The sequence below is a fragment of the Hemitrygon akajei genome, chromosome 7 (genome assembly GCF_048418815.1).
Source record: "Hemitrygon akajei chromosome 7, sHemAka1.3, whole genome shotgun sequence".
Taxonomy (NCBI): Eukaryota; Metazoa; Chordata; class Chondrichthyes; order Myliobatiformes; family Dasyatidae; genus Hemitrygon; species Hemitrygon akajei.
In genome coordinates, this window is record NC_133130.1 from 43,291,554 (window position 1) to 43,572,866 (window position 281,313).

General features: G+C 39.8%; 1 protein-coding gene across 3 annotated transcripts; it reads right to left on the reverse strand.

The window, feature by feature from the left end:
• Positions 1-70,492: 70,492 nt before the first annotated feature.
• mta3 (metastasis associated 1 family, member 3) lies at positions 70,493-226,743 on the reverse strand. Of its 3 annotated transcripts, XM_073050708.1 has the most exons (16): positions 226,490-226,743; positions 224,107-224,174; positions 213,091-213,184; positions 191,616-191,742; positions 170,629-170,692; positions 166,237-166,354; positions 125,681-125,783; positions 104,443-104,542; positions 94,972-95,160; positions 93,455-93,529; positions 92,166-92,224; positions 90,780-90,907; positions 84,990-85,141; positions 84,086-84,308; positions 77,514-77,603; positions 70,493-70,656 (listed from the first exon to the last, which is right to left on the reverse strand). In XM_073050708.1, the coding sequence occupies exons 1-16, from the start codon at positions 226,515-226,517 to the stop codon at positions 70,493-70,495; spliced, it is 1,782 nt and encodes a 593-aa protein (XP_072906809.1). In that variant the 5' UTR covers positions 226,518-226,743. The 3 variants fall into 3 exon arrangements, with proteins under 3 accessions (XP_072906809.1, XP_072906807.1, XP_072906808.1); XM_073050706.1 differs by lacking the exons at positions 70,493-70,656; positions 77,514-77,603 and having other exon boundaries at positions 83,994-84,308; positions 226,490-226,739; XM_073050707.1 differs by lacking the exons at positions 70,493-70,656; positions 77,514-77,603 and having other exon boundaries at positions 83,994-84,308; positions 224,094-224,174; positions 226,490-226,737.
• Positions 226,744-281,313: the final 54,570 nt, after the last annotated feature.

Below are 281,313 nucleotides of genomic sequence, written 5' to 3' on the forward strand. Positions count from 1 at the left end.
CCTTTTTGTACAGGTCACACCTGTCCCAAAAGAGGTCCCAATGATCCAGAAAGATCAAACACGAGGAAATCTGCAGATGCTGGAAATTCAAACAACAACACACACAAAATGCTGGTGGAACACAGCAGGCCAGGCAGCATCTGTAGGAGAAGCACTGTTGACGTTTCGGGCCGAGACCCTTTGTCAGGACGTCGACAGTTCTTCTCCTATAGATGCTGCCTGGCCTGCTGTGTTCCACCAGCATTTTGTGTATGTTGTTGCTCCAATGATCCAGAAATCTGAATCCCTGCCCCCTGCTCCAGACCGTCAGCCCCACATTTATCCTCCAGCTCATCCTATTCCTATTCTCACTGTTGCGTGGCACAGGCAGTAATCCTGAGATTACTACCTTTGTGGTCCTCCTTCCTAACTTCTATCAGAATCTTGTACGAATTTGGTTTGGATGGTCTGAATGGACAAAAATTTGATCTAGCATAACATGGTGTTGAATTGGAATCTCATTCAAAGTAGGTTTAGAAATAAAGCAACAAATCTCCGTATATCATGGGTATTCTTCAGATGGAAGATAGCGTTCTTAGCTAGTCCTTTAACCACTGAGACATCCCAGTCAAACCCGAATCTTGTTCAAACTCTGTTTTAATGAACTTTCCGAACTACTGTACATACAATGACTGAACAACAATTCATTGTGTATTAGTCCTCCCTAGCAAAGCAATAATGGCAGTGAATATCAAGCTAGCTGTCCAAGTAACTGCAGTACTAGTGCCCTCGACAGACAATCAGGCAGCAGAATTGGACTGTCAGTGAGATCCAAGAAGCCACGTGTAGCCCCCTGGCACACCTCAGGCTCACTCAGCTCGCTTCTGTCTAGGGGGAGCAGCCTTCACCCCCACCAAACTGGATAATCAGCTTGTGTGGACGCTGTGTGATGTCCCCACCATGCCAATTAACAGACAGTACACCATATGCGATTAAATGATTACACTTTATAGATCTTACTAGAACTAAGTGATTAATAATGATACAGTATGTACGAAGGAAAAGAAAATAAAGAACAGGCGCCAAACTTATCAAAGTCCAAACCACTTCATGCACAACCATTGGAATTCAATTAACGAAGTTTTCTGGCCATCATTCGATCCCCTCCAAATTCCTCGACTTGTAGCTCAGGACCACCCGAAGTGATCAACCAAGCACGTCTGTCCTCGTCTCCTCTCCTCTTCTCGCCGAACCTCCTGGCCTCAGACTCCCGCTCGGGGTCTGTTCCGTTGCCCAGCTTACAGCATCACGTCCTCTCTCTCTCACCACTTCACGCCGATTCCCCAAATCCCCTCCAACACTAGTTTACAGACCCAGAAGAAGGAATAACCTCCAACCCAATTGGTTAACAAACAAATACAGTTCTCGTTATCAGTAAATTTTAACCCAAACAAGCTGCAAGAGAAAGCACTTATCATAACAAAGAAGCATTCCTACTTTTAACAAAACAAAGAAGCCATTTTGATTAACATACGCAGTAACATAAAGAAAGAAGAAACCCCCTTACACATGATTGAACCAAGTGATTGGACCAAATTAGGACCTCTCCACCTATTGAGATGCTGAATCAGCATTTCTTATTCTCAGTGCAATACAGTAAATTCATAGAGCACTATAGCAGGCTCTTCGACTCATCTGGACCATGCTGGCCTAGTCTTCTGCTTGGTCCCACCTATCTGCACCTAGACCATAGCCTTCCATTCCACTCCCCATTCATGCATCTATTCAAACTTCACTTATATATTCCAATTTAATTCACATCTACCACTTCCGCTGGCAGCTTGTTCCACACTTACACCACATTCACAATATAAAAGGTTCCCCCTCAGATTCCCCTTAAGTATTTCACCATACACCCTAAAACTATGATCTCTGGTTGTAGTCTCACCCAACCTGAGGGGAAAAAACTTGTTTGTATTCCTCATCATTTTGTATCCCTCTGTATGACCTCTCCTTGTTTGCCTACGCTCCAAAGAATAAAGTCATGATGTATTCAACTGTTCTCTGCAAGTCAGGTCCTCAAGTCCTGAACATATACTTGAAATTTCCCCCGGATATCTTTCCTGTAGGTAGGTGAACAGAACTGCACAGAATACTCCAAGCAACACACACAAAATGCTGGAGGGACTCAGCAGGCCGGGCAGTATCTATCTACTGTCAATACCACTTCCAAAGAATTATAGAACTGTATTTCCATGTGCCTTTGTTCTTTCACATACCTTAGTGCCCTACCATTCACAGTGTAAGTCTTACCTTGGATTGTCCTGCCAAAGTGCAACATCTCACATTTATCTGCATTAAATTGCATGTTCCATTTTTCATCCTAATTTTCCAGCTGGTCCAGATCACTTTACAAATTTTGATAGCCTTCCTCGCTGTCCACTACGCTTCAATCTTGGTGTCATTGGCAAATTTTCTGATTCAGTTTACCACATTATCATCTACATCAGTAATATTAATAATAACCAACAATGCCAATCCCTGAAACGCACCCTTACAAGGAAGGTAATTTGCTAATGTGAAAATATAGAATCTCCAGAAATAAAAAAAAAGATTTAAAATACTGCAAGTCAAGCAGCTTATGTGGTCAGGTCAGACACCCAATAGCAGAAGTGGAAAACAGTTCTGACAAAGTTTCCCTGGCCTGAAAAGTTAACCCCGTTTCTACCTCCACATTGGCTGCCCGACTTGCTAAGTATTTATTGCTTTTATTTCAGATTTCCAGATCTTAATTTTCAAACTTCCGAGCCAATGTTGAATACATTCTGAAAAGAGGTGGAAAAAATCAATGAAAAGAGAGAGAAAATAATTTGAGTAAATTGAACATGTTTTTTAGTGGCAGCAGTTCTCACAGTGCATATATCTGTTTCCAGTAATTCAATAAACAAGTGGAAACTGTACAGTTGCTGAAACAGTTAGTCAAAGGCCATGACCTTACCTATCTACAATAGGCTGGAAAGACTTGTGAAAGGTTAATGGATGTAGTCATTGCAACATGAATCTGATGATGTGGTAAGTTATTTAAGCAGTTTAGGCAAAATGGACTGAGCAACTTCCTTCTGTGACCTAACACTTCTATGACTCTAAACTGACATTTAATATCTCAGAGCAATGCACAAATTCTTCTGGGTCAGAAATCTTTTATAATTCAATGAAATTGTTGAGATGATCCTGCTTGAAACCAGCAAAATTAAACAAATATAGAAGGGGACAGGAGAAACTGCAGGTGTTGGAACATAGAGAGAGAAAAAAAACAATCTGCTGGAGAAATTCAGCTGGCTGAGCAGCGTTAGAGGGGGGAAAGGAGTTGTCAACATTTCAGGCTGAAACCCTGCATCAGGACCAGAGCTTTCTCCACCCCACTGCACTGCCCCAATACACACACACACCTTATTTTAAGTGAAGTAAGATGCTATTCATTTAATAGCATCTTTTACATCTTCAGGAAAAATCTGAGATACACTGAAGACATTGCATGAAATTCTAATTTAAATCTGTAATGGATTAACAGCCACTTAATCTGTTTTAGTGTTCATTGAAAATTAAACAAGGGATTGCATGATCAGACATCTCCTAAAGCTTTTAATACAGACTCAAAAGGTTGTTGAAATTCAACAAGACCTCCAATCAAGAGAATATTGCCAAATATGTAATGTTAATAGACAATAGGAGGGTTTGAGGAAATATCAAAATAAAAAGAACTTAGGTGACCACATCTCAGTGATAAAGCAAACCTCTTGATATGGATTTCATGTAAGTGATGCAATTCTGCATTCCTTGAAGTTTTGAAGAATACGAATCTTTAATTTCAAGTAGCTCATGTTGGAAAGACAAGTATTCTTCAGAGGAAGACAATGTAACAGCTAGCAACATTACTTTGACTTTAACTTTCAGCAATTAGCTAGCCTGGATGGAGTATACCGTATGTGCTTGATTGACGGTGTAAACAGTGCACCATACTGCAGATACTGACTTCAAGAGTCTGGATTTACATTCACCACAATTGAAAATAACTAATTCAAAATACTACTTAACATTTTCTCTTTGGAGATGAACATGTTTAAGATGAATGAAGAACTACAATTGCTATTGCTATAGACTTTTCACACTAAGATTGCTCTGTGTTGTTAATAATATATCTGGTCACATTTACTGCTGCAATCAAGTGTGGACAGGATCTCTGCAATTTGAATGTTCCTTGAGGTGTTACAAGAAATATTAATCATACATTATTATTTACATATCCATGAGGCTGAGTTGCTACAGATTCAATACTCCAGCTGGCGTGTGGGCCAGCAATGGGGTGAACTTCATTTAGTTCTTTGCAATTTCAAAAGTAAAAAATGATGCTACTTCTATGAAAGATAAATGGAAGCAATTTAAAGAGAGATTCCACTCTCAAAATGGTCATATTTATCATCTTTCAAATTCTAAGTTAGCTAAGAATAATTTGGCAGTTTTATTGATAGTTAACTTATTGCTCTGTTAAAGCCTGAAGAGTTTTATGGTCATAGCATCGAGTACCTGATGTGTAAGTATTAATGCAGTAACGTGATATACAAAGAAAGTGCAAAGCATCTGTTTAATTAACAAGTTTAACCTGGGCTGTAAGGTAGCATGGCCCCCAGAACAATTAGGCCTTGATATTTGAGTACAAATGTTGGCTGGGTTGCAAGTATTCCATTCTGTACTGTCAGAGTTGAATGCACCACTGACCTGGACATAACATAAGGGACAGGGAAGGAGTAAGCCACCTGGCCCATCAAGTTTGCTCTGCCATTCAATATGATCATGGCTGGTCTGGCCGTGGACTTAGCTCAACCTACCCACCTATTTCCCATGAACCATAATTGACCTGCAATGCTAAAATATATCTAACTGTGTCTTAAATATGTTTAAATTGATTTAACTGTGTCTTAAATGCATTTAATAAGGTAGCCTCTACTGCTTTGCTGGTAGAGAATTCCACAGATTCACCACTCATTAGGAAAAGCAGTTTCTTCTCATTTCCATCCTAAATCTATTCTCTAACTTCTTGAGGCTATGTCCCCTAGTCTAGTCTTACTTATCAGTTGAAACAACTTTTTTGCCTCTGGCATATCTATTCCTATCATAATTTTATATGTTTCTATAAAATCCATTTCACTCTTCTGAATTCCAGTGGATATAGGTAGTCCCAGGCAACACAATATCTCTTGACAGGTTAACTTCCTTATTTTTGGAATCAACCTGGTGAACCTCTTCTGCATTGCCTCCAAAGCCAATATATTGTTCCTCAAGTTAGGAGATCAGAGCTGCACACAGTACTCCAGGTGCAGTCTCACCAGTACCCTGTAGAGTTGCAGCATAACCTCCCTGCTCTTAAATTCAATCCCTCTAGTAAAGAAAGCCAACATTCCACTTGCCTTCTTGATAACCTGTTGCACCTGCAAACCAACCTTTTGCGATTCATGCATAAGCACTCCCAAGTCCCTCTGCACAACAACATGTTGCAATATTTCAGCATTTAAATAATAATCTGCTCTTCTATCTTTCCTTCTCAGGACCCGCTGAGGGAAGAAGTTACCCCTCATAATCTCCTTAAACTTGACTGTCCTCATTCTCTGTTTAATTTGCTTTTCCACCTAGTTTTGGGTCATCAGCAAATTTAGATATGCTACATTTGGTCCCCTGATCCAAATTGCTAATATATATTATGAACAGATGCAAGCCTAGCACTGACTACTGAGAAACTGCTCAGTACTGACTGCCAACTAGAGAAACACCTATTTATTCCAACTCTGTATCTTCTATTGGTCAACCAGTCCTCTATCCATGCTAATATATGCTACCTCATGACCATTTAGGATCCCAAACAGTCCTTCCAGGTGAGGCGACACTTCATCTGTGAGTCTGTTGGGGTCATATATTGTGTCCGGTGCACCCCGTGTGGCCTCCCGTATATTGGTGAGACCCAACTTAGATTGGGAGACTGCTTCGCCAAGCTCTTACACTCCATCAGCCAGAAGTAGCAGGATCTCCCAGTGGTCACCCATTTTAATTTCACTTCCCATTCCAACATGTCAGTCCATGGCCTCCTGTACTGCCACAATGAGGCCACACTCAGGTTGGAGAAACAATACCTTATATTCTGTCTGGGTAGCCTCCAACCTGAAGATTTCCCGAACTTCTGGTAATGCTCCTTTACCATTACCATTTACCTTTACCATTCCCCATCCCCTTTTCCCTCTCTCATCTTATTTCCTTGCCTGCCCATCGCCCCCCTCCGGTACTCTATACCCTTTTCTTTCTTTCATGGCCTTCAGTCCTCCCCAATTTGATTCCCCCTTCTCCAGCCCAGTATCTCTTTCACCAATCAACTTCCCACGTCTTCATTTCACCCCTTCCTCTCCCGGTTTCACCTGTGTTTCTCCCTCCTCTTCCCTCCCCCTCCCTCCCCCACCACCTTTTAGCTCTACTCCTCAAATATTTTTCTCCCGTCCTGCTGAAGGGTCTCGACCTGGAACACCGACTATACTCTTTTCCACAGATGCTACCTGGCCTGTTGAGTTCCTCTAGCATTTTGTGTGTGTTGTTTGGATTTCTAGCATCTGCAGATTTTCTCTTGTTTATGCTGATGTATGCTGTGTCTGCCTGTTGGACCCACTTCTACTCGTGAATGATAATTTCAAGCAATTTCTTGACTAAACATTAAGCTAACTGGCCTATATTTATATGCCTACATCCTTTTGTAAACAGTGAATGACATTACTGTCTTCCAATCTGCTAGGACCTTCCGGTGTCCAGAGAATTTTGGTAAATTATCACAAATTCTTCTACTATAACTTCTGCTATTTCTTTCAATATATGGGATGCATTCATTAGGACCAGGGGACTTGTCTACCTTTGGGCCCACTAGTTTACTCATCATTGCCTTTTTAGTGACAATGATTGTTTCCAGGCCCTTCCCTCCCATCACTCTTAACTTATTTCCATAATCTCTCTCTTTGGCATGTTAGACATGTCCTCCACTGTGAAGACCAACACAAAATACTCATTCAAAGCCTCAGCCATTTCCAAATTGCCCAATAATAGTTCCCCTTTTCAGTTTCTAAGGGACCTACATTGACCTTAGCCACCTTTTCCCACTTTATATAGTTATAAAAACTTTTAATACCTGCTTTTATACTTTGTGTAAGTTTACTTTCATAATCCATCTTCCCTTTCCTTATTGTTTGCTTAGTGACTCCCTTGGTGCTTATTAAAGCTTTTCTAACCTTCCTATTTCTCACTACTTATGTGAACTTTGTATGCATGAACATTTAACTTGATGCCTTTTTATATTTCCTTAGTTATCCAAGACTGTCACTTGCCAGCCTTGATGTCATTGCTTTTAACTGGAGCATACTTTCATTGAGCACAATGAAAAATCTTTTTCAAAGTCTTCCAGTGTTCCTTAACTGTCCCACCAGTGTACGCAAACCAGTTCCTCTCTCGTCCCATTGTAGTCTCCCTTGTTTAGGCATTATACATTGGTTTTAGATCAAACCATTGCACCTCCCATTTGTATGAGAAATTCAATCATACTGTGACCACTTTTTCCAAGAGAATCTCCAACAGCAAGATCATTATTTTTTTCCTGGTTCATTTCACAGGACCAGATCTAATATAACATTTTACCTTGTAGATTCAATAACATGCCGTTCAAGAAAGCTATTGCAGATATATTCCATGAAGACCTCCTCAAGAATGGACCAACTTGATTTGCTCAGTCTTTGTAAAAATTTAACTACCCATGATGATTGCTGTTCCATTCTTACATGAATCTAGTATTTCCTGCGTCACTGCGATATTATTATTCTGTGGCCAATAGACAACTCACTTGAGAAGCTCACTTCATTAAGTTGGACAACTGAAGGTGAAAGGTGAAGCACAATTAGGGTGGACCATCGATAGTGCTTCAGCAGTCCTCAGGTAGGTGAGCACTAGGTCCCTAGGAAGGGGCTGCAGTGGTGATATTGAGCGATCAGGAAATATTGATGGCCAACAATCAGGGGAATTAGGAATGTCAGTGTCTAGAAAGTGGGAGAGTTTGGAAAAAGGTGAGAAAGGACTGCAAAGGAGATCTGCTCTCAGGATGAGGCTTTATCATTCCAGAACAAAGGAGATGTCCTCCTTCTTCCAAGAAAGTGGCTTCCCTTCCTCCACTATCAATGCTGCGCTCAACTGCATCTCTTCCATTGCAAGCATGACTGCTCTCACCCTATCCCCCAGCTACCCCACCAGGGACAGGGCTCCTCTTGTCCTCATCTACCACCCTACCAGCCTCTGCGTTCAGCACATAATTGTATGGAACTTCCACCATCTTCGTCTCCAGTGCAATCTTTCCACAATCCAACTTTTTGCTTTCCACAGGGCTCACTCCTTATGCAACTCCCTTGTCCATTCATCCCTCCCCGCTGATCTCCCTCTCTAGTACTTATTCTTACAAGCGGAACAAGTGATACACTTGCCTCTACACCTCCTACCTCACTACCATTCAGGGCCCCAAACAGACCTTCCACGTGAGGCAACACTTCACCTGTTTGTCTGTTGGGGTCATATACAGTGTCCAGTGCTCCCACTGTGGCCTCCAGTGTATCGGGGAGACCAGACATAGATTGGGAGACTGCTTCACTGAGTGTCTGAGCTCCACCCACCACCCATTGTCTCTACAACTGTGATCTGCATTCACCGGGTCCCTGGACTGGTCAGTGCTGAACTGGCTCTACAACTGTGATCTGCATTTACCAGGCCCCTGGACCAGTCAGTGCTGCACTGATTTTACAACTGTGATCTGCATTCACCAGGCCCCTGGACCGGCTCAGTTTTGAACTGACTCTACAACTGTGATCTGCATTCACCGGGCCCCTGGACCGGTCAGTGCTGAACTGACTATATGGCTAAGGATTCACTTTTGGTGACTCTGTGGTTCATGATCTATGTGTTATTTGTTTACTTTGTTATTGTTTGTACGGTTTTTTTCTTCTTTCACACCTTAGATATTTGATTGTCTTTGTGGTTTGGGGCTTTTCATGAATTCAATTGTGTGTCTTTGTTTTGTGGCTGCCTGCAAGAAGACAAATCTCAAGGTTGTCTACAGTATACATACTTTGATAATAAATGCATTTTGAACTTGTTAATGATGTAGGCTGCTATTGTGCTATTGCAGTAGGATAACAAATGCTGTAATACCTGTCACGAATGAATAACTGTGGAAGGATAATTATGGTGCTTGTTTGCTTGTGGAATCAATAGCCACATTTCACTTTAATGCAATAATGTATTCCAGCTTGCTTCACAGAAATGAGACAGATACCAGGCAATCAGAGAAGAAATTACAGAGGTGACAAAGAACATGGTCCAACAGACAAGATTAAACAGCTTTGAAGGGCAGCAAGAGAAATAGCAAAATGAGGAATTGGAAATATTACAGAGAAAAAAAAGTAATAGTCAAAATAGTATTTAATACCTCCAATATTCCAATGTCATTATTTGGGAATAAAATATGAAGGCTTAAGGAAATACAGTATTTTTCAAAACAAATTGGTATCAATATAGGGAAAGAACATATGCTCATTGGTTATTTGCTATACAAATTAGAAATGATCTTTATTCAAAGGTTTAGTAATTAGCAGGGTAGATACATTTTAATAGTCTAATAATTGTTACTGTTTCCAAACGTTTCTTGCACAGAAAGGGAGTAATAAGAATTACAGTGTCATTCCCACAGCTTGTGAATTCTCATTGAATATTTTAAAAATGTCAAATCTTAGATATTTCTTAATGTTTCATTCTGTTTTATTTCTCTTAATCTAATTTAGTTCTCTGTCTGCACTTGCTTTTACATTAAATTGGCCCAGTGTATAATTCATCTTCTCTAACTGTTCTTTCCTATTTATTGTTTGAGCCCTTGGCCCTATTTTTTTATTGTTTGTTGAAGTCACAGATGTCTTATCGCCCTCATTTCTGATCCAAAAAACCTTTGTGGGCAAAACATTAATAAGGAAAAGTTGGCTCTTCAATAAAACCTGAGCTATTTATTCTCAGTCCATTATGTTAGGCTATCAAGTCGTTATATACTATTTCTAAAATTGATTATACATCCCCCAACTCATTTGTTCCATTTTACCCAGCAGCCTTCTGGAAAATGGACCAAAAAAAAGTGGCAAAACTGTGGTTTAGTAAACTTACTTTCCAGCCTTTAAGTATGGAATTTGTTTATGAAATAAATTAGCCATTCAGTCCTTCAAGTCTGTGCCAACTCTTTGTTGAATGATGCAATCAGTTCCATTGCTCTGCTCGTTCCCTGCATAACACTGTAAATTACTCTCCTTTAAGTTCCAATCCAGTTCCCTCAGTCCAATATTTCAACCCTTTTGCAGGCCCTGAATACAGATCACAACCAGTCTCTGAGGGAAATAACTGCTTTTCAATAATGTTCTGTCCTCTACTTTTAAACTACATTCCCTTGACCTTGACCTACCCACCAAAGGAAGCAAATTTACTCAAATCATCTAAACACATGCCAGTTCTCCATGAGAACTCCTATCAACTTTGTCAGCAGGACCAAGGAGCTGATTGTTGACTTCAGGAGAAGGAAACCAGAAGCCTACGAGCCAGCCCTCATCGCTGTCTTTTGTACACTCATTGAATGACCATGTTGATGTGGTCTTTCATTGATTCTATTATGGCTATCATTCTATGGATTTATTGAGTATGCCCACTAGAAAATGAATCTCAGAGTTGTATATGGTGACATATATGTACATTGATAATAAACTTCCTTCGAACTTTGAACACTCCCACCTTCTCTAGTCAAACCTTCTAGCTGTATCCTCCATCTCTTTAATGAATCTAGTAATTGTTTCTCTACCCTCTTTCTAGAACTCAAACATCCTTCCATAAATACAGGGGCTAAAATTGATACTATTAACCAATGTTTTGTAAAAGTTTCAACATAACTCTGTACATTTATACTAGCTGCCTTTATTTATGAATCATAGGATATCACATCCTTTACTGGCCAATATGTCCTGCCTCTTTCAAGGCTTTTGTACATTGGCTCCTCTGTTCCTGACCATCTTTTAGAATCATGCTACTTAAACTTACATGGTCACCCTTTATTCGGCCAACATTGCCTACTGTTTGTCTGCCCATTCTCCTAACCATTTATGTCCTCTTAACTTCCTTATCTGAAGATTCTGTCAGTTTTCTTCTGTTTTGTCATACCTCCATATATATCCTTCTGTATCATATACAAATTTTTAAAAAAAATCTGATCACACCCATTTCTAAGCAGCAATGCCAGCACTAACTCCTGAGAGTGTCATTATCCATCACTTTCTCATCTGAAAAACAACAGTTTGCCATAACTCTTCACAGTCCCTCCATGAGCCACTTTCTTATCTAAGTTGCCAATGATGCTTAGGTCATGGCTCTTACACAGCCCCTTAGCTGCTAAATACCTCCAGAAACTCCAAATGGACAACATTTATTGCATTCCTTACACCAACTTAATCCGTTTACTTGCAAAACAAATTTGTTCCCTATTTATGACAGGTGGCTTCAATATTGCCCATATTGAGGTTAAGGAATCTGCAGTGTGGTATACATCTGAATTTGGTCTAGAATGATGTGTTTTTGTTTTAATAATTAACTAGATCGAGAAATAAAACTGAATTTGTTCTTGCTCCAAGAAAACACTTCAAATTCTTACTGAACGACAACATAAAACAATAGCAACAGTAATTTCCATTAACTGCACATTAGAAAACAGAACACATGGAGTTGCTTCATGGTGGTGAGGAATTAGAAAAAATTAGGGAAAATGGTTTAATAATTTTGAACTTTAAAGGAGGGAGAGAAATAGAAAGCACTTTAAAAATACAGCTTTTGCAAGATTCCAGAGAGAGTGATAGAAAGTATGTAACCATAGATTCTTGTTGGTTCAGGCAGGTTTCACCACTACAGCCTTCAAGACATGGAACATATCACATGCATAATTAATCCACTTACCTGTATGTCTAGTTCTCTAAGTACATGGATTGCAACATTTTTGCTTACAATTATATTCTGATGTATTTTGGGAAAGAGTTCAAAGGTTCATTTATTATCAAAACATACAACTCTGAAAATTCTTCAGTTCTCCAGGTAACCATGAAATCAAAAAAGAAAAGAAAGAAAGCACAATTACCAACCACAAAATCGAACAAAATAGATCAGGCACATCAACCCACCAAATCCCTCCTCCTGCACAAGAAAGCAAACAAAATGGAACAGGCACATCGACCTCCAAAACTCCCTCCTACCCAAAAAAACCCAAAAAGATCAGGTGATAAAACACAGAATATAAAAACCAGAAGACTGAACAAAAAGAGTCTATAGTCCAAAGTCCAATCAAAAACACAGAACAAACCGGACAACACTCCCAAAGAATATACTTTGGATTTCCTGATCACTGTGTGAAAAGTTGTAGGCCTCCTGGAGTGCTTTCATGGCCTCCTAGTTCACAGTCCCCATTGTTATCTTCAAAACCACATTCAATAAGTACGAGAGATTCTGCAGATGCTGGAAATCCACAGCAACACACATAAAATACTGGAGGAACTCAACAGGTCAGGCAGTATCTTTGGAAATAAATGAACAGTTGACATTTTGTGTCAAGACACTTCCTCAGGACTGGGGGAAGATGTCAGAAGCTGTTACAGAAACAGAAGCCATTAAACACTTGTTCCTCAAACAGAATTTTGTGTACAGTTTTGGTCAGACTGTTAAAGGAAAGACATTGTCAAGCTGGAGAAGGCGTGTAAGAAATTTACCAGCATGCTACCTGAACTAGAGGAGCTGAGCTGGCTACACTGCATTTTTATTCCTTAGACGACAGAGAACGAGGGGTGATCTCACAGAAGCTTATAAAATCATGAGGGTTATGAATAAAGTGGACAGTTATAGTCATTTTACTAGAGTCTAAAATTAGAGGGCACAGAGGGGAAAGACTTAAAAGAGACCTGAGAAGTAATTTCTTTACACAGAGGATAGTGAGTACTTGGTATAAATTGCAAGAGGTAGTGGTCAAGGTGGGTACAATTGCAATATTTAAGAAGTACTGGCATAAGTACATGGAGACGAGGGGCTTGAAGGATTATTGGCTGAGCACGGGCAACTGGGACCAGCAGAGAGGATGCTGTGACTGGCATTGACCAGTTGGGCTGAAGGGCCTGGTTCCATGATATATCACTCTGTGATGCTAATCTCACATTAATTAGATTCCAACCGTCTATTGTGTTGTTCCAAGATATTCGCCTTTATACAGGGACTCAATAAAATAAGTCATTGTTAAACAATGTAACTTAGTAGTTATCAAACAAAGGTTATAATGTATATATCAGAAAATACCATCATCATTTCAGTTGTCTCAGGAAATGGGGATAAAATAAGAATGATATGTATATGGACTTTGTCTATACTTCCTGCTGCTTCAGTAAAGCAACCAGCATAATCAAATATCCCACCCACCCTGGATGATCTCTTTTCTCCCCTCTCCCTTTGGGCAGATTGCACAAGAGTCTGAAAGTGTGTACACCAGGCTCCAGGACAGAGTCCAGATAATTCAACAGACCTCTTGCATGACAAGATGGACCCCTGGTCTCACTACTGACCTCGTTATGATCTTGCACATTATCGTTTACCTGTGCTGCATTTTTTTGGGAAGTTTTTGCATTTTATTCTGCTTTATATTGTTTTACCTTTTTCAGGACTGTGTTAGAGTGGTCAGGCTTCAGTTCAAAAGGCTTCACGGAGAACCAACAGTGGCAAAAGTTGCTGAGTCTGCTGGAGTTATTTTGTTGATTGCAGAATTTAAGCTTGAGAAGTTAGAGCCAAAGGTATAACAAGTGTAGGCAGGGTGGTAGCTAAGGCATGGAATGCTCCTCCTGTGAGATGTGGGATTGCAGGGCACCTGACAGGCTCACTGATGACATCTTCAGGAAGTGCACCCAACTTCAGCTGCTGATAGACAAGGTCAAGGAACTGGAGCTGGAGCTGGAAGTACTCAGGACCATCAGGGAGGCTTAAAACTTCATAAATGGAACTTTTACGGAGGTAGTCTCACCCAGAGTGCAGGCTTCTGATAGCAGATGGGTGACCACCAGGAGAAGTAGGGGATTATCAATTAAGTGCAGATTTCCCCTGTGGCCGTTCCCCTCAGCAACAAGTACACCCTTTTGGATGCTTCGGGTGTAGGTTGTCCTAACAAAACACACCGCAGCAGCCAGTCCAGTGGCACTGCAGCCAGTTCTGATGCTCAGCAGGGAAGAGGGTAAAGTCTGGTAGGGCAATAGTGATCGGAGACTCAATAATTAGGGAGATGGACGGGAGATTGTGGCCACAAGAAAGATGCTAGGATAACGTGTTGCCTCCCAGGTGAAAGGATCAAGGATGCCTCAGAGCAGTTGCAAAACATTCTCAAGAGGGAGGATGAGCAGCCAGTGGTTGTGGTGCACGTTGACACAGATGACATGGGTAGAAAAGGGGAAGTGATTCTGCGCAGAGGGTATAGAGGGTTAGGGAAGAGACTGAAGAACAGGACCTTGAAGGTAGTAATCTTTGGATTACTCATGGTGTTACATGCTAGGAGGCAGAGGAATAGGATGATAGTACAAATGAATGAGTAGCTGAGGATCTGGTGTAGTGGGCAGGATTTCCAATACTAGATCATTAGGATCTCTTCTAGGGAATGCACAACCTGTACAAAAATGGAACCAGTGTGGGGGGTGGGGGGGGGGTCAGGAGAAGACAATATACTCGTGGGAGAGGATTTAAATTAATTTGGCAGGAGGATGGGGAGTATAATGATAGGTCTGAAGATGGACTAGTTAGTAGACAAGTCGATCTCGTGCATTATGAGACTGAGGAAGGACAAACAGATGATAGGGCAAAGTTACAGTCAGTGGGATGAACTGAAGTGGAACATGAGTTAAGGTTGAGAGGGATGATTAATGGGGGACTGAAGATATTATATTTAAATGCACACAGTGTATGGAATAAAGTAGGTGATCTTGTAACGTAGTTAAGAGTTTGAAGGTATGACATTATAGGCATCACTGAGTTGTGGTTGAAAGAAGATCATAGTTGGGAGCTTAACATCCAAGGATACACATTGTATCAAGAGGACAGTCAAGTAGGTAGAGGGGGTGAGTTGGCTCTGTTGGTAAAACAATAGAAATCAAATCCTTAGGTTACATAATGGGAAGATGAAGAATCCTTGTGGATCGAGTTAAGAAACTGCAAAGGTTAAAAAAAACCCTGATGGAAGTTTTTTACAGCAGCCAGAATACAGAATATAAATTACAATGGGATACAGAAAAGGGATGTAATAAGGCAGATGTTATGATAGTTATGGGGATTTCAATATGCAGGTAGATCAGGTTGATGCTGGATCTCAAGAAAGGGAATTTGTAAAATGCCTATGACATGGCTTTTTAGAACAGCTTAAGGTTGAGCCCAGTTGGGCAAAGGCAGTTCTAGATTGGGTGGTGTGTAATCAACCAGATTTGACTGGGGAACTTAAAGTGAAAGAAAGCTTAGGAAGCAGTGACCATAATATGGTAGAATTCACTCTGCTGTTTGAGACAGAGAAGATAAAATCAGATGCATCATTGTTACAGTAGAGTTATAGGAATTACAGAAGAATGAGAGGGGAACTGGCCAAAGTTGAATGGATGGGGACACCAGCAGGGATGATGGCAAAACAGCAGTGGTTGGACATTCTGGCAGCATTCTGGAGGGTGTAGAATGGATACATCCCAAAAATGAAAAAAAAATTAAAGGGAGGATGAGGTAACCGTGGCTGACAAGGGATGTCAAAGAAGACACTAAAGAAAAAGTGAGGGCATATATCAAAAATTGGTGGGAAGTTGGGAGGATTGGGAAGCTTTTAAAAACCAAAAGAGTGCAACTAAAAAGCTATACAGAGAGAAAAGATGAAATTTGAAGCTAAGCTAGCTAATAATATAAAAGAAGATACCAAAAGTTTTCTCAGATATATAAAGAGTAAAAGAGAGGTGAGGACAAAGAAATGATGGACAAAGCTGATAACTATTTTGAGTCAGGCAAACACTAGCAGTATGCCAGAAATTCAAGGGTGCCAGAGGACAGATGTGAGTGCAGTTGCTATTACTAAGGAGAAGGTGCTTGGGCGGTTGAAAGGTCTGAAGGTGGATAAGTCACCTGGACCAGATGGACTACACCCCAGGGTTCTGAAAAGAAGTAGCTGAAGAGGTTGTGGTGACATTAGCAATAACCTTTCAAGAAACACTAGATTCCAGAATGGTTCTGGAACATGGGAAAATTGTAAATGTCAAGGGAAAATCTTGCCTGACAAATCTATTGGAATTGTTTGAGGAAATAACAGGAGAGTCTGTGGATGTTGTTCATAAAGATTTTTACAAGGCACGCATGAAATTGTTTAACAAGAACCTATAGTATTATAGGAAAGATTCTAGCATGGATAGGAAATTGGCTGACTGGCAGAAGACAAAGAGAGGCAATAAAGATGCCTTTTCTGGTTGTCTGCCGGTGACCAGTGGTGTCACGCAGGGGTCAGTATCTGGATGATGGAATTGATGGCTTTGTGGCCAAGTTTGTGGACAACACAAAGATGGATGAAAATGTAGATAGTGTTGAGGAAGCAGGGAGTCTGCAGAAGGGCAGACAGATTGGGAGAATAGGCAAAGAAGTGGCAGATGAAATACAGTGTGGAGAAGTGCATGGTCATGCACTTTGGTACGTAGAAGGAATAAAGACATAGACTATTTTCTAAATGGGGAAAAAATTCAAAAATCTGAGGTGCAAATGGACTTATGCAGATTTCCTACAGGTCAAGTTGGTGACAAAAAGGAAGTGCAATGCCAGAATTCATTTTGAGAGCACTAGAATATAAGAGCAAGGGTGTAATGCTGAGGCTCTATAAGGCATTGGTCAGACCACACTTGGAATATTGTAAGCAGTTTTGGGCCCCTTATCTAAGGAAGAAGTGCTGGCTTTGGAGAGTGACCAGAGGAAGTTTACAAAAATGATTCCAGGAATGAAAGAGTTAACATATAAGGAGTATGATATTGCTCTGGGCCTGGACTCGCTGGAGTTTAGAAAAATGAGGGGTGATCTCATTGAAAACTACCAAATATTGAAAGGCTTATGTGGAGTGGACGTGGAGAGGATTTTCCTGTGGCAGTGAGTCCAGGACCAAAGGGCACAGCATCAGGATAGAGGGACATCCATTTAAAATAGAGATGAGGAGGAATTTCTTTAGTCAGAGGGTGGTGAATCTGTGGAATTAATTGCCACAGATGGCTATGGAAGCCAAGTTGCTGAGTATATTTAAAGCCAACGCTGATAGCTTCTTGATGAAGCAGGGTGCCAAAGATTATGGGGAGAAGACAGGAGAATGTTTTTGAGAGGGATAATAAATCAGCTTTGAGGGAATGACAGGGCAAGCTCAATGAGTAGAATGGCCTAATTCTGCTCTTATGTCTTAAGGTCTAATATTCAACCAGATAAAAATACAAAGATGTCTTCAACTTTATTTTTTTTTATCAGTTGTATACAAAGCATTTGCCACCCATTATAAACATTAACAGAAGACTCATTAATTTCTCCCTTACAGCATCAACAAAGATTTTCTAAATAGAAAAGATTAGGCCCATATTTACTATTGCCAAAGCTAAACCTGTGGGAAAAGGCAACTCCTGTTATTTTTAATGTCACAGAAATGGGCAGCAAAACAAAAATCTAATTCATTAGTAACCTGCAGGTTTTGCAATCTATCACCAGCTTAAACACGTTTGCATACAGCAGCTGTAAATAAAAATTATTCACAGAAGACTAAATGGTGAACTTTTCATAATATTCAATACTGAGCACAGGTTTATTTCACAAGACCACAAAGTAATCATAAATAACATAGATTATGCTATAAATTTAAAGTTATAGAATAACAGATGCTTTATTTCGTTCTCTGCTATTTTATTATGTTTGGTTCTCTCAAGTGCTTTTTCTCACGCCAACAGTTCGGTTGGGAGTCATTGACACATGGACTTGGTTAGATTTTGCAGTAATGTGAAAGGTTTTAATTCACAATCTATTCAAGGTAAACAGCCGCTTATTTCTAAGTGACAGACATGAAACTTCAACTGAAACTGCATATTTTGATTGCAATAAGCTCATTTTGAGCAACTGCAATGCAAGTGAATCAGCACGATGGAAAGGAGCTCTGGAGGTGAGGCTGAAGGGTTTTTAGATGCCTTGATGCGATGATATAAACTGAGGGAGAGAAAATTTTTCCTTCAAAATGAGGCTGGAACCTCCAAGAAATGCAGCATTTATCTATGGCTTCAAAACTTTGATATTACTTAATTTAAATGTTAAGGTTTCAAACCCTTTCTCCCTTTATTCTGTCATTCGTGTACATGGGGAAGTCTCCAATTTTGTTGAAAATGGCCTTCATACTCTGTCTACGATGTGGTCTATGACATTGACACAACATTTGCACTGCTGTCCCACTCAACCAGGGTAGTGTACCATTCCTAAGGGAAAATGCTCTAACCCTCTATGCATTCCCTACATGTTAGAAAAGCAATAGTTAGATGAAAAGGGATATAGTCCAGTGAAGAACATGGTGTTTAAAGGAGGGAGACTGATTATCTTTGGAAGGAGATGGAGAAAAGAGGTGTTTGTCATTGGCAACTAGCTCATGGTCATTGAGATGGGAACTGAAAAGCAAGCAGAAGTACAGGCATCATAATTACACTCCTCCCAGGGAAGGCTGCATCACCCCAACCGTTAGACACTGCTCACACATATAATTCTCCACAACTGGATGCTAGAGCAGACAGATGACTGTGTGAGAGAATGGTCGAGTACTGGATTAGCTCACAGGCACTTGCTGCCAATATTGACACAGGAGAAAGTCAGAGATGCTGAGTGTTGGTCACTCTCAAATGATTGACTGGATGGAGAGTCAGCAAAGAGTGACATGCCAGCTGCTAGCTATGCTGTTGTTTGCATTTTAAAAGGGAATAGGGAAGCTGGGCTCCATTGATGATGAAAGGAAATTCCTTGCTCGCCTGATCTTGTAACATTGTCCAACAGCAATACTGCAGCTCCCAGATTCCCATAGGTAGCAGTGTGCTGCCTTAGGACTAACAGTGGGTCTCTTGCCCAGGCAAGTGAAGCAGAAGAATTGCTTGTGGACTCACACTTCAGAATGAGGTGTGCAATGAGTCACAACTTTCAGCATCTCACTGAAACCTGCCAGATCCTGATGTGTCTACCATTGCCCAGTCTATCATGGCATTGAACATCGCCACATTAGAGGAGTCTATTCCTGTGGGTTTGAGTGCAAGGCGCTTCCAACTCACATGGGTAATAGCATCATCTCATGTTCTTTCCTACCAACAGCTGAGCACAGGAGGCTGTTCAGGATCTCAGTCTGGAACCCAGGGAGCAGCTGCCCTGCTACAGGCACAGATGCAGTTACAGTTGGCAAGGGCATGATCAATGAGTCAATGGCACCAGCGTCCATACACTGCACCTGAGGTAAATTTAACTAAAGTTGAGGTTCTCAATCACAATTTTCCATGAAACCTCAGGCATAAGCAAAGAAGCTTTAATTGTTTTCCCTCATCTGCCCAGTATTCCCACTATTTGCTGCCTTTATTTCATTTTTCCAACTGGAAGCATTTCCTTTATGCTGACAATGTTAACTACATTATATTAATCAACAGATGAATTTACTTTCAGGAATCTGAGCGTTTAGGATGAATAGTACTTGCATCTGCATGAATATATATTTAAGGCCGCAATGTATCTAGCTTGTATTATACAAAAACTTTTACATCATGCACATGAAGGTAGAAATATTCTGTATACAATGATAGAACAAAATGAATTTATAGATTACCATGATCAAAGGGCACAGCAAAATATAAATCTCTTATTTAGCACTTTCAACTACTTATACAGTTAGGGAGGTTGTGCATTTTAATGTTCAAACAGCACAGTTTACCAATTGTGCAAACAGTCAGCTTATGATCAGCACTAAGCCAATTATTGCAGATATCATATCCATTTACAAAGAATACTACAATCTGATTAGGAATGAATGGCAACGGCTCATGGCAGAAGTGGGGGGTGGGGGGGGGGTTGTGGAATACCTCTAATAGGTAGGCACTTTGTGTCATGTGGAAGCAGTGTTTCCCAGCATGCCACTGGCTGCCATTCTGGTATGCAGTACTGTTCATCAGATCTCTACCCATGTAGTTCTTCAATGTTATTATAATAATTTTTTCTACACTACCAAGTACACCCAACTTAACATCTTTTTTGTACTTATTCACAAACTTAACCATTTAATACAGCAATGATTGGAAACAATTGCCTGACATGTTTATAATATAGCAATCAGCTTCAGATAGTTAATGGACATATTCAAGAGGCAGTATCCATGATTAAGGACCCTTACCTTCCAGGATATGCCTTCTCCTCAATACTACTGTCAGGGAGGAGGCAAGGGAGCATGAAAACCAATATTCAAGGATTTAGGAACAGCTTCTTCCCCTCTGCCATCAGATCTCTGCACTGCCTCATTATTCCTCATCTGCAATGTATACATTTTATGTCCTTGCACTGTACTGTTGTCACAAAACAACAACTGTCATGTCATATGTCAGTGATAATAAATCTGATTCCGAATATTTCTAGTTTAAAGTTACAAAACATGAACCGAAAGAGATCACTAGTGGCAGGAGAAAAAGTAGGCTGGATGGAGTGGGCCAAAATGGGTTCAGCAGCATTTTGGGGGGAGGGGGAATGAAGAAGTGGGGGTGTGCTTGGAAATTATGGAAGCATTGCCATGCACTTCCAACATCCATTAATTAATAGGCTAGTGATCAAACCAAAGGGTGGTTGGGGTTGTGAGTTCATCTGAAGAAATAGGGCCTTGGTGAGAATTGAAGGAAGAGCTAAAAAAAAAGACAGGAACAAAAGAAAAATAGAAGCATGCTACCTATTTAGTAGGGTTCCAAACCAGCACAGGGAGTAACTAATGATCTGGGACAATGAACTTAACTTCCACAAACACCCTCCAGATTGTTGTCCAGAGAATCATTTAATTTGATGCGTATCTGACAATTAAAAAAAATCACTTCTGGTTTACAAGTGCAATGGGCCTGGTCAAATTTTTTAAGCCAAGCAAAATGGCCTGGAATTAGTCATTGCACTTACTATGGACTAAAACACAACAGTTTCAATGACAAGCAATGCACAGCACAGCTCTAGGCAATCCAATTTCAGCAAGACATATTTAACACAGTCATGATTAAGATCTTAATGATACTCCTTCATGTTTGCTGCTGGGTGAAGTCATGAAGAAGGAGCACAATACAAGGAACAAATCTACATGTCTCACCAAGATGGCAGAAGGGGTAAGCAGCAGAAATATTATGTTAGGGTGATGGAAACAGTTGTTTCATAATTTAACTATGTCAAACCAATGCTTATCTCACTGTTTAAGCAGAATCCATCTCTTCTACCTTGGGACTTAACTTTCAATGGACTTCCTCATCTTCCCATCTATTTACAGCTGTACTCGTCCTACTGCCTGTGTACTGAGATGCCACTGCAAGATAGTCACCTCCTTAAAAGCATTGTAAAGACTTTGTGAAATGTACACAGGTCTGTTCTTATACCATCCTGTAAAGGATTGAGCAAGGTTGTAGAGGGAAAGGAATTTTCTGCCACAACTTATGTAAAACTTCTGACACAGGAGAGACTCTGGACCACAGTGACAATAGTTTACCCAGTTCTTCATCAATGAGGAAACTTGGATCCCATGGGTGCTAAACAACATTATTCACGATACTAGATCATCTATTGGATGGGGTGAGCTGCATGGCACCTCACAAATTGTACATCAAGCATCATTTGGAAAATAAGGCGAAGGAAATTGGAATCACAGTAGCATCTCTCAGTGTAAAGAAATGTGGAATAGTCATGAATCATTACAAATACATGAAATGCAGTGAATCAATTTCAGTCACTTACAACTCAGTCATGTTCAACCCTATGCTTGAGTAGAGGGCTCAAGCTCTGTTGAATTCTATCATTTGCTCTCTGTCCATTTGGAACTATGTTCAGCCTTAAGCACATCTAACACACAACGAGGTTATTTCTTCAGTGACTGAACAATAAGAAACTCAAGTGTAGTGATAGACATCACAGCTTCTTCATCATGACCCATTTCAAATCACTTCTTTTCTATCACACTCTTCAAACATATAGCAATAATTTGTAATTATGCACAATAATTCTATATTTCTTCCACAAGCAGCAACTGTTAAGTTATTCGACCAACAAATCCAACCCCTGCCCCCCTATCCCCATTCCCCGTAAGTGTTCGGTCATTCACTAAAATTATGCCTGATCTTTCACTTAGGTGTTATATTCCTGCAATGATCCTAAATAGCCCTTGATTATCTTAATATCTAAATATTTATCTAAATGCACTGCAAGTTGGCATCTAAGCCTCTATAGCCCTGTTAAGTAGAGAATTGCAGATTTACTAACCTCTGGTACAAAGTTTCTTCACCTCTCTATCCTGAATGACCTTTTTTAAAAGTTTTCAGACTGTCACCCCCTGTTCCAGACATTCCAGCCAAAGAAAACATCATCCCTGTATCTATAGCCTTTCGAGTCTCTATTCTACTCAGCCCAATGCTGAAAAAAAATGTTATCAACTTTCACTCTTCTAAACCCAGGAGAGCCTGAGCCCAGTCAAGTAAACTTAACATATGACAAACATATCATCCCAGGAATCAATATACTGAACCTTCGCTGCACTCCCTCGATTGCAAGTACAACCAGCATGGGTAGAGAGAGACCAGATATCTACATAATATGCTCGTGCAGTCTCTTTAGTGCTCTGACAATTGGAACAAGCTCCCTGCACTCTTGAACTCAATTTCTCTTGCAATAAAGAGAAGCAGAATGTTTGCAGATATGCTAGACGTATCAACAGGATTGCTTTAACATCAAAGAACTCTACCAAGCTGTTCACCTGCAGTGATAGGAATAATGTGCTGTCAGTCCAAAAGCAAGATGATGGTACTGGGAAGACAGAAGTGAAAAATGCTCACTTTTCATGGGCTGTTCTCTAACCCGCCAGTACTCAATGTGCTCGTGAGCTTCTGGTGAGTGATTGTTCCCCTAATACAGGAGTAGGTGGGATCCAAACTATGACTGGAACAAACAGTGCAGATGTGTGTAGAAAACTATTAAAGTTACATGAATTCATAGATCCACTTCTCTTTTCTAACCAATATTGTGATCAGTGTTAGCTGACCTGGGTCATTTTACATCATGAAAGATCATTTATAACATAAATTTGATAATGCAATCAAGAGTGATGAATTCTGCATGCCACAGAGTTTCAGAAGAGTTTGCTGAGTTTTGTGATTCCTCAGCTGAAGAAGTGTAGGTCACTATGGCTTATTCACTGGCTGATAATGTGCGATACATAGCCTTTATCACATTGTTTTGAATTTCGACTCATGAAGGAGATCCTGATGTAGTTACTGTCAGTATTTAAGGGCATATCAAGGCCAGAAAATGCAATGTTTCAATCTTGATTCAGGTCTTTATTTGTAACATCTGCATTGCTGTATTTGTTTTGCCAGCATTTTCTAAATCTTGAAAAGGTCCTAGGATGAAGACTGATGGTTCCCATTGGGGAATGAGCAACATAATACACTTGGTTGATGGACTAGTTTATAGGAGATGATGGGGGTTGGAGAATTTAAATTTAATATTTTTCCTGGCGAAAGTCGTTAGCAGAATTTTCAAGGTTTTATAGTACCTGGGAAGCATTTTTTTGAAGTTTTCCCCATCTAACAAGTACACCATCGGTGATGAGCACTGAGCTATCGTCTAACCGTAATACATAACGCAGTGCAATGTGGTGCTAATGTAGCACAAGACTATCAGTCTTGTTACACTTACCCGTCAGCACTGAAGAATATTTTGAGCACAACTGCAAGTACTAGAGGTGCATCTTCAATAAGACTTGCTCAGTGACTTACCTAGTGGTCACATCTTTCCCAAAGCATTCAGTGAGCCCGCCCTCGGTCAACTCCTTACTGCAAAGAAAAATGCAGTGCTGAACACTGGATGATGCATCCCCGGGAAGCAGGCACACATGGATCTGGATGGACCTTTTCTTGTGATTGCACACAATTTGTGCACTGCTGGAAGGAAATTACTTGCAGAAGATCAAAGTTTTAACCAATGGTACTCTGCACCAGGGGGAAGCCAGCCAGAGATGCTAATCTGACCACCTGCAAAGTAAATGGGCACTCAGCAAACTATTCACTTGTAACCTACTCTTGTGCATTTAAGTGCTACCAAGAGAGGTCCTTGAGGATCCGTGATGTCTAGGAGGCAAAGAAATTGAATGTGATTTACAAAATGACAGAGAAATCAGGTTCAGCAGCAGGCAGCTCTTCTTGAACAAGGCAACAGATGTCTGAGATCACCTACCCTGTCAATCCTAGTGCAAACAAGCGCTATTCCATACACTTTAAGGTAGCCGAATATCTGTGCACAGACGTTTCACATACACAAAACCTCCAGTGTCCTCTCTCCTCTACTTGCTTTGATCTCCTAATACCCCAGGTCAGTTGTGGATTTCTTTGCTGTGCACCCTATTACCACATTTATGTTCCTCGTGTGATTGAAAGCTTCCATGATATTTGTTCCCTAACTTTTTTCAGGCCTATTCTGAAGGTGCCTAACTGAAAGCTCCCAAATGTTTATGATCACAGGAAGCCATTACAAAATATTTGCTAGTGGAAACTAAGAAAACAGTGTGAAAGCAAAGAGCACTTATTCTTACTGATGAGCTTCCCCAAGTCTCGTCTGATGAAGTTTGTTTTCAAATGCCCCATCAGCATAGAAAATTTATCACCCCGGCCTCACAAGCAGGTAACTCACATGCACCCAGACTCACCTCCAAAAGGTGCACAAGGAGTCATTTAAATATGACTTAAACATTGCTTCCCTATTATTCCCCAACAATTCTACCAGTCCTTGAGATTTACTGATGTTATCCTGCCCTTACAGAGTTTCAGCTTTCCACTAAATTCATAAGATGAAGTTGTGTTTAAAGAATATTTAAAGGACGCTAAGGGTTTGAGATATTGTAAATTAGATACTTAGGCTGACAGCAACAAAATAGATGGAACCCTGAAACACATGCAGCTCTTTCCTGATGGTATCATCACCAGAGCAACCTGGAGAGATAGTGATTTGATTTGGCTGCATGATCCTGGATTAGTATGTTTAATCATTAAATTACCATTGTTTTAATTTAGATTATTGAAGTCTAAACTTTGAGGTGTATCTGCATTGAAAATGGCATGTGGAACAGCTTCACATTGAAGGAAGTTAGGCTCCTCTGCAGCATCATACAGCTGGCGATATGGAAGTCCATGTGTTGCTCAGCCAAAATGCACCCAGCAGGATGAGGGCATTTGTACTGTTTACTTTCTAACTGCTAGACAACACAGAATCTTCTAAACCATCGCTCTAACAAAGGAATATTGGTATAAAGCTGCTCAGGTCTGATGTGGGCATAGACCAAGAGTCAAGATGGTAAAACTTTTAAACACATTGTTAACAATAAACACTTCATTGAATTTCAGTACCTGATATTCTGGGTGCAATATTGGACCTGGTTATATTTCCTTTTATTAAAAATATATAAAAGTATCTCTAAAACCATAGCCACAAACTCCATTTTACCATTAGTCACTGAATGCAAGTATAATTAGGTTCCTCCATTTGTCATTTTCCCTCCATTTTTAATATTGGTCTACTGAAGTCCATGCACATGGATAAAACTGTAACTACAGCTCCAGCTATAATCTCAATAATTACCATTGTACACAGCTTAATCAGATAAACCACAGAACAGATGCTAATTACAAACCAGCTGTTTCCCAATATATTACTTAATTAGCTTAGCTGTCATTTGTGCTGTAGTGAAGCACAAAATGCTGTTTTCTCTTTCTTGTCTGGAAGAACACCACAAATACACAGCAGGCAGAGCTCGTGCTGAAGCTCTTCAACCTTGGGGCTTTTTTTTCTTGGTGCTGAAGATGAGATGATTGAGAGGGACCTATACACACACACTTTGGGTTTTGAGCCCCGATGAACTGTAAACAAGGATAAGGCCTGAATTGTTTCTGCGTAAGGTTTTATCTGTGTAGACTTCATAGGTGATTTCCACTGGAATCTGGATATACATTTTATATACAATTCAGAAATTTGTATCTGCCTGCAGTTGCCATTACCAAAAATGGCTTAGGATCGTCCATCAATGACGGAACAATATCATGCCACACAAAGGAGCTAGAGGAACTCAGCAGGTCAGGAAATGAACAATAGGTTTTCAAAACCACTCATCAAAACTGACCAGTTCCGAAAAGGCAACTGTTTATTTCCGTCCACGAATGCTGCCCGACCCGCTGAGTTCCTCCGGCTCCTTCGTGCTCCAGATTTCCAGCATCTGCAGTCTCTTGTGTTTCCTTTTTAAAACTCGATGTTGATTAATTCAAGAAGGGCAACCTAGCAATCACGGAATATAAACAAAAGGAGGATTGGATTGTTTGGGTTTAAAAGTCTTGAGACAAGGTTGGTCATCCCTGATCGATATATACACTGGTAAGTACTTCTAAAAAGCATATTAACAAACATATTAAAGTACTTCAGTGCTACTTGTATAATCAATCTAATGCACAAATAAAATATATAAGACAGCAAAATGTCTCACCATTGTTCTGAAAGCACTAGAAAATAATATAAATGTAACAATAAGAATATTCATCTGCTGGAGAGTGGCAAAACAACATTGCCATTAAAATATTGATACTATTTCCTTATTCTTCTTAACAACAACTAACAAAGTTGTAAAAGCCTGATAGGAAATCCATGTGATCTATAGCTTCAATGCTCTATTCTTGATAAACTTGACTGACTAAATCCACCAATATCATGTTCTCAGTCTGTAATGACAATTGCTTCTGCAATGTTGGATTGTTTGCATTGATTAGAAGTCAAAGGCGGCTGAGGGGATGGCATGATAAGTGGGAGGCAAGGTCTCCTAGAAGCTCTCCTCATCTCAGAAGGCGACAGTAGTTTACGAATCTTCCTGTATGAAGGAAACAAAAGATTTTGTTTGTTAACAAACTCACATTTATAAAACATGAACAACTCACAGCCATCAAAATCTTTATTTGAATGAAGGTTTATACAAATATTGCCAGATAAAATAGTGACAGTGAACAACAGCAAAGGAAAATGGAATTTTAAGGAGAGAATTCCAGAGTTTAGTTTCAAGAAAAATGAAATCATGGCCACCAATGTTGGAATAGTTAAAATCAAGAATTTACTGTTGGCTGCAATTGGTGAATCACTGACATATGAAAGACTTGTAAGATAGGGAGAAAAAGTGAATTGGGAGGGATGATTAAAAGAGCAGGAGGTATGGAAATGCTGGGTGCCAAGATCACAGAAATAATAGAAAATGAGGATAAGAATTTTAAAATTCTGTCTTTGTTAGTGTATAATTTAACTTAAACAGTGTAACAGGTGAACTTGAAGTGAGCGATGATAAGCCATCAGAATTTTAGACAATCATGTCTATGTAGAGTGGATGATGGTGAGTTGGCTGGGTGCATGTCAGAGTAGTCAGGACTGCTTTTAACAATGGGAAGGATGCGGTTTTCAGTAGGAGGCAAGAGAAGGCAGTTTTGAGATAAGAAACATTACAAAGATGGTAGTTAGGCAGAATTAGTAACAGAGTAGATTTGAAAATGCAAGCTCAGAGATGTGTTGAGAGTGTGTAGTCTGACTTTTTTTCCAGAAATTGTAACAATGACCATGAAGCCAAGTCTGTGACAGTCACAAAACACTCAGTCTTCTCACATTTAGAAGATAATATCCACTTGGCTAATAAACGATATCAGACACTGCGTAGCAAATCTGAGACAGTGGAGTGATCAAGGGAGAAAGTGGTAAGGCAGGACTGACCTTTGGAACCTTTGGAATGTGTGTATTCAAAAGAAATCACGGAGAGACTGAATGAGATAACAAATAGAAGTGTTGAAGAACAGACAAAAGGGGACATCAGAGATAATAGTGCAGATAACAGTGAAGAAATACCTGTGTGATTCTCCAGCTGGAATTTGATAATGAAACCAAAAACCCAAATGGACAATGGAGGCCAGATGCTGGGAAGATGTTAGTGTGTCATAACATGAGAAGATTGAGGGGAGATGGTTTAGAACTGACAAAGTCAAAATGAATAACGTTTGTGACTTTGTTCGGGTAGCTCTGTAAAGTAGATTAGAAGGAATCAAATGTAAAATTGAGGGACAGATAAGCATGAACTTGGAAGCCTACAATATATGTATATTTAGGGATACTAAATAGGAAAAGAATGTTTAAGATGAGTACAACATACGCAAAATGCTGGTGGAACACAGCAGGCCAGGCAGCATCTATAGGGAGAAGCACTGTCGACGTTTTGGGCTGAGATCCTTGTTAATTTTCAAGGCAGTGGATCAATAGTGCTTTCTTTGAGAAGGTTGATGATGGAAAACATGAAAAATTTTCATTGGCATGATAAATATCAGTAACTTTGTTCTTAATGCAGCATATCCTCATATTTTGCCTTTTGGATACAAGCTCACTTTCTCAATTATTATACAAGCTCAATTATTAAATATGAAGCTGTGGTTGTTAATTCATTTCAGATCTTGCACTGTGTTGTATGGGTTCTGATCCAGCTGAGATCACTGGACTCAAGGAGCTCCAGCGCCTCAATCCCAGACGAACGTGGCACAGAATTGTTTCTTATTGCTGTGTGGTACATATTAATATGAGGTAGCATTAACCACATTATATTGTTGTAGCCGAAACTACTGTTAATTGAGTGTTGATCACCCTTAATAAAGGATGTGTTGCTGGAACCTCTAGCCTTATGATCTTCTTTGAACAGAAAGAAGTTGTAATGGTTTATCCTTAATGTTCAGACCTAGTGGAGAATACTAGCAGTGTTGCAATGTAAGTCAGAATATATTTCTAGTTCAATGTCCAGTCGCGACTAACTGGATATTACAACTGGCTTCATTCCCTACACTAGGAAGGTAACAGATTTGGGAAGGAGGATGGAGTCAGTCGGGATTTCTACACTTATTTGTTCCTAGGATATCTACCATCATACAATAATATCAACTAGAACAGGATCTTTTCTCCTCTAGTCCTGCCAAAGGGTCTTGGCCCAAAACGTTGACTGTACTTTTTTCCATAGATGCTGCCTGGCCTCCTGAGTTCCACCAGCATTTTGTGTGTGTTGCCTGATTTCCACTATCTGCAGATTTTCTCCTGTTTGCAACCAGAACAGGAGTTTGTTAAAATGAGTGTACTGTTTAAGCTAATCAACAAATAACTATTCGAATAAGATATCAGCCACGCTGAAAATACAGTAGGTTCTGGTTAATTGAGACACATCAAGACCAGTATACTTTGGCCCAATTAAGCAGCTCCCAATTATCCAAAGTTTAATTGAAATAGTTAAAATGAAATAAAAAGGTCAAATTCCCATTTAACTGAGTAACAAATTACTTACTGAAATGAAATACAGGACAAATTAGAACACCACCAATATTAACAACACTGTATTCCGTAATTTTTAGTTACTAACAAAGGAATTCATTGAGTGTTTGTTGGCATAGTACACTCGATTGGTGAACTACCCATTCTTCACCCCTTAAAGCACTGAGGTTTAATGCTTTTCCCAATAACCAGCAACTTCTTTTTATAAGTTCCTGACATTTTTGAACAACATGGTAATACGGTTCATTACTTGCTTTGCATTTGAGTGTTGCCTGTTTGTAGCAAAGGGAACCATATGGCATAGCACGATTAAAAAACAAGGTCTGTTATATCCTCATTGTAGATGTCATATGCAAAAAATTTTTGAAACAAGTTGGGAAGTTTTGTAGATTTCCATGTTTTTGCACTTATAACACGAGCACTATCTTTCTCACTGTGTGTTTTCTTGAGTACTAAAAATCTGTACTAATCGTCTGGCTAGAGTGTTCACTGAGATCTTTAACCTCTTGCTTCAGCAGTATGAAATACCCAACTGTTTCAAGTAGGCTTCCATTATATTGGTGCCTTAGAAGAACTTGGTAACCTGCCTCAATGACTATCGTCTAGTAGCATTTACTGTATATTCACAGCAGTAAAGTTTTTGAGAGGTTGGTGATGAAGTGACTTAGATCCACTCCAATTTACCTACCAGAGCAACAGGTCCAGAGCAGTTGCCATCTCACTGGCTCTTCATTTAACCATGGAATATCTGGACTGCAAAGATGCATAAATCAGGATGCTCTTTAATGACTCTGGCTCGGCATTCAATACCATCATCTCCTCAAAACTAATCAAGAAGTTTCAAGACCTTGACCTCAATACGTCCCTGTGTAATTGGATCCTCGATTTCCTTATGTCAGTTCAGATTGGCAACAATACCGCCTTCATGATCTCCATCAGCACAGGTACACCACAAGGTTATGTGCTTAGCCCCCTTCTCCACTCGCTTTACACTTACAACTGTATTGTTAAGCACAGCTCCAGTGCTGTATTCAAGTTTACTAACGACACCACTGTTGTAGGCTGAATCAAAGATGGTGATGCATTAGTATATAGGAGAGAGATTGAAAATATGGCTGAGTGGCACCATAACAATGCCAGAAAGACCCAGGAGCTGATTATTGACCTCAGGAGGAAACCAGAGGTCCATGAGCGAGTCCTCATTGATCGATCAGAGGCAGAGAGGGCCAGGAAATTTCAATACTTTGGTGTTATTATTTCGGAGGACTTCCATCTTGGGCCCAGCACGCAAGTTCAATTGCGAAGAAAACGTGGCAGCAGCTGTACTTCCATGTGTTTGCAGAAGTTTGGCATGGCATCTAAAACTCTGACAATCTTCTATAGATATGTGGTGGAGAGCATATTGATTGGCTGCATCACAACTTGATATGGAAGCAGCAATGCCCTTGAATGGAAAAGCCTACATAATATAGAGTGGACCTGGCCCCGTCCATCATCGGCAAAGTGTTCCCCGACATCTACATAGAGCGCTGTCACAGGAATGCTGTATCCATTACCGGGCACCCCCAACACCCAGGTCATGATCTCTTCTTGCTGTAGCCATCAGGAATAGGGCACAGTAGCCTCAGGACCCACACCACCAGATCAGGAACAGTTATTACCCCTCAACCATTAGACTCTTGAACCAGAGAGGTAATTTCACTCAGTTTCACTTGCCCCGTCATCGAAATGTTTCCACAAACTATGAGTTCATTTTGAAGGACTCCTCATATCATGTTCTTGATGTTTATTGCTTATTTGTTCATTTTTTTTTGTATTTTCATAGTTTATTGCCTTTTGCACACTGGTTGAACACCCAACTAGGTGTGGTCTTTCATTGATCCTATTATGGTTATTATTCTGTTATGGATTTATTGAGTACACCTGCAAGAAAATGAATCTCAGGGTTGTATGCAGTACATGTACTTTAATAAATTTTCTTGGAGCTTTTGAAATTTGAACTTTGAACTTAAAGTGGTGCCTACATTTCCGTTGAGACAACCAACTGTCTGTTACTTTAAATCTTTGTGACCCAGCTTCTTAGTTAGATCCTCTGACTTCTTTTTAACATTGATTCACTGACACACATAACTCATCCAGTTACAGTGGAAAAGCACTGATTGAGGGCCTCCTCAACATCCAGATACTTACTTCCATGCTTTCATTTTTGGGATGTTTCCTGTTGTCCCTCATTTATTGCCAATTTTCCTTGTATTTTATCTCCTTGCTGATGTACTAAGTGTGCAATTGCAGATTTCAGCACTCCAGTTAACTCTGCCAGCTGACGATGAGTAGTGTTGGGTAGATGGCTTTTAACTTGGTCCAACAGGGTAAATTTCTAGTTTCAAATCTTTTCATAGCAAGGGTCTCAAAAAATTTTAAAGAAAAAATAATAAAACTCACTTTTTTGAATCAGCATCCGTCTAGCCAAATGGATAACGTAACACAATAATACTCAACTGATACAACTGTTCACTCTAAGCATGGTGTAGTGTCTAACGGCCACACAAGTTCACATGACTGACCTTCTTCTGCCCCAAGTAAGCTGCATGGTGTCCCAAATAAACAAAGGGAATCCCGGCCATTTTCTCAATTTGCTTTTGTTCTTAAGATTTGTCCCACATAAGTGGCTGCTCTAATTAACTGATGGACCAATTAACTGGAATCCACTGCATTGACAAATAAAGCTGTAAAGTTACAGATGGACTATAAATTTTAACGCTCAAACAAGTCACATTTTTTTATATGACTTTTAGGGGAATCTTGTATATTGTTTTTCAGTTTGTGGGAAGTTAAATAGCGATATTCTTCAGGCGTTAATGTAATGGGCATTGCCTTAAATTACAATCAATTCATGAGAGAACTGGGTGAAAGTCACGGTTTCCAGATTTATGGATTACACAAAACCTGGCAGTATTGTGAAATGCAAAGAGCGTAGTGCTAGAATGCAGTTGATATATAAACAGTTTGGAGAAATGGGCAGACACATGGCAGATGAAGTTTAGTGCAGAGAAAGATAAGGAATCAGAATCAGGTTTAATAATACTTGCATACATCATGAAATTTGTTGTTCTGCAGCAGTACAGTGCATTAAATTTTTAAAAAACTATAAGTTACAATAAGAAATAGACATAGAAATTAAACAGTGCAAAAAGAGAGCAAAAATAGTGAGACGGTGCTCATAGGTTGGTTCATTGCCCATTCAGAAATCTTGGTAATTTTAAAATCTTGGTGGTGAATTTGTGGCAGGAAGTTTGAGGAGAGGCAATGTAGAATAACAAATACAATTGAAGAAAAGGTGCAAGAGCAGAGGGCCAAATAACTGTATGCGATAGGAAAGATTGGTGAAGATATTAATGAAGCATACATAATTCTATGTTTTATCAACAGAGGCATAAGGAGAGTATAAAAGGTGCTAGGTTTTATTAAACCTCTAAAAAGCATCAGTCTGGCCTCAACTGGTGTGTTCATTTCTGGTTACTGCATCATAAGGAGGGTTTGAGGGTATAGAGAGGGAGTAGGGAGTTCGGTTACAAGGACAGATTGGAGAGCAAGGCGTTGTTTGCTCTGAGAGAAAGCTGAATGGATATTTAATTGAAGTATAAATTGCTGAAGGGTATGGATAGGGTGCAGAGGGAGGGCCTGTTCCCCTTGGTGGAGGAGTGGATGATGGCAGGTCATGGATACAAAATAAAGGGAAAGAGAATTAGGAGGAAATGCTTTCATGCAGGATGCATTTGGAAATTAAAATGCATTGACTGTGAATGTGGTGAACACAGATTTATTACGGCTAACAGGGAATTGGATAAATATATGATGAAGAAAGGGACAGTGAGAACTAAAGAATTTATCTGGCAGAGTGCTGGATCTGACATGATGGGTTGAATAGTCTCCATCTGTGAAATAACTATTTACATTTTAGTTAATATCAGAAGCAAGCTTATAAATATAAAACATTTATTACAAAAACTAACCAATGTAGCATTTTATATCTTATGACATTTTACTTCTAATGCACTCAAAGTTTACAGTTGCATAAATAGCTTTGTTTAAAACTCAAGAATAATTACTTGTAAACAATGAACCTTACTGCTGAGAACAACATATCATTCAGACAAAATACTTAATGGCTTAAATTAGTGCCGCAATGTGAGCAACCGAAACAAAAGCAATTCATTCTTTATGATATAATTAACTAAAACAATCAACATTCCTGTCACTGCTTGCAGACCCACTATATTGTTTCACAGTTCTCATCAATTGTATCTAAAACAGCAACTTGGAGTTCAATTATTAATTATTAAATAATTCATTCATTCTATTCATTCCCTGCTTGAACACATAGTGCAACAATCTAAAATAGACATATTCACCCAGTTAGCCATATAATTCCTGGACATAGATCTAAGCCAGTGATTTATCAATGCAGTAACAACTATTTGGGTACCATATGCAAGATATGACATGCAAGTAACTTTTCTGTTCTCTGTTCATAGCAGTAATACAACAGAATTGCTAAAAAAAAAACACAATTCATTGTCTTTATAGAATATAAAATAGATTAATTACTAAATGTTAAAAAACAACTAGTTTCCTAATGGTTTCCTTACACAAGAAATAAGTCATTCAACAGTAATTCAAATATATTTCAGATGCAGAAAACCTGAAGTACTCTTAAGTTATCCATCCTACCAAGGAAGAAGCACAATAATAAGTCTATGAGGTACAGACTTCAATTCTGACGGAAAGGTTAACAGCCTGAAACATCAAACCTGTTTCTCACTTCATAAGTGCTCCCTGACCTATTGGGTATTTCCAACATTTTACTTTTACAACAGATTATTTATTTCCTTCCCCCTACATCGCAAAAGGTACAGGATGTGTTTGGAACTTGAAATAAATTGCCCATGGACGTGGTGAAGGTAGATTTATTATGGCCAACAGGGAATTAGATGAACATATGATGGAGAAAGGAACAGTGAGAAGAATTTAGTAATTATATGGAAATATTTAGGCCTTATCAAGAATGATGGGGATGTAGTAGATACAGCTAATTAATTTGGCTTCTTCAGTTTCTGTGTAACATTATAAAAGAAGGCTTCAAAGGTCATTATATCAGGGTGTATCTATCATTTCCTTTGAAATAAACACTTCATGTAAAGACATTTGGGAAAGGGGTTTAGCCTCAAAGAGTAAAGTTTATTATTAAGAAAGAGGTCAATTTACTGGCTTGCATGAATTAAAACCAAACTTTGCAGAAGATTTGTTGTATGGCAAATGAAGGCTTGGACAAACTGACCTTTCCACACACGTTGCCCTCTCCAGATCTGATCCAGCACTGTAACTGAGGGCCATTACCACATGTGCAACATTGAACAGATATATTATTTCATTAATTCTTGTGACATTGCAATACAATTTCATTTTGTTGAGTACTTCAGAACTTAAAATAAAAAGATCATGCAACCATAAATGCTGTCAATAATTACTTCAAAAACCTGTAGTGATGCAATAAAAAAAAGTGTGCATTCACTCACAGCTAATCGCCAAATCATATAAATGACTTAACAAGTGTGACAGCAAATAATATTGCTCCCCTGTCACCCGGTCAATAAATGGTAGAGCCAATGAAAGGCAGCATTTTCAATTCATCTCATTCCTACCATCAGAGAAAAAGCAGTACGGGTTAAAATCTATTTCTGTTCATGTCGATTCATTGTAAACTTAGTGGAATATAAAATCACAGGGAATAATCTAAATATCACAATGTCTCTCCAAAATTGGAATCATGTTTATAATTAGGATATTTTTCAGACAAAACAAAGTATTTAGTCAAAGAAGTAAAAGAGAAGCTGTCCAAGATTTCTCTGATCTGCTTCAGTATCAGGTAACTACAGAATTATCAACCATTAATGAAAATAGATTGAGGTGATCAGATTTTGCAATTAACATTCAGAGCTCTGCAAAACATGCTTTCCTTTAAATGGTTCAGTTCCAGATCATTGTAATTGAAAAAAATTATGCAAGGTTGATGAAAACAATGGGAGATGCATAAATAGAGTTATCTAATTCGAAAGCAGACAATAGTCCACAGTCAAAACCAATTATTTCAAGCTTCTGCAGATATATTTCTTTCAGATATACCAAATATTAATTCAGAAAAGAGAGGCTCGGCACAAAATGCAGGCAAAACCCATTTCCTGCCTCTGACACACATATACACAATGACGGAAGTAAACTGTTACACCCCTCTTCAAGTCGGCCTGCAAAAAGATGCTATGTGAAAGCCCATTGAAAAGAATTACATTGTAAATGCATAAAATTTACAGTGTGATGAGAACATTTTAAAGATAGCCTTGTTCTACATGACGGAAAATAAATGCCTTGTCAATCTTAGAGGATGCTTAAACATTCTTTGGTAATAAATTTAACATTCCCAACAAAATTTTGCAATGATTATTGAATTTCATAATATACAATTGCAAAAGAATGTAAGCAGGGGTACAGTAAAAAAGTGACAACAATCACTGAGTGAGGAAGCGAAAGTATTCATTATGAAGATGATGAAGTGTGTAAGCAAAAATCAATGCAGATTCTCTGAAATCTGTGGCTTGATTTGATGAAAATAATCACCATTTCCAAAGTCATCACTATAGGTAGTACATTCTGATTTCCTGATTAAGCTGCTTCTCTAGAGAATCCGTATTCCTGGTTTATAAATCATTTGTCTGATGCCTCTGGTAGATAAAGAGATTGGAAGATGAGAGGGACAGTGAAAGAGAGAGTGGGGGGGGGAGGGGAAAGAGTGGTGTGAAGTGGGGGGGAAGGGGGGTTAGGGGGGTTGTAGAGGGGGGTAGAGGGTGGTAGAGAGGGTGAGAGAAAGGGGATGTAGAGGAGAGAGATGGTAGAGAGTGGGGGAAGTAAAGTGAGGGGGCGAGAGCATGGAGGGGAAGGGGTGAGGGAGGGGGAGAGCAAGAGAATGAGAGAGAGAGTGATGAGAGAGTGATAGAGAGAGAGAGAGACAGGGAGTGGGGAAGAGCGGGAGATAGGTAGATTTATGTTTGTCCGTGAATTATATTCACTTGCATACACACAATTCCATTGACTTTTATGAGAGCTAGAAGACTTTATAAAAAATGGAAAGTAGAAACAAATTTGGAAGGGTCTGGATTCCATCGCTAATTAATAATTGGTAATTGCTTTATCACTGTCACAATGTAAAACTTTGTTTATACCATCCATAAATATCATTCCAAAACAACCATACAAAGAAGTACTGCAAATAGAATAGCAATAATAGAATGCAGAATATACTGTCAGTTACCATTACAGAGGAAGTGCAGAGCAGGAAGACAAACCAGGTGCACAGTAGAGAAAGAGTAGGCATCAGCTACTCTGACTCAGTACCTGCAGTTTGTAGAAGATCTCTGCTTCAAACAGAAGCAGAAAGATCCAGTCCATCTCAGCATTTCTCCTTAGAAGTTCCCATGTCCATATTTATAAATTAACTTTCTGTAAGCTCATCACAGTGTAATGCAGTTCCTCCCTACTCCACCACAGGTCCTCTAACCACATGTCACATTGCAATCCTGTTTGCATCTCTTGACTTAAACTGCAACAACTTGCAGTTAATACAATGCAATTAAAGTACTTCACAGTAGAACAAAGTAACACAGTGTCTCATTGAACCACACAAAAGAAAATGGGGAGACAAGCAATAGCAAAAGTTTGGTCAAAGAAGCAGGTTTAAATTTTAAAAATCTCATTTTTAGAGAGAGGAAAGAAGTGATGGGGTTCAGGATGGAAAACAAACCCCAGAAAGAAACTGGTGTGGATGGAAACAGTCTATGTTCCTGTCTTTTAAAAATTGTCTTCATTTTTTATATGAAATATTTATAAATCTTAAGAATGATGCATGACTATAGAAAGGATACTGTTAGAAAGTAGATAAAGGACCAGCTTTAGATCAAATATTATAAGTATGATATGGAAAGGAAACTTACAATTTTAAAACAAAGAGGGAAACAGGTCCCTTGTGTGCAAACATATGTCTCCAAAAGTATTTCAAAATTATATGCAACGAAAAATAAAAAAGAAATGACGTGGTTTTTTATTTAAAAGAATTGAGTAATAAAAACAAAGAATTTGTCCAAGGCTGAGATTAGACTGGGATTGGTTGCAGGTGGTTTCAGACTTCATTCTATTAAAGCAGCGGGAAAGAGACAGACAACCAGGGTTACCATTGACCAGATACTGTATTTCACAGAGCTTTTGAAAAAGTCACTTGTAAGGGTATGGTGCAGCAAAAAAGACTTAATGGATTTAAACTTTGTGTTTCTTTTTTGGTGAGTATTTTGGTGTTGTAATGTTTAGAGTTTTGAACTTTGTTTGCATACTGATAATATATGGGTGAATACTTTTGAAGTTGTCACAGTAATCTGCTGATCACAAGATCCAAGTTAACAAAAGGATTCAGAATCTCCACAGGAAGAATAGTCACAACAGAAGTGCACAAATAATTAAGCACATGCTTTATTACACCATTTAGAATAATAAAGAACATTAAAACCATGAATTTAAAAGCAATTTAAAAACTGACAGCTTTAGTGGAGCATGACAAATGCTACAAAATAATTGGCATAATTTTCTAAATATCCCTAAAATTATACAATTCATCTTAAGGAATTAAAAAAAAACACAAAATCACAGTTCTGGTTGTGTCACATAAATTAGCATGCTGTTTTAACTGTCAACAATCCCTCCTTTATGAAATGACAGCCTCATTTAAGGTCTGGCTGTGAATGGGTTTTAAGTGAGCATTAAATCATGGGAAGATCTATACTTACTGTGGAAAGGTGTTCAATTGCTTCAGCACTGAAATGAGATAAGCATTCATACATTTAAAAATGGATCTACAAACATATACTGTACTTTTCTCTTAACTTGCTGAAAGTGGTGGTTAAGTGGGATAGCTCCTGAAATGGATGAAGGGTTTGCTACACATGATTAAGCTATGGCTGCTGTTTTCAATGCTGCCCCCTCACCAAATGCATGCCACCTGCTCATTCACATGATTGGCACCGGTAACAGTACAGGCTTACTGCCTTAGCAAGCTGGCAGACATCACCAAAAGCTAGCTTGCTCCTCTTAAAAGGGAGACGCACGTGATGACAACAAACGAGATAGACAACTGGCATTACAGTGGGTTCCATGGTTTGTTGATGTTGTACTAGTCTTAATGTAGGAGACTGGGAGGAAAGGAATTGTCTTAGTTTGAGAGGAGGTCTTCCATACACATTCTGAAGGATGTGTGTGGATGAAGCTATGCAGTAAACTAGAAAGCATGAAAGCAATGCTGCAGGAAGTTCAAGGACTTCAGAAGTGATCATGGACTGTAAAGGCGATCAAAAGCCAGTGAAGGCATTCTCAAATGCCATGTCCTGTCAATTGACTGCCAATCTCACTAATACTCAAAATACCACATGCTTTATCAATCTCTATCAATCAGGGCATAGAACTAAAATTAATCTAAATCTGACTCTGCATTTATCTACCATTGTTGTAAGTCTTACACCCACAACTCACAGCTTGGACTGTCAAACATGATATGCACACCTCCCATATACTGAATGGCACAAAGTGACACAAGATCTCGGACAGGCACAACTGACCATCATTAGGAGGAGAAACTGCTCTGCAGAAGTGAAAATGTCAGGAATCAATCAGTGACCAGCAGCGGAGATAAAAGATACCGTCAAATCTAACCTTCCTTATCACGACCAATTACTCACTCTTCCTCCAAATCCAGCTGATCTAGCCATTTTTTCTTTCTTTCATTCTACAAAACCACAACCTTGAGTTTTTCTCCTTCAAATACCCAACAATGACAAGGCTAACCAATCAATGACAGCAGGAAACAGAATGGTGAAAAAGTTTGCTTAAGTCAATAACTCCAAGAGATTCAATTCACTGCCCAATTCCATGCAGGTATTGTCATGGCTTTGTGTTATGACAGACAGACAGACATACTTTATTGATCCTGAGGGAAATTGGGTTTCGTTACAGCTGCACCAACCAAGAATAGTGAATGATTGAGCTAAAGGGTTACAGCAAAGGAACTAGAGCAACTAGACAAGAAATTGGGGGTGGGGCTGAACAACCAAATTATAATATCTTTTGAAGTTAAAGTGCACATATTTATGTTTACCATAACATAGTGAGCTTTAAAAATACTAATACTTAAGTCTGCAAGGTTTGGCAACCTTTTGAAAAGTGTTAAATTCAAATGATAATGACACATAGAAATTTGTGGCAAACTTTATTAGTGAATAACTAATTACAAATACATTTATTTCAAATATTGCTCTGGAAATTGTGCAAAGTTTTAGAAAAATCTTTTTTGGAAACCTACTATTTTAGCAGTTTCTGAAATCAATGCCAGGTGTAGCAATGGCACAGTCCTAGGTAGATCAGAACTGTTAAGAATTATTTTATGCTCCTCTGTGATCTCTTTCAAACCATAGATTTCAGCTTAATTGCCTTAGTGATGGATAAATTCTACATTTGGCTGCCTGATATATACACGAGGAACATAAATTTAAACCTTATCCCCGAGGCTCCACATTTTGCATCTCATTATTGGAACACATCTGCTTACAGAAAATAATTTTTTAAAAACTTGGATCACCTCGAGCTTTATCTAGAATGATTTAATATGTTATACAAGCAAGTTTTGTTTTATATATTGTTGCTTGTAGATTGTACTATTCCAATATACTTCCCCATTTCCCTTGTTCAATGCTTTGCAAAACCCCAAACTTAATCATCATGTCCTAACTTGTAACTTCTCATTCATGTATTATCCCTGTGTTCACAATGACTTACTACACCTGCTTAAGCAGTACTTTGATTTTAAAGTTTTCAGCCTTGCTTCCAAGTCCCTCCATCGCTATATAATCTCTTGTAGCTCTATGGTTCTCCAGTTGTTTATGCTCCTCCAAATCCAACCTCTTGAGCATCCTCAATTTTAATCACTTCATTGGTGGCCATGCTTTTAACTGTCAACATCTAAGGAATTCTCAGCCTAAACCTCTATGTTTTAAAAATCTATTCCTTTGCTATTTGTAATGTCATAATAATGTATCCTCTGGCAAACAGTGATCATAACAGAAAGAACCAAAGTAAACAGTGACTTAATAAACCCATTTACAGAGGTATGAGGAACGAATTGATCAAATAATATTTAAATGTTTGACTGCAGATAAATAAAATGTAATTTTCATGAATACACATTCCATCAAGATATAGAGATACTACAGGATTATGCTCCAAGCAAAGTTAACTAGAGAAGGGCAATTATCATTAAATTAGACAAGAGGTTTATAACACTGCAAGGAAATACATGAGGATTGAGTAGTTGAAACCAAACATGGGCCAAAATTGAAAGCAACATTGGGAATGAAGTAAGAAGATAGGGGTGATACATGACCACTGTACCAGCCAGATCACCCAGTGGCCAGTCACTTTAATTCCACTTCCCATTCCTACACTGATAATGCCTGTCCATGCTCTCCTCTATTGTCAAGTCGAAGCAAGGCACAGATTTAGAAGAACATCCTAGTAGTTCCTAACCTGATGGAATGAATGCCAACTTCTCTAACTTCCGGTTACCACTCCCTTCTGTCCTCTTTTGACTTCCTTATCTGACCCCTCCCCCCATCAACCCATTTCTTTCCCTTCCCCCATCTTCTCGATCCAACTATGACCCACACACTTTTCTCTTCGGTTCCCCTCCCCTCGTCTTTCCCTTTATTCCATGTCCCACTACCCCTTCCTATCAGATTCAATTTTCTTCATACCTGTGTTATTTCCATCTATCACAATATATTTTCTTACTATTTGGGCTTTCTAATCTGAGATCTGCTGCTTTAAGAAAGAGTGACACACATCCAAGCCAGGTTGTTGCGGAAGGAAGCTCTCTCTGTGAATAAAAGGTTACTCAGTCCCAAACAACTTTTCTCCAGCGTGCAAATGTTGCACCTCTCACACCAGTAACTTTGCAGCTTTTTTCAACTACTCTTGCAGTGGCGAATGGGAATTAGTTTTATCATACAGTCAGGACCCATTGGAAATTAGATGAACCTAAAGAAAACCAAATTCGTAATTATGGAATGGGAGCAGGCTGTCCTGCCTGTTCATCTTGAATTGCCATTCAAAAAGACAAAGGCACATCTATATCATCTTTGTACTGGCCCGGGGCACCTGCAGCAATTCTGATTGATTAAAATCCTAGATTTAACATTAAGAACTGACCTAGTTAAATACCATGAGGAAAAATGGTCCAAACTTCTAACATTCACTACGTGTACAAGTAGTCACCCCTTGAAGGCCTAGGCTAGAGCTTTTAGGGGAATTACAAATTCAAGAAGGGAAAAATTTAGAAGGGAATTGTTATCTCTGCTTCATTTCATCAATAGATCACTAAAAATCATATTATTAGTCCATTCACATTATTATTGACAGTATTACCTCATTGACATTTATGGGATCTTGACGTATAAATTCCCTGCCACTCTGCACACTATTTGCCAAATTGACAATACTGCTACTGTATGTATTTAGCCTAGAAGTGACTTTACATGCCATGGGGACTTGAAAGTCACTTTAGAAATGCAAGTCCTTGCAACATGATTGCCTGTACATACATACATGTACAAATATGAAGGCAACATTATGTGCCATTACCACAAGCAACTTACTTCCTGACTTTGGGGAAACTGGAACTCTGCATCCATCTGCAAAACAAAAATATCATACATGATCTGCTCATAATAAAATTGTAGATCTCACCCAAAACAAACTTCTATAATTAAAAAAAATAAGTGACACCCTAAATCTGCTTTAAGTGCAATAATTTGGACTGGAATATGTCAACTACACAAATATTTAAAACAGTGCATTGTGAAAGGTCAATTTGCAAACTCAACAGCTTCACTTGCTTTATAAATGTGCAAACAATCCTGGTTCTTTAGAAACAGCAGTAATTTAATCAATAATAAATGTACATGTGAAAAGGTAGGTGGACTAATAGAAAGATTTGTAAATAATATTCCAAATTGTCACGATAATAGCATAAACAAATTTGAATTAAATACACGTCAAAAGACCTTTTCTCTGACATATTTAAGTGTGCTGTGTTTTTAAAACATAAGTTTCTAAAACTATTTTTTTAATTTATTAAAGAAAACCCATTTCTAATTTCAATCTGACTAGCCAGTTTTGGATTTCAGCAACTGACATAGCTAAAGCAACCGTAACTATTTTAACAAAGTTGCATTGACTCCATATTAAGCAGCAGGGGGCACTGACATTCAATCTGAAGAGATTTCCTCATATAATTCTTGTGGTCATGTGATAACTAGGATTAACATATAATATCAGCTGGAAAATCATTAATTGAAAACCAGCAAGTTGATCATCCAAGAGATTAGTGAAGCAAGATGAGTTTCACTTGAGGATTTAATCTGCTTTCAAGCTTTTGTTTTTGTTTCACATTTTAATCCATTGTGTCCTTTCTTCAACATCTACATGTCAATTTCTGAATTATTTCAAAAATCAAAATCAAACAACATGTAGTCTCTGTATACAATTAGAACAGTGACAAGAACAATCAGAATTTTTCTACAGGAAAGTGATCAAAGTAAAAGACCAAAACAGTTAACAAAATGAAACACTAACTTACAGTACGGTAAGGAAAAGCAATGCAGTTTTAATATAAGAATTAAACAGCGTCAACTGGACAATCCTTTTCAGTAGATGGTGTGTGCTCCTTCAAATGGGGGTGATAAACATAATGCTTTAAGTTGGTTTGTAAAATATAAACCCCAAAAATATGAGAATAGACTCCACTAATTCCTCATTATATAAAAAAATCTCAAAAAATCACAAATACATAGTCCTTTTCTGCAAGTTACAAAGAGGTGTTTTGCATTAATTAGGTTGCACTTTGACTGGATTAGTGACAAAGTGAAGAAAGTAAAGCATAGAAGTAAAATAATTAAAGTTTATTATTAAACCTTTAAGTAAGATTAACAGAATTATGTGAAGCATTCAGTGATCAACACCATTATCCCCTCAGTACTCATCACTATGCTTCAAAAACCAGGCCTCTGTGCCTTGCTCTGGAACTGGATCCTTGTCTTCCTTACCAGGGGAATACAGCCGGTGCAGAATGGTAACATTACTTTCTCCTCACTGACAATCAACACAGATGCAGCTCAAGGATGCATGGTTATCCCATTGCTATGCTCTCCACACTTACGATTGTGTGGCTAAACACAGCCCAAACACCATCAAAAATTCACCAATGATACAACTGTCGCTGGCAGAATCTCAGACAGTGACAAAGGAAAGTACAGGAGTGAGATAGATTGGCTGGTTGTGTGGCTTCCAACAAAAATCTTGCACTCAACATCAGCAAGACCACAGAATTGATTGTGGACTTCAGGAAGGAGGAATCAGGAGAACACACGGCAGTCCTCATCAAAGGGATCAGCGGGGCTGAGCAGCTTCGAGTTCCTGGGTGTCAACATCTCAGAATGTCATATCCTGGGTCCAACATATTAACACAATTAGAAAGTAGGCACAGAAGTAGCCCTCCTTAGGAGTTTGAGAAGATTCTAGCAAATTTCAGCAATGTACTGTGGACAGTGTTCTGACTGGTTACATTGTTGTCTGGTATGGCCAATGTATACGATTGAAAAAAGCTGCAAAGCACTGTAGACTCAGCATGCTCCATCACAGGCTCTAGTCTCCCCATCATCGAAGGACATCTTCAGTAGGCAAATCCTCAAAACAATGGCATCCATCCACAAAGGACACTCACCATACAGGACGTGTTCTCTTCTCATTACTACCATCAGGGTGGAGGTATTGGAGCCCGAAGACTCACACACAACAGCTTCTTCCCTTCCACCATCAGGCTTCTGAATCGTCCAAGGGCCCATGTACACCACCTCACTATTTTGCTGTCTTTTTACAGTATTTAATTGTGTATTCTTATTGCAAATTATAGTCATCGTTATGTATTACACTGCTACCACAAAGCAACAAATGTCACATTATATGTCAGTGACTATAAACTTGGTTCTGATTCATATTACTGTATTGCCAACCAGTGTTTTAGCTGATAGGTAATAACACAAGGAAACAGCAATAATTTCACTGATAAAGTGGCTGAAAGTAATTGGTAGCCTAAAACATCTAATGAACGGCTAAAATTAAAATAACTTTTTCAGTAAAACATAATTCTAGGCAGATCTTAATTAAAATCTATGTGACAAGGTAAGCTGGATTCAGAATTGACATGTCCATAGTATGCAGAGGGTAGTGCTGGAGGGATGTTACACTGTGACCATCAGTGACCAGTGGTGCTCCACAGGAATCAGTGCTGGGATCACTACTGCATGTGAGATATACACTCAGTGGCCACTTTATTAGTTACCTCCATTTCAATGTTCGATGTGTTGTGTGTTCAGAGACGCTCTTGTGCACACAACTGCTGTAACCTGTGATTATCTGAGTTGCTGTTGTCTTCCTGACTTAATGACCTCTCTCGTTAACAAGGTGTTTTCGCCCGTGGAACTGCCACTCACTGGATGATTTTTTTTTGTTTAGCACACCATTCTGTGTAAACTCGAGAGCAGCCTTTCGCCCTGGAGGAACCCTTGGAATAATTTTCAGTTTTCAGGGAACTCCTGTATTATATCTACAGCTCATGGTATGTTAGCATGATCAATAAGTTGCAGATAGAATAATCCATATATTGTAATAAAATTGATCAAAATGTTATAGCATAACACATAAAGGTATACCACTCTGTAATCAAAAATTTAAAGATAAGCCATACATTATAAAATAAATTTTTTATATAAAAAAAAGTCAACTCCCTATCAACTACCAAAGAAAAAAGCTGATGGATGGTAATGGATAATTAGAAAAAAAAATTCGCTTAAGAAGAGAAGATAAAAATATACATAAAAGTCTGCGCACTGTTAAACTTTATAAATTGGAAAAGTAATTTAGGAAAGGTCCCCAGATATCATAAAAAGATTGTTTCGAATTTAAGACTGAGCAGCAATAATAATAATCCAAAAATAACTGTCAATGCTCTTTTCAGTAGAGAATGAATTTTTAGCCAACTTTTCTTGAAAAACTCAGGTAGTTAAGCTTAGCTTACCTTTCTTGAAATTAATCTCTTTCCCTTTCATAAATTTTACAATAGCAAAGTGGCAGGCTAGCAGCTAATTTGCCATGCATAAAATTCTTTATTTAGAATGAAAATTTCCCTCCGATTTTTTACTACACTGGTAGAGTTTGTTCACTCTATAGGTCAGACAGCGGTGTGCTAGGGGAAGCTGAGGGAGATAACTTGGGAGGAAGAGGCTGACCTCATAGCCCAAGTTGGGCAAGTCCATTCAATGCTCAGAAAATGCATTTCACGCTCACCAGCCTACTGTAGTCCCCTCCGTGCAATGCAGCGCTCACTAATTATGGAAAACCCTGAACATCTTCTACATAGCACCATCCAGAGACAGAGAAGCAGTTTCAGCGACAGGTTGCTATCGATGCAATGCTCCTCAGACAGGATGAAGAGGTCAATACTCCCCAATGCCATTAGGCTTTACAATTCAACCGCCAGGAGTAAGATATGTTAAAGTGCCGGGGTTGATTGTATTTAATGTATTTAAGTAAACTACTTAAGAACTTTTTAAAAGCTATTATTAATGCTTTTTGAGAGAGTGATTTAGAGGCATATCATATTTTTACTGAGTTAAGTATTGTATGTACGTAATTAGTTTTGCTACAACAAGTGTATGGGACATTGGAAAAAATGTTGAATTTCCCAATGGGGATGAATAAAGTATCTATCTATCTATCTAATTATCCACAGCCTCCCCATCTCCAGTCTAAAACTGAAAATAAACTCAACCAAATAAACACGGTCCTACTGCGCACTGCCACACTGGGCTGAGAGACCTCCAACGAGATTGCTAACGGGGCTGTTTGGTCCCTGCCCACTAGTGCGAGCACTAGCATATCATGCAGTTTGAAAAACAATGTTTTATTTTTAATCTCGATCTCTCGTGGAACCCCTAGTGTCCTCTCGTTGAATGCCAGTTGAGAAACCCTGCTCTAGAGACTGTTGTACATGTAAATCCCAGCAGATCAGCAGTTTCTGAGATACTTACACCACCCCATTTGGTAACAACAATCATTCTATGGTTAAGGTCACTTAGATCACATTTCTTCCCCATTCTGGTGTTTGGTCCGAACCTCTTGGCCGCATCTGCAGGCTTTTATGTATTGAGCTGTTGCCACATGATTGGCTGATCAGATATTTGCACTAATGAGCAGGTGTACAGGTGTACCTACTTAAGTGGTCACTGAGTATTTGTGATTTTTATTAAACTGTAACTGTGTGGGTTAGCAACTTTGCAGACAGCACAAAGAGTGTTGGAGTTGCTGACAGATGAAGGAGGCTGTCAACAGCTACACCAGGACATACATCACTTACAGATATGGATGGTGAAATGGCAGATGGAATTTAATTTGAGCAATGTAAGGTGTTGCACTCTGGAGGGCAAGTATAAGGGAAAAGTATACAATTAATGGCAGGGCTTTTAGTAACACTGATATACAGAGGAATCTTGGGATTCAAGTCCATAGATCCATGAAGTTGACCACCCATAGAGTGGTAAGTAAGGCAAATAGCATGCCTGCCTTCATTGGTCTGGACATTGGGTATAAAAGTATGGAAGTTATGTTACAGCGACATAAAACTCTGGTTAGACTACACTTTTGGGTATTATGTACAAATCTAGTTACACCATTACAGAAAGGATTAGCAAGTTTTGGAAAGGGTACATAAGAGATTTGTCAGAAAGATGTTTGAGTTAAATGTAATGAGGTTGGACAAACTTGGGTTGTGCTCTTTGGAGAACTGAAGACCGAAGAGAGACAAGATTGAACTTTATAAAATTATGAGAAGGATAGGTCGTTAAGAGTCTCTATTCCCCCAGGGGAGAAATGTCAAACTCCTGAGGGTGCGTATTTAAGGCAAGAAGGGGAAAGTTTTGTATGGGGTAGGTAGGTGCCTGGAATGGGCTGGCCTGGGGGTGGGGTGGCAAATGGAGAAAACAGATATAATAATGGCTTTCAAGAAGCTGTTAGATAGGCACATGCATGGAATGGAAGAATATTGATAGAATGCAGAGAGAAGAGATTTAATTTCCACAAGGCCTGTTTCTATGCTGTACTGCTCTATCTTCTACAATCACCATTTTTTGTTCTCCTTATGGTTTCAAATCTAGATAACACAATTGAACAAAACACACATCTGAACACTGAAATGATATCTGTTAAATTACAAATAGAAAAATTATAAATAAGGTTTGAAAATCTCACCTATTATTGAAAGAGCAAGTAACTGATATGTTAAAAACACTAAAAGTTATGTTAATTACTGCAATCCTTCAAACCCTATGCCCCAAAGACTCACATGAACATAACTTCATCCAAACTTAATTCATTTTTGTTCTATAATTTACAAGGTAGACATAGAATAATTCCTTTGCTGATTCTGATGGCCTAATATTTAATGGTTAATCACAAATATGTTGGCAACTTGATATAGCCACATAAATCTAAAGACATTGATTGGGTGTATGAACTTGTATTCATTGCCTACACTTAAGGACTGTCATATCAGACTGCCTAAAGAGAAAAGCTTTCTGCTGTTACTGACAAAAATCTTCTCAATATTCAGCTAGCTTCATGCTAAGTTGAGGAGTATTTAAAAATGTAATCTAGGCCCAAATGTAATCACAAAAAAGAGGTTAATAAAGCTGAGTTAGACATGGTGCAGTACCATAGAATCTATAGCAATAATCATGCATGCACATGAAAATTTAACAGACAAAGCGATATTCAGCAGACATTTCAATTACTTTTCAAAGATATTTCACTGCATCAGCTAGAATTATTGCATAATTCCCTTGACTTATTAATATTCTTCTACCAAGATAACATCATATATTGAATGTTTTCCTGTACCTTAGAGAGAAAGGAAGAAATGCGCCCTCCAATTAATTAAAATATTTCTTGATTATAAAAAAAAACTACCACACATGACATTCTGTTTGAGTGATGCAAAAAACAGAAAGTCTTGAGAACTTTATTGTCCAAGATTCAGCCTTGAGTGTACCCAACTGAGCACCAACACTGGCGAGGTACAGAATTTCAAAGATTCATAATCCTCTGAGTAAACAAATACCTGACTTGTCATTGTGACACAAATTTTAGACTTTCTAGCCAAAGCAAATATTCTCTGAGCATCTATTCATCAACTTTATGGAGCATTACATATTTCAATGAGACTATTTATCATTTTTATAGGAAGTTCTTACCCACCCTTTCCCCAAAAGGAATTAATCTAGTAAATTTACATTGCACTACATCCAATTCACTCCATCAGTTTGAATTCAAGACCATCAATTTCCTTCCTGATAAGTTGCATGTTCTATGTTCATTTTAATATTGCATACATCAGCATTTACTAGCTTCTCATCATGTTAAAAACAATTTTACTACTGTCTGCTAAAAATTAATAATCTCATACTTGTCTGTATTTTACTTCTATCAACTATTCATTGAAGCCATCCAAATTCATTTGCATAAAAACTGGATTCATTAGAATTTGCTGTTTGTGTGTAAATCCCACAAAAAATAAAGTTTGTCACATGCTTTGAGTGTGGTTGAGCGAACTTCTTGTTGAAACTCGAGGAAAGTGGATATTGGCCTTGTAGTGAGTTACACCAATGCGCATATTATTCCTTCTTCTGTACTTGCCGCTCATGATGACATCATCATGCCCACAGCACCCATGATTTACAAACACTGAGGGTCCAGCAATGTAAGTACTGTATATGCTGGATTGTTGCAACATAGACTTGCTTGAAAAACAGCAAAAAAAAACTACCTATCTATCAAACTCTTCCTTTTAGCATGCAGATTATACAGAAAACAAGGTTTTTTTTAAAACAATGAAATTTATGTGGCAATACAAACCTGCTTTTACATTTAACTGTGTTCAAGATGTCTGCTATTCCAAAAAGATAGTTTCAGTCCAGGAATAATTTCCTTTTGAGCAGGTTAGATACAAATTACTCATGACAATGAAAAGGCAGAAAGCAAAAAAAAACACAATACAATCTGCAACTATGGTCTTCCAAATGTACTTTATAACAGGCAGGGTTAATTCTACTTGAAAGCTCTGCACAGAGGTATCCAAAGCACAACAGGTGATGTTGAGATAAAAGGGATATAAGTTTAATCTTAAAATGTTCTTTCTAGTAAACCTCTGGAGATAATACTTAACCCAGAGTTTTCACAAGGACCCGAGTTGAAACTTAAAATCATTAGCTATCAAAAGTCACTAAACAAAGTATAAAGGAAAAAGGCACCATATGTGATAAAGCTGACCGACAAATGGGGATCTATCATGGGCTAAGAAGCCACTTAATTTTCAAAACTGTTACTTCAAAACAATTTGGATCATGCATCCTTCCTGGCACTGGATTCACAGTCAATCCTTCCAAGTGCCCTCAAGCATCTATTGAAAGCAGTCATTCTTTGAGAATAATTGTCTGATTGATTTGGTTAACAGAAGCCTAACATAATCAGACTTACTGACTTGCCCAAATTTTAAGTTTCACCCAAAATGCTGAACTTTTCCATGGTGATCCCGAAGAATCACCTGTTACTCAGGGAACATGGCCACTTGGAGGAGCAGCAATGGGAAGTAGAGAAGGCATGTTAAAAAGGGCAATGTTATAATAATTATGTGGGATTTAAAAATGCAGGAAGGTTGGGAAAATTGGTTGGTTCTGGATGCCAAAGAGGGAATTTTTTAGAATGCCTACAAGATGGATTCTTAGAGCAGCTTGTGGTTCATCCCACTAAGGAGAAAGGTACTTCTGGATTGGGTGTTATGTAATGACAAAGATTTGATTAGAGAACTTAAAATAAAGGAACCTTTACGAGGCAATGATCATGACAGTATTCACACTGCAGTTTGAGAGGGAGAAGCTAAAGTTAGATGTATCAGTATAATAGTGGAGTAAAGTGAATTACAAAGGCATGAGAGAGAAGTTGGCCAAAGGGGACACTAGCAGGGGTGATGGCAGAACAGCAATAGTTGGAGTTTCTGGGAGCAATGCAGAAGGTGTAGGACAGATACATTCCAAAGATGAAGAAGTTATCTAAATTGAGGATAATGCAAACATGCCTGGCAAGAAAAGTCAAAGACACATAAAAAGAAAGGAGAGGATAGATAATATAGTAAACGTTAGTGGGAAATTGGAGGACTGGGAATAATTTTTAAAAACCAACAGAAGGCAATCAAAAAGCCATAATGAGAAAAAAAGAAGAGATTTTAAGGTAAGCCAGCCAATAATATAAAAGAGGATACCCATTTTTTTTCTTATATATAGAGAGTAAAAGAGAAGCAAGAGGGGATTTCAGACTGCTGGAAAATAATGCAGCAGAAGTAGCAATAGGGGACAAAGAAATGGCTGACAAACTTAATAAATATTTTGCGTCAGTTTTCATGTGGAAGACTCTAGCAGTATAGCAGAAATTCAAGTATGTCAGGGGACAGGAGTGAGTGTAGTTGGTATTACCAGGGAGAAGGTGCTTGGGAAGATGAAAGGTCTGAAAGTAGTAAGTCACCTGGACCAGAGGGATTGCATCCAAGGGTTCTGAAAGAGGTAGCTGAAGAGACTGTGGAGGCATTAGTAATGATCTTCCAAGAATCAATCGATTTTGGAATAGTTCTGGAGGACTGGAAAACTGCAAATGTAATTCCACTCTTTAAGAAGGGAGGGAGGCAGTAGAAAGGAAATTATAGTCCAGTTAGCCTACAGGTTAACCCGTAGGATGATTCAGTGGTAAAGAAGGCAAATGCAATGTCAGCATTCATTTTGGGAGGACTACAACAGGGGTGTCAAACTCATTTTAGGTCATGGGCCGGATTGAGCAAAATGCAGCTTCATGCGGGCCAGATCAGTCGGACGCGTGCGAACGCAGCTTTCGTTGCCTCCGTTTTTTCAGCCTGCTCTCATGTGTCTCAGTCTCTGCTATAACTACAAAGTGTTTCACTTTATAAATTCCGTTTCTTATGAAGAAGACTGCCGAGCAAGACTGCCGAATAAACACTAAAAACCCTGAAAACCTGGTACCTAAATAAACTCAGCATTAGCCTTATCATACGCCATAGGCGCTTCGATTACTGGGGCCAGCTTTAATAGTAATTAGATATTATCTCGCGGGCCAAAGATAATTCCACCGCGGGCCGGATTCGGCCCGCGGGCCTTGAGTTTGACATATATGGACTACAATATACCATAAGAAGAAGGATGCAATGCTGAGGCCTTATAAAGCATTGGCCAGACTGCACTTACAGTATTGTGAGCCCCTTATCAAAGAAAAGATGTGCTGGCATTGGAGCGGGTCCTGAGGAGATTCATGAGAATTACTCTGGGAATGAAAGGGTTAAGGTACGAGTGACATTTGATAGCTCTAGGCCTGTACTTGCTGGAGTTTAGAAGAATGAGGAGGGATCTCATTGAAGCCCATTGAATATTGAAAGGCTTAGATAGAATAGATGTGGAGAGAGCACAACCTCAGTATAGAAGGACATCATTTATTACAGAGATAAGGAATTCCTTAGCCAGAGACTAGTGAATCTGTGGAATTCATTGCTACAGACAGCTATTGAGACTAAATCATTGGGATTAGTTAGGGCACCAAAGAAAAGGTAGGAGAATAGGATTGAGAGGGATAATACATCAGACATGATGGAATGGCAGAACAGACATGATGGGCCCAATGGTCTATTGCTGTTCGTATGTCTTGTGGTCTTTAATTTTTAAAAAAATATTATTTATTTATTAAATTTTAGAGATTACAAAGAATAAATGTGGTGATAAAATAGTAAGAAAAATGATATTAACCCTCCCCCCTCCCCTTAACCCTCCCCCCCTTAACCCTTATCTAAAGAAAGAAAAAAAAGGAAAGAAAAGAAAGATTGCCTGGATATCAGAGGATCCCCACATGCTCCATGGAGTTCAAAATAATTTTGATATTTATCTTCACTTTCCCCAATTACTATAATTTTATCTTCAAAGGACCTATGTATCTAATCCTATCTTTTGTAAGTATGGGGACCAAATTTTCAAAAATGTATCATATTCATTTCTTAGATTATACGTAATTTTTTCAAGTGGAATACAACTATGTATTTCATTATTCCAACGATCCATAGTTAAATTTAAATCAGATTTCCAAGTAACTGCGATAACTTTTTCGGCTACTGCCAAAGCAATTTTTATAAATTTTTTCTGATACTTATTCAATTTAAATTTCGTTATTTCTTAAAATAATTTTAATTGATTCTGGACTCTTACAGATTCTTATGGCATCAGGTCAGATATAGGCAAGGAAGTAATGAAATAAGGAAATTGCTGCAGGGAATCCTTAGGTAATTACACTAGGCCATCTTAAGCTGCTTCATTAGTGATTTCCCATTCACCATGTAAAAAGTGAAGGGGTTGGCTGATGACTGCAGAGGGGTCAATTTCACCCACAGTTTTATAGATAATGTGTCAACTCATGCCTGTATGCCCAGTCAAAATGAGGCATGGCCTGATGAATGGCTAGAAAGATTTGCAAACATTGACAGGTAATTAATATTTCTAATCTGAATGAGCCAAAATACCTTTTTACATTCAAAACTACTGCCATCATCTGTTCCCTCATCTACATCCTATGGGCTAATATGGGTCAGAAATATAATGGACCAAACACAGTGCCAAGATGGGGATGGGCTAGGTAATTCATAGCAGCTGACTTGTTCCAACAACTCTTTGATGCCTTTCCATTTGCCTAGATTAATATATATCTAAAAGTACTCAGGAGTCTTGATATCATTCCAGATTGAGCAGTCTATTTTATTGATACCTTATCTATGAACTTAAATATTCATTCCTTCCATAATGTACCTGCATTATCCCATCCATACATTTTTCCAGAGCATTACCATTCACCTCACCTGTCTCTAGCCCTAAATGTGCCTCTGCCATCCAAATTTAATTTCATTGGCACACTTAGATATATTACTCCTGATTTTCTCATCCAAATCATGAATAAATAATATGAACAGCTAGGCACTGGTACTAGAATATCCTAATAAAAACTGTCCTGAAATCTGAAAGTGACCAACCTTTTACTCCTGCCAGTATGTTAACTACTGACCCATCAGCTAGAATCATTTTAGTAAGCTCTTGACATCATCTTTCTGAAAGCCCAAATACAGCTCAACTTTTCTCTCAGCAGCTTCAAAAACTCCAACAGATTTAATATAGTTTCTCTTTTATTAATCCACATTTGTCTCCTACCAGCCCTACTATTATTGCTAAGTTACTGTGCAGTTGCTTTCTCAACACATTACCTGCCTGCCTCAAATGATTTTCTAAAACTGATTTTAGCTGATCAAAGTCTGTATACTGACACCATACTCAGCGGAACTGGACAGCTTGATGAAACAAGAAAATCCCAAGTAATCAGGATGCCAATAGTTATGTGTGCAAACTTTCAAGTTGATTAAAACTAAACAATAATTACATCATAATGTTGAACAGTGTCGCACATTAATTACTGGTGTAAGCTATATCGCAAACAAAACTAATGCAACGTTAATTTTTTTGCTTAACCAAGTCATTGTAAGAATTATCTGTATTTTAAAATGATATATGACATGACATTTTAAACTAAATTAAATTGTTCTAATATTGAAAAGAGTAATCCCACCTTGTTTTCTCAGTAACTTTAAAAAAACCATCATCAGGTGCATCAATCCAGTTTGGCCGTTGTCTCTTGATCACTGGAACAGTACCAGGCTGGATTACATTGATTCCAGTCGACATTCCTTTTCCATTAGACAAGTATGGGAAATGATCAGCGTTCTGAAATAAATAAAAGAGAGCTGGCTGAACTAAAGATATCCGTCCTTTGATAGCTTGCTGTCGGTTATAATTTATCATGACCTTTAATCAGCATTACTTCGGCAAAATCTGGCTGGATCTTTACTGGGTATACACTAGACAACATTTTATTTCAAAGAATCAAACTCACAAATTGCTGGAGGAACTCAGCAGGTCAGCAGCGTCCATGGAAAAGAATAAAGGGTCGAATATTGGACTGAGACCCTTCATCGTTCCACACTTGAACCACCCTCTGTGTAAAGTGGTTTCACCCTCCGGTCCCATTAAACAGTTCACCTTTCACCCTTATCCTATGACCTCTAGTACTACTCTCATTCAACTTCAACAGAAAAAGCTTATTTATCCAATCTAAATCCCTCTTAATTCTGTAGTCCTCTCCTCTCATTTTCCTATGATCAAGGGAATGGAGTTTTAATCTATTCAACCTTTTACTATAAACTCAGGTTGTCAAGTTCTGGCAACATCCTTATAAATTGTCTCTGTTTTCTTTCAATCTGAAAACTGCACACAGTACACCAAATTTGGCCTCACCAATGTCTTTATACAACTTCAACATAATATTCCAACTCCTGTACTCAATACTTTGATTTCTGAAGTCCAACGTGACAAATGCTCTTTTGCGTCTCAATATCACCAAGACCAAGGAGATGGTGGTGGACTTTAGGAGATCTAGGCCTCATATGGAGCCAGTGATCATTAATGGAGAATGTGTGGAGCAGGTTAAGACCTACAAGTATCTGGGAGTACAGTTAGACGAGAAGCTAGACTGGACTGCCAACACAGATGCCTTGTGCAGGAAGGCACAGAGTCGACTGTACTTCCTTAGAAGGTTGGCGTCATTCAATGTTTGTAGTGAGATACTGAAGATGTTCTATAGGTCAGTTGTGGAGAGCGCCCTCTTCTTTGTGGTGGCGTGTTGGGGAGGCAGCATTAAGAAGAGGGACGCCTCACGTCTTAATAAGCTGGTAAGGAAGGCGGGCTCTGTCATGGGCAAAGTACTGTAGGGTATAACATCGGTAGCAGAGCGAAGGGCGCTGAGTAGGCTACGGTCAATTATGGAAAACCCTGAACATCCTCTACATAGCACCATCCAGAGACAGAGAAGCAGTTTCAGCGACAGGTTGCTATCGATGCAATGCTCCTCAGACAGGATGAAGAGATCAATACTCCCCAATGCCATTCGGCTTTACAATTCAACCACCAGGAGTAAGATATGTTAAAGTGCCGGGGTTAGGACTCAATGTATTTAAGTAAACTACTTAAGAACTTTTTAAAAGCTATTATTAATGCTTTTTGAGAGGGTGATTTTAGATGCATATCATATTTTTACTGAGTTAAGTATTGTATGTAATTAGTTTTGCTACAATAAGTGTATGGGACATTGGAAAAAAATGTTGAATTTCCCCATGGGGATGAATAAAGTATCTATCTATCTATCTGAGATACCATTTATAATGAATTACAGAGCAGTAGTCCCAAACCCCTTTGTTCTATCGCATTCCTCAGTGCTCTACTATTCACTGTGCACGTCCTACTATGGCTTATCATCCCGAAGTACAATACCTCACACTTGTTCGCATTAAATTTCATTTCCTATTCTTCAGCCTATTGAGGGAACTATATCAAACTTAAATTTAAATAATGGAAAATATTGTGAAAGAAAAATTCTTGCTTCTTCCATTTTGGATAAAGAAAATGTAATCTCTAGAACTGGTGTTGAGAGCAGTTGAGGTATAAAAAAATAGGAGAAACTGACAATCTATTGCAAACAACACACACAAAATGCTGGAGTAACTCAGCAGGCCAGGCAGCATCTATGGAAAAGAGTACAGTTGACGTTTCTGGCCGAGACCCTTCATCAGGACTGGAGAAAAAATGATGAGGAGTCAGAATTAGAAGGTTCCCTTTTCCCACCTAACTCTGACTCCCATCTTTTTTCCTCCAGTCTTGACGAAGGATCTCAGCTCGAAATGTTGACTGAACCGTTTCCACAGATGCTGCCTGGCCTGCTGAGGTTCTCCAGCATTTTGAGTGTTTAGCTTAGATTTTGAGCATCTGAAAACTTTGTTTGTGATTAGCCTATTGCAAAGGTCATTTCATCCATTTAACTTCAGAACTTAACTCAAGCGTATTTTAAACACATTTGTCAATTACAAACTGGTACACATACAAAATGCTGGGGAATAACTTCTGCCCCCTTCCTTCCTAGTCCTGATGAAATATCATGAATTTATTCTCCTCCATTGATGCTGTCTGACTTACTGAGTTCCTCCAGCATTTTGTGGGTGTTACTCAAGATTTCCAGCTTTCGCAGAATCTCTTGTGTTAATGGTGTAATTAGTGTAGTGGTAATAATAAGATTTATTTCTGTTTAACTTTACTCTCCTGGGTTCCACTGAACTCCCCACTGAAAATAGAAAACATTATAAGGTTGGTTTCTTAGCTGTGCATGTGCTTTTTAAACAGGACTTTGTACTGAGAAACATGCTTACTCTCAGCTGAGTAGAAGCAAAAAAAAACAAATGGTAAGTGCATTTTATAAAACAATATTTGCTATTAAAATGTGCAGGTACTTAAGGTCACGTTATTTCATCCAGACGATCCCAAAAAAATCATTAAGTTAATTATGCCAGAAGCAAAGCATTTGCTTCATTAATTTGTAATCAAATTAAATAATCATTTAGCTAATCTCTTTGATGGGGAAAAAGCTGTCAGAATTTTTCACAGTACAAAATGTTTACTCAACCAACAGTTTATTTATCAAAACATTCCCATTAAAGTCAAGCATGATATAATTTCAAATTGAAAATGCCAAATTCACTGCCTTTAACTCGACTTAATTGTTCCCTTCACATTATAATCCTAAAGTTCAAAGCACATTTATGATCAAAGTATGTATAACTATATACAACCTTGAGATTCATCTTCTTGGCAGACAAAGAAACCAAAGTGAACCCATTAAAAGACAGTCAAACACCTAATGTGCGAAAAAAGAACAAATCATGCACACAATAAAAGTAACATTTAAAACTAAAGTTCATGAAAGTGAGTCCACAGCCACGAAGCCAGCTCATCGCTGCAGCCAGTCCAGGAACCCATTAATTGCAGGTCACAACTTCAGTTCAGTACAAAGATGAATAAACATCATGAAACAGCCAGCTGAACACCAGCCTGCCCCTTGCCTCCCACCCCGACAAGCCAACTTTTTCAACCTGTCCTGATAATTAAATCAGCCAAACGTCAGCTCGTACCCCACTCCTGAACTTGGGCTCTGCCACTTTGATTCAGCCCCAAATTCGCTCCAGCAATGGCCAAACTTCAGACCGTTCCTTGTCTTCATACCCAAGCCCTGCCACCTGGATCTGGTCCATAAGCCAACATTTTCAATCTAGTCCGCGCTTAAGTTGACTAAATATTGGCTTGCTCCTCGCTCTCAGGTTCAGGCTCTGCTGCTCCGATTTGACTCAGCAATAGCCAAACATTGGCTAGTTTCTCGCTCTCAGGCTGTGGTCCCACCGCCTCAATTTGACCAGTACCCACCACCTAACTGCACCTTCAAAACGTCAGTTGACACCACAAAAATGCCAGGTCTTACAGACGGTTCAAAAGCACAACTCTGATAGGGATGTTCCAGGCTATTGATTGTAGTGATCATTATTCAGAAGAAGTGTGATTAATAGAATAAAATAGTTGGTAGATTTGTTTGCTTCCAGTAAGGCGTTGCTGTGTTTCATCAGCGCAAACTTAAATCCTCTCGTTCACCCAGGTGTAATAAGAGCAATAAGATTGTACACATCATTCATCTGAATGAGAAGCTAGATGAATGGGTGAATCAACCAATGGTATTCATTTCTAGTTTCTTTTAATGTAGGATTTGCCTATGATTAAATTACACTCTTGTGGCGACCCAATTACTAGCACACTCGAACCGGCTGACAATTAGCCAGTGTGCAGGCACAAAGGAAGAAAGCCTGAGGGGGTTTCAGTACGTGCCTCTCGAGGCATCCGGTGGGGGAGAGAGGCTTTAAAAGCAAGGCTGTGGAGTTAGAATAAACTTTATCTTTGACTGCAGTTTACCAACTCCGTGTCATTATTTTAGCGCTGCGTGTAGCACACCGCTACAATTGGTGACCCCGACGGTCCAAACGTTTTTGGACCGGAGATGAACGACGCCGCATCTGTTCATGCGGTTTCCTTGAAACTGCCAAGCTTCTGGACGCTACAACCTCACCTATGGTTTCAGCAAGCAGAAGCCCAATTCCACGTTCGGCAGATAACCTCAGAGGACACCCGTTACTACACGTGGTGAGCTCCCTCGACCAGGACACAGCGGCCCAGGTCGCAGAGTTCGTACAGTCTCCCCCGGCGGACGGCAAGTACACGGAATTCAAAGCCCTGCTCATAAGGACTTTCGGGCTCTCCCGCTGCAAGCGAGCTGCCCATTTGCTGCACCTGGATGGCTTGGGAGACAGACCTCCATCAGCTTTAATGAATGAGATGTTGTCTCTGGCTGACGGACACACACCCTGCCTCATGTTTGAGCAGGCATTCCTGGAGCAGCTGCCCGAGGACATACGCCTGCTGCTGTCCGACGCGGATTTCAGCGACCCCCGGAAGGTGGCAGCCCGGGCGGACTTGCTGTGGAACGCCAAGAAGGGGAGTGGGGCATCCATCTCACTGATCATCCAGCCACGCTCCCAGCAGCAAACCAGTCCAGGCCCGGCCGCAGAGCCCGCTAAACCCAGTGGCTGGGGTGTGGAGCCCAACGAGCAATGGTGTTTCTACCACCAGCGGTGGGGCGCAGAAGCCTGCCGTTGTCGCCCACCCTGCCAGTTCCCGGAAAATGCCAGGGCCAGCCGTCGCTGATGGCTACGGCGGCTGGCCATCGGGATAGCCTCCTGTATGTGTGGGACAGCAGATCAGGACGCCGGTTTTTGGTCGACACCGGTGCCGAGATCAGCGTCTTACCTCCGACGAGTTACGACACCCGCAGCAGGGCACCGGGTCCCCCCCTGCGGGCCGCGAATGGCAGCACAATAAGGACCTATGGCACCTGTCCGGTGCAGCTATGGTTCGGCTCCAGCCAGTTCATGTGGGACTTCACACTGGCCGCCGTAGCCCAACCGCTTCTGGGTGCGGATTTCTTGCGAGCTCACAGCCTACTGGTCGACCTGCCCAGGAAGAGACTGGTTCACGCCGAGACCTTTCAGACATTCTCCCTGGGTGCAGCCCAGTTGCCAGCCCCTCACCTCGGCTCCATCACGCTGTCTGACAACGACTTCACCTGGGTCCTGGCGGATTTCCCATCGGTTCTGGCACCGCAGTTCGCGGCAGCCATGCCCCGACACGGCGTACAGCACCACATCCCGACCCAGGGACCACCCCGCCACACCCGTGCTCGGCGGCTTCCCCCGGACAAGTTCCCACTGGCGAAGGAGGAGTTCAAGAGGATGGAGGAATTGGGGATCATCCGGTGGTCCAACAGCCCATGGGCCTCCCCCCTGCACATAGTGCCCAAAGCGACAGGGGGCTGGAGACCGTGCGGCGATACCGCAGGCTGAACGAGGCTACAACACTGGACCGCTACCCTGTGCCGCACATTCAGGACTTTGCAGCAAACCTGCACGGCGCACGGATCTTCTCCAAGGTAGACCTCATCCGCGGATACCATCAAATCCCGATGCATCCGGACGACGTCCCCAAAACGGCTCTCATCACCCCGTTCGGCCTTTTTGAGTTCCTCCGCATGCCGTTCGGCCTGAAGAATGCCGCACAGACATTCCAGCGGTTGATGGACGCGGTGGGACGCGACCTGGACTTCGCATTCATCTATTTGGACGACATCCTCATAGCCAGCAGCAGTCGTCAGGAGCATCTGTCCCACCTCTGACAATTCTATGCCCGGCTGAGTGACTACAGTCTAACAATCAACCTGGCCAAATGCCAGTTCGGGCTCGACACCATTGACTTCCTGGGCCACAGGATTACCACAGACGGGGCAACCCCTCTGCCCGCTAAGGTAGATGCGGTCCGCCATTTCCCCCGACCCACCACGATCAAAGGCCTTCAGGAATTCGTAGGTATGGTCAATTTCTACCACCGCTTCCTCCCTTCAGCTGCCCGGATCATGCGCCCCCTGTTCGCCTTGCTGTCCGGTCAGGGTAAGGACAATGTCGTGGCGGATGCGCTCTCTCACCCTAACATTCACGTCCTTTCCCAAGGGGTAGACTTTGAGGCGCTGGCAGAGGCACAGCAGGCAGATGAGGTGATCCCGAGTTACAGGACCGCAGTCTCCGGTTTGCAGCTCCAGGACCTCCCCGTTGGCCCAGGTGAGAGGACCCTACTCTGTGATGTCGCCACCGGCCAGCCCCGTCCCGTCGTCCCACCACCTTGGCGACAACGTGTTTTCGACTCTATTCATAACTTGGCGCACCCCTCCATCCGCACTACCGTCCGGATAGTCTCCAGCAGGTTTGTTTGGCACGGACTCAGCAAGCAGGTCAGTGAATGGGCCAGAACGTGCATGCACTGCCAGACGGCCAAGGTGCAGCGACACACCAAGGCCCCGCCGCAGCAGTTCTACCCCACCCGCCGGCGTTTCGACCACATTCATGTGGATATCGTGGGCCCCCTGCCAGTATCACGCGGAGCACGGCACCTCCTGACTATCGTGGACTGGTTCACAAGATGGCCAGAGGCGGTCCCGCTCACCGACACCACCTCTGAATCTTGCGCCCGGGCACTGATCGCCACCTGGGTGTCCCGCATTGGTGTACCGGCCCACATTACCTCCGACAGAGGCGCCCAGTTCACCTCCAGCCTGTGGTCAGCGATGGCCAGCCTGTTGGGGACTCAGCTGCACCACACCACTGCCTACCACCCACAGTCGAACGGACTGGTGGAGCGTTTCCACCGTCACCTGGTCGGCTCTCATGGCCCGCCTGCGAGGAGCTAACTGGGCAGACGAGCTTCCCTGGGTCCTACTCGGCGTCTGCACGGCGCCCAAAGACGATCTGCATGCTTCGTCGGCCGAGTTGGTGTACGGCGCACCCCTGGTCGTTCCCGGGGAGTTCATACCAGCCCCAAGGGGGCGAGAGGAAGAACCCGCAGCAGTCCTGGGCAGACCATGTGAGAGGCTCGGTGCCCTGGCCCCCATACCCAGCAGCATGGGCAGCACCCGACCTGCGTACCCAAAGACCTGCAGAACTGTAAGTTTGTGTTTGTACGATGGGGCGGGCATCGGCCACCGCTGCAACGGCCCTATGAGGGGCTGTTCACGGTGCTCAGGAACAACAGGTCCACGTTCGTGTTGGATGTTGGGGGTAGAGAAGAGGTTTTCACGGTGGATCGACTCAAACCGGCCCATGTGGACTTGGCGCAACCGGTCGAGTTTCCGGCACCGCGGCGCAGAGGCCGACCTCCCAAACAGGGTCCGGCCCAGACTGTGGACATTGGGGGGTGTATCGCTGGTTCTGGGGGGGTGGGAGGGGGGTTATGTGGCGACCCAATTACTAGCACACTCGAACCGGCTGACAATTAGCCAGTGTGCAGGCACAAAGGAAGAAAGCCTGAGGGGGTTTCAGTACGTGCCTCTCGAGGCACCCGGTGGGGGAGAGAGGCTTTAAAAGCAAGGCTGTGGAGTTGGAATAAACGTTATCTTTGACTGCAGTTTACCAACTCCGTGTCATTATTTTAGCGCTGCGTGTAGCACACCGCTACACTCTGTGCATTTTTAAACCATCGTACCCCCAACAGAAAGCAGGAAGGCCCTTTCCTTCAGAGTTTAACTTGACTTCAGCTGAACGTGAGCATGCTTCTAAATTTAGCTCATTAAATTATGGAAACAAACGTTAGGAAGCTAACCACCTGGAATCTGGTACATTCTCTAAATCAAAGAAAAAAGTAGGGCACACCTGGAAGGCGGTTACATTGGCAAATCAACAGACGCTTTTCACCCTTCTGACAGACCTACTGTGATAACTTATGCAGGTTAACATGAAATACCAAAATCCGAAATCCTAATTTTTTTTGAGCACTGACATAACATTGTAAATGGAAAATTCCACAAGGTGCTGGAAACCTTACTAGGTGATGCACAAGTTTAGTGCTCCATAGACAGTTCTGAGAAGTAACCTCACATATATAATGAACAGAAGTTAATGAAAAATAGAAAAACACCGGATAAAGTGAAAAATGAAGATTTCGACCATGCATTGAAAGAGTGGATTTGTCAGTGTTAGAATAAACATATGCCGCTTAAAGGATTGCTGATCATGAAACAAGCTAAGATCTATCAAGACAAACTGAAAATTGAAGTTAAGCGTGAATATTCAGTAGGCTGGCTGCAGAAATTTAAGAAAAGGGATGACATTAAATTTTTTAAGATTCGTGGTGATAAAGTGTCAGCTGATCACGAAGGAGCAGAGAAATTCATTGATGCATTTGCCAAAATCGTCACTGATGGAAATCTAACATGCTGAACTGCAGCATCTGCACATACGTGTTATGAACCAGTGCTTACTGGTACCACAAAAACTCAGAGTCCAGAATGATGGTGATACGAAACAGCAACTGACTGTCCAGCTGGGCAGCTGAGGTGGTAATAGCTTACCTTTCTGATGATTCAATGTACACAGTATTGTTTCATTCACAAAATTATTAAAAGTATTATGTAAAACTACTATCAGGGTATATGCATAAGCTGGCTATGTAATGTAAATGGATTTTGTGTTTAGACGTGGGTCCCATCCCCAAGGTATGTCATCATATAGATGCAAGTATTCCAAAATCCGAAAATATCTTAAATCCGAAACACTTCTGGACCCAACCATTTTAGATAAGAGGTGTTCTATCAATATTCTTAAAATTTTAGTTGCATTCGTTATAATTAAATGAATCAAAACAACCATTTTCTTTGATTAAAACATGCTTTGATTAAAACAATTTTTCAGTATTAGAAAGAAAAAATGAAACTTACTATTAAAGTTCCTTGTGTATGACTTGCAATATCTGAAAGATGAATATGTTCAAATTAAGTTTATGCTCTAATCATGCAAAATTTTAATACCAGTTGCAACCATTCATACGTGACAATTTTCACCACATTCCAGTTAAATCTTAACAAAAGTCTGCGTCAGGTTTATTAAACAGAAAGTTAATTTCACAACATTTAACTAACCCATTGTTTTCTCAAGTGTTCAAACTGACAATGACACACTACTTTCTGTTTTTGATACTGACAAATGCAATCTTGTCTTTCCCATGCACTGTGGATTCCTGCCCTCAACTACAAATCAGAATCAGGTTAAGCCTAAAAAGAACCCTAAAGTACTTTTTTAAATTGTGTATCAAATATAGAGCCTAATTCCTGTTAACCTACTGTAAGAAATATTCAGACAAAGTAATTGTTATCTATTGGATTCAATTACCACTTCTTATATAACTGGGGAATCTGGGATTGAAAGTACAACAACTTTGCCAAAGGAGTCAGAAGTTATCCGAAAGTACTTAGGCAAAACAGCAAGACTCACTTAATCTCAGTGTGATCCTTTCCTTCAATATAGGTTAATAATGTAGATTCTTTTAAGCAATTTTACATAGACTGTGAATTTTACAGACATTTCTTCATTGAGTCTTACTGTTTGGCATATCAGAAGGATTGTGTATAGGCTGTTAATGCATGATTACACTTAAACTGAAGCATTAGCTGTTACAGTGTTGCTTATTAACTGATAGCTCTATGGGAACTAACTTGGTCAACAGAAGATAACATAGTATGATTGTAAAGTTATTCCTGAACCATTAGGTTGAAGTTGGACAATAAGTTTAACAATTTATTTTGCTAAGGGTGAATCACAGCAGACCCTGAGAGTGGAACTGCCCCATTGCGATGGCTTTTCCACTTTAAAAACTTTCCCACACATGTTTCCTGTCATCGTTGTTCTGTAGTTCATTTAAATACAATCCCTCCTATATCCTGATAGTTACTGATTCCTCCTGTATCCCAATAGTTACTGATAACTAGTCTTAAATAGGATCTGTTTATCCAGATGTAGAATTCTGTTAGCTGGCTGATCCCTATTCCATGCCTGGTGTAGGTGTTCAACCCTGGGGAAAAGCCTCTGACTTTATGGATTAAGTATTAGCTGCCTTACATCATGTTTATGACATTCTCAATGTTGATAGTTCCGTGCAAAGATAAATATAGTCTCCAACAGTCCTTGCAATTTTAAATCTGGGAGCCAACTATCACTGCCAAGCTGGTTTGTCTGAGTAGCAATTGATTTCTGTTGACTTGCCCTACTCAATGAAGACAAGCATGCCAATTGCCTTCTTCACCAATCTGTCTGTCTGTATCACTACTGTTAGGGAACTATGTATCTCTAACCCCAGGCCTCTCTGTTCTACAACATTCCCCAACTCTACAATGTATGTTCAAGTCCTGTCCTGCTTTAACTGACCAAAATACACTTGTGACTTAAGTTTCATCTGTTATTTCTTGGCCCATTTGAAAACAAACATTGAAATTGAAATAATAGGGATTGCCAGAGTAGAGTATACAGCAGTTTTCTATCAGAAAATTTGATTGAAGCAACACAAGTTACAGAACTACAGTATTTATATGTAAACATGGATTGTTTATGGGATTACATGGGTTTATCAGTAGGATATTTAAGGTTTTGCTGCTCTAGTCTTATTTTCTGACCACTTTACTTATTTTTTACATTACTTGATCATTACTGTCTGCCTTTGATTTCTGTCTTGGCAAAATGACCATTTTTCTATTCTAGGTATGATTTTAATGAATAAAATTTGTTTGCAATAAATCCTCTTTAAAGATTGATAAAGATCTCTTACACCAAAGTGTTAGATGTTATAGGTGTAGCTGCAATTCTTTTACTTAATTCGGCAGCAGATGGGATGTTTCTCTTTTATATTCAATATCAGTGGGGCAACTTTGAAACATTTAATCAATTCGCTTTAGAGAATATGTAAATTTTGATGTTTCCTTTGAAGGAGCTATGGGCAAAAGAGAGTTAAGTGTGAATATTCATGTTGTAAGAGGAAGAAATCTCTTTCTAGACCACATCATGAAAAACCCAGGCATCACTTGCATGTTCAGGCATGCAATATCATTCAACTTGTTTGGAATTCATAACAGTATTAGTGCAAAAAGCACACATAGAATATAATCCCTCTACTTGTAAATAATCGTGTCACTCACACCAACTAGAAATACATTAACATTGTGGCATCTTACCCCTATAAGGCGTCAAAAGTCGCTTTTTCACATTCCCTGATAATAACAAATAAAAATCATTTATAAGAACTTCACATTATTTGCAGTTAGTTACAGCTTCAGAATTAACAAAAATTGCACATTTTTACCAGTTCTAAATCACACAAAATTAACTTGAGTGGTCAAAACTTTCCTTCTGTTATCAGATTTCTGAACAGTCAAAGAACAGTACCTCACACTTCTGCTTTTCTTTCTGTACTTTCTTTTTACATATCCTTATTGTAATTTATAGAAATTTTAAAATATGGCACTGTATTGCTGCGACAAAAAAAACAAATTTCATGACATATGTCAGTGATGATAAACCCGATTTGGGTTCTTTACACATTATTATTGAGGTAATTTCATTCATCTGTAACCTGGGGGGGACTTGGAAAATTTGTCATGATGGCCAAGATTGATTAAATGAGCACAGGAATATATGTTTAGAGAAAACAGGCACCCTGGTCAGTTCCATGATGGAAGTATGGTCTATTTACATATGTCAAATCAGAAACAAACAGATGAATTTAAAACCAGACACTTAATCAAAGCTCTTTTGGCTGGAGATGAACAAATATTCTCAAACCAAAGACAGAAGATGTTGGATAAGCTCTGCAGGTTAGGTATGATCTACGGAAAGAGAAACACAGGTCATCATTTATCCTAAAGATCCTTCATCAGAACTGGGAAGTGAATAAAGACGTTTGTTTTAAGTTACAGAGAAAACAAGGGAAGAAGTGGATAGGCCAAAGGAAGCATTACTGGTTGAGTTAGGCTGGAGTTTGCCAGTTCAGGAAGGAATCTTGTCAATGGGTTAGGGGAAGTGAAAAATGTTAAGAAAGGATGTGAAAAATCAGTATTTATGGAGAAAGAAAGTAGAAGGAATATTTATTTTTCAACAAAACAGACTATTTCTGATACAAATTTTCTCAACTATGATTGATGAGGAAAGGAAATTGAAGTTCTTGTCAGCAGGCTAGACATGGAAGAACATGTAGAATGAAATAAAGTCTTTAAAGGAAATTGTGTGCATGGAATTAACATCTGAGACAGTTCCATGGGTCAGTGGGCCTGCAATGGATATTGGTTATTAACCCATCCCCTGAGATACAGACAGAGAAGTCCAGAAGGGGAAGAGAAATTTCAGAATAAGAGCTATTTAAGAATTGTCAGCAACATATTGAAATTTTCAAGTTTTGCATAAGTACAGGAAACAACACCAGCACAGTCATCAGTGCAACAGCAAACGGGTTGAGGAAGGTGTTGGGTAGGACTGAAACACAGTCCTATGATTTTCAAGAATTGAGAAGCATAGATTGTACCTACAAAAGTTCCCATTATCACAATCTGGGTAAAATGAATTACATTTAAAGGAAGTTGTTCGATATGAGGACAAGTTCAGCCAGATGAATGAGAGTGGTTGTAGAGTGACCGACTTTCAGCTAGCCACAGAAAATGAAAATGAACAAACTAAAGATGTGTGGTAAGAGGAACTCATTTAAACATTTCAATCAAAAGTCCTTTGTTAGACATGTGTACCACATTACATTTTTAGTGGTGCACATTTTATTCAAAAACTTGGCAATTTTTAAACTCAAGGAATTTCTAAGGCTAACTTATGTAGATGTACATGAACAACATACCTAGGCCCTAGAAATTTGTTCTTCCCCGGAAAGAAGTATTAAGCCAGTGATCTGTAGTAGGCTGGAGAAGCTAATACTTCCAAATTCAATGCTTAGTCTTGTTTCTACAGGAGTAAGTCCCATGTACAGGATCAAATGCTATGCTATCTAATAGAAGGTGTCATCCCAGATATGTGAAGAAAACATATACAAATATTGCAATAGTAATAGAATATTATTTTAACATATTTTACCTTACCAAATCAACTCAGTTTCTCATTCAACATACACACTTTCCAGTGGAACTGGATGACTCTTCAAACAGTATAATCCTTGTACAGAAACACACAGCCAAACTCCAAGATTATCCTAGACATCAAATAACTCATTCAACTTCAGATCATTCCAGCAGGTGGCTTCTAGTGGTGCATATATCCATTCAAAAAATATCATTATAGGCAGGTCCTGTTTGACAAACTTACTGGAGTTCTTTGAAGCTAAAACAAGCACAGTGGACAGAGGGGAACAGATGGACGTTACTTACTTGGGATTGCCAGAAGGTGTTCGATAAAGTGCCGCATAAAAGACTTATCCATAAGGTAAGGATGTATAGAGTTGGGCGTGATGTTTTAGCTATGGGTAGACGGTTGGTTAACTAATAGAAAGCAAAGAATTGGGATACATGGGTGTTACTCTGGTTGACAGTTAGTGGTGAGTGGTGTACCGCAGGGGTTGGTGCTGGGCCCGTAATTGTTCACGATATACATTAACGATCTGAAAGAGGAGACCGAGTGTAATGTATCAAAGTTTGCTGATGACACTAAATTGAGTGGAAAAGCAAATTGCACAGAAGATACGGAGAGTCTGCAGAGAGATATAGATAGGTTAAGTGAGTGGGCAAGGGTCTGACAGATGGAGTATGAAGTTGGTAATTGTGAGGTCATCCACTTAGGAAGGAAAAATGGAAGATCACATTATTATTTAAATGGTAAAAAACTGCAGCATGCTGCTGTGCAGGGGGAGTTGGGAGTGCTTGTGCTTGAATCACAAAAGGTTGGTTTGCAGGTCCAGCAGGCTATCAAGAATGCAAATGGAATGTTGGCCTTCATTGCTAGAAGGATTGAATTTAAGAGCAGGGAGGTTATGCTGCAGCTGTACAGGATATTGGTGAGGCTGCACCTGGAGTACTGCACTCAGTTCTGGTCTCCTTACTTTAGGAAGGATATACTGGCTTTGGAGGCAGTGCAGATGTGGTTCACCAGGTTGATTCCAGAGATGAGGGGGTTAGAGTATGAGGAGAGATTGAATTGCCTGGGTCTGTACTTGCTGGAATTCAGAGGAGATCTTATAGAAACAGATAAAATTATGAGAGGAATAGATAAGATAGAGGCAGGAAAGCTGTTTCCACTGATAGGTGAGACTAAAACTAAGGGACATAGCCTCAAGATTTGGGAGTACAGATTTAGGACAGAGATGAGGAGAAACTGCTTTTCCCAGAGGGTGGTGAATCTGTGGAATTCTGTGCCCAATGAAGCAGTGGAGTAAACCTCAGTAAATATATTTAAGACAAGGTTGAATAAATTTTTGCATTGTAGGGCGATTAAGGGTTATGGAGAAAAGGTAAGTAGGTGGAGATGAATCCAAGGCCAGATCAGCCATGATCTTATTGAATGGCAGAGCAGGCTTGATGGGCCAGATGGCCTACTCCTGCTCCTATTTCTTATGTTCACCAATCTTTCAAATGTATGCTGCAAGGAAATTACAATGAAATAACATTACGACCCCAGAGACCATCATACTAGAGTAAGAACTCTAAATTGCAGTTTTCTCCTACAAAACTTGTTAAGGTGATGAGTTTCAGTTTATTTTATTACCAGTATTAAAACGGCAACTTTGAAAGCACGCAAGTTGTTCCATGTGCTATAATGAACCATAGGTCTGCTATTCTAGTAGAAGTGGGTGGAATTTCCATTTAATTATAAAATGATAATTACAAGAAATTTATTCAAAGACTAAATCTCATTCAAAGTAATCCAGCAGGCTAATTACTATAATTTGATTACTACTACTACTACTTATAGTAACTATTTATAGAGCACTTTTCATACAAACAAAGTACTTTACAATGGAATTCTCGAAACATAACATTAAAATGATGTCCAGGACCGTAGCCCGTTACTCATTTGGACCCATCTTTGAGTTCAGAAGAGTGACAAGTGATCACACAAGGCTCTAAGGGGACATGACAGAGTAAAGGATCAGCATGATGATGCAGTAGGCTTGAGGTACTGCACAATTCTGCTGTAGCTACAGTTAGAATTGTAAATGTTTATGTTCTTATAATAATTTCCTCATGGCCACAAGGATTTCCTCTGGGTGCTCCGGTCTCCTCCCACGTTCCAAAGACATGTGGGTTAGTTGGTTAATTGGTCACATGGGTTTAATTAGCTCATTGGGCTGAAAGAGTCTGCATTGGACTGGAAGGGCCTGATACCATGCTGCAACTATAAATAATCAAAACTATCAAATCCTCCATGAAACTGAGGAAATGGGAGCCGACAACAATTCAGAAATAAGATATTGTATTTGTCACTTGTTAGGCTGTATAATTTTACAATATCATATTAAACTGTGTCATTAAACTAACCATCCACACCATTGTGCTGGCTGTAGCTTCGTTTTCCTAGAATAGTTGGAGAGCCGTGGTTTTGAATCGTAAATAGTCGTTTTGGTGATTGACTGGAGTTCCCGGAAGTGATGCTTGGTACAGTTCTGAACACCTTTGGCTTTACAGCAGGATGCACTTCTGTATGTTAAAAGACAATGTAAAATATAATCAGGCAACAAGAAGAATTGAAAGAGCAACAGGTCCAATTAACAGAAACATATTTTATAAACTGCTTTTGTTTCCTGGTTAGATGGTTCTAATAAAAGTATAATTAACATAGGAGTAACTTTTTCCAACTTATTAAGTCCATGTTGGTCCCATGCAGAAGCAATGGAGTTGTTTCATTCCCCTGCAGTCTGTTCATAGCCCTACAAATGTATATATTTTAAAGTATTGTTCTGCCTCAATCTCAGTTTGAGTTGCATTATCTCCTACAAAGGATGCACAGCAGAAAATTTTAGCACTGTAATGAATGTCCGTGCATAAACCAGATCTCTTTCAAAATAATGCATTCAAATGCCTATGATATGTTCAGTTTAGGCTAATGCAAAGACCTTTGCACATATGATCATACTTGTACAAACTCTCTCAAACACTTTGCAGGTCAATTTCAACTTTGCTGACTTTTCTATCTAAAACAATGTCAGTTATAATAATTTCCATTTTTCTTCAGATCCATGGCACCTCATATGCTTCAAGCTTTATGTAACCTGTGGAAACAAAATCTAACATCTAGATCCTGTTTTAACACCATCCTCAACTCTTTTTCTTTACAGATATCAGATTCGATTTATAGTATTTTGTCCCAAAAAATATATTCTGAGGATAAACAAGGTCTTTACACGTTTAAGCAAAGAGAAGCTAGGGGAATCTATGCAAAATAAATCTGGCAGAATACCATAGAGATTAATCAATACAATATGATAGAGGATGAAGAGAAAGATTACCATTCACCTTGCTTGGTTGGGAAAGGTTCAAAAATAAGAATTGTTATGATTAAAGTGAGGCATTTGAGAGAGGTGATTAAAATTAAAGAATTGGTACTGTATAGGTAGGAATATTTCAGCCCAATCTTCCATTGATAAGTTAGCAGATCTGTTGGGGTCAATTGACTTATATATATTTAACAGAGCATAATCTCAAGATTCCTGGGCACGGCCTGGAGCCAGCCACACAGTCCAACAGCTTGGAGTTCAGTGGCCCAGACTGCCAGGCTTTGAGGCCAGGAGATCTACCTGTTCAGCCTACACCTGCTAGATTAGAATTTAGTATTGATAGATCTTTCTTTAATTTCCTAATGATCTTTCTCCCCACCTTCCAGTCATTCAGTGACAGCTTGGTGGCAAAGGCTCACTGGCTGTCAAACCCATGGTGGAGGCAGAGTTGACCCGATACACTAAGAGAGTCTCTGCCAAATATTGGTCTTTTCTGATCAGCTGAAATTGGCCTCCCAATGCAACCCAAGATCACACTGGGGGCAGAAAAGCATGTTCCGAGGGTAAGTACCTCGTGAGCTAAGGCTGTTAGCAGAAGATCCAGAATATTTACAGGGGTGACAAGACCTACAAGCAGGGAGAACAGGAGAAGTGAGTTATTGAGTGCATTGTCAAAGATTATAATTGAAGTGGAAATCATGTTGCATTTATCAATACACAATTAAAGGAAAGTGGAATGAATGGTTTTGGGAACAACAAGCAATAAGGAAGAGGAAAACTACTGCAAAGGAAGATTATCACAAAATGGATAAAAATAGTGTGTTTTCAATTTCCAATGTCTATTGACATTATTAAGCTCCTGTTCTCATACTGCTATTACTCTAACACATCATGGCAACTGTGATTATTCCTACTATCAATTTGTCCCCATCACAATTTCCTACTCTCCTAAGTAATTGCATAGATCATATTGATATGCTGCACGTGGAATGTGCTTCTGAGAGTTCAACTTAATTTAGGGATTTTTGTTCAATCTAATCTGAGTATTTGACACAAAAATTATTTTACTTATCAATTGGATATATCTTTAAACCTGCTCTCCCGTGAAAAAAAAATTACCCACCACTGATGTTGCTGGTATTGCAGAGCACTTACTTTGTTTGTTTTGTCCAGTCACACACCGCCCACCCCACATCTCCACAGTTGTATATTCCTCACTCTTCCAGGCCCCTACATTCAAACACTTTCCTATACACCTCTCCACCTTGCTAACTCTCTCCCTTAATTCAAAATTCTTCTTACATCTAACTTACAGTTTGTTACTGTTCACCAAGGTGGATTTTTCTACAGATTTATTGTTACCCTAAATGAAGTTGCAAGTCGAATGTGCTCTTACTGTCCACCATGAGCACATTTAGATTACACCAAATTCATTTATCCTCAACTAAAGACTGAAGATATTAAGGATCTTTAAATGCATACTGGAAAAGAAAGGGGGGAGATGTCAGAGTAAATAGGTGAGGGAAGGAGGACAAGCTAGAAGGTGATAGGTGAAGTCATGTGGTAGGAAAGGTAAAGGACTGAAGAATGAATCTGTCATGAGAGCAGAGTGAACCACAGGAGAAAGTATGGGGGGGGGGGGGGGGGAGTGTACACCAGGGATTGATTGTAGGCAGTTGAGGAGAAGAGAGGCCAGAGTGAGAATGAAAGAAGAGGGAAGGGAGGGGGGAAAAGAAAAAGAGAGAAAAAACATAACAAATAAATATAAAAAAGAGGAAAGAAAAGAAATGCCAGAGAAACTTGGTTGGTCAGACAATGTCTGTGGGAGGAGAGAACAGTGGATAGTTTGAGTCAGAGATCATTCAAATGTCTACTGTAATCCCATTTAGATTATGCTAAATTCACCCTCAACTATTACACAATTATAGTTTTTTGACATGCCTTCGGCAACTCATTTCTCTTCATTTGTTTTCACTATACAGTACATGAAAACTTCGATTTAAATACCAAAACTTTTTCCCAATAAAATAAGCTCAACTTACTCCAATTCTATAAGGTAATGGATAATAGAAACATTTTTATTGCTTGTACTCTGTCAAAGGGAATTCTTATTTGAACTTGTAAATTGTGAAATTCCTGAATGAATGATAAAGATATAGTGAACAGAACTAAATGACAAATATATTTTTGGCTTGAGGATGAATGTCAATACAGTATTCTTTATTTCTAAAGGTTTCTATTCTTGGCATTGCAGTCCATAAGACATTGGACCAGAATTAGGCCATTCGGCTCATTGAGTCTGCCCACCTTTCCCTCATGGCTGATTTATTATCCCTCTCAACCCATTCTGCTGTAACCTTTGATGCTCTGATTAATCAAGAATCAAACTCTGCTTTAAATGTAAACAATGACTTCTCCTGCATAGCCTCTGAGGCAATAAATTCTGCAGTTTCCCCACCCTCTGGCTAAAGAAATTCCTCCCCAACTCTGTTCTGAATGGATGTCCCTCTATTGTGAAGCTCTGCCCTCTGTTCCTAGACACCACCACTATAGGAAACATCCTCTCCACATCCACTCTATCTAGGGTTTTCAATAGTCAATAGGTTTAAATGTGATATCCCTCAGTCTTCTAAACTCCAGTGAGTAAAGGCCTAGAGCTATCAAATAGTCCTCTGTATGTTAACCATTTCATTCCTGGAATCATTGCCATGGAATGACAATGGAACCTCTCCAACACGAGCACACCTTTTTATTTTGGATAAATGGCCCAAAACTGCTCATACTCCAAATGCGGTCTGACCAATGTCTTGTAAATCCCCAACATTATTTTCTTATTTTACATTCTATTCCCCCTGAGATTTATGCTAACGTTGCATGTGCCTTCCTTACCACTCACTCAACTGGCAAGTTAACCTTTAGGGAACTCTGCACAAGAAAGCCCAAGTCCTTTTGCACCTCTGATTTCTGAATTTTCTCCCAGTTTAGAAAATAGGCCATGCCTTTATTCCTTCTACCAGAATGCATGATCATACACTTCCCTCTACTTTATTCCATCAACCACTTCTTTGCCTATTCTTCTAATCTGTCTCAGTCCTTCTGCAGTCTCCCTGCTTCCTTAACACTACCTATTCTCCACCTATCTTCATATTGTCTGCAAACTGGACCACAAAGCCATCAATTCCATCATCCAAATCAGTGGCATATAACGTGAAAAGAAATGTTTCCAACACCAACCCCTGCAAACCACCAATAGTCACCAACAGCCAACCAGAAAAGGCTCCCTTTATTCCCACTCTTTGCCTCCTGCCAGTCAGCCACTCTTCTATCCATGCTAGTATACTTCCTGTAAAACCATGGGCTCTTAGTTGTTTAGCAGCATTACGTATGTCACCTTGTCAAAGGCCCTCTGAAAACCTAACTAAACAACATTCACCATCTCTCCTTTGTCTATATTGCTTGTTATTTCCTAAAAGAATTCCAACAGATTTCCCATTTTGGAAGCCACGCTGACTTTGTCCTATATCATCAGGTGACTCCAAGTACCTGAAATCTCATCATGAATAATGGATTATTAACATCTCCCCAACCACTGAAGTCAAGCGAATTGGCCTATAGTTTCCTTTCATCTCCCTCCTTCCCTTCTTATAGAGTGGAGTGACATTTGCAATTTTTCAGTTCTCTAGAACTATTACAGAATCTAGTGATTCTAGAAAGATCACTCCTAATGCCTAAACAATTTCTTCAGCAACCTCTTTTCAGAACCCTGGAGGATTGCCCATCTGGTCCAGAGCACTTCTGAAGGTCCCTGATCCTCTCACATTTCTGGCACACTGCAAGTGTCTTCCACAGTGAAGACTGATGCAAAATAAGTATTAAGTTCATATGCCATCTCTTTGTCCCCATTACCACCTTTCCAGGGTTGTTTCCTTTCAGTCCAATATCCACTCTTACCTCTGCTTTACTACTTATATATCTAAGAAACTTTTGATATTCTATTTTACATTCTTGGCTAGAAAACCTTCATATTTCATCTTTTCTCTCCTTATGGCTTTTTATTTTCCTTCTATTGGTTCATAAAAGCTTCTCAATCCTCTAATTTCCCACTAATTTTTGTAATATTATAGACTCTTTTCCTTTACGCTGTATTTGACTTTCCTTGCCATTCACGATTGCATCATCCTGCCTTTAAAATAGTTCTTCATTTTTGTGATGCACCTATCTTACACCTTCCAAATTGGTCCCAGAAACTCCAGCCACCACTATTCTGCTGTCATCCCCACTAATGTCCCCTTCCAATCAACTTTGGCCAGGTCCCCTTTCATGCCTCTGTAATTCTCTTTACTCCATTGTAATACTGATACATTTGACTTTAGCTTCTCCCTCTCAAACTGCAGGATGAATTCTAAAATATTATGATCACTGCCTCCTAAGAGTATCTTTACCTTAAACTCCCTAATCAAATCTGGCTCATTACACAACACCCAACCAGATTAGCTGATTCCATAGTGGGCTCGACCACAAGCTGCTCTAAAAAGTCATCTGGTAGGCATTCTTCAAATTCCCTCTCTTGGGATCCAGCACCAACCTAATTTTCCCAATCTACCTGCATATTTAAATCCCAAGGGATTATTGTAACATTGCCCTTTTTACAGCCATTTCTATCTACTGTTGTAATTTGTACCCCACATTATGGCTACTATTTGGAGGACTATATATAACTCCAATTGGGTCTGTTTACCCTAGTAGTTTTTTAAACGTTACCAATAAAGTTTTTACATCATCAGCTCATATATCACCTCTTTCTAAGGATTGATTTAAATATCTTTTTACCAACAGAGCTACTCCATCCTCTCTGCCTACTTGCCTATCCTTTTAATATAATGCATTTCCAGTCATATTTGTTACATGTTGTGCAAAAAATACATTCATAAAACAAGAATTTCCCCACAGAGAATGAATACATTAATAACTTTAACTCTTTGGGAGAGGGAGAAGTGGGGCCAAGTGCCCTCTTCTTGCTACTACAAATTAGCAGGAGGTGCAGAAGCCTTAGGTCCTACCAAGATCAGGAACAGTTATTACCCTTCAACCATCAGGCTCCTGAACTGGTGTGCACAACTTCAATCAGCACTATTAAGAACTGCTTCTATGATTAACAGATTCACTCTCAAGGACACTTTACAACTTAAGTTTGCAGTATTAGTTATTTACATAGCTTGTTTTCTTTTGCACATTAGTCATTTGTCAGTCTTTGTCTATTTAAGTGAAGTTTTTTTTGCAAATTCTATTTTATTTCTTTTCTTCCTGTAGATACCTGCAAAGAAAAAGAATCTCAAGGTTGTATATGGTAACACATATTTACTTAGATAATAAAATAACTTTGAACTTCAAAGGAAGTGGAAAATAATACCAGATTTGTGGTATCCCTAAACCTGTTGTGCTGGAAATTTCACTTTAAATGTCTAAGTACTCTGTTGACTAGTACATTATCATTTCCCCAATAGTAAAATGAGAAAATACAGGAATTAATATACATGAGAAAGGATCTAGTATGTGACAAATGAACTCTTCTTGGGCTTCCAGCTGGGTACAGGTATTGATTTTAACCAATGTTTCAAGGTCAAACTCTGCCATCTGTATCAGGCATGATGCCTAGGCATATCTAGCCTGGTGGTATATATACTCCTGTCATCCATCCCTCTTGATTGGTTAGTTCTCATCCAATCAAGTTTCTGCTGTCTCACCTTTTTTTACAATCAAATTCCAGTTCCTATTTAGAGCGAGTCCTTTGTCTTAGTTAAAATTATTTTCCTCTGCTTTTATTTCAATAGCTTCCTTTACCAGGTGGTCCCAAAAGCCATTAGTGTGGACAGCCGTCGAAGCCATTGCGAATGCAATATTTCGCTACCGACAATTTATCCTTTCTTGAAAAGGATATACCTCCTGTGCTCCTTGTGCTCTAAGTTTATTCATTAATATACATATTCAATTCAGATATATTTTATTACATATCAATGAAGCTGCATTTCTTAGTATTTTCCCAAAATTATTAACACCCACCTAGATACTTGATAACACTTGCCAGAGGCTTCCTCAATGGCTCTTTGATATTCAGTGGCCTTTTCGCTGCATCTGGAAACCTAGCAGCACCTGTAGACAGAACAGGAAACATCTAATGCGCATGTAACAGCTGCCAGTAACAGACATGACGATGGCATTTTTCAAGTAGAATTATTTAATTAACTTCCCACTTCCTGTACAATCAAATACTTAACCAAAGAAGTGATAGCAAATGCAAAATCTAAAAGAACTCCAAGTTAAAAATTCTGAAAAACATTCAACATGCAGCAATTGGTGATATTTAACTAACTATGAAAAAATCAAGCTTGTTACCACCTTTGTTATCTGCATATTGTGGTTATAGATTCAGGATAAGAATAAAGGCCTTTTTAAAATATAGCATTTTTAACTAGTGGTAAAATTACTACGAAAGGCAATATAGAAAGGTCCAACATGTGCTTACAAATCCAACCTGCATGAATGAATGTTGTTGCGACAAATTATTACCAGGAAGGAATACAGATTTGTCAAAAGAAAGCATTTATTTTGTATTTCTATGAACATGCAGTTTTTATTTAAGTGCCCTACCCATCTGTCCAAAGGAATATGCGTTTTTTTAAATCCAGTGGCCAGGTCATTGTTATTACTAGTACCTTTAATGCAATCTAAAGTATGCTTTCGATTTCAGGCACAAGAATCACAACATTTTCACCTGGACGGAGGTATTCCCATGATGCCAAACAGGCTTAACAATAACCTAGATGAAACGGGGATACACTTGGCCAATTCCTTTGTTGTACCTGTACCTCACCATACATCTACCTATGATGATAAAATTTATGACTTGAAACTTGGCTTAACACTTTGGCATGTCCAACGTTTGAAACGCCATTTCTTCTAATAAGTAGAAATTCCTTCACGTGGAAGTTCACACTCATGGAGAGTCTAAATCAAGTAATTAATCTATAATGTCAAGAAACAAATCGAGGATGTTCATCAGATGGCATCTTCTGCCAAATACATAACTTACTGCTTTAAGGGTCCTAAGCACTATTAACCTGCTCTAATAGTTCTTGCAGCTCTTACAGGCTGCAAGTACGCTTTGGTCCAATAGTCCCTTGAATAGCATGGCAAATTCACCATATTGCTAGTTTTCTTTTTAAGTTCTTGTCCGAGGACATGATTCTTTAAGCACCATATACATTACTAATGAAGACACCAAAACTTTACATAAGCCTACATGTAAATCTGTCAAAAACATCTTACTTTTCAGATTTTACCTGGTACATTTATGTGTAATTACAAGATTCAACTTAATTGTGAATTCTCCACGTGCATGAATTCTTACAATAATTACAAGGAGTTAAATATAATGGCCATTTCTATTGACAGGAGTCAGAAATCTTCCCAATTAGAGATGCCTTCTCTCTCTATCCAGTCTTGTTCATTCGGTGTATGGTGCCATGGATCTGCTAACAGGATCTGGCGTGGATAAAAACACCTCATGCAGCCCTCACGAGGAAATCACATTAGGGTTACAAGGTGACTGGAGACAGTCATCACTTTTCCAAATTTTCTGATTGATGCAACACTATCCAGAAACAGGAGTTATTATACTTCAGTCCAGAAAAAGGCACGTCTTTCTTTGCATAATGCTAGCTATACTAGAGTTAAATCTTTAATTACCCAGGTTACTATAACTAATTCTGAATTTTCTTCTCTCCTTTATAATAAATCCTTCTCTAAAGCTGCATCTTATTTCAATTCAATCAATACCTAGTTTATTCAATGTACATAATCTGAGTAAGTTGCACTTATTTTTAACATCCAAATGGCTCATCGGAAGTATTAGAGTTCTTCACACCAAAATCTTGGGAGTATTATTATATCATTTTAGGTAAATATGCTGTCATTATTTAATAACTATGTAACCAGCAACTGTAGAACAGGCAGCATTCAAGAGTCCTATATGATATACAGGACATCAGCAATATTTTAACACCCTTTACCTCATTCTAAGCTCTCGTTCCATTGCAGACAGCAATAGTGCCTTAAAATACGAATTACATTAAAATTCCTCAAGTGAACCAAATACGGAAGGAGAAGGGCAAGTAGTCATAATACGGGGGGGGGGGGGATATTTCATTTTGTCTACCCCATGAATGCTTCCTTTAGAATTGTCTATTGTATTCAATATTTTGGAAGACAATTAACATGATGCTACCAAGAACTTCCATGGTTAAATGCTGTCAACACGAATTAGCGATCTGAATTGGCATGTTCTTCCAATTGCTCACTATACTGTAGCACTTCCCTGTGTCATTGCAGAGTGAGATGAACAGTGCGTATGAAGTTGCAGTACTTACATAGTACAGGTCCTCCACAGGTTACAGTAGGGCTCCATTCCTAGGAACTGTCCGTAACCTGAGCAGCTCCAAAGTCAGAAATACCACCCAGCAATATATTAAATAAAAACACACAGGACAACCAAAGACAACATGTAGTAAACCCAGAGTATTTAATTCAACCACTCAGATATTGCCATAAACTGATCCCACACGATAGAAGATGCAATGCAGCCCCACAGCCGTCAGAAATTCCATCTTGCTGGTCTCCTAAATGCTTGCTCATGTGTACAGGCTGCACAGAAGTAGCCTGGGGAGGACCTGTATATTGTCACTCAATGTGCCAGAAAAAGTTTCAGATCTTTCCATTTTACTTCAGGTGGAGATTAATATAATAAGCTTTAATTACTGACAATCAATCCCTTTGATATTGAAACTTGAAACTTATGCAGCATCTTATTCCTAATGTAAAGATCCTATTATCTTTTTTCTTTGTCTATTCAGACCATTGTTCCCTTTCATTCTGTCCTAGATGTGACATGTAATATTCTCACTTGTACTCAGGAGTTGATACTACATTGCCTTGACATTCATCCCTGGATGGCGACACTAAACACGTTACATCACTGTCAGTTCACTGTGCTGTCTCGAAAATCAACTTCCTTTAATAGGGATGAGTTTCCTGCCCGGCATCAATGACCACACTGGTTAATGAGAAACAATTACTACCCTGATCACACAAATATATCCTCCAAAGGAGGGATTTGAGAGGATACTAAAGGAGAGTGACTGGTGTTCATTCACGATCAGTAGCAAAATGTAGACCACCATATTTTAGTGTGCTTAGGGCATAAACAACTAACAAATCTGTACAGATTTGAAAATATGCCCTCTTCATGTTGTTACAGTATCAGTCAAAATACAAACATGAATATTAAGTTAGAAAATTCATAAAACCCTAAAGAAGCGAAATAATCAGTTGTTGCACGTTACGTCAACTGCCATTTAGGTTTAAAAATTCATTAGCACCAGATGGCCAAGAATTTGTGCATGGAAAAACCATTTGCATGTGTACAGGTGTGGAGCTGATAAAGGAAATAACTGATGCTGGGTCTGGGAGATGCAATGGGGGAGAGGACTATGATGAAGAAGGAAGATCAGAATGAGGATCAGATGCTGGTAAATGTTAGCAAGTGTAAGGTAGTTGAAGAAGAATGCTGATTGTGAGATGGATGTAGTATGTTGGATCAGACAATTAATGAGTGAGAGGACTCGAATGTTTCTTGTGAGGGGAGCGCGAGAGCTGAATAGTTGAAAACAGAGTGCACTTGAAAGAATGCAAGTAAATTAAAAAGGTGAGCCTAAGTCCTATAAGTGGTGGCCTTCTTGAATAATCAAGCTGCAATACAAAGATTGCCATTCAAACCAGATTGGACCAAAGTCCCCAACTTCTGCGCTTTTGAGCAACCTGAACTTATATTTTTAAGCAACCAATGCTTCATGGAGAACAATGTCACTGCAGCTTTCTAATAGGGAAAATATCACATCTGTGTAAGACTGAAAGAAAAATTTCTAGACGTTTCTCAAAGTATCTATAATGTCCTTTTTATAACATGCAACAGGAGTAGAGAAAATAAATGGCTAAATGAGAAGGTGCTAGGTAGAATTTATATCAATGTGTGTTTCAAAGTAACTATTCTATTATCTGGACAAACAAGACCAAAGGCCTGGTCATATAATTCACTTCTTATGCAAAAAAAATGGCAAAATATAGCAAGAATAATTAGCTATTTAATCAACTCTGCAATTTTGCCTTAGATTATTTTATTTTAAAACAAAAAACCTTAATATAAAATAGCCCTTTGGTTATTTTGCTCTAAACACATAAATTCTATGTGTTCTTATTTGCTATCCAAACAAAATATTGCTATATTTATTTTCAAGATATTATTCTCCAGCAGTAATACACCATTTTATTATCTTGCATTTATTAAAAAAGTAGGTTGGTAAATGCATTATTTCAGCAAGAAAGCCATTCCTGAGATATACGCAAGGAACAACAGACACAATTCATTCGAAGAGGTTGCTGTCAGCAGAAAACATTCAGCTTATTCTAACATTGTACATCACTCCTAAATAAATAAAAGTTTTCCTTACACAATGCACACTTTAATTTTATAACTTAAAATTATGTTACCAAATGGTTTTCCTGGGCTGCCATATATGTTCATCAATTATATTATTAAATGCTCAAAAATACTACAAATCAAATAATGTGTGTTGTTTGAAATGTAAAGACCAGGGGGAAAGGATCCATTCTAACATCAGATGTGTATTTCTTCAACAAGTCTAATGTCCATTGCAGGTTACAAATCAAATAATTGCATTTGTTGACACCATCTTACAGTTGAGTGACAAAGCAGTACATCTAGATGGCAATCCCTCTCAGAGTCTTCGCCAAGAGGGTTGACTCATCTACCTCTAACACCCACTGCACTTCAATATGAGGGTTTGCCCAAAGCAGAGTGGAAAATGGAACTATTCTGTTTTAACATCTCTTTCTGATCCTTTCTGGGCATTAGGAAACTGACATTTCTCACACATAATTGGCAACAAAGTTTGATCTTAATAAATCTCACAAGAAGTTGACTCTTTTGTATACTCAATTTTTACTTACCTCGTCAAATTGGAAAAAGTAAGATAACAGATAAGTTACACCATTACCATCTTTTAAACAAAATATACTGAATAACTGCTGACATCTTGCACTTTCAAAGTCCAATTAAACCATTCATTTACACGTATCAGCACATTTTCAGTGATAGTCTATCTCCTGAAGAGTTCATTATATTCAGGAAATCTGTCCTCAACTTTCCTCTAGTACTGAAAGCATATTTCAGATATTCATATATTGCTGAATTAATTTGTATTCACTTGTGGTATTACAAAGTGTCAGCTTGTTCAGAATAATTACTTGCATGTCCCATCTTCCAGTTCTTTCTATTTTTCATAAATTGCCAATCAAGCAATCTCTGCATTGGAATAACAGTATGTTGTCAATCAGTGGTTTTACACAATGCGGGACATTTACAAAGATGATTGTGATTATGTATTATTAGAAATTGCATGCACCATTTTAAAAGAATCACATGATTTACTACAGGCACAAATGAAGAACAATAAACAAAAGTGCAGCTGCAAAAGGTGACAATCATATCAATAACATAATGGGTTATCACCCAGGTGCCATTTACACATTGACGTAACACGCATTTTTGATTGAGAATGGAAACTGAAAGCATTTTGTAGGAAGCTCTACTGCAGTAAGCTCACTCTTTACTTAAGGCTTCTATCATAATTTTCATCTTGCAAAGTATGCTGAATATTAATTGCTGAATATTCAGCACTATTTGTGGAAAAAATGACGTTAAAGCATGACAAGCATTTTGAAAATGATTTTTTTTTCTGCCTACAGCTACATATTTACCAGGCTTCTAATTTATGTCACTGTTTTGAATTTTATCCTTTGGCTTTATAGAATCAGATTGCATTTCTAAAATCTCACATATTGCCCAGGATAGTTTGATTGCATCTAAAGCAGCAGATGTGAAGCACAATACAGCCAACTTAAAGAAAGAACGTCTGCTAAACATATCTATTTTGCAATCATCCTGGTTGATGAGTAAATTTTATACTTATTCGAAAGCTTTATGATCAAATCAGAACTAGAACTAGAGAAAAGAGTATAATTTAGGGGAATGTACAACTGTTGTAAGTCAAAATATATTTTCAATAATTCATGTTTTATCTTAAGGCAATGACTACTTGAATGCCACCTATATTACAGACACATTAAAAGTTCATTTATTTGTTTACATATTATGGGGCTTAAAAGTACCAATTAACTTTTTGAATATTCAAATCACTTATTTACATTATTATAAAATAAAAGCATTATAAAATAAAAATGACTGCACATTTTTTATTTTAACTGCAATATAAATTACACACTTTGACAAATATTCTTAAAATTTTGAAGCAGACAGTCTTCCTTGAAGTTGCTTACACAATAACACAAACAGCTACAGAAGGCTTTTGAGCAAATTCAAAAAAAAATCCACACAAATAAATAATGTAAAGTCATAAGTTCATTTATTGCAAACAGTGGGACAGGGAATGGTGAAAAAGCATGGAAAAATCAAAGCTAAGAATTTAAAAAGTTCTTACATTCTGCCTTAATGGCAGCACAGTTAATTGGAACAAATGGTCTCCTTGCTGCCTGTTTCAGCTGCAAAATATCTCTGCAAACATGTCTGGCAAGTTTTGTAAGACGTGTTGTCTGCAGAAAGAAAGACTGTCGTGTCTTCAACGTAGACTTTGGACTATCGATATGCATTGGTACACCATGCCCTGGTTGACCATGACGAAAGATGCCTCTTACACGTGGCTCCTTTTTAAAATATAGAGAAGGAAAGCATTCAGTAAGTGAACTCATTACATTTAGAAAAATAAGATGGTTACAATTTAAATTAAACTACTAAAGTTGGATCTGTTCAACACCTGAATTTACACAAAAATATCCTTTTTGAGGCAACAGAGATGATGCACACTAGTCACTTTCAAGATTCATTCTTAATGAACTTGATCAATTTATATTTTTAAATAGCCTGTGTCAATATTGTAACAAACTTGTGCATATTTGTTACATATTGGTAATGACAATTTTACTCTGATGTAATATCATATTCATATTTAAAATTAAGCTGAACATTAACTTTGTCAACCCTAGTATACTTTGAAGAGAGCGTTCTTTTAAACAACAGAAAGATTACAAGGTAATTTTGCAATAACTATTGGGCCATCTTATATCCAATATTTTACTTTTAAGCAAGTGAGAGAAAAAATAAGTGGTTTTGCATTCCAAGGTCAAAGGTAGCTTAAAGTACTATGATTATGGTTTAACTTTTGTATTAGAGAAAATATTGCTTTATTAAACTTACAGGTGATATGAACAATAATAATAACTTGATGGTAGAAATAAAGTCCAGAATAAACTGGTCCATTGACAGTGTTGATAGCTAATCAAAAGAATCAGCATAATTTAGGAAATTCAGAGGTTTTAGCTTGTTACCGAAACATCATGTGGTGGCGACATTTTCTCTGCTTCTGTTCGAGTAGGCATCTTTAGACCACCATATTTCTTCCAGTATGTCCAACATGAAGCACAAAGTCTACATTGCATATTTGGAGGTCCCCAGGAAAACCACTGTTGAGACTGTGTGGCTGAAACAGTACAGATTGGGGGAAAAAGGTCAATTATTCCAGTTATGAAAAGTTTTGAACATAATTGCAGAAATTTGGAAGAAACTGCACTAATTTAACATCTTTCTAATTTTGTGACCATTTCAATATTTGTGGCTTACTGAATTATTTTCTGTCAGATCGCTTTAACTTAAAATAGAAAATCAGTAACTAAAATCAATAATGTGTAAGCATCCCTGTTACAGGTTAACCTGATGGCACAGTTTCCACCAACGTTCATAATAAATTGAAATCTGATCAACATTTTAAGTTGATAAAATTCCCTTATGGTTTTCTTCTTGCCAGATTTTGCTCCTGAAATAATCACTGATCACATGAAATAAAAATGCTATCTGTACATCATTAGTCTTGATGGATTTGAACATAATAAACCTAATTTTGGCTTTGATACCATCACCATTGTGAGGAAATTATTATATGTTTCAGCTTACTACTTCTTTGGTGATTTTGTTTGCAATTTTTAATTTCTCAGCATGTACTCTACATGGACCCTTGTTTTTTTATTTGATATATATGATATTTGAGCACCTGTTTAATACTGAGCTGCATGGTACTAATAATAACTATAATAGCGCACCTTGTGTGAAGGTTACTTTAAAGAAGAACTCACTTAAAAGTCTGCCAAGTCTTTCCTATTTGAATACATTTGGAAAATAATCCAATATCGGAATGCAAGCCAAGACTTTTCTGGCCTGTGTGATTAGAATATAGGACCAGCAAGATAAGACTTCCAGCTGCCACGGAGAGACTTTGCCAACTTGCAAAACTGGATCGAGTAAAACACAGGTTTATTGTAGAATGAATGAGAGCAGAAAATTTCATTGAAATTCTCTGAGGAATGGTGCAGCAGAGGATGCTAATCAGCCATTATGGTAACATTTGAATTTTAGTGCCTGTGCTTTTGACATGTACAAATTCATTGTCTGAATACCTCCACAGGCAGAGATATCAGAAAATAGGACAGATTATGGCCAGATTTCCAACATTTTCTCTTCTACCTCTCCCCCTCCCTCCTGTTGGGCAGAAGACACAAAAGCTTAAAAGTACGTACCACTAGGCTCAAGGAGAGCCCTATCCAGCTGTTATTAGACTTCCAATAGTCCCCTAATATGACTCACAACCTCAAAATATACTTCATTATGACCTTGAACCTTATCGTATACCTGTACTGCACTTTCTCTGTAACAATTTAATTTGTATTCTGTTATTGTTTTCATTTGTATCGCCTGAATGCACTGCTGTAATGTGACAATAATAAATGAATTTACCAATTTGGTAGTCAGGAACAACAAGAAATGCAGAACAGGGCACCATTTCCTGGATTGTCATCACAGCAATGCACTTACCATTTATAAGAATGCACACTTCCCACTGTCATTCCCAGAATATAGAGGTTGTGCATGCTGGAGTGCATCCCACAGTCACACAAATAGCTGGAAATTTTAAAGTCTGAGCAAAAGTTCTAAACCCAATCACTATGGGAATATGGAAGCCAAACATAAAAGTATAAATACAAAGAATATTACATATAATCTACACAAAAAAGATGCAGTGTTCTAAAATTACTCTGTTTTAGGATCACCAAGGAAACTCATCTCATAAACAACCTTATTGAATACTGAAATTACATTAGGGATATCTAAAATGACAGTTACAACAAATACTCAGAAAAGGAGTTATAGTCTCAAAGGATACATATTTACGACAACGATGGCAAGAATTCTCTTCAAAAGATTTTGAATCTTTGTGATTCTTTACCCCCATAGTACTGTTAATAATTACTGATGAAATAAGAAACTTCAACAACTTCAGCATTAGATCTGACTGCAGATGAGCTTTGAATCATATGCTATGCATTATTAAGTCTGTTATTTTCTACTGTAATTACACTACCCAGTTGCTCCTTTTTGTATGTGCTGTTGAAATCATCACCAATACTGTTGTTACTTCTACAGCTAATTTGAAAGCACTTTTGGCTGACATCCTACTCTATAAAGCTGAGGTCAAATAAAACTGCGTTCTAAATTCCATAATGCCCTGAACAATGTAGTTCAAATTCTGTTCGGTGCCTCTACTCACCTATTTATACTTTCTGCATTGAATCCCAATCAAGTCATGCCTTAATTTTTAAATTCTCTCCTAGACTTTCCTTCCTGAATGGTGCCTCTTCCCTTTCATTCATTGAGAGGCGAGTTAAAACCTAGCACAATCCTCACTGATTTGATTTGATATAAATGATGATATTTCAATGTACATATGACAAATAAGGCTAATCGTCTTTAATAATCTCAACTCTATCTCCTTTACCATAGCGCTGGAGAGGGATAGGAGCATAAATGAGGCGCAGATGTTCTCAGGGAAATGCACGGCAGAAATGTGGCAAATGTTCAGGGAACATTTGCATGTCGTTCTGCATTGGCATGTTCCATTGTGGCAGGGAAAGGATGATAGAGTAAACGAAACATGGTGTACAAAAGATGTAGAAAATCTAGTTAGGAAGAAAAGAAAAGTTTACGAAAAGGTTAAGAAACTAAGTACTGATGCAGCTCTAGAAAATTATAGGGTGCCAGGAAGGAGCTTAAGAAGGAAATTAGGAGAGCTAGAAGGGGCCATAAGAAGGCCTTGGAGAGCAGGATTAAGGAAAACCCTAAGGCATTCTACAAGTATGTGAAGAGCAAGAGGATAAGCAATGTGAGAACAGGACCAATCAGGTGCAACAGTGGAAATGTGTGCATGGAGTCAGAGGAGGTAGTGGAGGTACTTAATGAATACTTAGCTTCAGTATTCACCAGGGAAAAGGACCTCGGTAATTGTGGGGATGATTTACAGCAGACTGAAATGCTTGAGCGTATAGACATTAAGAAAGAGGATGTGCTGGAGCTTTTGAAAAGCATTAAGTTAGATAATTTGCTGGGACCGGACGAGATGTACCCCAGACTACTGTAGGAGGTGAAAAAGGAGATTGCTGAGCCTCTGGCGATGATGTTTGCATCATCAATAGGGACAGAGGTAGTACTGGAGGACTGTGGGTTGCAAATGTTGCTCCCTTGTTCAAGAAAAAGCGTAGAGATAACCCAGGAAATTATAGACCAGTGAGTTTTGCTTCAGTGGTGAGCAAGTTGATGGAGAAGATCCTGAGAAGCAGGATTTATGAACATTTGGAGAGACTTATTTTGATTAGGATAGTCAGCATGGCTTTGTCAAGGGCAGGTTGTGCCTTGTAAGTCTGACTGAATTCTTTGAGGATGTATTGAAACACATTGATGAAGGTAGAGCAGTGGATGTAGTGTAAATGAATTTCAGTAAAGCATTTGTTAAGATTCCCCAAGCAAGGCTCATTCAGAAAGTAAAGAGGCATGGGATCCAAGGAGACTTTGCTTTGTGGATCTAGAATTGGCTTGACCACAAAAGGAAAGGGTAGTTGTAGATGGTTTGCATTCTGCATGGAGGTCAGAGACCAGTGGTGTTCCATAGGGATCTGATATGGGTCCTGTCCTCTTTGTGATTTTTATAAATACCTGGATGAAGAAGAAGGGTGGGTTAGTAAGTTTGCTTATGACACAAAGGTTGGAGGTGTTGTGGATAGTCTGGAGTGGTGTCAGAGGTTACAGTGGGACAACGATAGGATGCAGAACTGTGCTGAGAAGCGGCAGATGGAGTTTAAATGTGAAGTGATTCATTTTGGAAGGTCACATTTTAAGGCAGAATATAATATTAATGGTAAGACTTTTGGTAGTGTGGAGCATCAGAGAGATCTTGGGGTCTGTGTCAACAGGACACTCAAAGCTGCTGCGCAGGTTGACAGCATTGTTCAGAAGGTGTATGGTGTGTTGGCATTTATCAACCATAGGACTGAATTCAAGAGCCATGAGGTAATGTTACAGCTAAATAGACCTTGGTTAGACCCCACTTGGAATACTGTGTTCAGATGTGGTCATCTAATTACAAGAAGGATGTGGATACTATAGAGAGAATGCAGAGGTTTACAAAGATATTGCCTGGATTGGAGAACGTGCCTTATGAAAAAGGTTGACTGAACTTGGCCTTTTTTCCTTGGAGCGATGGAGGATGACAGGTGATTTGACAGAGATGTGTAAAGTGATGAGAGGCATTGATTGTGTGGATAGCCAGAGGCATTGATCATGTAGTTAGCCAGAGGCTTTTACCCAAGGCTGAAATGGCTAACATGAGGTGGCATAGTTTTAAGTAGGTACAGAGGGTATGTCAGGGGTAAGTTTTTCACACAGAGAGTGGTGGGTGCACGGAATGCACTGTTGGCAACGGTGGTAGAGGTGGATACAATAGGGTCTTTTAAGAGACTCTAAGATAGGTACATGGAGCTTAGAAAAATAGAGGGCTATGCAGTAGGGAAATTCTAGACAGTTTCCAGAGTAGGTTACATGGTTGGCACAACATTGTGGGCTGAGGGGCCTGTAATGTGCTGTAGATTTCTATGTTTCTAATACTTTTAGTCACCTGCCCAAAGTTGTCTGGCAGGATATCAGTTTTAACTTGATACTCCTCCTGTTGTTTTTTGTACAGCTTGCTCTGTTAAATGAAAGCATAAATGAAAGCTGGTACTGCTGATGGACTTTTGGACTACAAAGGAATCCAGGAAAACGATAGATCATATAAAGTGGGACTGAGATTGATTAAATATGACATAATTGAATGTGCGAGTAGGCACAAATGGCCTGCTTTTCTTCCTATTACTTATGCTCTTGTGGTTCATCTGGCATATTTTTACAGAAAAGACAAATGGGGTGCAGGTACATTACAACAAACGGCTTCCATCTGCTTGCTTTGAGTTGTGGATTACATAAATCAGAAACCCCAAGGTAATGCTGAAAATGTCAAAAACCCAACACGCACAAAAGACATCATCTAAATCAGGAATGCTATTTTATAATCTCGGTTTCCCTTAATTAACTGAGCAAAAGTTCACGCCTCCTGAGCACAGGCAGAAGTTCAGCCAGTTAATAATGTCAGAACACCTACACGGTACTACTGAATGCTTCAGATTATGTAGAAGGAGAATGCCAACTTCAACTTGCCAATCAGGTGGGAGATGACCTCCCCCAGAGGAAGACTGTGTCCAAGGGGCAAGTTACCAGCAAGCTAAGGTAGCTTGACTGTTCAAAGGAAGATTTCCCTTTTAACTTCTTGATACCTAGGTCAACTCTTGCATTTCCCTTTTGTATCCATCTCCTGCACCTTCATGTACCCGTCCAGCTAACTTGTTATCAGTAGCAAGTTATTAGGATTTTGTACTGCTTCTTTTCCAACACACCGCAGAGGTACACTACTCTAACCCATGCATGCTGAAGAGTAACTACCTTGCTGAGAAGAGCACACAGTTTTAAAATATGAATACTAACTTTTTTTAAACTTATCAAAGCTTGTAGCACTGCCTCCTAATAAGAAAATGAAACTGAATGAGGATGCTAAAGTAAGATGCAATTGTATAACTAAACTAAAAGTTTCTAGTTACTCCCAAACATATTTATATGAATTACAAAGTTCATTTCTGGTTAGAGAATCCTCTCGTAGATTATGCTCAGATCTCATGCTAAAATAATTCAGTTTGAATAGTACTCACTGTAACAACTCTCACACGGTCGGCCTAAACTCGAGTTTTGGTTTTGATAAACCATCCCTCCAACTGGACCATTCGCCACAGCAGGCTTTCCATTAACATTCAATATCTGATTGGGATTAGGTTTATTGCTTTATAACAGAACAAAAAAAAAGAAAACATTTATTTATAAACAAAAAAGATGTTAAATATTGCAAAATAAATCAATCACAAGTATATAATTTTCTTGGGTGAACATGCAGCAGTATCTGTTGAACTAATCCCCAGCAATAAAGTTCCTGTTATAAGATTCAGCTCTGTTTTTACAATTATGTTATCAGTCCATCAGGCTCTTAAACCGACCTGCAAACCCTAATCCTACATCAACAATGGAACACGATGGACCACCTTTCTTGATGCATTAATGTCTTGTTTTTCACACAGTCTTCTATTTCTCTTCACTGATTGTATAATTTATAATTTGTGCATTGTCTGTGATGCTGCTGCAAGGAAATTTACCATTGTACCTGTATCTTACCATACTTATGCACATGACAATATACTTAACTTTATTTGAATTTTAAAAATGTAATGTTAAGGTGCTGAGGTCCACGGCTGCTCTATGCCTGAACAGAGAATGAATAGATGTGGAGACGTCTTCAATCTTTTTACTAAATAATGTACCAGCAATCTGGCAAAGTTAGTATCAATAGTAAATCAAACACAGCAAATCCTTATTTGTGACTAATTTTTATTTTGCACTCAGTAGGAATATGGAAATTAAAACTGGAAAATATTAAGCAAGAGATTTGCAATAAAATGCTGACAGTTCCTTGTAAAGGAACATTTGGGACAGCCACATGAAAACATCAGTCTCATTGCTGATCAGGCTCCCCATACGGTTTCCTGGTTGCACACTCACCCTGGACTCCAAACAGGATCCAGTACAATAGCATAGTCCTGCTGCATTCTCATTACTTGCCTGTTGAACCTATGCCAGAGAGAGCTCAATCATTTTAATCAACACAGATTGAAATTGATCAGACTATGCTTCAGTCTGAAACATTGGTTTTCCATGGTCAGATGACCTTTAAAATAATTTGTCAAAGTACCAGCCATGGGAAAAGATGGAAATAAATTTAGCTAGTATTTCAAGTAAACCATAAATTTACAATAAGCCCAATATTACAGAATTTGTTTGATCAAACAAATCAAGATAAAATCTTTTAATTTAAAAACAGCTCTTCTATTCAGCTTTTTGGGATGTTGGTATGGAACCAATTGGGCAGACTGCAGCCAACTACCAATTTACATCCCTGCAAATGTTAAAAACAATGTTCAGAAATTAGATCTAAAACTGCACAGCATTTCACATTCATTACAAATGTACTCTGGTTTACAAAAACTTACTATGTTGGAATGTACACCTGTTTCAGTTTGCTCTCTGCCTCAGCTGCCTTGAGGCGTTTCTAAAAATTAAAAAAAATATAGAATTATAGAAGTCAATTGAAAACTGTACATCGAATTCCAAGAAAACAATGCATGTCAAAAACAACAATGGCCCTGTTACTGAGCTCTCAGAAATAGCTCTGCATATATGTATCTCTCCATGCCAAACACAGTTATTTACTGCAGCTGGAAAAGCAATTTTACATCCATATTGCTCTGGTCTCATTTAGCTGGGCTTTAATTTTACCATTATTTTACAATGTTCCTTAATTTAATTATACTTCTAGCCTATTATTCACTGATTTTCTGTTCAAAGGTCACATTTGCTACAAAACCTTGTAAGTTGTGTTTAATACTGTCAGCTCTAAAAAAGCAAGATATGCTCCTTACTGAAAACTTTATGCAGTGGCATTGAAAGGTAATAAAAAATGAAGATGCTGATAATTTGCAGCAAAACAAAAAAGTTGATGCTGCAAACACTCAGAAAGATTCTCTATCCTCAGATACTGTCTATCCTGCTGAGTGCTTCCCTACAATAATATTTTTGTTATGGCAGTATAGTTCACTGCAGTAAATGGTAAAATCAAATTCATCCAATATCAACATTCTCAATGAAGTCCTCTGAACAATGAATGTTTAACTTCAAGCACGACATCACTGGAATACCATCAATATAGATACACATAATGTTGTAAGGGTTCGTAAAGACCAATTTCACCAGAGCTGGCAGTATTAATACCAGGAAATTGTGAGTATTATCCCAGTGATGTTTTGCCCATTTAAATAGATGGAACCATAAACCTGGCCCTAAAGTGATTTCCTGCATGAATGGAACCTTAAATAAATCAACACAGAACTGCCACATCCCACAAAACATAGAACTGCCACAATATATATAGCAGTGCATATAGCGATAAATCATAAAGATTTATTTAGATTGAACTGTCTTAAAAAAACATACTTTTATTATCAGAATATATCATAAAAAAGGACATGTATTAACTTTGCACAGATGCTGTTAAAGTTCTAAAGTTCACAAAATTCGTAGAATAATTGGAAGCTATTAATGCTATTTGTAAATAGAAAATAATTTTAGAATGAGTCTAATTGTTGCTTCTGATGATTTCAATCTGTATGAAGCAATTTTGTTTAACCCAAAAACAGTGAGTTTAATGTGCATTAGTCTGTAAACTAATTAATTATCAATTCAGTAACAAATTGTCAATAAGATAAGCATGGTTTTAGCTTACCTGTTGGACATATCTGTCTGTTGTTTTCCACATATAATAGTATTCTATGATACTGGTCAGTGATTTCCATGGCAACTATTAAAGAGATAATGATAATTACACTCAGCTACAGGTCAATGCAAAATATATTTTAATTAAATGTCTTTGAAGATTAATTAAGCTTTGAAAGTTGAGAATATACATATTTATAAAGTGTGTGTATTAGGAACTGTTGATAACTGCAATGGAGTAAAAGGTGGTTTACGGTGAACAAGGATGAATTAAATTTAGACAGCTAATCTAAATTTTCTGCATGCTAGCAGCAGTTGAGACAGCATGTAGTGCAAAAAAAATCAGTAAATTGAAGTACAATATGCAGTGTTGTTTGTGCAACAAATGCTTGAGTATACCCATGAAGATGGACCATTGAGGAATAATATTACAGAGAGACAGAAAGATCAAAGGTAATTAAATGAAATTACTAAACAAGTAGTGATGGTCATTAAGGATGTTATGAATACTTTCACAAGAAGCAATATTGCAGTTTGTATGGTATAAGTGAAATTGTACGACCTGAGGAGGCAAACATTTCATTGTAAATGATAATGTCTTTAAGAACTTTCAAAAGAAAGAAAAAGAGTGGACAGTAATTGGGGAGGGTGGCTTTAGGGTTGTGGTTGATGACAACAGGCTTATTGTAGTTGGGAAAAACTTTATCCCTACAGTGCCCAATAACTGCTGACCTCAGGACAATGTGGCCTATGATCTTGTCCAAAACCAACACAGCATGAGGAATTACATCATTTTTGTGTACCTTTGAAGAAAATATTTTATCACAAAGTATCCACTTAAATTTTCACAGCGATGAAAGGCATATTAAATCCATGCTGATTTGGGAGACGGAATACATCTCTCCATAATGCTAAAAAAACAGCTTTATGGCGTCAAATTTCCCAGCAACTATCTATTCAGCTGAATCCTCAAAGCGAATGCTGGTACTTGGGAGTGGGGGCACACAATGAGAAGGGAAAGGAGAGAATGATCACAGAATTAGTGGCAAAAATCTAAAAGCGCTTTCTGGAAAGTCACATTGGTGAACATGTACATGACTGGGCTGTAGGAAAGGACAGTGAACTTAAAGTTAAACAAAGCATTCACAGAAAAGAAATCAACAGCAGTAGAATGTTGAAAATTCAGAAGGTGTGGCACATCTCAGAAAAGGAATGCACAGTTTCTTATATTTCTGATCTTGATCTATTCTCCTCCTCCTTCAAAAGAATCTTTCTTTCCCAAAATAATCCAGTTTATTTCACTTTTTCTATTTTCCTTTATGTCTCATTTTCTTGCAGAGGTATGTAATGACCTCCAAAGAACACATCAATGTTATCATGTTAATTCCTTACAGCACACAGAATGAAATATTCTTGCATCAGAGCAAATGGATCAAAAGTTGTCCTATTAATAAATTAACTTCATTCCTGCAGTTTTATCTAATCAATGGATTAATGAGATCAGAATAAATGTTCTGCTGTTCTTACAAAGTCTTGCCGGATGTCATTGAAGTCCTTGCCATACTTTTCCAATGCCTCTTCAAACAGGCTAGCTTCAGATGCTGACCATTCTTCCATTTCATCTCTGCACAGAACAGGACCACCCTGTGGCACTAAGATACTGATTGCATTTGTCAAGTCATAGTTGTGCTTGTGTAAAGTGTCCATTGCGTGAAACTAATTGAAGAAAATAAAATCAGTAGACACCGTAAGTGATGCAAAAGAGTTAACAAGAAATACCTGTAATAATGAAAATTACAAAATAAAACAAAATTAAGCAATTATCCTGTCTGACATCTCACGGCATTGTTTACAAATACAAAGTTTGTAGATACTATAAATTAAAAAGATCATATTCTAAACCAGGGAGAGTACACCTCAAGGGATAAAGAATGGAATTGAGGATAAATGAAGTGCAAAGCATAGGGGTAAACGCATCCACAGCTAACAATGGGGAACGATGGGGCAACACTGGGCTCCAATGCCATCTTCAACTTCTTTGGATTCTCTGATGACACTACTCCATGGTGCAGAGAGTCAACAGCTTTAAATTCCTGGGCACTAACATATCGGATGACCCGTCCCTAAGGAAAGTGCACCAGCGTCTTTACTTTCTTAGGAGGTTAAGGAAACTCCGCTTTCATTGAAAACTCTAACAAAAGTGAGTCTTACTTCAGTGGTTGGTAAGTTGATGGAAAAGATCCTGAGAGGTAGGATTTATGAACATTTGGAGAGGCATAATATGATTAGGAATAGTCAGTATGGCTTTGTGAAAGGCAGGTTGTGCCTTACAAGCCTGATTGAATTTTTTGAGGATGTGGCTAAACACATTGATGAAGGTAGAGCATCAATGATGCAAGTGTATATGGATTTCAGTAAGGCATTTGATAAGTTACCCCATGCAAGGCTTATTGAGAAAGTAAGGAGGCAAAGTATTTAGAAAGTAATTGAGATCCAAGGGACATTGCTTTGTGCATCCAGTATTGACTTGCTCACAGAAGGCAAAGAGTGGTTGTAGATGGGTCATATTCTGCATGGAGATTGGTGACCAGTGGTGTGCCTCAGGGATCTGTTCTGGGACCCCTACTCCTCATGATTTTTATAAATGACCTAGATGAGGAAGTTGAGGGATGGGTTAGTAAATCTGCTGATGACACAAAGGTTGGGGTGTTGTGGATAGTGCAGAGGGATGTCAGAGGTTACACTGGGACATCAATAGGATGCAAAACTGGGCTGAGAAGTGGCATATGGAATTCAACCCAGATAAATGTGAGGTGGTTCATTTTGGTAGGTCAAATATGACGGCAGAACATAGTATTAATGGTAAGACACTTGGCAGTGTGGAGGATCAGAGGGATCTTGGGTTCCAAGTACATAGGACACTCAAAGCTGCTGCGCAGATTGACTGTCGTTAAGAAGGCATACGGTGCATTGGCCTTCGTCAACCATGGGATTGAGTTTAAGAGCTGAGCGGTAATGTTACAGCTATATAGGACCCCGGTCAGGCCCCACTTGGAGTACTGTGCTCAGTTCTGGTCACCTCATTATAGGAAGGATGTGGAAACTATAGAAAGGGTGCAGAGGAGATTTACAAGGATGTTGCCTGGATTGGGGAGCGTGCCTTATGAAAACAGGTTGAGTGAACTCGGCCTTTTTGCCTTGGAAAGAAGGAGGATGAGAAGTGACCTGATAGAGGTGTACAAGATAATAGGCATTGATCGTGTGGATAGTCAGAGGCTTTTTCCCAGGGCTGAAATGGCTAACACAAGAAGGCACCGTTTTAAGGTGCTTGGAAGTTGGTACAGAGGTTACACTGGGACATCAATAGGATGCAAAACTGGGCTGAGAAGTGGCAGATAGAGTTCAACCCAGATAAGTGTGAGGTGGTTCATTTTGGTAGGTCAAATATGACGGCAGAACATAGTATTAATGGTAAGACTCTTGGCAGTGTGGAGGAAGTTGTGTTTTTTTTTAAAAACGCAGAGAGTGGTGAGTGTGTGGAATGGGCTGCCGGCAGCGGCGGTGGAGATGGATACAATAGGGTCTTTAAGAGACTCCTGGACAGGTACATGGAGCTTAGAAAAATGGAGGGCTATGGGTAACCTTAGGTAATTTCCAAGAAAATACATGTTCGACACAGCACTGTGGGCGAAAGGGCCTGTACTGTGCTGTAGGTTTTCTATGTTCCTATAAACTTCTATGGATGTACTGTTGCAATATCCTGACTGGTTGCAGTATGGTCTGGGACAGCAATTCAAATGAACAGGAACATAAGCAGAATCAGAAACAGTATCTGATTTAATATGACTGGCTTACGTTAACTTTACCGCAGCAATACAATGAAATACAGGTGTCCCCCGCTTTATGAATGTTTGCTTTACGCCACTTCGCTTTTACAAAAAATTTTCCCTTATAAATAAATGGTTCTTCGCTTTACGCCATTTTGGCTTAAGAAAGGTTTCATAGGAACACTCTACCTTCGTAAGGGGGGGCACCTTGTACATGATAAATAAATGTAGAGAAAAAAATCTGAGTTACATTAAGTATATGTATGTTTATTAAAGAGTTAAGCTAAAATAAGTAGTGCAATAAAACACTACTCATGGACTCAATGTCCATTTAGAAATTGGATGGCAGAAGGGAAGAAGTTATTCCTGACTCGCTGAGTGTGTGCCTTCAGGCTTCTGTACCTCCTTCCTGGGGTAACGTGAAGAGGGCATGTCCTGGGTGCTGGGGATCCTTAACGACAGATGCCGCCTTCCTAAGTCAACTCTCCTTGAAGATGTCTTGGATACTACAGAAACTGGTACCCACAATAGAGCTGATTAATTTTACAAGTTTTGGATCTTTATTTCAATCTTGTGCAAAAGCCCCGCCATACCAGATGGTATTGCAGCCAGTCAGAATGCTGTCCATAGTACATTTGTCAAAGTTTTTTTAATGTTTTAGTTGACAAATGAATTCTCCTCAAACTCCTAATGAATTATAGCTGCAGTCTTGCCTTCTTTATAGCTGCATCAATATGTTGCATCCAGGTTAGGTCCTCAGAGATACTGACAAGCAGGAACTCAAAATTGCTCACTCTCACCACTTCTGATCCCCCTACGAGGATTAGGTTGTGTTCCCTCAAATTACCATTTCTGAAGTCTACAATCAGCTCTTTGGTCTTGTTGACGTTGACTGCAAGGTTGTTGTTGTGACGCCACTCAAATAACTAGTATCTCTCGCTCCTGTATGCCCTTCCATCACCAACTACTGTCGGGTAGGAGGTACAGAAGCCGTAAGTCCCACACCGCCAGGTTCAAGAACAACTACTGAACTTCAACCATTTGGCTCTTGAACAGACAGGCAAAATCCTAATCACTAAAGTTTAGCAATACTAGGGCCACTTTGACAGCTTTGCACTAAAATGAACTTTGGTTTCAATTATGTTTTCTTGCAAAAATTAGTGTAAAATTATGTATAATTTATATTTTTCACGTGAGTGCTGTTTATATGATGCTATGTGCCTGTGATGCTGCTACAAGTAAAATTTGCGTTGTACTTGTGGAAACATACTTGTGCATGTGACAAACTTGACTTTGACTTTGATGAGACACTGAAGTATTGGAAAGCTTAGCAGAGGAGAAAGCAGGAAAGGGCTGTTGGATACACTCGTGTCTTCACACTACTAGAATTAAGCTCAAAGAAAATTGTAAACAATTCAGTGTTTTCTTGTATATGAAAACTTAGTTGCCTAACTTACAAAACAGGTATTTATAACAATTTTATTTCTAAGCCAGCAGCAAAGCTGAACATTTAGAGTAAACAGGATCTCTTGTTTAGAGGCCAACTACAGTATTTTGTTAAATCAAACTGAAAAGGTGCTAATTAGTCTGAATTTGAGGAACACTTTCTATCAGATTACCATGCACAATGTGTGTACTTTGTACGGTATCTACCAGTAGACATTTGTTGTAACTTTGTTCAGTGTTCAGATAACTGAGCAGGATTCAAACCTCACACTTTTAAAACTTTCTAACAGAAAATGTCAAAGAGAAATTTCAAACGCACAAAAATAACTATATAGGATGGCCTAATTATATAATTTATGCTCTCCATGGCCTTGATGTGGCTCCAAAGATTCTCAATGCAAGTACAAAGCAACTTATAGCCCTTGCATTTAATTCTAAGAACAAAGCCAATTGATAATGACATTGAAACCTACTGATATATGAGATGGGACCCTACGGTCAGAGTCCTATCAACAATATCTTCTATACTAATGCTTTATTTCTCCTTACATATCCATTGGTCTTTTCCACCTTCCCATCATTTGTATTTCTCTATCCAGCTTATACAAATCTAAAGCAGCACACACAAAATGCTAGAAGAACTCAGCACAATTCTATTCTTAGTCTATTCAAAGACTAAATGTCTGATTCTTGCACATGTGCTTATTTCAAAAACTTTTCTTATCAATGTCTCTTTTTGTCTTTGGTGAACCTTTTAACCACTTTGATAACTCACAGAAGAACTTCATGCCATTCAATTTCTTTTTCTGCAGCATTTTAAAATTTTTTATCCCTTCTCATTTTGATGCTCTTTGAAAAGATCCAATCCTGAAGAAGTACTATCGACTTGTAATACAATAGACCGATTTCTGTTTCTCTATAGATGAAGCTGGAGGTGGAGAGGATTTTCAGCTCTTTTTTTTTATTTACTGAAAGCACGACCAACACATCAGAGCATGAAGAAAGAAAATATTCTTCAGATTAAATCAACACCACCTTTTAGAAATTCATTTGGTTTGTAAAATAAAATGTACAGGCTAAGAAATGTAATATTCTGCTGAAACTGAAAATGCAAAATAGTACTGAAGGACTCACGTAATTTAATTTAAGTACCTATGAAGCTCTTCAAAAATATTTTTCCCTATAACAATTTTTTGAATGAATAGCTATTTCTAACAAATGTTAAGATTCTTAAGTCTTTTTCTTCCAGTTATTGAAGACAGCACAAGCACTTAACAAAGGGTGAGAATAGTGGATTCAAATAATGGGATTCTATTTGCAAAAACAAATTTGTTCCTTTCCTCTTCTCTGAATTAATCTTTCTAAATGGTTAAGCCTTAATTACGGTATTCATGCTGATGTGTGCTGATCAGGTTTCAGTCTTAATACCTGTGGAAACATCAGGACATGTCTGGAATATCCAATGGTGTACCAAGAGGCAGATCCCAATAATTACCACCACAATCAAGCATCCCAGTAAGTACATTTCTGCACTGAATGATGTCAGGACTTTGACCCTCATTTGGCATTCTCCAGGAAGCCACTGAAAAGTAAGTTCACTAGTCCCTGAGATATGGAATTCTTTTGTACTCGAATATTGCATTCAATAGCTAGTTAAACAGCACTGCCCTGCAGCTGTACAATCTGCTGTGACCGTGATATCACGAGAAGTGAAGATGGATGTTGTAAAGATATGGTTTTCTTCTGAAATGTACAAATTTTAATCACAGAACTTCTCAATTAATATCCTCAAGATATCTATCTCAGTAGAAGATGATTCCTCTGTGCACGTTGTGGATGCACATTACCTCTTTCCCACATTCATCTCCTTCTCAGTGTATTAAAATTAGATCCTGTTCATAAATTTATTTTGCTTACTTTTAAAGCAACAACTATTAAGGATACTGCCATATTCCAGCACAGAGTGGTACAGTATTGAATTGGGCCTTTTGGCCCATTATACACATGGTATCCTAATTCCATTGGCTCACTTTAAATTTGTACCCTCTTGTTTCTCTACTATGGGAGAAATATTCCGTCTATCCTATATCAGTCTTTTATAATTTTATATACCAACATTAAGTCTTTAACCTCCTTCACACCAAGGAAAACAAACCCATTTTATCTAATCTCTCCCCCTTAACTTACATCCCCCAATCCAAATAACATCCTGGTGATCCTCATCTGCAATTTGATCATATTTCTAAGAGGCCAAATGAACAAGAGGTATTTGGAACTTGTGCAAAGGCCAGCTAGATCTACCATTAACTCTACATTTGCAGACATACACTTGAGAAATGCTCTGCTTAGTGGTTTGTGTGTTGAATCCTGCGAGCTCCCACACAGCAGATGCCAGCAAACCCTTAACAACCAGTAAATCCATTCTACTTATCTCCTAAAAAGTTGTTTACATGCATAGGCTATACACAAGTCAAGTTCTTGTTAGCTGGGGAGGACCTGTACTGTTATTCTAATATGAATGAAAACTAATGGCTATTGATCTGAAAAACTAAAAGCTACATCTCTTGATTTTTTTCCCTCTACACCAGCATTTGAATGTCCCCACCCACCTATGTTTTAGCAACCAGAAACAAACATACAAATTGGCACAAGCTTCTCCATAGCAGTCTATCATTCTGACTCAATACCTTTTGATATTCTGAAAAGTGATCTGCATGTTCAGCAACAGGCTCACAAAGATTTCTTATAATATAATCTTTAAGAATGAAGGAGGCCACTCAGAGAGGCCCTAAAGTCTTTTCATTTGCTCTAATCCTCTGGTTTTTGCACAGGTTATGAGTTATTTGGTCCTATCTACAGAGCATTAAAGTTCTTTTTAAAAAATCTTTAAATTCTCACAGTTATATTTCCAAATTCAATTCAGTCATAGGAACTTAGAAAACCTACAGCACAATACAGGCCCTTTGGCCCACAAAGCTGTGACGAACATGTCCTTACCTTAGAACTACCTAGGCTTACACATAGCCCTCTATTTTTCTAAGCTCCATGTACCTATCCAGGAGTCTCTTAAAAGACCCTATCATATCCACCTCCACCACTGTCGTCAGCAGCCCATTCCACGCGCTCACCACTCTCTACGTAAAAAACTTACCCCTGATATCTCCTCTGGACCTACTTCCAAGCACCTTAAAACTATACCCTCTCGTGCTAGCCATTTCAGCCCTGGGAAAAAGCCTCTGACTATCCACACAATCAATGTCTCTCATTATCTTCAAGCAAGATTTCACCTACAATTTTTTTTAAATCTAAAGATGCTGAACATCCGAAAACAGAACAGGAATGCTGAAAATATTCATGTCAGATAACATGTAAAATCAGAGAAATTAAGCTAATGTTTCCAGTCAATGGCTTTTCATCAGAATTCTGACAATACATTCTGTGACCTGAGCAGATCCAGAAAACTGAAAAGTATTTCCAGCATTTTCTGTTTTAATGTTGTTCTTGCAACTCATTTGAAAAAGTAAGATTTATATTTCTGGTTTCTCAATACTTTTCAATTTCCTCCACCAGTAAATATTCAGTGTTACGTTTTCTAATATCCATTTTAACCAACTGATCTGTAATTCCCTTGGCATGATATATCTTACTTTTGAGTCACATTAACTATCTGCCACCCCTTTAGCCCTTCACCTCTTCACCTTTTATCGAATTAATCTTCTCCATTTAATCTTTTTACAGACAGGCTTGGCATTTGCTGTGCTTATATCTGAATCACATTTCATCTTGCACTTTGGACCTGTTTCTGTCAAGTCACATTAAGCTCAACCCCCTCCCTCTTACCTCTTTGGTCTGCCATCTAGCCTTGCCACATAAACGTTTCATTATGCAAGTACCTTCCGGACACCATCCTGGCTTGATTCCATCCAGAAAAAGTCTACAACTTTTTGCGATGCTTCACACCATGTCCTTTTTCAACATTTAAACATTGTTAACCTTTCTCTAAAGCCTCTTCCATTGGCCAACTAGGCTGCCCTTGTTTGGTTCCATAATTAATTACATCTTAGGAGCTGAAAGTGACAAAGTTTGAGGTTTCTGGGCATTTCCTCAAGGATCAAAACTTGGCTCTCTATTCATCATTAAATATTGACACCTTAACTACTACTTCATCAATTCTCTCAATCAAAGGCTCCCAACTCGGGGTCCACAGAACTTCCGGTTAATGGTAGGGGGTCCATGGATTTGAAGAAGCTGGGAACCCCTGCTCTATTTAGTACATTATGCTTTCTACAGAGTTCAACCCACATGATAATACCCTGGGGTCTCCAGCAAATCCCAGCCTCCTGAATGCTAGGTTATAATTGATCTGACATCCCTGCTTTCAATGTCCACTTCACTTCATCTACTTACCTCTGTAGCACAATAGTAATCCTCAACTTCACATTCCTCCAACAGTAGTTTCCAGCGTATACCCAGCCTTTTTATTCCTTACATAAATGTATTCATCTCCTTCTCCTCCTTTATCCTTTGGATTCTGTTAAATTCAGTTTTTAATTCACTAATCCTACTATATCAATGCTTAGTGTGCTGCCAGCATTTGCCTAATTGCACATTGATGGTGAAATGTAATTGCATCTGCTGTGATTGCACTGTGTGCACAGTAGAACCACTGCCGAGAAGAAACAACATGATGATTACACATGCTCTTTACATTGGAGTAGTTGAATTAATTTTGTGATTATACTCTCTGGTTGACTGATAATTCAACATGTTTAGAGTCAGGATCTAGACAAATCATAATAAACTAAAGGCAGACTACATGCCCATGAGTTTCTAAACAACCACACAATACATTGACGCGATCATGAAGACACACCAGAGGCCCTGCTTCATTAGGCGTTGAAGGAGATTTAGTATGTCACACTTCTGGAGACGTACGGTGGAGAGCATTTGGACTGGCTGCGTCACAGTTTGGTGTGGGCACTCCAATACACAGGAATGCAAGACCTTGCAAACAGTTGTAGATTCAGCCAACTCCATTGCAGGAACAACCTTCCCCATCAAACACAACTTCAAGAGGTGGGGCCTCAAGAAGGAGGCGGCATCCACCCTCGAGGACCCACATCAACCAGGACATGCCCACTTCTTGTTGCTACCATCAAGGGGCGGTACAGGATCCTGAAGACCCACACTCAATTAATCAGGAACAGTTTGTAACCCTCCGTCATCAGACTTCTGTACAGTCCATGAACATCGCGTTATTCCATATTTTTACCCTATTTATTGATTTTGTAATTTATAGTAATGCTATGTTTATGTACTGTAGTACTGCTGCAAAACAACAAAGGTCACATTATATGAGTGATAATAAAAGTGGTTCTGATACCAAGCAATTTATTCCCAATGTGCATCTGCAATAACATAATGAAAAAGAAAATGCCACTATTCCAGAAGGGGTTCAACCAACATCAAGGGATTTCAAAAGTGTTCATCAATTGGCAGGAGACATTTGTCAATCTTACTTCTAGATATCTTACTTTGGCTATCTGCTCTGACAACTGCGAACTCATTTTGACATTAAAATGCTTGATTTCCCATGGCAACACGTAATACCAAATGCCGGGTATGTAGGCACACATGCATGTAGAATGAAAGCATCAGGGCCAACCTCATTTTCTTGTTATCTGTAAAACTCTGGCTAGCAAAGGAAAAACAATGTTGAACTTACCAGAGTAATGTCCCTTGAAGCAGCTGCTGCACTCATATGTAAACTTGGCTGCCTGACAGAACTGCTACAATCCAGAGCTCTAGCAAATGTACCCACAGCACTGTTGTGGGAAAGAGACAAGGGAAATAGTCAAAGAGCTTCATTATTCATATGCCACATAAGCACTAAAATTTAATAACAGGTACATTGGAAAGAGATTTCATTTTGTATCTGAAACATGGCACTTAAAAGCATTCAGATTATGCACAGAAAACATGCCATTCAGTCCAACCAATCTGAGTCTCTCCCTTGTCTTTCCTTATTTAAAACCTGTCAGCCCAATCCTCTATTCCCTTCTCCCTCATTAATTTGGTCATCTTCCCCTTAAATGTCTCCATATTATTTAATTATCCCTGTGGATATTATCAGGGCAGCATAATGAATATTTTTCAGGCCTCCTTTGCACATCTCTCATGTTCCAGGTTCTCTACAGCACAGTGGTGACAAACTAAAATCATTTTTAAAGGAGCAGGAATTTATGCACTCCAGTTTCATGGCCCATTATGAAGACAGACTAAATTTACTTTTATCTGAAAATACAGAAAAAGTTCCTTATTCTCACTCATCTAGCTAAATGTCCTAAAAATCGCAGCTGTAAACTGAACACAAAAACAATGATGTCCACTATCAATGTTTATGGTGCTGAATTGAAAAATAAGATGGGTCAATCGATTGATATTTAAGAATCAAATCTTCTGAAACATAGAAATGCCTTTACAAAAAGATTTTATTTTGCTTGGCTGGCCCCTTGTGCAATAGGATCCCTCCGTTTCCACACTTGCAGACCCCAGCCAGTTCGAATTGGCAACAAGATTTCCATAATCTCCATCAGCATAGCTGCACCACAAGGCTGTGTACTTAAACCCCTGCTCTACTTGATTTATACTCATGACTGTGAGGCTAAGCATTGCTCCAATGCCATGTCCAAGTTTGCTGATTATACCCCTGTCGTTGGCCATATCAAAGGTGGTGACAAACCAGTGTAACGGAGGGAGATAGAAAATTTGGCTAAGTGGTGCCACAACAACAACCTCTCACTCAATGTCAGCAAGACCAAAAAGCTGATTATTGACTTCAGGAGGAGGAAATCGGAGGTCCATGAGCCAGTTCTCACTGGGGGATCAGAGATGGAGAGGGTCAGCAACTTTAAATTCCTCTGTTATCATTTCAGAGGACCTGTCTTGGGCCCAGAACACAAGTGCGATAATGAGGAAAGCATGGTAGTGCTTCTACTACCTGAGAAGTTTATGAAGATTCACCATGACATCTAATCTCTGACAAACTTCTATCAAAGTGTAGTGGAGAGTATTTGGACTGGTTGCATCACAGCCTGGTAGGGAAACACCAATGCTTTTGAATGGAATATTCTACAAAAAGTAGTGGATACAGTCCAGTCCATCATGGATAAAGCCCTCTCCACCGCTGGGCACTTCTACATGGAGTGCTGTTGCAGGAAAGCAGCATCTATCATCAAGGATCCTCACCACCCAGGCTACGCTCGCTGCCATCCGGAAGAAAGTACAGGAACCTCAAGACCCACACCATCAGGTTCAGGAACAGTTATTACTGCTCAAGCATCAGGCTCTTGAACCAGTGGGGGCAACTTCATTCGCCCCATCACTGAACTGCTCTGACAAACTATGGACTTACTTTCAAGGACACTTCATCTCGATATTTATTGCTTATTTATTTATCAGTATTATTATTACTTTTCTCCTTTGTATTTGTCTAGCTTGTTTTTTGCGCATTGGTTGTCTGTCCATCGTGTTGGCTGTGGCCCTTCATTGATTCTATTATGTTTCTTGGATACACTGAGTTTGCCTGCAAGAAAGTGAATATCAGGATTGTATGCAGCAACATGCGGTATATATACTTTGATAATAATCGATTTACTTTGAGTGGAGAGGTGAACAACACACACAGGTATTGAGGAGCAGTTCAAGAAGCAGATTTCGACAATTTCAAAGTTCATAGTCACTAATCTAAGATTCTTTTTCTTGCGGTCATTCACAGTAAATACAAACAACGTGCAAAAGACAAAGAGCATATACAAAAAGGGAAAAAAAAGTAAAAAATAAATATCAAGAACATGAGATAAAGAGACCTTGAAAATGAATCCATAGGTTGTGGGAGGCCCAAAGTTGTTGGGACAAGTGAAGTTATCCCCTCTGGTTTGACAGTCTGATGGTTGAGGGGTATTAACAGTTCCTGAACCTGGTGGTGTGGGCCTCAAATCTCCTGTACCTCCTTCCTGATGGCAGCAGTGAGAAGGAACCATGACCTTGATGGTGGGGGTCCTTGATGATGGATGCTGCTTTCCTGCTCCTGTGGATGTGCTCAAAGGTGGGGAGGGATTTACCCATGATGGACTGGCTATATCCTCCACTTTTTAATCAGACAGGTTAAAAAAACTAAAAGGGCAGTTGTCAGGGGTGATTTCAACTTTCCCAATATTGATTGGCACTTACTTAGTGTAAAAGGTGAAGATGGAGTGAAATTTGTTAGGTGTGCCCAGGTAAGATTCCTGGCAAAATATACAGACAAGTGACTAGAGGAGAGATCAGCAACACACACAAAATGCTGGTGGAACACAGCAGGCCAGGCAGCATCTATACAGAGAAGCACTGTCGAAGTTTCGGGCCGAGACCCTTCGTCAGGAGTAACTGAAAGGAAAGATAGTAAGAGATTTGAAAGTAGGAGGGGGAGGGGAAAATACGAAATGATAGGAGAAGACCGGAGGGGGTGGGGTGAAGCTGAGAGCCGGAAAGGTGATTGGCAAAAGGGATATAGAGCTGGAGAAGGGAAAGGATCATGGGATGGGAGGCCTAGGGAGAAAGAAAGGCGGAGGGGAGCACCAGGGGGAAATGGAGAACGGGCAGAGAGAGAGAAAAAAAGAGGAGGGGGAAAAAACTAAATATATCAGGGATGGGGTAAGAAGGGGAGGAGGGGCATTAACGGAAGTTAGAGAAGTCAATGTTCATGCCATCAGGTTGGAGGCTACCCAGCCGGTACATAAGGTGTTGTTCCTCCAACCTGAGTGCAGCTTCATCTTGACAGTAGAGGAGGCCATGGATAGACATATCAGAATGGGAATGGGATGTGGAATTAAAATGTGTGGCCACTGGGAGATCCACTGGGAGAAAAGAGACCATATTGGATCTGTTGCTAGGCAGCAAAACTGGTCAGGTGACAGATCTCTCGGAGAATAAGCATTTTGGAGACAGTGACCACAACATCCTGATGTTTACTATAGACTTTGGCAGGAAGAGGAGCAGATTGTATGAAAAAGTATTTAATTGGGGGAGGATGAAATTTGACCCTATGAAGTAGCAACTTGGGAGCATAAATTGGGAACAGATATTCTTAGGAAAATGCACAATGGAAATATAGAAGTTGTTTATGGAACACGTACATAGGGATCTGTATAGGTTTGTCCTGTTAAGGAAAGATAAGGTGAAGGAAACATGGTTGATAAGAGATTCAGAACATCTAGTTAGAAGGGAGAAAGAAGCATATTTAAGGTTTAGAACACAATGATTGGACAGGGGTCTTGAGTACAAAGTAGCCAGGTCAGAGCTTAAGAATGGATTTAGGAGAGTTAGAAGGGAACATGAGAAGGCCTTGGTGAGAAGGAATAAAGAAAATTCTAAGGTGTTTTACACATACATGAGGAACAGGGGGATGAGTATAGTCAGGATAGGACTAATCAGAGTTAAAAGAGGAAACATGTGCTTGGAGTCGGAGGAGATGGGGGAAGTTCTTAATGAATGCCTTGCTTCAGTATTCACCAGTAAGAGAGCCGTGATGAATGTGAGATCAGCATAGTACAGGCTGATAGGCCTGAATATGCCAACGTTAAGAAAGAGGATGAGCAGAAACTTTTGAAAAACATTAGGATAGATAAATCCAGGGCTGGACCAGATATATCTCAGGCTGTTACACAGAGTGAGGGAAGAGGTTGCTGCACCTTTGGCATTGATCTTTGTGCCCTCCTGGCCACAGGAGTAGTACCAGATGCTTGGAGGGTCGAAAATGTTATTCCTTCGTTCAAGAAAGGCAATAGCGATAATCCATGGGATCATGGACCAGTCTTACATCAGTGATGGGCAAACTATTGGAGAGGATTCTTGGAAACAGGATTCATGAGCATTTGGAGAATCATAGTCTGATTAGGGATAGGCAGCATGGCTTTGTGAGGAGCAGGTCCTGCCATATGACACTGACTGAAATATTTGATTAAGTCACAAACCAAATTAATGTAGTGAACTTGATACATATGGATTTTATTTAAGGCATTTGACAATGTTCCTCATGGTAGTCTCATTTAGAAAGTCAGAAGACATGATTTCAAAATTGGTTTGTCACAGAGGGTAAAGTGTGGTAATTGTGCAACAAGCTGTTCTAGGAACCTTGTTCTTTGTTATTTTTACAAATTAAGAAGTGGAAAGGTGGGTTAGTAAGTTTAGAGATGGCACAAAAGCAGCTGGTGTTGTTTGTAGGTTGTTGACAGAATGCAGAGTTGGACTGAGACATGGCAGATGGAGTAAATCAGGAAAGTATGAAGTGATACATTTTGGAAGGTTAAACTTGATGATAGAGTACAGGGTTAATGGCAGGATTCTTAGCAGTGTGAAAGAACAGATGGATTTTGGACTCCACATCCATAGAGCCCTTAAATTTGTTGAGCAAGTTGATAGGTTGGGGACGAAGGTGTATGGTGTGTTGGCCTTCATTAACTAAGGGATTAAGTTCAAGAGTTGTGAGCTAATGTAAAAGTTCTATAAAACATTACTTTGACCACACAGAGTATTAGTCAGTTCTGGACCTCTAATAATAGAAAATATGTGGAAGCTCTAGACAGTGCAGAAGAGATTTATCAGGATGCTGCCTGAATTAGAGAGGATGCATTATAACAATAGCTTGAGGAAGCTAAGGCTTTTTGCTCTGAAATGAGAAATGAGGGATGATCACAGGTGGTTTGGAATAGGTGTATAAGATGATAAGAGGCATAAATAGAGAGTCAGCCAGAGACTTTTTCCCTCCGAGGGTGAATGTCTAATAGGAAGCAGAATACCAGGAGGGGAATGAGGGAAGGGTTAGGGATGGACGTCTGAGGCAGATTTTTTTTAGAACAGAGAGAGTGGTAGGTGCATGGAACGAGCTGCCAGGAGTGGTGTTAGAGGCAGATACATTAGGAACATTTATGCAACTCTTAGATAGGCACATGGATGAAAGAAAAATGGAGAGATATGTGGGAAAGAACAGTTAGATTGATCTTGGGGTATACAGAACATGGAACATAGAAATCTACAGGGCATTACAGGCCCTTTGGCCCACAATGTTGTGCTGACCATGTAGCCTGCTCTAGAAACTGCCTAGAGTTACCCTCTATTTTTCTAAGCTTCATGTACTTATCTAAGAGTATCTTAAGAGACCCTATTGTATCCGTCTCCACCATTGCTGCCAGCAGTGCATTCCACACACCCACCACTCTGTGTGAAAAACCTACTCCTGACATCTCCTCTGCACCTACTTCCAGCACCTTAAAGCTATGCCCCCTCGTGTTAGCCATTTCAGTCCGGGAAAAAGCCTTTGGTTATCCACATGATCAATGATTCTTATCATCTTATACACCTCTATCAGGTCACCTCATCCTCCGCCACTCCAAGGAGAAAAGGCCGAGTTCACTCAACCTATTCTCATAAGGCATGCTCTCCAATCCAGGTAACATCCTTGTAAATCTCCTCTGCACCCTTTCTATAGTTTCCACATCCTTCCTGTAGTGAGGTGACCAGAACTAAACATAATAATTTAAAAAGTTAGCACAACATCATCAGTTGAAGGGCCTGTACTGTGCTGTCCTAATCTGTGCATAATTACACGGAAACAGTTTGTTGTGGTTGCTACTTGTTCATTGTTTAATCAAGAAATGGGGTGATTTGAGCCAATTCTATACCTTACACCCAACAAACACCTTCAAAATGTAAGAGTCTATCTCCTTCCTGTGCTAGATCTTTTTCCATATATACTGATAAAGTCAACTTCAAGTTTATTGTCATTCAACCATATACATGTATACCGCCAAATGAAAAAGTGTTCCTCTGGACCAAGTGACACAATACAGTATATATAACTGACACACAACAGAAGATAACATACCCACAAATAAATTAACAAATATTAAAATATACTCCAGAAGAGCACCATTTAAAAGATGTAAAGGATGAACAATTACACTATTAGTTGGAGCTGGAGTGGCCATTGTGACTGGATACACCACCATCTTGATACATAACAACATGATACTTCTCCCAGAATCGTAGACTGCTATAGTTTAGGCCCGTAGCTTTTATCCTGCAGATCTAGAAACTACTCTTGGGTCATTATCCAATGTCTTTTTCTGGTGTTAATTGATTCTATTTCTGCTACCCTAATGGTCAGTGAATTGCAGACCCTGATTTTCTCTACATCTTCTTGAATCAATCAGCCAAAATTCTGAATTTGTGTTCTGGTTCTTAGAGTAATATACTGGTAAAGAAAATATCTTTCCCCTTTTTACCCTACCTAAACCACTTGTACAGTTCTATTAAACCACCTGTCATTCCTCAGTGCTTCAGGCCAAAGAACACTGACTTCTCCAACTTAACTTTATTGCTGAAATCCCTCATCCTGGGGACTGTTCTAGTGAATCCTCTCTTGCACTTCCACACCCTTCCTAAATTGCGGTGACCAAAACTGAACACAATACGTCAGCTGTGGCCCTTTACAGTGCTTGTAGAAGTCGAACATACTCCCTGTATTTGTACTCAATAGCTCACTTTGACATTCAAATGCAGTCAACAAATAATTTTTCATTGCACTTAATCAACCCCTTTTTTAAAATAGTTCAGAAAGGAGACAGGTTTAAAATGGGGTACACTAAATCCTTAAATCACCATCTAGCATGATGGTAGGTTATGCACATTTGGTGTCCCCAGTTGTGCACAGACATACCGGATCTGCAATGAGAAGCTGAAGTACCAGAGTTAAGTCACTTGACTATTAATACACTTTTATTGTGAATTTGCAGTGATTGGAGTGGTGGAATGGATTACTTGGAGGAGAGCAGGGCAAGTAAGGCACTTAAGGTTAGTGGCTTGCAATCAAGTTGCTGGATGTTGGTATCCTGGACAGAAGATGATTTTCTTCCAAATTACATTTGACCACCCTCTCAGAAAGCTCAGTGTCACGTATCAAAAATGGAAAATTACAGCCTGCTGGAAAAAGTCTTTCAGAGCAATGGACGGTGAAAATCAATAGTACATCTCAAAATCACTGTCATTTTTAACTACTTTCCCCACTGGCTACATCAGGAGGACACGTTTTGGCCGTTCTTGGAACAAATAACTCATAAATGCATAAAATATGTAAACTTATAACCAGTATACCTGGGTTAGCTCTGTTACAAAGAGACCAGGGAAGACAAGCAGTTGTTCAAGTTTGTAGCTTTGGCTGATTTCCCAGTGGTGCGAAGCATCAAAACTATAAACTAAGTTACGGTAAAATATAAGTGTTTTTTAATAATTTCTCACTGTTCCATTATAAATCAAATACACTTTTTTATAATGTGAGTGTCACATGACGCAGAATAAATCTTTAATAGGACCAATGTAAGGTGCATCTACTGCATGTTTTTAAATTGAATTTCAGGACATATTCAATTTTCCATCAAGTATGAATTAATAACTATTTTTAAACACCCCATATTTAAATTCATGCTGTATGTGTTTGCTGGTTAGTTAAGTTAGAGAAGGACACACTATAAGAAATGTACATCCCACTCTGCTTGCACAGCAAGATTTAAATTAATCAGCCATCCAAGAGCAAGGTCAAAAGTATATACAACCTTTAACTGAATTAATTGTTTATGCCGGGAATAAATTGCCATTTGTCACTGACTTGCCTTCTGTTTCTTGTGCATGGCAATGACATTTGCATACAGGTTAAGACCTTTATCATTCAGGATGTCCTCTGCTATTCTGCAAGGTCCATTGCTGCAAGGATATTTTACATAAACTGCCTGCTTTATTTTAACTTCTTTGATGCAGCTAAGTAATTTTTTTTCCATGCTCAATATCATGCTCTATTTTGGCATCGCAGAACAGAAGTAGCTTATTCAAAAAAATCTTTCTAGGTTCTTAAAAATATTATGGATTTTGTGGAAGTTTTATTTCTCTATAAACACTTATTCTGTTAATTAGGAATGTTAATGTTACAAAATGTTAACGTGTTTTAAATTGGTATATGATTTTGCGGACAAGATTTAGATATCTGCTGGTGTATTTATTAATTTTACATCGCCCGAGATTCAGAACAATGTTTGAAGCACGACACCTGTGATACTAGCCAACTGTAGAGGGCAGTATTAGATTCATCAAGCATCCACATTTGATACTTCTCTACCAAAAGCTTATTTAATTGCACAAGTTAACTTATTGCTGAACTTCACAAGGAAAACTTTGCAGTGATCAAAAAATCTCTTGTAAAGAAGTCTTAATTCAGTGCATGTTTTTGTGGCTTTCATTCCATTCTCTTGCCTACATTACTTGCTCACAAAGTGTAGGTTTGAGCATTTTTTCCACTCTGCCTCCCTTCCTTTCAAACATCTCCAGAATTGGCACTTTTTTCTTTTGATGACTTGTTCAGTCTCTGCCCCGACCTTTCTCTGAAGAAGACTATGCAAGAAAATAGTAACATTGTGAAAGTGAGTGCACTCAAAGAATGGTAGGCAACAGCATCTGATTTACTGAGTCAAGGCCAGGATAAAATCTGTACCATGACATGAGAGAGTGAGCTGATAGGGCTAGGCTTGGCCTGGGGAGAGAGCGAGGAAATGGGGTTAGGTCTGAATCTGGTGCAATCATGTGGCTAGAATGTTGAAGCATTAATTCTATGAACATTTGGTGGGATCCATCATCAGGCACCCCCACTTTGATAATAAGTTTACTTTGAGCTTCGAAGGATATCCTGGGTGTTATAAGGAAAGAATAGTGAAAGCTAGTAACTAGTAAATAAGGATGGGGATTGTGTTAATGTGGTAACAGGAAAACACAAAACCTAAACCTCGAGATATGGAATACAGCGGTGGTGACACAAAGTTTCAGGAACTTCATTAACCATGTTAATGTGTGCACCCATTGTAACAGAAAACCAATTTACTGTTAGAATGGATAATCATTTTATTCCATGATCAGAACTTAGTCTGTTACTTAATTAATACTTTCTGTACCTACAATTCTAATATCAAAACCTAAATTTACTGTTAATCAATTTCTGTGTAGTCTCATCAATCGAGAATGTAAAAGCTGTATCAAATTTGCTCTCGGCTGATCAGCTGAACTGCTCACTTGATGTTCACCAGCTTTACTAAATCTCTCATTTCAAACACCAACTAGAAGTGGCCTTTCACTTTTTTCCCCAAGCAAACACCAAGGACGGCAATGATTGCATCAAATCAACTTAGGAAATGACACAAATAATTTCTCAGAGCCATTAAGCCAGAGTGTAATCAGGTCAAAAAAATACTCCAAGCAGCAGAGTGAACAGATGGGCATGAATTGAAAGTGGCTTCAATCACATCCACCATCCTACGACATACCCAACCCCCTCTCCGAAGATCTTGTCACCTGTCAACTACCAATCCTCCTGAGCTCCCATTTTAATACATAAGGACCATGTGAATGTGTACTCATTTTAATCCAGCATAATTGGACAGAAGGAGCAAAACATTTATTTCCTTCATGCAATTTATTTCCTGTTACATTACGCCTTATTTCCAATACCACTCTGATCAATTATTGGAAGGCTATGGTTACAGAGAGACACCACAAACTATCCGTTGTAACATGAGTAAAAACGCTTCTCATATTTCTATTTTATACCGAAGTCACAGTTAGTTAACACCTTCAATTCTCAGTAGAAGATGCTGTAAGTACATAGGCTGCATTTTATATCGAGGCTTCTTCTCCCTTCAACCCTGATTCATCAAAGTTTCAGGAAATTTGAGTTGAATTAAAGATGAGGTGCTTCTCCTCAGATCAGGCTTCATTGGAAAACTGCAGAAAAGTCAACATGGGAATAGGATGAAGAATTAAAATAACAGCTGACTGCAAGCTCAGGAACATCCATACAGACTAGGCAGAGGTGTTTTGCAAAGTGGTCACCCCATGTGTGTTCACAGGGACTGACCAGATCAAAAGCACTGAATGAAATATGAGTGCAAAAAGTGGTGGGTGAATTGCTCCTTCACATGGAAGAACTGTTTAGATCCCTGTAAAGAGAGAAAATGTAAAACGGAAGATATTGCAGCTCCGCAATTACATGGTACAGTGCCACAGAAAGAATGTATTTGACGTCGATGGAAGAACCAGGGAACAGTGGGGTTAACAGGCTCGTCCAAATGATAGAAATGAAGGGGAAGACACAAGTGGTGGTGGAAAATCAATGAACATTTACAGAGTATGATCCATTAAATGCATAGTCAATTAGGTGGAAAATGAGGTCATAGGGAACCTTGTCATTGCTCTGATTGTGCTGAGAATCAGCAACAGCACTAGAGCAGGAAACGGCTCAGAAATGTGTGAATGGTACAGAGAAGCCACAGGTTAAGGAGAACGAACATATCTCAGCAACACTGAGAAGGGAAGGCTTGTCATAGGAATAGGTACAACATAGCAGAGGCTGGAAGCTGTGTTGGGAAGATCTCCTGAGAGAATACAGTCAGGAAGATGATGGCTTGATGCTCAGTGTAGGGATCATGGTCCAAAAGAATATGTGAAGAGGTCTACCTCATGCAAAGCTGATTCAGGTGTCCTGAATGGAAAATAAGAGATCAGCTGGCGAAATAACCTCATCACTACCTTGTCAAAAGATTGGACAGAAATATTGGAATTGGGACAATAAGAGTGGGGTGCTGAAGGTTCATAGAACATAGAAATCTGCACTACTCTACAGGCTCTTTGGCCCACAATGCTGTGCCAACCATGTAGCCTACTCTAGAAACTGCCCAGAATTACCCTACCGCTAACCCCTCTATTTTCTTAAGTTCCGTATACCTATCTAAGAGTCTCTTAAAAGAGCCTATTGTATCTGCCTCCACCATCATCACTGGCAGTGCATTCCATGCACCCACCACTCTCTGTGTGAAAAACCTACTCCTGACATAACCTCTGCACCTTCTTCCAAGTACCTTAAAACTACGTCCCCTTGTGTTAGCCAATTCAGCCCTGGGAAAAAGCCTCCGGCTATCCACACGATCAATCCCTCTCATCATCTTATACACCTCTATCAGGTCACCTCTTGTCCTCTGTTGCTCCAAGGAGAAAAGGCCGAGTTCACTCAACCTGTTCTCACAAGGCACGCTTTCCAATCCAGGCAACATCCTTGTAAATTTCCTCTGCACTCTCTATGGTATCCATATCCTTGCTGTAGTGAGTTACCAGAACTGAACACAGTACTCCAAGTGGGGTCTGACCAAGGTCTTATATAGCTGTAACATTATCTCACGGCTCTTGAACACAATTCCATGGTTGTTGAATACCAATACACCATATGCCTTTTTAATAACACTGTCAACCAGCGCAGCACCTTTGAGTGTTTTATGGACACTGACCCCAAGATCTCTCTGATTCTCTGCACTGGCAAGGGTCCTGCCATTAATACTATATTCTGCTTTCAAATTTGACCTACCAAAATGAATCACTTCACACTTATCTGGGCTGAACTCCATCTACCACAACCCCCCATGACCTTTGTCATCAGCAAACATACTAACTCACCTTTCCACTTTTTCACCAAGGTCATTTATAAAAAACAGATCCTTGCGGAACACCACTGGGTCACCGATCCCCATGCAGAATACGAACCATCTACAGCCACCCTTTGCCTTCTGTGGGCGAACAAATTCTGGATGCACAAAGCTAAGTTTCCTTGGATCCCATGCCTCCTTACTTTCTGAATGAGCCTTGCATGGGAAACCTTATCAAATGCCATACTGAAATCCATATACACAACATCCATTGCTCTACCTTCGTCAATGTGTTTTGTTACATCCCCAAAGAATTTAATCAGGCTTGTAAGGCACAACCTGCCCTTGACAAAGCCATGCTGACTATCCCTAATCAGATTGTGTCTCTCCAAATGTTTATAAATTCTCCCACTCAGGATCTTCTCTAACAACTTGTCCACCACTGGTCTATAATTTCCTGGGTATCTCTACTCTCTTTCTTGAACAAGGGAACAACATTTGCAACCTCCCAATCCTCCAGTACTTCTCCCATCCCTATTGATGATACAAAGATCATCGCCAGAGGCTCAGCATTCTCCCACAGTAGCCTGGGGTATATCTTGTCCAGTCCTGGCAACTTAACTAACTTAATGCTTTTCAAAAGCTCCAGTACATCCTCTTTCTTAATGTCTATATGCTCAAGCATTTCAGTCCACTCTAAGTCAATCCCACAATTGCCGAGTCCTTTTCCCTGGTGAATACTGAAGCAAAGTATTCATTAATTACTTCTGCTACTTAATGGGTATTCAGAAGGGGATAATAAGAGCAAGACATGGTCTTGGAAAAATTCAGACTGTCAATACCGCATCAGCAGCAATAAACTGATAAAATGGTAAAAGGACAGAAGGTAGCCTGGGGAGTTCTAGAAAAAGGAGAAGCATTCACTAACTGGAATGAAGATTATTATTGTGTTCTTGTTCAGTGGTAGAATAGGGTGGTGGGATAGGCAACTGATGGATTTCTGGGGAAAATTAATTAGGATTACGGAATTAGGTTCTTGATGGTCAACATGGACAAGCACTGTTTTTGTGCTTTAAAAAAAATTGTGAGATAATCTCAACACATATGGAAAAAGCATTAACTTCTCTTCCCAAGAGAATAAACAGCAATCAACTAAAATATGCAATCTCTCTAATAAGTTAACCACCGGTCAGTTCATAGGAGTTAGAGCTCTACTTGCGCCTATTCCATGGGAGTCCTGTTCTAACTGATAAAATCAGAACTGTACATGGGACTTATTCTTCTATATATAACTGGAAATGAATTAGCAATAATCATAACACTTTTTTAAAAACCTTTACAATCCAGTAGTAAGCAACCAGCCAGGTATACACAAAAGATGACAATTAAAATTATAATAAGTGAATAAAGCCGAGTTTCAGACATTGTCTACAAATGGCAGGAATATATTAGTGTAGAGGTATAGAGAAGGCTGCTTAATTATGGGTGTACAGAATTGAAGAACCCAAAGGAGGAGTTATTTTCCTTAATGGGAACATAAATTTAAAGTGACTGACTGGATTGTTTTAGGAGTTGAGGTTATAGATTTTGCCCTTTTGATTGCTGTACTGTCTGAAAGGTGGTAGAAGCTGAATCTTCATTGAGATGTGCACTTAAGTGTTGTGAATTGCAAGGCTAAGGTCCATAGCCTGAAGAATTCAACAAACTGTACTCTTGAGAATGCTGTGGCAGACATTGCTGGGGCAGTCAGGTTTGGGACTACATTGAAACTTCAGATCAGATCTAAGTGGCGGAGCCCACGCCCCGAGAGTGGAAAACAAACCAATATTTAGCTGATTTAAGAGCCAAGCCAGATTAAAAAGATCAAGTCATTAAGGCCACGTGTGAAGGATGAACTGGTGTTTAGCTCACAATTCCAAGAGGCTTTACTTGCCTCAGTGCTGAACTGGCCCTGTGGCTGTCAACTCACTTTTGGGGACTCTGTGGTTCATGTTCTGGGTGCTATTTACTTTTTCACTGTTTGCACGATTTGTTGTTTTTTTCGCACATTGGGTGTATGACAGCCTTTGTTGTGTGTGGAACTTTTAGTGGGTTCTGTTGTGTTTCTTTGTTACGTGGCTGCCTGCAAGAAAACAAATCTAAAGATTGTACATGGTATACACTAGTGGTCGCCAACCTGTCAATCGCGATTGACTGGTCGATCTTTGAGACTTTCCCAGTAGATCCCGAAAAAAATGAAAAATAAATACACAAATACTGTTGAGGGATTGTTTCTGGGTTGTGGGGTTCTAGCTCCGTTCTTTCTGCCCAGTGCGCATGCGTGTAGCACCCCTGCACTACACAGTGTACTTCAGTGGTCCCCAACCACCGGGTTGCGAGGAAATGATATGAGTCAGCTGCACCTTTCCACATTCCCTATCACGCCCACTGTTGAACTTGAACCCACGCGAGGTCATCAGTTGCCTAAACACAGTGAAATCTTCGCACCAGGGATCACTGGTTGGCCTCGCGCGGCTGGCAGGAACTGCCATTGCTACCCGCCTGAAGCGTGGACAGATGGGCGCCAACTCTAAACCTGTTTAACACACCGAATGTCCGTGGGGAACCCGACGCTAAAATATTCACAGACGACCTAATTCGGGCTCAGGTTTCATAAGTAGCAGAGCAGCTACCTCGCTGCGATCTACTGAAATAAACTTTTGTCGGCAGATAGATCCTACAAGGGGGGCAGGCACATGACCTGTTGCATGACACTCTTCGCTATGTCGGTCGCTCTCTCCAGACTGCGACCGCCGCGGCCCTGGCACGGGAACAGCCGCACCTGGCCAAGGCATCTGGCGGCGGGCGGGCGGGAGGCTGTCTAATGAGGCAATGAAGCCCTCAAAACTGCTTCGGTACCCTGAGTCCAAGCACCCTGCACTTAAAGACAAACCCATTGAGTTTTTTCACCAGAAAAAAACATAAGCAAGCGGGACAGAAGCTAAGTGCCGACAGCTGCGAAAACTAAATTGCGGAATAGACTGGCCACAAGGAACCTGCTTCAAGTATCGTTGTAGTCCGGTCCTGATTAACACCCCCCCCCTCCCCCCCCCCCCCCGATCCGCAAGAATATTGTCAATATTAAACCGGTCCGCGGTGCAAAAAAAGGGCAAGTACTCCTGGTGTTTATACATTATTTCTACTTCCGGGTTGTGGGGTTTTACTTCTGGTCATTTCTGCCCCGATGCGCATGCGTGGAACTAATCGATCTGGGGTCGGTCTTGCCTTTCACTAAGGCCGAGGTAGGGGATCTTGGGCTTAAAAAGGTTGGTGACCACTAGTATACACTTTGATAATAAATGTATTTTGAACCTTTCCCTGGTTATTTTGTGGCTATGAAATAAAATGGGATACATGACCAGCTCAGGTACCATGAATTTTTGATTCTATGATATAACTGTTAAGGTACAGATCAGAAGACAACCCTTTAGAGAAAGCACTTAATGACTGCCACATCAGAATTGTCTTTTGCATAACAATCAAAGGATCATAATAATCCACACTATTTGGGACAGAAATTTTTCCTCAAAACACTAGTTCTCAAAAGTGAAAACTGAAGCAATTTTAGTGTCTGATTGATAGTGACATTTTAAAAACACCTTTATTAAAAGTTTTGCAGATGTCAAGCCTTTTTGCATATTTTGTTTCATGATCTGAGGACCTCCTTTGAAAATTGGTTTATGAGGAGTGGAGAATACACCTGGTCAGAACCCTTCTTAGAAAGTTCTGGGAATTCTCAGAAGGAAGCACAATGGGATCATCTTTGCCACACTCCCATTGCTCATGGTTGGAAAAGCTGTAGCCTTGTCTTTATCTGGACCTGCCATTGTGAAGGATGGGAATAATCTTGGAGCGCCCCCTACTGTGTAATTACCCATCACTATCCAGTTCTAGATATCATGGGAATGCAAACCTTCGATTATGATTGATTGGGTGTGACATCACTGCAGGGTGTCTGATGCCTGTGAAAACACCACAGGAGTGACTACTTGTGTATATTTTGGCCAACGTTCAGCTTCATCATTGTGGTTTTTTGAGGCAGACCAGACAAAATGCATGCAACAAATTACCCTTCCTGACAACTAAAAAATACCATCTACCCAAAATGGTCTTGGAGAACACCAGAAAAGGCAAAATAAATCAAATTTTCAGTGAAGATCATTCTACAATGCTGATGGATATGGATTTCAACTTCAATAAGTGTGAAGATATGCTTTTGGGACATTCAGACCAGGACAGAACCTATACAGTGAATGACAGAGCACTGATGAGTGTTGTGGAACAGAGAGACCTGGGAGAACAAGTGCACAGTTCTCTGAAGTGCCACACAAGTAGGTGGCGGCGGGGAGTGACAAAAGGATTTAGCATGCTGGCCTACATCATTCAGGGCATCAATTTTAAGAGTAGGGAAATTATGTTGCAGTTATACGAGCTGCTGGTGAAACTACACATACAGTTCTGTCAGCCTGCTATAGGAAAGTCTTTATCAAGCTGGAGAGAGTGCAGGAAAAGTCTTACAAGGATGCTGCCTCAAGTAGACGGCCTGAATCATAGGGAGTGTTTGGCCACACTGCATCTTACTTCTTTGGAACATAGGAGAATGACAGGTGACCCTGAAAGTGTGTATAAAATCATGAGGGAAATGGACGGTCATTTCCCCAGGAAAGGGGATTTCAAAACTAGAGGACAGATACAAGAGAGGAAATGTTTAAGACACCTAAGAAGTAACTTCTTTATACAAATAATAGTAAAAACTTCGAGTGAGCTGCCAGAGAAGTAGTTGAGGCAGGTACAATGACAGAATTTAAGAGGCATTTGGACAAGTACATGGATTGCTTTGGAGAGTGTGCAGACGAGCAAACTGCTTGGATTGTAGCATGTGCTGGACAAACCGGACTTGGTTTCTCTGGAGTGGCAGAGGCTGAGGAGAGTCCTGATAGAAGTTTATAAGATCATGAAACCATAGTTAGACAATATTAGACAGCATACATTTTAAGTGAGAGGGGTTAAGTTCCAATGAGACGTGTGGAGCAAGTTTTTTTGTTACACAGAGAGCAGTGTGTGCTGGAATGTGCTCCGAGGGATAGCAGTGGAGCAAATATAATAGAGGTATTTAAGAGACTCTTAGGTAGACAGGATAGTTTGAAATTTGTGGACGAATATGCAAGTAGCAATTTTCTATTTTGTTATGCTTGTCATCCCTTGTTCCTTGAGGTGAAAGCAACAGCAAGTGTACGTTGACCCATCGAGGAAGAGTAGAATAGAAGGTTATTAGTCAGTAATACGGGAAGTGGAAGGAAGAATTTTGGAATGAAAAGTGGCAGTGACCAGGGTTGTTTGAAATTTATGTTAACAAATTAGACTTTGCACTGCACATCAAACGGGAAGGCTGAACAAAGTGCAATGAAAAAACTAAAAATGGAAGTGTGATTGACAAATTAATTTTAACACAGGTATCTGGAGTGATATTTTGGTTAAAAAAATAGGTCATGTATTAATCAGAAAATAAGAACCTAAATGGTTAAAAGAGCAGAGAGATCAGAAAAAAAACATTAAAAGATGAATAAGCCCATAAATAAGGTAAGCACAGTATAGATCTGAAAGTATCAAATTTATATTAAATTTGCACTGAAACTTGGTTGGACAACATTTATAAGTACTCTCTAGAATCCTATTGTCAATATTACAATAAGGATATAGAAGCATTTCAAAGGTTGCAAAAACAATTTAAAAGGGTATATCAGGACCGCAAAGTTACAGCCATTAAGATAAAATGGAACGATACAGCACAGGAATGGGCCCTTCAGCCCATATGTCTATGCCAGCCAAGACATTTTTAAACTAACCCCATCTGCCCGTTTGTCTTCATTCTCTCCCTGTCCATGTATCTGTCAAAATGCCTCTTAAACCTACATTATTATATCTTGTTTCCATAACTTTCCCTGGCAGTACATTCTGGGCACATCCCACTCTGTGCAAAAAAATTTGCTTTGTATATCCCCTTTTCATCCTAGAACTATACACTCAAGTATTTGACATTTCCACCCTGAGAGAAAGACTATCTCCCTGATCTATGTCTTTCATAATACACTTCAATCAGGTTACCCCTCAGCCTCTGACACCTCAGAGAAAACAATCCAAATATTTATTACCTCTCATTATAGTTAATACTCTTAAATCCAGACTCTAATATCCTGGTGACAGCAAGTGTGCTGTAAGCCTCCATTACCACCCTATCTATTAGCCAATTTCAAGAAGCTATGGTCATGGACCTGAAGATCCGTCATGGTCATGGACCAATTCTCTTGAGGGTCCTGCCATTTACTGTATACATTGTTCTTACATTTGATCAGCCAATATGCAAATATCTCACTTGTCCAGATTACACTGCTTCTGTCAGTTCTCACTCACATTACCAACAGGCCTACACCCTACTGAATCCTTTGACTGTCTACCTCACTATACTCAACCCCCTTGCCAGTTTCTGGGTCATTTGCCAATTTACCAATCAGACCATCTTTCATTCAAATTGTTTACACACATCACAAACAGACAATCCAGCATTGATCCTTACATCACACCACTGGTCACAGGCCTCCAGTCAGAATAAGACCCTCCACCACTACTCTCTACTTTCTATCACCAGCCAGTTTTGAATAAAATCTACCATATCTTGATCTTCTGAACCAGCCTTGGACCTTGGCAAAAGCTTTACTGAAGTCATGACCTCCACAGCACAATGCCATGCCAACTATCCCTAAAAAGCCACTGCTTTTCAGGACGGTAGTGGATCCTATCCCCAACAATCACTTCCAGTCATTTCCCTACCAATGAAGTAAGATTCACCAGCCTATAATTCCCTGGTTGGTCTCTATTGCTCTTCTTATACAGAGGAAAACAGTGGCTATTCTTCAGTTTTTAGGGATCATATCTGTAGCTAAAAAGGATACAAAGATCTCTGCCAAAGCCCCAGCAATGTTGTCTCTTGCTTCCTTCTATAACCTGGGATAGATCACATCAGGTCCTGGGCCTCATCAACTTCAAGGCTGTTCAAGAGTCCCAATACCTCCTCCTAACTGCTATTAATACCACTCTGATCTGTTCTCCTCTATTTCATTCACCTTGGTGAATATAGATCCAGAGTGTTCATTTTGCACCTAACCAACTTCTACTGACTCCAGACATAAATTCCCTCCTTTGTCCTTAAATGGTCCAACTATCTTTATAGTTTCTCTTGCTTTTTTAAAATGCCTTGGGATCTCGTCAATCCTACCCACATAAGACATTTCAAGGCTCTTTAGCCCTCCTGATTTCCTGTTTAACTTCTCTTGCTTCCATTGTGATCCTCAAACACCTTGTCTGAGTTAAGCTCTTAAACCTAATAAATGCTTTTTCATTAAATTTGCAAAATCACTCATCATTCAAGATTCACGAACCTTGCCAGTCTTTATTTCTCATAGGAAAAAAGTGGTCCTGAAATCTAACCAGATGGCCTTTAAAGGACTCCACCTATCAGATGTGGGCTGGATAAATAGCTCATCCTAATCTACTTTCCCCAGCTCCTGGCTAATACTGACCTAATTAGCCTTTTCCTAATTTATCACTTTCCCCACAGAGGTCCAATCTTATCATTACCCATTATCTGAGAAATTATGGAGTGGTGATCACTGTTTCCAAAATGCTATCCCACTAAAACACTGATCACCCGGCCAGGCTCATTTCATGCTACAAGGACTCTTCACTGGTTGGACTATCAATACACAACGTTAAGAAAAACTCGGGAATGCACCTAACAAATTCTGCCCCCTCTGGCACCAAGGGGCACACCAGTCAATACTACATAAATTATAGTCATCCACCACGACTACCCCGTTGCTTTTACATCTTTGCATAATCAGCTTACATTAGTGCTTCTATATCTCCTACTAGTTATTGGGGGCGCATAGCATAACCCAACATGGTGACAGCTCCTTTTTTATTCTTGAACTGTACTCATATTGTCTCAGTGGTTGTGCCTTCCTGGATGTCATAATCTAAGTGACATATTCCCTAATCTGTAGTATAACTCCCCCAACTTTTTACATCCCTCTATCACCTGAATCCAGGAACATCTGAATCTCTTAAATGCAATCCTGCTGTTCTCTCAACCAAGCCTCTAATATGGTTCCAGCACCATAGATCCATGTTCTAGTCCAGGTCTCATTACTCTTGTGTTTATACAACTGTCAGTGACATAAATCACTGGGTTAAACAGAAACACACACAACTGACCCCATTTAAAAACTGTTCGCTCTTAGTACAGTGTAGTGCCCAACAGCTACACACACAAGTATACACAAATGGTGATAGTTAGAAATTGTTCGGCATAGTCCCCTGTCCCAAATAAAAAAAAGGGAGTTCTGGATGTTTTCTCAACTAGTCCTGTTCTTTAAGAGTTATCCCAAGAAAGTAGTTGCCCTAATTAACTGGAATCCATTGTATTCCTAAATATGATCTGCATTATCTGCGCATACATCAAGAAATGGGAGTTGAATAAAAGGCTTGCATTTATTTACTTTTTCCCCCCACATGAGTTCCAAGAGTACTAATTTTATTCTGGATGTCAATTTTTTGGTAAGTGATTTTTGGGTAGTGATTTGTGAATTCTGCATCATTACCCAAAATGATGTTACATGGAATGGGTAGAGTGGGTGAGGGCTCATCTGTATAAAATGATCTTAAAAAAACAGGGAATTTAATGCTAAGCCACTGAGTGAGAACTCTGATTAAATTATGTGGTCAAAACAAGAAAAATGATGCAGTTAATGGAATGAAATGATAAGTACAGGAGAACAGAACTGGTAGATTTTGATTGGCTAGGATGGGAGGAGAGTCAAATGCCATCAAATTGATTGAACCAAATGGTATGTAGCTGCACTGTATATTTCATGAAATCACATGTAATATCTTTTATTGCAAGATAAACCTAATGGAAAATGTTGATCCTCTCTTCTAACTAATCCTTGTTAACAGTTTACTTTGAGTCATTATACCACAAAAACAAACCACCAAAGTTCTGCAACAAAGTGTATTATAATTTATATCTCCTTGGGGACAGACTTACTAAAATATAATTATTTGCTTTGCCATTGTTATGCTTTAGTGACTGTACATGTTGAACTTCATGTGTATAAGTCCTTTGGATCTCTTTCAGTCTAATTGTTATTTTCAGAAGCCATGTAACCAATTTCCTAATGTGCACTCCTTTGCATTTATCCATGTTGTATAAATTCATTCTAATCTAATTCATTTGTGTTTGTATTGAATCAAAGAGCATATTTAAGTGTTTTATTAATTAACAGTACAAATACAACACACTTTACTTCCTGAACTCACCGTGCAACTACCAGGAACTGATCTATTTGTCGATCACTCAAAGGGTTGTCAGGATCCCAAACCTTAACTTCCATCTTCGATTGATCTCTGGAATCTGATTCACCTACCAACATAATGAAAGAATATAATCAATATATCTTCACCAGTGTAGGAGGGTTTCTCAGTTTGGGCTAACGACACTGCTGCACAGAACCTGCAGTGCACAGGATTTTCAGCAAATTCAAAAGCGATATATCGAGATGGAAAATTACCACAAAGGTTACGATCAACTGCTTACAATCAAATATGCTTTGAGAAAAATCAAAACTGAATGAACTTTTCTGCCAATCTTTGCATTTTATTTGGTTAAATTTGCTCTTTGCATAGATTGCAAAGTAAAACTAAATATACTGTATATTAGAATAGGTTTTATTATTTAGAACAAATCTGTGCAACTTAAAAATAAGAGCAAGATATATATTGTGGAGCAGGTTAAGACCTACAAGTATCTGGGAGTACAGTTAGATGAGAAGCTAGACTGGACTGCCAACACAGATGCCTTGTGCAGGAAGGCACAGAGTCGACTGTACTTCCTAAGAAGGTTGGCGTCATTCAATGTCTGTAGTGAGATGCTGAAGATGTTCTATAGGTCAGTTGTGGAGAGCGCCCTCTTCTTTGTGGTGGCGTGTTGGGGAGGAAGCATTAAGAAGAGGGACGCCTCACGTCTTAATAAGCTGGTAAGGAAGGCGGGCTCTGTCGTGGGCAAAGTACTGGAGAGTTTAACATCGGTAGCTGAGCAAAGGGCGCTGAGTAGGTAACGGTCAATTATGGATAACTCTGAAAATCCTCTACATAGCACCATCCAGAGACAGAGAAGCAGTTTCAGCGACAGGTTACTATCGATGCAATGCTCCTCAGACAGGATGAAGAGGTCAATACTCCCCAATGCCATTAGGCTTTACAATTCTACCGCCAGGACTTAATAACTTTTTTAAAAGCTATTATTAATGCTTTTTGAGATAGTGATTTAGATGCATATCATATTTTTTACTGAGTTAAGTATTGTATGTAATTAGTTTTGCTACAACAAGTGTATGGGACATTGGAAAAAAAGTTGAATTTCCCCATGGGGATGAATAAAGTATCTATCTATCTATCTATCCTTTTACATTTAATTTCACTAACATAGCTAAGCCGAGCGTGAGGTTGGATTGATCTAAGCACCGGCCACGTTTGGAAAGGTTGGACATGGGTCAGAATGAGGTGTCAAGGTTCAGTTCCAGAACGTATCAATGTGGTGGGGCCGAGGTCCTAGTGCAGGGGTGGGAGGGGGAGGAGGTGCAAGCTGGTGTTTGAACAATTTAAATGCCGGGCTAGGTGGGCTGAAAAGGCTAGGTGTCAGAACTGGAGGTGGGGGTTGCATTGGGCTCACTTGCCGCTCCATGACATTTACTCTGCTCTCCGCGGTGCTAAGGCCGAAGCTACGTCCTGCTACAGATGCTCCAGACTTTGTGTCGGGGAGCTTGGCTACGATTTGCTCCACTATGTGACGACCTGAGGTTGAGGCTATGCGCTTTGGGGCTGTGGACTTACTTTCATTCTGAATGCTGTTGCTTGCTTTTATTGTTTGCACAATTTGTGTGTGTGTTTTTTGTCTCTCTGTGTTTTGGGTATTGGTCTTTCTTTTAAATTAGGTTCTTTCCGGTTTCCTGCTCTTTGGTTGCCTGTAAGCAGACGAATCTCAAAGTTGTATAATTTATACATACTTTGATAATACATGTACCGTAGATTCCGGATTTTAAGCCGCTACTTTTTTCCCACATTTTGAACAGCTTTGAACTTTGCGGCCTTTAATCCGGTGCGGCTAATACATGAATTTTTTCATGCCGCCTCGTAAACATTTTGCCTCGTAACAGTAGACCAATAAAATTGATGAGTAGTTCACAGAGGTCCAATGAAATTGTACGATAAATCAAGCACACTTTCACAATTAAATTATTGTAAATCAGTCATTTGTACTCACCCTCATCAACATGGAAAACACTCGAAGCATTGTGCTGCCTTATGGCAGTTATTTAGTTTATAATATTTTCGCTTAGTAATTCATTTTCTAGTTAAAGTTAGAAGAGTTTTACCTATATTTGTTTTCTGTACTACATCGCGGGATGCTATGACGTCACACCCGGTTTCGCGGTGTCTTGTGGGAAAACGCCGTTTGCGAATAAACGGAAAGGAGGGGGTCGAGCGGCGGAGCGAAACGCTGCTTTTAAGTTAAAGGCGATCAATAACTTTTCCTGGTAGGCTGCAGTATATATATTTTTTACCAGTCATTAGGAGATATTGGAATGTTGTTCAGTAAAGAAGTATACGCAACGTATATTTAAAAGTAGCCGCGTTACGGGCACGGTTCGAAAAAAAGCATTTGCAATATGTATTTGTTTTTGTTACCATATGGATTTAATTAAAAGTTAAAAAATCCTCACGTGTAATATCTTTCTGTGTAAATATCTCATATTACAACGTGGGACACTTGCGGCCGAAAATCCGGTGCGGCCTTTACAATTAAAAAATTGATTTTATTTCTAAAATTAGAGCCAGCGGCTTTTAATCAGGTGCGCTCTGTAGTCCGGAATCTACGGTACTTATCATTCTTTACTTCAATCTACCAACAGTGGTAGCTGAGGTGAAGTTAACAATCATGTATTACAAATGACCATCATTTGTTCTATGTCTCAGAATTACAGAAAGGTTAAAACTGGAGATGGCCATTCAGCCTGGACACTGACTCTGTAATGACTAAGTACCAGCACAACTCGCTAGTTCCACACCCTAGCCTCTTCAATACTTCCTTGCAATTTTTTTCTTACCATATATTTAATCCAATTCTCTCTTGAAGACCACAAAGAAAGCTGCTTCTACCACACCTGCAGGCAGGGCATTCCAGGGTTCAACAACTTTGCATCAAAAAGCTTTTCCTCACATTACTTCTTCCTCTTTCCCTTTATTTTACACTTTTGTTGCCTCCATTGACTGAAACAGTCTCCCACAAACCATTCTGTACAGAACATCATCGTTTTATGTATTTCTCTCAAATGGCCCCTTGGACTTCTCTCATGAAAGTAGTTACAAGCCTTCATAATCTATCTTTGTAGTCCTTCATCCCAGGAACTAGTCACATAAATTCTTTTTGTACCTTCTCCAGTACTTTCACATCGTTCCTATAATATGACAAGCAGAAATGAACATTATAATCCAGCTGAGACCAGATCAATATTTGCTGAAAGTTCAGCATGACTTCCCTACTTTTATAGTCAAGCCTCTATTAACAAAGCACAGATGTGCATGCCTTATTAACCACTTTCTCTATCCACGTTGCTATGCTCATAACCCCCCACCCTGGTCCCTCTTGCCCCACACCCTCTTTTGGATCCGCACCATTTATTCTACATTGTCTCCCTTTGTTCTTCCTTGCAAAATCACCTCACAATTCTCTATATTAAACTTAATCAGCCGGAAGGACATTACTACCATTTCTGAGGACTAAAGGCATTGTTAAACCTCACCTGCCCTTTCTCACAGCCTGCTTAGATGTTCCAACAATTTATCATTATCCTTTTCATGGTTCACAATACAGCCAAGTTTTAAGTCATCCACAAATTTAAAAATTGTGGCTTGCATCTCCAAGCATAGGTCACTAACATACATATATATATATATAAGCAATAGCCCTGCATCAATCCCGAAGAAATATAACTTCTCACTTTCCTCCGGTCTAAAAAGCAACTATTAAACATTATGCTTTGTTACTTAGCCAACTTCAAATCCATGCCATTAATGTCCCTTTTATGCATGTGTCTTACCTTTGCTAGCACTCCTGTTACAAGGCAACTTATCAAAAATTGTCTAGCATTAAGATGGATAAGTCCCCACGTTATTAAGAAGCAAGAGATTGCTGAAGCTTTGACCAAGATCGTTGCAAGATTAGGTGCAAGTATGGTGCCGAAGACTGGTGGTTAACCAATGTTGTTCTTTTGTTCAAGAAGGAAATTAGGTGTAATCTAACAAATTATAGACTGATGAGTCTTACATCAACATTAATAGACAAGATCTTTAGGGACAGGATTTACAAGCACTTAGAGAAACATGGTCTAATTAGGAACAGTCAGCATGGCTTTGGGGGGGGCAGGTCACATTTGATTAATCTGGTTGGGTTTTTCAAAAAGGTGATAAAGGTGATTGATGAAGGTAGAGCTGTAGATGTTGTATATGTGGATTTTAGTAAGGCATTCAACAAGGGACTCCATGGTAGGCTCACCCAGATAATTAGTATGCAACGGATTTATGGTGACTTGACTGATTAGATCCAAACTTAGCTTGACTACAAGTAGGCAGAGGGTTGAGGTAGTATGTCCTGCTCTGAATAAGTTGTGTTTGGCAGGCTTCTGTACTGGGCCCTCTGTTGTTTGCCATTTATTTAAATGTTTTTGATGAAATGTGGTCGGATTAGTGAGTAAATTTTCAGGTAATACAAAGATAGCTGACTTTGTGATTTGGGAAATTGGTTTATTATTGCTACATGTACTGAGATAAGATGAAAAACTTGTAATGCAAATCATTCATACAGATCAATTCATGACAACAGGCCATTGAGATATACAATGTAAAATTACAACAGAATGCAGAATAAAATGTTACAATTTCAGAGAAAGTGCGGTACCGTGAGGAACCAGTGAGATTTTAACTACTGTAGACCTATTGGTAGTGACAGACAAATTGCAGTGAGTCCAGGTCCTTGCTTAGGCAGGAGTTGATCTTGGCCATGACGATCCTCCCAAAACACCTCATTACAGTAGATGTGAGTACCACTGGGTGAGAGTCATTGAGGCAGCTCACTGTGTTCTTTTTTGGCACTGGTATGATTGTCACCCATTTATGCAGATGAGAAATTCCAAATGCAGTAGTGAGAGATCAAAGATGTCCTTGAACACTCCAGCCAGTTGGTTGGCACAGATTTTCAGTGCTGTACTAGGTACACCATCAAGGCCTGAAGCCTTGTGAATGTTTCCCCCCATGAAAGCTATTCTGACGCCAACCTTAGGACAAAAGCAATACCTAATTCAGTATGCCAGTTATTGATTAGAAATCACTGTTCAACAACATCATACCCTCAGTACTAATCAACAAGATCCAAATCTGGGACCTCAGTACCTCCCTATGCAACTAGATCCTTGACTTCCTTAAACATCATCTACGACTTGCCAATGACACTGCAGAACTTCAGGTAGTGATTAGGAGGCGTACAGGATTGAGATAGATTAACTGGTTGAGGGGTGTTGCAACAACCTTGCATTCAACATCAGTAAGACCAAGGAATTGATTGTGAACTTCAGGATGGGGAAGTCAAGGGCACACACATCAGTCCTCATCGCGGGATCAGCAGTTTCAAGTTCCGGGGTGTCAACATCACTGAAGATCTATCCTGGGCCAAAAGTATTGATCCAAATACAACAAGCGCAGAACAGCAGCTATATTTTATTAGAAGTTTGAGGCAATTTGGTATGTCACCAAATACTCTCACAAATTTCTGCAGATGTACGGTGGAGAGCATTGTAACGTGTTACATCGCCAGCTGGTACGGAGGGCCACTGCAAAGCACTGGGAAAAGCCGCACTAAGTTGAAAGGTCAGCTAACTCCATCATAAGCACTCGCCTCCCAGCATTGAGGACATTTTCAAAAGGTGATGACTCAAAAGGTGGTATTCATCATTAAGGACCACCATCACACAGAACATGCCCTCTTTCTCATCAAGGAAAGAGGTACAGGTGCCTAAAGACACACATTCAACATTTTAGGAACAGCTTCTTGCCCTCCCCATCAGATTTAAGGGAGCTAGGGCTTTACTCTTTGGAGAGGAGGAGGATGAGAGGAGACATGATAGAGATATACAAGATATTAAGAGGCATAGATAGAGTGAACAGCCAGCACCTCTTCCCCAGGGCACCACTGCTCAATACAAGAGGACATGGCTTTAAGGTAAGGGGTGGGAAGTTCAATGTGGATATTAAAGGAAGGTTTTTTACTCAGAGAGTGGTTGGTGCGTGGAAGGCACTGCCTGAGTCATTGGTGGAGGCAGATACACTGGTGAAATTTAAGAGACTACTAGACAGGTATATGGAGGAATTTAAGGGGGGGGGGGGTTATATGGGAGGCAGGGTTTAAGGGTTGGCACAACATTGTGGGCCAAAGGGCCTGTACTGTGCTGTACTATTCTATGTTCTATGTTCTATTTCTGAATGGACAATGAAGCTATGTACTCAACCTACAGTAGTACAGCTGCAAAACAACAAATTTCACAACATATGCCGGAGATACTAAAAATGATTCTGATTCTAATTCAAGATTGCAGATTGTTTAGTGTAATTTCCAGTACACGTGAGGGATGTACAATGCAGCATAAAAAAACCACAACATGCATAAATATATAAGTTAGCTTATATACACAAATTGATTATACAGTTGCAAGGAGAAGCTTGTGAACACTTTGCAATTACCTGGCTTTCTGCGTTAATTACTCATAAAATATGGTCTGATCTTCATCTAAGTTATAATAATACACATACAAGCAATCTGTCTGAACTAGTAACACACAAACAATTATTTCTTCTTGTCAAAACTGAGTACACTATTTAAACAATCGGTCTAGGTTCAATGGATTCTGAAGCAGGTGGAAAAAGAACCCAAGGGTAACAGCAAAAGACCTACTGAAGTCTCTAGAATTTGCTAAAGTCTCTTTTCAAGTGTCCACTATAAAGAAAAAATACTGAACAAGAATGGTGTTCATGGAAGGACAGTACATGGGTAGGGTGGGAAAGGTCCTTTATAATGTTACAGGCCCTTTTCTGGCACCTTTCTGTATATACTCCATACCCTTGATGGTGGATAGAGTGATGCTGGTGGTAAATCCATCAGACAGTCTTGACTATCGTTTCTGCCGCAGTGCAGTGATGTTTCCATACCATACCATGCTGTCTGCTGCTCATCTGTAGAATGACGCGAGTGTAGATGTGCATAGTCCAGATCTCTTCGGTCCCCTCAGAAAGTAGAGGTGTTGGTGAGCTTTCCTGATTGTGTATGTGTTCTGGGACCATGAGAAGTTGTGCAGAATGTGCACTCCCAGGAGTTTGAAACTGCTTGCAGTTTCCATGCTGTGCCACCGATGTAAAGAGAGATGCGAGTGGTACGAGTTCTCAAAGTTCATAACCATCTCAATAAGGTACAAGGTGAAAACAAGGTAGATTGTGAAGTCAAGAGTCCATCTAATTATACAGGAAACCATCAATTGTCTTATAATGGTAGGATAAAGCTGTCTTTCAGCCTGGTGGTATGTCTTTTTAGGCTTTTGTATTGTCTACCCAATGGGGGGGGGGGGGAGAGAGACAAAGAATATCCAGGGTGGGTGGGGTTTTCAATTACACTGGCTGCTTTACAGAGGTGGCGAGAAATAAGCTACGTCCACCATTCTCTTAAATTTCTCGGTCACAGAAATAGCAGATGCCATCCCAAATCACGAGGCATCCAGATGGTGCATCAGGACACATATTGTCTGCTGACATCCCCAGTAGCTATATGGAGATCATACCTTGATATCTTAAAAAGGTCAAGTACAGTCGGCCCTCCTTATCCGTGAAGGATTGGTTCCGGGACCCCTCGCGGATACTAAAATTCGCGGATGCTCAAGTCCCTTATTCAACCTGTCTCAATGCACTGGATCTTAGGACCCAGCGGAACCCCAGACCGTATTTAACCTGTCTCAGTGTAGTGGACATTAGGACCCGGTGCCAGAGCTCTGAATGTGCAGTATTTCTGTTCACGAAAATAATCATGATCACGATTGAAAATAGAGTGGAAATAATAAAGCGATCGGAAAGAGGTGAAATGCCATCGGTCATTGGAAAAGCGTTAGGCTACGTCGGTCAACGATCGGAACAATTTTAAAGGATAAAGTGAGAAAGGCCCTGCCCTGATGAAAGCTACAATTATTACTAAGTAACGCAGTAGTTTAATTATTGGGTTTTGGGGTTTTGATCCTCCACATCAACCCACCACGGATGGAGAGTGCACTCGAATGTGGTCTGTCACTGGCTCGCACTTGGGAACGGTTCCCGAGCCCGGCGCTGAAACATACATTCTTAAGTGTTTTATATGCATAGAAAGGTAAAATATATACTATTTACTAAGACAAACGTTTGACTAACTGATGCTTAATAATACCGGATGTACCTGTTCTGACTTACTTAATAAGAGAACTTCCAATTTTTTTTGATCCCGATCCACGATAACCCATGCACATCCTCCCGTATACTTTAAATCATCTCTAGATTACTTACAATACCTAATACAATGTAAATGCTATGTAAAATAGTTGTTATACTGCATTGTTTAGGGAATAATGACAAGAAAAAAATGTCTGTACATGCTCAAACAACAAGCGCTGGAAGAGCACTTCCGGGTTTTCGCGATTCGCAGTTGGTTGAATTCGCGGATAAGGAGGGCCGACTGTATACCAAAATTAGAATGCCACTGTCCTAGACTTCAGTAAGAAGTGGACCATCCATGATTTCTGGTTTGGCAACACCAGGATTGTCCTCTTTCATACACAGTCTTCAGCATACTTCCAGATAAAGATGGTGACAAATTCACCTAAACTGGCTGTTGACTCTTTGAACACAAACGAGTTTACAGCCTAAAAGCAGGTACATAGAATCTTAGCTATTTCCTCAGACCACCACTAAATAATTTTCTGTACTGTATCCTAACATTTCAGCTTCTGTTTGTATGCAGGATGGAGAAGTTCAGCCTGTTAAGTCTTATTAGCCATATCTTGGGGAGGGAATGGCTAGGTAGATATCGTTGATGGTTGCGTAGCAATGGTAAGGGATATTTAGGCCCATGGTGAGACAGGACACCCACTGGTAGAATTCTGGTAAAACACTCAAAGTTGGCCTGCATGAAGCTGCCTGTAATGTTGAAGAGGGTCTCAATATCCCATTTTCAAGACTGTATACAAGATTTCCAAAAGATACAGAGGGATATGGACCAGTTGCAGATACGGGCAGAGAAGTGGCAGGTGTTGTTTAACCTGTGCAAGTGTAGGGGATTGCACTTTGAGAGACCACACAGTTAAGACAAGATCCTTAATAGCAATGATGAACAGAGGGATCTGGGGGTCCAGATTCATGACTTGCTAAAAGTCACCACAACGTTTAATAGAGTGATAAAGAAGGTATATGACATGCGAGCTGTCAGTAGTTGAGGTAATGAATTCAAGAGCAAGGAATTATGTTGCAGCTTTATAAACTGCTAGTTAGGACACACTTGCAGTATTACATTCAGTTTTGGTCCCTTCATTACAGGAAGGATGTGGAGGCATTGGTGAGGGTGCAGACCAGTTCTACCAGGACGTATGCTATGAGGAGTAGCTGAACAAGCTGGGGCTTTTCAGAGCCAAGGGAAAGTTGACAGAAGGTTATAAATCCAGATAAGGTAGAGATAGGCAGCTGATGTCTTTTTCCTAGGATTGAAATGTTCAGTACTAGAGGAGATGTATTTAGGTGAGAGGAGGTAGAGTTTGTATTTATTAGGGATCTGAAATGCACTGACAGAACAGATGGTAGAGGCTGCTTGCATAAGGGCATTTAACAAACACATGAATATACAGAGGGGAGTATAGTCAATCAGAAAGAAGGAGGGCTAGGTTATTAGGAGTCTGGTTTAATTAGTTCAACACAACATCATGGGTTGAAAGACGTATCTTGTTTTGTACAGTTTTATGTTCTATTCCATGCATACCAACTAACAGCACCAAACACATCAAAAAAGTTCAATCAAATTGGTTACACGCAGTTGGCTCGTAAGAAATCTACTTACCATAATTCATATCCCTCCACTTGACTATTAATTCTGCCCTGGGCCACTGTTTCTCATAACTTTCTCACAACTGAGATTAAATTTACTGGTCTACATTATTGACATCCTCATTCTCTATTTTCCCAAAACAAAAGCAAGAGCAAGAGAATGAGAATAAGACATGAGAGAATAGGACCAATCAAGTCCAACAGTGCAAAAGTGTGTATGGAACCGGAGGAGGTAGCCGAGGTACTTAATGAGTACTTTGCTTCAATATTCACTATGGAATAGGACCTTGGCGATTGTAGGGATAACTTACTGCAGACTGAAAGCTTGAGCATATAGTCATTAAAAAAGGAGTCGTGCTGGAGCTTTTAGAAAGCATTAAGTTGGATAAGTCACCAGGAGCGGAGGAGATACACCCCAGGCTACTGTGGGAGGCAAGGGAGGTTGCTGAGCCTCTGGCGATATCTTTCCATCGTCAATGAGGACAGGAGAGGTTCTGGAGGATTGGAGAGTTGCGGATGTTGTTCCCTTATTCAAGGAAGGGAGTAGAGAAAGCCCAGGAAACTATAGAACTGTGAGTCTTACTTCAGTTGTTGGTAAGTTGATGGAGAAGATCCTGAGAGACAGGATTTATGAACATTTGGAGAGGCATAATATGATCAGGAATAGTCAGCATGGCTTTGTCAAAGGCAGGTCATGCCTTACAAGCCTGATTGAATTTTCTGAGGATTTAACTAAACACATTGATGAAGGAAGAGCAGTAGATGTAGTGTATATGGATTTCAGTAAGGCACTTCATAAGGTACCCCATGCAATGCTTATTGAGAAAGAAAGGAGGCATGGGATCCAAGGGGACATTGCTTTGTGGATCCAGAATTCGCTTGCCCACAGAAGGCAAAGAGTGTTTGTAGATGGGTCATATTCTGCATGGAGGTTGTGCAGCGATGTGCCCCAGGGAGGAAGTGGAGGGATGGGTTAGTAAATTTGCTGATGACACAAAGGTTGGGGTGTTCTGGATAGTGTGGAGGGCTGTCAGAGGTTACAGCGGGACATCAATAGGATTCAAAACTGGGCTGAAAAGTGGCAGATGGAGTTCACGTGTGAGGTGGTTCATTTTGTTAGGTCAAATATGATGGCAGAATATAGTATTAATGGTAAGACTCTTGGCAGTGTGGAGGATCAGAGGGATCTTGGGGTCTGAGTTCATAGGACACTCAAAGCTGCTGTGCAGGTTGACTCTGTGGTTAAGAAGGCATACGGTGTATTTGCCTTCATCAATCATGGAATTGAATTTAGGAACTGAGAGGTAATGTTGCAGCTATATAGGACCCTGGTCAGACCCCACTTGGAGTACTATACTCAGTTCTGGTCACCTCACTACAGAAAGGATGTGGAAACCATAAAAAAGGGTGCAGAGGAGTGTTACAAAGATGTTGCCTGGATTGGGAAGCATGCCTTATGAGAGCAGATTGAGTGAGTTTGGCCTTTTCTTCTTGGAGTGACAGAGGATGAGAGGTGACCTGATACAGGTGTACAAGATGACTAGAGGGATTGATTTTGTGGATAGTTAGAGGCTTTTTCCCAGGGCTGAAATGGCTAACACAAGAGGGCACAGTTTTAAGGTGCTTGAAAGAAGGTACAGAAAAGATATCAGGGTAAGTTTTTTTAAAAATGCAGAGTAATGGACTGCCAGCGACGGTGGTGGAGGCAGATATGATAGGGTCTTTTACTAGACTCCTATCTGGAGAGGAACAGGGAGCTTGGAAAAACAGAAGGCTATGGGTAACACTAGGTAATTTCTAAAGTAAGTACATGTTTGGCATGGCCTTGTGGCCGAAGGGTCTGTATTGTGCTGTAGGTTTTCTATGTTTCTAAAAGAGTAACATTCACTACCGGCTGCATCACTGACTCATGTGAGGTACCAACACACAGGATCGAAAGAGGCCTCAGAGGGTTGTAGACTCAACCAGATCCATCGTGGGCACAAGCGTCATTGCATCCATCATTAAGAAACATCCCTATCTGGGACATGCCCTCTTCTCATTCATAACATCAGGGAGGAGATACAAGAGCTTGAAGGCCCCAACTCAATGTCTCAGAAACAATTTCTCAACAGTCTATGTATTTATGAACACTACTTCCTTATTCCTCTTTTGAACTGCTTGTTTATTCACTTGTTTTTGTAATTTTCTATGCTTACACTCTACTGCAGCCACTAAACAATAGATTTCACAACTTATGTCAATGACAATAAACTTGATTCTGATTCTACTCTCCCATACTCTGGAACCACCTTTAAATCCAAAAAAAGTCATTTTAAAAATATGGCAAATACCCCTACTCAAGTACTTCCCTATCTGGTCCTAGTGACTTAGCCAGCTTTTCTAATACCTTGTTCTATCAATATCCAAAGTCACAATTATCTACTCCTTCACTTTCACTCTTAAAGCACCCTACTTCCTGATGAAGGTTCGGGTAAGGTAATCATTTAGTGCAGTATACAACCCTGAGATTCATCTTCCCAGAGACAGCCACAAAGCAAAGAAAATCACGGAGCACGTTAAAATAAACACAAATCCCCTCCCACACGCTGAAAAACAAATCGCACAAACGGCAAAAAAGAAGCATAATATAAAACACCAACTCAAAGTCATCGAAAGAGTCCAGGCACATTCAGTTCAGCTCAATCTAGCACTGTGTACATAAACACTGCCCTCAACACCAAGGTGGGAATTCTCATTTTTGACCTTAAAATGCTCCATTCTGTCATGTACTGCTTTTTCTCCCACTGTACGTATGTTCAAACAGGTTGCTTCTTATTGTCGCTAGTTAATTTTTTCAGGGAATTGAAATTGAAACAATAGTTCAAGTTCATGCTTGTCACTCGGTTGAATTACATCAATACAGCCAAATGAAACAGCGTTCCTTCAGGGCCAAGGTGCAAAACGTAGAATCAACAGTCACACACAGTACACAGCAAATGTAGCCACAATAACAGAAAAAATATGTAGTCACCAAACAATAATATAGCTGAAGTCACCTGAATGGCATGGACTGTAGATTGATATTGCATGGAATCTTGTCCTGGAGTCACATTTCTGCAAGAGTAAGGCTACCCAAACGGAATACAAGGTTTCCGTTAGGGTTTCCTCCACCCTAAGTGCGGCCTTATTCCAACAGTGGAGGAGGCCATGGATGGACGTATTGGAATTAAAATGGGTGGCCACTGGGAAATTCTGCTTGTTCTGGCGGACAGAGCGTAGATGCTGGGCAAAGTGGTCAGGCTTTTCCGTTTGGGTAGCCTCCAACCTGATGGCATGAACATCAATTTCTCAAACTTCCAGTAATGCCTCCACACCCCCCCTCCCTCCACCATTTCCCATCCCCTCGACCCTCTCTCATGTTATCCACTTGTCTGCCCATTGCCTCCCTCTGATGCTCCTCCTCCTCCCCTCTTTCTTCTTTCTTCCATGGCCTTCTGTCTCTTTCACCAATCAACTTCCTGGCTCTTTGCTTCATCCCTCCCCCTCCAAGTTTCATCTATTGCCTGGCATTTCTCTCTCCCCTCCCCCCACCTTTTAAAAATCTACTCCTCAGCTTTTTTTCTCCTGTCCTGCTGAAGGGTTTCGGCCTGAAATGCCAACTGTACTTTTTTCCAACGATTCTGCCTGGCCTGCTGAGTTCCTCCAGTACTTTGGGTGCGTTTCGGATTTCCAGCTCTTGCAGACTTTCTGTTGTCTATGCAGCAGTTCTTCACGACTTGCTAGTGCAGCTGCAGATGAATGCAATCCAGCTTGTTTTATACCGAGAAAATACTGGAGAGCATGATGGGAGGGACCAAACTCAACCCAGCACGGATTCCAGTGCACTCACAGAGACCTCTCCTCTCTCCCACACTACCTCCAGCATCTCCGCTCAAGTTCAAGTTTATCGTCATCTGACAAACGAAACAATGTTCCCCTGGACACCAGTGCACCAACAATCAATCAATCAATAAATAAAACACACAGCTCATAAACCAAACTATTACCATAAATTAATAAAAATCAAAATGCATGCAGCACAGATAAACAGAAAACAATACAATATACAGTAATTGACACGCTGACCTAGTGATGAGACCTCAATGGTGGCAGGGTATTCATTAGACTCACAGCCTGAGGGGAAAAGCTGTTACCAAGTCTGGCAGTCCTAGTCCTGATGCTTTTGTACCTACTTCCTGATAGCGGTGAATGAAAGAGATTGTAGGATGAGTTGTGGAGACCCTAAACAATGCTTTGGGCCTTTTGTCTGTAACGTTCCCGGTAAATGTCATAAATAGGTGGAAATGAGACCTCAGTTATCTTCTTGGCAGTTTTTACTATTCTCAGAAGTGTCCTGCGGTCTGATGCCCTGCAGATTCTGCACCACACAATGGTGCAGCCAAACTGTACTCTCATTGGTGCTCCTGTAGAAAGTTTTTAGAATGGGGGTGGGGAGAGTTAAATGCCTCAATCTCCTCAGAAAGTGTAAATATTACTGTGCCTTCTTGACTAGTGAGGAAGTTGACAGCCCAGTTTAGATCATCTGTTATATGCACACCAAGTAACTTTGTGCTATTCACTCTCTCTCCAGCAGAGCCATTGATGTGCAAGGGAGAGAGGTCGACCTGTGCCCTCCTGAAGTCTGTAAATCAGCTCTTTTGGGTTGTCCACATTGACACTCAGCTTGCTGTTCTCACACCACTTGACAAGTCTCTCTATCTCCTCTCTGTGTGCTGACTCGTCATTGTTGCTGATGAGGCCAACCACAGCTGCATCATCAGTGAACGTGATGATGTGATTGGAGCTGGATCTGACAGTGCAATCGTGAGTCAAGCAGCACGAACAGCAGCGGTTGAGCACACAGCCCTGGGGGCATCAGTGCTCAGCGTACTGTAACTTGAGACGATACTGCCAACTTGGACTGACTAGAGTCTTTCCATCAAGAAGTCCAAGCTCCAGTTAGAGAGAGCGGTGTTGGGTTCCAATCAGGATAGCTTAACCACCAGGCTCTGAGGGATGATCATGTTAAATGCCAAGCTGAAATCGACGAACAGCATCCTGGCATATGAAGCATCATTTTTTAGATGGGACAGGCGAGTATGGAGGCACAAAGCTATTGCATCATCAATGCACCAGTTTGAACATTACACAAAGTGGAAGGGTCCATTGTAGCTGGAGGGTGGCATTTTATATGATCCATTACCAGCTGCTCAAAGCACCTCATGATTGTTGAAGTCAGTGCCGCTGGGTGGGAATCATTTAGACTAGTTACTGCTACTCTCTTGGACACTGGAATGATGGTGACTGCCTTGAAGCCTGCAGGGACAGTGAACTGCTTCAAGGAGATGTTAAAGATGTCCATGAAGAACTCTGTTAGCTGATCAGCAGAGTCCCTCAGCACCCAACCAGGTATGTTGTCCAGCCCCACAGCTTTACTTGGGTTTACTCTGGCTATGATTCTCCTCATCTCAGCTGTGGCCAGAGAGGGTGCCTGCTCCTCAGGGGAAGGGGTTTTTCCTTAATGTGACATCATTCAGCCTATCAGGAAGGGAGGTGTTGTTGTCGTTGACACACAAAGCAGAATTGTAATCTGTTACGGTTTGAATACCCTGCCACGTGCGCCACCTATCCCTGTTGTTACAAAGTTGTATGTGAATTTTCTGGGCAGCTGCAACAGGCAACATCACAGCATGAGGGCCTGGTTGACACAACAACTGAGGCAAAGACCCTGCCATTGGTCTTTCCAATGAACCAGTGAACAAGCCTTGCATTAATGTCCAATCACAATAAAAATATCCAAAACAATTACTTGCACCATTTCTTAGACCACACACTGCCTCCACACAACAATGGTACATAACAAGTCCAGGTGACAACATGGTGAGCAACAAGTCCAGTTCCATCGCTAGTGGGGGAGACCTGCAATCCTTGATGTTCTTAATCTCCAACAGTGACCTGAGATCATAAAAAAAACTTAAAGGACAAACTATTGCACCTTTGGTTGGAACTAGAGAGGCCGCTGCAACTGTGCATGCCATCTTGTGGGAAGAATCAAGCTTTTCTGAGGCTTGCTTTGCCTCACCTATTTTAATTTCAATTCTTCTACAATTTTCTCTGATTATTTTCTAATAAGTCTAGTTCTTGTTGTTATCTACAACCCACTAAGCAGATAAGCAGCTTTCTATCTGGTTGATCATCCCTATATCTGTTTTGTGCTCCAATGTGTTCAAGAGCTGTTGTTCTTTTGCTCCCAATGGGAATAAGCTTCAACTGTACCCAAACTATCTATTCTTTTAAAACAACCCAAGGTTTTGCTTGTCAACTTTCAGTTCCAATTTACTTGGACCAGATCTACTCTCTTCCAATTCACGCTGGCTTTCCTATAATTATTTTTTTCAGCGAATTACCACTTCTTAATTTCTACAGCGAAGATAAATCTTATGTTATGAATGTTCCCCCAACAATGTTTGCATAAAAAGCTAAGTTTTAATATTATTTTTAAAAATTCATTGTAAACAGGGTTTTTAATCCTAGAATTATTTTCTTAAAAAGTTTGGTTGTAATTTAAATAATTTAATTGTTTTGACATTTAATCTAACGCATAAGTTATCAATAAAAAATGATTACACTATGATGCAAGGGCATGAACTGGTTTGACTTTTTTAAGTTTAGACATAAACTTAAAAAAACTTGAGGGGAGATTCGATAGAGGTGTATAAAATTATGATGGGTATAGATAGAGTGAATGCAAGCAGGCTTTTTCCACTGAGACCAGGTGAGAAAAAAACCCAGAGGACATGGGTTAAGGGTGAAGGGGGAAAAGTTTAAAGGGAACATTGAGGGGGGGGCTTCTTCACACAGAGGGTGGTGGGAGTGTGGAATGAGCTGCCAGATGAAGTGGTAAAAGCGGGCTCACTTTTAACATTTAAGAAAAACTTGGACAGGTATATGGATGAGAGGGGTATGGAGGGATATGGTCCAGGTGCAGGTCAGTGGGACTAGGCAGAAAAATGGTTCAGCACAGCCAAGAAGGGCCAAAAGGTCTGTTTCTGTGCTGTCGTGTTCTATGGTTCTATATAATTAAGCTGCTAAAATGACATGAATGTATAGATTATACAGAGAGAAACCTGGATTTGAAAAGATTTATTTACTTTTAAACTTTTTGTCAAGATTGATCAAATAATATAGATCATGTAAAAAATCTATTTAACTAATATGACTTTTTTAGTCCCATATTCTCTGCATTACAGAAGCAGGCCTGTACACCCAAATGATCTCAGTCTCTGTTTACTCTCTACAGATGGTTCCTCCCACTCCTCCAGTTAATTCAGCCAGTAAATCTTTATATTCCTTTCTCCCACATATTTATCTAGCTTCCCATTAAATCTATCCATGATGTTCAATTTAGTGATTCCCTAAGGTTGCAAATTCTACAGATAAGCTACTCCAAAAGAGGTCCCTGTTCTTCATTGGGCAATTCCACAGAATTGTATATATTTGCCCAGAAGAGCAAACAGGGTCTTGCTTTAATATGTTACCCAAAGTAATATATACAACAATGCAGCATTCATTTAGCTTTGCACGAGCAAATGCTCACTGCAGCTTAAACTAACAAATCTTTGACGAGCAAGTTTTGTACCAACTAAGCCAAGTTAACCAAGTACTTTCAAATCTTGGCTGCAACTTCTGCCTTCACCTTTGTGATCTATGTAAAATAATTGTGCAGTCAGGAATATCAGACTGCTCCCTGAAATCTAATTAAGGTACCATATGAGAAGCTCTACTTTCACAATATAGGTGCTGAGAAATAAGATAGCTACTATTTTTTTATACAAGCTACAATGGTACATTAAGTAACATATTCTACAAGAAGATACAATTCTGCCAAAGGGTTCTTGAAATAAATGATAAATTAACATGTCCCACAGAATTCTCTGTATTCCAAATGGGCAGAGATCAAAGTTCAAAGTAAATTTATTATCAAAGTACAAATATGTTATCATATACAACCCTGAGATTCATTTTCTTTTTTTTTTTGTAATTTATTTTTTTATTGAAGTTCATCAAACATTTCCATAAGATGTATTTCAGACATTGTACATATATATCATATAATCATACATATCACAAATCTCCACAAAGTATTTATCTGAGGTATACACTTATAGAAAAGAGTGGAAAGAAAAAAACAAGCAAAAGGAAAGAACTATGTACAAGTAGGGAGTGATCTTTTTTTTTACAACAGATTCATTGATTTGTGAGAATGAAATCAGGCCTATGAGGCATTATGGAGTTAAACCATTTTTCCCAGTATGAATCAAATTGTTCCAGCTTATGATTAACAGATGCTGTTATCTTCTCCATTTTGTAAATGTCCATTGTAATTTCCATCCATGTATTTAAAGTTGGGCTCTCCTGTGATATTACCCATCTGCTTGTGTCTCCCAACTCCTCTATCTCCCTGGCATGACCCTCACCTTCTCAGTTCATCAATCACTTCAGGCTCCTGTCCCATAACTCTCCTGGCTCTGTTTCTAATGGCTATTCCCCCTTTCCACACTCAGTCCTGGTGCAGGGTGTTGGCCCAAAAACATCAATAATCCCTCCTCCCCCTCACATCTCACACACACACACACACACACACTCTCTCTCTCTCTCTGACCCACTGAGCTTCTCTAACAGTTTGTTTGTTGCTACAGATTCCAGAATTTGCAGTCTTGTATCTCCAAGTTAGAAATTATAACTTCTACCAACATTTATCCTTGTAAACATGAATGTTTTCTAAATGATTGAATATTGCAGATCTCTAACACACACATCCCTTACCAATTAATAGCACAAAATACATTTGGCCCTCCTTATCCGCAGGGGATTGGTTCCGGGACCCCTCGCGGATACCAAAATTCTCAGATGCTCAAGTCCCTTATTCAACCTGTCTCAATGCAGTGGATCTTAGGACCCAGCGGAACCCCAGACCGTATTTAACCTGTCTCAATGCGGTGGACATTAGGACCCAGCGGAACCCCAGACCGTATTTAACCTGTCTCAATGCAGTGGATCTTAGGACCCAGCGGAACCCCAGACCTTATTTAACCTGTCTCAGTGCGGTGGACATTAGGACTCGGCGCCAGAGCTCTGAATCCGCAGTGTTTCTGTTCACGAAAATAATCACGATCATGATTGAAAATAAAGTGGAAATAATAAAGCGATCAGAAAGAGGTGAAACGCCATTGGTCATTGGAAAAGCGTTAAGCTACGTCGGTCAACGATCGGAACAATTTTAAAGAATAAAGTCAGAAAGGTTCTGCCCCGATGGAAGCTAAAATTATTACTAAGCAACGCAGTGGTTTAATTATTGGGTTTTGGGGTTTTGAGTTCTTGATTCTCCACATCAACCCAGCACAGTGGAGAGCGCACTCGGGAGCAATCCGCCCCGAGTCCCGAGAATTTCCGTTCCCGAGACTGGCGCTGAAACATACATTCTTAAGTGTTTTATATGCATAGAATGGTAAAATATATACTATATACTAAGACAAACGTTTGACTAACTGACACTAAATAATACCGGATGTACCTGTTCCGACTTACTTAGTAAGAAAACTTCCCATTTTTTTTTCGATCCCGATGCACGATAGATAGATAGATAGATAGATAGATAGATACTTTATTCATCCCCATGGGGAAATTCAACATTTTTTCCAATGTCCCATACACTTGTTGTAGCAAAAACTCATTACATACAATACTTAACTCAGTAATAATATGATATGCATCTAAATCACTAACTCAAAAAGCATTAATAATAGCTTTAAAAAAGTTCTTAAGTCCTGGCAGTTGAATTGTAAAGCCTAATGGCATTGGGGAGTATTGACCTCTTCATCCTGTCTGAGGAGCATTGCATCGACAGTAACCTGTCGCTGAAACTGCTTCTCTGTCTCTGGATGGTGCTATGTAGAGGATGTTCAGGGTTTTCCATAATTGACCGTAGCCTACTCAGCGCCCTTCGCTCAGCTACCGATGATAAACTCTCCAGTACTTTGCCCACGACAGAGCCCGCCTTCCTTATCAGCTTATTAAGACGTGAGGCGTCCTTCTTCTTAATGCTTCCTCCCCAACACGCCACCACAAAGAAGAGGGCGCTCTCAACAACTGACCTATAGAACATCATCAGCATCTCACTGCAGACATTGAATGACGCCAACCTTCTAAGGAAGTACAGTCGACTCTGTGCCTTCTGTGACTCTGTGCGATAACCCACGCACATCCTCCTGTATACTTTAAATCATCTCTAGATTACTTATAATACCTAATACAATGTAAATGCTATGTTAAATAGTTGTTATACTGCATTGCTTAGGGAATAATGACAAGAAAAAAAAAGTCTGTACATGCTCGAACAAGTGCTGGAAGAGCACTTCTGGGTGTTCGCGATTGGTTGAATTCGTGCATGCGGAATACGTGGATAAGGAGGGCTGACTGTACACTGAATGGTCTGCTAATATTGATGAAAATAGTTCCAACACCAGTTACATTTGCTATTTTCTTGTAAATTGAACAGTATTAGTATTTCAACTACAATATAACAATGACACTAACCGGCAAATTTCTACAATATTTTAAATTAATCATAGGAGGTATATTCCAAGAAATGGCACTTTGAGAGAAGAGAGACAATGACACAGTTGCACAAAATAGATGCCTGTCATTGTAAATGGGAGCATGAGCATGAAGACTAACGTAAAGTGCGCTATAAGACGACAACTTTTGTCCATCATTGAGGCACATAGAAATAACTTCTCTCAAAGGGCGGTGAATCTCTGGAATTCTCTGCCCATGAGGATGATGGAGACCGAATCATCAGATATCTTTGAAGTGGCGATCCAAGGTACTGGCGGCTGTGGGCCACTGGCGCAGAAGGGGAATTGACGCTGGCATAGATCAGCCATGATCATATCAGATGGCAGAGCAAGCGTGAATAGCCAGGTGGCCTATTCGTGTTCTTATTTTCTTGTGCTCATTTGTTCTTTATTGAAAGGCAAAATTAAAGTAAGAACAAGTCGCGATAATTAAAAGAACAAAATCTGTAAACTGTGGCTTGAAGACGTGTTCAGCAGGTTAGGCTATACTTAAGGAGAAACAACAGGTTTGGCATTTCAGATCAATCACCAAACTGACATGTGACCTGTCAGCACAGCAGTACCACTGGCACCACTACTGCCTCCATAGCTCCAGAAACCCAGGCTCAATTCTGATCTCCAGTGTTGTCTGTGTTCAGCTGCGTATCCCCCCGTGACTCCATAGATCTCTCTGGACATTCCAGTTTCCTACCGCATCTCAAAGATTTATCAGATGGTAAATAAACTGGCTGCTGCAAATCATACCAACTGTAACTGGTTGGTGGGGGAGTCAGGAGGTTGGGGTGGGGGTGGTTTAGGTCTTGATGACAATGTGAGAGGAAGAGGTCTGATGTGATTGCTCTGAGAGCTGGTACAACCTTGACGGGCTGAATGGCCTTCATGATATCATAAAGTGCAAGAGCAGCCACTTTTTCTTTCTCCTCACCCTGACTGTTGTGAACTTCAAAGGTCCACAGAAACCTATTTTGTGCATAAACTCTTAAAAAAAAAAATTTTATGGGGGAAAAAAATGGAAGTCAAAGCTGGAACATAAAACAATGGGTCAACTTACCTAACAGTTTTAGAATTCCACCACTGACAAAATATTAAGGTCCAGGAGCTTGTTGCCAAGAATAAGCCACCCACACTATAGGTATTCAGAATCATTGACAAATGATTAGAATCCATTCCTACAGTGGTCAGTAATTTCAGACTTCAATTGTTTGCAGGGGAATCCCAATGTGTTCCCACTTATAGGTGAAATATTCTTGACAAACATTCAGTAGAAAGAAAATTCTCATGCAGATCATACCCATATTCTCCCTTTGGGACTTGCAGGGAAATTCCAGTATTTTCCCCAAAGACTAAATGCAATGAAAACATCTAACATTAAAAATTTTTGTGCTCAGTATCATTTCCTTGTACTTTGTTATTTTAATGTCTAGTGATGCCCATAAAAGGATTACGTTTATTTTCTTTAAAATTATTTGCTTTGTATTCATGTGCTTTAAAAATGATTACAAGAATAAAAGTTTTCCAAAAAGTTAATATCAATTCCACTCAGTGGCTGTATCTAAAGCAACTGAGAAAATCTGCAGATGCTGGAGATCCAAACACACAACTAGAACTCTGATTCTATCTCTGACCCCTCTTTTTTTTTTTGCTCCAGTCCTGAAGAGTCTTGGCCCAAGACTATACTCTTTTTCATAGATGCTGTCTGGCCTTTCTGAGTTCCTCCAGCTTTTTCTAGTGTATCCAAAGCAACAGGGGTTTAGTTGAGAGAGCATCAAATTCTGAATACTGCAATTTTATTAGGATAACATTTTTTCATTCCATCTTATTTCAGGAGTTTTAAGCTGCATCTGTTTCCACTGGAAATAGCAAAGAACTCCTCTTTTTATTGATTAAACTGTAATCCTTAAAAAGTATTATAAAGATCAAGTTTAACCCTTATTAGTGCCACAAATAGAAGGCTGAACAGCTTTTCAATTTTCCACCTGCTTATGTAAGTTGACATTTATTGATTGGAAAATGTATAACATACATTAACAAATTGCCACAGCTTTCATATCAGGAGAATTCTACAAGTGAAAAATAAATGAAGTTAATAAACCAACCTGAACAATTAATTTAAATTTTAGTGCATTTTTTTTCTTTTTCAATCTTTTTATTATTGTTATTAATATCAACAAAATAAAATGATACATAGATAATGGGATTACAAACATACACTTTCCAACTAAACATGAGAGAATACATAAGCAATGATTACAGTATAAATGAGTATTCCCAAATCATGAACGATACAATATACAAATAAACAAGTCAAACCTAGGTATATCATAATATATATTTTTTTTAAAACAGAAAAAAGAAAAAAAAATTATGCAAAAGAAAAACTAATCTAATAATCTAATAATAGAGAAAAAAAACAAAAAAAGAAAAAAGAGAAAAAGAAAAAATAGAAAAAAAAGGGCTATTTATAATATCTCGCAACAATAGAAAATCATCAGTGTCGTCAACTCCGATCCTCTCAACATATATACAATCAAAACTGGAAAAACAAATAGGCTTGGAACAGGGTCATATTACATCATATGAAAATACTGAATAAATGGTCTCCATATCTTTTCAAATTTAATAGAAGTAGCAAATACAACACTTCTAATTTTTTCTAAATTTGAACATAACATAGTTTGAGAAAACCAATGAAATACGGTAGGAGGATTAATTTCTTTCCAATTCAACAAAATAGATCTTCTAGCCATTAATGTAAGAAATGCAATCATTCGACAAGCGGAAGAGGATAAATGGAGTGAGTCCATCATTGGTAAACCAAAAATTGCAGTAATAGGATGAGGTTGTAAATCAATGTTCAATACCGCAGAAATAATATCAAAAATATCTTTCCAATATTTTTTCAAAAGCGGACACGACCAAAACATACGAGTTAAAGATGCTATCTCAGAATGACATCTGTCACAAATAGGATTTATATAGGAATAAAAACGAGCCAATTTATCCTTGGACATATGAGCCCTGTGCACAACTTTAAACTGTATTAATGAATGTTTAGCACATATAGATGATGTATTAACTAATTGAAGAATTTTATCCCAATTCTCAATAGGGATAATAAGGTTAAGTTCTCTTTCCCAATCATTTTTAGTCTTATAAAAGGGCTCCGAATGTATCTTCATAATTATATTGTAAAGTTTTGATATTAGCCCTTTCTGAAAAGGATTTAGTTCAAACAAATTCTCCAAAATACCTGAAGACACAAAATTTGGAAAAGTAGGAAGTACAGTATTTAAGAAATTCCTAATCTGTAAATATCTAAAAAAATGAAATCTAGGCAAATTATATTTATTAGATAATTGCTCAAAAGACATAAAACAATTATCCAAAAATAAATCGGAAAATTGGAAAAATCCTTTAGTCTTCCAAGCTGAATAAGCTTGGTCGATAATAGAAGGATAAAAAAAGCAATTGGATACAATAGGAATACTTAAAACAAACTGAGTCAACCCAAAAAATTTCCGAAATTGAAACCATATACGTAAAGTATGTTTAACTATCGGGTTGTCAATTCGTTTCGGCAATTTAGAAAGAGCAAAGGGAAGAGAAGTCCCTAAAATAGAACCCAATGCAAATCCTTGTACAGATTTAATTTCCAAGTTCACCCAATGAGGGCTAAAAGATATATCCCAATCCTTTAACCAACATATCAAATATCGGATATTAATTGCCCAATAATAATATCTAAAATTAGGCAATGCCAATCCACCTTCCTTCTTTGCCTTCTGTAAATATATTTTACCTAACCTAGGATTTTTATTCTGCCATATATATGAGGAAATTTTTGAATCAACATTAGCAAAAAAAGATTTTGGAATAAAAATTGGTACCGCTTGAAATATATATAAAAACTTGGGTAAAATAACCATCTTAATAGCATTAATCCGACCTATCAGAGATAAAGATAGTGGTGACCATTTAGTAAACAAACATTTAATTTGATCAATTAAGGGTAAAAAATTAACCTTAAATAAATCTTTATAGTTTTTTGTGATTTTAATCCCTAAGTACATAAAAGAGTCATTAACTAACTTAAAAGGTAAATTTCCATAAATTGGAACCTGTCTATTTAAAGGAAACAATTCACTCTTATTAAGATTTAATTTATACCTGGAAAAATCACTAAATTGAACCAACAATGATAAAACTGCAGGAATGGATTTCTCAGGATCGGAAATAAATAATAATAAATCATCTGCATACAATGATAACTTATGTATATCTGTCCCACGATTAATGCCAAAAATGTTCTGTGATTCTCTGATAGCAATTGCCAAGGGTTCTAAAGCAATATCAAATAATAATGGACTAAGAGGACAGCCTTGTCTAGTACCCCGAAATAAACGAAAAAAGGGAGATCTTAGATTGTTAGTAAGCACCGAGGCTACTGGAGTATGATATATCAGTTTAATCCAGGAAATGAATGTCGGACTAAAATTAAACTTCTCAAGCACATAAAATAAGTATGGCCATTCAACTCTATCAAATGCTTTCTCCGCATCTAATGAAATAACACATTCTGAAGTGCTATGTGAAGGAGTATAAACAATATTCAATAATCTCCTAACATTGAAAAAAGAATAGCGATTTTTAATAAAACCGGTTTGATCTTCCAAAATAATTTGGGGTAATACCTTCTCCAGCCTGGATGCCAGTAACTTGGAAAAGATCTTGGAATCTACATTCAATAAAGATATTGGTCTATAGGATGCACAGTCAGTAGGGTCTTTATCTTTCTTCAGTATTAAAGAAATGGAAGCTCTATAAAAAGATTGTGGCAGCTTGCCCAATCTAATTGCTTCTTCAAAAACCCTGCATAACCAAGGAGAAAGAGTAGCGGAAAAACATTTAAAAAATTCTACTGTATACCCATCTGGACCTGGTGCTTTCCCAGAATTCATAGAGGAAATAACCTCTTTAATTTCTGCATCCGTAATAGGAGTTTCCAATATTGAAAGATCATCTGATGATAATTTTGGAAAATTCAATTTCCCAAGAAAATCACACATGGTATTACGATCATGAGGGAATTCGGAATGATACAGGGAGGTATAAAAATCTTGAAATGATTTATTTATCTCATCATGGTTAACTGTCAGATCCCCATTCTGCTGATGAATCTTAGTAATTTGACGTTTAACCAAAGCATTCTTCAATTGACTAGCTAACAGTTTACCCAATTTATCACTATGTATATAAAAATCAGCTCTGGTTTTCATTAATTGATTTTCAATCGAAGATGTAAGTAATAAACTATGTTCCGTTTGAAGTTCAACCCTTTGTTTGTAAAGCTCCTTGCTAGGAGTAATCGAATATTTCTTGTCAATCTCTTTAATTTTATCAACCAATAAAAGAGTTTCCATCTTAATATGTTTTCTCAGACCAACAGAATAGGAGATAATCTGTTCACGTATATATGCTTTAAAAGTGTCCCAAAGTGTTCCGCAAGAAATATCATCCGTGGAATTAGTTGAAAAGAAGAAGTCGATCTGTTCCTTCATAAATTTAATAAAATCCGGATCATGTAATAAGGTAGAATCAAATCACCATTGTCTAGCACTAGAAGCTGTATCCGTAAATTTAATAGAAAGTTTAAATGGAGCAAGGTCAGAGATGGCTGTAATATCATAATTACAACCAATTACCGATGGAATAAAACAAGTCAATAAAAAAAATAATCAATTCTCGAATAGGAATGATAAACATGTGAGAAAAATGAAAACTCTTTGTCCTTAGAATGCCGAAATCTCCAAATATCAAAAATTCCATTATCAGTCAAAAAAAAGTTAATACAAGTGGCCGACTTATTAGGCAAAGTCTGAGTAGATATAGATTTGTCCATCAAAGGATTTAAACAACAATTAAAGTCACCACTCATTATTAACTTATATTCATTTAGATTAGGTAAAGAAGTAAATAAGGACTTAAAAAAATTGGGACAATCCACATTTGGAGCATAAACATTAACCATAGCAATCTTTTTGTTAAAAAGTAAGCCAGTAATTAACAAAAATCTACCATTCGGATCCGAAAAGATATCATGTTGGACAAATGCAATAGAGGAGTCAATAAAAATTGAAACTCCCTTTACTTTGGCATTCGAATTCGAATGATACTGTTGACCCTCCAAAACCTAAAAAAGCGATAATTATCCTCTTTCCTCACATGAGTTTCTTGTACAAAAATAATATGAGCATTAAGTCTTTGGAATACTTTGAAAATCTTTTTCCGTTTAATCGGATGGTTTAAGCCATTAGCATTCCAAGAGACAAAATTAATAGTCTGAGCCATATTTCTAAAATCAACCCTTTGATATATAAAGGGTTAACCAAATTATGAACTCATGCACCCGGAAGAGGAACAAAAATAAGGGGCGGACCCGGAAGTGACGACATAGCGGACATTTTTGTAGTTTAAAATCAGCCCAAATGAAAAAACTAAAAAAAACTGGTGTAAGAACCATAAAATTTAGAAAAAGACCTCCCACCCCCCACCCAAGAAGAAAAAAGACCATCCCAGCCAGGGATAGGCTGGGAAAAAGGAAAAATGAAACTAACTCTACCCCCATATCAGCAGAAGACAACTCCGTATATAAAGGATAAAAAAAAGATCCACCCAAACTCTAAAGAAATAATAATCACTATACTAAAACCAAACTTCTTAATATAATTATTCGTTAAAAAAAAACAAAAAGAATATAATCACTAGTAACTTATAAATCGGGTTAAAAACCCAAACACCAAAAAAACTTTAAACTGTGATAAGAGATGCATTATAGGAAGAAGAGGAGAGATTTAAAAAAATGGCGAAATCAAAAAAAAACCCAAAAATATTTTAGAGAAGAAACCGCCATCTTAGTAAAAAAAAAATTCACCTTCAAAGGATTAATAATAATAACCAAAGATAAAGTACAGTGGTTGAAGTAAGTAAAATAACAAGATTAGTAAGTCAAAAAAAAACTTTAACTAGAGTATAAAATATAAAGTAAACCTACACTAATAGCCAAAAAAAAATAATCTGGTTTTGGAAATAAAAACCATCTTGCACAATCAAAATCACTCATTTATTAGGAATGAGAATCCATAGCAGTAGGGAAGTTCTCATTCAGAAAGCTTCTCGCATCAGTTGTAGAAAGGAAAACTCGCCGTGGAGCATTCGGAGGCGATATTCTGAACTTCGCAGGGTATAAGAGCGCAGGTTTAAGATTTTTCTCATAACATTCAGACATCAGAGGTTTAAACAGAAGCCTTGCCTTCATTAATTCTGGACTAAAATCTTCTACTAAACGGAAGCTGTGATCTTGAAATTTGACCATACCTACACGCCGAGCCACACGAATAAGTTGCTCTTTAACATGCACATAGTGAAATCGGACAATTACAACCGGTGGTTTAGCTGAAGCACTTGTTGATCGACGCATAATTCTGTGAGCGCGATCAAGTAACGGAGGACTGTCTGGAAATACAGAAGGGAACGCATCCTTTAAAAGTTGAGCAAAGTACTTCGAGGGGTCCCCTTGTTCAATACCTTCCGGGAGACCAAGAATGCGTAGGTTCTGTCTTCTGGACCGATTCTCAAAGTCGATACTCTTGGCTTTAAGTGCTTCCACTTGTTTAATCGCCGAAAGTAAGTTCTGCTCCAGTTTTTCAATGATCAAATCTCGCTTCCGAGCGTCTTCTTGCAAAGTTGTGATTAGAGCTTGCTGCTGGTTAACTACTGAATCCGTCTTATCCATATAATCTTGAAAAGCCTTTATATCTTGTTTAAAAATAAGTCGTTGTTCTTCAAATTTTTCATTTAAGACCTCCAATAACATTTCATAAGTCAATTCAGTACGTTTAGGATCAATCTGCTTTTTTCCGTTTCCGTTAGGATTTTTCCCAGTTTCTCGCCCTTTAGATCTAAGAGCCATTTCTTCAAAAATTCACAATAAACTCTTAAAGATAAGTCCAAAAAAGTAGCAAGAATCTTTTGGTGTAGGTAAAAATAAGTTAAATAAGGGTGATCATAGGTTAAAAAAAGTAAAGGTTACGGAGCGAATCTGAAACAGTGCTCACTCCATGAGCATCTCCTGCTGACCTCTAGTGCATTTTTAATTATGGTTTAATGCTTTGTATGTTAAAGGTGACAATAGTAATTAAGAAAACTACAATATACTTCACTGTAATACATATAACAAAGTAAAGCTTCCATTTATTTTAACATGCAGTGACAAAATTACAAATGAAAACTTCGTTACCACAAATCTCAGAATAAAGTTACTTCATCTCAAAGTTCAAAGTACAATTATCAAAGTACACACGCAGAATACAACTCTGAGATTCGTCCTTCTGCAGGCAGCCCCAAAACAAAGAAACACCAGGGAACCCATCCCTAGAAAAATGTCAAACACCCAATGCACGAAAAGAGAACAAAATGCACAAACGGTAAAAGCAAATGAACAACACACAGAATATCAACATTAAACCAGGTGTCCAGGAGTATTCAGTTTAGTTCAGCTCAGTGCTGCTAGCTGACTGTAGGCTGCAGAGCCTGTCTTCACTGAAGCGCCCTAGTCCTCACTGATTACCCAGGTCAAACCACTCAAAAACAGCAAAAAAAGTAACCAGAACCTAGTAACGCATACAACATTAATCTCAAATTCCCCCCAAATTAGCCCACAGCCATGAGCCTCACTGATCAATCCTTGTAACATGGAACCCAAGACTCCTGCACTTCCTTCCGACAGCAGCTAGCAGGAGAAGACAGACAGACAGACATACTTTATTGATCCCGAGGGAAATTGGGTTTCGTTACAGTCACACCAAGAATAGTGTAGAAATATAGCAATATAAAACAATAAATAATTAAATAATAAGTAAATTATTCCAAGCGGAAATAAGTCCAGGACCAGCCTATTGGCTCAGGGTGTCTGACACTCTGAGGGGGGAGTTGTAAAGTTTGATGGCCACAGGCAGGAATGACTTCCAATGACGCTCAGTGTTGCATCTCGGTGGAATGAGTCTCTGGCTGAATGTATCCAGTGCCTAATCAGTACATTATGGAGTGGATGGGAGACATTGTCCAAGATAGCATGCAACTTGGACATCATCCTCTTTTCAGACACCACCATCAGAGAGTCCAGTTCCACCCCCACAACGTCACTGACTTCACAAATGAGTTTGTTGATTCTGTTGGTGTCTGCTACCCCAGCACACAACAGCAAACATGATAGCACTGGCCACCACAGACTCGTAGAACATCCTCAGCATCGTCCAGCAGATGTTAAAGGACTTCAGTCTCCTCAGGAAGTAGAGACGGCTCTGACCCTTCTTGTAGACAGCTTCAGTGTTCTTTGACCAGTCCAGTTTATTGTCAATTCATATCCCCAGGTATTTGTAATCCTCCACTATGTCCACACTGACCCCTTGGATGGAAACAGTGGTCACCAGGGGTCACTGGAGAGGAGGTGGAAGAACCGAAGTCATAATGCCAGGCAAAGAGCTGCTTCATCAATATCAACAAAGCAAAGGAGATGGTTATCAGCTTCAGGAGAACTCGAACCGTTCACACTCCCCTCCTTACATTGGCAGCACTGCAGCAGAAATTGCAAGCAATTTCAAACCCCTGGGAGTGCACATCGCACACCACTTCTCATGGTCTCAGAACACATCACACAATCCAGAAATCTCATGAATGCTTCTACTTTCTGTGGAGGCTGTAGAGAATTGGACTGTGAACATCAGTACTTACGACCCTCTACAGATGTGCATGCAGTAAAGAGCGTGCTAACAGGCTGCATCACTGCTTGGGATGGATAATGCAGTGCAGTGGACAGGAAAGCTTTATAATGGGTAGTCTAACTACCAACTTAACACCAGCACCAGCCTATCCACCATCAAGGATATATCTACAGAAAGGTGCAGTGGAAAAAAGCAGCAATATCATGAAGGATCCCACCCACCCTGCTCATTGGCTGTTTGTCCTACTCCCACAGAGGATGCTACGTAGCATCCACGTCAGAAACATCAGACTCAAAAACAGTTACTTTCTCCAGCAGTTAGGATGATTAACCCCTCCACCACTACTTTATCATTTCCTCTTAGTCATCTGATATACAACACTCCTGTACCTAGCATCACTTTATGAACACACAGCCAATGTATACAAGTTATCTTATGTATTTATATTTTATTGAGTTTTTTTTAAATTATGTTATCTTGGTGTGTTTTCATATGCTGCATCAGATCCGGTGTAACTATTATTTTGTTCTCCTTTACAATTGTTTTCCTTGACATTTACCAGTCTTGAATTTAACTGTTGGTCTGTTTCTGTACATCACCTTTCTGTCATTTCTTTCTTTCTTTTTTTTATTTTTTTGCTCAGCATAACAAAATTTTCTATTTCCAGGTACATTTACATTTCTTCCCCTCACAGATATCAGCTATCAAAACACTTGCATCAAAGTACAGACATCACCACCACATCCTATACAAAAGCCCTTATTAGTATAGCAGACAGGTTTACATCTACATATTGTAGAAAAAGTTGCCATGTTTTATGAAAACTATTTGTTTTTCAGTGTGCCATACATGTTAAAAAGTCTAAAGGAATATATTCCATGATTAATTTCCACCAACCAGAAAGTCCAGGGGCCTTATCGGATATTCAACAAAGTAAAATGTTCTTCCTCGCACAAAAAGTCAGGACGTTAAAAAGATTTTTCTGATGTGCATTAGTAATATGACTGCTGGGTAGACCTAAGAGAAAAGATACTGGGTCCAGTTCAAGCTCCATCTTCAGAATCTTTTCCATTTCACTCAAAATATCACTCCAGTATGCCTGAAGTTTGGGACAAGTCCAAAAACAGTGGGTGAGAGTTCCAATATTTCCTTTACATTTAGAACACATTGGAAAAACCCGTCTTAAATTTTGAGAGGCGATCTGGAGTCAGATGGGCTCTATGCAGAATTTTGAGTTTCAATGCTTTAGTTCTAATACAAACTGAAATTTTCTTTGCATTATCACAGATGTTTTTTCATGTTTCAGCTGTAATTTCTACTCCCAGCTCTCCCTTCCAGACTGTTCCCAGCTGCTCAGCCTCTCCACAAGAACATCCCCTCAGGATGCTGTAAAAAGTACTGATGGAGAGACTTCACCCTTAGAAAAACACCCTCTTTTCTACGTCAGAACTATAGAAATCAGTTAACAATGATGTTTTTTCCTGTATATAATCTCTTAGCTGAAAGAAACGAAACAGATCCTTGCTGGGTATGTTGAATTTCTGTACTATTTGACTAAAAGACATCATCAAACAAGTCTCCTAGATGGAAAATACCGTTAGAAATCCAAAGTTTAAATCCAGGATCCAATATGCCAGGCTGAAAATCTGGACTGGCGGTTACTGGAGTGAAGGGTGATAATTTTGCTGCATGGCCTTCAATTTGTCACACCGCCCTCCAAGCCCTAATTGTGTTAATTATTATTGGATTGTGACAATATTCCATTAACTAATTTCATCTTATTGAGGAAAAGCAAATTAATAAGAGGGCATTTTGTTTGTGAGGCTTCAATGTCCAGCCTAATTGAGGAGGGATCCCTGCAAACCCAGTCAATCACATAAGATAAAAAGGAACTTAATTGATATTTTTTGATGTCTGGAAAATCCAGACCCCCTAGACTACTGGGAAACTGTAACTTAAGACATTTTTATACAGGGTCTTTTTTTTTGTTCCAAATGAAAGAACCAAACCAGCCATTTTTTTTAAAGTGTTTGTTGGATGAAAATGACTGGAATCATTCATACTGGGTAAAGCAGACAAGGAAAAATGTTCATTTTGAGCAAGGATATTCGGCCAAGCCAAGAAATGGGAAGAGTGCTTCATCGCTCAAGATTCTGTTTGATTTTGTCAAATAACTGTGTAAAGTTAGCTTTGAACAACTGATTAAACATAGGTATGATGAATATGCCTAGGTAAACAAAACCTGTCTGTGACCATTTAAAGGGGAAAACACCCTGTGTGTCAGGAACCTGCTGCAGATTCCCCAGAAGCATAGCCGCTGATTTAGTAAAGTTGATTTTATAATATGAAAAGGCACTAAATGAATTATGCACTGCATATGGTGGTGCACTGACACATCAGGGTTTGATAAGAAAATCAGAACATCATCTGCATACAATGTAATTTTATGTGACTTTAGTCCCATGTCTGGGGCAGATATTTTGGAGTCTCGCCGTATAGCCTCTGCCAATGGCTCAATCACTAGTGTGAAAAGTAGTGGTGATAAAGGGCACCCCTCAGAATACTAAAATTATCCGACCTAATACCATTAGTGAGAATCACAGCCAGAGGGTCACTGTAAAGAACCTTCATAAAATTACTGCCCAAACCAAATTGTTCTAAAGTAAAAAAAAAAGTTACGGCCATTCGACACAATCAAAGACCTTTTCTGCATTTAAGGAAACCACCAAGCCGTCCACTGCCTGTTGCTGACATGCCTGAATCACATTAAGTAATCTTCTGATATTGTTAAATGATCTACGGCCTTTTACAAAACCCGTTTGATCCTCTTTTATGATAAAAGGTAACACAATTTCTAATCGCAACACTAAGGTTTTGGATAAGATTTTAAAGTTAACATTTAACAATGAAATAGGCCTGTAGGAGGCACAATCTTCAGGGCTCTTTCCTTTTTTAAAAATTAGGAAGATATTAGGTTTTCTCAATGATGGTGGGAGGAGATCACTGTTAAATGCATGATTGAACATGTTTAGCATAGGCTCTGATAATAATCCTGTGAACTCTATAGAATTCACTAGTGAGTCCATTAGGACCAGGGATCTTCCCACTTTGGAGCTGTCTCACAGCTTCCTGTATCTCATGTATAGATAATGGGGCACTGAGGAGGGACTCTTGTTCAGAAGAAAAGCCTAGGAGATCTAAATTCCTGAAAAAGGACTCTGTCTTAGATTGTCCATCACTAATTGCTCAGATTGATACAATTTAGAATAAAAATCTTTAAACACAACATTAATCATTTCAGAATTACTAGTGAGGGCTCCTGTCCCATCCCTAATTGAAGCAATAGTCTGAGAGGCATTTCTCTTTCTCGCTAAATAAGCTAAATACTTACCTGTTTTTTTGTTCAGCAAATGTCAATTTTCTTTTGGCTGTTTGTGTAAATAAAGAGTTTAACGTACAGCGTAGGGCTATGATCTTCTGTAACTTGGCTGCAGAAGGCTTATTAATACAATCCTTTTCAGCTGCCGCAAGCCTTGCTTCCACTAGGCGCTGCTGTTCCACAGCGTGTTGCTTCTTACTAGCAGAGTAAGAGATAATTAATCCCCTTAGCGGTTTCCCACAGCATCGATGGACTACTAGCTGATTTGGAATTAATAGATAGGAAAGTTTGAATTCAGAAGAAAAATAGTCTATAAACTTATTATCTTTTAGAATAAAAGGGTTCAGCCTCCAATGTCTAGGTTGCACTGAATTATCTTTGGGCTCAATATTTAAATATACTGCTGCATGGTCAGAAATAGCAATATTTCCAATTGTGCAGGATACAACTAAGTCTAGGAGTGTTTTGGAGGTTAGAAAAAGATCAATTCTGGTGTAACACTTGTGTGGATTAGAAAAAAATGTGAAGTCCTTGTCTGAGGGATGTAACAACCTCCAGATATCCACAAGTCCTGGTTCTCCACACAAGCCCATGATTTTGTTTAGACTGTGAGGAGAGCAATGGGGGACCACTAGGCATTCTGTCCATCAGTGGGTCCATAAGAAAATTTAAATCCCCACCTACAATAATGTTTTGTATTGAAAAGCTTGTAAGTTTGGAAAAAGCATCTATTAGGAATTTAAGAGGATGAGCGGGAGGGCAGTAAACATTAAAGATATCATATTCCTCTCCATATATTGAAGCCTTAACAATTACAAATCTCCCATATTTATCCTTAATGCAGTCTAATAACTTAAAAGGTAAGTTCTTTCTAATTAAAATGGCCACCCCTCTACTCCTGGTATTAAAAGATGAAAAATAGACTTGATCAAATCCAGGCTGTTGCAGTTTTAGTTGTTCCTTATCATTCAAATGTGTCTCCTGCAATAAGGCTATGTCCATCCTCTCCTTTTTCAGGTTTAGCAGGATTTTCTTTCTCTTGATTGGTGAATGACTCCTCTTAATGTTCCAAGTGCACAATTTTAATATATTACTGGTCATAACCCTTTATGACAATCATGTGACTCCAGAGGAGAAGAAACCCGACTTAAGATCAGCTGAGCAACAATAAAAAAAACACACACAAAAAAACCAAAGTGCCAACAGCATTGAACAAAAGGACTTACCCCACACTTAAAGGGGGTATCTGAACCTTCTGGCACCCCATATTCTGCCCCACTGCCAATATGGCATTTAACAGTCAAAAATGAAAACAGGGCATCATTTATCAATCCACCGATTTGTTACCATCATGTTTAAACTCCTTCAGGTTGGAGCGGCACTGCTAATTTAAACAAATAATGAAACTGCATTAATCAAAACAAATACGTTACCTATCCTATAAGATACCTTGCCATCGAGTAATGAAAAGGTGAAATAAAGCGACTGTCAAGCATGTTATCATCCATGACCAGGGCTACACAATATATGCATTCTTTAGCCCAACGTGTCCACAAAAGTTTTAGCTTTGTCAGGAGAATCAAATATCTTGGTAGTCCCATTGTAGGTGATCCTCAGCACCGCTGGGTATAGCATCAGGTACTGGCTTCCGGATTCTCTCAGCCGCTTCCTCACCTGGTCAAATCCTTTGTGCTTCTGAATAACAGCCGCCGAGAAATCTTGAAAAAAAACATAAGCTTGGATCCCTCATATATTAAAGCCTGGGTATCAGTCCCACAGCGTCTCGAAGCCTGCATCACTCTTTGCTTATCACTGAAATGATGGAACCGGACATGGACGTTGGTAAGGCTTTGGAGCCCGCGTACAATGAGCTCTTTCCACTGTAATGTGTCCAGCTTTGGTTTCCAAATCAAGGAAATTAGGCAGCCAGCCCTCAAAAAACTTGGCTGGCTGGCTACTTTCTGTACCTTCAGGTAGACTGATGATCCGTATGTTCTTCCTCCTGCCTCTGTTCTCAAGATCATCGATATGGTCAGACAGGCTTTGGACTTGCTTTTCCAGTGCCCGGATGCGGCTTTGGGCCTGATCAGCTACAGTCTCTACCGCGGAAACTCAACCCTTGGCCTCAGTCGTTCTTGTATCAAGATTTTTAAGGTCCACTGTGTGGTTCTGGAGTATTAGAGAGAGTGCAGCCAGCTTCTCATCCATCATTTGGATATGTTCTCTGTAACTTCCTGAATTACTTAACAAAAAGCAGGGTCCAGCGTGTTAGCACAGCTAGTAACGGCTAGTTCCCCACCCTGGGCGAGCAATCTGTGCAGTCTGTCTTGGTCGCCTTTTTAGTACTTTTCGATGGCATGGTGTTGGAACAGCTCAAAAAAAAATACCCATCAATGTTCATGTTATTAAATCCGACACTTGGGCATTTAAATGTTGAAACTGATAGGTTTATATGCAAAATTATCAGTGTTGTGGTGCTGAGCACAGCAAAGCAGACCTTTCACAGGGCCGCCATCTTGAAACCCCCCACCTTTCTGTCATTTCTAAACTCATGTCCTTATTTCAGCTGTAACACAGCAACTCGTGTACGTTTCTAAATTTCTCTCAGGTGTAAATGCTCTTTACCCCTGTGTTTGTTTTCCCTAATTCTCCACCCATTTCTCAATTACTAACAAAAACAGAAATAAACTAATCACAACATCAATTCCTGGAATGGTCTCTCTGCCCATGCAATCTTTTCTTTCTTTACATCACATAAGATTCCAATATGGCAATCACCATGCAGTTCCACTACATTGCAAACTGCATCAACACTAAGTTGAAAAATATAGAGTAAGCTTATAATCCTGATAGATGCCAGCACTGCCAAACTAGAATTCAATGCTATTGCTAACACTACATATTAATTCACAGACAGGATCAAATACAAGCAACAGGAAGGACATTTTAGCAATGTTATTTAATAAAAAATATCAGCTTTGTTGTTTCATATGGCAGGTGTTTTTCTCTTCACACTTCTTTTCTGGTTTTTGTCAAGTTTCATCATGTGGTAAGTCTAAATTGAGATCTAAAAATGTACTCAAGACAGATTACATAAATCAGACAACTCAGAATCTACAGAACTGGCACTAAAGCTAACCATCCCCAATCCCAAGGGATTGTCTTAGGAGAAGGCAAGTTAGAACAAGCTTTAATCATCGATGCAGTTTATTTGAACAACTTAGTTTCATTTTTTTGGGGCGGGGGGATTTGATGATTAGAAATGTCTACTTTTAAAACTACAACGTTAGATCCTACCGGTATTGTATTATAATCACCATCAACGATGAGCCAGTCTACGGAGAGGAGGTGGAAGAACTTGAGGCCACCTCCCCACTTGAAAAACTTCAATCTAAATTTCCCTCCACAGATGCTGCCTGTCTTGCTGAGCTCCCCCAGCATCGGCAGTCTTTCACTTCTCCACCTTCTGTATGATATCCAATTAAAATAGTCATTTGAATTCACCAGACAAATTGCAGCTTTGACTTCCATAAATATGCCATCCACTTTCCCTGCCCTGACTGCAGATCACTTATGCCAACGACTCACTGTGTAGCTGCTGTCTCTCTAAGACCTTTAAATCATGCATTGACAGTTTGTGAGCTGATGCCTGGGAGCATTAATCAAATATGGTACAATCTTGCTCATGCTCAGTTCTTGTCTTGTATCAACTGGTATATTCCTAACATTGACCTAGCAGGAATTAGAATATGTAGCTAATGCAATACCTAGTTTATTTAGGCTGCTGTTTATTGATTAGAGTTCTGCATTCAACACCATCATTCAATCAACAAGCTTCAAAATCTGAGTCTCTGTGCCTTCCTCTGCATCTGGATACTTGACTTCTTCATCAGGAGATCAATCAGTGCAGAATGGTAATGACATCTGCTCCTTGCTGGCAATCAACACAGGCGTACCACAAAGTTGTGTACTTCGCCTACTGCTCGACTCTCTTTGCATCCATGAAATGTGTAGCTAGGCACAGCTTAAATGTCATCTATAAATTTGCCAATGACGCTATTTGATGTTGACAGAATTTTAGATGACGATGAGGTGGTATCACAACAATCACACATGCAAAGTCAGCGAGACCAAAGACTTCAGGAAGGGGAAGGTGAGAGAATATATACTAATCCTCATTGTGCATTCAGCAGCAGAATGGATGAACAGTTTCAAGTTCCTGGGCATCAACATCTCTGAAGATTTATCTTGACCCTGATATATTGATGCAATTAAGGAGGCAGCACACGAGAACCTATATTTCGTTAAGAGTGTCAAGAGATTTGGCATGTCACTAAAGACTCCAGCAAATTTCAATAGATGTATCGTGGAGAGCACTCTCACTGGTGGAATCAGTGCCTGGTTTGGAGGCTTCAATGCACAGGATCGAGGAAAGCCACAAGCCTTTGTAGACTTGGCCAGTTCCACCACAGCCACCACAATCGAGAACATCTCCAAAAGGCAACACATGCCCTCTTCCATTCCTTATCACGAGAGAGGCGGTAGAGGAAGTTGATGACCCAAAATGAATGCTTTAGGAACAGCTTCTTCCCATCTGTCACCAGATATGTTAATGGCTGACGAATCTATGCAGACTACCTCACTTTTCTCTATCTACCCATTTCTTGTTAATTATAGTATATTTTATGTCTTGCATGGTACTGTTGCCACAAAACAACAAACATCACAACAAAAGTCAGTGATAATAAATGTGATACTAATTCTAGTGACCATCCATTCCACTGTACCTCTCAGAATCAGAATCAGGTTTATTATCACTGGCATGTAACGTGAAATTTGTTAACTTAGCAGCAGCAGTTCAATGCAATACATAATCTAGCAGAGAAAAAAATAATAAATAAAATAAAACATAGTAATAAATAAACAAGTAAATCAATTATGTATATTGAATAGATTTTTTTTTAATGTGCAAAAACAGAAATACTGTACATTAAAAAAAAGTGAGTTAGTGTCCAAAGCTTCAATGTCCATTTAGGAATCGGATGGCAGAGGGGAAGAAGCTGTCCCTGAATCACTGAGTGTGTGCTTTCAGGCTTCTGTACCTTCTAACTAATGGCAACAATGAGAAAAGGGCATGTCCTGGGTGCTAGAGGTCCTTAATAATGGACACTGCCTTTCTGAGACATCGCTCTCTGAAGTTGTCCTGGGTACTTTGTAGGCTGTTTACTTTTTCATATGAAAAATCCCCAGAGTGATTGGTCAAAACTACTTCCCTTTAGGCGTCAGATCAACTTACAAATTCCTTGGCTTTCAAGCCAAAAATATCTACATATTTGGTCTTCATATTTAAAGACTTAATTCTGAGCAGATCACCACTCCATTTGCAGAAATGCAGGCCCAAACCTATAGGGAACCATCGCTGTGAATTACTGTTGGCTGCAGACACTCATCCATCCAGCTCTTCTTTGGATTAACTGCATCCTGCCCGAGTCAAAAATTTCAAATTTTGACTCGTCAGTCCAGAGCACTTGCTGCCATTGTTCAGCAGCCCAGTCCTTGCGTTTTTGTGCAGAGATGAGTTTTGGAAAAATGTTTTTTGGCAGCAACTTTTCCATGAAGACCACTTCTGACAAGACTTCTCCAGACTGTAGAGGGGTGTACTGGATTTCCAATGTTTTCCCTGAGTTCAGAGCTGATAGCTATACTGGACCACTTCTGGTTTAGAAGGGACAGCAGTTTGATGTATCTCTCATCTGCTGCACTCAGTTTCCATGGCTAACCACAGGATTGCTTGTCCTTAATCTTGCACAAGCACACTCAGCTGCCACTTTTGTTTGCTGTAAGCACTGTAGTGTCCAATGGCCACAACTAGTACACATGACTGACCATCTACTGCCCCAAATAAGTGGCAATGTCCCAAATATAGAGAACCCTGGCTGTTTGCACTATTATTTTTTGTTCTTTAAGAGTTGTCCAAAATAAGCAACTGCCCCAATTAACTGAAGGCCCAATTAATTATCCACTGTACATGCAACTGAATTATTTAACAGTCACCCAAGGAAATATTACTGCTCAATTGTTCCCATACATGCGTCGATATAAAAATGTAAATCTTAGCTTTCAGTTACAATGTTTCCAGTGGGGAAATATATGGCATCTGCTCAATACCACTAAAAATTGGACACCTGTTGTAATAGTACTCCAGGTACAAATTCACATCATCCCAACCGGACAGAGCATATTATTATACTAAATCTTTAGCCAAATGAAATTGCATTCCTCTGGGACCAAGGTGCAAATCACAAAACCAGTCACATACTTTACACAGAGCACATATAATCACAATTGCAGAAAAAACATAGTTACAAAGTAGTATTAATATAACTAATAATATATTGCATTATTATAATATTTATAATAATAATAAAATAAAGCAACCCTGAGTGCCTTGGCCTATAGATTGATGGTGCATGGATGTTGTCTTAGAGCCATGATTCTGCAAGAACAGGCTGCAGCAGTTTCTCATATCGTGTAGTGCAGCCACAGACGAATTCAATCCAGCTCGTCTCCCATCAAACGATCACTGGCGGGCAGCCCCAACATGAAGAGCCATCCTCCAACCCAGCGCAGCATGTAGGATTAGCTTAAAGTGGTTCTAAAATATTGTCTTCAAGCTGTACTGTTCTATGCTCTTTTAAATACGCTAATTCACAAAATGTATTCTCATACTTTTCCGATTTTATAAAATACTGCTACTATCATACAAAACTAAGTTTACCTATAAATACAATCTCTGTGCAAACACACACCAATGATTCATGTAGTAAAATGAAACAACAACCTTACCTTCATTCAGCATGTCTGAAATATCAGCTTGGTATCGAGTACCTACACGTATTTCCCCTTTGTCTGCTAAGAGCGTCTTCTGTGAAGGATCATACACCAACGAGTAGAAAAAACTATCCTGCATAATAGGAAATGTTTGTTCTTTAAACAAATCATATGAAAATTATTAGCCAAACTTATCAAGGAACACCTTCCTAAAAGAGGATCAAAATTTTGACCAAACTCATTTCCCACAGGATGTATATTAGCAATGGATACCGTAAGGCTCAGGCAGAATGCAATGCTCCATGCTATTGCCTTTTCACATTTGCACCTGTCACACAGTCATTACACAGTTGTTAATTGCATTCATCCACCCTATCAATGATATTTTAGAAGTTCTGTTTGCTTCAGTTCTGAGCTGCATCTACTTCAAGTACTGTAGATAAGGTAGATGAGTTTAGAGCATGGCTCAGCATGTAGAATTAGGGTATTGTAGCCATTAGTAAGACTTAGTTGCAGAAGGGGCAGGACTGGCAGCTCAATGCTCCAAGGTTCCGTTGTTTTAGGTGTGATAGAGCAGGTAGGTTTGAAGGGGGAGGAGTGGCATTACTAGTCAGGGAAAATGTCATAGCAGGGCTCAGACAAGACAGACAGGAAGGCTCATCTACTGAAGCTATATGGGTGAAACTCAGAAATAAAAAAAGCGATGACCACGTTAATGGTGTTATATTAAGGATCACCCAATAGTCCACAGGATTTTGAGGAGCAAATCTGTAGAGAGGTAGCAGACAGTTGCAAGAAAAATAAGATTCTGATAGTAGGTGATTTTAACATTCCACATTATTGACTGGGACTTCAATGAGTCAAATGTCAAATGAGTTCACAAAAGTTTCCTTACTCTGTATATAGAGGTCCCAACTAGAGTGAATGCAATACTGGATCTCCTATTAGGGAATGAAACAGGGTGGATAACAGAAGTGTGTGATGGAAACACTTCGGATCTAGTGATCATAATTTTGTTAGTTTCAAGATAATTATGGAAAAGGACAAGACCGCTTCTTGAATTGAGATTTTAAATTGTAGGAAGGCCTATTTAGATGGATCTGGGAGATGTGGATTGGTATAGGTTGTTTTCTGGCAAAGGGATGTATGGCAAGTGAAAGGCCTTCAAAACTGAAATATAGAGAATAGTTTGTACATTCCTGTTAGAATAAGAGGGAGAGGTAACAGGCTTAGGGAACCATGGTTTTTGAGGGGTACTGAAGCCCTAGTCAAAAATAAGGGGGTGCATAGCAGGTAAGGGGAGAAACAAACAAATGAGGCGCGTCATGAGCATTTGAAGTAACAGAGAAGACTTAAGAGAGAAATCAGGAAGGCTAAAAGAAGGCATGAGTTGCTCTGGAAGAAAAGATACAGAAGAATCCCAAGGGCTTAGACCACAAGACCATATGATATAGGAGCAGAATTGGGCCATTTGGCCAATCATGTCTACTCCACCATTTTATCATAGCTGACCCATTTTCCCTCTCAGCCCCAATCTCCTGCCTTATAACCATATCCCTTCATACCCTAACCAATCAAGAAGCTATCAACCTCTGCCTCTCCCTGTGTCCCTTGGTCTTAGACTCCCCCACTAGAGGAAACATCCTCTCTCCATCCAGGCCTTTCAACACTCAATAGGTTTCAATGAGGTCACCCCTCATTCTTTTGAATTCTGTTGTGTACAGACATAGACTTAGAGCCACTAAATGCTCTTCATTCTACAGATATATTATAAGATAAAATAAGACAAAATTGGTCCACTGGGAGATCACAGTGGTATCTACACGTAGAGCTGAAAAAGATGGGGAAGATGTTAAATGGATTTTTTGCATTTGTATTTACTTGGGAAATAGACAGTCTATAGAACTGAGGCAAGTCTGTAATGAGGCCATGGACCATATACAGATTACAGAACAGGAGGTGTTTGCTGTTTTGAAGTGAATTTCAAGAGGTGGGGCAAAGTTAAGATGGTGCTAACTTGGCGACTCCTTTGCTTGCAATTTTGGAAACAGCTTTACTTCCATCTTTGATATTTCTTTAGTCCCTTTTTAGGGTGTTTGGGGGGGGGGGGTGTGAGGGGTTCTCTTGAAGACCCTGACTTGAGTTACACTCTGACTTAGGTTCTTTGTGGAGAGCTGCACCTTTTTAGTGCAAACTCTCCGGACACAGAGCTCAGAAAAAGCGATGCATCAGACTTTTAACATTGTAAATCAGTGTGTTATGTCTCCCCTCTCACTGTGAAACAGGGAGACCTCTTTTTCCCTTATTGGGGGAGAGAGAGTCTGTGGTATGTTGAATTATCGGGTGAACGAGTACTTTTTGGGGTACTGCGAGTCTGTGTCTTTATTGATGCTTTGCTGCACACTTGAGTGCTCATTGGAGGGTGCTGATGATTATGCTGGAGGGGGTGAGGGGGCTGTCATTGCCTTGCTGCAGTGAGGGGAAGTTGGGGGGGGGTTTGGGGTTCTAATATTTAACTGTGTTCATTCTTTGGGGCACTCCTCTGTTTCCGTGGATGTCTGCGAAGAAAAAGAATTTCAGGATGTTTACTGTATACATTCCTCTGACATTAAATGTACCTATTGAATTAGGGTGGCTAAGTCTGATTGACATGCATTGGGTGGGGCAGGTCATGTTTGATCAATCTTATAGAGTTTTTTTGAGGAGATTACTAGGAAAGTTGATTAAGGAAAGACAGTTGACATTGTTCACATTTTTTTTAAACAAAGTCCTACACGGCAGCCCGGTCAAGAAGTTTCAATTGCTTGGGATTCAGAATGAAATAGTAAATTGGATTCAACATTGGTTCAGTGAGAGAAGCCACATTGATAGCAGATGGTTGCCTCTCTGAATGGAGGCCTTTGACTAGCGGTGTGTCACAGAGATCAGTTCTGGGTTACTGTTTTTTGTCATCTACATCAATGATCTAGATGATAAAGTAGTAAACAGGATCAATAAATTTGCAGGTGACACCAAGATTGAAGGAATAGTGAACAGTGAGAAAAACTGTCAAATCTTGCAGTGGAATCCGGACAGCTGGAAAAAAAAGAGCTGTGAAACAGCAGATGGAATTTAATGCAGACAAGTGTGAGATGTTGCACTTTTGGAGGACAAATCAAGGTAGGACATACACAGTGAACGGTAGGTAGGTCACAGTGGAGTGTGATAGAACAAAGGAATCTGGGAATAAAAATCCACAATTCCCTGAAATTGGTATTACCAGTAGATAGGGTCATGAAGAGAGCTTTTGGCATATTGACCTTCATAAACCAGAGTATGTGTACAGGTGCCGCAATGTTGTACTGAAGTTGTACAAGACATCACTGATGCCAAGTTTGGAGTACTGTGCGTAGTTCTGGGTACCTACTTACAGAAAAGGTATCAGTAAGATTGAAAGAGTGCAGAGATACATAAAAGAAAAAATGAGTGAAATTAACAGATAGGTGACAGATATAATTTAATATAGAAAGATAATTGAGGAAGCCGACTAAAACAATTACAGAGACAAGGAAGAAAAGTGCAGAGAGGTTAACAAAAATTGGTAACGCTCTTTAGGATTTTATAATTAAGGCACAGGACGCACAAGTTTTGCCCACACTTTGGTTTTCCTAACAGCCACTTGGTGGATTGGAGTAAGTCATCTGGTCCATCATGCTTGGGCCAGCAAAAATTCCACAGTATCATGCTCTCTCCATAGCCCCGCACCTTCCTCTGCCTCAAATCTATGTTCAATTTTTTATCAAAACACAGTAAAAATAATTCTCTCAAACACTCAAGTGTTTTAACAATAATTTAAACCTTATCACACATTACAGGTTAAATAATTAAAACTTCTTTCCATTTTACTAAAGAAAATCTCACAATTTTTAAAATATTGATGCACCTTTTAACTATTTCCACTCCAGTAGAACTAGTTCCAACGTACCTTATTTTAACTATATATTTTTTTAATCCTGGGCATCATTTTACTGATAGTCTCTCTGGGTTTAAAGTTTCTGTAATGGAATTTACAAAAACAAATTTTGCAAACTCTTCTGCATACATGCATTAAACATCTCAGCAGTTCTTCTAGACAAAATCTATACCCCTCATCTTGGTTTTTTCAAATAAAGTCTATCACATGTGTTATTATGAAAAACTTCAGGGTCCTTAATTACAGCTTTGCTAATTATTGCCTCATAGTGAGTTAAGCACTGCACCATTTGCTTTGGCTGTCTCAAATTTTCCAGATGCAGAGATATGATATTTTATATGAAGCAGACAGCAAATAGCTCAGGTCAAACCTCACCATACAGGAAATTCCTGGAAGACTTTTGTTTAACAAAATGTCAGTCATACCAATACCAAAAACACTGATCTATACATTACCTCCTTTTCCAAGTAGCTGGCCACTGCTTCTGTTTCGTTCAAAAGTGAAACACCGCATTTGCCTCTAAGGGGAGAAATATATTCAGTTCAGCAAATATTCAATTTTTTTTCAATCAAACAAGCAATCTAAATCCAAAGACATGCACAAAATGTTTCTATAATCTGGTGAATATTCACGATACTTAATCTGCCATTGTTTCTTTATATAGCAGATGCTATATAACTTGACGTTAGGTTGCTCCTCATGGACAATTTTCTACTTAAATTCCTGACCCATCTATCTAAAGGTAGGCAGAGGATAAGCACTGACTTCCCCTTCTCAAAGTTAGACTAAAGATTGTGCTAAATAAAGATGCACATTGCAATCAAACTCCTGTACAATTTTAATCCCTTGTGAACTGCTACAACATTACCACTGAATGCTAAATGATCCATTTAAAATATCAGTGGTTACTAAATGTCTGTTGAAAAACACTTCTTAGTCGGTCTTGCTGATTACAGTTCACACTTTTCCTTTAACTGAAAAGCATTCTTAATAGTGAGATTACTATATCCTTTTGAGAGATTGTTGGTAAACGCAAAGTCGTGCACTTCGGAAGGGAAAATAGAAGATCATATTATTATTTAAATGGTGTAAAAACTGCAGTACACTGGTGTGCAGAGGAACTTGGAAAAGCTTATGCATTTATCATATATGGTTGGTTTGCAAGTGCAACGGAATATCAAGAAAGCAAATGGAATGGTGCGTTTCATTGTTCAAGGGATTGAACTTAAGAGCGGGGGAATATGCTGCAACTGTTGGTGAGGTCCCTTCTGGAGAATTGCATGCAGTTCTCGTCTCCTTACTTGTGGAAAGACGGACTGGCTTTGGAGGCAGGGCAGATGAGGTTCACTATGTTGATTCTAGAGATGAGGGGGTTAACTTGTGAGGCGAGATTACGTCTCCAGGGACTACAGTAACCAGAATTCAGAAGAATGAGAAGATCTTACAGAAACAGAAAATTATGAAAGGGGTAGATAGTCCGTGAGCCAGTACGGTTAGTCGGTACCATCTGAGGGGAATAATGCTCTAGTGATTTTTGGCAAGGTATACATCTGTAGAGTTAGAAAATATGTGATAGCATTGCACCAGTGGTAGTTTTATGTGTGCTATCATACATTTTATAACACTACCCTAAAATAAGCATTTCTGAAAAGTGGCCAATATAAAGTACAACATATATATTCAACCTAGTGGTATTTTGTCATCAGTGATCCCTCAACATTGAAATTTGTCACAATGACAGCTGAGTTCAAGCACTTTTCATCAAATGTTGTTATAAAATTCTACATTGAAAACTATGTCATTGGTGCCACTCGCAGTATAGTGCCCAATTTCAGTAGAGTGAATCATTTCATTTTTAGAAAAATATTTGTCTGTTGTTTATTTTGAAAAAGTCAATAAAAACCCTAGGACACATATAATCACATGGATTTGTAGAGAGTTTATTCAGGAATTGAAATAAGTAATCATTTTTTGTATTTATTCCACATTAACATCAATACAGCAGAAAACATTACCCCACCACCCAAAAGGTAAAAAACCTCATTTGGAGAGATTTCTGGAGTTTTATCAATGTCATGATATTTTCCATATTGTTGTATCAAATCAAAACAATCTTACGCTTTTGTCATAGCATATAGAATTATAATACAAGAATTCAAATGCGGGGTTCCACACAGCCATAACCTAGGCCCCATTTGGTTGTAAAAAGAATATATTTAATCAAAGACTGCTTTCCATACTTTGTTTTCCATACTTTCAATAACCTATTAATAATCATAATAATTTTCCAAGAATTCCACGTCTTCCACATCTTCATCTGAGCTTCCCACACTCTCTGAGGTGGATGCCTGGTTCTCACCGTCCGCCAGTCTACACATGCCAGTACACCTGAGGCCATTTGCAACACACATACATCTTGGGAGTGAACCTTTTTTTTGGACAGTTACTGGCCAGTAGATCCAGGACGGCATCGGGTGCTGGCTGGCCTTCCATCCAGTGCACCACCAACTGTTCAGCCCCCTCTCCTCTCTCCTTCTTCCATCCTCTGCCAACAGGACTTGGGACTTGTGGGTCTTTCTCCAAACATCTCCGTATACCAGCCTGGTAGTTGGCTCGCTGTGCATGTTTTGTTAAGCAGTCCTTGCATGACTTTTGATTTCACCTTTTTTCGCACAGAAAAGGTGATACCTGAGCTCATTGACCTTGGAGGTCGATCCTTTGGGAGCATACAGGCTCTGTACTCTGCCTTCCTTCATTCATGGACTATGAAGCTAATGAGATTATTTCTGTTACTGACTTTGGTCAGGAAGCTCCTTCCCTGCCTCACCATCTGTGTGCCTGTGATACCTTACAACTCATGACCAGTCTCCTCACCCCATATAAATCTTTAACTATTCTTGATAGAGTTCTCATTGTATGTGTTGAACACAACATCTATTCTGTTACTCTGACTGCCTTCCCTCAGAGCCATGCCCAGAATTGTTGTGCAACATCTCTGAAAGTAACTTGATCACCTTTCGCTCTTTGGACCAAGTTCATTCCATCAACCACTGTAGCAGAGTTTCCTGAGAGTTGCTCTTCTACTGCTACATTTTTCTCCAAGGTTATGGCTAAAGTAGCTTTACTTGTCTTTCTCAGCAATCCTTCTGTGAGGACAGGGCCCAGGGCAATGGTCCAAGGGGTTGAGAAAGGATATCCTCCATGTGTAAACTGTGCCCTTGTGCCATTACTATGATGCATCCAAAGAAAGACCTGTCTGCTTTCAAGATGATCTTCCTCCCATTTGATTTAACTTCTCTCTTCTTACACATATCACTGAATGTTTTCAGCTTTTTGGTTTTCATTTGGTCATGGAACTTCTTTCTTGGTGGGTCTCCCTCTGGTCTCTCATCCTTGAAGGTTGCATAGCATTGCTCACAAATCTCATATGCCTTTATCATGTCGGAGGAAATGTCCTTGGGGGCTGCCTTTGCCGTAGAGATGCTAATGAGGTCCTGCTTCTCTGCAAAGGGGTTGACCCATTCATGTATGAGGCTAACCGCTGCTGAAACTGCTTCCTCGTCTTTCAGGATGCTTGGCCACTGTAGCTCTGCACGAGAAAGCTCTGATTTGTTGCCTTGCACCACCTCCCTTAACTGTCCCAGGAATGCATTGCGGTGCTCAGCTGTTTATGTAGTAACGCTTGATAGCTCCAGCATTCAGGCTGAACCGTGATGTGCCTCCCTATTTGTTTTTGTTCACTGTGGCTTCAATAGCCTGGCCCACAGGGATCTGCCCAAAGGGGTTGTTACTTGACAGCTGCACTGGGAATTGGCCTGTCTTGAAGGCCTCATACACAGAAGGATTCTTCTCTGGGAGGTTCATCATCTGAGGAAAGTAAGGGGACAGGTACCTGGCATAATTCATCTTATCATAGGCAAAGCACCGTGGGATCATGGTTCTTATAGTGTGGAGGTGCAACTCCCAGCCCCCTCACGAGAGGCGCGCAGAAGCCCAAGTACTACGTTCTCTACCATGTCAATGTATGATATCCACAGAATGCAGAGAGCTTTCCATTGTTATGACGGAAAGCTACCACCGCTACAGTGCTATAACATATTTTCCAGCACTAGGGGGTGTATACCTTGCCAAAAATCACTATTATTATTCCCCCCAGATGGTACCAGTGGCCAAATGCTGGGGTCCTGGCTCACGGATTAAGATATGATAGAGGCAGGAAAGTTGTTTTCTTTAATAAATGATACTAGAACTAGACGACAAAGCCACAAGAAACAGGGGAATAGATTTAAGATAGAGATGAGGAGTAACTGCTTTTCCCCAGAGTAGTGAATCTGTTGAATTCTCTGCCCAGGGAAGCAGTAGACATATTTAAGAAGAAGTTTGATGGATTTTAGCACAGCTGGGGAATTAAAGCCCATAAGATATCGGAGCAGAATTAGGCCATTCAGCCTATCCAGTCTGCTCTGCCATTTCATCACAGTTGTTGAAATTTTCCTCTCATCCTCAATCTCCTACCTTCTCCCTGTATCCCTCCCCCCCCCCATGCCCTGACCAATCAAGAATTTATCAACCCCTGCCTTAAATACACATAAAGACTTGGCCTCCACAGCTGCCTGCGGCAAAGAATTCCACAGATTCACCACTCTCTGGCTAAAGAAATTCCTCCTCATCTCCAATCTAAAAAGACACCCACCTGTTCTGAGGCTGTGTCCTCGAGTCTTAGACTTGCCCACCACAGGAAACATCCTCTCCACACCCACTCTATCAAGGCCTTTCACCATTCGATAGGTTTCAATTAGCTTACCCCTCATTCTTCTGAATTCTAGAGTATACAGGCCCAGAGCCATCAAACCTTTTTCATATGACAAGCCATTCAATCTTGGAATCATTTTCATGAACCTCCTTTGAACCCTCTCCAGTTTCAGAACATCCTTTTAAGATAAGGAGCCTAAAACTGCACATGATGCTCCAAGTGAGGCCTCACCAGTGCTTTATAAAGTCTCAACATTATATCCTAGCTTTTAAATTCTAGTTCTCTTGAAATGAATGTTAACATCACATTTGCGTTCCTTACCACAGACTCAACCTGCAAATTAACCTTAGGGAATCCTGCACAAGGACTCCCAAGTCCCTTTGCACCTGAAGTTTTTGTATGTTCTCTCCATTTAGAAATTAGTCAACTTTTTCATTTTCTCTATCAAAGTGCAAGACCATACACTTCCTGACACTGTATTCCATCTGCCATTTCTTTACCAATTCTCCTAATCTGCCTAAGTCCTTCTGTAGCCTCTCTACATCCTGAAAACTACCTGCCACTCCACCCATCTTCATATCACCTGCAAACTGTGCAACAAAGCCATCAATTCCATCATCCAAATCACTGATATATAACGTAAAAAGAATTGGTCCCAACACATACCCCTGTGGAACACCACTAGTCAGTGGGATTCAACCAGAGAAGGCTCTCTTTATTCCCACCTTTTGCCTCCTGCCAATCAACACAGCTTTAACCATGTTTCAGGCCAAGACATCAAGGTCATGTCCCAAAACGTCAACTGTACTTTTTTCAATAGATGCTGCCTGGCCTGCTGATTTTCTCTAGCATTTTGAGTGTGTCACTTGGATTTCCAGCAACTGCAGATTTTCTCATTTGTGACAGCTTTATCCATGTCAGAATCTTTCCTGTAATACCATTGGCTCAAAGCTTGTTAAGCAGCCTCACGTACGGCACCTTTTCAAAGGACTTCAGAAAATACAAGAACACAATGTCAACCAATTCTCCTTTGCCTATCCTGCTTGTTGCTTCTTCAAGGAATTCCACAGATTGGTCAGGCAAGATTTCCTTGAGGCCTATTTAATCATGTGTTACCCTGAGAACTTGTGCTTAATAATTGACTCCACCCTCTTCCCAACCACTATAGGCCTATAGTTTCCTTTCTACAGCCATCTCTCCCTTCTTGAAAAGTGGAGTGACATTTGCAAATTTCCAGTCTTCCAGAACCATTCCAGAATCTAGTGATTCTTGAAAGATCATTACTAATGCCTCACAATATTTTCAGACATTTCTTTCAGAACCCTGGGGTGTACAGCCTCTGGTCCAGGTGATTTATCTACTTTCAGATTTCTCAATTTCCCCAAGAACATTCCCTCTAGTAATGATAACTTCCAACACTTCATGATCCCTGGAACTTCCCCCAGTGTCTTCCACACTGAAGACTGATGCAAAATACTTCTTCAGTTCATCTGCCATTTCGTTCTCCCCCATTACTATCTCTCCAGCATTGTTTTCCAGCAGTCCATTATCCACTCGGTCTCTTTTTTACACTTTAAGAACCTGGAGAAACTTTTGGTAACCTCTTTAATGCTTACCTTCTAGCTTACTTTTGTATTCCATCTTTACCTCCTTAATGACTTTTTTACTTGCCTTCTGTTGTTTTAAATGTCTTCCAATCCTCTAGCTTTGCTCTAATTTTTACTCTATTATATGCACTCTATTTGGCTTTTATGCTGGCTTTCACTTCTCTTGTTAGCCTTTGGAATACTTCTTCCTCTTTGGGATATATATATCATCTGCCTTCTGAATAGCTCCCAAAAATTCCACCCATTTTTGCTTTGCCCTCATATCTGCCGGTGTTCTTTTCCAATCAATTCTGGCCAACTCCTCTCTCAAGCCTCTGTATATCTGACTTTAGCTTCTCCTTGTCAAATTTCAGGGTGAACTCCATCATGTTATAATCACTTGCCCCCAAAGGTTCTTTTACCTTAACCTCTCCAATCAATTCTGGTTCATTACACAACACCCAATCCAGAATAGCTGATCCCTAGGGGGCTCAACCATGAGCTGCTCTGAAAAGCCATCTCGCAGGCACTCTAGAAATTCTCCCTCCTGTAATCCAGCACCAACCTGCTTTTACCATCTACCTGCACATTGAAATCCCACATGACTATCGTAATGTTGCCCCTGTGGTATGCATTCTATCTCCTGTTGTAATTTGTAGACCACGTCCTTACTACTGTTTGGGGGTCTGAATACAACTCCCATCAGCAGTTCCTTAGCTTTATCCACAAGGATTCAACACCTTCTGGCCCTATGTCACCTCTAATGATTTCATTTCATTTTTAACCAGCAGATCAACACTGCCTCCTCTGCCTGTCGTTTTGATACAATGTGTATACATGGACATTAAGCTCCCAGCTATAAACTTCTTTCTGCCATGATTCAGTGATGCCTACAAATTCATACTTGTCAATCTGTAACTGTGCTACAAGTTCATCTAACTTATTCTGTATGGTGCGTGCATTCAAGTACAACACCTTCAGTCCTGTATTCACCCTTTTCAATCTTGTCTACCTTTTACTTTGCAAATCATCCTGCTGACTGCAATTTTGCCTTATCTACAGCCTCTCCTCACTACATATTGCCTCTGTAAACAAGCTACCTTGTCTTCAGCACTATTATCTGCCTTTTCTATGGTACCTGTTGCATTGAAATACAGGCAGCTCAGGACACTAGTCACACCATGCTCAACCTTTTGATTCCTAATTTTGTCTGAAGTCTTATCAACATCTGCCTCCACAACCTCTCCACTAACTGTTCTGGCACTCTGGTTCCCTTTCCCTTGCACCTCTAGTTTAAACCCCACCCTGCAACATTAACAAGTCTTCCCTCTAGGATATTAGACCCCCTCCAGTTCAGGTACAAACCATTCCTTCTGTACAGCTCCCACCTTCCCTGGAAGAGAGCCCAATGATCCAAAAATCTTATGCCCTCCCTCCAACACCAACTTCTTAGCCACGTGTTAAACTATATAATCTTCCTAGTTCTGGCCTCACTAGCCTGTGGCATGGGTAGTAATCCTGAGATCATAATCCCGGAGGTCTTGCTCTTTAACTTAATACTTGTAAAAATCCCCGTCTCTCAATTTCTCTGTCTCCACTGCATCTGCTCTCAGGATTAGGTTTTTCACTCCAGAACGAAGGAGATGTCCTCCTTCCTCAAAGGAGAAATCTTCCTTTCCTCCACCATTAACATTGTGCTCAACCACATCTCTTCCATTTCACACACATCTGACCTCACCCCAGCAGGGATAGGTTTCTTACTGCCCTCACCTACTGCCCCACCTGCCACTGCATCCAGCACATAATTCTATGTAAATTCTGCCATCTCCAATGGGATCCCACTACCATGCACATCATTCCCTCTCCCCCACTTTCTGCTCTCCACAGGGATTGCTCCCTATATGACTCCCTTGTCCACTGATCTCCCTCCTGGCACTAATCCTTGAAAGCAGAACAAGTACTAGACCTGCCCCTAAACCTCCTCCCTCACTACCATTTAGCGCCCCAAACAGTCCTTCCAGGTGAAGCAACTCTTCACCTGCAAGTCTATTGGGGTCATCTGCTGCATCCGGTGTTCCTACTGAGGCCTCCTGTATATTGGTGAGACCCATTGTAGGAGACCACTTCGCCGAGCACCTACACTCTGTCCCAGCAGCATCTCCCAGTGGCCACCCATTTTAATTCCACTTCCTATTTCCATTCCAACATGTCAGCCTGTGGCCTGCTCTACTGCCGCAATGAGGCCACACTCAGGTTGGAGGAGCAAAACCTTATGTTCTGCCAGTGTAGCGTGCAACCTGATGGCATAAACATAGATTTCTCAAACTTCTGGTAATGCCCACCCCACCATATCCCCATTTTCATTTCCCTCTCTCACCTTATCTTCTTACCGGCCTATCACCTCCCTCTCATCCTCCTCCCCTTCCCTTTCTTCCATGGCCTTCTGTCCTCTCCTATCAGATTCCCCCTTCTCCAGTCCAATCTCGTCACCAATCAACTTTCCAGCTCTTTACTTCAACATCACCCCCCCCCCCCCCAGTTTCACCTATCACCTACTGTCTTGTATTTCTTCCTACCCCATCTTCGTACTCTGATTTCATCTTTTCTCTCCAGTCCTGAAGAAAGGTCTTGGCCTGAAATATCAACTGTTTACTCTTTTTCCATAGATTCTGCCTGGCCTGCAGAGTTCCCCTAGCATTTTGTGTGTGTTACCCAACTCTTTGAACTCTCTATGCTGAATTCAGGATTCTGGGGAAAAAGCAGGTTGGTGGAGCTGAGTCCATGGTCAGATCAGTCATGATCTTATGAAATGGTGGAGCAGGCTTGATGAGCCAGATGGCCTACTCCCACTGTTCTTTCTTACATTGACCTGAAGAGTTAACAGTTTATTTTTCCACAGACACAATGTGATCATATGAAAGTTTGCAGAACATTCTGTTTATATTACCAATTTTCAGCATCTGCCGTGGTTTGCCTATGTTTAATAAACTGTTAGTTTGGTCCCAGAGTTTCTACTTAACCTCAATTTTCAACAACTTTCCCCTCACTTGCCTGATAGCACACAAAAAGAATCAAGTAATTATTCCCCAGGTTTAAGGCTTTTCAAGCCAAAAAAAATACAAAGTTAACATGTGTTAACTCAGAATAATCTGTCTTCAGTCATGTATGTGCAGTACTTTTTCGCGCAATCCTTACTGGATAGCAGACCAAAACTCTTCCCCTAGCTCAAAAATGCTGGACTCAATATTATATCTGACTGCTGAAGGGAACAAAACCAACCAAGATCAAAAGCAGAACCAGTGATTCATAAGCTTTGGCTCAATGAAGCACTTTCTCCTCAGTCAAATAATTCTTAGTTTATACGCCACTGCACAATTCAAGCAATAGCCCAAGGTGACACTTCACAGCAGTAGCATTGGAATACTGCACCACAGAACTGGAGGTTCTCAATAGGCTGGAGCTTCTGGATAGGTTTGTCCCATTGAAACAGGGAAAGGATGGAGGAAGGTGAAGGATCCATGAATAATACAAGATGTGAAACATCTCATCAAAGGAAGAAAGAAGCTTATTTAAGGTTTAGAAAGCAAGGATCAGGGAGGGCTCTAGATAGTTACAAGGAGGAATGGGAGCAGCTGAAGAATGGACTTAGGAGAGCTAGAAAGGGGCATGAGAAGGCATTGGCAAGTATGATTAAGGAAAATTCCAAGGTGTTCTACACATACGTGAAGAACAGAAGAATGGCCAGGGTAAGGATAGAACCAATCCAGGATAGAAGAGGAAACATGAATCAGGAGTTGGTGGTAGGAGTGATCCTTCATGAATAACATGCTTCAGTATTCACCAGTGAGAGAAACATTTAAGTTTGAAGATAGCATAAAACAAGCTAGTATGCTAGAACATGTTGATGTTAAGACAGAGGATATGCTTGAATCTTTGTAAAACATTAGGATAGATAAATCCCCAGGGCTAGATGGGTTATGCCCCAGGTTACTATGGAAAGCGAAGGAAAAAATTGCCATGCCTTTGGCGAGGATCTTTGCATCCTCATAGGTTACAGTAGTTCCAGATTTGTTTAAGTAAGTGAGTAGGGACAATCCTATGAATTATAGACCAGTGAGTCCTACTTCAGTGGTGAGCAAGTTATTGGAGAGGATTCTTAGAGACGTGATTTATGAGAATTGGAGAAGCATAGTCTGATTAAGGATAGTAAGTATGGCTTTGTGAGGGTCAGGACATGCCTCACAAGCCTGATTGAGTCCTTTGAGAATGTGACACAGCATATTGATGAAGATAGAGTAATGGATGTGGTGTATATGGATTTTAATAAGGCATTCGATAAGGTTCCCCATGGCAAGCCAATTCAGAAAATTAGGAGGCTGGGAACCTTAGCTGCGTGGATACACAAGTTCTAGCCCATAGAAGGCAGAGGGTGGTAGTAGATGGAGGATATTCTGCCTGGAGATCAGTGACCAGTGCCTGTTTCACAAAGGTCTGCTCTGGACAACACACAAAATGCTGGACCCCTGGACTTTGTGATTTTTCTAAATGGCTTGGATGAGGATGTGGAAAGGTGGGTTAGTAAGCTTGCGTATTATACAAAGGTTGGTGAAGTTATGAATAGTGTGGAGGGTTGATGAAGGTTGCAACATGACACTGACAGGATGGAAGAGCTGGCCTGAGAAGTGACAGATAGAGTTCAACTTAGAAAACTACGAAGTGATTCATTTTGAAGGATTAATTTTGAAGATAATATCCAAAGTTAATGTCAGGATTCTTGGCAAAGTGAAAGAACAGAGGGATCTTGGAGTCCATGGCCACAGATCCATCAAAGGTGCCACATAAGATGATGAAGTTGTTAATAAGTCATATGGTGTGTTGGTCTTCATTAGGTGGGGTATTGAGTTCAAGAGCCACGAGTAATGCTGCAGCTCTATAAAACGACCTGGAAAATTGTATTCAGTTCTGTTTGTCTCATTATTGGAAGGATGGGGAAGCTTTAGAGAGCTCAGAGAAGATTTATGAAGATGCTGCAGGGACTAGAGAGCATACAGGTTGAACAAACTAGGGCTTTTCTTTTTGGAGCAAGAGAGGATGAGAGGTGACTGGATAGGTGGTGTAAGGATAATGAGAGGTATAGATACAGTGGGGAGTCAGAGACTTTTCCCCAGGGCAGAGATGGCTAATATAAAGGGGCATAATGATAAGGCGACTGGAAGAAAGTATAGGGGAGACGTTAGAGTTAAGTTCTTTACGCAGAGAGTGATGGGTATGTGAAACACTTTGCCAGAGGTGATGGTAGAGGCAAATACATTAGGGCCATTTATAAAACTCTTAGACACATAGATGATAGAAAATTGGAGGATTATGCAGAAGAGAATGATTAGATTAATCTTAGAATAAGTTAAAAGGTTGGCAAAATATCGTGGGCCAAATAGCTATGTTGTAATGATCCCTGTTCTATGTTCAAATTATGTGACACATTTGGGATGAAAAACTAAATGATAGAGATGCAAGCTCTGCAGATAAAGCTATTCAAGGACAAGTCTCTCCTTCAGTTCCCTAACCAATATTTGTTAGCAATATTTCAAGCAATACATGAAAAACACATTATTTCATTGCTGTAATGAAACCCTATACAAATTTATTGTTCTATGCCTGAACATTACAACTGAGAGTTCTAGTCAATGCTTTGTAATTCATGAAACCCTTTGTGAAATTGTGTTTTCAAATGACCTCAATTGTTAATTGCAGTTTTGTGCCACATTGAGCAACCAGAAACCACATCTTAAAACATAACAATTTGACATTAAAAGTGACATGTCTCATTAATCTTAAATATTCCACTAAAATTTCAAATCAATGTCAGCAGTAGGCAGTGGCATTTTAGAATTCTGGCCATTTGTAGCACTTGCCCATTTGTTACATTTTTAAAGCCTGTAATTCTACAATTCAAATTAGTTTGAACTGGCCTTTAATTCCAAACATTATCCTTCTGTACTTTGAAACATAATCATGATGGATAAAACCCAGTACTGACCAGTTTCAATTTTTCTTATTTATATTGGATTTAAACATATTTTTTGCAACAGAACCATGTATTTTTTCCTTGAGTTTATTTGTGCAAGAGTGCTTCTTAGCCCATTTATTTCATAGATCTTGCATACTCTTGTGAGAAATCTTTACAGATTAAGTGCTTATGCTTACACACCTTTTTTTTAAACTTTCTCACTCCTGTTGCTGCCTGCCTTTTATTTTTTACAATTTACTGTGAGCTTCTGTTACTTCCAACTATTGCCACATAACACAGGATCATCCTAGAATGGGGCTTCTTCCAAATCTACCCTGTCCCGCAACTAGCTGTGAAAGCCTTGAAAAAGAGTCAACAGCAAACTTTGCAGAATTCTGTTAAAAGCTGCTTTTTTTCCCACCTTGACAAACTTTTAGCTTAACTGAATAAATGCTCAAGAATCAGAATTAGTATCACCAACATATGTCATGAAACGTGTTAACTTTGCAGCAGAAGTACAATACATAATATTATATATATATATATATATATATATATAAAAAATAGAATTCAGGCTGCTGTACCTCCTTCCTGACGGTAACAATGAGAAGATAGATCATGTTGAGAAAACAGACTATAATAGTAAAAGACTTGGCCATATCCAAGGTCAAGAAGTTATATTCTAAAGAAGTTTTTAAAGCAGGAGAGGCAAGTAACAGAACTCCTGAGAGTAGGTCAAATATATTAAAGAGTGGCAGCAAGGTGCCAAATAATAAGCCAGAAGCACAATATCACATGTCTACAAGAGGTACTGGAGACAAGGACAGGTGCCAAATAAGACCATTTGGCCTATCAAGTCTGCACTGCCCTTTCATCATGGCCGATCAATTTTCCACTCGATCTCAGACTCAGGCCTTCTCCCTGTATCCCTTCACACACTGACCAATTAGGAATCTATCAATCCCTGCCTTAAATATACATAAAGATTTGGCCTCCACAGCAGCTTGTGGCAAAGAATTCCACAGATTCACCACTCTCTGGCTAAAGAAATTCCTCCTCACCTCCATCCTTAGAGGACACCCCTCTATTTTGAGGCTGTGTCCTCTAGTCTTAAGACTCTCCCACCATAGGTTTCAATGGGGGCACACCTCATTCTTCTGAGTTCTACTGAATACAGGCCCAGAGCCATTGAACATTCATCACATGACAAGCTGGAATCACTTTTGTGAGCATCCTTTAAATTCTCTCCAGGTTCAGCACATACTTTCCAAGATAAGGAGCCCAAAACTGCTCACCAATACTCCAAGTGAGGCCTCACCAGTGTTTATAAAGTCTCAACATTGCTAATCCTCTTGATGTTAATGGTAACATTGTATTTGCTTTCTTCACCACCGACGTGCAGGACCATACACTTCCTGACACCGTATTCAATCTGCCATTTCTTTGGCAGATTTCTTTGCCCATTCTTCTAATCTGACCAAGTCCTTTGGTAGCCTCTCTACTTCCTTAAAACTATCTGCCCCTCCACCTATTTTCATACCATCAAAATCAATGACATATAATGTAAAACGAATCGGTCTCAACACAGACCCGTGGAACGCCACTAGTTATCAGAAGCCAACCTGAAAAGGCCCCCTTTATTTCCACTCTCTGCCTCCTGCCAATCAGCCACTGCTTTATCCATGCTAGAATCTTTCCTGTAATACCATGGGCTTGCAGCTCATTATGTGTGACATCTTGTCAATGACCTTCTGAAAATCCAAGTACACAACATCAACTGATTCTCCTTTGTCTACCCTGTTTGTTATTTGTTCAAAGAATTCCAACAAATCTGTCAGGCAAAATTTTCCCTTGCTGACTACGGCCTATTTTAACAACTGCTTCCAACTCCCTGAGAACTGATCCTTAACAATTAACTCCAATATCTTCCCAACCACTTAGGTCAAACTAACTGGCCTATAGCTTCCTTTCTTCTGCCTCTCTTCCTTTTGAAGAGTGGAAATACATCTGCAATTTTCCAGTCCTCCGAAACCATTCTAGCATCTAGTGATTCTTGAAAGATCTTTTCTAATGCCTCCACAATCTCTTCAGCCACCTCTTTCAGAATCCCGGGGTGGACACCATCTGGTCCAGGTGACTTATCTACCTTCAGACCTTTCAGATTCCCAAGAACCTTAGCTCTAGTATTGGTAACTTCGCAAATTTCATGACCATTGACATATGGAACTTCCGCCATATTGCTAGTGCCTTCCAGTGAAGAATGATGGACATAGAAAAATATGGACTCAAAGAGTTTGAGAAGAAATGACACAAGATTAGCTTGAGAGAATACAGTAATTCTGGTTAAATGGGACACAGTGGAACAATACATTTTGGCTCAATTAAGTGGCTGCTCCAGTTTGCCAAAGTTTCATGTAAATAGTTCAATACGTATAAAAACAAACTCCTGCTTAACTGAGTAACAAATTATGTACTCATGTGAATTACAGAACAAATTAGGACACTACAGTACTAATACTACTACAGTACTATAAAACTATGTTTTAGTTACTGACAGTTAGTATCAGAGGAATTCATCCAGGGAACACTTGTGTTCTTTTGACTGAACAAATCAGCACAGATACCTAGTGCAGATAAAGGGCTGCCTTCATACAATGATTTTGATGACTGCGTCTTCCAAATCTTTATTTCCATTGTATCGTTCAAGATGATTGCCAATACCTTCAAATTCTTTATAGTTCCTAATTTGAAGTAATTAACTAATTTCATTTTCACTCCAGACTGTTTCTGGCATCTCCAAGCCCAAATTCTTGAACCACTGTGAGCAAGCAGTTCTGAATTGTCTTACCGCTTATTTCTTGCAAACTGTCAGTGACAAAAATCACCACTTTTTGAACACAAACACAAGCAACTGATGATATTTAAAACTGGTTACTCTAAGGGCGATGCATTGTCGAACAGCAACATGCAGTGTATGTGACTGACACTAGAAACCTGCAACAGTCACCTGTCCCAATTAAGCAGCATGGCATCCAAAATAAACAATGGGAGTCCTGATTACTTCCTCGATTCGCTTTTGTTCTTTGGGTTGTCCCAAATAAGTGGCTGTCCCAATTAACCAATGACCCAATCCAATGTATTGGAAAGACCGCAAACAAAGTTGCTGTTGAAGCAGAAAACAAACTATTGGAGGAACTCAGCAGGTCAGAAAGCATTTGCGAAGGTCGACATTTTGGGTTGAAACTGCCTCAGGACCGAGAGTGCACAGTAAGGATAAACTGTATTAAGAGACGAAGGGAAGCAGGGGCTTGTAGGGATAGGCAGAACTAGATGGCATGAGGGATGGAGAGCAGTTGGAGCAAGTTATCAAGACAAGATGGTGCCGGCAACCAATGTGACTAATGGTGACGTCCTGGACAATTCACAAATTTAATACTTCTTCTTTAAAATATACTTCTACTACTTGTTATATACCCCTAGGTTTCATTTTTTTCTGTGGACTGTCACTTTAAAATGCTGAGGGAATGAGACTGACTTTTAGACACTGTTGGATCTCTGCTGACTGCAGAGTTGCTTGGTTATTATGGTGAGAGAGGTGGAGTTATTTGACCGACAATGAATGTTCACATTTTTCCTGTAGCTTGTTTTAAATATACAAGGACACACAGACACACACACAGTTAGAGTCGAGAAGGATTTGGTCAATGAAAGACACCAGTGAGTCGGTCACTGGTTTAAAACTTTCAGTAGCCCAAAAGGGGTGAGTGGAGATCGAGCCAGAGCATTGATACATGACTCTCACAAGTTTGCTGCAACTAGAAGAAGTTTGCAGAGAGAGAGAGGAGAGGAGAGGAAGGTTTGAAACAGAAGAAATATAGTAACAAAGAGATCACTGTTTGGACTCTCTAAGTAGCCTGTGAGGGTGAGTTTTTTTCCATTCGGATACAAAAGTGTGATTGTCACATAGTTAATCCGCAGCAGTGGGTTCTCTGGTGAGGGAAAACCTTTGTGAATACCACGCATGTATTTACCCTTTGTCTGGGTATGGTGGTTCACTGAAGACAGACATCCCTGTGGCAAATCACTGTTGGAGTTATTTCGTATGTCGTGGAACTGGATAAGTGACTATCACGTTGTTTGAGATTGGGGTAACCTTGTGGAATCTACCGGTGTGTCAACCCTTGCCTGGGTGGTGGTTCCCTTGAAGATGGTCCCCCTTGTGATAAGCTACTGTTGGTGATATTTCATGTGAGGATTCGGAGGACAACGGGAAATTCGACAACACCTGTTTATTTGGATGACAAATATCTCTCTCACCTCAATTTTGTGGATTGAACTGAACAGAACTTTCTTACATACCATCATAAGACTGTATCACTTATCACCTAAGCTTAAAGAAGTTTGGGGATTTAAATATTTACACCTATATAACCATATAATGATTACAGCACGGAAACAGGCCATCTCGGCCCTTCTAGTCCGTGCCGAATGCTTACTCTCACCTAGTCCCACCTACCTGCACTCAGCCCATAACCCTCCATTCCTTTCCTGTCCATATACCTATCCAATTTTTTTTTAAATGACAAAATCAAACCTGCCTGTACCACTTCTACTGGAAGCTCGTTCCACACAGCTACCACTCACTCTCTGAGTAAAGAAGTTCCCCTTCGTGTTACCCTTAAACTTGTTTACCAGGATGTTGCCTGGATTAAGGGAGGGACATGGGCTACAAGGACAGGTTAGACAAATCTGGGCAACACACACAAAATACTCAGCAGATAATGCAGCATCTGTGGAGGGGGAATAAACAGTTGATATTTCAGGCAGAGACCATTCATCATGATTCACCCTAAACATCTGTGGCAAACAAACTTAATAGCTAAAAAATGTGGTTGAGCCAAAAATCTTATCAAAGTTCAGTACTCAGACATGTACTTGAAGAACCATAATCTACCAAACAATGCATCTTGTTATGGGAAGTAGAATTACTTCAACTAGCCCCTTACCTAGGTCAAGAAGAAACATTAGACCAAATAATTTCCTTTCTGTACTGTAATTTTTTATGATTTTATGAAGCTATACAGATTCAGGGAGACAACAAATTGCATATTAAAAGTAAAAATTGCCTATAAGAAAAAAAATCTCATTTTGTTCAGGAGTAATATTACATTACTACATATTGAAAGGAGTATAACTTGTGAAGTTTATGCTACATTTCCTTAATGTCCCCCTTTAAGTTTATTACATGGTCACAAATTAACCACATATCTTCAATGAAATCTATCATACAACTTCAATATAAATGTGAGATTGCCAGAAGTCATGTTATCCTCTGGGGTCAGAAATATTTGATCAACGCTGCAATTCTGTACATTTTATATGACTAATAATTATGAGTATAGTGGCTGCATTCATCAAAAATTATTTTAAGACACTTGCACAAAGCAAGAATGTACACTATGATACTAAATTTACCATCTTGGGTTAACAGCACAAGACCTCATTGGAAACATCTATCAGAACTGTCTAAGAAACACAGTGCAGCTATGTTAACTATTAAGCTATTTATGATTTGTGGTAAACTGTAACTTAAAGGCTTCACTGTTTTGGAAAACTAATCCGAATATGCAAAAATGGGCTCAACTTCCAGATAACCTCAACAAATTCTATCTTCTGCACATTGCCTGCAATGTTAGGAAAATCCATCATTACCATAACCATTACCATAAACAATTACATCATTTCAATGGAGATGTGGATATTCAAATATGAAATATTTTCCTATTAAAACAAAAATAGAGTTTGAAGGATACCGAGTTTACTCTATTCAGAGAAAACAACTTCTCATTTATTATGTTCTAATGGCTTAAGGGTACATTTTCCAAAGGCCAATCAGATGCCAATGATGATAGAGGTAAGTCCCTTCACTGCATCTAACAAAATATCTCCATTGACTGATATACCTATATTGATTGACTGTGTCCTGAAGAAGGGTCTTGGCCCGAAATGTCGATTTTTTTATTCAATTCCACAGATGCTGCCTGACTTGCTGAGTTCCTCCAGCATTTTCTATGTATTACTCTAAGTTTTGAAATTATTTACTGAAAGATTCTGAGGACAAAGGAAAACTGCAATGATGATAATTCAATGGTATTGACAAATACAGGTGTAACCACAAGGATGCAAGATTAAGTGAATCTCTTATACTCAATGGAAGCTACGTTAGAGAAACTGTATAGGTGTATCAAAAGACAAGACAAAATGTTTCCATAGTTGCTGGAAAATTATTTTTGTATTTCTAGATACTATTTAGAGACAAGTTACTAGAACTATGCAAACTTCTGCCATTAATTTCCACAAATAACTTCTGCACAGATTTGTTGTACACTGGCAACAACACAAGTTGCTGCTGATGAAATAGTCCTAAAAGTTGACAGAATACATTGAAATGTTCCAGTTGTAATTTTTACAAAAGTGTATTACATTATATTGGACTGCAAATATGAGCACCAATTAACTGCCTTTTGCTTTCTTTCATTGTGCTGAAGCACCTCTAAATGAATGAATTAATATCACTGGAATAACTTGGAAATGTTAGAGTGAAAAAAAAGGTATTGCATTTACCAGGTTTAATAGGTGCATGACAAAGGCTGGATGTCATCAGGTTATTTTAATAGCGGATGATCTTTACAACATAATGTGAGATCTACCAAATTCACACACCTTTAACTGTAATTAGAATTTTTTTTAATGTGACAAACACCACTGGTGATTTTTTTAAAAATATATGACAAACACCACCAAAGGAGTTTAAATAAATATAACATTACTTGTAGCGTCAGAGACCAGACTGCAATCTCTGATGCTACAATTAATGTCCGTGTGGACTTTGGACATTTTCCATGTGATTAGTTTCATCCAGTTTTCCTTTGACATTCCATAGACATTCATTCTAGTTAAGTTAATTGGGTAAATTGCCCCTAGAGTGCAATTGGGATTAACGCACGATTCATTTAAACACGTGGTGATGGTAGATATGGATCGAGTGGGTTGAAGAGAACCTTTCCGTGCTGTATTCCATGAAGAGTCAAATCATTATTTATCTGTATTCTCCTTCAGTTCAATCAATCGTCAAAAAAATGAGGAAGAGACATACAATTACCTAGTATAACTGAGAAAGGTAGTTTTGTTCAGGGAAATGCATGGCAAAGACTTCAAAATAGTTTTTTAACTTAATATAAAGTGGAAAGACAAGGAGATATTGGAAAGATTAAGCTTCAGGCCCAAATATATGGCTTGTGGTTTCTGTACATTGTGAGGAAGCACAGCATCAATCTTCCTTATATGAAAGTAAATTTCATTGGATGTTGGATTCAAAACACAGCTCACAATCAAAGAGAACAATGTCGCTTTGAACACTGCATCACTGGACATCACAGGCAAAGGAATACTAGGAGTAAGTAGAAGAGCTAGGTTTGAGCTGGACAGCTTGAAGAGTGAGAATTTAGGAGCATCTGTGTTGTTCAAAAATATATAGGAACTGCATGCAACTTTTTAATAAGGTATTAAAGCAAATCAGCTTGTTGTCAACAGCATACGTACAGCATCTTTAAAAATAGTAATGTGTCCCTATTGACTTCATGCAGCATTATAAAACAACATTCATGGTTTAAGTGATCTGTTTCTGTATCAATAGGCTGTAACTGTATGTTTTTATCTTATTTGATTTTATTTAGAGATACAGCACAGAGCAGCCTCTTCCGGACCAACAAGCTATCTATTTAACTCTAGCCTAATCACAGGAGAACTTCCAATGACCAATGAACCTATTAACCAGTGGGGTTTTGGAATGTTGGAGGAAACCAAAGCACCCAGAGGAAACCTACGTGCAATTTGGGGAGGACATACAAACTCCTTTCATATGCTGTAAGTTGCAGAGGAAGACAGGCAATAGAGAAGACAGAAGGAATATATGTGATAGGGCAGAGATTAAGGGAGAATGAATGATCCCAAAAGTCAGTTGATAGAGGGTAAAAGCTAATTAATAATAAATTATTGATCCAGAGGAAATGCAAATGGAACGAGGTGGGCGAAAAGGGGAGGGAGAGAAAAAAAATACAGGAATATGCAAAATATAACAGAAAATGTTGAAAATATTCAGCAGGGTCAGGCCGTGACTACAGGAAAAAGAACAGAACTGTTCTGTATCATTAACACGAGATTCTGGAAATCTCGAGCAGCACACACAAACGCTGGTGGAACTCAGCAAGTCAGACAGCCTCTATGGAAGGGCATCAAGACTGGAAAGGAATGGGGCAGAAGTCAGAATTATTTATTCCTTCCACAGATGCTGCCTGACTTAGTAAGTTTTTTCAGCATTTTGCGTGTGTTGTGTTCTGTATCACACCTTGATGACTTTTTTTCTCTCTCGCATTCCTCATTTTTCTAATTCTATTTACATCTCATCCATTCACATCTGTAATCAACAAGGTTTTATCACCCTCACTTACCTGACACTACCACTATCTGCAAAATACAACCTCTCTTTCCTTTAGTTGCCTCCACTCTTTCACTTCCTCTCCAACCTAAAATACACTTGTTTACTAATTTTGTAAAGTTATTCTGAAGGGTCATGATGCACCATCAATAACTCTCTGAGACATGAGGCGAGATATCGGCTTTTATTGACTGGAAGAAAGAACAAGCAGCAATTGACCACCATGCTACATCCTGGAGACTGAGGGCAGGGCTCAGGCCCCAATCGCCTTTATACCGGGGTCTGTGGGAGGACACGGTCAGTGGAAGGAGCCACAGGAACAATCAGCGGGGGGCGTGTCCAGACAGGTATACATAGTTCACCACAGGTCATTAATCTGAAAAGTTAACAGTTTCTCCCTCCATATTGCTGCTTCATCTGATGAGTACCTCCAATCTTTCCTGCTTTCATTTACTCCCCATTGAGCTTGTTACACATCAGAATGACAAAATGAGCATTTGGGTTCTTAAATTGAAAAGATTTCTTTATTATTTCTATCTAAACAAAATAGCTTAATACAGTATAAATTAACATTTTTCCAATGAAGTACACTTTCATACCTGATATGAGTGGCAGGAAGTGACTCATATTGGCGTGATAGAAATATCTCCCTGTGTTTAAGCTGATGTCTTTGCTTTTCTGTCAAGTCTAAAATACTTGTAGTCTCCAATTCTTCTTCCATTTCCTCTGCATAAAATAAAAAATTAAGGGTATTAATAAGGAACCAACTTCTTGAAAAGCTTTACAGCAATTAAATTTGATGGTATGGGAAAATTATCTCCGAATAGTTCTGTCCGATCATATATAATCTATATACTATTTACTACATATTTACTATAGAACTATAGTAAACAATCAGTCCGAACAGTTGTTTACTATATTCTATACAGTTGGACTAAAGAAGATTCATGATGTTACAATTACAGTCAGCCCTCCTTATCCGTGGATTCCGCATGCAGGGATTCAACCAACCTCAGATCGGAAAAACCCAGAAGCTCTCTCTCCAGCACTTGGTGTTTGAACATGTACAGACTATTTTTTCATGTCATTATTCCCTAAGCAATACAGTATAACAACTACTTACATAGCATTTACATTGTATTAGGTATTATAAGTAATCTAGAAATGACTTAAAAGTACAGGCAGTCCCCAGGTTATGAATGAGTTCCATTCCTGAGACCGTCTTTAAGTCGGATTTGAAGTCGGAACAGGTACATCTGATATTATTTAGTGTCAGTTAGTCAAACGTTTTTCTTAGAATATAGTACACATTCTACCTTTCTATGCATATAAAACACTTAAGAAACATATGTATTTCAATAATTAAACCACTGCGTTGCTTAGCAATAATTGTAGCTTTCATCGGGGCAGGGCCTTTCACGTGCTCCATTAAAATTGTTCCGATCGTTGACCAACTGTAGCTTACCGCTTTTCCAATGACCGATGGCATTTCACACCTCTTTCCGATCGCTTTATTACTTCCACCTTATTTTCAATCATGATCGTGATTATTTTTGTGAACAAGAACATTGCGGATTCAGAGCTGCACCGCCAGGTCCCAATGTCCACCGCACTGAACATGTTAAGTAACGTCCAGGGTTCCGCTGGGTCCTAAAGACCACTGCACTGAGAAAGGTTAAATAAGGGACTTGAGCGTCCGTGTTTTTTGGTATCCGCGGAGTGTCTCGGAACCAATCCCCCACAGCTAAGGAGGGCAGACTGTATTCATAAGTTCTCTGATTCAGTAATTATTTACTATATATAGGAGCACCAGAAAGCAGTTACAACGAAGACAGATAGCTCCTAGCGATTTACTAGAAATAAACTTGACAAAGCTTAGACCCGGCCTTGACATTATGCCTGTCAGCATCCTTGATTTGATAAATGAAGTTCAAAAAGAATTAGCAGCTAAAAATCAGAGATAAAAACAGAAAAAGCTAAGGACATTCAGAAGGCCAAGCAGGAAGAGAAACAGTTAATGATTCAAGTCCAAAACACGCTATCAGAATTGGGAAAGAGAGAAAACAAGCTTTCAGTACACAAAGGTGGAGGAGTGATGGAATGAACAAAGGAAACACCTCTGACAAGGAGGGTGCATAAGGACAGTACGCTATATTCTTTCCCTAAACAAGACTTAAGCAATACTGTGCTGTCATGAGGAATGGCTCTGTAATTTCAGAACTGACTGCAAGTTGTCCAAGCACTTCCTAAAGTCCACAGACAGCTCAAACTCAACTCTTCTGTAACATTTGGCTCCACATTCAATAAATGTCTCAGCTGTAACAGTTGCCGAAGGTTTTCTGAAAGGCACTGCAGTGCACTCAGAAAGGGCTGATGTGTCTGAAAAAGGTTGCAAATACATGTCCTAACGACACATGTCCTAGACAATCTTCAAAGACACCATTATACCAACAATTGGTTGATTAGCAATGTATTCACATGCTCAGCACTTCAAAGTCTGTAAACACTGAGGCAAGCAAAAATCTGCAGAACGATCACCAGCCAAGCTCTCATACTTGAACTGTAGAAGCCAGATTCAAGGTGACACTCAAAGTTCCAAACAAGTGCAGTTGATCTTTTCTGCTATCTACAGTCTCGCAAAGATCAACAAGGCTCTCTATCCACAAAAGCATGTTTTTGATTTCAATGGGGAAAAAAGTAGCATGTGGAGGCTTGGAATTTGCTAGCATAGCTGGGATAGATAGATAGATAGATAGATAGATAGATAGATAGATAGATAGATAGATAGATAGATAGATAGATAGATAGATAGATAGATAGATAGATAGATAGATAGATAGATAGATAGATAGATAGATAGATAGATAGATAGATAGATAGATAGATAGATAGATAGATAGATAGATAGATAGATAGATAGATAGATAGATAGATAGATAGATAGATAGATAGATAGATAGATAGATAGATAGATAGATAGATACTTTATTCATCCCCATGGGGAAATTCAACTTTTTTCCAATGTCCCATACACTTGTTGTAGCAAAACTAATTACATACAATACTTAACTCAGTAAAAAATATGATATGCATCTAAATCATTATCTCAAAAAGCATTAATAATAGCTTTTAAAAAGTTCTTAAGTCCTGGCGGTAGAATTGTAAAGCCTAATGGCATTGGGGAGTATTGACCTCTTCATCCTGTCTGAGGAGCATTGCATCGATAGTAACCTGTCGGTTACTAGTTGGTGCAGAAGGTGCTCACTGCACTCATAACAGTTTTATTTAAAAATGAGAATATTTCGTATTTCTTCAACAGAAAGGGTTCCCAATTTCTGGATCCTGAGCAAAGATTCTTAATGATGAAGCTCCCATGACTCCTTCATCCTAAGCTATTTCACACCGCTGCTACTCCTGAAAGATAGATCTTAGGGGTCATAAGGTACTCACTGAAGACCAGAGTAAAGGGAGCAAGTGGACAATGAAAGGACATCAGGGAAGGATATGCCTGCCCAGCATCACCAGACTCACTCCCAGATAACCAGGGTACAAGGCCTTTTTTATTTGGGCAGTAATGCATTCCCCGTTGAAAACCAACTGATCTTCTCCACATTTCAATCATTACCACAGTACACCATCAACCAGCTAGTTGAGCCTAAATGTTCCCTCTCTTCCTGCTTTGCATGATCACCAACCAATTCTAACCATGAATCTTTCAACTAAATACCTAAATGACTTGCCACAAAATCATTGTTTCTAGCCCTCACTTAAAGAAATCACTACTACATAAAATACTCTTTACTTGTGGGATATCTGCAGTTTTTCATTAACGGTGGCTAAGCATTTCAAAATCTAAATAACAGTAAAGAGGGCTATACAACATTGAGGACAACACAAGTTCAGTGTAAGATATTTCGCAATATTGTGATCAGAATGGTAGGGCATGGGTACGGAGATGTATTAATGAACACAAATTTCATGGCAATGAAGAGCATACTCATTCAAAACAAAAGGAATCCCTTGAGGTACTCCACTGTAAGCTATTTTTCACAATGTTTAATGGGTAAGAACCAAGTCTCAATAGTAGAAAACCACATTTCAATCAATTCACAAAAATGGACAACTGGTGCCTGTCCCCTTTGACAGTCCTGATGGGTTCTGATATCCTAGCACTAATGTTGCAGTATCCTGGGTTCTGGCTACAACAAGGCTGCACTCTTTGACATTTGACTCTGTGTCTGTGGCACCTGCAAGTTGTTCTTGCCCTTGAAAGGGTGGCTCTAGACTATTGTCCCTGGTCAAATGAAGCATGTGTCTGGGAGTTTTTTGTTGGTCATGGAAATGGCGGCTGGTAGACAGGACATGGTGGGAAATCATTGGTGGTCACAGTAGAGGGGATGTGATTGTTCTCAACCTGTACCCCCCAATCCTCTTAGGAGACTTAGCAGACAGCAGAGCTGTCGCGATGTGTGCTGGCAATGTTGGAACCAAAGTGCGGAAGAAAGACAGACTCCACTTTCGAGGTGGCTACTAGAGTTTATGCATAAGAATGCCAACAGAACATCGGTGGCTGAGCACAGCGACACTGGCAGAGGTAACATCCTAAAAACTAGGACTCCCACAATTAGTGCTAATCGAGCATCTGCTTTAAATACGTTACACAGAAACCCCAAGCCTTTCAAAGTAAACTTAACAAGTTTAAACAGAAAGCATCAGGAGACCACATTACAAAGAGCAAATTGCTCGAGAAAAACACAAGGAACGTTCAACGATTAACGATTCTCATTAAACAATTCATCAATTCAGGTTCTCTGAAAAACCTCTGAGCCCAACACTCTCTGGCTCCCCGCACAAGCCCGAAGAGATCATTGCAAGAGCAATGATTTGCTGATATTCTAAATGCACTATCATCCATCATCTTAAGAGGGCCAAAGCTGAGGCAACTGACACACTCCAAGCCACAGCTGTCTGACCCCTGCTGTCTTCACTTCTCGCTTTGAAATCTAAGTAGGTGTCTGCTCGTGAGGAGGTGATACTGAATGGGTGCGAGGGCATACCTTCCATCTGCAAGAGCAAAGACAAGTTCACTCACACCACATCCCTCAAGCAGAAAAGCAATCGGTTGACTCATGGTATTCTTCAGCTCATGCACCCTGGTCACGTGCAGAATCACTCAGCTCATGAAAAGCAGACAGCTGCTCACTGTGACCAGACCTCTGAAAGCTGAGCAGAAGCAAAAAAGTCACTGGATGGCTTCAGTTGTACCCCTACAGCAGCCTTCACTAGAAACCACAAATTGTGACAAGACTGACACAAAGCTCTTATACAGGAATACGTGACCTCTAGAATAACAACTATGGTCTCCTGGATCAGCAAAACCACGCACAGGGGAATATAGTTGGAATCCTCCACACTTCCCCTCATGCTTTTAAATAGGCAGTGCTGACAAGGTATAAACCATCTGCAGTGGGCTGCCATCAGCACAAGAGGGTGCTCGTTGGTGAGGAAGCGCCAGGTATATATTCGGGGCCTTTCAGGACTCTTTGGTGGGCTACAGTCATCGTGAGAGGTCATTTGTTGATTAAACAGCAGAAGGTTTAAAAAGAGCTTGGGTGCTTTTGGGACTTTACAGTGGGGTACAATCATAACAATCTATTAGGCACTTGGCAGGAGTCAATAAAAAGAATTGAGGTGTAAGTGAAGCAGACATTGTGTGAGGGGACAGTGTTAGAGAGGTCAAGCTTTGTCTCAACAGGCTTGAGCAAGTGTAGGTGCAGGTTCTAAGTAAATTTCTAGTAAGATTTTTTTCTCTGTTAATACATAGCTAGTGGTATGTTCCTTGTGTAAGATGCGGGATCTTTGAGTGACCTACCGTCTCCTCTGGAGGAGATATGATGTTTGAAATGAAAGAGAAGGTATGACCGGTACAAAAAGGACAGGTCACACCTGAAACTGAGAGGACCAATATCCTCGTGGGCAGGTTTGCTAGAACCATTTGGCAATGGGATGGGAAACAGTGTGATAGGGTTGAAGATGGGGCAGTTGGGATACAACCAGATGTAGTGTGTGGTGAGACTGAAGAAGGACAGGTAAATATAGGGCAAAGCTGCAGTCAGGGGAATATTAAAGTGTAACAGAGGGCCAAAATCAAAAAGGGTGATGAACACAGGACTGAAGGTGTTATAATTGAATGCATGCAGTATACAGAACAAGAGAAATGATCTTGTGGCACAGTTAAAGATGGACAGGTTTGATGTTGCGGGCATCACTGAGTTATGGCAGAAATAAGATCATATTTGGGAGTTTAACATCCAAGTATACACATTGTATCAAAAGGACAGGTGGGTAGGCATGGGGGGGCTGGGGTGGTTCTGGTGGTTTAAAAAATGAAATCAAACCCTTCAAAAGGAGTAACACAGGATCTGAAGATGTAGAATCCTTGTGGGTAGGGTTGAGAAACCGCAAAGGTAAAAAAAAAACCCTGGAGAGAGTTACAAACAGGCCTCCGTACAGTAGCCAGGTTGTGGGCTACAAATTACAATGGGAGTTGGAAAAGGCATGTAAAAAGGCCAATGTTGCAATAATGATGGGGGATTATCAACATGCAGGTAGATTAGGAAAATCTGATTGGAGCTGGAACCCAAAAGAGGGAATTTGTAGAATGCCTACGAGGTTGCTTTTTAGAGCAGCCCGTGGTTGAGACCACTAGGGGAACGGCTATTCAGGATTGGGTGTGATGTAATGAACCAGATTTCATTAGGGAGCTTAAGGCAAAGGAACCCTTAGGAGCTGGTGATTATAATATGATAGAATTCACCCCTGCAGTTTGAGAAGTCAAGGTCAGATGCATCAGTGTTATAATGAAGCGAAGGGAATTACAGAGGCATAAGAGAGGAGCTGGCCAACATTGATTGGAAGGGAACACTAGCAAAGATGATGCCAGAACATCAATGGCTGGAGTTTCTGGGAGCAATTTGGAAAGTGCAAGAAAGATACATCCCGAATATGAAGTAGTATTCTAAAGGGTGAACTAGGCAACTGTGGCTGACAAGAGAAGTCAAAGACAGCATAAAAGCAAAAGAGATGGCATATAATGTAGCAAAAATTAGTGAGAAGGCAGAGAATTGGGAAGCTTTTAAAAAACCAACAGAAGTCAAATGAAAAAGCCATCAAAAGAAAAAAGATGAAATATGAAGGCAAGCTAGCCATTAATATAAAAAAGGATGCAATTTTTTCAGATATATAGAGTAAAAGAGAGATAAGAGTGGATATTGTACCATTGAAAAATAATAATGGAGAGATCGTAATGGGGGATAAAGAAGAAACATTTATGTTAGTTTACACTGTGGAAGACACTAGCAGAATGCCAGAAATACAGGGGCATCAGGGGCAGAAATGAGTGCCATTGATATTACTAAGGAGAAGGTGCTTGGAAGCTGAAAAGTATGAATATAGTTAAGTCAAGTGAACCAGATGGACTACACTGCAGGGTTCTGAAAGAGGTAGCTGAATAAATGGTGGAGGCATTAGTAATGATCTTTCAAGATTCACTAGATTCTGGAATGGTTCCCGAGGACAGGAAAATTGAAAATGTCATTCCACTCTTTAAGAAAGGAGAGAGGCAGAAGAAAGGAAGTTATAATTCTGACTGACTTCTGTGGTTGGAAAGATGCTGGAGTCTATTATTAATAATGAAGTTTTGGGGTACTTAGAGGCAAATGACAAAATAGGCCAAAGACAGCCATGGTTTCCTTACGGAGAAATCTTGGCTGCTAAATCTAATAAAAGAGGCTAAGACAACAAATTTGTCTGTGTCTGACTGTCTCTGTGCCTGCATTAACACAACAGTATTCCTGGTGTTGTATAACTCACCTTGACATATGTGAAATCAATGTTTTTTTCCAGCATTGGCATTACCTGAAAATTCAAGTTTCTAATGAAACCACCATAGATGCCTCATGCTAGGTTCTTCTTATGTGTGTGGCTGTTTTCTGGCTGCCTTTGAAAGTACATGTTTTAACAACTGACAGTCCCCTGACTGTTGCACGGAACATGAACATTCTATTGTTAGGAACCATGGAAATCAAAGTATCAAACAAAAAAGACTTTCACTGATATCAGTTCTGCATCATTTTGAGGTAACAAAATTTTAGCAATTTGAATTCTAGACAACCCGCAATTTTATTTCCAGTTTACAAATCAAGTCGCTTTTTTTTGTCATTTCGACCATAAACTGCCGGTACAGTACACAGTAAAAACGAATGCTACGTGAAACAACACAAAACTACACTAGTCTATGTGAGACAACTCAAGGCTACACTAGACTACATAAAACAACACAAAAACTACACTAGACTACAGACCCACACAGGACTACATAAAGTGCACAAAACAGTGCAGGGCAGTACAATAATTAATTAGTAAATAATTAATAAATAAGACAATAGGCACAGTAGAGGACAAATTTCAATATAATAACAATGATGTCAGTCTAGACTCTGGGTATTAAGAGTCTGATAGCTTGGGGGAAAGAACCTGTTGTACAGTCTGGTCGTGAGAGCCCGAATGCTTCAGTACCTTTTGCCAGATGGCAGGAGGAAGAACAGTTAGTATGAGGGGTGCATGGGGTCTTTCATAATGTCGTTTGCTTTGCGGGTGCAGTGTGTAGTGTAAATGTCTGTAATGGTGGGAAAAGAGACCCCAGTGATCTTCTCAGCTGACCTCACTATCTGCTGCAGGGTCTTGCGATCCAAGATGGTGCAATTCCCGAACCAGGCAGTGATGCAGCTGCTCAGGATGCTCTCAATACATCCTCTGTAGAATGTGGTGAGGATGGGGGGGTGGGAGATGGGCATTTCTCAACATTTGCAGAAAGCAGAGATGCTGCTGGGCTTTCTTTGCTATGGAGCTGGTGTTGAGGGACCAGGTGAGATACCCTGCCAAGCGAACACCAAGAAATTTGGTGTTCTTAACGATCTCAAAGGAGGAGCCGTCAATGTTCAGCGGAGAGTGGTCACTCCGTACTCTACTGAAGTCAACAACCATCTTTTTTGTTTTGTTCACATTCAGATACAGGTTGCTGGCTTTGCACCAGTCCGTTAGCCGCTGCACCTCCTCTCTGTAAGCTGACTCATCGTTCTTGCTGATGAGACCCACCACGGTCGTGTCATCGGCAAACTTGATGACGTGATTTGAGCTGTGTATTGTTGCACAGTCGTGGGTCAGCAGAGTGAACAGCAGTGGACTGAGCACACAGCCCTGGGGGGCCCCTGTGCTCAGTGTGATGGTGTTGGAGATGCTGGTCCCAATCTGGACTGACTGAGGTCTCCCAGTCAGGAAGTCTAGGATCCAGTTGCAGAGGGAGGTGTTCAGGCCCAGCAGTTTCAGCTTTCCAATCAGGTGCTGAGGAATGATTGTGTTGAATGCTGAGCTGAAGTCTATGAACAGCATTTGTACGTACGTGTCTTTTTTTGTCCAGGTGGGTGAGGATCAGGTGGAGGGTGGTGGCAATGGTGTAATCTGTTAAGCGGTTGAGACAATAGACGAACTGCAGGGGGTCCTGTAAGGGGAGCAGCTGGGTCTTGATGTGCCTCATGACAAGCCTCTCAAAACACTTCATGATGATGGATGTGAGTGCAACGGGACACAGAAGAATTCTTCGGCCTTGCAGCACGTTGGATGCTCAGGGAGATGTTGAAGATGTCAGTGAGAACATCTGCCAGCGGGTCTGCACGCCCTCTGAGCACTCTACCAGGAATGGTGTCCGGTCCAGCAGCCTTCTGGGGGTTGACCCTGCATAGAGTCCCAAAACAGCTTTGAACTCCTGGGAATGCACATCTTGCACAACCTCTCGTGATCCCAGATCACATTCTGCACAATTAGGAAAACTCACTAACAATTTCTCATTTTGAGGAGGCTGAAGAAAGATGGACTATGCACACTTATACTCATGTCATTCTGTAGACGTGTAGTAGAGAGCATCCCAACAAGTTGTATCACTGCATGGTATGGAAGCTGTACTGCAGCAGACAGGAAGGCTCTACAATGGTAGTCAAAACTGCCTGACATGTCACAGGCATCAGCCTACCCGTCATCACTGGCATACATATATAGAAAAGGGCCAGTATCATCAAAAAGGGTCCCACTAAAACTGCTCATGGAGTGTTTATCCCACTTCCATCAGGGAGGAGGCTACATAGCAACCATATCAGGACCACTAGATTGAAAAACAGTTACTTTCCTTAAGCAGCATGGCTGATCAACACCTGCACTTACTATCCCCAACCACCACTTACTTTATCATTTCCTGTCGGTCACCTTATGCACAGACACTCCTGTGCCAAGTGTTACTTTATGGACATACAGTCAATCTTTGCATACAAATTACCTTACGTATTTGTATTGACTGTGTTTTTTTATTGTTATGGTGTTCTTCATCTTATTGAGATTTTTTATGCGGCATTCTCCTTTACACTGGTGTATAGAAAATCGACAATAGACAGCAGGTGCAGAAGTAGGCCATTTGGCCCTTCTAGCCAGCACCGCCATTCACTGTGATCATGGCTGATCATACACAATCAGTACCCTGTTCCTGCCCTCTCCCCTATCCCTTGACCCCACTATCTATAAGAGCTCTATCTAACTCTCTCTTGAATGACATTAAACAATCTTGAACTTAGTTTATGTATTTGCAGCTGTATTACCAACACTGTTATGCCTATCTATGGTTAGTGAACATGTCACTATATACAACCCTGAGACTCATTTTCTTGCAGTCATACTTAATTCAAAAGCTATAATAAAATCAATGAACAACTGGTAGGAGTTGATGTTTAATCACCAACCTCACAAAATAATTCCTCATGTGCTACTGGATGATACCTATTAAAACAGGTTCCCATGGTCTTCTTAGGCACTGGTATAATTGAAACCTGCTCGAAGCGAGTGAATACTTCAGACAACCAAAAACAAGTGGTTAAAGATCTCAGTGAACACTCCAGCCAGTTGATATCTGGAGACAAAAGTTGCAGAAGATTCAAAACATTCAATTGTAGTATAATTCATCCCTCACAAACTATTTATCAAGACAAGAAGTTGCCATGGATCAGATTCAGATTCATCTACTTATCACGTATGCATTGAAAAACTCAGTTTTTACATCGACACCGCAACCCCAAGGACGAGCTGGGGGAAACCGGCAAGTGTCGCCACATGACCAGCTGCCAAGGTAGCATGCCTAACGAGTACAGCAGAACAACACAACAAGCAGCAACAACAACAAAACAAAAACAACAGCAGCAAAACAAGCCCTTTCCTTCCTCCCACCCACCATCCAACCCGAGGACGGGCCAGCTCTAGACAGGAATAATTTGTTGAGGTTACACCTGATGAGCCATGATCTTGTCAATAGTGGAGCTGAACTGTTGATGCAAATGGCACACTCCTGCTCCTAGGCCACGCTCTGAAATGCATTCCTTCAAGATGCCACCACTCCCCCTATTACTGAGTGGTTTTAGAGTGGCGGAGCTTCCTGAAATTTTGTTCTAATGCCGAACACTGTCCCGAGTTCTCTGGACCTTTGTGGAGTAATCACCTCTTGTAATGTGGCCAGTCGAGGAAATCCTCAACTTCCTTGATGCTGTCACTTAATCATCTGGACACTATGTCTAATCACTGTTGCAAGTCAGATTTCTGCATATAGCAAAAGTCCACAAACATAACTAAAATAATGATAATAATGATCTGCTTCAGGAAGATGGTAAAAGGGACAAATAGTCATTTGCACAGTTCCCATGGAGAATTTCTGGAAATGAGGAAAAAATATGTATCCTTTATATATAAAATAAATTCTTGACATTCTACAAAATTGTTCAATAGTTAATTAATATAAATAATTATTTCCACAATACCGTTTTTTTTAATACTATAGCATCAAGTGACATTGATGTATGTAGCTTTCAATAATCTCTGCTAATTTCTTTATGGTTTTGCAAAATGTCAAGCTTCAATCCTTTAATCTATTCAATGCTTTCAAATAAATGAGGTAAAGGATTGAACCTCAAGATGTGTAAAACCATAAGTAAATTAGCAGAGATTTTTTAGAAATAGGATGAGGCATGTATGGTAAGTTACTGATTAATTTCTGGAACCTCGTCAGGGGATGATTAGTCAGGCAAGAAATCAGCCCTGATAACAATGGGTAATAAGGGTCCAATTTTTATACTGTTTGTGGAAACTGTAAGAATTGAATTCAAAGACAGTGAGAGTAAAATTGATTTAGTCTGTTGATGTGAATATCTGCTAACTTTCCTTGAAATTACAATTCCTGATCATTAGTACAGATGTGAGGATGACTAGACTAGTTTTGTTTACCCAAGAGGTTTTCATATTCATTCTAATTGGTCCTTGCTTGTAAGAAAAGAAAAACACAATATTAGAATATCAGCCTGGTGCTGACAATTTAAACCTAACCCATCAGTCAGGTAACTGACAAGTCAGAGTACAAAACCAATGTTACATCTTGTCCAACTTACTCCCCTGGGATTGTACTGTTTGAAGAGATTTCAAACAACACAGAAGTTGATTTCATTAACAATTAAGGAGGTGAGTTCGCATTTTGTCCTCTGCGTTTAGCATATCTAAATAGGAAATATAATCACCTTTATTTAAAAATTCTGTTGAAACTCATACTTATATTTACCTATTCAAAGAACTTTTTCAATTCACACAAAATGCTGGAGGAACACAGCTGGCCAGGCAGTATCTATGGAAAAGAGTAAGTAAACAGTCAACATTTCAGGCCGAGATCCTTCAATGGTACATCCTGAAAGATCTCAGCCTGAAACGTCGACTGTTTACTCTTTTCCACAAATGCTGCCTAGCTTGCTGAATTCCTTCAGCATTTTGTGCATATTACTTTGATTTCCAGCATTGCAGATTTGCTCCTGTTTGTGATTTTTAAATTCAAACTGATAGCTTTTATGATTTATTTTAAAATTGGAATTCAAATGTGAACCTAAAGCAATGCAACAAAAGTATTAGCTGTTTTATTGAGAAAGGTTAATTTCTTAATATTTTCCTCAAGAGTTTAGAATAAAACAAATGTAAACATTACCTGACTAGAGCTTTTGAAATTTGGCTTCAAGCATTTCTTTAAATAAATTTAAATATAATTAAGCAAATAATGCACAAAGCTGAATAGAAATATTGAAGCAACTGGACTAAGTAACACTTCTAATATTCAGACTATGAAATCTGAATTCAGACTATTCAGACTATGAAATAAGCAGTGTACTTTTGCCATCAGGACTGAAAGGTTAATATCAGCAAACAAAACCTGCAATGTTGCATTCAAACACCCACCTACATAATAATGAAACTGATAATTTATGTTTTTCCATATTTAATCCCTTTCCTTTAATTTGTTCCACCAATATTTTAAGTTTAACGAGACTTTATACATATTATATTTCACCCTTTATTGCTCTAAATATTGACCAATTTCATTTTCATCTATTACACAATCTTAAAGAACACAGTATCACTTTCACATCAGTGTCAATAATGAAGAAACAATTTCCCCTTCTGCCTTTATTTTATGGAAGTACACATTAATAAACAAATTGAAAGTCAAATTTCAGTTGGACCTAATCTTCCAAATTAGGGTTTGGCCTTGTTGGAGTATCAATATACTACATTTTGTTAGGTATTATGTCTTTGCTTGTCTTTCTGTACTATTCTGCAGGCTTTGATATCATTGACAATGCTATCCTCCTCCAATGCTTCTCTAGCACTGTCCAGCTGGGCAAGCCCTCAAATGCCTTGCCTCATTCCATTCTGGAATATATTTTCAATGTCGGAGAATCACCCTCAGTGTAAGGATCTATCCTTAACACCTTTATTTCTCATGAACATGTAACCTTATGCAACATTATCAGAAATACCATGCCTGAGACAAGCTTCAGACATATAACTGTACCATTACTAATTCTATTCCTTTAAAACTGTCCAAATCTACTGCCAAAAGCTTCATTCATTCCTGGCACTTTGAGGCTTGATTATTCCAATGCATTCTTTCTCTCATTCTTCATAAAATGGAGGATATCCAATTTTGCTGGATTCACCACAACTCACCTTTATTGGATCTCAATTTAGAAATTCTCATCCTTGCATACATACTGCTCTATGGTCAAATCTCTCTCACTATTTCCAAAATATCTTCACTCAAATTGCGTTAAATAAAAATAAATAAATAGTGTAAAAAGAAAGCATCACCTTTTGAAGAGTCAGGATGATAGGAAGGCAAGTAACCATGATGGAGATGGTCTGATCTACAACGTTCTGTAGCTTTTCAACCCTTTTAAACTTTCCTGCCCTCACGCTCAAGAATTTGACATTGCCATTCTTAGATCTATTTAAAACGGGTATATAGTTCAAAGAATCACCGGCTGTACTGCTGAATTGCTATTCACATAAAAGCAGTTATAAAGGTGCACTTCAGAAATACTTCATATGCTCTCAATGCCATTTAAAAATGTTGCGTTAAAGCCAAGTCAAGGTCACACAGCTCATTAATTTGAAAACTAGATATATGCTAGGTAAGTGCACCTTATTGCTAGTTCATACCAAGGTGTTTACAGTAGTTTCTGAGAATAGGATCTTATGCTGCAGCTACCCAATCACTCTGTCTAAAAGTCTAGAAGTAAGCAGGGAGGGGATTAATTAGCTAGTCATTTAATGAAATGTGTGTGATGGTTTTACCTTTAATCAAAATATTTTAACTACTGACACAAATTAAAGCCGCTATTTGTTGCTGAATTTTAAAGATTTTAATTGAGAAAGGTTATATCTGTACTTCCTTCAGATAAATCTACATTTTATCTGTTACACAAATTATATGATTAAGACGTTGTCTCAGCATTTTAATGTTAATTAACCTTTTCTGGTTTCAATCCTGAAACTTCTAAGGAGACTGTTAATTAATTATTAGGTTGCTTATTAACACAATATTGTTTAAAAAGCCTATCTTTTGTTCTAGAGCAGCTCATAAAATTACTAGTTATATTATATCCACTTGCTGCCTAAGTAAACTGTGACATTCACTTTTGCTCCATATTAGCAGGTGCTATTTTTTCACATCTACATTAATGTACGCAAAGCAGACAAATTTAATTTACATGGGTGCATATCAGCCTTATTGAAATGACGCTGTCACTGCATGAACAGACAGTTCTGTTCCGAGCATCACTTTATGAACTATTTATCCTGTCTGACAAATTTATATTTATTGTGTTGCTTATCTTGTTGTGTTTTTTTGTGCTGCCTGAGATCTAAAGTAACAAATATTTTGTTCTCCTTTACACTTGTGTACTGATAACATTAAACAATCTTGAAATGCAAGGACACAGGATTGTCTGAATCCATGCCAATTATTTGTAGAGCAAGGCAGTCCTATTCTACCGATCGCTCTCAAATGTCCTGCCAATAATTTTTCCTCAATTTCCTATGAATTCTTTTGTGAAAATCCTTATTGACTAACTTTGCTTCTGGGCACATTACTTCAAATCTGTTTCCTCTAGCCCTTGAAGCATCCTATGATCAGAACAACTTCTCTCGATTTACTCTCCCCAAATCTGTCACAAACACTATCGCTATCCAACCACTAATCAAATCCACACGCATGTTTGCATTTGTGTGAACTACATTTTCTCCCTTTTAACACACACAAAATGCTGAAGGAACTCAGCAGGCCAGCTATCATCAATGGAAAAGAGTGCAGTCGATGTTATGGGCCAAGACCCTTCATCAGGACTGGAGGAAAACAAGATGAGGAGGGGAGGAAGAAACACAAGGTCATGATGAGTGAAACTGGGAGGTGAGAAAGGGTGAAGTAAAGAGCTGGGAAGTTGATTGTTGAAAAATATACAAGGCTAGAGAAGTGAGGCGGGGGGGTTGATAGGAGAGGAATGGAGGTTATGGAAGAAAGAAAAGGGTGAGGAGCACCAGAGGGAGGTGATAAGCAGGTTATCAAACAAGGTGGGAAAAGGGAATGGGGTGAAAGAAGGGGTGGGGGGGTATTACTGGAAGTTTGAGAAATTGATGTTCAAGCCGTCAGGTTGGAGGCTACCCAAACAGAATATACGGTGTTCCTCCAACCTAAGTGTGGCCCCATCATGACAGTAGAGGAGGCCATGGACTGGCATGTTGGAATGGGAATGGGAAGTGGAATTAAAATGGGTGGCCACTGGGAGATCCCGCTTCTTCTGGCAGAGGGAGCATAGGTGCTCGGCAAAGCGGTCTCCCAATCTATGTTGGGACTCACTGATATATAGGAGACCACACAGGGAACACCAGATACAGTAGATGACCCCAACAGACTCACAGGTGAAGTGTCGCTTGGAAGGACTGTTTAAGGTCCTGAGCAGTAGCGAGGGAGGAGGTGTAGAGGTGTAGGGGCAGGTTCCACTTGCGAGGATAAGTGCCAGGAAGGAGATAAGTGGAGAGTGATGAATTGACAAGGGAGTCGCATAGGGAGCGATCCCTGCGTAAAGTAGGAAGTGAGGGGGAGGGAAAGGTGGCGTCCTGTTGGAGATGGTGGAAGTTATGGACAACTATGTGCTGCATACTGGGATGAGGCTACTGGGATGGTAGCTGAGGACAAGAGGAACCCTATCCTTGGAGGGGTGGCGGGAGGATGGAATGAGGGCAGACATGCGTGAAATGGAAGACATGTAGTTGAGAGCAACGTTGATGGTGGAGGAATGGAAACCCATTTCTTTGAAGAAAGAAGTCATCTCCTTCGGTCTAGAATGAAAAGCTTGATCCTGAAGCAGGTGCAGCAAAGACAGAGGAATTGATTGAAGGGGGATGGCATTTTTATAAGTATCAGGGTGGGCAGAGGTATAGTCCAGGTAGCTGTGAGAGTTTATAATATACATCAATAGATAAGCTGTCTCCAAAGACAGAGAAAGAGAGAGATTGAGAAAGGGGGGGGAGGGGTGGTGTCAGAAATAAATCAGGTAAATTTGATGACAGGAGGCAGAGTTGGTGAAGTCGACGAGCTCCACATGGGTGCAGGAAGCAGCACCAATGCAGTTGTTGATGCAGCGCAGGGAAAGTTGGGGAAAGAAACTAATGTAGGCTTGGAACATAGACTGTTCCCCGTAGCCAACAAAACGGCAAGCATAGCTGGGACCAATGTGAGTACCCATGTTTTCACCTTTTGTTTGAAGGAAGTGGGAGGAGCCATGATAACCCTCCCATCATGGTTTTAAAAGTTTTAATTCAAGACTCAATAGAATTCAAGCAGTACTATTATTGAAGTACCTTGTATTGTGCAGAAATACTTTCCTAACAGTTTAATATTAGTCCAAAATTATTATAAAAACTATAATAAGAGCAAGATAAAGTATTTGAAAATTTCTTTTTTAATTTTAGCAGTGATCAAGATACACTAGCAGGTAATGAATGGGTTAAGTACTTTCAAGCTGTTGTTTTAATCCCAAAATGGCTGCTCGCCTAGATCAAACTGGCTGGTGATGTTGAAGGAGGGGTGGTGGGAGAGAAGGGAAGGGCACAGGAAGCACAATCTGATATGTCAGCTCACTGTTATGTAGACTTACTGGTCACATGATTTAAGGATCTCCTTATCTACACAGGGTTAAGAGGTGCTTAGAAATTGTGCTGTTTTCAAATGTTTGTCGACAAATCAACAGAGTAGCTAATTTTAAAATACTTCGTGTTTAACACAACTGGGCTGTTAACAATACTGAATATTGTAAGTTGAAGTTAAATTTGGGTAGTTTGCAATGCACCATTAAAGTGACTTCAGTGACACCTACCAAGCCAGAATAGAGAAGGTAAAACACACAACTGAAAATGGGAATCTATTTAATTACTGTTCTACTGTATCACAGAATTGCAAAGGAGCTTTTGTTTCACACTGTAATTAAACTCTGTTGAATCTTTACACCTGCGTATTTCTTTGGCTTTCTTCCATTTTGTAAATGGGGCAATAATAAATGACTTTAGTTTCTACTTCACAATTATTTGCAACTGATTATCAGCCTATTTTTGTAACTGTATTACTTTTTAGAAGGAATCTTATGCATTACATTCAAATCAAAACTCAAACAGCATTTCTTCCAACCTAGAATGGTCTTTGTTTTAGTCACCAACTCCATATCCTCTACATTAGACAAACACAAAATGTCAGTATCAGTCACAGTTTTTCTTCCCACAGCATTCTTTCTTGACATTCTAGTTCATGCTTCCATCCCCAGCAATGTCCCTTCCCCTTCTCATAGTATTTTTTTTAATGCAAAATCTGAAGGTGGAATACTTGCAATCTTTCCTTATCCCTTCCCACCAATCCAAAATCCCCAGTCTTCTGAGTGAATCAGCAACCGGCTGTCCTGGTCCAACTGCAGCCAATAAAGCTCACCAATGCCACCCCTCCATGGAGTCTGTATATACTTCTTGCTATCTCAGTAAAGCAACCAGCACAATCAAAGACACCACCCCATCAGACATTCCCTCTTCTCCCCTCTCCAATCAGGCAAAACATACAAAAGCCTGAAAGCATGTACCACCAGGTTCAAAGACAGCTTCTATCCTGCTGTTATAATCAGAATCAGATTTATGACACAGCTACATCATGAAACTTACTGTTTTGCAGCAACAATATAGTGCAATGCATAAAATAGATTATAAACGGCAAGAAATGTATATATAAAACTGAAACAAGTAGAGTAAAAAGGAAGTGAAGTTGGTGAGTTGTGTTCATCGTCTGTTCATAAATCTGATGGTGGAGTGACAGAAGCTGATCCTGAAGTGTTGTATGTGTGTCTTCAGGCTCCTGTACCTCTCTCTGATGACAGCAGTGAGAAGAGGGCATGTCCTGATGGAGGTAATTAATAATGGATGGCATCTTTTTGAGGCATCGCCTTACGACAATGTCCTCAATAGTGGGAGGCTAGTGTCCATGATGGAGCTGACTGAGTTTACAACACACTGCAGATTTTTCCAGTCCTGTGTAGCTGCCCCTCCATACCAGATGGTGATGCAACTTTAGAATGCTCTCCATGCTACTTCTGTAGAAACTTGCTCAAGTCCTTGATGACGTAACAAATCTCCTCAAACTCCTTATGATATATAGCCACTGTCATGACCTCTTCATAAATGCATCAATATGTTGGGCCCAGGATGGATCTTCGGAGATGCTGACACTCAGGTTCTTGAAACTCCTCATGCATTTCCACTACTGATCAGTCAATGTGTTCCCTCAATTTCTCCTTCCTGAAATCCACAATCAGTCCCTTGGTCTTACTGACATTGAGTGCAAGGTTCAAGGTTGCTGTTGTGATACCACTTAACCAGACAATCTATTTCATTTCTACATGTCTCCTTTTAATCATCTGAAATTCTGCCAATACCTGTGTCATTGGCAAATTCATTGATGATGTCTGAGCTCTGCCTAGCTACGCAGTAATGGGTGCAGAGAGTAGAGTAGCAGGCAATGCATGCACCGATAAGGTGAGCAGGTGCTGAGTGTCCTAGAGAAGGAAATATTATTTTCTATCCACTCTGACTATGGTCTCCAGATGAGGAAGTCAAGGATCAGATTGCAGAATGAGGTACAGAGGCCCAGGTTTTGAAGCTTACTGTACAGTACTGAGGAGATGATAGTGTTGAAAGTTGAGCTGTAGTCAATAAACAGCAGCCTGATGTTGTTGGCCGGGTGGTCCAATGCCGAATGACAGCCAGTGTGCAGTCAGTCAATCCCAACTGAATGCAAACAGGTCACTTGGTCAATGCTCAAACCTGGTGACTGTTTTAAAGTCATTAAAACTTGATAACTTTATTGACAGTGACTTCACTATATGGCTGAACCAGTTTTGAAACTGCTCTGTACAATTTCAGCTGATCCTATTGAAGGCAGGTTTGGACATCAGAAATAGTTTTTGATACCTTGAATCTAATAACTCCTGCCACAAAGTAGAAACTCACTTTAGCATAGTTAATGGCCTCACAGTCTAGAACCAGGCAGGAATACCCAAGAGCAATTATTACAACTGTACTTGAAGGGATGAAATTATACCTAAAAAGTGAGGTGAGAACCAACTAGGGTAAAGCATTATGCCTCGGTTGCAAAGTATCATTATTTCATATATAGCATGGCTAAAAATAAGCATAACAACACTCATTCACTTTAGTAATATTCCACTTTACCTGACAGTTTATTCCTGACATTTCCACAATAATGAAAATTCAAGTAAGAATGTTTATTACTGTATGATAAAGCAAAAGAGTCCCAGCTTTGTCTTCACATTATTAAGAGTGCAGATGAATCCAAAATAATGATGACGTATCAACTGATTAAATTATTGAGCTATTTCTGAAATTAGAGATGCAACTGTTTTACTAAATTAAACACCTAATTGCTCCTGTAAAGGCCCTGGTCTTCCAGATTTTATGCATTGCTTTAACTGATGTAAGACTATCCTAAAAGTCAAGGAACATACATCTAATCACAAAAAAAGCAAAATTAATGTCTATAAATGCTAAGACAAGCTCAGCAATTTCATGTTATTTAGTATTAATTTGCACAAGCATTCTGCAAGCAGTGCTCAAATGTGCAACAGTGCAAAAACAAAAGCGTAATTTTGTGCAGAATTAAATAACTCCAAACTGCATACAAGAACAAGCATTAAAAATAGAGCAGATATTGAATTTGTACATCACCCTAATATAATCATAATACCAAAGTACATATTAACTATCTAAGAAGTTCATTTCAAGATTAAGGCATTGTTGTACACTTGCTGACTCAGCATTATTAATCCAAAGAATGGGTACAGTAGAATTTGGAATCAATAAAAGTGAAGACCATCAACTATTTAAACAAAGTTCTGCTATTTGAAGAACATGAGACAGCAAATTTGATCAGACTTCAAAATCAGGATACATCAACTTCCTCTAAAATAAATAAAAAAAACTTTATAATTCTAGAAATCTAAAGTAAAAGCAGAAAACACTGCAGCTGTGTGGGTAAAGAAATTGTTAACGTTTCAGATCAAAGTATTTCATATAAGACCATAACACATAGAAGCAAGATTCAGCCCATCAAGTCTGCTCTGCCATTCCATCAAGGCTGATCCTGAATCCTATTCAACCCAATATACCTGCTTTCTTGCTATACCCTTTGATGGCCTGACCAAACAGGAAAGCATCAACTTCTGCCTTAAATATACCCACTGACTTGGCTTCCACTGCAGTCTTCTGCAAAGCATTCCACAGATTCACTACTCTCTGACTAAAGAAATTCCTCCTTACCTCTTTTCTAAAAGGTCGCTCTCAATTTTGAGGTTGTGCTCTCTAGTTCTGCATACCCCCAACATAGGAAACATCCTCTCCACATCCACCCTATCTAGTCTTTTCAACATTTGGTAGTTTTCATTGAGATCTCCGCACATTATTCTAAATTCCAGTGAGTACAGGCCCAAAACTGCCAAACGCTCCTCATATGTTAACCTGTTCATTCCCAAAGCCATCTCTCCAAAGATAATACATCGTGTACTCTCAGTCGCTGCACGCCACGGAAACCGGTATAAGCACCGGCCTGATGAACCTATAAGGCTCGGGACAGACTTTAACTTCAACTTAATATGATAAAAAGAGCATGTGATTCACAAATAAAAATCTCAGTTAAATTGATCAAAATCCCTGGTTGTAATATTCATTTATGTGAACAAAAGGTTGGGTGCTGAATACTTTTTTAATGCACTATATGTACATTAATATACATTTAAACTTGTCTCACAACAGCGCAATATTAAAAAAATAATAGACTTGAAAAGGCAATACTTCGTGTACAAAGAAAAACAAACCAATTTTTATTGTTACACAGATGTTTATAGAACCATGGAAGAACTGTCCATTTCCTCTGCAGATTAAAAAATTTTAAACAGCTACTTTGTCTCATCATGGTACAAAAGTACTCCCATAAATCATAAAGTTATTCAACAGCTTCAAATTTAGTATTTTAAATCTGAAATTAATTTAATCTGTACTTACTTGCATGTTTATCTGCGAGTACTATTAGACTGTTTGATATGTCCCTGCGCCGATAAAAGCAGACCACCTTTGCTTCCACATTACCGCTTGCAGTCTGGAAGATATACAAAATATCAAATCAGGGTTCTTTTAGGAAATAGACCACTGTAGGTTGAGTAACCCTTACCAGAAACGTTTGGGGCCAACCCATTTTGGAATATATAATGAGATAGCTTGGGATCGCCATCATTCCTGACTTTGAATTTATGTGATACCAGTAAGCAGTCTTTGTCTTATGCATATGTACTTAACAGTAAAAAGTTAACAATCCACCAGCATTCTCAGGTTACATTATTTTCTACTGTTCGTACTCTTCTACTTATGAGCATAAATTCAACTAAAGGGATGAAACTGGGACAAAATAAGTTAATTCAGGCCTTGTTCCTGGAGCTGACAATATGTATTTCATTTTCCATCAGTTCTAAGAAAGCAGAGGTGCTGCTTTCTTCATAATGACTTTTAAGAGACGTTGGATAGGCATGTATGTATGTGTCAAAGATGGAGCGACATGGACATGGTGTAAATAGTGTTTGGGTGTTCTTGATTTGCTTTTTAGCTGGTTCAGCACAACACTGGGGGCCGAATAACCTGTTCCTGTACTGTACTGTTCTATGTTCCTCAGTCAAAGCTGGTTTCTGCTCATATTAATAGAAGATAACCAGAACAAACAGAGTTTGTGTAGAATCAGAGGCAGAAATCCATACTTAAACATACTCCAATTATTACTAAATATTCATACATCAGCATCAGCGCACACATTCCTAACAACATACACTATGTTTTACTGTAGTAAATTGACTTAATTTCTGGTACAACTCCCTGAAACAATTGTTCTGCGATTCAATGGGGATCTGTCCTATCATGCAAAGCAAGAATGACAGTAGCAATTCACCTGCATAATAAATTTATCAGATTCAAATTGCTCTTGGGTTGAAGAATTACCTGATAATTGTTATTTCCAAATAATGATCCTAATTGATTAATCTTATTACACACAAGAGTCCAATGCCCGCTGCAATTGTTCTACTCTCTCAGCTCTTCAAAAAGCACGTGGTACATCCGAAACAAAAATCAACAGTAACTCTGTATCTTCAGCCTTATAATGCTTGCTTTGTTCCAAATTTAACACTATGTCAGATTCCTTCATTTTTGTTTCATTTGCTCTTGGATTTCAGAGAATTTAGGCAAGTTGATCACCAACTCTTTCTCAGGCAATGTTATCCAGCCTTTGTTCACAATTTAAAAGTAAGTTGACAATCAGCCCAACCTTGCTTTTCATCACAAATTCCATCACAGCATCATTCACCCATATGCTACATAGAATCATTGAGATTTTAAGATGCAGAAAGATATTTGACCCTTTAATGTTGTGTTCATTTAAGAGAAGTAACCTAATCTAATTCCTGCTTCTCATTGCTCTGCAGGTTATGGGATTCAAGCACACATCCCAATATTGTTTTCAGTCATGGATGACGTCTGCATCGAAACAAGCTCTCCAGCCCAACCTGACCATACCAATGATGATTCTTGCCAAGCTAGTGCCATGAGCTCACATTTGGCTATTTCTTTCAAATTTTAATGATGGCTTCTCCCTCTTTCATTTTTCCAGACAGCCAGTTCCAGACATCACCTCAAGGTGGAAAAAAATGCTTTCTCAACTCTCTTCTTATTCTTCTACAAATTTCTTGAAATTCAAGTCTCGTGTTCAACCCCTATGCAAAGGGAAATAGATTCCACATTTTCCATACCGTCTAGGCTTCTCAAAATTATATACAGGTCAATTAAGTTTCCCCTCATCTTCCTTTGTTTAAAAAAAAAATCAACTGCAACCTTACTTCAAAGCAACAATTTTCCAGTCCTGGTAACATCCTCATAAATTTCCCTCTGTGCTATCTCACATGCCACCTCACATTTCCTGTAAGGTGACCAGAACTTGTATGCAATACTCAGGGCAAGATCGAACTAGCATTGCATACAGTTCAAAGATAGCATCCCCGCTCATATATTTATTTCACACCTAAGCTATAAAGGAAAATATCTCATACATCTTTTTAACCAACTTTCCGGATCGCTAAATGTACACAAGGTCCTTCTGTTGCTCCACACCACTCAACATCCTCCCATTTACTGTATATTTCCTTGTCTTGTTTGATATCCCCAAATTCACATCAAGTGTTCTTCTCTGCCCACTTGCCACATTTCTACCCAATCACTCAGACTACCTACAACTTGCAAACTTCAGCTTCCTCCTCACTGTCAACTTCACAGCCAATTTCTGTATCTGCAAGTGCAGTTACTATGTTTTTGACATTCAACTCTAAGTTATTAAATATTTGCAGGAAAGACCAAGTAGTGATTGCATTTGCTTTTACTTGTTTGATCAGCCTGTCATACTGAGCTTTTTCAAAGGCCTTGCTGAAATCTGTGCTGGCTACTTTATTGCCATTATACAAACTTATTACCTCCTCAAGAATACATTCAAATTTGTCAGACATGACCTTGGCTTAATAAATTCAGGCTGACTGGGACTAAGTAACCTTATCTCCCTTTAAATAATTCCAACAATGTCCCCACTCCCATAATAAGCAACTTGGCTTAAATTACTTAGTCGGACCTTCCTCCCTTTTTAAACATGTTTAAACAACAGTACAATACAGTCCTCCTTCCTATCTGATGTAACCACGGAGAATTGAAAGCACGTAAGGAAAGCTTCTGCAATTTCTTCCAAAACAACACACAAAATGTTGGAGGAACTCAGGAGGTCAGACAGCATCTATGGAAAAGAGTAAACAGTGAATACTTCAGTCCAAGACCCTTCATCAGGACGATAGTCCTGAAATCAGATCCAGCCAGCTCCTTGTACACTCTCTATCCATGCTGGGTTGGAAGTCGAACTAGCAACTCCACTCTGCCTCGTAAAAAAGTCACATGCTAGGGAAACGGCAAAAATGGCACCTGATGCGCCACGAGGTGCAAAAAAGAATAGACGCTGCCTGAACTGCTGAATTCCTCCAGCACTTTGTGTGTGTTGCTCTGGGTTTCGGGCATCTGCCAATTTTCTCATGTTTACAATATCTTCCTGGCTTCATTATCAATTATTAGACAGTATATACAATACTCACTGCATCCTCTATCATCAATACACAGTAAGACAGTATATACAATACTCACTGCATCCTCTATCATCAATACACAGTAAGACAGTATATACAATACTCACTGCATCCTCTATCATCAATACACAGTAAGACAGTATATACAATACTCACTGCATCCTCTATCATCAATACACAGTAAGACAGTACATACAATGCTCACTGCATCCTCTATCATCAATACACAGTAAGACAGTATATACAATACTCACTGCATCCTCTATCATCAATACACAGTAAGACAGTATATACAATACTCACTGCATCCTCTATCATCAATACACAATAAGACAGTATATACAATACTCACTGCATCCTCTATCATCTATGTAAAGTGAATTATTTTATAAGAGCCACAACCAATTGGTAAAGTCTGATCTATTTTCAGTATTCTGTGCTGACTCTATCTGTTAGTCCATATTTAACTTAGTGTTCATCACTTTTCCCCTCCATTGTAAACACCGGAATTGCACCAACCACAAAGATATTATCAGGACAGAGCAGTCAGATCAATAATCCGTTTTCCTGATTAAGATTTTCACCCAACAACAATGAAGGAATGACAAAGTAAATCCAAATCAAGATGTTCCAGTCTGAGTGCAGGGGCAGAGTTCTCAAACACCTGCTGACCTTGCTGGAGCCAAGCCCAGCCAAAGAACCCACCCCACCCAGCTTAGACATTCTCTCCTCCTCTTCCTCCATTGGGCAGAAGAGACCAAAGACTGAAAGCAAGAACAGCTTCTATCCTTCTTTTATAAGACTATTAAATGGATCTCTTGTACAATAAGATGGACTCCTGACTTCACCATCTACCTTCTCATGGCATTGCATCTTGCCTGCCTGCATTTCACTTTCTCTGTAACTGTAATACTTTATTAGAAACATAGAAAACCTACAGCACAATACAGGCCCTTCGGCTGAGCATGTCCTTACCTTAGAAATTACATCGGGTTACACACAGCCCTCTATTTTTCTAAGCTCCATGTGCCTATCCAGGAGTCACTTGAAAGACACTATTGTATCCACCTCCACCACTGTCGCCAGTAGCCCATTCCACGCACTCACCACTCTCTGCGTAAAAAACTTACCCCTGACATCTCCTCTGTACATACTTCCAAGCACCTTAAAACTGTGCCCTCTCCTGCTAGTCATTTCAGCCCTGGGAAAAAGCCTCTGACTAACCACACAATTAATGCCTCTCATCATCTTATACGTCTCTATCAGGTCACCTCTCATCCTCTGTCGCTGCAAAGAGAAAAAGTCGAGTTCACTCAACCTATTCTCATAAGGCATGCTCCCCAATCCTGTCCACCAAGGCCTTCTCATGGCTCCATCTGGGAAAAAGCAAGCCCTAGGCAGTCAGCTTTCCCGTCCATTCTGCTCTCCAATGGACATTAAATTGGACTACATCTGTGGCAACAAAATACTTGGCGCGAGTACAGAAATGGATGGAACCCTGGATGCCACCATTCAGCTGTTTATTTATGTAACAGATTTTCCCCCAAGCCATCGCACTACCAACCCACTGCCCTCTGCTGTGCCTATTGTCTTGTTTATTATTTATTGTAATGCCTGCACTGTTCCATGTACTTTATGCAGTCCTGGGTAGATCTGTAGTCGAGTGAAGTTTTTGTGTTGGTTTACGTAGTTCAGTGTAGTTTTTGTATTGTTCATGTAGCACCATGGTCCTGAAAAACTTAGTCTCATTTTTACTGTGTAATGTACCAGCAGTTATGGTCGAAATGACAATAAAAGGTGACTTGACTTGACTTATAATCTTCTAGATCTCTATCATTACCTAGTTTTTTGAAACTTTCATAAGCTTTTCTTTTCTTCTTGACTAGATTTACAACAGCCTTTGTACACCACGGTTTCTGTACCCAACCATCCTTTCCATCTCATTGGAACATACCCATGCAGAACATCACACAAATATCCTCTGAACATTTGCCACATTTCTGCTATACATACGGTTCCCTGAGAACATCTGTTCCCAATTAATGCTTCCAAGTTCCTACCTGATAGCTTCGTATTTCCCCTTACTCCAATTAAACACATCCCTAACTTGTCTGTTCCTATTCCTCTCCAATGCTATGGTAAAAGAGATAGAATTGTGATCACTATCTCCAAAATGTTCTCCCACTGAGAGACCTGACACCTGACCAGGTTCATTTCCCAATACCAAACCAAGTACAGTCTCTCCTCTTGTAGGCTTAACTATATATTGTGTCAAGAAACCTTCCTGAACAACCCAATAAATTCTACCCCATCTAAACACAATCACTTCAAACGATGGTTGGCACTTCTTTTCACTGAGCATTTTACTTTCACCATTATATACACCTTTGTATTCTGCAGGGTTTTTTCACTCTAGGGAGATGCCAATCAATATTTGGAAAATTAAAATCTCCCACCACAACAACCCTGTTATTATTACACCTTTCCAGAATCTGCCTCCCTGTCTGCTCCTCTATGTCTCTGCTACTATTGAGGGGTCTATAAAAAAACACCCAGTAGAGATATTGACCCTTTCCTTTTCCTAACTTCCACCCACAGAGACTCTGTAGACAATCCCACCATGACTTCCTCCTTTTCTGCAATTGTGACACGATATCTGATCAGCAGTGCCATGCCCCTACCTCTTTTGCCTCCCTACCTGTCCTTTCTGAAATATCTAAAGCCTGGCACTCAAAGTAACCATTCCTACCCTTAAGCCTTCCAAGTCTCTGTAATGGCCACAACATCATAGCTCCAAGTACTGATCCATGCTCTAAGTTCATCTGCTTTGTTCATAACTCTCCTTGCATTAAAATAGACGTATCTCAAACCATCAGCCTAAGCGCGTTCATTCTCTATCACCTGCCTATCCTCCCTCTCACATTGTCTCCAAGCTTTTCCTATTTGTGAGCTAACCATCTCTTCCTGTTTCTTCAGCTTGGTTCCCAACCCCCAGCAATTCTAGTTTAAACTCTCCTCAACAGCCTTAGCAAACCTCCCCACCAGGATATTGGTTCCCCCTGGGATTCAAGTGTAATCCGTCCTTTTTGTGCAGGTCACTCCTGCCCTAAAAGAGGTCCCAATGATCCAGAAATCTGAATCCCTGCCCCCGCTCCAATCCCTCAGCCACACATATATCCTCCATCTTATTCTATTCCTATACTCACTGTCATGTGGCACAGGCAGTAATCCCGAGATTACTACCTTGCGGTCCTACTTCTCAACTTCCTTCCTAACTCCCTGTAGTCTGCTTTCAGGAACTCCTCCCTTTTCCTACCTATGTCGTTGGTACCAATATGTATCACAACCTCTGGCTGTTCACCTTCTCACTTCAGGATATCGTGGACACGATCAGAAACATCCCGGACCCTGACACCTGTGAGGCAAACTACCATCCGAGTTTCCTTCCTGTATCCACAGAATCGCCTGTCTGACCCCCTAACTCTAGAGTCCCCTATCACTGCTGCCATCCTCTTCCTTTCCCTGCCTTTCTGAACCACAGGGCCAGACTCTGTGCCAGAGGCATGGCCACTGCTGCTTCCCCCGGGTAGGCTGCCCCCCCCAACAGTACTCAAACAGGAGTACTTATTGTTAAGGGAGACAGCTACAGGGGTAGCTGAACCCGAAGCCCCGGTGTGACTACCTACCTGTAGCTCCTCTCGATCACCTCCTCACTCTCCCTGACCAGGCGAAGGTCACTGAGCTGCATCTCCAGTTCCCTAACGCTGTCCCTAAGGAGCTGCAGCTCGATACACCTGGCACAGATGTGGCCGTCCGGGAGGCTGGGAGTCTCCCAGACTTCCCACATCTGACACCAAGCACAGAACACCGGCCTCACACACATACTTCCTGTTTGTATTCCACAACAGGCAACCCACCTCACCTCGACCCATTATCGCTGAAGCCCCATTGAACCAAAGCCCTCCTACTCTGTCTCCCTCTGCTCCAGTATTCTGCTTTGTAGTATTGCTTCTCCCTTGTACGACCTCAATGTACTGAAAGGAGTAAATGATCTGTTCGGATACCTGTAAAATGAAGTTTTTCACTGCACTTCAGTACACGTGGCAATAATAAACCAATTTATTTTCATTTTCTGAGACTTCTCTTGTTTCAATGCCTGAGCTATTACCTTCCTTTTTTGACACTTAGCCTCAGGGAAAATTCATCTTTTCAGAGAACTTCCTTTTGTTCATTCCTTCCGCCTCTCCCATTTCTCTCATTTTAAAATTTGTTTAACTGCCGACATTTTCAGTTCTAAGGAATGATTAATGAACTCACAAAAGCTGGGTGAAGAGACAGTAGGAAATCCGGAAACCACTGCTATGTCCTGCTGTCAACACCAGCAAGACCCATACAGGCAAGGGCCCATGCATCTTCCACGATGAGGCAACACAAAGGGGAGTGCATCCAAGAGGCAGTCAATCCACTGGACGAAAAAGTGCTAAGCACTCAACAATTGCTATGGATATGGCACAAGTGTGCGTGATTCAATCCCACAGCAAATCGCTAGATCCAGTCTCAATTAAAACCCATACTGAAAAGATGTCAAACAGCCCATAAGCATATTTCAGTCCATTTCCAAATGTCAACTGTAAAATAACATGACACCTAAATGTGTCAGCATCCCTGCTTGAGTGACGAACATCAGTCACAAATTCAGTCTTACATCTCACATATTGGAAGCAGAGGATGCACCAGGGACACTATAATCATGATCATCTTCAAGGAATGAGACAATTCTAATTGCAATGAGACAGTTCTAATTGCAGTAATTGGTAAAGTTATCAAAGGGGTCCTACCCAAATACCTCTACCTGAGGCTTAGAAGCCAAGTGAATGTGATCTTCGCTGCTTGATCACTTCAGGAGAAATCCAAGGAGAAAAATAAACTTGCCAATTGAGAGGGACTGTGGAGCACCCTCATCAAAATCAGCCTCTTTCTTCACTATCTGGTTGCTTACAAGATGGAAAACCAACGTGATCTTAACCAACAGGTCCACAACAGTCTTAGTCTGAGTACAAGCAAGGCAGCCCCATCACCCAAAAACATTTCTAATGTTTCCTGTCGCAATAGAGCCTCACCTCCAACAAACCTCCCACTGGAGTGGAGTTAACCTGCAACTAAATTGGACAACTGCTCAAACTTTTACAGTTACATTTCAAAACCAAATTCAAGTGGTAATACACGGTCAACTTGTGCGTGTTTGCGGTTGTGGACGCTGAACTTCTGTGTCCAATCATTAAATCAGTAAAGCATATGAGAATGAATCTTGCACCAAACAAAACAAAGATCTGATTTCAACTAGCAACATTGTAGAAAAACATTTCTCGATGTAACCCTGGAAAACATGGACCACTTTATGTACCCAAGGAATAACCTTTTTGCAATGGTAGATACTGAAGGCAAACTCCTTCAAAGCCTTTGTTAAGCAGCAGAATCTTTGAATATCCAGGGAAATGACTGAAGTACAAGACCTCAAATCTGGCTCAAAGCTCCTGAACTAACTGGGCAGCAGTGACTTCCACTCTCATAGCAGAGACACACCAGCAGCTATATTTCATTCTGTGTTTGAGGACATTTAGTGTGTCACCAAGGTCTCAAGCAACTTTCTACATTATGTACACTGGACAGCATTCTCAATGGTTGCATCACCACTTGGTATGGAGGTGCTAGCACACAGAATCGCAAGAGGATTCCCAGGGTTGTGTCAAGGGCACTGTACTGTTGCTACATAACAACTTGTCAGTGACAATAAACTCAATTTTGATTCTGACAAAAATCCTCCAGATCTTCAACCATAATAAACAAACCAATATTAGCATCCTCTCTGAGCAACGTCCTCAGCACTAAGTTATATTTAATCAGCTCCAATCAGTGGGTTACATTATTCACATACTTGAGAATAGATTCCCTGTTCCAAGTTCATAGACACTATCGTGAAGAAACAATTCAAGAATGCTTTCAAAGCCTCCATGAAAAAGCAGAGGCTTTTTCACCCTCATGAGAAACCCTGACCAACAACCATGGAAAATGAGGAAAGAGCATCCAAGATGGCATTGACAAGCTCAGCTCCCTCTATGAATAGCATGCAGAAGCCTGGCGAGAATGGTGGGAGGCAGACTAACCGTCCGTCTGCCCTGTGAAGCTGCTCCTGTCCACAAAAGGTAAAGTCTGCAGGTCACCTATTGTCCTCATCAACTACCTCAAAATCTGAGTGACAAGGATCATTCCCAGACCCAAAGGACTGCCTAAGAAGAAAGTTCAGTTGGTTTGTTATTCTATTCCTCATTTTAATGTTTTCTAATACGCTGAACATTTCCAGTATCTTCTGCTATCAAAACCAAAAATGCCACTTCCTGCTCCCCCACCATATGCTCATATTCACTACTCAAAAGAATTCTTATCAAGGATGACAAATCCCTCTGCCTCTGTGCTATGTACTCAAACAAAACTCGATCAATTACTAACAGCTTTGAATACCCATACTCTTAATCAACAAATCAGAATCAGCTTTATTAACACCAGCATGTGACGTGAAATTTGTTACCTCAGCGCCGCAGTTCAATGCAAAAAAAAACAAGTACATCAATTACATATATTGAATAGATTTTAAAAAACGTACAAAGACAGAAATACTGTATATTAAAAATATTGAGGTAGTGTCCAAAGCTTCAATTTCCATTTAGGAATCGGTTGGCAGAGGAGAAGAAGTTGTTCTTGAATTGCTGAGTGTGTGCCTTTGGGTTTCTGTATCTCCTTCCTGATGGCAACAGTGAGAAAAGGGCATGTCCTGGGTGCTGGAGGTATTTAATAATGGATGCTGCCTTTCTAAGACACCATCCCTAAAGATGTCCTGGGTACTTTGTAGGCTTGTACCCAAGATGGAGCTGACTAAATTTACAACCTTCTGCAGCTTCTTTTGGTCCTGTGCAGTAGCCTCTCCATACCAGAAAGTGATGCAGCCTGTCAGGATGCTCTCTACAGTACAACTACAGAAGTTTTTGAGTATATTTGTTGACATGCCAAATCTCTTCAAACTCCTAATAAAGTATAGCCGCTGTCTTGCCTTCTTTATAACTACATCAATATGTTGGGACCAGGTTAGATTCTCAGAGATCTTGACACCGAGGAACTTGAAGCTGCTCACTCTCTCCACTTCCGATCCCTCAATGAGGATAAGCAATTTTGGAATAAAATCTTCAAGGATTTGATGTATATAGTTGGGCACCTAAATCTATAAAGGTTAGGTCTTCAGTCTAAATCACACATTACCATATATTTAGAATCCTGATGTAATTTGCAATTACATATAATCTCTGTCGGAAAAAAAATTGTATGGAAGTTCGTGTGAGGCATGAGAATAATGGTTTAGTATCAAATATGGGGAATATTTAAAAACATAGCTTACTGAGATAAACAAATGAGGTAAATCTACAAAAAACTGCTGATTTTTATTTAAGTCTAGTGCATGTCGCAATGTGGCTGAAGGCACATATCCCAATAGAGAGAGTTCAATGCACCATGTCATGACCAGAAAAATGTGGAAAGGTAATCATAGAGTATGAAAATGTAGTACAATATGCTGAAAAAGAGACAAGGATGAATAACTTAATTTGAAGCACTGGGAAATTGGCAAAGCAATCTATCGAAAACAGATGAGGTGACTATAAAGAATGCTTCAGAATTTAAAAATGAAGCAGAGTTTGGATTACGTAAGTAAAATTTCAAGAAAGTTGGCAACTGGCAGAACAGCATTAGAACAGTTAAGTTTGGAGCTGGAAAAAACACAGAAAAGTAACTAAGTGTACATACACATTTAAAATACCTTATTGAGTTCTTCTATTCTTCTTATTAAGTAAGGATTACTGGAAGAATTTTCAAAGTAAACATAGTCTGAAACAAAAGAAAGAAAAATGCAATCAAGTTACATAATCATTTCCAACAACATTTCTTATTCATACATTCTTATGGCTCAAAGATACAAACATGATCTTCCAAACTTCTGGATTCTGGAATGGTTACAATGGATTGAAAGGTAACAAATGTAACATGCAATAATAAAGGTGAGTGAAAAATAAAAGAACCACAGATTACTTGATCTGAAATCAACGCTGCAGTCCACCATGAAAGATATGCTAATAGCAAAGCCAGAGAGTCATAAGAAGACTCAGTACAGTCAACTTAGTTTTATGGTGGGGAGATAGTATCTAGTTTATTTCTAAGAACGTACAAGCAAGATTGATAAGGTCGAACCACTGGATGTAGTGTAAGATTTTCCAAAAGGCATTTAAGTGCTCAAATATGGGAAAAGGTATATTAGAAGATAGTTATTTGTTACAGTACATAAAATACAGATAATTTTCCAGTAACCAGGCTGAAATCAGTGCCACCATAATTTATACTCAGGTCCTCAGTTATTTACAAGCTATATTTATAAATAAACAAAGGGTCAAAATGCAACCTCTCTGATTTAAATAGAAACATTTGGGAAAAACATAAATAACACATGTATTACAAACAGTTAAGAGAAGTATTGCATTAACATTTACTACAGGAGTTATGACGACAAGAGAAATTGTTGAATTTGTACAGGAGTTCACAAAACCACAAGCAAAGATTGAGTAGAATATCCACATACTCCTCAGAGATTAGAAGGCTGTCTCAGAGAAAGATTATAACATTCTGCAAGGTTTGACACAATATATGCCATAAGGTTACTTTCTTCAACACAAATAGATCAAGAGGGCAATTTCAAGACCAAGTGTCAAAAAGTTTAGATCTAAGCTGGAGAGAAATTTCTTTGTTCACTAAGTTATGCATCTTTGGAATTATCACCAAAGCTTCTATATTTAAGGGCTGACAATACTCAGTACATAAACAATAAGAGATATGGAGCAAAGGCAGGTTAGCAGAGCTGGTTACAGACCAACCATGATCTAATTGAACAGCATGCTCCTGTGTCTTATACTCCTTAATGATGTTTACACACAGAGCATTCACTTATCAAAGACTCTGAACTAACCACCCCAACATCAGTGACCTAAAAATCAAGCCAATCAACAAATTATTAATCAAGCCAAAAATACTGAAAATAATTAACAGTCGGGCAGTATGAACAGAGAGAGAAACCAAGATAACATATGTCAAAATATTTCAAAAGTTCCAAATGAACCCAAAATATTAACGCTGTTTCTAGCTCCAAAATGCAAGCTGACCTCCTGAGCATTTCCAGTATTCTGTTTTATTTCAGATTTCCGTCACCTGTGGGGTTTTCTGCCTTTTGATACGAAATATTTAGCCTTCTATTATTAACTGTAAAACATTTAAAAGATGGCTGAAAATTAATTTGACAGCTAGCACTCCACACACGCTCGGGTGCCCGCTTGATTTCTAATTTCCTGCAACTCTCCCTCTCCAAAATTGGAGCTGTTAATAAATGGCCGGCATTTTATAGGTTAACAGAAACTGGTGGCAGCTAACGCAGATTATCTGCCCAGTGATGCTGCAGCCATGCTGGTTCCTTCTCGTAATGAAGGAAAAAAAATGAATTGTACATTTAAAAAGGTGAACTGGTCCAACAAACATACACGTGCCTTTTATTAGGGTATGCGTCTTTTCAGACCGGAGATTGCAGAGGGAGGTTATTCAACAGTGAATGTCTTTTGTTCTACCTGGAGAGGGAGAGAAGCAGTGGCAGCGCACCCCGGGTTTGAAGGTACAGGCCTCGCTCCGAGGGGGAGGGAGGGAGCCACTGAGTGTCACTTCGCCATTTTTCCACTGACTCCACTGATAACTGTGTTCAATCACCAATCCCACCACCTCACACTCCAACTAAAAACTCCGATCAACACTTCAAATAACTTTGAAAAAATATTAAGCAGGAGTTTCTCCTCTTATATATGTATATATATATATATATATATATATATATATATATATATATATATAATTTGGAAGGGGAGGAGCCAATAATTTATATTTTCACCGAGTCCTGCCCAGCCCCGTGAACTTTCCCAGTTATTTTTTTGTGGGTGTTTTGTTGTTTAAACGCCTCCTGGTTATTATTTAAAGCTGCAGTTTCGCCTCGAGAAGCAGATTAATGAACAATAAGGCCGGTGAGGCCCGGGGAGGCAGCCTCCGACTCTTTGATCAGTTCCCCAACTGATCGGCTCGACCCGTTCCATCAATAAACAAGCGCAGCCACCTACCTCCGACCCTGTACATATTTGCCGCCATTCCGCCCCTTTTATTTTTTTTATATGCCGGTTGAGAGGCTGGTGTCGGAGCGAGGGGAGGTCAAGGGGGCGGTGACTCCCGCTCTCCCCTGCTCCTGGGTGCTCCCGATGGACACAGGGCCACCCGAGTGCCCGCCCGGGGAGCTCGCTGCTCCGCGCCTGCCGTCGCCTCCTGCTGATGTTGTTGTGGCGGCGCCGCGGCCAAACCGGCCTCGCCTCCCTCCCCCTCGCTTCCTGGCTGCACTCGCCCCTCCTCCTCCGCCTCACCCTTACCCCATACTCATCCCAAAATGTCGTTCACCCGTGCAACCCTCAGTAACTCAGCGCCCCCTAAACAGGGACCCAAGCCCCCCTTCCCCTACCAGCAAACTCAGTTCTGCACCACCCAATCACCCCCCACAGCCAAACCCAAGAACTAACAGGCAGAAACCCTTGCCCCATCACCAGCAATTCTCATCCACTCACTCCCAACCTTAAGCCCTAGTTCATCCCCTGCATTTACACTTAATTCAACTGCCACTCCACCTTAAAACCCCATCCACTCCCCAGGCTCCTTAAGCACTTACCCCAGCAAACCACCCTGATCCTAGCCTCAGACTTCATTCACGATTCTCCATCTACTCCACCGATCACCATCCTTTCACTCCATCGTCTTTTCCCCATCTCCAATCTCTCATCTCACATCCTTTAACCCAAATTCCCATCTCTCTGGTTCCCACTCAACTTCACCCCTCTATTCCCCTTTCTCCGCCTCTTCACTGACTTCATTTCATCTCTTACCCTTTCGCCCTTCAGTCATTTCCACTATAACATCTTTCCCTCCCTTGGCTCTCCCACACCTCTCTACTCTCCCAACAATCCCTCTCTACTTCTATCCCTATTGCTTCCCTGCATTCCTTCCTTCCAACTCCCCTACTACCCCCCCATATCATCTTCCCTTTTCCAACCTTTTTCTCCTACACGTTGCTCGTCCATTTCTCCAACTCTGCAGTTTTTTCCTTCATTCCCTCAATCCCACTTCATTGCTACATCTAGCTTCACATGCCTACATTCTTCTCCACTCTTCGCTTATCCCTTCTTTTTATCCTTGCCTTTCTATTTTCACTTCTCTTCCCTTCTGTTGTAAGTATCTGCCTCCCTCTTCTCCTGCTCATTCCCTTCCCTCCCTTGCCTTTCCCTTTACTGACTTATTTTTAATATGCTTCTTTCTTCCTCCTTTCTCCTATTCCTTTCTCCCTTTGTGATGGTATTGGATTTACTAACCACAAATGTTATAAATTCAAACAAAGATCTTAAGCTGTATCAGATATAAATAGCCACAAATACTTTCACTAAAGGGAGATTATGCTGTAACTACCCAATCTTCAAAGACTGGTTTGCTTCCCTGTTTATTCTCTGCGGAGGATTTTAGCTGCCAATACCAACTAAATGAGCGGTGGGTCCCCGTTCCTCCCTCCCCTCTCCCTAAGAAGGAGAATGTGCTTCCAGCTAACAAAGTGGTTTAAAATGCAGTTGATTTATTTACAGCGGTACGTGTTTGAATCCACACATTTTAAAAACACATACAATTCCTATAAACTGAAATACATACCATGATGCAGACGTGCAAGTCATGCATTGCAGAAACTGAAGCTAGAGGAATGGATTCTATTCTCCCTATATTCCTATCATTCTTCTTGATATTCTTCAATGACTACTAATAAGTCTGAAATGCTCTCTGCATCTATACCCTTTTCCTACCACTTGTGTGACTCTGTTCCCCTTAATCACCATCTACTTCTATTCTCCTCCCTCTTAATCTATTTCTCTCATTCCTCCTTCCTTTCCAACTCCCTCTTGTCCTCTTGATCCTCTTCTACTTCTGCTCCTTCCTCCTACCTGCTGTCTGTTTCCCACTGCTGCCTTCTTAATTCACTCTTTCCCTTTCTCTTTCTTGCCCTTTAACGTCAGTCCAGCTCTGCCTCCTCCCCAGTCCCTTCCTCGCACTCCCTTCAAGAGTAGGGCTGGTGCTCTGGAACTTCCTGTCACTGGCAATGGCCAGTGCAAATGGGATGCAGGTCCATGCTGACAGTTCTTTGCATTGAATCCTTCGGCAGAGTGCAGAAACTTGATTTACTTAATGCTGTATTGTCAATGCATAAAACACAAACAACAACTCCATTCTAAAGTCTTAAAAACTTTACTGAGAAACTATAGTTAAATCTACCATTAGATTCATTGCTTATTCAGAAATTAGCACTGGGTGGATACAGACCAACAAAACCATGTGATTTGCAGACAAACTGACATTCAGTTTCCCCATATTTAAAAAAAAGAACCAACATGAAAAAATTCTGCAGATGCTGGAAATCCAAAGCAAAATGCACAAAATGCTGGGGGAAGTCAGCAGGTCAGGCAGCATCTATGGAAAAGAATAAACAGTTAATGTTTTGGGCTGAAACCTTTCTTCAGGACAGGAAAAAAGAACAACTGGCGAAACGATAACAACATTCCATTACATCCAAGTTTCACCATTGGGATTTGTTTAAAATAGAGATTATATTTGGACACATTGTGCATAGTGATAAAATATTTCATTACTATTTCTGTAACCTGTCACAAAAGATATGACACACAAGTAAACTGAAATGCAAGAATTGGAAGTTCTAATGATCCAATAAATTATTATAATAGTTTCCTTAAAAGTAGACTTCTGACATCTTACCCCATCCCTGACATATTTAGTTGTTTGCCTGTTCTCCATCTCCCTCTGGTGCTCCCCCCCCCCTTTCTTTCTCCTGAGGCCTCCTGTCCCATGATCCTTTCCCTTCTCCAGCTCTGTATCACTTTCGCCAATCACCTTTCCAGCTCTTGGCTTCATCCCACCCCCTCCAGTCTTCTATCATTTCACATTTCCCCCTCCCCCCACTACTTTCAAATCTCTTTCTATCTTTCCTTTTGGTTAGTCCTGACAAAGGGTCTGGACCCAAAACTTTGACAGTGCTTCTCCCTATAGATGCTACCTGGCCTGCTGTGTTCCACCAGCATTTTGTGTGTGTTGTTTTCTGACATGAATCCTTGTTCTCCAGAGCATGCCCATTAAACATGTTGTAATTAGATGCATAATGTACTTTCAGAGAACAAAGAGAATGATACATTATTAATAAAAATAATAATAATGATATCTTGCAAGTTATCATTAAGATCATTGTATGTGGACTGGCACCCAGTATCAATATTTTGCATATATTTATAATGTGCGTAGATATTGAAGTTGGGTTTCACAATGTCTAGAAATTTTAGGATTATTTATATAATAAAACATTTGAATGGGATTTAATTTATTACTAAAAGCCTAAATCTTATTTTAATCACATTTTAATCTGGTTCACAATCTAAATTCAATTTCAGAATTCTGAACTATAATCTGAAGAATGGCCATAGTAATGTATTCTCATTTCTGTTTCTTCTTCCACTGATCTTGCCAAACTGACCCAGAATTTCCAGCATTTTCCATCACTTTAGTTGGTGCTATCTGAAAATATGGCCAAATGTCTTAAGAATGTTGAATTTGACATCAAGCGAGATAAAATTAGCATCAAAACCTAATTTATCGAATTAGAATGCCACTGATAAGATAGAAAGGTTACTTAATTGATGATAACATGAGAAAATGTTTTAAAACAACATATCCAAGGTTAAAGCTCTGCGGTTTCCTTATACTAGTTTGGTACCTGTCCCTGCCACCAAATTAAAATAGAGCTATCCCATTCAGTTTTAACTGGAAATTTTTGATATAATGAAGAAGCAGATGTTGCAGTCGTGTTGTTTTAAGAATACACATTTGGATTAGGCCATAATCCAACAAGATAGGACACCAATTTCACAAAGGTCTAAATCATCAAGATACTAAAGTAGGAAAGATGGAAAGAATAATCAGCATTGATAATTATTCAACAGGCTTTGATTGCAGAGAGCCGGGTCTGTGTGTGTATGATTAAACCTACCCTAGTTCTGAATGAGTTATGCTATTATTTCACTTGTTGATGAATACCACCGGAAATCGTGGAAATATAGAGAATCCTTCCTATTATAGACAGGCTATTTCACTTGAATGGTATAGCGACATGGTAGATAATGCAATGCAGTCAATTTGCTTTAATGTGAGGCGAATTTGCGGAAGGCTGGGGGTTAGTGGGAGTTTGGGGGTCGCCCTTCGGTAATTACTGTAGGTTTTATATCTCGGTCAAGTCTTTCGCGAATTAACTCATACTGGAATACGGTCGCATTTCTGGACCCGGGTTAGAAGAAAAATGGGAAATTCGCAAATAGTTTCGGGACTGACTGTTGGTTCAGTAGTTAATGGAAATCCGTGTCGCCTGTTATTGGAAATTCATTAACAGTGAATTGCCAGGTGTACAGTGCAATGAAAAATTGTCTCGTTCACCGGTTCTTGCAATGTAAATCAGGAGTCCTGGAATGGGCTGTCAAATTGGATGGTGGATGATCGTGAACACTCTAGAGACTCCGACATACAAGATCTGAATAATATTTGCACAGCCCACTGACTCGAACATTCTCGGTTTATAAACTTTGTTTCACCAGAAATTGATTTCAAAGATATGAGGATTGACGTGTTAACTGTTAACTCGCTGAAAATAATTTTCAGGCCTTTCTTTGACCCTGCCAAGTTATATGGCGACACCACAGCACTAAAAAAGGAGTTTCGTGTTAAATGTGCACAGCATATCAGTAGACCAGATTGTGAAATAAAGAAAAAGTAAACTTATTTTAAAAAGATGATTATATGTTCATTTTATTGACAAAAATATGGTTTGCATGCACGTTGTGGAAACAAACAAAATTGGAAACACTGAAAAGGTATTAAAGACAAAGTTTTGAAGAAAATTTGGGTAGTTGAAGCAATTCTTGATTTCAGTTGTAAATATAAAGGCATCTGTTTGTACCTTTCTGTGATGTAATTTTTCAGTATTTTCATGAACGTGAAAGCAGTCCCATTCTGTACAACATTCCGACGGACAAACACGTTCTAAATAATCGCGATTTCACTTAAAACACTCAGTCCATGCGTCAAATATGGACAATTAAATAAACCACTAACTACCGGATTAGTGTAGTGTTTTTAAACTACTAACTACCGGAGAAATTCGAGACCTACCCTTGTAAACTCCTATGAGTCGATTTCCAAAAAAGTAATTTATATTCCTTACTGATGTATTCATTCAATATTGTTTTTATAAAAAATATAATTTTTTTTCATAGGATAAGTGTCATTTTCACAATAATTCTGTGCCAATTGATCTATTGTTTAATGTGTTATTACAAAAAGATTCTTACCTAATTCATAAATATTTCTAACGGTGACTTTTCTAGCTTTACCCCTAGAATTAGCACAAAGCGTTACGCAGAAGCCACGGCCTTGGAAGAGTTGTAGTTACTTTCCCTTACGTTCTAGAAGTTGTTTCAAGCATTTTTGTCAAATTACGTGGCTAATTATAACGTTTAGAACAACATAATAGGTGTTTTTTTTATCATTCAAATTGCTTTAATTCCGATACTGAAAACATTGGAATGCGGCCCTGCGCCCAAAGTGGTATCAAACATTTTATCTTGAATAAGTTCTATGTGTGTTCAAATACAAATGTACGTTAAAATGTTTCGGTTAATTCTAGTACTGGAATCAATTATCGCAGAGAAACTAGTTACTTCGGTTGGCTGGCACTTGTCTCTCGTTATACCGCATACATACTTCACCCTTTCCCTCTCATTAAGCCTCCCATCTAAATGTATTACCGCCAACAATATGGCAGAAGGTTTTATATTTGTCTGAGCAAAGTGTAAAGAAACGCCTCAGAAATTTTTAATACAATCTGTTAGAAGCAAACTTGGATTTATGTTCCCTTTTCCCCCCTGGACGTGACCACGAGGTAGAAAAGCCTCTTCACATTCTTCCTTTTGAACACTTCCATAACATTAAGACATCACTCAGTCTTCCCTTAGCAAATAGTAAGTCCCCATTTGCTCCACATTTCTTGTCGGTTTCTCTGTTCCGGTGTTAACTTTGCAAATTTCTTTTGGTGTGCTTTCTCCAAAGAAAGTATGATATAAACGTAACTTTCCTCTTTATCCTCCCAGAGGACCTCAACCTTGTCGTAGGGGTTGAAAGTTTGCGTGCCTCAATGACCCGGAGCGCAATGTTGACTGGAGTCAGGGCCTTGTGTTTTGACTCTAGGTAGGGTCAGCCAAGCCAAACAGGTCAAAGAGGAGAAGCTAGACTCCGGGTCCGAGGGTTCACCTCAGGGCTAACAACCCCGACTGGCCAAAAACATGTTACCGGAAACAGCAAAATGCCAGCAGCGTAACAGGCAGTAAACTAACTTCTTCTTCAAATTAGCCCAACAGCCTCGAATAGGTTATGGATCAGCCAGTTTACGTTAATAATGCTTTTGAGATAAACTTTGTAGGTTTGTTGAAAAACTATACACATCGCTATTTTAAACCATTCATTAGGAATATTATTTATGACTGGCTCCTCGTTAACCAGGCACTTACTATTGTCAATTTTTCTCTTATTGGGAACTACACATTACAGATATATCTTCCCGTAAGGTATGGTATATTTTATATTCACACATTGCTCAGAGGTTAGTTCCCACGTTTCTACTAAGATAATAACATGCAATCCAACAAATGATTTGCATCACATTTTTGCCTCTCCAGAATGTTAGCTGCATCATTTTGGAAGGTGGCATCATTTAACTGTATATTCGCCCTTCCTCGCACGCAGGGTGTTGCTGTACGAGCACAAATACATGTTGCAGAAGAACAATTAAGGGGTTAATTTAACGTCGATCTGTGGCAGGAAATACCCGAACGATGGGTGAACTTTGACCCAGAAATCATGAGGTGCGCTATCGAGTGTAGATACTGTGCTCGGTTTGCAGAAGCGAAGACGCTTTCCTCAAAACAGGCTATTAATGGACAACGTAACCAATAAATACAATTTAAAAGACGGCAGCAGTTACTTTTTGCCTGTTTCGTGCGCATAAGTATGAACAACCAGTTTCCTTTTATCGATAGAAAATAAATTATTTTTATTTGCTCAATGATGCGCTATATCCATTAAAGGGCAATGGCACCCTACAACTCTATATTAGTCACCAAAATAATAAGACAATCTACAGATGGAGAAGCGATTCTATAGAAACAATCAGGTGCAAATAACGCAAGTGAAAACTTAAAACAGAATGCCCTCACCTTATTCTCTGATCAAAGCCAGGAGAATTCTAACGTCTCTGCAAAAATACCAACTGACCACTATCAGGAAAGCATAAACACAAAACATTCTGCTGATGTCGGTCCATGGCCTCCTGTACTGTCATGATGAGGCCACTTTCTAGTTTAAGGAGCAGCACCTCATCTCAGATTTGCCTGACTTCCAACCTCATGATTCCTATCAATTACTCCCCTCCCTTTCTCTCTCTTTGCATTTCCCATTCTGGTTCCCCTCTCACCTCTTCTCACTTGTTCATTACCTTCCTCCTTCCCTTTCTTCCAAGGTTCTCTGTCCTCCTCTATCAGATTCCTACTTCTTCAGCCCTCTACCTCCAACACCTATCATCTGCAGGCTTCTGACCTCCTCCTCACACTCCTCCACCTTCCTTCTCACCTGGGGCCACCTATCATCTTCCCTCCCCCCCACCTTCTTATTCTGGCTTATTCCCCATTGCTTTCCAGTCCTGATGAAGGGTCTCTGCCTAAAACACTGAACGTTTATTCTTCTCCATCCATGCTGCCTGAGTTGCTGAGTTCCAGCATATTGTATGTGTTGCTCAAAATCAGAAAAGACTCTTTGTTAAAATTAGGTTTGTAACAGAAATTACCATAAGACATTAGAGCAGAATTAGGCCATTCAGCCCATCAATTATGCTCTGCCATTCCACCATTGCTGATTTACATTCTCTATCAACCCGATTCTCCTGCCTTCTCCCCGTAACCTTTGATGCCCTTACTAATCAAGAACCTACAACCTGAGTAAAGAAATTCTCCTCATCTCTGTTTAAAAGAGGCACCACTCTATTCTGAAACTGTATCGTCTGATCCTAGACTTCCCCACTAAAGGAAACATCCTCTCCAAACCCACTCTGTCCAGGCCTTTCAATATTCTGTAGGTCTCTATGAGATCCCCCTTCATTCTTCTGAACTACAGTGAATACAGGCCCAGAGCCATCAAACACTCCTCATATGTTAACCTTTTCATTCCTGAAATCATTCTCATGAACCTCTTCTGGAGCCTCTCCAATGCTAGCATGCCTTTTCTTAGATAAGGGCCCAGAACTGCTCACAACACTCCAAGTGCAATCTGAGAAATGCTTCATAAAGCCTCAGTGTTACATCTTTGCTTTCATATTTTTGTCATCTCAAAATGAATGTTAACATTGTATTTGCCTTCCTGCAATGAACATTGCACTGACTCATCCTTCAAGTTAACCTTGACAGAATCCTGCATGAGGACTCCCAAGTCTCTTTGCACGTCTGATATCTGAATTTTCTCCCTATTTAGAAAATAGTCCATGCCTTTACTCCTTCCACCAAAGTGCATGACTGTACACTTTCATCTACTACATATTTTCCCTTCCCCTAATCTGTCTAGGTCCTTTAGCAGACTCCCTGCTTCTTCAACCCTGCTTGCCCCTCCACCTGTTTTCATATCATCTGCAAACTTGGCCACAAAGCTATCAATTCTGTTACTAAATCATTGCCATATAATGTAAAAAGAAGCATTTCAAACACAGACCCCATGGAACACCATTAGTCACTGGACGACAACCAAAAGAAGCTGTACCCAAACTTTCCAAAGCGGCCCAGTGCTTATATCGATCAAACTTTGCTCTCAGTTTAGATGGACGGGCCCTGAATCTGCCTTTCCTTCACTCCAACTTTTCTCCACTCAGCTTCTCTAAATTCATCTCGAATATGCCTTGACCTCAACCCAACTGCTCTCAAACATGCCTCGACCTCGCCTAGTCTCAGAGGATCTATCTGTATCTTGGGCCCAACACTTTAATGCAATCATGGAGAAGGCACACCAGAGCTCTACCTTATTAGATGTTTGAGGAGATTCAAACATCAAACAAAGACTAGCAAATTTCTGTAGTTACTGTATAGAAATGAAAGCATTTTGACTGGTTGCGTCACAGTCTGGTATGCAATTTCCAATGCACAGAATCACAAGAGGCTGCAGAGGATTGTAGGCACAGTCAGGTGCATCACAGGTACAACCCTTTCCACCATCTTCAAGAAGCACTGCCTCAAGAAGCCAACATCCATGAGTAAGGACTCTCACTGTCTGGAACATGCCCTCTTTTCATTACCGCCATTGACGAGGAGGTAAAGGAGCCTGAAGACCCATACTCTATCATTCGGGAACAGCTTCTTTCCTTCTGCCAAAAGATTTCTCAGTGATCCGTGAACCCATGAATGCTATCTTTTTTTTTACTTTTCATTAATTTTTTGTAATTTATAGTAATTTTTAGTCTTTCTATTGTCCTGCTGCTGGAAAACAACCAACTGCACATCATATAAATCAGTGATAATAAGTCTCATTCTTATTCTGAAATAAAGAGTATAAATAAACAGATCAACTTTGGGGCAGGATGGCTGACATTAGAGAGTACTGCAGGGATTGGAACTGAGGTCCTGTTGTACACAATTTATATCAATGAAGGGATCAGATACAACGTATCCAAGTTATGTGACAGCATGGGCAGTGAAGAGACAGTTTAAGTGAGTGTGTTAGACTGTAGCAAGTTCAAAGTACATTTATTATCAAAGTATGTATACATTATACAACCTTGAGATTGGTCTCCTTACAGGCAATCACAAAACAAGAAACTTAAAAGAACCTATTAAAAAAAGAAGACCAACAAACACCCAATGAGCAGGGAGAGAAAAACATCATGCAAACAATAGAAGTAAGCATTTAGAATGAAAGTGAATCCTCAGACACAAAACCCAGAACAGCTGGAGCAGACCCACAGCCTCTGCCTCAGTTCAGCACATTGCAGAGCCCGCAGACATGAAGCCTGGAGCAGTCCCATAGGCAGAGCCTCAGTGCAGCAAAGAGCAGATTAAACATTGTGGAACAGTGTACAGAACTGGGCCACCCTTCGCCTCTGGACCCGACACCCTGCCTTTTCAATCCATCCGGCCTGGCGTTTAATTCGTCCAAACACTGCTCTAAGGCCCCGGCTCTGTTGCATTGATACACTCTGGGCCTGGACCCACCGCTGCATTTCAGCCTGTACCCAAACTTTCCAAAGCGGCCCAGCGCTTATATCGATCAAACTTTGCTCTCAGTTTAGATGGACGGGCCCTGAATCTGCCTTTCCTTGACTCCAACTTTTCTCCACTCTGCTTCTCTGAATTCATCTCGAATATGCCTTGACCTCAACCCAACTGCTCTCAAACATGCCTCGACCTCGCCCAGCCTTCAACCTCACACCCGCAGGCTTCGACCATCAACTCCGCCTTGCCTTCGCTCACCTCTTCATTTGTTGCGGTGATCGTTTAGCATAATCTTTTTACAGAAAAAGTGTTATTAATGAAGTATTTAGTTGTATTTCTTGCTATGTTAACCACCAGTAAGCTGTCACTCGCCTTCAGCAGTGCCCTTTAAACCAGAAGAATATACTGTGCAAATAGAAGAATATAATGTGCAATATATTGTAGAACATGCAAAATCAACCATTTAAATATTTTTTAAATGAGGAGAGATTGATACAGTAGGTGTTGATGTTCAAAGGAATCCTTGGTGTTTTTGTACATGAATGAGTTGAGATGAACATGCAAACAATTAGGAAGACGAACGCTGTGATCTTATTGAATGGTGGAGCAGTCAAACATGGTGAAACATGGCAGTGTTGGCACATAGCTTGTCAGGTTTGTTTGCAAAGTAATATGGATGAATGTTGAGTGGAGATCAGAGCAACTTCCAGGACACAATTGTGGAAAGGAACACTGAGAGATGTTGGATGGCAAACAACAGAAAACAACCAATCTTTGCTGGCTAGATACAGACCTCTGTCCTGGAGATATGAAATCATTGTGGTTGTAGGGTATTATAATTGGTGGAAATGTACATAATTCATAGCCTCCAACATTGAGTTGGGGTTCACTTTAAGAGGCTGATCTGACGTGATGAAGTAATTACATAAAGTACCTTTGCCGCGTTTTGTGTTCCATGCTTGGAGTACAATAAATGCGTTGTTATAGTTTATCTTAAGCATAAAACACCTTCAGAATTTTTATTTGAAAAAACCTACAGTGACGATTCCGATGCTCTAGGACAATTCCAAAGTTATTAAATGTGTCTGCTAACATGGTTGCTTTGAAACTGTTGGAATTTTTGGCAGCAAAATGTTGTTGCTTGGTTTGTACAAACCGAAGCCCAATCTGTGCATGAGAAATCTCTGCTGATAACACCAAATGTGGTAGCGTAGCTTGGAAACTCCACGACTGTGAGAGTGGTCTACTAGAACACCCACATGAACACAATAAATACTGACCACTAAAAGCTCACACTCACCCTTTACAGACTTTTGGACTATCAGAGTCTGAGTGCACCTAACAGTTACTCTCTTTGCCCAGCGTCACTGATGCTAATCTGTTAGAGCTAATGGACCACATGCTGTCTCTGCTGGGAAATCACCATCCTTATTTTGTTTTTAAAGAACTCTTCATGCAGCAAATGCCTGATCAAGTTTGCATAACCTTCGTTTATGAAGGATTATAGGAAGCTTGCGAAAATGGCTGAAAATTCCTCCTCCTTTCTCTACCTCAATAAGCCCAGTCAGCAAGGCCTCCAACATAAGGATGCCCATGGCTGTGAAACAGATGAGGCCGGGCCTGTATTTTTACCATGCTTGCTTTGGATTAGGAAGTGCCAACCACCTTGCAGTTTCAACAGCGACAGTGCATCAGGACATCAGAGGTCTGTAAGCACCGTGGGTTCCAGCTGTGAAGATTGTCTACAATACATTACGGACACTCTATTAGGCAAAGCTTCCTGTATGACAAGGGTGCTCAAGTGAGTGTGCTGCCAGCATCACCTTTTGATGAGAAGGCAAAGAGCAACGAAAGCTCGCTGCTCAGCTCAACAGCAGCAGTATTCAGACTTATGGGGGACAATAGGTAACATGCCGCTACGGTGGCCGATGTTAACAAGGACATCATCCCAGTTAAAATGGCTAGACCCTGCTCAGTGCAGATTTCCTGTGTGTAAAAGGACTATTAGTCTACCTTAAGAACTGCCAGCTTTTGGATGTCAAGGACTTTGGGGTCATTACCCTGCTCCCTCAGTAAGTTCCCCACAATTACTCTGCCAAGCACATGCACCACCGCAGATGAGTTTACTTGACTACTGGGTGAATTCCAAAACTTCACCAAGCCCACATTCTCCACTACAGTCACAAAACATGCGGTCAAGGACCACATTTCTACAACAGGCCCGCTCACATAGACTGGACCAAGAAAATTTGACAACCATGAAGGCTGAGTTTGCCAACTTGGAAAAATTTGGCATTATACGCTGGTCAATTAGCCCTGGGGCTTCACCCCTCCAGATGGTCCCTAAGTCCGATGGTGGTTGCCACCCATGTGGCGATTACCGATGCCTTATCAACCCCAACATCCCTGATCATCACCCAGTCCCACACAGCGAAGACTTTTGAGCACGTTTAGCCGGAAAGTTAATATTTTCCAAAGTTGATCTAGTTAGGGGCTACCATAGGTGCTTGTGTGCTTAGAAGACATTCCCAAAACAGCAGTGATAACCTTGTTTCTGCATATGCTGTTTGGGCTGAAAAATAGAGCACAGACTTTCCAGCAGCTGATGGACTCAGTATTAAAGGGTTTATATTTTCTTTTAGTTTACCTGGGTGACACACTTGCTGCCAGTACATCCAAGTCCGAACACGTATCTCATCTCCGCACACCTTTTGAGTGCTTGAGTTAACATGGGTTGATTATTAACCCTGCTAGATGCTAGTTTGGGTTGTCAACCATTGACTTTCTTGGCCATCACATCTCCATAGAAGATGCAAAAACCCCTCCCCCATCAAAAGTAGCTGCTATTATGCATTTCCCATTACCCTGCACTACTAAAACACGACAGGAGTTTTCAGACATGGTGAATTTCTATCACTGCTTCAGTCTGCGGGCTGCTGAACTTATGTTTCCCTGTATAGTGTGCTTAAAGGCAATATCTTTAATCATGTACTTGACTGGTCAGGGGACATGACCAGGGTACTTGATGATACCAAACAAGCACTTTCCAACATGACCCTACTGGCATATCTGGTCCCCAATTCACCTATAGCCATTACTACTGGTGTTTCAGACTACGCTGTGGGTGCTGTGCACAGATAGTTGGTCAGAGGTGTGTGGCTACTTTGACCCCCCCCCCCCCCAAAGGAAGTACAACACGTTTGACAGTGATCTTCTCGGTCTCTATCTGGCTGTCCAGGAGATGACTATGCCAGCATGGCAGCCGACCAAGCTCCTGACCCAGAGGTCAGTCACGGACCTGTGATTTGCTGACATTAAGTTCAGGAAGCTGGAGCTTCTCTCCTGTGCAATGTCTCAACCAGTCGCCCTTGCTGCATAGTGTCAGCAAACTGGAGGCGGACTGTTTTTGACTTGATAGATAGTCTCTTGCATCTGAGCCTGAAGGCCTCACAGAAATTGGTTGCACTAAAGTTTGTATGACATGGCCTTAAAAAGGACGTGCATGATTACACTGCAGCCTGTGTGGAGTGCCAGCGACCAAATATTAACTGTCAGAGCAGCTTTTGAGGTCCCTGAGCGACAGTTTGATCATATCAATGTGGACCTTGATGGTCTTCTTCCATAATTTTTGGGCTGTACCACCAGGTGGCCAGAGGTTCTCCTTCTAGTATCAATGATTGTCTCCTGTGGATCCTGCTGAGGCTCGGAACAAATCCAAATGAGGACCCGAAGCTGTCTGCGGCTGAATTGATATACAGGCAGCTGTTACAAGTGCAAGGTGATTTTATTCCTGACACTGGTTGCCCTGTCAACAGCATTCCACCCTCCTCAGTACATTCAATTCCTTTGCACCTATTCCTACCTCCCATCATGGTGTACAGAACTCTTGGGTTGCCGTTGACCAACATTCTGCCTCGTTTTAGTTCGCTATGATGTACAGCAACATCCCCTTCGGCCGCCTTACAATGGCTCATTCTGCATTTTGGAATGGAGAGAAAAGATTTTTATTATAGATAAGAGGGGTAAACCTGAATGTGTTTCAGTAGATCACCATAAACTTCCCCACCAACATTTAGAGGAAACCACTACCATGCCCCTGCCATCACGACATGACCATGAGCATGTCTATATACCTCGGGATGAGCTGGAAGCCTCTGCTGTTCCTCCACCCATGGAACATAGGACCTAAATCAGGTGGCTTGTCCAGTGCCGGTCTGGACGGGCTCACAATGCTGGTTTTCATGAATTTTGGGGTTTCCGTGCAGGGTAATGTAATTGGTGGAAAAGTACATAATTCACAGCCACCAACATTGAGTTGGGGTTCACTTTAAGAGCTGGTCTGACGTGATGATGTAATTATGTAAAGTACCTTTAACGCACTTCATGGTCAGTGTCAGGAGTACAGTAAATGTATTTATTTGTGAAAGCCTACATGGTAGTACTGGTGGTGGGGAGAGGGTAATTACTGAGTAGTCCCAAAAAAGGGCAGGAGCTGACATCCAGGGAGCTGTCTGCTTTTGGGTGAAAGCAAATGGCTAGCAGCTAGAGAGTGGGAGGAGGATGGGAAGGGAAAGAGAGAGCCTAAGAGGGGAAGAGGTGAATGAAGGGGAGGGAAATCAACCAAGAGGACTGGATGAGACTGAAAGAGTAAGGATACAAGAATGGAAGGATTCAGGGTGGGGGCAAAGAAAGAAGCTGCACACAGAGTCACGTGTATTTTTGTCATACGGTATGTGTGCGAGAGGTCAGAGAGTGTCAAGCAGCAAAACGTGGCCTCTAGTTGTCTTGGATCTCCTTGTCAATGGCCAAGACCCTGAGCTGTCAAAGATCTAATGGTAACAGGTGGGCAAAAACACTCCCATGTTAGAAAACCACATAGAGGCAATGAGTCACAACATCAGCGTTGTAGTGTACAGAAATAGTCTCTTTGATCCACCACATCCTTGACAACCATTTTGCTCAACTGACCTAAATTACATCTATATCTGATTATACTTTGCCTATTTAAGTGCGTGAATGTCCTTCAAACGTCGGATTGTATCTGACTCCCCACCCCGTCTAGCAGCAAGTTCCGCATAGCAGCCACTTTCTGTGTGAAATGTTTTATATTCATAGAACATACGTGAACAGTATAGCCCATGATGTCTGTGCTGACCATGATGTCAATTTAAATGAATCCCATTTGCTTGCACATGATCTGTATCCCTGCATTCCCTGCCTGTTAGTGTGTCTAAGTGTCACTTCAATATTACCATCATCTAGAATCATAGAATCATTGAGCCAAAGAGCACTACAGTAAAGAAAAGGTGTTGAACTGTTATTCTGACTAGTCTCATTATATCTGCCGATAATAGACACAATACTCCAAATGTCGCCTAACCCCCTGTTGCACAGGACTTCCATACTATTATATTTTTTGCCTCAATTGCTAAAGGCAGATATTCCATACACCTTCTTAACCATCCTATTGACTTGTGTTAACACTTTCAGGGAGCTATCAATGTCCCTAATGTTCCAGCTATGTACTGTGTGCTTTCCTCTAATATTTGATGTCCCTCAGTGTAATGCCTTAAACTCCATCTTCCATTTCTCTGCCCATCTTTCCAACTAATCTAAATCCTGCTGTATCCTTCAACAAACTTTTTCATACAAATAATATTATCATAAACAAGCAAGGTTCCATCTCTGGTCACTAACCTCCAATCATAAGAACACCTCGCTACCACTACCTCTGCCTTCTACGGCTCAGCCAGTTTTTAATCTAACCAATCACATCTTGGATCCCATGTGGTTTAATCTTCAGAATCAACCAGAATGCTTTACTAAAGTTCACATAGACAACATGCATTACCTATCCTCATCAATCATCTTCGTCTCCTCCTCAAAAACCTCAGGTTTGTAGTATATGACTTTCCCACATAAAGCTTGGCTATTCCTAATAAGTCTATGCTTTTCCAATTGCAAGTAGATTATATTTCTAAGTATCTTCTCCAATAATTTTCTAACCACTGATGTAAGGGTTCAAATCTACTCAAAACTATGCCCTTTTGTTTTTGATATTCCTACCACGGAAAAAATAATTCTGACTTTGTACCCTATCAATGCCTCTTAAAATTTTATATTAAAGGGAGGACCACTCAGCCTCCTTCAGGCAAGAGAAAACCCAACTTATTCAATCTCTCCTCAGAGGTAATGTCATTCAATCCTGGCAACATCCTGGTGAATCACTGCTACATCCTCTCTGGTACAATCACATCCTTCCAATAGTCTGCCAGCAAGAACTGCATACAATACTCCAAGTGCAGTCTAATCAGCAATCTGTATATCTCAACTGTAATATTCTATGGCCCTACCTAGGTAGGCAAGCATTCTATATACCTTCTTCACTACATTTTGGGCCAAGACCCTTTGGCAGGACTGGAATAAAAAGCTGAGGGGTAGATTTAAAATGTGGGGTGTTGGCAATGAAAAGGTCCAGAGCAGGCAGAAGACTAAGGCGGGGTATCTAAGAACAGGAAGAGGGTTGAAAGGGATGGGAGAAGGGGGTCATTGGTGTGGGGTTGACAATAAAAAGTTCCAGAGCAGCTGCTCAGCATTTTTTCTCCAGTCCTGCTGAAGGGTCTCGGTCTGAAACGCCGACTGTACTTTTTTCCATAGATGCTGCCTGGCCTGCTGAGTTCCTCCAGCATTTCGTATGTGTTGCTTTTATGGCTCCTATTTGGCCTTCCTAATTTCCATTCCCCAAGAGACTCTTTGAACCTAGTTTCTGCACTTGGGTCTGCCCCACCCTGAAATTCAATGGCCATCTCTGATACGAGCCTCCCCTTTTTTTTTATCCCTCTGTCTCCATGTCAGGACATAAATTATCCACTGACATCCTCTACAAAGCCATTGACTCCCACAATTACTCCAACTACCTCTTCGCACTCTGTCACTTGCAAGGATCAAATTCCTTTCTCTTGGTTCCTCCATCTTTACAACATCCGTTCCCGTGGTGAGATGTCCTCCTTTTTCAGAAAATAGGGCTCACTCCCATTGCTATGAAGCAGCCCTCACCCACATCTTTTCTGTTCCCCATACATCTTCCTTCACCCCACCCACCACCTTGACTTCAGGCATAGGGCTTCACTTGTCCTCACCTACCATCCCATGAGGCTACGCATTCAACATATCATTCTCCATAGCTTCTGCCTTCTCCTAGTGGATCCCAACACAAGGAGCATCTACCCTTCCCCTTCGCTTTTTGAATATCTGCTTGTCTCTCCCCACCGTGCCCCCTCTAGACACTTAACCTTGCAAACCTGTTAAGTGTTATACCTGCCTCTGACCTCATGCCTCACCACCATTCAGGGCTCTAAACAGTCCTTCCAGATGAGGCATTTCTCCCCATGTGAATCTATCGGTGCCAGTTATTGCACCTGCTACACTTATGTAGCCTCCTCTATATCAGTGACGCCCAATGTAGATTGGTAGACCACTTCATCGAGCACCTTTTAGCACCATCTTCTGTTACAGTCAAAATCTGCCAGTAGCCAGTAATTTTAATTCCACTCCCCATTCCTACATTGATATGTCTGACCTCCTCTGTTGCCAATTTGAGGCGACCTGCAGGTTAGATGAGCAGCATCTCATATTCTACCTTGCTCATCTCCAATCTGACAGCATCAATATTGATTTCTTAAAGTTCCAATAACCACTCCTCTCTCTCCTTTCCCCCCTATCCCACTGGCCCCTTCTCTTTACCATCCTTCACCCTCTCAATCTTCCCATCATCCACATATTCTTTCCTTCGATTCCATCCTCACCTGCTTCCCTTTATTCATGGTCCACTGGCCTTTCTATTAGATTCCACCATGTTCAGCCACTTCACCTTTCTGCTACTTACACCACTCCCACTCTCTCCCTCCCTCATCCACCTACCAACCCCTCCTCACCAAGATCCACCTATCACCTACAAGCTCATGCTCCATGCCCCAGCTTTTTATAGTGATTATGTGTAAATATCACATGACCCATTGAGTTCCTCCAGCATTTTGTATGTTGCTTCGAAACCTGGGATATATTTTCTATACCTCTTTTCATCCAAAGTTCCCAAAGTTCACCTTCATTTTTCACCCTTACCCAAACATGCTGGATCTGAGTTTTTACTAACTTTCTTTTCAAAGAATCCCACTTGTCAGTTGTTTTATTTGTACGCACCTCCACCAATCTAGATTTTAAGATTAGCTTCATTTGTCACATGTGCATTGAAACAACAAAGCATACATTGAAATCCATGTTGAAGACTACAATGCAAAGATTGTGCTGGGGGCTGCCCGCAAGTGTCACCACAGTTCCGGCAGTAACACAGCATATCCACAACTTACTAACTCTAAACCTTAAGTCTTTGGAGTGTGGAAGGAAACCAGAGCACTCGGAAGAAACACTCGTGGTCATGAGGAGAACATACAAACTCCTTGCAGACAATGGCAGGAATCAAACCCTATATGCTGATTGCTGGCACTGTAAAGTAGTTGTGCTACTGGTGCACTACCATGCTAGCCACAGCTGCTTTTGCAATGTTCCCTTTTAAGTAATTGAAATCAGCACTTACCTCAGACCAAGACCTTAACTTGAGGACCAACCTTATCCTTTTCCATATATGCATTGAAACTTAAGAGAATTATCCTAAGGTAAGGTCAAGCACTGTTCTCTACATATTGTCCTGAGAAAGTTCTTAACAAACTCCACTCCATGTAAACTCCTTGTACTAAATGCAATCCCAGTCAAAATTAGGAAAGTTAAAATCTCCCACAACCTTAATCCAATTGCTTTGACATTGTTTTACAGTTACTTCAGAACATGGAGTGAAGCATGTCATCCCTACCACTGGGGCTGCCTAAGATTTAGATAGGTTCTTGCCTTCACTCTCCAACCATCCTCAGATATTTAGAATTTCTGTCAATTTTGTCTACATGTTACAGAGGAGCATTCAATAATTATTTGCAAAACATTAGCAACACACACAAAATACTGAAGGGTCTTGGCCTGAAACGTCGACTGTTCTCTTTTCTACAGATGCCGCCTGGCCTGCTGAGTTCCTCGATCATCTTGGGTGTGTTGCTTGGATTTCCAGCATCTGCAGATTTTCTCATGCTTGTATTTGCAAAATATTATCTGTTTACCTCTTAAATCCTGTTGCACATCCTGTTGTGATAAATGTACCTTACTAAGTCTGTAGACTCTTTCATTGAAAATTGAATGGCCATTATTCATCTTGGCTATAAAATGTGTGTAATAAACTGCAACACATGCTATGGAGCATTCGAAAATGATGCAGTGAGAAAACATTCTCAGCACAATTTTAAAGCAACAAAAAGATTTATTTTTAAGAAGCAGGGTGGTGTACAGTTTGATTCTTTTAAGTTAGATCAAATTACATGTTATCATGTTACATAATTCACAAAGATGAGTTCCAAGGTTATTTCTGAATTATGTGATGGCCCTCCAATTCAAACAAGCTGATTAGCATGTTATTTATCCATATGTGGGAGCACCTTTGTTTCCTTGCTTGCCCAGAGTCCCCAGTAATTCTGTGGAGTCATCCTGCGCGCTGCTCGTCACTGGTCTGTTTACAATTATACACAATATGAAGTCATCTTCAGAATGTTTTGTGCAACATTGAAATATTATGGGATTAAACAGAAGTTTAGGAGAAGCTTGAAATGTATAAAATTAAATACTAACTTCAGGAACCATAAATAAATCTTACATGGACTCAGTTCAATTTAAAATTTTGGTGAAGACTTCCACACAGAAAAACTCAGGATTAGGATTAATTTATGTGGTGATTATTATGCATGAAATAGTAAAGATGAAAAGGTACTTATCATTCATATCCATCCATTTGTTGAAAGTTAACTTTACCTTCGAGTTTTGTTTGCATGTAAAACAATCCTAGCAATAAAAAAATACAGCTTCCAAATGTTCTGAATGTGGAATGTGAAGTACATTATTACATCATACACTGGGGTGCTCTCTTCAGTTACCTGATGAGGTAATCCTAGGCTTTGGCTAGGAGCAGATGTTGTCAGATGGTGCCCAACCTTCCGAGAATGTTTCAACCCTTAACCACTACACTCTCCAGTTGGTGGGTCAGCAGTGGTGGCTAAGTCACTGCCCATCTGCTCCTGACTTCCAGCTCAACTCTTCTCACCTGTTCCATATCCTGCAAGAGGCCCTTCTTGCTTCCTCCCCCATCCTGTGAGCTGCCTGGTTCTTACTCTTTTCATCAAGGCCCAGCACAGACAGCAACCTCCATGTGACCTTGCTGGGAACCCTCTACAGCCGATCTCCACAGGGAATAGCCACATCTGCCATCCGTTGTCCCTGCACTCTTGGCCTAAGGACTGGTACATCAGGGCCTTCCTCTCGTGAGCTTCCACACATCCTTCCTCCCATGGTACTGTGAGCTCCACCAGGATGATTTTCCTGTCTTCAGTGGACCACCGTACGATGTCTGGTCAAACTGTGGTTTGCACCACCTCCGGGAACTGCAGCTTCCTCCCCATATCAACCCTCATCTCCCATGATTGGATTGGATTTAGGCCTCTTTGATATGACTGGTGTGGCCCTCTCCTTGATGAAAATGTCTGCCCTGTTTGCTTCCCTGCCAGCTGGTCTCTTTTAAAACCCCTCTTGCTCCAGTGTGTCAGCAAGGGACAGCAGGAACTTGTCATGTCGCCACTATACCATCCTTGTGTTAAAGCTATTTTGCATCCTGACAATATGTGTGCCACTGAACCCCGCTGTGGTGAATTACATATACCTGTCTGGACACGCCCCCCCCCCCCCCCCCACTGACTGTTCCTGTGGCTCCTCCTACAACCCTGGTATAAAGGCGATTGGAGCCTGAGCCCTGGCCTCAGTCTCCAGGATGTAGTGTGGTGGTCAATTGCTGCTTGTTCTTTCTTCCAGCCAATAAAAGCCTATATCTCGCCTCACGTCTCGGAGAGTTATTGATGGTGCATCACCCGCTGACCACAAAGTTTGCAGTTAGGGTCCTCTCTCAGCCCCCATGTGGGCCGTTGTGATGGTGTAGGGACAGTGTCATTCACGGACCGCAGGAGGAATGAAATGCGGAAGGGCTCCAGTCTCCAAAGCTCTGCCAAAGTGATCTTGTGCTTAGGAAGATCCCATTGTATCCAAGCGGCCTGTGACCCCAACTCCACTGCCTTCGATACCCACCTTTCATCCTCATGGTTCCGTGCCTCTACCTGGACCATGCCACACCTATCCCTTGCGCTTGCACTCCCCCATCAGTGGAAGTGTACGGAGCCGGTACCTTGCTGTTCCAGGCGAGGTTTGCCAATGATGCCTCTCAATTGCAAGGAGCTCACTACCTGGTCTATGGCTGAGTTGGCAGCCCATTTTCGGCCTGTTCTTGTTGCGATTTCTGCTTGGTTTATTAGCTTGTCATTGGAGCCCTCAGAGTTAATACAACTCAACATTTTGTCACCTTGAACTTCTCTATTACCAATGAAAACGGAAGCTGCAGCTGGTCTGATCTTATCTGAGCTCTACTGAAGAAAAACTTGGAAAGATCCCCAACCACTTCCGTACGTGCTTGTTGACTTTCCTCTCGATGCCTTGTACAGGGGTCATGGGGAACTCGTAACCCCTGAAAAGCCACAGCAGCCTTGGTAGAAGACCATGTATGTTCAGCCATGTCTTAAATTTACCATGGAGTCCAGATGTTCCAGCTTCCAGATGTTCCGAATGTGGGGCATGGAGCACATTGTAAAGAGAGTGTCACATTTATAGTTGGGGGTTGGTCACAAATGAGCACCATGCAGACAAATTTCCACAAATTGTTTATTAATTAACTTGAATTGTAAAATGAAACAAAAACCTATTGTAGTAAGTAGTGGAATTGTTGCCTTTCTGTTCTTTCCTGCCTCAAATAAATTGTTTTTGTGTATCTTATCATTTTTGACACTCAATGCATTTGTAACTAATTTTACAGATGTACACTTGTCAATGGTTGGTAACATATTTGCCACTCAATGATCAGTTTATGGCATGAACTTGTAATACCATAAAACAGATTATTCTTTATCTCTCAATCTCACTTGACAATGTGAATATGAGGTTTATTCAGCAGGTCAATTTACTATTTTCTTTCATGGAATATGTACATTCTAAATAATAAATTGTAAAAGGACAGTATGGCCAAAATTGCAATAATAACCATGTTTCAAGAGATAGGCTCCTTTATATTTGCTTTTCTTTGGTGCTTTAATTTCACATGAAATTACTTCTGAAAGTCGAGATACAGTATGTTCTGTCCTTTAATTTGCCTTTGAAAAGAAGCAACAGACAATAGGCCAACAGGGTCAACTATGAAACTGAATAAATGGATGATATCGAGTCAATTCTGGTAACCTTTGAAAAGCTGAAGAGACATACATTGATTTCATACTCTTCCTAAATAAAGGAAGATGTTTACAATTGTACAGTCTGCCCTACATTGCATCTATATCAAAATCACTTAGCAAAGATGAACAGAGAGATCTAGATAGGATGTAGATAGAGTGAATATGGAGAGGATGCTTCCTGTAGTCGTGGAGTCTAGGATGAAAGGGTACAGCCAAAGAATAGAAGAATAGCCTTATGAACAGAGATGTAGCGGAATTCTTTTGGCTAGAGGGTGATGAGTGTGTGCAATTCATTACCACAGAGAGCTGTGGAGGCCAAGTCAGAATCAGAATCAGATTTATTATCACCGGCATGTGTTGTGAAATTTATTAACTTGGCGGCAGCAGTTCAATGCAATACATGATATAGAAGGAAAATCAATCAATCAATCAATTACAGTGTACGTATATTGAATAGATTAAAAATCACACAAAAGCAGAAATAAAATATATTAAATAATGAGGCACACGAGTGAATCTGCAGATGCTGGAAATAAATAAAAACACAAAATGCTGGCAGAACTCAGCAGGCCAGACAGCATCTATGGGAGGAGGTAGTGACAACGTTTCAGGCCGAAACCCTTCATCAGGAGTGAAGTAACATGGGATGGTGGAGAGGGGATAAGAAGTGGGGGGAGGGATGAAGTAGAGAGCTGGGAAGTGATAGGCTGGAGGGAAATGGGCTAGGGGGAAGGTGGAGAATTATGGGAAAGAAAGAAAGTTCCTACTTTGTACCTGTTTTATAACAGTGAATTCAATGGGAGGCACCACGTCAAGATGAGGCCACATGCAGGTCGATGGAGCAATACCTTATCTCCCGCCTAGGTAGCCTCCTGCCTGCCGGCATGAACATCCAAATCACAGACCTCCGTTGATACCCCTGCCCCCTCTTACCCCCATCCCTATCTATTATTTTAGCCTGGTTCTCTTTCTCTCTCTTTTTCCCCCCTCATTATAATCTCCCCCCAGCCCTAACTTTCTTTCTCTTTTATTTCCCATAATTCTCCACCTTCCCCCTAGCCCATTTTCCTCCAGCCTATCACTTCCCAGCTCTCTACTTCATCCCTCCCCCCACTTCTTATCCCCTCTCCACCATCCCATGTTACTTCACTCCTGATGAAGGGTTTCGGCCCAAAACGTCGTCACTACCTCCTCCCATAGATGCTGTCTGGCCTGCTGAGTTCTGCCAGCATTTTGTGTGTTTATATTAAATAATGAGGTAGTTTTCAAAGATTCAATGTCCATTTAGGAATTGGATGGCAGAGGGGAAGAAGCTATTCCTGAATAGCTGAGTGTGTGCCTCCAGACTTCTGTACCTCCTACCTGATGGTAACAATGAGAAAAGGGCATGCCTTAGATGCTGGGAGTCCTTAATAATGGACGTGATGCACCATCAATAACTCTCTCTGAGATGTGAAGGCGAGATATCGGCTTTTATTGACTGGAGGAAAGAACAAGCAGTGGTTGACCACCATACTACATCCTGGAGACTGAGGGCCGGGCTCAGGCCTCAATCGCCTTTATACCGGGGTCTGTGGGAGGAGCCACAGTCAGTGGGAGGGGCCACAGGAGCAGTCAGCAGGAGGCGTGTCCAGACAGGAATATGTAGTTCACCACAGGACGCTGCCTTTCTGAGACACCGCTTCTTGTAGGTACTTTGTAGGCTCGTACCCAAAATGGAGCCAACTAAATTTACAACTCTCTACAGCTTCTTTCGGTCCTGTGCAGTAGCCCCCCGCCCCATACCAGACAGTGATGCAGCCTGTCAGAATGCTCTCTCCAGTATATCTATAGAAGCTTTTGAGTGTAATTGTTGACATACCAAATCTCTTCAAACTCCTGATGAAATTTAGTTGCTGTCTTGCCTTCTTTATAGCTGCATTGATATGTTGGGACTGTTAAATCCTCAGAGATCTTGACACCCAGGAACCTGAAGCTGTTCACTCTCTCCACTTCTGATCCCTCTATGAGGATTGGTATGTGCTCCTTTGTCTTACCCTTTTTGAAGTCCACAATCAGCTCTTTCGTCTTACTGACATTGAGTGCAAGGTTGTTGTTGCGGCACCACTCCACTAGTTCCACTAGGCATATCTCGCTCCTGTACGCCCTCTCGACTCCATCTGAGATTCTACCAACAATGATTGTATCATCAGCAAATTTATAGATGGTATTTGAGCTATGCCAAACCACACAGTCATGGGTATAGAGAGAGTAGAGCAGTGGGCTAAGCACACACCCCTGAGGTGCACCAGTGTTGATCAGCAAAGAGGAGGAGATGTTTTCACCAATCTGCACAGATTGTGAACTTCCAGTTAGGAAGTTGAGGATCCAATTGCAGAGGGAGGTACAAAGGCCCAGGTTCTGTAACATATCAAGCAGGATTGTGGGAATGATGGTGTTAAATGCTGAGCTACAGTCCATGAACAGCATCCTGATGTAGGTGTCCAGGTGGTCTAAGGCCATGTGAAGAGCCATTAGAACCATAGAACATTACAGCACAGAAACAGGCCTTTTGGCCCTTCTTGGCTGTGCCGAACCATTTTTCTGCCTAGTCCCACTGACCTGCAACTGGACCATATCCCTCCATACACCTCTCATCCATCTACCTGTCCAAGTTTTTCTTAAATGTTAAAAGTGAGCCTGCATTTACCACTTCATCTGGCAGCTCATTCCATACTCCCACCACTCTCTGTGTGAAGAAGCCGCCCCCCCCCCCAATGTTCCCTTTGAACTTTTCCCCCTTCACCCTTAACCCATGTCCTCTGGTTTTTTTCTCCCCTAGCCTCAGTGGAAAAAGCCTGCTTGCATTCACTCTATCTATACCCATCATAATTTTATATACCTCTATCAAATTTCCCCTCATTTTTCTATGCTCCAGGGAATAAAATCCTAACCTATTCAACCTTTCTCTGTAACACAGTTTCTCAAGTCTTGGCAACATCCTTGTAAACCTTCTCTGCAATCTTTCAACCTTATTAATATCCTTCCTGTAATTCCTGGACCCATTGAGATTGCATCTGCCGTTGACCTATTATGATAATAGGCAAATTGCAATGGGTCCAGGTCCTTGCTGAGGCATGAATTCAGACTAGTCATGACCAACCTTTCAAAGCATTTCATCACTGTAGATGTGAGTGTTACTGGGTGATAGTCATTAAGGCAGCTCACATTATTCTCCTTAAGCACTGGTATAATTGTTGCCTGTTTGAAGCAAGTGGGAACTTTCACCCGTAGTAGTGAGAGGTTGAAAATGTCCTTGAATACTACTGCCAGTTGGTTGGCACAGGTTTTCAGAGCCTTACCATGTATTCCATTGGGACCTTCCGCCTTGTGAGGGTTCACTCTCTTTAAAGACAGTCTAACATCGGCCTCTGAGATGGAGATCACAGGGTCATCAGGTGCAAGAGGGATCTTCACAGTTGCAGTTATATTCTCCCTTTCAAAGCAGGCATAGAAGGTGTTGAGTTCATCTGGTATTGAAGCATCACTGCCATTCATGCTATTGGATTTCACTTTGTAGGAAGTAATGTCTTTCAAACCCTGCCAGAGTTGTCGTACATCCGATGTCACCTCCAACTTCATTTGAAATTGTCTCTTTGCCCTTGAAGTCGCCCTCCACAAGTCATACCTGGTTTTCTGGTGCAGACCTGGGTCACCAGACTTGAATGTCACAGATCTAACCTTCAGCAGACAACGTACCTCCTGGTTCATCCACGGCTTTAGGTTTGGGAACGTACAGCAAGTCTTTGTGGGCACACACTCATCCACACAGGTTTTAATGAAGTTGGTAACAACTGCAGCATACTCATCCAGGTTCAAAGATGAATCCCTAAATACAATCCAGTGCACCGATTCAAAGCAGTCCTGTAGGCACTCCTGTGCTTCCCTTGTCCATACCATCTTGGTCCTCACTGATGGTGCTGCAGTCTTCAGTCAATGCCTCTACTCAGGGAGTAGAAGTACAACCAGGTGATCAGACTTCCCAAAGTGAGGGCATGGAATATCACGGTAGGCATTCTTGATGGTGGTGTAGCAATGCCCCAGTGTGTTGTTTCCTCTGGAATTGCATGTGATCTGATGATGGTAATTGTTTAGTGATTTTTTTCAGACTGGCCTGAAAACCCCCCAAAACGATGGTGAAGGCGATATGGTGCACAGTTTTGTGCATGTTGATCATAGAGTATACGTAAAGCGGAGGTTGATAGGTTCTTGATTAAGGGTGTCAAATGTTACAGGGAGAGGGCAGGACAATGGTATTAAGAGGGATAATAGATCAGCGGTGATGGAATGGCAGAGCAGACTTGACAGACTGACTGGCTTAATTCTGTTCCGATGTCTAATGGAATTATAGTCTTTATGTTTTCCAAGTTGATTGAAGAACCTGATAGCAGTGAAGAAGAAGTTGTTGTTAAACCTTTCGTTCTGGGGAGTATTCCTTTGCATTTCTCATTTGAATCTTGCAGATTTCTCATTTGAGTTTTGGGAAGCTTGGAGGTGAGTTACTCGTCACAGGGTTCCCAGCCTGTGACTTGCTTTTGCAGTCACTCTGTGCGTATGGCTGGATTAGTTCAATCTCTGGTCAATGGTAACCTCCAGGCTATTGACAGCTGTATTGAAAATAAATGAAAGGAGGTGATGGCTGGATTTCTTGTTGGATATTTATGTGGCACAGATTTTACATGTGAACTATCAGCCCAGGCTTGAATATCATCTAGGCCTTGTGGCCTTTGGATGCATATTGCGTCATAACTGAGAAGTCACAAATAGTGATAGACATTGCACAATCACCAGCAAACAACCCTACTTCTGACTTCTTAAGTTTAGGAAGGTCATTAATGAAATAACTGAAGATGGTTACACCAAAGAACGTTTGCAGAGTGACTTTTAGACTGGAAGTCAGGGGTTATGGAAATTGGACAGGAAAGTGGTTCTGAAGCAAGATCAGAGCATTCATTATTTTATTTAATGGGAGAGTTGGGATCAAATGGTCCACCCCATTTTATGTCCATCACCTCAATGATTGACAGTAGACTGACAGGATGATAATTGACTGATTGCCCTATTGTTTGTGGACTAGCTATACTTGAGCAATTTTCCAAATTGTTAGCCAGATGCCAGCGTTATAACTTTACTGAAACTGCCCGCCTAGCTGCACAGCTTTTAACAATTTGTCTTCTCCTAAATTATTTGCTGTATCCATTGTCCTCGTACATCCACAATAACATGAGCTTAGAATGGAGAATACTCACCTGTAATTGTCTCATGCGATTGCTATCTTCTAGAAAATATAAATTTAGATAGGATTAGGTGCCTGTCCATAGTGCCAGCTTAACACTCAAGCACCATTGATTAAGCATACTGGTAGATCTGAAGGTATGGAATTGGCTAGCTCTGCTTGCTCATTCTCATTCAGAATCAAATCTTCTGATCCTTTGTCAGTGATCCAAGTCCAGCTGGACACAGCAATACCAACTCTTTGATGCATCCACTTTGGGGACTATTATTTTCAATAGGTCCCTTCTCCAGGAAGCCTTCATATCCATCTGGCCTCACGAAAATAGTTTCTCTGCACTTGGTTTAACAAAATCAATAAAAGAGAATTACTCCAAGACGAGAAAATCTGAAGATGCTAGAAATCTAAGGAACACACACAAAATGCTGGAGGAACTCAGTAGGTCAGGCAGCATAATAAATAATAATAATACTTAATTGATCCGGAGTGGGAATTTCTTTTGTTACAGCAATGTTTAACAAACTACTTAACAGTGTGCAGACTGAACTAATAATAAAGTACAGAATAATAATATAAGCAATAATAATGTACCAATGTGCAATAACATGGGATCTTCCTCCAGCATTTTGTGTGTGTTCCTTAGATTTCTAGCATCTTCAGATTTTCTCGTCTTGGAGTAATTCTCTTTTATTGATTTTGTTAAACCAAGTGCAGAGAAACTATTTTCGTGAGGCCAGATGGATATGAAGGCTTCCTGGAGAAGGGACCTATTGAAAATAATAGTCCCCAAAGTGGATGCATCAAAGAGTTGGCAATAGCGTCAGTTTGCATAGCTCAATCATTTGGTCTCTGGAATAAACACAACTTTTGCTCAATCTTAACTCCAAACACAAGGTAGCCATCACAGATGGCCCTAGCACACAATAATCCAGAATGGCACACAAGAAAATATAAAAATAACAAAAAAAAAATATGAAAATCTGCAAAATACAGGAGCTACTGCAACAAGCTGCTTCTAGCGTGACGCCACCTATGGTAGTGAATAAACCATTGCCGTTTTAGGCCGAGACCCTTCCTCAGGACTGCACCAACCCATTTGTTCATCTAATATTTGTAGTTTTCATTTTTGTGTTTTTGTATGAGTAGAAGATAAATTCAAAAGTTGATGAGTTACCCCTCATTATAGTTTTCCCAATATTATATTTCTAAGGTTATTCCTATACTAAATAGCATATCTATTGCCTGTGGAATTTATCTTCAGGAACTACCTTTGTTTCTTATTTACTTTTGGATGTGTATATAAAGCTTTTAATATTCCTAGTGGTATTTGTTTTTTTAGTATATATTGAGGATATTATTGTCCAAGAACTTTTTGCTGTTTCTTGTGAATACAGGAAGATATACTTTATGATGCTGAACAATAATTGATTGACACCAGGGAGCAATGTTGTTTATTTTATTAATAATAATGGCATTTATTCAGGTAGACTGCCTAAAACAATAAGAAAGTGGCTCTGCGCACCATGAGTTAAGGAACTGAAATAATGCTCTGTATAGTGACTTCTCATGCAATTCCCAGTCATCTAGAAGGTACTAAGGGAATGGATATTATCTTTGAGTGAGGAAGAGAAAATGAGGAAGAGAAAAATGAAATACATGGCAGTTCATGTTGCTTTTATTATTCCATGAATATTTCAAAACAACTGGCTTTGAACTAACAATAACAAGGTGGTATTTTGAGTACCACCTTCTCAAATAGGGAATAATATATCCTAGAGAACTGGGAAAATAATAAGTGGTTATTCTCCAATTATTAGCTTACTGAGTGGAATCACTGCACTCAAAGGAAGAAAGATATTAGCTCCTTTCACTGACCTGAGCATGTCCCCAAACTATTTACAGCTATTGAAATACACTATGCAGACACTACTACTGCCACTCCCTCAAACCATAATACAATAACAATTGGATAATCTGATATTGGGATATAGATTGGCTGGGCATTTGGGATAACTTTTCTGCTTTTTTTCAAAATACTGATTTGTAATTTTTGGCATTTGTGGCAGAACAGACAAGTCATGGGATTAACACCACACGACAATATTGGCATTCTAACAGTACCCTGAAATTTAAAGATTTTGTTCACATACCTCTCTGAGCTGGGAATGGAACTAACAACTTTGTGATTCAGAGTGAAGACTGATACCAACTTAAGTGTTGACAGCTCTGGGCTATCACAGACTATCCAGAATCAGTCCATGGAGCATTGGATAAATGTCTGAGAGTGTGGTAGATGATATTTTCCCTCACCAGGGTCAAATTACACAGCCCAAGCTGGGATAAAACCCATTTGTTTGTATGCAGTTTGTAAAACTCAGGCTCATGTCATTTAAAATACATTATATTAAAACAATTTTCAATTTAAGTACGGTACTTTTCTTTATAGAGTTTGTCTTTTGAGTGAAGACTTCAAACCCAGAAAGAGATTCTAACAGGAGGAAAAGTTAAGGATGAGTTAATAAAACTGGACACGTACCAAAAGAGGAGTCCAATATGAATTTGTTATGCCAAGCAGTCCTCTTTTAATTCAGTCTGAGCAAAATTTGAATGATTTTCAGATCGGGTTAAAGATCAATGGAAAACTGATGAATACTGTAAGGTATGCTGAGGTGGCAGTATTGATAACCAATATTAGAAAGACAGAAGAAGGTAAATCAAACAAAGTAGAACATGAACTGAAAATAAATTATAAGGAGACTAAGTCAGTTTCAATAAAAAAGTAAGAGAAACACTTAAAAAATGACCTGAGAATGAACAATGTGAAAAGGAAGCAGGTAGATAAAATTGTTTGCGTGGGCAGCCTTGTAACATTAGATTGCTGAAGCAATAGGGAAGTTAAGTGGAATGTGGAATTGCAAAAAAGACTTAACAACTGAATGACTTTCTGCACAACTGCACAGTGAGGATTGTGACAAGTAATCAAACCCTTCATCACTGTGAGTTATATAAAGTGTTGTAGGGAGGAGAGAGTTTGATTCCAGATCAAGAATGGAGACTGAAAAGATTTGAATTATTATTCAACAAATACAGAGAATTAACAATAAGGCAGGAAATGTTTTGTTGGCAAGTTAGTTTTTTAAAACTTTTCTTGTTATTGTTTCAATAGTTAGTCAAATTGAATAGATAATAAAAGGTGATTGAATATGCATGAGTAGGAACTTACAGAGTTGAAATGGTGACATTATGTAGAAGATTTCCTTTATATACTAAAAGCAATTAAATCAAAAAGCAGTCCTTTGCAATCATTTTCACAATCTTGGTAGACTTAGTATACTGGTCACAGTACTCTTGTTCTAAAGAGAATTGTTTGAAAAAGTGAATGAATGATTCAGTTCATTTGAGCAGAAACTGCAAGATTTGAAGTTCACTGACACATCTCAGCAATAACAGAAATAAATACCAAAAAGGAAAAAGAGTTAATTTCATCTGCCTAAAACTGCTGAAGTATGTTTTAGCATGGATGGGACAAGTTCATTGTGCTTAAAGTGATAGCAACTTGCCAACGTCCACATCAGGTTACATGTGACAATCCACCTTAAGTGAGGTGGATGGGCAACTTAAATGTGGTAATTGCATACTGAGGAATATTAGAATCACAATCAGAATCAGACTTAATATCACTGACATATGTCATGAAATTTGTTAACTTAGCAACAGCAGTACAATGCAATACATGGTAAATGTAGAAAAAGCTGAATTACGGTAAGTATATATGTATATTAAATAGTCAAATTAAAATAAGTAGTGCAAAAATTATAAAACATATTGAGATAGTGTTCATGGGTTCAATGTCCATTTAGAAACAGGATGGCAGAGGGGAAGAAGCTGTTGCTGAATCACTGAATGTGTGCCTTCAGGCTTCTCTGCCTCTTTCCTGATGTTAACTATGAGAAGAGGGCATGTCCATAAGAACATAAGACAATAAGACAAAGGAGCAGAATTAGGCCATCTGGCCCCTCAACTATGCTCCGCCATTCAATCATGGTTGATCCTTTTTCTCTCTCCTCCCCAACCCCAGTTCCTGGCCTTCTCTGAGTAACCTTTGATGCCATGTCCAATCAAGAATCTATCAATCTCTGCCTTAAGTACACCCAACGACCTGGCCTCCACAGCTGCATGTGGCAACAGATTCTACAAGTTCACCACAACTTTGGCTAAAGAAATTTTTCCGCATCTCTGTTTTGAAAGGGCACCCCTCTATCCTGTGGCTTTGCCCTCTTGTCCTAGACTCTCCCACCATGGGAAACATCCTTTCCACATCTACTCTGTCTAGGCCTTTCAACATTCAAAAGGTTTCAATAAGATCCTCTCTCATCCTTTTGAATTCCATTGAGTACAGACCCAGAGCCATCAAACGTGCCTTGTATGATAACCCTTTCATTCCTGGAATCATCCTTGTGAACCTCCTCTGGACCTTCTCCAATGCCAGCACATCTTTTCTAAGATGAGGGGCCCAAAACTGTACACAATACTCAAGGTGAGGCCTCACCAGTGTCTTATAAAGCCTCAACATCATATCCTTGCTCTTGTATTCTAGACCTCTTGAAATTAATGCTAAATAGCATTTGCCTTCCTTACCACTGACTCAACCTGCAAGTTAACCTTCAGGTTGTTCTGTACAAGGACTCCCAAGTCCCTTTGCATCTCAGATTTTTTGATTTTCTCCTCATTTAGAAAATAGTCTACATATTTATTTCTACTATAAAAGTGCATGACCATGCATTTTCCAACATTGTATTTCATTTGCCACTCTCTTGCCATTCTCCTAATCTGTCTGTCTCTCTGCAGCCTTCCTGTTTCCTCAACACTACCTGCCCCTCCACCAATCTTCGTATTATCTGCAAACTTAGCAGCAAAGCCATCTACTCCATCATCTAAATCATTTATATACAGCATAAAAAGAAGCAGTCCCAACACCAACCCCTGCAGAACACCACAAGAAAAGAATCCTTTTATTCCCACCTGCTGCCTCCTACCAATCAGCCAATGCTCTCACCATGCCAGTAACTTTCCTGTAATACCATGGGCTCTTAGCTTTTTCAAGTTTTTGAGCACCTTGTAATAATAACTGCACTCACTTCTCTTCCCTCACATCCTTCAACATCTGGCACACTGGCAGTGTCTTCCACAGTGAAGACTGATGCAAAATACTCATTTAGTTCATCTGCCATCTCCTTGTCCCCTGTTATTATTTCTCCAGCCTCATTTTCTAGTGGCTCTATATCTACTCTCATCTCGCTTTTATTTTTTACATATTCAAAAAAGCTTTTACAATCTACTTTGATAGTGTTTGCTAGTTTGCTTTTATATTTCATCTTTTCCCTCCTAATGATTGCTCTCTGTAGCATTTTAAAAGCTTCCCAATCTTCTATCTTCCGACTAATTTTTGCTTTGTTGTATGCCCTATCTTTTGCTTTTACATTAGCTTTGACTTCCCTTGTCCGCCATGGTTTCAGTATTTTGCCATTTGAGTATTTCTTCATTTTTGGAGTAAGAAGCCATGAATTCAGCATCCAGAAATGTGTTGGGCTTCATAAATATTTCAAAATAAAGTAGTTATGTGAGATTCCTGTGTGCATAGTTTTGAGTACATGAGATCTTTCAGCAGTAGTCACACAGTATTTGCATATTAAGGGAGTGGTAGCTTTCTTTTCAAACAGGACATGGTTCATATATGATTCTATTAAACTGGATGTGCAGTTTAGTACTCCTTTGACCTCTGGTAAGCCCTACATTTGAGGAATTTCACATGTTTGTGCTGCTTGCTTCTCTTTATTCAAGGAAAAGGAAATGAACTCACCTTCCTTGCTGCATACCCTATTTTCTTGCAGCTACACACCTGCAAATAATTAATGATCTTTTGCAGGAGGGTGTCGGTGGGGCGTGGAGTCTGTAGATTCACCTGCTCTTGACACTAAAAAACTTGCTTCATTTTGTCAGTGCGTTGGCGGGGATCCAGAGTTCAAGACGCACATTTGTTTGTGGTTGGAGCCTGCCTGCAGCAGGTGCCAGGTGTGACTGACCACTTTGTTTGAAAGCCTTAAGACAAAGATATATTGTTCCTTCAGCGGCTGGAGATATGAGTGCTGTTCCTGGTTTATTCTGCAGTAGCACTAGGATACATTCTTCCTTCAGCAGATAAAATTCGGAATGTTGTTTCTTGCTGAGTAGATCCTCCTGATAGAGCCCTTCTTCCATTTCTTCTCTGTCCTCAGGCAAGGCATCTTTGATTTAGGACCTCTTCCCCTGTTTCTGGTCATTTTGGAAGGCTAGGAGTGCATTACTAAGTTTTTGGTTGTATTAGGTTATTCCAGTTTCTCCTAAAGCACAACTATCACAGGCAATTTCACCACTTCATCCATATACAGTCCAACGAGCTTTGTAGCAATATAGTTGCCCCACAGGTAATTAAAGATCCCTTGAAACAGTATTAGTATGAGTGGTACGGGGTGAGGTACATAAGGTTGGGTCAGTGAAAATGGTAAAATGCTTCTTCCTGCTTTTACGGTCTGGTTTCCTGTACTCATTCAATGGAACAAAACAACCATCATACTGGTGTCACATGAGAATGGTGATCACCACTGCATACTCTGTGTATGGCCAGCAAACATTAAGAGCACAAATAAACCAAATGTTTCAATTTTCCAAGTATAGTAAGGCACTAGCAATTACCGCAATCAAAATTGCCCACAAGTATAAACCCTTGTTGTCTAAAAGACATGTGTTATAGCAACTAATTTCTAGGCCTATGGATTCTAAACACAGGCATCAGCTTGTAATTTCTAGTCTCTCTTCCAATTAGAGTCAGTTCTTGTGAATCACGTTATCAAGTCAGACTGATAGACAAGTACAGTACAGTCTTCAGCACCCGAGATATTTCATATGGTTTTAGATGTTATGACTTTTACACATCAGCAACCGACAGTGGGGCAAAATCAAAAATGAGGGAGAGCAGCAGCCCACAGTCACCTTTATACAGGGGTCTGTGGGAGGAGCCACAGGAGCAGTCAGACAGGTATATCTAGTTCACCACAACACAGCACTGATCTCAACATCATCAAGGCTGTGTGGGATTACCTGGAGAGACAGAAGCAAGCGAGAGAGCCAACGTCTGCAGAAGAACTGTGGGAAGTCCTCCAAGGTGTTTGGAACAATCTACCAGCCAGTTTTCTTATAAAACTGCATGACAGTGTACCTAAGAGAATTGATGCAGTTTTAAAGGCAAAGGGTGATCACACCAAATATTGATTTAAGTATTCTATTGTTTACTGCTCTTTATAGTAAGCTGTATTGATATTTAGAAACTTCATTATTCATTATTTTTTAAAGCATCTTTGATTTATGGAATTTTTACAGGTGCCTAAGACTTTTCGCACAGAAGTGTAGCTTTCAAGAAATAAACATCTGCAGCTGTTAGAAATCTGACAACGTTGGGAAGGGAAACAGAGTTAACAACTCAGGTTGATAATTTTGAATCAGTACTAGCAAAAGTTGAAACCAAACACAGGTTACAGAGAAGGCAAAATGGGTGGAAAGAACTAAGGTACAATTATGGTGCAGTGTAAGTATTCCTGTCTCTGGATAGAATTTTTAAAGTTGATTGGGTTCATCACCCTCAATTTCTGGTCCTCCTAGAACTGCCAGAGACCTTTCCAAAATTATTTTCTTTGTATTTCTTAAATATTTTTCTAGGGAACAGGAGAAGTAGAAACAGACTGCCAAAATGTAGGGCAATTTCATCTGAAAACAGATCAGAGCAAGGGGCATAAAAACTGCATTTTTCATCAATACATTTGTAGTTAAGCTGGCCCACGATTAAAAATGAACCATAAAACTGCAGCAACCCCATGGGATTATAACTGAATCAGATAACTGGACCAAATGAACCATTCCAAATATTTCTTCAAACACACACAAAGTGACAAGTAAAACTATAAATCCTGCAAGTGGAAATATGAAGAGGAACGAAATCTGCTTTCAAACATGATATGTTCTGCAATGTTTAGATGATCTGCTCCACTGGTTACTATTCATATGGCAAAATTGAAAATTAACTCCATTTTACTGCCACTCAGCAGAGTGTTTTATTTTTCCGGCTGTAAAGTAAGAGTTAATCTTTCTAGTTGAAGACCTATCATCAGAATTAGCACCAATTCTAGTGAAGTGAAAACAAAACTCTTGACAAAGATGCTGCCTGACTTGTTAAATGCTTCCAGCTTCTTTGGATTATATTTCAAACTTAAAGCATAAGCCTGCAGTTGATTTTTAACTAAGTTTATATCATTGTTGTCATACTGATGTAATTACAGCATATTCATTAGATCTTGGTGATTGTAGGGATGACTTACAGCGGACTGAAAAGCTTGAGCATGTAGACATTAAGAAAGAGGATGTGCTGGAGCTTTTGGAAAGCATCGTTGGGTAAGTCTCCAGGACCGGACGAGGTGTATCCCAGGCTCCTGTGGGAGGCGAGGAAGGAAATTGCTGAGCCTCTGGCGATGATCTTTGCATCATCAACGGGGACGGGAGAGGTTCCGGAAGACTGGAGGGTTGCGGATGTTGTTCCCTTATTCAAGAAAGGGAGTAGAGACAGCCCAGGAAATTATAGACCAGTGAGTCTTACTTCAGTGATTGGTAAATTGATGGAAAAGATCCACAGAGGTAGGATTTATGAACATTTGGAGAGGCATAATATGATTAAGAATAATCAGCATGGCTTTGTCAAAGGCAGATCGTGCCTTACAAGCCTGATTGAATTTTTTGAGGATGTGACTGAAAGCATTGATGAAGGTGGAGCAGTAGATGTAGTGTATATGGATTTCAGCAAGGCATTTGACAAGGTACCCCATGCAAGGCTTATTGAGAATATAAGGAGGCATGGGATCCAAGGGGACATTGCTTTGTGGAACCAGAACTGGCTTGCCCACAGAAGGCAAAGTGTGGTTGTAGACGGGTCATATTCTGCACGGAGGTTGGTGACCAGTGGTGTGCCTCAGGGATCTGTTCTGGGACCCTTATTCTTCATGATTTTTATAAATGACCTGGATTAGGAAGTGAAGGGATGGGTTAGTAAATTTGCTGATGACACAAAGGTTGGGGTGGTGTGGATAGTGTGGAGAGCTGTCAGAGGTTACAGCGGGACATTGAAAGGATGCAAAACTGGGCTGAGAAGTGGCAGATGGAGTTCAACCCAGATAATTGTGAGGTAGTTCATTTTGGTAGGTCAAATATGATGGCAGAATATAGTATTAATGGTAAGACTCTTGGCAGTGTGGAAGATCAGAGGGATCTTGGGGTCCGAATCCATAGGACGCTCAAAGCAGCTGCACAGTTTGACTCTGTGGATAAGAAAGCATACAGTGCATTGGCCTTCATCAATAATGGAATTGAGTTTAGGAGCCAAGAGGTAATGTTGCAGCTATATAGGACTCTGGTTAGACCCCACTTGGAGTACTGTGCTCAGTTCTTGTCACCTCACTACAGGAAGGTTGTGGAAACCATAGAAAGGGTGCAGAGGAGATTTACAAGGATGTTGCCTGGATTGCGGAGCATGCCTTGTGAGAATAGGTTGAGTGAACTTGGCCTTTTCTCCTCGAAGTGATGGAGGTTGAGAGGTGACCTGATAGAGGTGTACAAGATGACGACAGGCATTGATTTTGTGGATAGTCAGAGGCTTTTTCCCAGAGCTGAAATGGCTAACATGAGAGGGCACAGTTTTAAGGTGCTTGGAAGTAAGTACAGAGGAGATGTCAGGGGTAAGTTTTTTTATACAGAGAATGGTGAGTGCATGGAATGGGCTGCTAGTGACAGTGATGGAGGTGGATACAATAGGGTCTTTTAAGAGACTCCTAGAGGGCTATGGGTAACCCTAGGTAATTTCTAAGGTAAGGACATGTTCAGCACAGCTTTGTGGGCCATAGGGCCTATATTGTGCTGTAGGTTTTCTGTGTTTCTATGTTTCCCTTTCCTCTGGATTCCTGTCCTAAGGTGAGTTCAGTGACGTACAGTAGCCAGCAGCCTGGAATTCCTACTGTCTTGCTTAGATGGGATAACAGGATGGTCCCTTTATATTTACTAGCATTTGTTTGAATCATGCAATTGGGTTCATTAAATAATTAGTGTATAATTTATTTCTGCAGAAGTATAACAAGGTGATTAATTGTGTTCTGTTCCCAGAATATCTAGGGTTTTGTTTCCATGAAGGAAATTATGAAAAATCTTTGAGGGCCCTGAGAGAAGCAGAGTGCAGTTCGTCTAGTGGAATCATTTCAATCTTCATTGCATCACACGTTCATGTCCTTCTACGTCTGCAACATGAATAAGCACTGACGGATGCCAAGATTGGGCAACAGAGATGAGCTTTCCCCAGACACAGTCACAAAATACTGGTAAAAGTCAGGCAGATGGAAGGTGAGCCTGCCACATTGTTACTTGTATCTTCAGGTGATGTTAAGTGTTTTGGAAGTTTGTCACATGCAGTGTCCACCCTCCAATTCCAGTCCTACCCTAAACCTGCCTGAATTCTATACCCCAGAGTTTAGAACTTCTTTACCGTTTAGCCTTCCTTCTCTCTGCTTACTTAGCTTCCTGAGCCTATTACTTTTGTCCAGATTAACTGTCATTTGCTATTCATCTGCCTGTCATTCAGTTTGCAAAACCTTTCTGTTCAATTTGCTATTTCATTATTGTTTAAGGCTCTTTCCCTGTTTGGTTTCATATTTGAACTTTGACAGTTTTATTTCTCCTGAAACATTACATACGTTCTATGCACTGTAAATACCAATGGTGCTAGCATTCACTGCTCTGGCACCTAATAGTGAAGACTTGTCATGCTACCATAGCCTCATTTTCAAATTCTTTTTGTTTTTTCCCTGGTTCAGACTATTTGCAGTCCATATCAAAGGCATGCATTTTATTCCATGTCTTAGTACCTCTGGATTGATATATTGTTGAAAAAACTGCCCTTAACACAAATATATCACATCTATACATTTTCTGTAGTCACCTCAGAGCTCAACATGGGTCAAATGGTATCTGTGCCATAATAAATAAGTAGCTATTTACGATGACACACAAAATAGACAAACTACTGCTGCAAATGGGATACAGATGGTTTCACCAAATAGCTATTATGGAGACCTAGGTTATGTGGTAATTGAGGTTGGGAAGTAACATTGGGATATTTGGAAAAGGAGGTGTTTTAGGGCAGGGAGGGGAAGCTGATTGTGATAAATCCCATATATAAATAGCAACATCCACAAGAGCAGGAAATGAAATTGGTTTTGGAAGAGATAACAACGAACAAAAAGCACTGCTGGAGTAGTTGACAGGCTTCTCACAGCAGCAACACATATTAATAGAGAATGAATGAAGAAATAAGAAAACCGTGTAGCAGTAGCAGTACAATAATAACATGGCCCTGAATCTTACAATTAAATGGGCAAAGTAAATTGACAAAGTAACGTGTGTGTAATAAGGCAGGATGGATTAGTAATCTCATGAGCAGAATTTTTTTCAGGAAAAGAGATGACAATATAGAAGAATTTTTATGCAATTTGGAAGAAATGCAGCTATTTAAGATGGAGTCTCAAATTTAACTAAAGCCAGCTCTGCAGCAATGTTGGGTTCATTGGATAAAGTTGATCAGGAACCAGATAAGCAAAGCAAGTATTGGAAGAAATATTACAAAATTTTCAGTGAAATTCAAATTAGAGTTAAAGCTAAGAAACAAAATACTGGTTTTATGAGTAACTGACTAAAGAGGCTAGGAAATGTCTTAGAATAAAAGGAAGAGTTGTAAGTTTGAAAAGAATTTTCAGAGGGTTTTAAGCAGCAAGTAATGACCAAAAATGATAACATCAGTATGTTAAAATGAAATATAAGTACAGTTGAAAAAGTCAGTCCAACCGTTTAGAAAAAGAACATAGGAAAAACAAATGGAAAGAGTGGCAGAAAAAATACAAAAAGAGTAACGACCTGGTGGAGCCATTAGACAAAAGGCTTGTATTTGCCTTCACTGTAGAAGTTGTAATAAATGTATTAGATAGCTGGGAATTCGGGGTTCAAGGGTTAGTGAGAAGTTTGAAGTAATTAAATTCACTAAATAACATGGAAAATACACCAAAATGCGAGGAATGAAACAAATAAATCTTCTGGAGCTGATAGGTTGCAATACACAATTCTAAAACAGGGGCCATAGACCTTATGACCATGAGATACAGGAGCAGCATGAACAGAATTAGGCCATTTGGCCCATCAAGTCTGCTTCACCATTTTATCATGGCAGATCCAATTTTCCTCTCAGACCCGAATCTCCTGCCTCCTCCCTGTATCCCTTCATGCCCTGACCAATCAAGAATCTATCAACCTCTGCCTTAACTATACATAAAGACAGCTGCCTGTGGCAAAGCATTCTACAGATTCGCCACTCTCTGGGTATAGAGAGAGTAAATTCATTACTAATGAAATTCCAAATTGTGCAGGCCATGAACAATCTAGGCAGATTGGAAATTAACAAATTTAAAACTGCTAGTTAAGAAAGAAAGGCAAGAAGAAGTGAACTGCAGACGAGCTAGAATAACGTTTGTTGTAAATGACGTGCTGGAGTTCATCATTAAGGATACTGCACTCCTGCTCATGCTACAAACTCAGTCACTGAGTTTGAAGAAGTCTCAACTGTGATTGGCCTAATCATAAACCATAATGAATCTACATACAGAGAGAAGGTGGTTAAACTGTCCAATTGGTGTTCAGCTGCTTCCATCTGGCAAACGGTACTGTAGCATTAAGGCCAGGACTAATAGGCTCTGGGACAGCTTCTTTCACCTAGCCATCAGATTTATCAATACAGATTGATCTGACTGTACACACATGCATATGAAACAATTATGTATACATCTTAGTGTTTGGGCAATAACTTCCCACATTTCCCTTCTTTATTCCCTGTACATAGCAATGGGAGATTTTTACTCGCTCATGCTGTGAGATGGATATAGGAAATAAAAGATTCTAATTCTAAAATTCTGATTCCAACATCAAGAAGACCAAAGGAGTGATAATTGACTTCAGGAAAGTGAGAGATCCTGAACAAACCCCACTACTCATTAATGGTGAGGTAGTAGAGAGGGTGTTCGGTTCAAGTTTTTGGGGATGAACATCATCGAGGAGCTCACTCAGTCCATCAACACAACCTCGATAGTCGGGAAGGCACAACAACGACTATCCTACCTGAGGTGATTAAGGGGAGTTAATCTGCCCCAAAAGTTGCTGGCCTACTTTTATCTATGTTTGATAGGGAGCATACTGACATACAGAATGACAGTGTGGTACTCTAACTGCAGCAAGACAGATCACAAAGCAATCCAACAGGTGATTACGGTGGCTCAGCAAATCACTGGGACTCTACTGGACCTGGAGACAATCTCCAACTCTGAATGTTTACAGCATATTCGTAACATCATTAAAGATCCATCCCATTCTGGACACTGTTCAATCTCCTGCCATCTAGTAGGAGATACAGGATCAGCTTAGCCAAGACAGTAAAACTGCAAAGAACAGCTTCTTCTCAAGGACTGTTGTGCAGCTGAATAATGCTTCACACCGGCTTATCAATGACCTCTAAGTGTTAAGGATTATCAAAGTCACTTATTGCATGTAAATATGAGGTTTTTTAAAAAAGTTAAGTCATGCTGCATGCATTGTAGATACCTGATTTGCAGAGTCTAGAGTAGCACTGCAATCTCGATGTCTTAAGCAATGACAGTAAATTTTATTCTATTCTATAGTAACAGTGTTTAGAAAATTCAAACATGATTAGGTAGAGTCAATGGTTTGTGTAAATAAAACCGTATTTGACATACTAAATTGAACCAGTGAGGTGAATCAGAGGCACGTAGTATTCTGATATTTTCATTACGCATTTGATAATCTATGATGCAAAAAGTTGTTGCACAAAATAAGGGTGAGGGGTGACTTACTATCTTGGATAGAGATTTTATAAGATGGGAGCATATGCATTATTTTCAAAATGGAGGATTATTACTTGTGAGATGTCACAGGCCCCCTATATATACATACAGATCATACAGACAGACCCCTCAACCAGTCACCATTCATATTAATGATTTAGATGGAAAACCAATGTATAATATATCCGTGTTCACTGCTGATACAAATTAAGGCAGGAAAGTTCCCTATCAGAAAATGTGCAATCTATTACATTGGGATATAAGCACATTAAATGAAAGAACCAAAACTGTGGCATATACGGTACAGTATATGTGAAAAAGGCACAACTACCGCTGTGAAGATCCCTGCTGCACCTGATGACCCTGTGATCTCTGTCTCAGAGGCCGATGTTAGACTCTCTTTAAAGAGAGTGCACCCTTGCAAGGCAGAAGGTCTTGATGGAGTACCTGGTAAGGCTCTGAAAACCTGTGCCAACCACTAGTGGGAGTATTCAAGGACATTTCCAACCTCTCACTGCTATGGGCAGAAGTTCCCACTGGCTTCAAGAAGGCAACAATTATACCAGTGCCAGAGAAGAATAATGTGGGCTGCCTTAATGACTATTGCCCGGTAGAACTCACATCAACAGTGATGAAATGCTTTGAGAGGTTGGTCATGACTAGACTGAACACCTGCCTCAGCAAGGACCTGGACCCATTGCAATTTGCCTATCACCACAATAGGTCAATGGCAGATGCAATCTCAATGGCTCTCCACATGGCTTTAGACCACCTGGACAACACAAACACCTACGTCAGGATGCTGTTTATCGACTATAGCTCAGCATTAATACCATCATTCCCACAATCCTGATTGAGAAGTTGCAGAACCTGGGCCTCTGTATCTCCCTCTGTAACTGGATCCTCGACTTCCTAACCAGAAGACCACAGTCTGTGCGGATTGGTGATAACATATCCTCTTCACTAATGATCAACACTGGCGCACTTCAGGGGTGTGTGCTTAGCCCACTGATCCACCCTCTGTATACACATGACTGTGTGACTAGGCATAGCTCAAATACCATCTATAAATTTGATGACCATACAACCATTGTTGGTAGAATCTCTGGTGGTGACAAGAGGGCGTACAGGAGTGAGATATGCCAACTATGGAATGGTGCTGCAGCAACAACCTGGCTCTCAACGTCAGTAAGACGAAAGAGCTAATTGTGGACTTCAGGAAGGGTAAGATGAAGGAACACATACCGATCCTCACAGAGGGATCAGAAGTGGAGAGAGTGAGCAAGTTCAAGTTCCTGGGTGTCAAGATCTCTGAGGATCTAACCTAATCCCAACATATCAATGTACAGTACTTATGAAGAAGGCAAGACAGCAGCTGTACTTTATTAGGAGTTTGAAACAATTTGGCATGTCAACAAATGTACTCAAAAACTTTTATACTTGTACCATGGAGAGCATTCTGACAGGCTGCATCACTGTCTGGTATGGAGAGGCTACTGCACAGGACTGAAAGAAGCTGCAGAAGGTTGTAAATCTAGTCAGCTCCATCTTGAGCACTAGCCTATAAAGTAACCAGGACATCTTTAGGGAGCAGTGTCTCAGAAAGGCAGCGTCCTTTATTAAAGACCTCCAGCACCCAGGGCATGCCCTTTTCTCACTGTTACCATTAGGTAGGAGATACAGAAGCCTGAAGGCACACACTCAGTGATTCAGGAACAGCTTCTTCCCCTCTGTCATCTGATTCCTAAATGGGCTTTGAAGCTTTGGACACTACCTCACATTTTTTAAAAATACAGTATTTCTTTTTTTGCACTTTTTAAAATAATCTATTCAATATACATAATTGATTTACTTGTTTATTTATGATTATGTTTTATTTTATTTATTATTTTTTCTCTCTCTGCTAGATTATTGAACTGCTAATGCTAAGTTAACAAATTTCACATCACATGCCAGTGATAATAAACCTGATTCTGATTCTGATTCTGAAAAGTGTGAATGTATTCACTCTGGTAGGAAATACGAAAAAAAAAACATTTTTCAAACAATGTCCATATAACCATATAACCATATAACAATCACAGCACGGAAACAGGCCATTCCGGCCCTCCTAGTCCGTGCCGAACTCTTAATCTCACCTAGTCCCACCTACCCGCACTCAGCCCATAACCCTCCACTCCTTTCCTATCCATATACCTATCCAATTTTACCTTAAATGACACAACTGAACTGGCCTCTACTACTTCTACAGGAAGCTCATTCCACACAGCTATCACTCTCTGAGTAAAGAAATACCCCCTCGTGTTTCCCTTAAACTTTTGCCCCCTAACTCTCAAATCATGTCCTCTCGTTTGAATCTCCCCTACTCTCAATGGAAACAGCCTATTCACGTCAACTCTATCTATCCCTCTCAACATTTTAAATACCTCGATCAAATCCCCCCTCAACCTTCTACGCTCCAATGAATAGAGACCTAACTTGTTCAACCTTTCTCTGTAACTTAAGTGCTGAAACCCAGGTAACATCCTAGTAAATCGTCTCTGCACTCTCTCTAATTTATTGATATCTTTCCTATAATTCGGTGACCAGAACTGTACACAATATTCCAAATTTGGCCTTACCAATGCCTTGTACAATTTTAACATTACATCCCAACTTCTGTACTCAATGCTCTGATTTATAAAGGCCAGCGTTCCAAAAGCCTTCTTCACCACCCTATCTACATGAGACTCCAAATGTCCATTATTAAATATGCAATAAATGTGTGAAGGGTTCCAGTGATCAAAAATATATATGTAATCACGAAAACAAGTAATTAGGCAGGAAAACTGTATGCTGACCTTCATTACAAGGAGTACAAAAATAAAGAAATCTTGCCCAGATTGATAAGGGCTATTGGATGACATCTGGAAAACTACTACAGCTTTCATTCCTATCTCTTTTTTAAATCATTTTTTATCAATGCACCATAGAAAGTATCCTATCTGGATGCATAACATCTTGATATAGCATCTGCTCTGCATGTGAATGCAAGTAACTGCAGAGAGTTATGGGCACATCTCAGCACATCACAAAAACCACCCTCCTTTCCACGGACTCTGTCAAAACTTCTGGCTGCTTCAGACATTTTCTCTTGTCTTGCCTGGCTTAAAGCAGAAGAGCAACTTTCCCCACTCTTAAATGTGGTTCCAAAATATGATAAAATAGACTCTGGACCTCACAATCTTTGTCATTGTTTATTTGTACTGCACTTTCTCTTTAGCTTTTACACTTGATTTTGCACTGTTATTGTTTTACCTTGTTCTGCTTCAATACATTGTGTGATGATTTGATCCATGTGAACTGTATGCAAGACAAACTTTTCACTGTTACCTTGGTACCTGTGGTCTAATTCCAATATCTCAGGGAAGATATATCTGAAACCAATGCAGCATGGATTTGTTAGATTGATTCTTTGGTTAATGAGGTCATTATGTGAAGAAAAATTAAGATAAGACGATACTCACAGAAGTTTGGGAAAATGAGAAGTAATTTCATTGTAACAAACAAGATTCTGAAGGGACATACAGCCTGTCCAGGTGGAGAGTCCAGAATGAGGAGACATAGGCTCAAAATGAAGGCTTTGGCAATTTAGGAGTGAGATGATGAAAACTTCCTTTTCTCACTGAGGACTGTAAATCTTTAGAATTATCTGGCTTGAAGGGTATGTTGCTTAGTCATATATTCAAATCAGGGATTGATAGCCTTTGTGGAAACCAAGTTACAGAAACTGGCAAGAAATTAGATCTGAGCCACAGAATCAGCCAAAATCTGCCCGAAAAGCACAGCAAGCTCAAAGGGCTGTTTTCTTATTCCTTTATATACTTTATGTTCTTCCCAGTTAATCTCCATGTTACTATTTATTCTTCCATTGATCACAGCTGAAACCATTGCCAGAAATGGGAATTTATAAATACCATTAAAGCTGAAAAGGAACAGAGGGAAAAGACTATTATGGGCAAATGAAAATACTACAGGGTACATAATTTAGTTGAGATGATCAGTTCATTTCTAATCTGCATTGACTGTGAAACTGTCGTTAGTGAACACAACATTCCAAGTGCTCTCCTTTTGACCCATAAACCTTCAATGTAAAATGGAAAGTGGATAAAATTGTTTATTTCAGTCAGCCAAGAATATCAGATGCTGAGGTACAAATGAATTAAAATGGAAAGTAGGAACTGTAAAAGGGAGATTTAAGAGGATGCATGAATTTATGCATAACCATAAAATAAGACTAGTGATAAGAAGAACACTTAAGAGATTTATGCAATAAACAAAACTGTGCAGATGTGAAAATTCATCATAAATGCACGAATAAGCTGATGACTAGAAATGCTTAAATCATGAAGCTTCAGAAGTATTTTAGAATATTCATTGGACAAGAAGGGCTAAGAATGTAGCTCTGGAACTAGGCAGCTAAAAGGGAGACATTATGTTGCTGATTGTATGAAAAGAAAAAAAAATGTATTGCGGATACATTATTCATTAGAAAAAGAATGATATTTATGGAAAAATTGCTGTGACTATTCAAGAGATTTAAGAACCTGGCTGAATAATGTGATATGGAGACTGTAACACCAAGAATAGGTCTTGTAACATCTGGGTTACATTAGACCTCCGCCTAATCAGAAATCTGTACTGGGAACAAACTGCCGCTGTAAGAATAGATGGAGAAGTGAGTCAGTTTATGAAAATCAAGAGAGGCGTTAGACAAGGGTGTGTTTTCTCCCCTGATTTGTTTAATGTGTACAGTGAAACAGTATTACAAAAAAATGAGATATCTTGGGAATCAAAGTTGACGGTGAAAACATCAATAATTTCAGATATGCAGATGACACTGTGTTAATTGCAAGTATGGAGGAAGAACTACAAAACTTAATTGATATAGTTGTTGAAGAAAGTGCAAACATGGGTCTGTCTATAAATTGCAAAAAGACAGAATGTATGGTGATATCCAAAAAGAAGGAGAATCCTATCTGCAGGCTGAGAATAAATGGGAAAGACATAAAACAAGTACAGAACTTTTGCTACTTTGGAAGCTGGGTGACATCAGATGGCAGGTACGACATGGACATCAAAAGAAGAATAGGGATGGTAAAAGACACCTTTAAGAGAATGACGAGTACACTGACCAACACTAAACTAGGCATGACGACCCGCCTCAGAGCACTGAAATGTTACATTTATCCAGTTATGTTATATGGCTCATAATGTTGGACAATATCTAGTAACATGAGGAAACGAATTGAAGCAGCAGAGATGTGGTTTTTGAGGAGGATGCAAAGAATATCATGGACAAAATGAATACCTAATGAGGATGTCATGAACAGAGCAAGCACAAAAAAGAGAAATAATGTATGAGATCATGAAAAGGCAACGTAACTTAATTGGACATGTGATTAGGAAAGAGGAGTTAGAATGCACGGTAATTATGGGAAAGATTGAAGGGAAGAAAGCAAGAGGAAGGCAAAGACAAATGATGATGGAGACAGCAGCCAGAGAACTGGAAATGAATACCAATGAATTGATCCACTTGACCCGAAACAGGAGTGTGTGGGCCATGGCAGTCAAAGCTCAAACTGGGCATGGCACCTGATGATGATGATGAGCATCTGGGTATAACATATGCATAATATAAGTTTCACAGATTATTGATCTCCGGAGAAGGGGAGAATTATTGGAAAGGAAGAGAACTGAAAACTCCAGTCAAATGGGAGTTGCTTGATTGTGTATTTGAAACTTATGTAACTTACCATTTGTTTAACAAAACATTCATTTTAAGAGGAATAGTGTATAAGAGTAAGGAGGTGTTGATGAGGCTCTATGGGGCACTGGTGAGACCCCATTTGGAATACTGTGTGCAGTTTTGGGCCCCCTATCTTAGAAAGGATGTGCTGAACTCTCTCCAACATCAGAGAAGATTCACTAGGATGATTCCTGGAATGTAGGGGTTAACATATGAGGAGCGTTTGTCGGCTCTTGGATTGTATTCATTAGAGTATAGAAGAATGAGAGGGGATCTCATAGAAACATTTCGAATGTTGAAAGGGTTGGACAGAGTAGATGTGGAAAGGCTGTTTCCCTTGGTGGGTGAATCCAGGACAAGAGGCCATTGTCTTAGAATTAGAGGGTACCCATTTAAAACAGAGATGAGGAGAATTTCTTTTAGCCAGAGGGTCTTGGATTTAGGGAATTCATTGCCAGATGCAGCTGTGGAGGCCCGATCAGTGAGGGTGTTTAAGGAAGAGATTGATAGGTATCTAATTAGTCAGGGTATCAAGGGATATGGGGAAAAAGCCAGAAATTGGAACTGGATGGAGAATAGTTTAGCTCATGGTGGAGTGGTGGAGCAGACTCAATGAGCCGAATGACCTTCTTCTGCTCCTTTGTCTTGTGATCTTGTGATCGAAACCTGCAACTTTTGAAATTAATTTTCAAGATATGAATGCTGCCAGTAGCAGCTACTTACTGTCATTCCTTAATCATGCAAAGAAGTTAGTTGTAGGCATCCTTCCTTTTCATTGTTGTTTATTCTATACATAAATTGATATAACTAAATGGTTGACCAAGGTCTTCAAATGGCTGTTAACCGCCATGTTGATTTCCATTGGAGTTACGTATAGACCATAGTAGTAAAGAAGACCAGGTTTCTTCCCCTGAAAGACATGAACTAACCTGCAGGGTTTTAATACCACCCTCAATAATTTCCTGATTTTATTTTACTGAAACATTATATTTCCAAGTATTTTCCCTATGATGTTAAAAAGAACAAATGGGATTCCTGTTTTTAATTAATGAAGAAATAGATGAAGGAACAGCTATATGAACTTTCCAGTAGCAGTTGACTGTTGTGTTCAGTTGAGAATTAAACTTTAAGAAGAATGTCAAGGTCTTGGAGATGGTGTGGATGAGACTCACTGAGCTGTACCAAGGATAAGGAATTTCAATTATATAATGACATTGGGAAAACTGGGATTAGTCTCCTTAGAGGTGAGAAAGTTGAAAGGAAATTAGAAGGATGTTCTAAATCATGCAAGGCTTTTATGGAGGAAATATAAAAGCTGTTTCCATTAGTGAATAATGTGAGGATACTGATTTAGGTGGATGAGTAAAGAACCAGAGATGAAACCATGAAACATTGTATTCACAGCAGTTTGCTTTCTCATGTAAACAAGAAAATGTTGGCACAGCTACATAAAAGCGATGATGTAATCCTGACTAATTACAGGGTAAATTCTTTGGGTGGTTTAACAGAGCCAGACTGGATACAAGGAGATGCACTGCTGAATTTCACTAAAATGCTAGGCAGATTAAAGAACACGCATAACAAAATTGTTTCAATAACAATTTTTAGATGTTTACCAATCACAAAAGATAAAAATTTTAAAAACAAGTAAAGGTATCACCAAACCTAAACAGGCATTGAATTAGTAATGTTAGTCAGAACATATCTTTTAAGAACAAAATAAATAGGAGAACGAGTAGACTGTGCTGGCTTCAATTCACTTTCCCACCTCATCCCAAATATGTATAATTACGTACATTCAAAAATCTACCTCAGCTTTGAATGAACTCAGTATTTTCAACTCTCTGGAGTCGACAATTCTATCCATGTTCTTTTTTTTCTGCAGACATAATACTTTTTCCATAAGTAAGTCAAATTGTCAAGCCAAACCTATTTTACATCATGGATTTCAAGACTGATTAATGTCATTTCCAGTACTAAAGTGTAAAGGAAAAAAAAATAATTGTTACTCCGGATCCAAAGCAGCACAAGGAGAAAGAATATGATAAAGAACACAACAGTAAAAAAAAATGAATTATAAATACATATAATAATTAACATAAACCCTGTACATAGATTGATTTTACATCCATAAAGAGACACTAGGCATGGGAATGTCTGTAGATAAAATGAGCTGACAGGTAATGATAAAGTAGAAATGGTGGTGGGGCGGGTCAGTGTGATTAGGTGTTGATCAGCTTTACAGCTTGGAGAAAGTAATTGTTTTTGAGTCAACCTAAGCTACCTCCTCTCTGACGGGAGTGGGACAAACACTCCATTAGCAGGGTGGGAGGGATCTGTCATGAAGCTGCTGGACTTCTACTGGCACCTTTTCTATATATAAGTCCTTAATGGTGGACAGGCTGGTGCTGGTGATGTGCTGGGCAGATATGACTACCCGCTGTAGAGCCTTCCTGCCCGCCAGTGACACAGATTGTCAGATTGCTCTCTACTGCACATCTGTGAAAGGATGTAAGTACAGATGTGCATAGTGACAGACTAGACAAGGAAAGTTACTCCTGATTTCTGGGGAGTCCAGAAGCAGAAAGCACAAAATAAGGATAAAGCATTTTAAAATGAGATGAGGAGAAATTTCTACTGTAAACAGGTGAAGTTGCTGACCACAGAATGCAGTTGAAGCCAAATCATTAAATATGCCGTTAAAGGAGTAACAGTAGATATTGTTCATAGAGTTAAAGGGATGAACAAACATCAGTAGAAAGCTGGAAAATGTTCTAAATTTGGACAATTATGAGCATATTAAATAGTGGAGTAGGCTCAAAAGGCCAAATGGGCTGTTACTGCTCTTATTGTCCATTTCCTCTTCTTGTTTTTCCTTCCTCTTTTCAAAGCTTTCTGTACATTTCCGGGGGTTTTCCTGCAGAGTTATACTATGTCTACATGGAAGAGGCTGAAAGCTTGCTAATAAGAAGGGTTTGATACTGACACACTTTTCATCTCAATCTTAAGGGCTGACATAAGCCCAAACAGGCTCATTAAGGTTGTCGTAGCAGGGAGAGTTAGCGGGGATAAGCTTGAATTACCCATTAAATGTTCCTAATGGTGTGCATCTCAAATAGCCTCTGACAACCAAGTCCAGCTCCTAACCTTCATGTGTGGGTTAGCTACTAAGCCTGGCAGAACAATTTCTAGTGACAGGAGAAGGGGCAAAAGCAGGTTACTGGTGCCTTAAAACCAATCACTTCAGGCTGATAGGGTTCATCAGCTGAGTTTGTCAGCTCTTCTAGGAGAAGGGAAACTCTGATCTTAAACATCCGCTGCCTTACGGCTATACCCATTCATGGCTTTGGGAGTAAACCTCAAGGAAAAATACAGAGCTGTAGTCCCTTATACTCCTATGTTGAGTTCAACACCAAATGGCAATTCTTGCGATGCATCTGGTGTCAAATTGTATCAGTCTCTGCGGTTCCTTAGAGGGGCAGCTTGCATGGGTAAAAATTTGCTCTGTTGCAATGAGCGACTGAAGCGAACCCAAGTGCAGGACACAGGCACAGAGATTGAGTTTGGATGTTTAGACGGTCATAAATGCCGAACAGCAAGCAGAAGGGATCTTGACACGGAGCCCTGATATGGAACCTTGACACTGAGCCTTGACTCAGAGAAACAGAGTCTCATAGGTACCTTGAAACTGGAGCAAAACTGAGAACAAACGGTTCTAAGCAGTCAGGAAACGTAGTTTACTCACAGGAAAAATGTCCAACAAACTGGCGACTAGTGGTTGTGGTGTAGGGGGTTCTTATACTGAGTCTTTGATGGGAACCAGGTGTGCCATCATTAAAGAGAACTGGAAGGAATTAGGGAAATTAACAATTGGGACCATGGCATAATCAAAGAAAATTAGGAGCAAGATAGGGAATTAATGATCAGGACCATGACATGCTCTCTACTGCCCTGGCTTGCGTAATGGTTTGTATATCATGCAGACAACTAGGACACAATATCCATGATCGACCCAGACCAAAGGAGGGCCTCAAAACCCAAACAGTGGTTTCTCGATGCTCCAGGAAGACCCATCAAATTGTAAGATCTGAATATATGCTCCTATTAACTGCTTTCCACCTCCCCTTTTATTCAATCAACATTAGAGTTACAAGACTAGGTTTTCTTGATGTTAACTTTGGACCACAATCAGTGACCATTATCCCATATGCCAAAATCTCAGGTCTTCCCTGATCATTTTGTGTGTAAGCCTCTTTTATTAATGCATAATTATTCCTACAATTTCTTATCTTATTTCATGGTCAGTGGATAAGAAATGGACAAAAGGCTGGATAAAATGCAGATCTCAGGAGAAAACAATACCTCAGATTATGGAGGAAAAGTCTCCATTGGACACATTTGGAGACAACATAAATGTATTAGGAGGGAGGGTGAAAGGGAGAGTGAGAGGGAGGGAGGAGGAGAAAGAGAGAGGGAGGGAGGAGAAAGAGAGAGAGAGGGCGGGAGGGAGAGGAGAGAGACAGAGAGAGGGAGAGAGATTTGAAGCAGAGACAAAAGATGAACAGTATTAATAAATGCGGGGAATTATATAGAGACTCTCCAAGAAGAAGGCTGGGAAAAATATAGCTGCAAGTTGATTGTAAAATAATTAAAAATAGGGTCAGACTCCAGACTCTTCGGAACATCTGAAGTTTGGCAATTACTGAGAAGCAGACATACAGCCAACCCTATCATTCCTTTCACGCTATACTTATATTTTTTCGGTATTTCAAGCTTAAAAGTTATATCCAAACAGGCAGGTCAAATCACCAATTAAATGCATAAAGGCCTGTCCGTAAATTACTCCACTGAAATTTTCCCATCACTCAGTCTAGTGTACTTAATCACGGCTGCCCACTCACTTACATATTCGATTGCATTACACTTCTATTATGCATAATAGTCGGCCAGTCTAATGATATATGGCATAGGAGAGAACAGCACTGAATTGAAAATCTAAATTAATCCAATGTAGGCATATTATGATTAACGATGATGAATGGAACATTCTTACTAACGCGAAAAGTGCACTTCGAGAATGTATATTGTCGGATGACAATAAAACGAGCTTTTGCGTTGCGCCTGTAAATGTGTGAAGATGACTGTTTGTGCCAAAGTTTAAAAGCATTACAGCTATCGGTATCCACATCCCTCACCTCGATAACTATTAAAAATTTACCAGAATATAAATTCAAACATTAATATCATTTTAAAGACGTACTCAAGGATTTCAGTTCGATTTAATGAAGTTATTACTTGATGGTGTTATTACCATAAAAGCTGGCATATATGCCACATCCGTGTGAAAGTAATTAGAGGTTAAATATTAAATGGTTATGCACAGTGCTCCATATATCATTCTGGGTGAGACAGGGTTGACCCAATCTTCGTTTGCTTATCGGTGTGTCAGATCTTATTAAAATGGTAACGCTTAATGTATAATTCAATATATAATGTTCAACAGTTGTTTTGTAAAACGGATGTGATTCTGATTCTGATCCTGCCTGCAGTGGGTGCAGCCACAAAGTTCACCTCATCTTCATGCTCTCTTTAAATTTGGCACTCTGTGATGTGCAGCAGCTAGCCAGTCTGCTGATCCGGAAGAGGCAAGGTAGCCTAACAGCGACACCTCCTGCCAAAGAAGCCAAAGTGCAGCCCAATTTCCAACAAGTTCACACTTTTGTTCACAGCTCATACAATTAAACATTTTGTAGATTGTGTTCAAGGATTGGATATCGTTGGTGAGCAAACGTATTCTGGAGCAAAAAAAAAGGAATTGCGCTTATTTTACACCGCTTTTGAAATACCAAGAGTTTCATAACAATGAGGTCCAACTATTAACTGAGATTACAAATTTCGAAGGTTTTGTATGAAACACGTTTATCCAAACGAAATGGCATGTGGTTTGAAAAGCAGTTTATTTTTCAAAGAATGTGTGGGTTAAATTGGCCGGTATGGACAATATCTTCGTATTTTCGTTTTACCACTTTAGAATATTCGCTATGATCACTCGAATGAGCTGGAACGAGCTGCCTGCGCAAGAGGTGCAAGCGAGCTCGATTTCAACGTTTAGGAGAAGTTTGGATAGGTACATGGATGGAAGGGCGATGGGAAGGGGAGTAGGCAGCTTAAATGGTTTCGGCATGGACTAAGTGGGGCGGACGGATCAGTTTCGGTGTAGTGCTTTTCTATGGCGCTACGACTCTATGATTGTGTAAAAGCTTTTCTATTGTTGGTTCAATGACATTCAAAAGTGGCAAAGTGGATATTCGCATCTAAGATTATATTTGTTAAGGAGGTGAGGATCTGTACGAGTCCTGGTTCCGTTTATAATAGAGGTTAGGGGAAATACACCGTCTGAATTATTAAATACTTTTATTACAATGTTAAAAACCATTCCTGTTCTACTTTAAATAGCTTAGTGGCTGATTTAAAAGCTGAAAATGCTTCTTTTTCTAAATTCACCTGGTGGGGGAAGGAAACTAAAGATTTTGCGGTCGTCATTTGAACGAAATGTCCATTAGCTATCTTTTGAAAATACAGTTTTGCTTTGTAACCTCTCAGGAAACGCAGTCCTATCTAAACAATATTTCACTAACTTCCTGCTCTGAAAGCAACATGAAATAATTAGGTATAAGGCAAGTACTGTCGCTCCTTTGCAGCAGTACTGATTGTACCTTCAACTACTATTTACTGTCCTGGGAAATTATAATAGAATTATAGCTTGTGCACATCTGCCCTTCAAAACAAAATATTTGCTACAACTTTCGACAAGGCAACTTCCATCAATTTAATATCTATTAACAAGAGCACATTTGGAGTTATTACTTGTTTTACTATGACCTCTTGCCCCATTTGATTCTAAATCAACTATTTTAGGGCATTACTTACCTACTTCTCCCCCTTTTGTTTCCAAACGTACAGAAAATGAAGTATGAATTTATAGATCACCGTACACTAGCGCGTAT

Coding starts and splice junctions, on each gene's coding strand:
- mta3 (XM_073050708.1), bottom strand. CDS start 226,517: ATGGCGGCAAATATGTACAGGGTCGGAG. Junction 170,693..191,615: donor CTTCCTGCCACTCATATCAG/GTATGAAAGTGT, acceptor TTCTCCCCTTAG/AGGCAAATGCGGTGTTTCAC. Junction 92,225..93,454: donor CAGACAGATATGTCCAACAG/GTAAGCTAAAAC, acceptor TTTAATTTTTAG/AAACGCCTCAAGGCAGCTGA.